This window comes from Lagenorhynchus albirostris, chromosome 2, assembly GCF_949774975.1.
Source record: "Lagenorhynchus albirostris chromosome 2, mLagAlb1.1, whole genome shotgun sequence".
Lineage (NCBI taxonomy): Eukaryota > Metazoa > Chordata > Mammalia > Artiodactyla > Delphinidae > Lagenorhynchus > Lagenorhynchus albirostris.
In genome coordinates this window covers 177,604,826-177,889,606 of record NC_083096.1, presented here as the reverse complement: position 1 = coordinate 177,889,606, position 284,781 = coordinate 177,604,826, and the positions used below count along the sequence as shown (strand labels likewise).

The 284,781-nt window shown below is 47.3% G+C and overlaps 7 protein-coding genes across 27 annotated transcripts; 3 read left to right on the top strand and 4 right to left on the bottom strand.

The window, feature by feature from the left end:
- The first annotated feature begins 48,157 nt into the window (after positions 1 to 48,157).
- Positions 48,158 to 58,900, top strand: TARDBP (TAR DNA binding protein). 10 transcript variants are annotated; one of them, XR_009539091.1, is made up of 9 exons: positions 48,158 to 48,313; positions 49,295 to 49,546; positions 51,595 to 51,758; positions 52,375 to 52,515; positions 54,966 to 55,136; positions 55,524 to 55,650; positions 56,601 to 56,737; positions 57,473 to 57,744; positions 58,518 to 58,900. XR_009539091.1 is itself a non-coding variant. In XM_060141459.1 (7 exons), the coding sequence occupies exons 2-7, from the start codon at positions 49,309 to 49,311 to the stop codon at positions 56,733 to 56,735; spliced, it is 873 nt and encodes a 290-aa protein (XP_059997442.1). In that variant the 5' UTR covers positions 48,158 to 48,313; positions 49,295 to 49,308; the 3' UTR covers positions 56,736 to 57,452. The 10 variants fall into 10 exon arrangements, 6 of the variants coding, with proteins under 6 accessions (XP_059997442.1, XP_059997441.1, XP_059997443.1 ...); XR_009539090.1 differs by having other exon boundaries at positions 57,473 to 58,900; XR_009539094.1 differs by lacking the exons at positions 55,524 to 55,650; positions 57,473 to 57,744.
- Positions 58,901 to 59,456: 556 nt separating this feature from the next.
- MASP2 (MBL associated serine protease 2) lies at positions 59,457 to 80,527 on the bottom strand. Of its 8 annotated transcripts, none has more exons than XM_060141450.1 (12): positions 75,291 to 76,249; positions 74,927 to 75,158; positions 74,628 to 74,805; positions 73,767 to 73,898; positions 71,186 to 71,382; positions 70,965 to 71,112; positions 66,944 to 67,062; positions 65,169 to 65,244; positions 62,747 to 62,878; positions 62,169 to 62,243; positions 60,868 to 60,960; positions 59,457 to 59,659 (listed from the first exon to the last, which is right to left on the bottom strand). In XM_060141450.1, the coding sequence occupies exons 1-12, from the start codon at positions 75,362 to 75,364 to the stop codon at positions 59,568 to 59,570; spliced, it is 1,548 nt and encodes a 515-aa protein (XP_059997433.1). In that variant the 5' UTR covers positions 75,365 to 76,249; the 3' UTR covers positions 59,457 to 59,567. The 8 variants fall into 8 exon arrangements, with proteins under 8 accessions (XP_059997433.1, XP_059997435.1, XP_059997430.1 ...); XM_060141447.1 differs by lacking the exon at positions 59,457 to 59,659 and adding an exon at positions 78,533 to 80,527 and having other exon boundaries at positions 59,667 to 60,960; positions 75,291 to 75,615; XM_060141452.1 differs by lacking the exon at positions 60,868 to 60,960 and having other exon boundaries at positions 75,291 to 76,248.
- Positions 80,528 to 80,673: 146 nt separating this feature from the next.
- On the bottom strand, positions 80,674 to 84,621 carry SRM (spermidine synthase). Of its 2 annotated transcripts, XM_060141462.1 has the most exons (8): positions 84,391 to 84,621; positions 83,693 to 83,813; positions 83,134 to 83,226; positions 82,218 to 82,371; positions 81,513 to 81,596; positions 81,270 to 81,415; positions 81,064 to 81,186; positions 80,674 to 80,962 (listed from the first exon to the last, which is right to left on the bottom strand). In XM_060141462.1, the coding sequence occupies exons 1-8, from the start codon at positions 84,555 to 84,557 to the stop codon at positions 80,942 to 80,944; spliced, it is 909 nt and encodes a 302-aa protein (XP_059997445.1). In that variant the 5' UTR covers positions 84,558 to 84,621; the 3' UTR covers positions 80,674 to 80,941. The 2 variants fall into 2 exon arrangements, with proteins under 2 accessions (XP_059997445.1, XP_059997446.1); XM_060141463.1 differs by lacking the exon at positions 83,134 to 83,226 and having other exon boundaries at positions 84,391 to 84,618.
- Positions 84,622 to 90,202: 5,581 nt separating this feature from the next.
- Positions 90,203 to 110,887, bottom strand: EXOSC10 (exosome component 10). The gene is made up of 25 exons (XM_060141446.1): positions 110,731 to 110,887; positions 108,350 to 108,486; positions 107,479 to 107,602; positions 106,324 to 106,428; positions 105,872 to 106,037; positions 105,608 to 105,722; positions 104,469 to 104,544; positions 104,150 to 104,260; positions 103,803 to 103,946; positions 103,115 to 103,305; positions 101,931 to 102,087; positions 101,637 to 101,785; positions 101,422 to 101,472; positions 100,660 to 100,771; positions 98,698 to 98,748; positions 98,457 to 98,535; positions 98,254 to 98,363; positions 95,999 to 96,094; positions 95,580 to 95,654; positions 94,331 to 94,418; positions 93,169 to 93,242; positions 92,478 to 92,649; positions 91,624 to 91,685; positions 90,980 to 91,056; positions 90,203 to 90,343 (listed from the first exon to the last, which is right to left on the bottom strand). Exons 1-25 carry the CDS (start codon positions 110,839 to 110,841, stop codon positions 90,313 to 90,315), a joined length of 2,664 nt encoding a protein of 887 aa, XP_059997429.1. The 5' UTR covers positions 110,842 to 110,887; the 3' UTR covers positions 90,203 to 90,312.
- Positions 110,888 to 114,428: 3,541 nt separating this feature from the next.
- MTOR (mechanistic target of rapamycin kinase) lies at positions 114,429 to 232,132 on the bottom strand. Of its 4 annotated transcripts, none has more exons than XM_060141441.1 (58): positions 232,020 to 232,132; positions 229,925 to 230,100; positions 228,866 to 228,974; positions 227,933 to 228,165; positions 226,469 to 226,669; positions 225,603 to 225,737; positions 221,997 to 222,272; positions 221,804 to 221,912; positions 218,835 to 219,021; positions 217,736 to 217,864; positions 216,623 to 216,867; positions 214,951 to 215,166; positions 214,042 to 214,247; positions 210,762 to 210,884; positions 210,032 to 210,121; positions 209,818 to 209,910; positions 208,978 to 209,112; positions 208,615 to 208,744; positions 206,934 to 207,184; positions 199,745 to 199,831; positions 195,669 to 195,836; positions 195,055 to 195,167; positions 194,575 to 194,737; positions 193,412 to 193,504; positions 192,576 to 192,722; positions 187,330 to 187,472; positions 184,542 to 184,704; positions 184,259 to 184,404; positions 155,829 to 155,904; positions 152,705 to 152,844; positions 148,048 to 148,148; positions 146,247 to 146,362; positions 144,921 to 144,998; positions 144,626 to 144,733; positions 141,322 to 141,447; positions 141,101 to 141,232; positions 137,395 to 137,510; positions 136,463 to 136,580; positions 133,459 to 133,704; positions 132,693 to 132,793; positions 131,921 to 132,017; positions 131,338 to 131,436; positions 130,917 to 131,039; positions 130,539 to 130,721; positions 129,981 to 130,115; positions 129,588 to 129,762; positions 128,122 to 128,257; positions 126,915 to 127,062; positions 126,168 to 126,290; positions 124,854 to 124,936; positions 123,579 to 123,651; positions 122,555 to 122,629; positions 122,029 to 122,164; positions 121,297 to 121,362; positions 118,737 to 118,817; positions 118,381 to 118,461; positions 116,087 to 116,192; positions 114,429 to 115,392 (listed from the first exon to the last, which is right to left on the bottom strand). In XM_060141441.1, the coding sequence occupies exons 2-58, from the start codon at positions 230,084 to 230,086 to the stop codon at positions 115,377 to 115,379; spliced, it is 7,647 nt and encodes a 2,548-aa protein (XP_059997424.1). In that variant the 5' UTR covers positions 230,087 to 230,100; positions 232,020 to 232,132; the 3' UTR covers positions 114,429 to 115,376. The 4 variants fall into 4 exon arrangements, with proteins under 4 accessions (XP_059997424.1, XP_059997423.1, XP_059997426.1 ...); XM_060141440.1 differs by having other exon boundaries at positions 229,925 to 230,214; positions 232,020 to 232,115; XM_060141443.1 differs by having other exon boundaries at positions 229,925 to 230,127; positions 232,020 to 232,051.
- Positions 173,889 to 180,714, top strand: ANGPTL7 (angiopoietin like 7). The gene is made up of 5 exons (XM_060141445.1): positions 173,889 to 174,569; positions 177,192 to 177,292; positions 178,078 to 178,272; positions 179,145 to 179,343; positions 179,568 to 180,714. Exons 1-5 carry the CDS (start codon positions 174,200 to 174,202, stop codon positions 179,735 to 179,737), a joined length of 1,035 nt encoding a protein of 344 aa, XP_059997428.1. The 5' UTR covers positions 173,889 to 174,199; the 3' UTR covers positions 179,738 to 180,714.
- A 4,442-nt stretch (positions 232,133 to 236,574) lies between the features above and the next one.
- On the top strand, positions 236,575 to 253,993 carry UBIAD1 (UbiA prenyltransferase domain containing 1). The gene is made up of 2 exons (XM_060142823.1): positions 236,575 to 237,429; positions 251,336 to 253,993. Exons 1-2 carry the CDS (start codon positions 236,901 to 236,903, stop codon positions 251,821 to 251,823), a joined length of 1,017 nt encoding a protein of 338 aa, XP_059998806.1. The 5' UTR covers positions 236,575 to 236,900; the 3' UTR covers positions 251,824 to 253,993.
- Positions 253,994 to 284,781: the final 30,788 nt, after the last annotated feature.

The window sequence follows — 284,781 nt, the reverse complement described above, 5'->3', positions numbered from 1 at the left end:
AAGTCAGGGCGAGGGACTTCCATTGGCCAGTGCACGGGAAGGCTAGTGAGCGAAACTCTGAGGAAACCCTTCCCGGCCTCCAAAGGCAGCTGGTCCTGCAGTTTGGAACTGGGAAAAGGCAGCAGATCGTATTCCTCCTGGAGGAGCTCCTGCTGGGGAGTGGTCCTTGGCGTGGCAGTTGAGGCAGACAACTCCCTTCCTAAACCTCCCAGAAAGGAAACAGAGTTCAGTCCTCCTCCTAAGGGAGCAGAATCCTCCCAACACCCTGTTGGAGGGGCCACATGGGTCCCCTTTTTACAGACGGGGAAATAGAGGCTTTAGAGGTTAAGTTCAAGCACCGGATTAGGAACTGTCCTCCTTGGCTGAAATTCACAGACCTTTGACCTGGAGTCCTTTTTGAGATCATGCAGGCATCAAAATCTATTTCTTTTTTTTTTTTTAATTTTAATTTTATTTATTTCTTTGGTTGCGCCGGGTCTTAGTCGCGGCATGTGAACTCTTAGCTGCGGCATGCGTGTGGGATCTAGTTCCCCGACCAGGGATGGAACCCGGGCCCCCTGCACTGGGAGCGTGGAGTCCCAACCACTGCACCACCAGGGAAGTCCCTATTTCTGAAATTGAATCACAGGATTTCAGGTTTTCTCTAAAGAGCACGTGTCCCTGACTCTCTGCCTCTGCTTGCTGCCACCAGCCGGTGTCGTCTCTGAGCCATTCCCTATTCTGCGGCCAAATCCATCAGCCCAGCCCCAGGAACCACACAGACCCAGACTCTGCCTCGACCCCGTTGACATCCTGGGCAAGATCATTCTTTGTTGTGTTGGGGAGAGGGCTCCTGTGCGCTGTAGGATGTTTAGGAGGATCCCTGGCCTCTACCCACCACATGCTAGTAGCGTCCCCCTACATTGTGACAATCAAAAATGTATCCAGACACTGCTAAATGTCCCCCCGGGAGGCAAAAATGCACCCCCAGCTGCAAATTCTGGCTCATGGGTCAAATATAGCCCTGAGACATGTTTGGTTTGGCCTGCAGAGGGTTTTAAATATTTTAAAATTAACTGAGAAAATTTTATAATTTTCCAGCTTCGCCTGGAAAGTCAGAAGATTTGGCCACACTGGCCTGCCTCCCTACAAGGCAGGAATCGGCTCCACTTAAATGAGACTACTCTCTTGAAAAGGGTCTGGTGGGACTTCCCTGGTGGCGGCGCAGTGGTTAAGAATCCGCCTGCCAATGCAGGGGACACGGGTTCGAGCCCTGGTCCAAGACCCCACACACCGCAGAGCAACTAAGCCCGTGTGCCACAACTACTGAGACTGGGCTCTAGGGCCCACGAGCCACAACTACTGAGCCCACGTGCCACAACTACTGAAGCCTGGGTGACTAGAGCCTGTGCTCCGCAACAAGAGAAGCCACCGCGATGAGAAGCCCGCGCACCGCAACGAAGAGTAGCGCCTGCTCGCCGCAACTAGAGAAAGTCGTGCACAGCAACGAAGACACTATGCAGACAAAAATTTTAAAAAAGAAAAGAAAAAAAAAAACTGGTGGCTGGCAGTTCACCACTGGAGTCCCCACCACTCCCCACTGGCTCCTACACTGAGCTTTGGCATCCTACCCTCGGGCCATGGATTTTCTTACCCTCATTCCTTTACACTCCCTGCCTGACCCCTAGAGGCATTTTTGCCAGTAACCCCTGCTTTACAATGTAAAACAGTGGTAGCTAAACCACCCTCTTGGCTTCTCTTCTCAGGCTGGGCACTCCATTGCCTCCACTGCTCTTGACGCCTCCAACCTTACATAATGAGGATTTCTCCCACAGGTTCTAATCACTTTTTGGCAGAGAGGAAGGAGATTTTAAAAAATCTGTAACCACCAAGTGCTTAGGCAATCCTGGTGCCCTCATATTCCAACATAGTCGCCACATATTATCCCAGAGAAATGTTCTCTGTCTAAAACATTTTTTTAAAAATGCCTGGTGAAAATTCAACCCAATAAGCATGTATTAAGTGCTTACCAAGGGCAAGGCAGTATGATAAGGCCCACGAAGAGTAAAATGCTGAATAGAGCACGGCCCCTGATGGCAAGGAGTTCATAGACCGCAGGGAGAGCCAAGAGCACGCACCACTAACAATAAGAGGAGAAGCTGCAGGGGAGGTGCAGGGAAGGTGTGCTGGAAACCAGGGAAGGGAGAGGTTAATTCCGGCTGCTGATATGAAGTTAATAAAATGAGGAAGAGCGCATTCTTCCCCCGTGTAAATCTTTCCAGAGAGGCCAAAACGCCTTTCTAAAATGTTCTTATTGCTGTCGCCGCAGTTATTTTTGTATTTTAGGTACTATGTCCCTATCAAGAACCTACCCTCTCTCAAAGCCCAGGCCAAAGGTCACCTTCTCCTTGGCGTCTTCCTCAAGCCCGCCTGCCCTCGTTACAACTCTCTGGATATTGCTTCTCTCCCCTTCCAGACAGGCCACTAGTTGAAAGCAAGGACCAAATCTGGTGGCCTCTGTTCCCTCCCACGGGGCCTCACGCATGGCAAATGATTAGTGAATATTTGTTGGATAAAGTTCTGGCCCTCCCTTTCCAAAATCAATGTCATCGCTGCAGGAAACTGTTAAAATAAAAACAGCCGAAATGTGTAAAAACTTTCAGGAAACATTTCCATTTTTAGCAGACTGTTAGAACTCATCCCCGCCCCGCCTTTTCCTTTGTTTCTAATTCTGAATTTGGGGCTGGATGGTAGGCAGTCCCCCTTTTAATCTTTAAATATAGTTCTGAATATAATTACATTTTTATGCAGCACCGAAACATCATATCCTGGTAACGGGGCATTCTTGCACTATTAACATCTGAGTTAAATCTCCTTTGCGTCTGTCTTCTATTGAGGACAGTTAGGAAGTCAAAGATGAAAGTGATCTACATCATTTGTGAATTATGTGTATTTCCTTATGCTGTATTTCAATGGGTTCTGCTCCTAGTGATTTTGTGAATACCAGGTTGTGTGGTAGTTGTGCTTTCACCAAAAACGCCTTTCAAGACTTGAATCCCAGCATCCTGGCACGGAGGACACACACCACGTTTAGAGGAGGGTTTGTCTTGGTTAAGAAATAAGTGGTAAAGCAACTATACCCCAATAAAAAAAAAAAAAGAAAGAAGTGACCTCAAATAGTGCTCCTTGCCAAGGAGCCCACTCCGTGCCGTAGGTCGGAGGACCCCGACCTTTTAGGCACCAGGGACCGGTTTCGCGGAAGACAATTTTTCCACGGAAGGCGGAGAGATTGTTCAGGTGGTAATGCAAGCTATGAGGAAACGCAGATGAAGCTTTGCTCGCTCGCCTGCCGTCCACCTCCTGCTGTGTGGCCTAGTTACTAACAGGCCGCGGCGCGGGGGTTGGGGATCCCTGCAGTAGGTGACCCGTGGAACTGGAGCCCACGCCAGATCGCTGGACAATCGAAACAGAAGTGGCTCATCTTGTGCCAAGAACTCTGCTGAGCTCCTAACTCCATCATCTCCAGTCCTCACGACAGGTAGCGGTATTCCCACTTTAAAAAAATATATTGATTTATCTATTTGGTTGCACGCAGTCTTAGTTGCGGCAGGCGGGCTCCTTAGTTGCGGCATGCATGTGGGATCTAGTTCCCTGACCAGGGATCGAACCCGGGCCCCCTGCATAGGGAGCTCTTAGTCTTATCCGCCGCACCACCAGGGAAGTCCTGGGCTATTTCCATTGTGCAGATGGAAGAAACTGAGGCTCAACAAGGTGAAGTGAGTCGCCCAGGTCCTGCAGCTAGCTAGAAAGTTGATGTGCCCCCCGTCCCCTCCCCGGCACTTTGACCCCACCTAGCTCCCCGCAGCCCTCCTACTCCCCGGCCAGTTCCAACCAGTGTGCCTGACACCATCGTTTCCCCGGGTTGGGTGTGGGACCTGTCAGGCCGGGAAAGAGGAAGCCTTGTCATGGGAGAAGGAACCACAGGCAGAGCCGGCAGGCACATCCTCACCGTGACTCTCACCCACACAGTGGAAGGAGCTCTCCACCGTCCAGAGGATGGGGGCGGCCATCTCAGCAAACCCCAGGCTCAGAAGCACCCTATAGAAAGCCTGCGTCCCCAGAGCTCCTTGGGCCTCCTGGCATTGCTGTGGGGGCAACGAGGAGTTAGTCGCGTGTGGCAGGGTGCATCCTGTGTCCTGTGGCTGCCCTCCCATGGGGCCACCCTGGCAAGAGTGCCAGGCTTCCAGGCTATAAGTGGCAAAGGTCCATTTTCTGCTGGCTCCACAGCTCTGCTGTCACGTCTCTGACTCCACATGGCATCAGTGGCCCAAGGAGAAGGGGTCTCCAGAAGGGGCAGGACAGCCAATGCCACCACCAAGACCCTGACCTGGACCTGGAGTGCCCCAGCCGCCAGGACGCCGACCAACGCAAAGTCCCTGTTTTTGGTCACTGTGAAGGTTAAGGAACAGGTGGACTCGGGAATTTTAGGCTCAGGCTTTCCTCCAAGTAGGAACCTCTTTTGACCAGATCCAGTCTCTGCTTTGGGATGTGAACAAGACCTCCATCTCTGGCTGGGATGACACGGGAATGGGGAAGGACACGTGACACAGAAAACTACATGCTCTGCAGGCACGTGGACGGAAGGGTGGTGACAGGACCTCAGCCAGGGGCCACGCCTGTGGCCGGCACTTTCGGGATTGGTGACATGAGATTACTTGGTGTTTGGTATCACTGCCTGGGCTGGAACGTGACTGCACTGATGCGGAAGAGAAGGAAAGACCATCCCCAAACACCTGGGGATCCCGCCGTTAGCAAAGACCCGTGAGGAAGCAGATGCTACGAGCGGGGCTGCCCGTGGAAGTTGCAGAAATGTCTCTGCCAAGACTGTCTTCAGCTCGGTGACCTAGCCTGGTGCCCCTTCCATTACCAAAGCTGCTCTTAAGAAATAAAGCTTGTATCAGTTGTTTACACTTTAGCAAGAATTTCGTTGTGTCAGCCCTCTCACAGGGGCATTTAAAGCCAGCTCTGCACTGGCTAAATGAAAGCATCTGTCTCCACGTAAAAGGATTTCAAGCATCATGAATAAGGAAAGGGATGTTTGGGGGCTTAGTGAGGCCGTCCCCAATGCCCTAAACTCCCCAGAGTCCCATCATGAAATCTCGTCCATGATAAAATTCTATACAAATGTCAAGTCTTAGTCATCTCAGACCTACCCACTCAGGATGAAGCCTTTGATGTACCTAACTTTGCATACAGAGTTCCTTAGAATTTAAATTCTTCTGGAGGTAGGAAATGGTCTTCCAGATTCCGGGCCTCTCTGTATCACACCCCACGCTGAACGAAATAGTTATCACATACAGGGTCTAGATCAAGGGACCCAACCTCTGTCAGAGCATGGAGCCCTCAAGAACCTGATGAAGACTGCAGACCCTCCCTCATCTTTGTTCTCGGACCCCCTGGAGGCCATCTTGGGACTTCCCAGGAGTTCAAAGAGCCCGGGTTTGGAAAAGTGGAGGATTCCACTTCTCATCCACTCTCTACACCCCACCCCTGCTCCACACACACCTGTACCCGCCAGAAAGAGCCGAGGTCTCTCTGTCCCAAGCAATTCAGGAACGCATGGCCAAGGTTGGGGCTAAGAAGAGGCGAGGCGGGGTGGGACCACGGACATAAGGTGCCAGGGGAGGGAGGAACAGAAGAGGGACAAGGGAGCGATGTAGCCGGAAAGGATGGGCATTGGGGGCCCTCTTGGGTCTTACCCCGTGGGCCAGCGGCTCCTAAAGACAAGGCATAGCCGCTCCCCACGAGCAGCAGGAGGCCTGGGGGGTGTGCAACACTTGCTGAGGCAGGAGTGCCTCCCCGTGGCCTCCGAAACTGCTCCTTCCAGAAGCAAACTCCCTCCACAGGGCCCCACTCCCACCTTCGGACCAGCCTGTGGACTGAACCCCCAAGGGTCCCAGAGCTCAGGTCAGGGACTGTTGCTCCAGTGCAACCAGGATATATTATTTAGGCGGGATATTTTTAGCAGGAAAGCGAGCTCGGAGCAAATGTCATGTGAGCCGTCTTCTCTTACATGGCAACTTTGGGCTATTTAAAGAGATGGTAATTACGCTCCTGCCACCATGATCAGGACGACGAGCTGAATGCGTGATTGCAGGAGCCGCTCATCTGCCACGCGGAGCGCTTGACACTAATGGAGCCCAATTTTCGAAGCTGCCTGCCTAAATCTGTCCGGTCTCCAGGTGGACATTTGAATCGGCACTGCAGCGCCGGCAGACTGCTCTCCGGGGCCTCCCCGAGGGTGCCACGCCTTGAGGCTCCCCGCCTGGTAGGGGCACTGGGCACATGCTAGGTGCGCCACGGGGCTGAAAGACCCAATGAGCCGTTACCCCCACTAGCAAGGCCAAAGGGTGACCCACACTCTGCCCAGCCTAAGTCCTGGCCTCGGTTCCCTTTGCAATGCTCCAGAGAGACATTGGCCATCGGGGCCTTGAATAGAGGCGGGTGCCTGGAGGGTGGGAGGGGGACAGAGAGGGGTCCCCGGCCCCTATCCTAGGGGGACTAGCAAGAGGAATTCAGGAGAAGACTTGAGGAAGGAAAAGCTCACTGACTTCAAACATTCAAAGGGCCGTGAAATGGAGAAGGGACTGGCTCCTTCCGGGGGGCTGCAGAGAATGGAGGACCAGCAGAAGGAAAGTTTGGGGAAACATCTGTGCAATATGGGAACAGGTGGTCTTGCAAAGGAATGAGCTCCCCGTCACTGGAGACTGTGCAGAGAGAATCTTAGCACGAGGAGGACCTCAGAGGCCTTCAACCCAAAGCTGGGACCCCTCCTCAGATTTCCTCTCAGATGGCCTCTGCCTACAGGACACCAGGGAACGCTTCCAGCCTCGGCTGCCGAGACGCGAGCCCAGCAGAGCTGGCCTTGTCCACCAACTCTCCAAAGGAGAACTGAAACCAAAACCTCCTGCCTCAGGGTGTCCCCAAGCACCAGGCCTGGCAGAACCTTCCAGAAAGTTGCTCCTGACCCACCCACCTGTCCACTGGTGCTTCCCAGGGGTAGGGGCAGGGAGACCTGCAGAACAAAAAGGAAGCAACATCTCCTGGCAAAGCAGTAAGCGCAGGTGAGAGTAAACATTTCTGTCTGAGCACAGAAGCGCTGACAATTACCCCAGCAGGAGGCCGGTGAGAGAGCCACATGGCTGGGTTGTTTGCTCATTAAGACAAGAACATCATTTACGTTCTGAGACTCCAGTGTCAACAGGCCCAGGGAAATGTCGTTGCCTCAGCTGCCACCCTGGGCCTGGCCAAGGAGGCGGCGAGGGTCCCGGGAGCAGCTGGCAAGGCCAGGAGCACAGGCGCACGGCCGGGATGGTCCTCTCCCAGTCCTCCCAGCTTGTTTTCCTCCCGAGTTCACCCATTTCTCCCTCGCCCTTTCTCTTTCCTTTTCAGATCCAAAAAGCAATGGTGGAGGGAGGGCTTCCAAGGATGGACACTTTCACCACTGGCCCTGAACTTGGGGTGACCACCCAACCCAGTTTCCTGGGGACTGAGCAGGTCCCCCTGGGACTTAGTGCCAAAACAGAAAAGGCCCAGGCAAACTGGGATGGTCGGTCACCGTACCGCCTGTGAATCTCGCAGCCACGCCACAGGGGGACCGTTCTCCCAGACGGTCATCTGAGAAATGCACAGACGAGGGGAAGGTGATGGTGTGGGCTGGGCACCTTTCCTGGAGCTTCTGCTGCAGCCCACACCCTCCACCCTGCCCTTCTCTCAGTTCTTTCTGCTTTCTCCAAACTCCACTTTGCATTTGCTTCAGACCTTGGCAGGGAAGTCTCGGCACAAGGAAGGAGTCACAGACCAGCCGAGGGTCCCTCGGAGATCATCTGACCAACACCCCTCGCTATACAATGTGTGGAGGAATGAGGCCGGAGGGGACTGACTTGCCTCGGTGATGCCCCCACCCAAGACCACTCCCACTCCATACGGAGGGACAGAGAGGGGCTCCCTGCAGCAGAAAGAAGCAAAAGGGACCGGGAGGACACCCCAGGCAGCTCAGCCTTCTCAGCTCCCCAGCCCTACTGCTCCTTGGTCCTGAGAGCCCCTCCTGGCAGCAGGCTCACGATGGCCCACGGGGAGCTCCTCCAGTGAGCCTGGCTGTTTCCTTGTCTTTGGAGGTGCTGCCTTCACTTGCGGGGCGAAGGGGCAGGAATGGGACAGATGCCTGAGGTTTGGCGAGAGGATGGAGAGGATTGGGCATCTGCCTTTGCCACCACCAAAGCTGTCCCACCGTTCCCACTCCTGTCCTCCACTGCAGCCTGGAGGAAGGCAGGGAAGCCCCCCGGAGGCTGAGCTTTGAAGAGGGAGACAGTTCTGCTCCAAGAAGGAAGAGAAGACAGATCAAGAGCAAAGCAAAAACGCACAGCCCTTTAAGGCCACACGCGGAGGCTATATTTAGGGCCGCAGGACTTCGGGCAGCCTTCCCTGGGAGCAATCGCTAATCACTGCATTGAGTTTATGGGTGCCCCTGGGCACACTTAACCCAGGGCAATGAATAGTTATTGCGCGGCCTCCCGCTCGGGGCCTGTGGGCACACTTAAGCGAGTGCGCCGGATCGCTGGGAGCGGGCAAGGCTTGGGTACACCCTTGGGCACCCTGCGCTTTCAGCGGAGAGAGGCAGAGTATTAAATATCTATGTGCCCTGTGCCCACAGCTGCATTTAGCCAAGGGCAAGGCCGGTGAAACGGCTTTAATTAAAACTTAATGCAAGTTCAAGGTGCAGACACGGAAGCCGCGGCTGCAGGTCACCAGGAATGAATCAGTCGATTCGATGAGGTTCTCAGGTGGGGGAAGGGGGTGGCGAGGAGGGGGGCTTGGGCTGCGGAGACCTATCTTGTGCTGAGTACTTGCTGCCCACCTCTCTGCATCTGTGCTCTGGGACTTGGGGCCACCGCACACGCCCATACCTCGCTTGGTGAAGGATGCTGGGATTTGGGTATCCGGGCTTCAAAGGCAGGTGGTTGGAAATAAAGCAGGCCCCTGGGCCGGGAGCGGGTCCTGCTTTTCTCAGCCACTCAGCCCAATGTCGCGCAACACGGGCAACGCCGTCCCCCTGGTGGCAGCTCCCAGAATTACAGGCCCAGTGCAGAGGGAGGAGTGACCAGCGCCGGAATGTCAAAGGAACGCGCTGGTGGCAATGCTTGGGGATCCTGGGGTCCGACCCTGCGATTCTTAGGAGGACCAACACCAGGCTTGGTGTGGCCACTTGTGCCACTAAAAAGGCAAGTAGGCAGAGGAAGCCTTGCCACTCTGCCTCTTCTCCTTAAGACTGGGAAGCAAAGGAATCTCAGAGAGGTCTGCCCATAGGCCCAAGATAGCAGTGAGCTGGGCTCAGAGTTGGAGGAGCTCAGGTCCTCTGAGCCGTGGTCCGGGGATGCTCCCTGCCAGACACACCTGCTTTAAAATTCAGACCAGATGAGAACACAGCTATAAAGCCTTCCTGGGGCAAAGGCTCCATGTCTCATTCAAATCTGTTCCCTTAGCAACAGCACAGCACCTGGCATATATAGTAGGTGCTTAATAAATGCTTGTTGCGTGAATGGTGATTGTCATTAGCAGGCTTTTTGTGCCAAACTCCTCTTTTCATTTCTCCTTTCCTGTTTCCTGATCTTTAAAACGGAGGCATTATACCTGATTGTAACGGAGGTACTTTTATGACTAAAAGTCTATAATTCCTCGGCACTACCCAGGTCAAGAAGGAACATGCAAACTGGCAACTTTTTTCAATGGAGAGAAAAAGAACACAGGACATAATATTGCAGCTTTGGTGATAATCCCGTCCTCCCACTGTCCCCAGTGCCAGCGACGATGGGAAGTGGAGAATATTAGTTCAGAACCTTTAATAGCCCCACTCCATCCCAATCTCCTCCCAGTTTGCTCAGACAACAGCCCAGCGGACCCGGGCATCCAGCCAGGGCCCACGAATGTCTGCAGAAGAACCATGCCACGCGGCACCTCCAGCTGCCACCTGTGGGCCCGGCCACATCTTTGACGCTCAGGAGCCACGGCCTCTGGAGAGAAGCCCAGCCTGGGAGCCCCTACTCCCACCCCCAGGCCTCTGAGCCCATTAGCTGAATGAATGTGGACCAGCAGTGGACACTCTCTTGGCCCAGCCTGGACGCGATCACTGGACACTTCATTATGTAGCAGTCACTCTGCTCCAACCTTTTCACCTCCCCTTTGAAATATTCTGGTTTCCAACCTGTAATTTGCTTTCTAGAAGTAGGACAAAATTCCTGTGTGCAAACGAAAGAGGAAAACACAGTTAATAGGCTGCAATTATAGGTCAGTGACTGTTCACAGCAAATATGATTAACATCAACCCACTGGAGGCTGGGCAGTTCTCATGGAAGAGGCTAGGAAGTGAGCTGAGGCTGCCGGGGATCAAAACCTGGGTCCGGCTTCTGGAATCCAGCAGTTCAGCCTCCACCAGGGAAGCCCTCAGGGCCAGTGGATTTCAGGAAGGTCCAACCTGTCCGGACAGAACAGGGGCTTGTGCCTGAACATCCCTTGACAGGTGTCAAGCATCTGCTCACAACTTGTCTCCCTCGATCCTCACAAAGATCCCATAGGGTAGGCTTTCTTATTCCCATTTTACAGATGAAGCAGTTGAGGCTCAGAGGAGGTAAATAACTAAGCCAAAGGCATGTGGCCACTCTGGAACTGCCTGGCTCATTCCATCGTGTGCCAGATGGAGCTTCAAAGGTCAAACCAGTGGGCCCCGCAGGGGATGCTGGGGCTGACCTCATTCAGCCACAGAGGACGAACCCAATTTGAGGCTTTGTGGTGGGGCCTGAGAAGAGTGTGTACTGATGGGGTGGGAGGTGGGAAACGTCAAAGAGGGTGATTGCAGAAAGGAAGAGAAAGAGAAGGAAGAGGATAGTTCCTGAAATTTCTCCCCCGTTATGGACCACAACCCCGGTAGAAATTCTGGGCTAGATTGAGGGAGGAAGACAAAGAAATGAAGGAAAGAGGAAATGGAGGTGAGGAGAAAAAGAGAAGAGGAAAACATGAGGGTCCGTGGAGCAGTTCACACCGTCTTGGGGGCCAGGCGGTGGAATAAAGCGACAGGTGTGCCCAGGGAGCTGCAACCCTCCAGCCCCCAGGCCATCGGCCGCCGCCTAAATCAGGGCGGCTCCTTGTCTTCCTGGTCCCCAAAGAAGCATCAGTTCCCCCTCTGACTGGCATGAGCCCACCCCTCCAGCCCCAGGTTTGAAACCTGCTTCCCTGGATGGGGTCCATGTTGTATGGGGCCTGCAGCTCATGCAATTTGGGAGAAGGACCTCTTTAAGGAAAAGAATATAAAAATATCTTACTTTTGCAAATGTTACAGAGTCATATGGTCTTGTAGGCATGTAATGGGCCATGCGACTGAGGGGTCCTGGGCTTATGCTCTGTCAGATTCATGGTCAATCAGCATTTACTCACCTCACTGAGCACTAACTGAGCACCTACTGTGTGCCAGGTCCTAAGTCAGGGGCTTCCCTGGTGGCGCAGTGGTTGAGAGTCCGCCTGCCGATGCAGGGGACACAGGTTCGCACCCCGGTCCGGGAAGATCCCACATGCCACGGAGCACCTGGGCCTGTGAGCCATGGCCGCTGAGCCTGCGTGTCCGGAGCCTGTGCTCCGCAATGGGAGAGGCCACAACAGTGAGAGGCCCGCGTACGGCAAAAAAAAAACCCAAAAAACAAAAAAAACAAAGTCAGCTCATGTGCCTCCTCTGTTCAAACCTCCCCATTTTTCACTCCGAGGAAAAGCCAAAGTTCTTGAAGGCCCCAGTGATTTGCCCCCTCACCTCCCTGACCTCCTCTCCCACTTCCTCATCTCCCTCCCAGCCACACTGCTCCAGCCACACTGGTCTCCCCGCCATTTCTCAGGCATGCCAGTCCTGCCTCAGGACCTTTGCATGGGCTGTGCCCTCTGTGTGGAACTCCTTCTCTTGGATACCTGCATGGCTCACTCCCCCACCTCCTTCAAGTCTTTGCAAAAATGTTGCCTTTCAGAATTGGAGACACAGATGCAGAGAATAAATGTATGGACACCAAGGGGGGAAAGTGGCAGGGGTGGGGGGCTGGTGGTGGGATGAATTGGGAGATTGGGATTGACATCTATACACTAATATGTATAAAATCGATAACTAATAAGAAACTGCTGTATAAAAAATAAATAAAATAAAATTCAAAACAAAATCTCCTTTTCAGTGAGGCCCACCCTGACCTGCTTTATCCTATGGCCCTGCTTCCTTTCTCTGTAGCACTTGATACCTTCTAACCTTATTTGTTATATTTAAGGCTCATGTCACCCCACCCAAAGTCAGCTCCATGGGGCCAGGGAGTCTGTTTTGCTCATCGCTGCATCCTTGGTGCCTTGAGCAGTCAGGCATATAGAGGGCTGTCAATAAATATTTGTTGAGTGAGTGAAATATACAGAGGACTGTCTCTGGGTAGAGAGATTATGGGTAATTTTCATTATCTCCTTTGGATTTTCTCTAGTTTCCATAATTATCGCATACTGCTTTGTCATGATTTTTTTAAGTCATTTTTAAAAGCTCATGGTTTCTTTTTCAAATGCTTGACTCAGTTGTGTACTTGATAGGAGATGAATGCGTTATTTCAAAAAACAGCTCTGGAAGCCTTTCTGGAGGGGATTCTCTGGTCACATGCTTTTCCTTTAAAAGCGCGCAGTTTCCACCTCTATCTTAGCAAGCGATCAGGGCCCTGCCTCTGGCAGAGGGAAGCTCTGAAAGGTAGATCACTGGGGAAATAAAGTGTCTTAGCCTGGATGTGCAAATTGACCTGGATTGTTTTAGTTTTGCATTCACGTTTGCACTTTGTAAATATTTGCCTGTCGCCCCGCTGCTCACACCTGCTTGCTGTCCCCTCAAGTTTATGGAAGGCAGCAGGCACTGTCATTTCTCCAACCCCACCTGGCGCTGCCAGCACGGCCGTGTGAAAAGGAAACTCGCTCGCGAAAGCCACAGGTGTCTCTGACAGCGCCTAAAACTAATGGCCTGTGGCTGGCCGCTGTGACTAATTCTCTGATTATTGACTTTATGATTTTACGCTTAAAACTTCTTTATAATAACACACAGAAATGTTTAATGAGCTCTATCCAGAGCCATAAAAATTACTTATTGAACAAGCATTTTAAAACTATTAATCTATTGTTTTCCATTAATAATGGCTCTCCAAAGAACGGGCGACAGCTTAATGTATCCACAGCATTTCTCCGCGAAAAGTGGCCTTTTAAGACATAAATGCTGCTCCCAAAGCATCGCGGGCTGGCCGGCCATTGGGTAGCTGACCCTCCCAGGACAGATTTAGGCTCTACCAGTCCCAGAGGGTGCTTTAAGGATTTCCAGAATGAACAGGGGCCCTGGGAGATTTTGCTAGTCTCTCTGGAAAGCCCCTCTCCTCAATTTCTCTCTTTTTGTGAAAAAGACAAGAGGTGTTCCGGGGGCCTGTTTTGCAATGCCCGATGGAGAGCACAGAGGGAAGCAGACAAGTTACACATTGCTATCCTTGTTCCTTCTGGAAGGTTCCAGGTACCCATCTGGTTGTACCCATCCCCCCTTCTTCTGTTGGCAAGCCCATGGCTGAAAGTTTTCCGTGATACTATGCCCCTGTTTTTGCTATTTTCGGGGCACAATTCCCCCACTAAGCATGAGATGCCTTCCTACTTCAAGTGTGTAAGAATAACCCCTTTAAAATAAATCATCCGGGACTTCCCTGGTGGCGCAGTAGTTAAGAATCTGCCTGCCAATGCAGGGGAGACGGGTTCGAGCCCTAGTCCGGGAAGATCCCACATGCCACAGAGCAACTAAGCCTGTGTACCTCAACTACTGAGCCTGCGCTCTAGAGCCCGTGAACCACAACTACTGAGCCCGAGTGCCACAACTACTGTGCCTGTGTGCCACAACTACTAAGCCCGAGTGCTACAACTACTGAAGCCCATGCGCCGAGAGCCCGTGCTCCGCAACAAGAGAAGCCACTGCAGTGAGAAGCCCACACACCATAACAAAGAGTAGCACCCGCTCGCTGCAGCTAGAGAAAGCCCACGGGCGGCGACAAAGATCCAAAGCAGACAAAAATAAATACATTAATTAATTAAACAACATTATATTTTAAAAATAAATAAATAAAATAAATCATCCATTTATTTTTCTGGGTAATTTAGATTGTGAAACCTATTGGCGCCAGATGGGCACTTCTTCTAAGAGCTTCAGTCGTTCATTCATTCAGCAAGTATTTATTGAGTGGATACTAAGTACCAGGCTGTGTTCCAGGTTCTGGAGACACAGGAATAAACCAGAAACACATGGGCCTTGCCCTCACCGAGCGCCTCTGTCAGAGGGGAGCGAAGATGACAGCAGGTGAACATCGTAGAAGATAATTTTAAGATCATTTAAGTAATAAATGCTGAGAAACCAACGGGATAAGATTGTGACAGGAGTGGGTGGGGACTGCTTTTGATGGAGAGTCAGGGAGGCTTCTTGGGGAGGCGGCCTTTGAGCAGAGATTTGAGTGACAGAAAGGAACCAGCCGTGAGAAACATTCCTGGCAGGAGAAAGGCAGTGCAAAGGCCCTTGGGTGAGGTGTACATACAGACGTCTTTCCCTAGGTGAATGCCCTACCCAGACAACAGCTGTCCCTTACCTGGCACATGCAGGATCTGCTCAGCCACTGCCTCAAACCCTCCATGTGGCTCCTGGGACCCATAGGGCATGGAGTGGAGAAGCATTCAACCTCGTCTATTGAACAAGAAAATACTTCTCCTCTGAGCCCTACTTCAATGGAATGGTTAGGAAGAGGTACAAAGGAGTCATATTGTCACAATGAGAAAGACCCTTTACACCAGGCAGAGGTCAGAACAGTGTCAGAGGGGATATGTTTTAGGGTGCAGCTTCTCAAACTTCAGGTGCCTACAAATCACCTTGAGGTCTTTTTAAAATAGAGATTCTGAGTCGGTAGGTCCAAGGTGGGGTCTGAGATTCAGCAAGTCTAACAAGCTCCCAGGTGATGCCAGTGCTGCAGGTCCAGGGACCACACTTTGAGCAGCAAGATCCTAGAGGTCATTAAATCTCAGCACTGTGTTTTACAGGGGGAAATGGGGAACAATGTGACTTAATGGTAACAGGGATCTGGAGTCAGAGCACCTGGGTCTGGTGTGTGTGTGTGTGTGTGTGTGTGTGTGTGTGTGTGTGTGTGTGTGTGTGTGTACCAGTTCCTTAGTTTTAGTTTCTTCCTGTAAATTGATTGTATGATGACAATGGCAGTGATGACGATCACAGTAGTGGTAGAGATACTGGTGATGATGGTGATGATGATGGTGGTGATAATGGTGATGACGGTGATGGTGGGATAATGGTCATGATGGTGATGGTGATGGTGGGATAATGGTAATGATGGTGATGGTGGGATAATGGTAATGATGGTGATGGTGGGATAATGGTAATGATGGTGATGGTGGGATAATGGTAATGATGGTGATGGTGATGGTGGGATAATGGTCATGATGGTGATGGTGGGATAATGGTAATGATGGTGATGGTGGGATAATGGTAATAATGGTGATGGTGGGATAATGGTAATGATGGTGATGGTGGGATAATGGTAATGATGGTGATGGTGGGATAATGGTCATGATGGTGATGGTGGGATAATGGTCATGATGGTGATGGTGATGGTAGGATAATGGTAATGATGGTGATGGTGATGGTGGGATAATGGTGATGATGGGATAATGGTAATGATGGTGATGGTGATGGTGATGGTGGGATAATGGTCATGATGGTGATGGTGATGGTGGGATAATGGTGATGGTGATGGTGATGGTCATGATGGTGATTGTGGTAGTGAAAACAGTAACGATGGTGGTAGTGATAATGGCGCTGATGGTGGTGATAATGGTGATGACGATGGTGATAGAACTTCACAGGGTGGGTGTGAGACTTGAATGAGGTCATGCACACAATGATCTTCATGGAGTGCTCATCACAGAGAGCGGTGCCTAAAGATGACAGCTCTTACAATGATAATTACCGTCACCCAGAGATTAAAGGACTTGTACATAGTCACGGAGCAACAGGACCAGGTGCCTAAACATTCCTACCATCATTTTCCAGCTCATAGTCAATAAATTAGGGTGTCAGAGAAATGGAGTAAACACTAGAACGCACATGGCCCTGAATCAATACTGAACCCAATGTGATGTTCCTCTGCTGGTATGAGAAGTACATCTGCCCCCTGGCTGGCCTCAAGGTCATTGTTGTGGACACAGCCTCCCACAAGGAGGCTAGAGAAAATGGGGGCTCTAGGCTGAATCTGTCCAACACAGATACGTGACAGGCATGTGCAGTTTAAAGGTATGAATTGGCCCTGAGTAGCAGCTTGTTCACAAGTCACTCAACTCATAAAAGTGAAGTAGGGGGAAACCAGGGCATTCTTGGAGCTTTGCAACTCAGCTGAGGACTCCGGCTAGTGGGCACAGCCAGAGGTGAGAGGCAGTGTGCAGTGTCCTGGTGACACCCTACCTTTACCTCTGCTCCCCACCCCCAATCCACCCCAGATGGCAGCCAAGAGGGATTTTAAAGTGTAAATAAAGGACTTCCCTGGTGGTCCACTGGTTAGGACTCCACTCTTCCACTGCAGGGGAAGCAGGTTTGATCCCTGATCGGAGAACTAAGATCCCACAAGCCACATGGAACGGCCAAAAAAAAAAGAAAAGTAAATAAAATCATGTCAGTCCCTTCTCGGAACCCTTCAATAGCTCCCCACTGCCCTTGGAATAAAATCCAAACACTTTCACACCCCATGCAGCCCTGCTCACCTCTCTGTCCTCTTCCATCACTACACTCCAGCCAAGCCAGTCTTTTCTCCACCTCAGGGCCTCCGTAATACTGTTCCCTCTGGCTGAAACACTGTTCCCCATTCTTCACATGACTGCCTCCTCTTCATCCAGCAGGTCTTAACTTCAATGTCAGCTTCTCTGGGAGGCCCTCCCTGCCCACTCCCATCTCTTCTCTACCCAGACTTTGTGTTTGTTTCCTTCCTGGCTCACATCACTGTTGGACATTGTGTTATCTAGTGGTTCACAGGATTTTTGCATATTTCTCCCAGTTGACTGAAGATAAGCACAGACAAGCTTGTCTCCCAGTCAGGTGAAAACGAGCTTGGGGAGGGCAATGACTGTATCTATCTTGTTCACTCTCTGTTCCCAAGGCCAGTGCCTGGCACACAGTAGCTGCTTAGTAAATATTTCTCCAGTAAATGGTTTTAGCTGCAGCCTAGCCTGTCCAGGAGACAGGGAATGATGGAAGAAGTAATGGCCTGGTGATTTGTCTATTTCCCTTCTTTCCCTGACCCATAAAATATAAGTTCCATGGAAAGGTATAAATTGTGTCTAACTTACTCACAATAGCACCCCAACCCCTCGCCCAGTGCCTGATAAATAAGTGTTAAATATGTGTTTTCATTCCAAGTACAGTACAGTTTTCTGTAACCACACGGGAAAAACAATATTGAAACTAGTTGGACATGATGTAATTCCCCAAACAGAGCCCTGCTCAGGCCTCCTTAACGCATAGAGATGATAGAGATCTTAAATTAAATATACTCTAGACATGACTTATCTGACAAATAGAGAAATGGAGAGATGGAAAAATCTTAACTCCTGGGTTAATTTCTCTCTCAATGGAGACATTAAAGCTTCCGGGAAGAGCACAAGATACATGGGGACCTGGGGTTGGACTGTCAGGTTTCAGATCCTGGATCTAGCTGTGTGACCCGGGCAAGTTATTTAACCTCTCTGAGATTCCATTTCCTCTTCTGAAAAATGGGCACATGTTCAATAAAGGATTAACCTTGCCCACAGAAAGGTTTGGCCATTTGCCCCCAGCTCCTGGGAAGTAAATTCTAAGCCCTTGTAATAGCTCACCTGATAAGTGTCTTTGTCTACCTGGGGGCCTTGGACCACACAGGATAGTCTGTGTTAACTATGTGATATATGGTGGGGGGCTTTGAACCTTGTGGTATCAGCTCAACCTCTGGAGGGGCTGGAGACTGAGGTCAGCCACACAGGGGCTCAGCCATGCCTACATGACTGACCCCTAGTCAAAACTCTGGACGCCAAGCCTCAGGTGAGCTCTCCTGGTTGGCAATACCCTGACATACTGTCACACATCATTGCTGGGAGAAGTTAGCTCCGTTCTCATGACTCCACTGGAAAAGGATGTCTAGAAGCTTGTACCTGGATCTGTTCTGGATGCTGCCCTGTGAGCCTCTTCCTTCGGCTCATCTCAATCTGTAACCTTTAACTGTAATGAACAAGAACCATGACTGTAACAGCTTTTCTGAGTTCTATGAGTCCTTCTAATGAATGACCAAACCAAGGGTGGTCTTCGGGACCCCTGAACTTAAAGTTGACGTTAATGGGCTTCCCCAGAGGTGCAGTGGTTAAGAATCTGCCTGCCAATGCAGGGGACACGGATTCAAGCCCTGGTCCAGGAAGATCCCACATGCCGCGGAGCAACTAAGCCCGTGCGCCACAGTTACTGAGCCTGCGCTCTAGAGTCTGCAAGCCACAACTACTGAGCCCGTGTGCCACAACTACTGAAGCCTGTGCACCTAGAAGCCACCGCAATAAGAAGCCCGCACACCGCAACGAAGCGTAGTCCCCGCTCGCCACAACTAGAGAAAGCCTGCGCGCAGCAACAAAGACCCAACACAGCCTAAATAAATAAATAAATAAATTAATTAAAAAAAAATAGATGTCAAAAGAGAGGTTGGTCTTGGGGACTCCTAAACCAGCACCTCCCTCCTTGGGTACCAAGAAGATAAAATGAGATGATATACATACAACGCTCAGAATAAGTGTTCAATAAAGATGTGCTATTTTCTAGTGTCTTCTATTTGGTGTGGTGGCAGAGCCTCTGGAGCTCGCCTGCTTGGGGTGAAATCCTCTGGCTCACTGCCATGGGACCTCAGAAAGCCATTCCCTCCCCTGGACTTTGGTTTCCTCATCTAGAAGTCATGCTGTCTTAAGGATGGGTCGATGGCCACAAATCCCTGAAGGCAAGTCTGGCACATAGCACGTGCTCCACGCTGGCTTGTCTTACTGAAACAAGTGCTGAACGCTGAGTCAGAGGATCCAGGTCCAGCCCCAACTCAGGCACCAGCCATCCACGTGACCACCGGCACTTGGCCTCCCAGTTCCTCACTGGGAGAACAAGAGACTGAAATCCAGGCTTCTGCAGAAGGCTTCTCACTTTCCAAGTGACCCAGTATCAGCAGGTCACTTAACAGTCTGCTCAGTGGAGAAATGCTTGAAGGCTGATGCAAGCCATAAAAATGTCATTCATATACCTGTTGAAATTTCAAGCTCAGGGATGGGCCTGTCTTTGTTTGATCTGAAGGGGAGGATCCCTGGGAACACCACAGGTGAACACAGACAAGACAGATGGGCCAGCAGGAGAGGAGGGACAGAGAAGGGCCGCGGGTAGGAGACAGCTGCTACTGACCTACCTACCTTCATTCAGTCCATTATATTTATTTGGAGTGCCCACCCATGCAGTGACCAAGACAGGGAAAGACGACCAAAAACAAGCAAAGAAATAAATGAACAAAGTATCTCAGAAGATGATCCAGCTCTGAAGAAAGTAAAACAAAGCAATGAAATACAAAGAGTTTGGGTTGGGGAAGGTCGGTGTTAAAAGATAATTTTCAAAAAGATGTAACATCATGACTCCTGTACTGATAAAAAAAAAAAAGAACCCATGTTAAAGATTTTATCTAACTCATTATTAATGAGGGAACCAGGCAGATGTTACAACCAGTTCAAAGGAGAAATCAAAGAACAGACACATTTATGATGAAAAATGTTGGAATGAATTTACAAATAGACCAAAACTGGGTTCTTCCGCAGGGTGTTGGAAGTTGATTGAACTGCCCTGGACTCAATTTATTTGCACGTCCAAAGACAAGGAACACTTGCATTGCCATAGGTGCTCTACAACTTCCAAAACTGGGAAATAGGTCAGAGACAATGAAGGACTGGAGTCAGATAGAAGGAAGGGTGTCCTGTAAAGGCTGGAGACAGGCAGTAATCTTTTTTGCTTGTTCCAAATTCCCTATGTCAGATAAAACATTGCTGAGAAATGACATCTGAACCAAGACGGTGTGTCAAGGAGTCCCGGGCAAAGCTGTGGGGAGAGGTATCCCCAGCAGAGGGAACAGTAGGTGCAAAGATCCTAAAGTAGGGGATGAGTCAGGTGTGTTTAAGGAACCAAAAGAAGGTCAGTGGAGCTGGAGCCAGTGACAAGGGGGTAAGTGGTGGGCACAAAGTGAGACAAGCAGGCAGCGGCCTGAGCAAGAAAGTGCAGACTAGGATTTTATCTTAAAAATGAAGATTTTTACCCTGGAGAACTCTGAGCAAGGAAGGGACAGGCTCTCCCTTCCGTTTCAAAAGAATCCTTCTGGCTGCTGAGACTGTGGCTACTTAAAAATGACTCGTAGGGGCCAATATCACTGATGAACATAGATGCAAAAATCCTCAACAAAATACCAGCAAACTGAATCCAACAGCACATTAAAAGGATCATACACCATGATCAAGTGGGGTTTATCCCAGGGAGGCAAGGATTCTTCAATATACGCAAATCGATCAGTGTGATAAACCATATTAACAAACTGAAGGAGAAAAACCATGTGATCATCTCAGCAGATGCAGAAAACACTTTTGATGAAATTCAACACCCATTTATGATAAAAACCTTCCAGAAAGTAGGCATAGAGGGAACTTACCTCAACAAAATAAAGGCCTTATATGACAAACCCACAGCCAACATCGTTCTCAATGGTGAAAAACTGAAACCATTTCCTCTAAGATCAGGAACAAGACAAGGTTGTCCACTCTCACCACTATTATTCAACATAGTTTTGGAATTTTTAGCCACAGCATTCAGAGAAGAAAAAGAAACAAAAGGAATGCAGATCAGAAAAGAAGCTAAAGCTGTCACTGTCTGCAGATGACATGATACTATACATAGAGAATCCTAAAGATGCTCCCAGAAAACTACTACAGCTAATCAATGAATTTGGCAAAGTAGCAGGATACAAATTAATGCACAGAAATCTCTTGCATTCCTATACACTAATGATGAAAAATCTGAAAGAGAAATTAAGGAAACACTCCCATTTACCACTGCAACAAAAAGAATAAAATAACTAGGAATAAACCTACCTAAGGAGACAAAAGACCTGTATGCAGAAAACTATAAGACACTGATGAAAGAAATTAAAGATGATACAAACAGATGGAGAGATATACCATGTTCTTGGATTGGAAGAATCAACATTGTGAAAATGACTATACTACCCAAAGCAATCTACAGATTCAATGCAATCCCTATCAAACTACCAATGGCACTTTTCACAGAACTAGAAAAAAAAGTTCACATTTGTATAGAAACACAAAAGACCTCGAATAGCAATCAAAAGACCTTTCTCAAGCAATCTTGAGAAAGAAAAATGGAGCTGGAGGAATCAGGCTCCCGGACTTCAGACTATACTACAAAGCTACAGTAATCAAGACAGTATGGTACTGGCACAAAAAAAGAAATATAGATCAATGGAACAGGATAGAAAGCCCAGAGATAAACCCACACACATATGGCCACCTTATTTTTGATAAAGGAGGCAAGAATATATAATGGAGAAAAGACAGCCTCTTCAATAAGTGGTGCTGGGAAAACTGGACAGCTACATGTAAAAGAATGAAATTAGAACACTCCCTAACACCAAACAGAAAAATAAACTCAAAATGGATTAAAGACCTACATGTAAGGCCAGACACTATAAAACTCTTAGAGGAAAACATAGGCAGAACACTCTATGACATAAATCACAGCAAGATCCTTTTTGACCCACCTCCTAGAGAAATGGAAATAAAAACAAAAATAAACAAATGGGACCGAATGAAACTTAAAAGCTTTCACACAGCAAAGGAAACCATAAACAAGACGAGAAGACAACTCTCAGAATGGGAGAAAATATTTTCAAATGAAGCAACTGACAAAGGATTAATCTCCAAAATTTACAAGCAGCTTATGCAGCTCAATATCAAAAACTACAAACCACCCCATCCAAAAATGGGCAGAAGACCTAAATAAACATTTCTCCAAAGAAGATATACAGATTGCTAACAAACACATGAAAGGATGCTCAACATCCTTAATCATTAGAGAAATGCAAATCAAAACTACAGTGAGGTATCTCCTCACACCAGTCAAAATGGTCATCACCAAAAATCTACAAACAATAAATGCTGGAGAGGGTGTGGAGAAAAGGGAACCCTCTTGCACTGTTGGTGGGAATGTAAATTGATACAGCCACTATGGAGAACAGTATGGAGGTTCCTTAAAAAACTGAAAATAGAACTACCATACAACCCAGCAATCCCACTACTGGCCATATACCCTGAGAAAACCATAATTCAAAAAGAGTCATGTACCACACTGTTCATTGCAGCTCTATTTACAATAGCCAGGACATGGAAGCAACCTAAGTGTCCATCGACAGATGAATGGATAAAGAAGATGTGGCACATATATACAATGGAATATTACTCAGAGTCGTAAAAAGAAACGAAATTGAGTTATTTGTAGTGAGGTGGATGGACCTAGAGTCTGTCATACAGAGTGAAGTAAGTCTGAAAGAGAAAAACAAATACAGTATGCTAACACATATATATGGAATCTAAAAAAAAAAAAAGGTTCTGAAGAACCTAATGGGAGGACAGGAATCAAGACGCAGACGTAGAGAATGGACTTGAGGATAAGGGGAGTGGGAAGGGTAAGCTGGGACGAAGTGAGAGAGTGGCATGGACATATATACACTACCAAATGTGAAATAGATAACTTCCTAGTGGGAAGCAGCCGCATAGCCCAGGGAGATAAGCTCGGAGCTTTGTGACCACCTAGAAAGGTGGGGTAGGGAGGGTGGGAGGGAGAAGCAAGAGGGAGGAGATATAGGGATATATGTATATGTATAGCTGATTCACTTTGTTATAAAGCAAAAACTAACCCACCATTGTAAAGCAATTATACTCCAATAAAGATATTAAAAAAAAAAAGCAAAAAAAAAAAATGACTTGTAGGGATTTCCCTGGCAGTCCAGTGGTTAGGACTCCACACTTCTACTGCAGGGGCATGGGTTTGATCCCTGGTCAGGGAACTAAGATCTCACAAGCTGTGTGGCATGGCCAAATAAATAAATAAATAAATTTTTAAAATAAATAAAATAAAAATGACCTGTAGGCAAGAGCCTAAGCTTCCTGGGAGGAAATTTTCCTTAGGGAAGTTCAGAAAGCAATCCTGGAACCAGAAACTGGAGAGGACTGACTATAACAGGAAGAGACAGCAGGATACGGAGCAGTGAGAAAGGTCCTGCCTCCTTTGGGAATGAGATTGGTTCAACCACTTTGGGTGCCTGGTAGGATCTACTGAACTGAACATACCTCCTCCAGCCTCTGACCTCCAGCAATTCCACTCTAACCGAAGTGCGAGCACATGGGCACCAAAAGACACAGAGAAAATGGTTCACCACAGCACTATTATTTCCGAAAACTGGAAACGGCTCAAATGCCCATCAATAGTAGAATGGATATAAGGGCCAGTTCATCCAATGGAGTGCTGTCGTGTGATGAAAAGGAACAAATTACTGATGTGTACAACAGCACGAATGAATCTCAGCAACATTTTGAGGAGGGTGGTAAGAAGCCACGTATAAAAGAGTCTTTGATTACACTGATAGAAGTTCAAAAAGAGAAAAAAACAGCCCTTGGGGTTGGAAATCTGGAGGGTGGCTACCTACAGGGAGGAAGAAAAGAGTAATGAATGAATGAGAAGAAGCCCAAGAAGGGCCACCGGAGAGATGATGATGGTCTGTTTCTTGTCCTGGATGGTATTTACAAAAGTGCTTGCTTTAGAACAATGAGTGGGGCCATACACTCGCTGAAGGGAAAACTGAAATCCTTTGAAATAGATCTCCCAAATTCCTAGGTTTCTTTAATAGAAAACCAGGAGTTGTCTAGTGCACTCTGGGATTATTTGATTCTATGCACCTTTCATCACCTTTGAGCTACTTTACAACTCCGTAAGTTGTTAAATATCGATAATAATACAAATGATTCTTGTCCAGAAAAATGCATATATTGTGTCCCGTGGGGTTGCAGTTGGTTACTGACTTGTGGATACTGACCAATTTTGTATCTACTAAGCAAATTCATTCCAGCATTCCTGCCTGCCTATATGTGTGTCTGCCCTTTAGATTCTCCTTGAACAGACTGTAATGTGTTACTGGTTCTCTTGTTAGTTAATGGGTTAAATAAGATCTCTACATGTGTTTTTGTTTGTTTGTTTTTTAATGGCCGCACCGTGCAGCATGTGGGATCTTAGTTCCCCAACCAGGGATCGAACCTGTGCCCCCTGCAATGGAAGTGTGGTGTCCTAACCATTGGACCACCAGGGAAGTCTCCACATGTTCATTTTATATTTGTATGAAAGTCATGATTATACCATTTTAAAAAATTCTCATTTAACAAGATCTATAGGTTTTTCTGTCTGTGTGTTAGACTTCAATTTTAAAAGTTAAATGTAAAAAGTTAAATATGAAAGGGCAGGGACTTCCCTGGTGGAGCAGTGGTTAAGAATTCTCCTGCCAATGCAGGGGACACGGGTTTGAGCCCTGGTCTGGGAAGATCCCACATGCCGCAGAGCAACTAAGCCCATGCGCCACAACTACTGAGCCCATGAGCCACAACTACTGAAGCCCGTGCTCCGCAACAAGAGAAGCTACCACGGTGAGAAGCCCGCACACCGCAAGGAAGAGTAGCCCCTGCTCGCCACAACTAGAGAAAGCCCACGTGCAGCAACAAAGACCCAACGCAGCCAAATTAATTAAAAAGGGCAGGGAGGGTAGGGTGCTGTGACTCCATCTAAGACTGCTGTCATCAAGCCCTGGGACGGAGCAGGCCAACTGCCAAGGCCCACAGGCTCCCCAGAGTGGGTTGGCAAGAATGGCAGGGCAATTCCCTGGCCGGGAATCTAAGCCAAATCTGAAGCCTGAGAGCCAGAGGAACAGGAGGCTGAGGGAGCCTAACTTCATTCACCAAATTCACCAGCAAGAGAGGTCTCCCTTGGAGGAGGCAGGCTCCTCCCCACTCGCTGAACCTGCTGCATCCTCTGGCTCCAGGCAGGGGGGAACGCTATTATTATTTGATTAATTCAGAAAACAAAGACCTGGCTGGGGCAATAGGGCTTGAAGTAAGGTTCTCTAAGGGCGAGTAAATCTGGAACTAGAACAGAGAAATAAACCAAGGAAGGAGAAGGGTTGTCTCTGACATTTGGCCCCATCCTCCCAGGGAAATTCCTGCCTCTGCCTTTACATTAAGGAAAGCTACATGAATCTGACCTTGCAAGAGGCCAGGGGCTGCCGGGGTGGGCGGCCAGCCTTCCTTCCCAACCCACTCCAATACTCCTCCTTGAGCTTCCGACCCACTGAAGATTGACAGACGATTAAGAGAAAGATGCGGGTTTGGGTTTGGCCCCCTCACTTCTGCAACCCAGCTGAGGCGGCTCCTGAAAACTCCCGTCGCGGCTTCGGGATGGAATGACATCCTCTCCCAAAGCTGAGCCCCCTCGTTGGGCATTTGTGAGAAGTGGGTGGGTCCTGGGGACCTCACAGGGGACAGAGCCCAGGCCTCCTCCTGGACCACCCTCCTCCACTCACAAAACTTGAAACAGAAGCCCTGCAGCCAACTGCCAACCCCACCCCGGGAGGGAAGTGACAACAGCCAGCTACTGTTGACATCCAAGTCGGTCCTTGGAGGCCTCCCTTCCCACTCACAGGAGCTTTTCAAAGTGCTTCTGAAAAGTGGGTCTCAGCTGGGGAAGGGAAGCAGCAATCATGCTATTGATGCAAATGAGATTCTCTCCATATCCTCACCATTCCCTAGCTTGTGACCAGGGGCCCTTCCATTGGAAAACTCCTTGAGATCAAGCACCTCTCGGGCATCGTGAACCCTAACTTGTTTTAAGGACCCGTCTAAGAAAAACAAGGAGTGTTGCGCTTTCTCCTTCACAAGACAGAATGACTCGAATTCCAGGAGCCCCAGGAAGGTGGGAGCAACTGTGGCTGGGCATCACCCCAGAAGGCCAGCCGCTCCCAAAGCACGCCCAGACCTGGTCAAGCCTCACATATTGGGGCCCCTTTTCCCACTGAGATGCGAGGTTTCAGGATTCTGACAAAGAAAAACAAATATCGTATAATATTGCTGACATGTGGAATCTAGAAAAATGGTATAGATGAACTTATTTGCAAAGCAGAAATAGAGTCACAGATGTAGAGAACAAACGTATAGATACCAAGGTGGAAGGGGGTGGTGGGATGAATTGGGAAATTGGGATTGACATATGTACACTGTTATGTATAAAATAGATTACTAATGAGAACCTACTGTATAGCACAGGGAACTCTGCTCGGTGCTCTGCGGTGACCTAAATGGGAAGGAAATCCGAAAAAGAGGGGAGATAACGTATACGTAGGGCTGATTCACTTTGCTGTACAGCAGAAACTGACACAGCAGTATAAAGCAACTATACTCCAATTAAAAAAAAAAAAGAAAACATATTGCATAAATAACTTTTTTATTTGAAGAGTTTTCAGCCTCTAAGTCACCATGTTTTTAGGTAAAAAATGTATTTCATTTTCAATGCTTTTCCTATTCGTTTCCTTTTCTTTGGGAATATCCCTGTACAAACTTGGTTTTGTAAAAATTGAGTTATTTAAATATATATTTCCTTTAAATTAAATATTTAACAATTCCAAAAAAAATAAAATAAAATCATTTCTTAAAAGAATTCTGACAAAATATTTGGTTTCTGCTCCAAGCCGTGCTCAGCACTCCACCAGCCTCCCCAAGTCTCACAATAACAAGATGAGAACTTTGGGGACAGCCTGGATAAGGGACACTCATCAGACCACCCCTGGGGACCCCTGTGTCCTCAGGCTCAGCAGCTTTTTCCTGCGCTGGACGAATTTACCCGGAAGCAGTTCCAAGCACATAAAGGAATGGCCAGCCTCTCCCCGTCCCTTCCAGTACAGGTCTCAAGGGTCACTCAGAAAGCACAGGTAGGCATCAGCATCTCCTAACTCCTGCTTTAGCCCTGGGGGCGCCAAGTAAGAGTGGGGATCAGAAAGATGACAATAGGTCGGTTTCCCTGAGAGGTAAGGCCTCAACTTCAGTTTGCAGGAGAAGCCTGTGTAGGGAGGAAAGAAAAGTTTTCCTAGACCTTCTTAGGGTCTCTGGTGGGGGCTCAAAATTAAACTGACGAGACAGATGAACAGGACAAAAGCATACACATTTATTTCATATAAGTTGTTTTTTAAATGTTTATTTATTTATTTTTGGCTGTGTTGGGTCTTCCTTGTGGTGTGCAGGTTTCTCATTGCGGTGGCTTCTCTTTGTTGCGGAGCACAGGATCTAGACGCGCGAGCTTCAGTACTTGTGGCACGTGGGCTCAGTAGTTGTGTCTCACGGACTCTAGAGTGCAGGCTCAGTAGTTGTGGCGTGCGGGCTTAGTTGCTCCGTGGCGTGTGGGATCTTCCCCAACCAGGGCTCGAACCCGTGTCCCCTGTATTGGCAGGAGGATTCTTAACCCCTGCGCCACCAGGGTAGTCCCTATTTCATATAAATTTTACCGAACACGGGAGCCTTCATAAGAAAACGAAGACCCTAAGAAATGGTCCAACCTGAATGTTTCTATGCTAGGTTTGAGGAAGAGTGAGAAGTCGTGGAAAGCAAGGACAAAGGGTGTGAGGTGAGTGTAGTCAACTGGGGGAGACAAAGCAAGGCCTGTTCGCTGAGATTCCTCTCAGTGTTGCTCCGTCTTAGAGAAAAGGATGCTCTCTTCCTCTGGGTACAGGGAGGGCACCTCTCACCTGAGGGTATATGGCCTGCTTCCAAGGAGAGTCACAGAGTCCTTCTGCTTCTGCTGTTTTTCTCCAACTCCTTCAGCTTAAAATATCCAATACACCAAGATGCCATATTTGGCGTAACGTGTCCTGAACCTGTCAGCTCTCTCCAGGCCAAGTGAAGGAAAGAAGCTGAGAAGTCAAGTTTAACCTGAGGAACAGCCACGTTCTCTTGACCCGACTTCCCAGAAACCTACCCAGGGGTCCCACCCCCACCCCAGCAGAGTTCAAGTGCAGCTGAGAGCAGTTGCACCAGCCGGCGAAGCTTGGAGGGAGTCTGAGAGGATGAGTGGAGACTTTATGAATAAACCAGCCCAGGTGAGAAAAATCGTGACGGAGGAGGGACGTCAACTGACCTGGGTTTTTTTTTTTTTTTTAATTTTATTTATTTATTTATTTTTGGCTATGTTGGGTCTTCGTTGCTGCGCGTGGGTCTTCTCTAGTTGCGGCAGTTGGGGGCTACTCTTCATTGTGGTGCACGGGTTTCTCATTGCGGTGGCTTCTCTTTGTTGCGGAGCACAGGCTCTAGGCACCCGGGTTTCAGTAGTTGCAGCACATGGGCTCAGTAGTTGTGGCTCGTGGGCTCTAGAGCACAGGCTCAGTAGTTGTGGCTCACGGGCTTAGTTGCTCTGCGGCCTGTGGGATTTTCCCGGACCAGGGCTCGAACCCGTGTCCCCTGCATTGGCAGGCGGATTCTCAACCACTGCGCCACCAGGGAAGTCCATTTATATAGTTTTATGATGAAAAACATACCTTTTCCACTATACTTTCTAGTTGGATATTATTGGTGTGGAGATATGATTTTTTGAAGATTATCTTTTATCTAGCAATCTTAGTGCCACGAAGCAAGGCTACAAATAAGAATGGAAAGAAGAACCAGACCGGAAGTTGGCAGACCCATCCTGGACCAAGTTTTTTTTTTTTGCTTTTTTTTTTTTTTTTGCTGTACGCACGTTTCTCACTGTTGTGGCCTCTCCCGTTGCGGAGCACAGGCTCCGGACATGCAGGCTCAGCGGCCATGGCTCACGGGCCCAGCCACTCCGCGGCATGCAGGATCCTCCCGGACCGGGGCACAAACCCATGGCATCAGCAGGCGGACTCTCAACCACTGTGCCACCAGGGAAGCCCCTGGCCCGTTTTATTGCTAACCAGCTCTGGTGAGTCACTTCATTTTCCTGTGCTTGCCTTTACACATATGCTGTTACGGATGGAGTTGTGTCCCCCCAAAATTCATATGTTGAAGTCCTAACCCCCAATACCTCATTATGTGACCTTATTTGGATTTACAGTCTTTATGGAGGTAGCTAAGTTCAAATGAGGTCACTAGGGTGGGCCCTAATCTAACCTGACTAGTATCTTTTTAAGATGAAGTTAGGACACAGACAGAAAACCACGTGAAGACACAGGGAGAAGACAGCCATCCGCTAGCCAAGGAGAGAAGCCTCAGAAGAAAGCAACCCTGCTGACACCTTGATCTCGGCCTTCTAGCCTCCAGAATTGTGAGAAAATAAATTTCCATTGTTGAAGCCCCTCACTCAGTGGTACTTTGTTACGGCAGCCCCAGCAGACTAATACGCATGCAAAATGAGGGCTTAGGACTCCAAGGCTCCTAAGAATGCTTGCGAGTAAAAAGTATACAGCTTTGATTCCACTGTTCTATTTTATCTATACATATGTCTTTCTTCCCCTGCCAAAGAGTTGCCATCACTGAAGGTCAAGGAACTTCAAAATTCTGGCAAGAGCTGGACACACAGTAGCTCTTAATAAATGCTCACTGAAAGAAAAAAGGAACAACAGGGCAGAAGTAGTAGGGAGTGCCCTTAGTTCTGTGAAGTATAGTGGACATTCATTCAACAAATGTTCATTGAGCACCTACTATGTGCCAGGCCCTGTTCTGGGTGCAGGGATCACAATGGTGAAGAGGAACTGTCTTCCCTGCCTTCCTGGAGGTGACATTCTAGTATTGGGGGAGAGGAACAAGCCATAAGCACATAAAAAAGTTAATTATGTAATAGGGCTTCCCTGGTGGCACAGTGGTTAAGAATCCGCCTGCCAATGCAGGGGACACGGGTTTGAGCCCTGGTCCAGGAAGATCCCACATGCAGCTAAGCCCATGCACCACAACTACTGAGCCTGCACTCTAGAGCACGCAAGCCGCAACTACTGAAGCCCGCGTGCCTAGAGCCCGTGCTCCACAACAAGAGAAGCCACCACAGTGAGAAGCCCGCACAGCAGAATGAAGTGCAGCCCCTGCTCAACGCAACTAGAGAAAGCCCGCACGCAACAACGAAGACCCAACGCAGCCCAAATAAATAAATAAAATTTAAAACTTTATAAAGACAAGAAGTTAATTATGTAATATTGCTAGTCAGCCCCAAATACTTTTTTTTTTTTTTTTTGGCCTCTCCTGTAGTGGAGCACAGGCTCCAGACACGCAGGCTCAGCAGCCATGGCTCACGGGCCCAGCCGCTCCACGGCATGTGGGGTCTTCCCGGGCCAGGGCACGAACCCGCGTCCCCTGCATCGGCAGGCGGACTCTCAACCACTGTGCCACCAGGGAAGCCCCCAACTACTTATTGATGAGCTACTTTGTGCCAGGCAGGATCTGGCCCAGAGGTGAACAGGGTCATCCTCCTCTCTTTCAGCTACAGCCCAAAGCAGCCACTCTACTACAGGGCTGCCATAACAAAGTACCACACACTTGGTGACTTACAAAAACAGAGGTTGATTCTCACAGTTCTGGAGGCCACAAGTCCAAATCAAGTTGTCAGCAAGGCCATGCTCTTTCTGAAGGCTCTAGGGGAGGATACTTCCTTCCTTCTAGTTTCTAGTGGTTGCCAGCATCCTTGGTGTTCCTTGGCTTAGAGACACATCACTGCAATCTCTGCCGTGATCCTCACCTGGTATTCTCCCTGTATGTCTCTAGCCCAAATTTCCTTCTTCTCATAAGGATACCAGTCACTGGATTAGAACCCATCCTAATCCAGGATGACCTCATTTTACATTGATTACATCTGCCAAGGCTGTATTTCCAAATAAGGTCCCATTCACAAGTACTGGGAGTTTGTACACATCTTTTGGGGGCACACAAGTCAGCTCACAAAAGACACCATCTTGCTTTACCCGCTCAGAGTGAGCGAGATTGCAGCAGAACTTAACCGCCAGGAATCTACCTCTCCATTTCATTCTTAGAATCCAATTAATTCTTTTTTTTTTAATTGGAGTATAGTTGATTTACAATGTTGTGTTAGTTTCAGGTATACAGCCAAGTGATTCAGTTATACATACACATATATTCATTCTTTTTCAGATTCTTTTCTCTTATAGGTTATCGCAGAGTATTGAGCAGAGTTCCCTGTGCTATATACAGTAGGTCCTTATTGGTTATCCATCTTACATATAGTAGTGTGTATATGTTCATCCTAAGCTCCTGATTTATCCCTGCCTCCCATGTTTCCCCTCGGTAACCATAAGTTTGTTTTCGATATCTGTAGGAATCCAATTAATTCTGTCAATCATTTTAAGATTCTTTTTTTTTTAACTGAGCTGGAAGAAAATTATCCCATCTACATAAAAATTAAAAATTTGGGGGTCTGGGGATAACAAGACCTTTTCTTTTTCAGTTGGACTCTCCCTTTACACAGCATTTTATTATGATAATTTTAAAACATACAGAAAAGTCGGAAGTGTACAACAAACACTTATGTAACCACCGCAGAGATTCTACTTAGATTGTTGACCTATTGCTCCATCCATTTTGGATTATTTCTTTTTGACTCATCGCTCTGTTGATCAACTTTTCCTTAACCCCACGTTGCTCTGGACTTATCGTGAGCCACCTGAGAAAACATGGGGTTGGACATCAGGACCCAGTGCGGTACCCGAAGGCTGCTTGTCACCAGAGTCTGTTCGTGCATGGATGGGAGGCCCTCACAACACCCAGCAGAAGCAAACAAGAGCAGAACACACAGCTGGTTAAACCTTCACAGGGATTCTCTGGAGGCCCTGGACTCTTCAGAAGGCCTCACCCAGGAATGCCAAGGCCAGTGTCCCCCTACACAGCTCATTCATCTCACTCAAGAGAACCTACGAGGACCACCCCCAAGCTCTTGTTTATATCTTTTTTTTAACTGAAGTATGGTTGTTTGTTTTTTGCGGCGGTTTTTTGGCCATGCTGCCTGGCATAGGGGATCTTAGTTCCCCGACCAGGGGTTGAACCCGTGCCCCGTGCAGTGGAAGCACGGAGTCCTAACCACTGGACCGCCAGGGAAGTCCCTGTTGAAGTATAATTGATTTACAATGTTTCAGGTGTACAGCAAAGTGATTCAATTCCATATATTTTTTTTTCCAGATTCTTTTCCATGATAGGTTATTACTAGATATTGAATATAGTTCCCTGTGCTATACAGTGGGTTCTTTTTTATTTTATATATAGTATACAGTAGGTCCGTTGTGTATCTATTAATCCCAAATTGCCAATCTATCCCTCCCCCCTTTCCCCTTTGGTAGCCACAAGTTTGTTTTCTATGTCTTTGTTTAAACCTGAAAAAGAGAAGAGGAAACAGTAATTGAAAAGCAAATTTCTTCCCTATTTGACAATCCAAAGTCCATTTCTCGTACACACATACCCCTACACACATAGCTACACACACCCCTATTCAAGCCCTTACACATATGCCCTTCACACACACACACACACACACACACACACACACACACACACTGCTTCTGTGTTGGACATTCTTAGAGAAAGCAGTTTCATTGGGACCTTTTCACTCGTGTTCAAATTTCATTTCTCCATTTGGGAAAAATCACATTTTCAAAATTGCTTTTACTCAATAGATTGGATGCCTTGGGAAATGGCCAAATCACAACCCCCGCACAGTTTCACCACGGTTTTATTTATTAACACCCTCCCTCTCTTGCAAATGAGAAATTGTGAAATCCTTTTTAAACGAAGGGCTCTTACACCTACTAAGCCGGCTTTTCAAAGGCAGAAACCATTGACCCACTCACTAGTTTCCTTTGATACTTAGAGGTCAAATGGTAATGAAATGTATTAACTCCAATTGCCAAGATTCCAAAACCTTTTAAGTTCGCCCATCTCAGATCTGGCACCATCATTACCCCTTTATAAATGAGGAAACCAACATTTAACCAAATGATTACCAGCCTTGTTAAAAAGCTACTGATTAGTCAGTTACAAAATACACACGGCACCCTGGGAACCAGGAAGTGAATGGTCAATGACTGTGATAAGGAAACCCAACTTTCTTCTTTGCTCTATTAGAAGCAGCAATTTAATCCATTCTCAGGAGGAGTTCCCTCTCCTCCTGGAACAAATTCAAATCTTTGATTATCCTTCCCTCCAAAAGGGGAGCCAGTTTTTCTGCTGCTAAGAACCGCCATTCATCAAGTGATTCCAGAATTAGGCGTGGTTCTAAGACACAGAGCATCTAATTCGGGGAGTTTTACTCAGGGTCCACCCCAAGGGTACATGTATAGAATCTGGAGGGCCCTTCAATTTGGATGAGGGGAAAATATCACATCTTTATTCCCACTAACTTCTAAATGGGATTTAGCATTTGTTTCTGTTATGAAAGTAGGCAACAAGCCTCGTCATTATTGTGACCCCGTCCTCAGTGGAAATCCCAGGTGTTTTTGTACCCTGTGACAGCTGTTACAGATATCTCCAGAGATCTCTTACAGGTATCACTACTTTTTTTTATGATAGTGAATTGATCTGCTGCCATTTAAATCCTAATAAAGCTGTGCTTATTATGTCGTACGTCACACATTAGCTTAGCATTTTGATAACTGAATTTTGATATAATATTTTTGTAAAACACCTTTATTATTTTCATTTGTGGTAAAAACCACGTAGTAGTATAAAATTCACCATCTTAACCATTTTTAAGTATACAGTTCAATAGCATTAATTACATTCACAGTATCGTGCAACCATCACCACCATCCTTCTCCAGAACTCTTTCTGTCTTACGAAACTGAAACTCTACACCCATTAAACAATAGCTCCCATTCTCCTCTCCCTCAGCCTCTGGCAATCACTATTCTACTTTCTGTCTCTATGAATTTGACTACTCTAGGGGACCTCATATAGGTGGGATCATACAGTATCTGTCCTTTTGTTTTTGTTTTGTTTTTTGTTTTGGCCATGCTACATGCCACGCGGGATCTCAGTTTCCCAACCAGGGATGGAACCTGCGGCCCCTGCGTTAGAAGTATGGAGTCTTATCTTAACCACTGGCCTGCCAGGGAAGTCCCAAGTACCTGTCCTTTTGGGGTTTTTTTAAAATTTTATTTATTTATTTTTGGCTGTGTTGGGTCTTTGTTGCTGTGCCCTGGCTTCCTCTAGCTGTGGCGAGCGGGGGCTACTCTTCATTGTGGTGCGTGGGCTTCTCATTGTGGTGGCTTCTCTTTTCTGCAGAGCATGGGCTCTAGGCACGCGGGCTTCAGTAGTTGCAGCACGCGGGCTCAGTAGTTGCGGCTCACGGGCTCTAGAGCGCAGGCTCAGTGGTTGTGGCACATGGACTTAGTTGCTCTGCTGCATCTGGGATCTTCCTGGACCACAGCTCGAACCTGTGTCCCCTGCATTGGCAGCGGATTCTTAACCACTGTGCCACCAGGGAAGCCCTAAGTCCCTGTCCTTTTGTGATTGGCTTATTTCACTTAGCATAACATCCTAAGCATAACATCACGTTGTAGCATGTGTCAGAATTCCCGTCTTTTTTAAGGCTGAATATTCCACTGTATGTATGTACCACATTTTGCTCACTCATTCATCCATCGATGGACACTTGTGTTGGACATAATTATTTCGTTGTTATACCATGTATTTTATTACATGCACTTAAAAACGTTATTTTGAGGAGTCCATTGGCTTCACCAACCATCCAAGGGATCCGTGTGTAATACACAAAAGGTGAAGAAGCTCAGTGAGACAGACATTAGGAAATGGGCTCAGAGAAGTTAAAACATTTGCCCAAGGTCACCCAGCAGGGAGTCAAGCCCAGCTCAGTCAGAATCCAAGGCCCACCTATATGGTATGACTTCCCTTTCACTGCAAATGACTTACTCTGGTTTCAATGGACATTTGGTGTTTTTCCAGAGAGACCCTCCAGGAGCACTGTGAAGGGAACGGAGATAGCTTACATCCCAGCACTGAAGTTCAGGGCATGGCTCACCATTTGTAGGAGGGAGGTCCAGCACTTTCTCCACTCCCATTTCTCAGGCAGTGCCCCTGTGTCTGGGTCTTCACTCAACTCTGTCCGACTCCCTAGTGAGGACCCCAGGACATCTGAGACACAAAGGGACCCCTGGACGTCTCCTAAGTTACCTAAACCCTGAGATCTGGGACAGTGGGGAGTGTGCACCCCATTATACCCCCAAGTCTGTGAGCAGACAACTAGAATACCCTCATCCTCACCTAATAGCTGGAAGAGGACAGTGATTCCCGAACCTTCTCTGAAGTCATATTGACAAACAATCACATGCTTTAACTCCCGATATAAAATTTGGGCCTTGTACTTGCTCTAGTCTAGCAAAATTTCCCCCTGAGAAAACTAAGAACTGAGATTATTCACACTGGTGTCATGGGAGACCCTCTGGAAAATGCTAAACTCTCCGACATCACCGCATAACGATTCTTTTTCCCTTTCTTATGAGCACTGATGGGGTTAGTATTAGGAGCTAATAGCAGAGGTGAAGCGGAGGGAGGGATAAACTGGGAGATTGGGATTGACATATATATACTACTATATATAAAATAGATAACTAATAAGAGGGAACTCTACTCAATTTCCTGTAATGACCTACATAGGAAAAGAATTTTTAGAAGAGTAGATATATGTATATGTATAACTGATTCACTTTGCTGTACAGCAGAAACTAACACAACATTGTAAATCACCTATACTCCAATAAAAATTAATTAAAAAAATAAATGACAGTACCTAATACTTATTGGCACCTTCTTTGCACCAAACATGTTAATTCTCCAGGAATCATATGCAGCAGGGGCTACTACTGCCCCTCATTTTACAGAAGAGGAAACAGGCCCAGAGTGGTTAGTAATTTGCAAGAAGTCACACAGCTGGTGAGTAGCTTGAACTCTGACCCCAGGTGGTCTGCATGGAGGACATCATGGCCAAGTTCTGTGAGTCCTCTTTCTAGGACACAAGTCTCAAGTTGCAACAAGGGAGGAAGGCCCGTAAATGTCTGTGAATTTCCTTGTGAAAACTTTTTCTTCACCTTGTGTAGAAGATAAACTAGTTTGCTTTCGAGAAGCAAATTAACCATTAGGAGCCCAGATTCTAGAAACATTCAAATTCACTAGACGTCAGAGAAGTGCAAATTAAAACAACATTATGAGAGAGGATTTACACTCATCAGAATAGCAAAAATCAGGGAGGTGGAAATGAGAGAGGAGGGGTGTCTGCAGAACCATGCAGAGAGGCAGGAGGACATAGAGCTAAGAGCCCGGGTGCCACAACCAGTCCGGGGGGGAGTCACACCCACCCAGGCACCTCTGCGCTGATTTCCTTATCTGGAAATGGAGGTGATTTTATCTATTTCATAGAATTGTTGCAAGGATTCCAACAGCTAATGACACCAAGGGCTGGCAAGGGCACCTGTGCCCGTAAGGGCTCCATGAAAACAGCACAGGCAAGCCTGAGCTCCCGGAAGACAAGGCCTTTTCTCTGTTCGTTGGCTGTATCTCCAGTGCCTAGAATAAGTGGGAACTTAGTAAGTGAAGTGCTCAATCAATATTTGTTGAATAAATGAATGCATTTACGAATGATGTGGGGAGAAGGCGATATCTCAACTCCACTTGATGGAACGTCAAATAGTGAAAAATTAAAAATCTTGGAAATTGGGACAATACGGAAAGAAGGAAAATTAAGTAGCTTGTCCAGTCCTTGAGCCAGCCATCTCACTTCGATGTATCTCAGAGACTTCCTCCTCTGGTTCACGATGGGTAACAAACCAGGGGACAATCCAGGGACATTCACAGGGAGCAAGCGAGTCGATGTGGGAGAGCCACACGACAGAACACGCTGCAATAGTTAGAAGTGATCATCCAGAGCAGGGCTTGGCAAACCTTCCTGTAAAAGGCCAGATAATAAACACTGTAGGCTTTTCAGACCATAGGGTCTCGGACGCAGCCTTAGATGGTCTGTAAATGAATGGGCGTGGCTGTCCTAACAGAACCATTTATGGACACTCAAATGTGAATTTCATATAATTCCTACGTGTCCCAAAATATTCTTCTTCTTTTGGGTATTTTCCCCCCAGCCATTTAAAAATCCTAGCTTGTTGGGCTTCCCTGGTGACACAGTGGTTAAGAATCCGCTTGTCAATGCAGGGGACATGGGTTCGAGCCCTGGTCCGGGAAGATCACACATGCTGCGGAGCAACTAAGCCTGAGAGCTGAAACTACTGAGCCTGTGCTCTAGAGCCTGCGGGCCACAACTACTGAGCCCATGTGCCACAACTACTGAAGCCTGCACGCCTAGAGCCCACACTCTGCAACAAGAGAAGTCACCGTGATGAGAAGCCCATGCACCGCAACGAAGACCCAACACAGCCATAAATATAATTAATTAATTAACTAAAAAATTAATTAAAAAATAAATAAATAAAAATCTTAGCTTGCAGGCTGCACAAAAAACTTCAGGGGCCCAGATTTCACTCGGGGGCCATAATTTGCTGTTCTATGTGTATGTCGGCAACATGGATGAATTCCAAAAACACAATCAACAAACCTGGTGATCTTGGGCAGGATAAGGGTTAAAGAAAAATGACCATACATCCTAATTTTCCAGGGACAGACTAGTTTACCCCACATTGTCCCGGTAATTAATAGCCTGTCTTTCACTCTGAAAAATCCCGGACTGGATGATGAATTACATGTCACCTTCCCCAGTTAAACCATCATCCTAGTTATATAAATTACAAACATACGTTCATTTGTGTATCCCCCAACGTGTAGAGCAGGGGTCGGCAATTTTTTCCCCATAAAGGACCGGAAAGTAGATATTTTAGGCCTTGTGCCATGTGATCTGTTGATGCGGCATGAAAACAGTCGGAGATAACACAGCAATGAAGGAGTGAGACTGAGTACCACTAAAACTCACTGATGAACACTGAAATTTGAAGGTCCTGTAATTTTCACATATCACAAAATATTATCCTTCTTTGGATTTTTTCCAACCATTTAAATATGTAAAAACGCTTTCAGCTTGTGGGTCATATAAAATCTGGCAATGGGCTAGATTTGGCCCAAAGGCTGTAGTTTGTTGACTGCTAGTCTGGAATAACACCTAGCCCCGTGGTAGGTGCTGCAGGAATGTCTGGTTTTTGCTGAGTACACTCACTGTGAAAAACCGTGCCTGTTTTACAAGGACACATGCAGATTTAAGGACAGATAAACACCTGAGTGAGGGTCTAGGAGGGGGATGGGAGGAAATAGGGACTGGGAATAAATAGGGAAAATAATGAAATAAGGGAAACTTCGTCCAGACTGAGGAGGATGGTGGATCATGAACTGAAGAGGGTAATAAACGCTACTCCACTTCTGAGGCCCAAAAAGAAAAAGGAAAAAAAAAAAAAGTGAGGGCTCTGGAGCCAGAGAGCCCTACATTTGGAATTCTGAAGCTGCCCACCCTATCTGGTGACCTTGAGCAAGTCTAACCTCTCAAAGGTTCTTTGGAAAATAGAACTAAGTATAGTACCTACTTCCTAGGACTGCTGTGAGGATTGAATGAATCCATACAGGTAAGGGCTTGGCACCGTGTCTGGTCAATGAATGTTATACTGTAGTGGTCGTTTTCCATAAAGAATAGAGAGAAAACTTGTGCCCCAGGGGTCCAAATAAGGTGATTGATTAGAGGTGATTAAGAGGACAGGCTCAGGAGCCAAGAACCCAGCTTTGCCGTGTACTGGCTGTGTGACCTTGGCCAAGTCTTGTGTCCTTCCTGTGCCTCAATTTCCTCAGCTGGGCAATGCTAATAATAGTAGTACTTGCCTCGTAGGATTGATGTAAAAATTAAATTACTCAAGACATAGCCTAGGGACCTCCTTAGTGGCACATTCATTAAGAATCCGCCTGCCAATGCAGGGGACACGGGTTCGAGCCCTGGTCCGGGAAAATCCCACGTGCCGCAGCGCAACTAAGCCCGTGAGCCACAACTACTAAGCCTGTGCTCTAGAGCCCACGAGCCACAACTACTGAGCCCACGTGCTGCAACTACTGAAACCCGGGTGCCTAGAGCCTGTGCTCTGCAACAAAGAGAAGCCACTGCAATGAGAAGCCCGTGCACCACAATGAAGAGTAGCCCCCAACTGCCGCAACTAGAGAAGACCCACGCGCAGCAACGAAGACCCAACATAGCCAAAAATAAATAAATAAATAAAATTAAAAAAAAAAAAAAAACCCCAGGTCAGTTGACGTCCCTCCTCCGTCACGATTTTTCTCACCTGGGCTGGTTTATTCATAAAGTCTCCACTCATCCTCTCAGACTCCCTCCAAGCTTCGCCGGCTGGTGCAACTGCTCTCAGCTGCACTTGAACTCTGCTGGGGTGGGGGTGGGACCCCTGGGTAGGTTTCTGGGAAGTCGGGTCAAGAGAACGTGGCTGTTCCTCAGGTTAAACTTGACTTCTCAGCTTCTTTCCTTCACTTGGCCTGGAGAGAGCTGACAGGTTCAGGACACGTTACGCCAAATATGGCATCTTGGTGTATTGGATATTTTAAGCTGAAGGAGCTGGAGAAAAACAGTAGAAGCAGAAGGACTCTGTGACTCTCCTTGGAAGCAGGCCATATACCCTCAGGTGAGAGGTGCCCTCCCTGTACCCAGAGGAAGAGAGCATCCTTTTCTCTAAGACGGAGCAACACTGAGAGGAATCTCAGCGAACAGGCCTTGCTTTGTCTCCCCCAGTTGACTACATTCACCTCACACCCTTTGTCCTTGCTTTCCACGACTTCTCACTCTTCCTCAAACCTAGCATAGAAACATTCAGGTTGGACCATTTCTTAGGGTCTTCATTTTCTTATGAAGGCTCCCGTGTCTGGTAAAATTTATGTGAAATAGGTACTACCCTGGTGGTGCAGGGGTTAAGAATCCTTCTGCCAATGCAGGGGACACGGGTTCGAGCTCTGGTTGGGGAAGATCCCACATTGCCACGGAGCAACTAAGCCCGTGCGCCACAACTACTGAGCCTGCGCTCTAGGCCCGTGAGCCACAAAACTGAGCCCACGTGCCACAAGTACTGAAGCTCGCGCGTCTAGAGCCTGTGCTCCGCAACAAAGAGAAGCCACCGCAATGAGAAGCCTGCACACCACAAGGAAGACCCAACACAGCCAAAAATAAATAAATAAATTTATTTTTTAAAAAACACACATAGCCTAGCAATTCTGACATATGCTGCAACATGGATGAACCTTGAGAACATTATGCTAAATGGAATAAGCCAGTCATAAAAAGACAAATACCCATGATTCCACTTACACGAGGTATTTAGAGTAGCCAAAATCATACAGACAGAAAGCAGAATGGGGGTTGCTGGGGTGATAGGGAGGGGAGAATGGGAAGTTATTGTTTATAGAGTTTCAGTTTTACAAGATGAAAAAGTTATGGGGCTGGATGGTGGTGATGGCTGCCCATAATGTGAATGAATATATGTAATAGCAATCAAGTGTGCACTTAAAAATGGCTAAGATAGTAAACTTTATGTTATGTGTATTTAACACCATAAAAAACATTTGTTTACAAAAAACAATGAAACAAACACACCATAGCCTAGCATATAAGTGCTCAAATATTATACATTAGTATGTTGTCACTCTGGACCCACAATTTCTGCCCCAGGGGAAATTTAAAAAGGAATCAGAACAACAATCCCCTGTGAAATACTCCAAAAGATCCAAGGAGTTGGGCTGTGGGCTTTGAGGAAAGATTGCATGGAGGAAACATCTAACATGAAAGACAAGATCAAAACAAACAAACAGACAATAATTATTCTGATGAAACAGACATAATGTTGTGCACAAGAAAACATCAAAGAAACTAACATTAATATCCTCAGAGAGTTAAATTAAAAATATTACCTCCATGAAACAAGAACAGTTGCTATAATCAAGGAAAAAATCAGAGAATAGGAAAGATCTTTTGGAAAATAAAAACATAGATGCCAAAATAAAAAAAAATACAATAGAAAGACTGAAGGTAAGGTCGGTGGATAAATTTCACAGAAAGTAGAAAAAAATTTGCAAAACAGAAGAAAAAATATTTTTTAAATGGTGAGTCATTGCAGGAGATTCGGTAGCTAACTAAAGACTTTTAGAAAGTGGGGGAGAACTTGTCAAAGTAATAATACAACAAACTTTTCCGGAATTAAAGGAGAAGAATCTTCAGAATGAAAAGATCACCATATGCCCAGAACAATGAATGAAAAAAAAATCTCCAGGAAGACAAAGTAAGACATCATCTTCAATTTCAGAATACAAGTGGTACGAAGATTATGCAAGATTGTAGAGAAAACGCAGATTACGTGAATGACCAAGAGTACAATGGACTTCTCAAAAACAAGAGAAGCCAGAGGGCAGTGGAAAAATATCTTCCAAGGGCTGAGAAAAAAATAACTTTCAACCTGAAATTCTGTCTACAACCAGACTATTAGTCAACTGTGAAAGTGGAATAAAGCCATTTTCAGACATGTAAGGAAGTCCCAGGATGACAGCTGATACAAGTCCCAGAAAGCAACCAGGAAAGGGGATCTGAAACCTCCAAGAAATTTAAAAATGGAAATGATAATTTTCTGATAGATTTGACTATAAGGAAAAACTTAAGAGCTTTCTACACCTTTTGGAGGGTATAGGGAGATGTAGCTGTTCAAAGAGAACAGAACAAATGAAAAAACAAGGGGGGAGGGAAATAAAAAAAAACAAAGGAATTAATAACTCCAAGAAAAACAAAAAGTTGCACAAGAAGAGATACATCTTGGTTCAGCATTGAATAAAATTTATGTAGTCATAATAATGAAAACATTGAATGTGTATTTAACCAAAATTTGTGATATAAGTATATTAAGAGGATGGAGGAAATGATAATGGAGTGTGTGAGTTAAAAATCCTCACTGATCAAAAAAAAAAAAAAATCCTCACTGATCATAGAGGAAATCAACAGATAATTTCTAAAACAGGTGAATCAAAATATTGCAGAATAGCTTTATTATTTAAAAAATACGTAAGTAAATCCATAAGAAGCAACTAAAAGAGTGTTGGTTACCTCTGAAAGGGATAGGAGGGTTTTGGGGAGAGCATGGGATGGCAGTCTTTTGCTATTGGTATTTTTGCACTAATTGGATTTTTACAAAAATAATTTTAAAAATCTAAGACCTAGGCTAAATAGGGGAGGCAGATCTTAATTCTGGAAGGTTCTAAGACACTTCAATGAAAAGGAAAGTAAGTCATGATGAAATAAAAATGGCTTGCCTTGGTATTATATTATTTTACCTTTCAAAAATGCTTCTGACAACCAAGGCAGCAATGAGTACACCTAATGACCAGATTCTAGTTTCTAAATGTCTTTCCTGACTAAAAGGAACCAGGGCTCTTTAGAGGAATGGCTGATTCCAGGGTTGGCACAGGGAAAGTATATGGTGAGACTGGAACACTTTCTTGTGCCAGGAAGCAAGAACGTACTCAAAGACTGAAGGGAACACATCAAAAGAACACAAAGCCAGTTTAAAGGGTTTCCCCAGGCCATAATTAGGACAATTTGATCATTAAAAACACTAATGACTGTAATTATTGCAAAACATTGAATAAATAAATTCCAAGAGTTCATAGTGACTAAAAAAAACAGGAAAAAATTAAAATTAATTTGTTACCATTTGAGATGACTATTAGGTCAACCTACTCTGAAACTTGATAAAAAGTTAAGCATTTAGGGGGAACTGTAGTTCATCTCCAGTTAATGAAGGAAAATTCTTCTTTACAAAGGAATGTCGAAGAAATGATATATTTAAAATTTTGTCGTTTTGCAACCCCCAGTGAAGTAACTGAAACAGGCAGGGATCGTTAGTGGATGCTAAAACCATTAAGTAAAAGGTTGTAGGGAAATGGCATATTTCCTTGTGCCCAAGTATCCAGAGATTACTTGCAAACTGCAAAGAGGGAAAATATACTTTTTCTGTGGAGGGATCCAGTGGTCACAATATTAACCGAAAGACCAGATTTAGCATTGCTGAAAGTGAGACAACCAGTCATTGTGTTCCCGATGAAGTGCAATGGGACGTACACGCCTTTACCCACAAAGTGTTCTGGCCATTGTCTAACCTGAATGTGACCATGAGTTTAGACCTAACTTCCACTGTGCAGGAAAACAGAGGAGAGAGGAATGAGCTAAATAATGCCATGAGGAGCCAATCAGATGAATCCAGAATGTAGAGTTGACCCTTGAACAACACAGGGGTTGGGAGTGCCGACCCTCCAAAAAGTCGAAAATCAGAGTATAATTTATAATCTGTACCCGTGGTTCCTCTGTATTCGTGGTTCCCCTGTATCTGTGGTTCCCCAGCCTCGGATTCAACCAACCAAGGATCATGTAGAAGTGTAATATTTATTACTGAAAAAAAAATCCATGTATAAGTGGACCCATGCAGTTCAAACCTGTGTTGTTCAAGGGTCAGCTGTACACATTCCACAAACTATCTGGCCAGATCTCTTTAAAAAGTCAGTGCCTTAGGTGGGGAGATTATTTTAGATTTAAAAAGACTAAAGGATATAATAACCAAATGTAATGTGTTAATTGGATCCTGGCTCAATAAACCAAATGTAAAAGACACTGTGTTGTGAAAATTTTGAATATGAACTAGATATCAGATAATATTAGGAAATAACTGTTAATTTTCTCTGGTGTAAAAGTGGTATTATGGTTATGTATGAGAATGTCTTTGTTCTTTTTTTATCTTTTACTATTTATTTATTTATTTAGGCTGCACCGGGTCTTAGTTGCGACATGTAGACTCTTAGTTGTGGCATGTGGACTTCTTAGTTGCAAACTCTTAGTTACATCATGCATGTGGGATCTAGTTTCCCTACCAGGGATCGAACTCAGGTCCCCTACATTGGGAGTGTGGAGTCTTACCCACTGGACCACCAGGGAAGTCCCAAGAATGTCCTTGTTCTTGGGAGATACAGGTTGAAGTACTTCCTGACTGCAGCTTAGTTTGAAATGGTCCAGCAAAAGTAGAGAGTTAGCCATATACACAGATAGATGAAGCAAACAGGGCAAAAGAGTCACAGTTGTTGCCTCTAAGTTGTGGCCATGATGAGGTTCTTGAATTGGACTGTTGCTTCAATTTTTCCATACTTTGACATTTTTCAGAATAAAAAGTTTAAAAACTGTTGAAGAAATAATGGGGGAAAAAAAAGAAATAATGGAACTAGAAAATCATAATTTTGCAACCATTCGAGTGGTAACTAATTAGGCAAGAGTCATCGATGGATCCTAAAGCCAGTAGGTGAAAATTTGAAAACAAACAGGATATTTGGGGTCATCTCAGTGTATCTACCCATAGGTTTGGTTTTTTTTCCACACGGCTTGCAGGATCTTAGTTCCCCGACCAGAGACTGAACCTGGGCCCTCAGCAGTGAAAGCGCAGAGTCCTAACCACTGGACCACCAGGGAATTCCCTCCCATAGATTTATAAGTTCCAAAAGGGGGAAAATGGTATTTTTACAGTGGAGAATAGCAGTACAAGAAGGGCACAACGCTGCTTCTGTGGTATTCTTGCCAAAATTTTATATTATATTAATGTTAAAATTCCTGAATTTGATAATAGCACAGTACTGGGTTATACATATTATTATTATTTTATATACCTCTAGAGAGAGAGGGAGTGATAAAGCAAATGTGACAAAATTTTATCAGTTGGTGAATCTGGACAAAGGGTACACAGGAGTTCTGTCTACTATTCTTGCAATCTGTCATGTTTTAAATTATTTCAAAGTAAAAAATTTTTAGGAAGGGCTTCCCTGGTGGTGCAGTGGTTGGGAGACCACCTGCCGATGCAGGGGACACGGGTTTGTGCCCCGGTCCGGGAAGATTCCACATAACGCAGAGCGGCTAGGCCCGTGAGTCATGGCCACTGAGCCTGCGCGTCCACAGCCAGTGCTCCACAACGGGAGAGGCCACAACAGTGAGACGTCCGCGTACCACAAAAAAAAAAAAAAAAAAAAATTTTTAGGAAAACCTAAGTTAGACCTAGACTAGTTGGGGAGGCAGCTCCTAAAAATGTAGGGGTTAACAGAAAATTAAAATCTTTTTCTTAACTATTTTTTTTTTTGGTTGCACCGGGTCTTAGTTGCAGCCTGCGGGCTCCTTAGTTGAGGTACATGAACTCTTAGTAGAGGCATGCATGTGGGATTGAACCCAGGCCCCCTGCATTGGGAGCTCAGAGTCTTAACCATTGCACCACCAGGGAAGTCCCAAAAATTTAAATCTTGATAAAATAAAGTTACTTTTATTTAAATACCTTTATTACCTTGGCATTTCTTTTAGCTTTCAGGAATACTTGTCTTCATGGAGCTGGCAGAACTGGGACTCCAAGGGAGGGGGTGGAATGTGAGAAGGCATGCATGCCCAAGTGACGGGGTTGCAAACTGAAGTCTGTTCCCTCTCTGGTTCTCTGGCCAGTAGCCTTTCTTTCCAGTTGAGACTCCTCATTCTTATATGGAAGCCAGTTCCCCAAAGAGCTGTTGGGGAACCCATCAGACCCTCAGCATCTGCCCAGCACTGGCACCCACATGCTTTATATCTCTTGGGATTGTTTTCCAATTATTCTGTCACCACGCTCACCTGGATTAGACCACTCCATCCAGGCCATGACTGGCTTCCAGTTTTCTTGCATGTCTTTACAGTATGGTTTTAGCACAGCGCTGAATAAGGCATAAAAGCTCAATATATCATTTCTGATCCATTATTTTCAGAAAGCAATTAATAAACAGATACTTTTTGGCCTTCTAACAATCTTTGGGCTTAATGTGTAAGGGATATGAACAAACAAGCAAACAAACCAAGATAATTTATAAAGCAGATTTCAAACAAGTAGAAGTTTTGTGTTTTTTTTGAAGTATAGTCGATTTACAATGTTGTGTTAGTTTCAGGTGTAAACAAGTACAAGTTTTGACGACCAGTACTATCAAGCTGAAACCCAGAGATGAATTCCACCAGGAGTGGGAGAACTCCAGGGTCCAGCCTCCCTCTGGCCTTATCAATACTCTTCCTGAAGGAGTTATTTACCTTCTTCAAGACTGTGTTTGCTGGTCTTCCCAAGTGGCCTGAAAACTTCTGGGAGAAGGGACAGACTTTGTGGTTTTGTCCCTGTGTGACCTCTCTCCAGTTTCTGCACACTCAGCTCTGCCCACTTGCTGCAGGCATCCCAGGCCCCACGGAGTCGCCCACACTAAATGCCTCAGCCTCAATCTTGTCAGAAAGAATGGTCCAGGGAGGTGGACAGAGCACAGCTTCAGGATCTGACAAACCCTGGACAGTAATTTATGGACAGTGTGACATGCTCAGGCAATTTACACAGCCTCTGAGCCTCAGTTCCTTCTTCTGCAAAATGGGGGTAGTGGGAATTCCCTGGCAGTCCAGTGGTTAGGACTCCATGCTTCCACTGCAGGGGGCACGGGTTCAATCCCTGCTCTGGGAGTAGTAAAACTGACTTCTCCCCCAAAATGAATGGGTAGACTGTGATGACAGGCCTCTGTACTTCATCCAGTGTTTAGAAACCTTAGTGACTGTCAGGGGCCATCTGTCCAGCTTCATCCCCTGTGTGTTGAGCTACCCCTGGGGGTGGGTAGGGGTAGCTCATTCTGACTGCCTCCACTCCCTCCTTTCTATCTCCCCAAGTTGGTTCAGGTATAATCTGCTCAATATGAACAGCAGGTATCAGAGATGGATGTGCAGGACTCAATATTTATTCCCTAGGAGGCTATAAGAAGCAGGAGGCACCAACTCCAGAGCCAGACTGCCTGGGTTCAAATCCCAGCTCCACCATCTACAGCCCTGTGAGCTTGGGCAAGGTTACTTAACCTCTGTGCCTCAGTTTCCTCATCTATAAAACAGGAATGATAACAATGACACCTACCCTATAGGGTTCTTCTGAGGATTAAATGAGTTAATGCATAAGTATAGAGTGCTTTGCTAGTACTGCATTTCATTGAATCTGATACCCTGGTACACTAGGAAATTAAGATTGTTGCCAATTAAACTAGGACATATCATCAGTGGAACTGGAACTGAAATCACATATTGATTTCAGAAATGTGAAACATAACATGTGTCAAAATAGATGAAGTACACTATTATTATTAGCATACTTAGCTGGAATACATTAGCATTAGAGTTAGGGGTCAAATCCCAGATTCACCATTTACTACCTGGGTGACCTTATTTATGCAAGATCCTGAGCCTCTCTGTGCCTCAGTTTCCTCCTCACCTGTATGTGCGGATAACATCAATAGCACCTACTATACATGACTGTTGGGGTAATTAAATATGTGAGGACTTAGGAAGTACCTGGTACACAGTAGGCACTATGATTGGTATTATTTAGAACAACGTTATTCTCTCCAGGTGTGGAGGTTGGCTGGGGAGAGAAGGGAGGACGAACCTGACTGGCTTTTTAGATAAAAAGGTCTTGGCCTCCGTTGCCCTCCCCAGTCTCAAAACGGTCAGGAGGGCCCAGGTGCCCCGCCCCAACCCGGCGCCCCGCCCCCGCCTCGCCCCTCCCGGCCCGGCCCCTGAGCTAGTCTCGCGCACTTTAAAAGTGCGCGAGCTCCGGCCGAGACCCAGGGCCGGCGGTTGGTCGGGCGAAGCCATCTATTATGCTACGTGGGGGGAGCTAAAAGCCTACGCCTCCACATTTTTTTCCATTTTTAGCTTTTCAGGCCCAGGTTCGGTCCCCTTTAGCCTTCAAGTCCGCCCCCTATACTCAGACTACGAGAAGGGCGTTCTGACTCTCTGGGGAAAGGGTCGTTGTGTCTCTGTGCGGCGGCCTCCCCCTCTGGACGGGGAACCGGTGGGAGAGGACGACGGCCGGAGGGGGGAGGAGGCGGCTCTAGCGCCATTTTGTGGGAGCGAAGTGGTCGCTGGGCTGCTGTTGGATTCGTCGCTGCTTCAGTTTCTCTGTCGGGCTTCCTAGCAGCGGCCTAGCGGGTGAGTCGCGGACGCTTCTCACTGAGGACGCCCTGTGTGCTTCGGCTCCCGCAGTGGGGCGGCCCCCGCCCCGGGAAAGGAGCCGTGGGGCCGGGCCTGCTTCATTCTGCCCGAGCGGGCTCGCGTGGGAGCGACGTTAGGGCCAGGCGCGGGGTGGCAGCCGGCGCCGAAGCAGGGACGCCGGGCCCGCGGAACCGTGCAGCCCGAGGCAGAGGTTTGGCCTGGCTTCCGAGCCCGGGCACTGCTTTGTGCCTTCGTACTTTGCGCCAGGACAGCGTTTAGGCCTGGTGCCCCAGCGGTCCCACCCCGGCCGCGCTTAAAAACTCCTCCCACGGTTGTCACGCACTGGCTTCTGGGAGGTGGCGGTCCGCGTCGCGAAGGACCTGTCGCCGCTGTCATTGCGGCTCAAGTTTGGAGAGTCCCCACATTTGGAACAGGGAGGCACTTTTCCCTTGTTCTCTTCATCTCGTTCACTGCTTCTATTTAGTTCTCAAAAGACTTAGTTTCTGCATCGCTTACTTAGGGAAATCCACTTTGACGTTCCCCTCACACACATCTCAACCAGTTTAGTTTCTTCCCAGTCCCCAGTACTACTTTCCAGTAGCATAATCACGATTGTAATAAAATAATTACTTGTTTGCTTTCTTTCTCCTGCTTATCTCCCCCTTTGCAACCAGCATGCCAGCTGGGACTGTGGTTTCACACAGTGAATAGTTGCAGCACCTGATGGATAGTAGGCACTCATCAGATAATGAATGAATGAACTAGCAAGGCATTGCATTTTAATAGGAATAGCTGTCCTTGCCTGTACCTCCTCATTTTTCAGGGATAACCAACACCTATAAAAATCCAAACACCGAGAATTTTTCTGGCAGTCAGAACAATGACATGGTAGTGGTGGTATTAGTCAGCTGGGATAATTACTTTGACACAATTACTTTGCCACAAGTGTTGGTCATTCGTATCTCTTTTCCATTTAAGCAAGACAAGCAAAGATGTCCGAATATATTCGGGTAACCGAAGATGAGAATGACGAGCCCATTGAAATACCATCAGAAGACGATGGGACAGTGCTGCTGTCCACAGTTACAGCCCAGTTTCCAGGGGCATGTGGGCTTCGCTACAGGAATCCAGTGTCTCAATGTATGAGAGGTGTCCGTCTGGTAGAAGGAATTCTGCACGCCCCTGATGCTGGCTGGGGGAACCTGGTGTATGTTGTCAACTATCCCAAAGGTTTGTTGTCATTTGGTTTTGCAGTGATGCTAAAGTATAAAGTATAGGTTTGTGTCTCGTTCTAAGTCATAGGTCATGGTCTCTTCATGGTGAACCGTCTCCTGTAGCCCAAGTATTTCTTTAAACGTTACCGTCAGACAAGTTTGAAAGACCACTAGTTTACATTAGTGAAAATTGGAAATTACAGGACATTTTTTAAAGGCTGTGTGTTTAAACAATTATCTGGACTAACGTTGCTGAGCTAATGTGAAATTTAAGGAATTAAGAATGCTTTGCAGTTGCACCAGTCTGTTGTAAACAGATTTTTCTGAAGTGCCTCAGTATTTTGGTTTGGTCTTTGTCCTTGCAGGCTTACATCACTCATCCAGCTAATCTTTTTTTTTCCTCCTTAAATGAACATCAGTCGCAGTAGCCCAAATCTTGAATTAGTGCAGTCGTAATTATAATTTTGGGTTCTGGTTTTATTCTCACTGCCCCTTATCAATGATGTTTTTAATCTAAAAGGAAGCATGAAGATGTGGAAATGAGTACATTTTAGCAGTAGGAGTGTGCTAGTTGGTAGATCTGTTACTTTTTTTTTTTTTTTTTTTGGCGGTACGCGGGCCTCTCACTGCTGTGGCCTCCCCCGTTGCGGAGCACAGGCCCAGCCGCCATGACTCATGGGCCCAGCCACTCCGCGGCATGTGGGATCTTCCGGGACCGGGGCACAAGCTCGTGTCCCCTGCATCGGCAGGCGGACTCTCAACCACTGCGCCACCAGGGAAGCCCGTGTCTGTTACTTTTATTGTAATGTAATATTGCAACAAAGTCATATTATTTGGTCAGTATTTAAGACGTTGCATCAAGATATTTTTTTATATATCAAGAAAATTCTTAATAGCATCAACTTGATTTTTTTTTTTTAGTATGTAGTTTCTTGATCCATTGGCTGTAGATTAATATTTACCCAAACTTAAAATGTCATTTATATAGTAATGTGTCGATGTAGGTTCATGCTTGTGACAAACATACCACCCTGGTGGGGGATATTGATGCTGGGAGGACTCTGCAGGTGTGGGGAGCGGGGGTATATGGGAAGTTTCTACCTTCCTCAGTTTTGCTGTGAACCTGACAGTACTCCAAAAAATGGTCTGTATGTCTGAATGTCATTTAGTTCCTCTTCCAAATAATGATTTTTTAAAATAACCTTAGGTTTCCTTTTTTTTTTAATATTTATTTATTTTTGGCTGCATTGGGTCTTTGTTGCTGCGCGCGAGCTTTCTCTAGTTATGGTGAGCGGGGGCTACTCTTCGTTGCGGTGCGCGGACTTCTCATTGTGTTGGCTTCTCGTGGAGCACGGGCTGGAGGCGCATGGGCTTTAGTAGTTGTGGCTCGCAGGCTCTAGAGCACAGGCTCAGTAGTTGTGGTGCATGGGCTTAGTTGCTCTACGGCATGTGGGATCTTCCTGGACCAGGGCTTGAACCCATGTCCCCTGCATTGGCAGGCAGATTCTTAACCACTGCGCCACCAGGGAAGTCCAGGTTTCTTTTTTATTACAAAAGTAACGTGAGTTCATTGCTGAAAGTTTAGAAACGAAACAGAAAGAAAATTGAAATCACCCTTAGATCCACAGCTGGAGATAAAAGTTGCTAATTTTTTAGTAGTCTTCAAGTTATAGGCCTTAAAATAATCACGCAGATATATTTAATAGGCACAAAGATAGTATCACAGTTATTCAACCTGTTTTTTTTCCTTCCTTAATGTATTTTAAAGTGAAAGTGAAGTAACTTGTTTTGATACACCTTTTTAGAGGGGAGAACATAACAATTGTAATCTTGAGACATTATGGAACCAGAGGTTGGAATCCCTAGATTGGCTCCAGAAAAGCACCTTAGCCACTTACTCAATTCTTATTCTGTCTGTGAGCGCTAACATCACTCTTTGGCAAAAGTTGCCAGCGTCTTAACTGTTCTGAGAATGTTTTTGCTTCTCATTTCTAGAAGAAGAGGGTGTGTGTTTTACGAAGTGTTTAATGAAAGTTCTGAAAGGTTTCTGCTCATTTTGTTTAGATAACAAAAGGAAAATGGATGAAACAGATGCTTCATCAGCAGTGAAAGTGAAAAGAGCAGTCCAGAAAACATCTGATTTAATAGTGTTGGGCCTCCCATGGAAAACAACTGAACAGGATCTAAAAGAATATTTTAGTACCTTTGGAGAAGTTCTTATGGTTCAGGTAAACTTTGATTTCATTCAACCGTTTTTCAGTGAATGAGCACCCAGAATTCTTGTTGTTTTAGTGACGCTGCCTTTCATGTTCAACAGATGATATATTTTTTTTATAAGTTTTCTTGCTTTTTTTTTCTCCAAAGAAATTTATTTATTTTTGGCTGCATTGGGTCTTCTTTGCTGCATGTGGGCTTTCTCTAGTTGCGGCGAGCAGGGCCTACTCTTCGTTGCGGGGCGCAGGCTTCTCACTGCGGTAGCTTCTCTTGTTGCGGAGCATGGGCTCTGGGCGCACTGGCTTCAGTAGTTGTGGCACATGGGCTCAGTAGTTGTGGCTCACGGGCTCTAGAATGCAGGCTCAGTAGTTGTGGCACACGGGCTTAGTTGCTCTGCGGCATGTGGGATGTTCCTGGAGCAGGTCTCGAACCCATGTCCCCTGCATTGGCAGGCGGATTCTTAACCACTGCGCCACCAGGGAAGTCCCGATGATACTTTTAACATTTGTTATGTGTATACGTAAGGGGCGCTGAAAAGAAATATGGTTTATACTATTTCCCTTCACGTATGTACTCTGAGTTGGTTATATGTGTGTGTGGTTTTAGTAAATTTAAATGATTTTTTTCTAGGTCAAGAAAGATATTAAAACTGGTCATTCAAAAGGGTTTGGCTTTGTTCGTTTTACGGAATATGAAACCCAGGTGAAAGTAATGTCACAGCGACATATGATAGATGGACGATGGTGTGACTGTAAACTTCCAAATTCTAAGGTACTTTGCTCTTTTTTTTTTCTCTGCTTTGGCCATTTTTGCTGACAGCCTTACTTAGAAGACACTGTAAAATAAAACGTTACAGTTGGAAAATGTAGTGGCAGGGTGTGTTCTTGAAATCTTTTGCCTTGTTAAAGTCTCAGGACCTTAATGCATGCTGAATATTTTATATGTTTGTTTGAAATATTTAGTTCATTGCTCCTCCAAACTAAAACGTTTTTCGTTTTGTTCTTCCTTTTCTCTTGTTATTTTTAGTGATTTAACAATTTCTTACATAGTTACATGTTAATACAGACAATTAGAATATGTTAATCTTTTTAAAAAGCCTAACTTATTCCAAGCAAGCAAGACTTGCTTATTTGGAACATTATCATCTTTGCCAAGACATTTCTTAATCATCAACTTTCCTTAATCCAAATATACTTTCATCAAAGTATAAGACACTGATGAAAGAAATTAAAGATGATACACACAGATGGAGAGATATACCATGTTCTTGGATTGGAACAGTCAACACTGTGAAAATGACTATACTACCCAAGGCAATCTACAGATTCAATGCAATCCCTATCAAACTGCCAGTGGCATTTTTCACAGAACTAGAACAAAAAAGTTCACAATTTGAATGGAAATACAAAAGACCCCAAATAACCAAAGCAATCCTGAGAAAGAAAAACGGAGCTGGAGGAGTCAGGCTCCCGGACTTCAGACTATACTACAAAGCTACAGTAATCAAGACAGTGTGGTACTGGCACAAAAACAGAAATATAGATCAGTGGAACAGGATAGAAGGCCCAGAGTTAAACCCACGCACCTGTGGTCACCTTATCTTTGACAAAGGAGGCAAGAATATACAATGGAGAAAAGACAGCCTCTTCAGTGAGTGGTGCTGGGAAAACTGGACAGCTACATGTAAAAGAATTAAATTAGAACACTCCCTAATACCATACACAAAAATAAACTCAGAATGGATTAAAGACCTAAATGTAAGGCAAGAAACTATAAAACTCTTAGAGGAAAACATAGGGAGAACGCTCTGTGACATAAATCACAGCAAGATCCTTTTTGACCCACCTCCTAGAGAAATGGAAATAAAAACAAAAATGAACAAATGGGACCGAATGAAACTTAAAAGCTTTTGCACAGCAAAGGAAACCATAAACAAGACGAAAAGACAACCCTCAGATGGGAGAAAATATTTTCAAATGAAGCAACTGACAAAGGATTAATCTCCAAAATTTACAAGCAGCTCATGCAGCTCAATATCAAAAAAACAACCCAATCCAAAAATGGGCAGAAGACCTAAATAGACACATCTCCGAAGAAGATGTACAGATTGCCAACAAACACACGAAAGGATGCTCAACATCCCTAATTGTTAGAGAAATGCAAATCAAAACTACAATGAGGTATCATCACCTCACATCAGTCAGAGTGGCCATCATCAAAAAAGCTACAAACAATAAATGCTGGAGAGGGTGTGTAGAAAAGGGAACCCTCTTGCACTGTTGGTGGGAATGTAAATTGATACAGCCACTGTGGAGAACAGTATAGAGGTTCCTTAAAAAACTAAAAATAAAACTACCATACCACCCAGCAATCCCACTACTGGCCATGTACCCTGAGAAAACCATAATTCAAAAAGAGTCATGTACCACAATGTTCATCGCATTTACAATAGCCAGGACATGGAAGCAACCTAAGTGTCCATCAACAGATGAATGGATAAAGAAGATGTGGCACATATATACATTGGAATATTACTCAGCCATAAAAAGAAACGAAATTGAGTTATTTGTAGTGAGGTGGATGGACCTAGAGTCTGTCATACAGAGAGAAGTAAGTCAGAAAGAGAAAAACAAATAACCGTATGCTAACACATATATATGGAATCTAAAAAAGGTTCTGAAGAACCCAGGGGCAGGACAAGAATAAAGACGTAGACGTAGAGGATGGACTTGAGGACATGGGGAGGAGGAAGGGTAAGCTGGGACGAAGTGAGAGAGTGGCATGGACGTATATAAGGTAAAATAGATAGCTAGTGGGAAGCAGCCGCATAGCACAGGGAGATCAGCTTGGTGCTTTGTGACTACCTAGAGGAGGGGGATAGGGAGAGTGGGAGGGAGATGCAAGAGGGAGGAGATATGGGGATATATGTATATGTATAGCTGATTCACTTTGTTATAAAGCGGAAACTAACACATCATTGTAAAGCAATTATAGTCCAGTAAAGGTGATAAAACATATATATATACTTTCATCAACTTTAAAACTTTATTCTTCATTGAAGTCTTACAAGAAGTGCTAATGCAAAAAATAAGAATGTACCTACTTTTTAATGACTCATCTAATATAAAAGGCAGATAGGTTGTATTACATCTTCTACCATAATGCTGTTTTCATTGCTCATAAAATATTTCTGATGGTTTTCTTCCTTTCAATTTGACCAGCAAAGCCCAGATGAGCCTTTGAGAAGCAGAAAGGTGTTTGTTGGGCGTTGTACGGAAGACATGACTGCTGATGAGTTGCGGCAGTTTTTTTGCCAGTACGGAGAAGTGGTAGATGTCTTCATTCCCAAACCGTTCAGGGCTTTTGCCTTTGTTACGTTTGCAGATGATCAGGTATTTTCTCTCAATAATTTTGTCCCAGCTAATTAGGTAATTTCTGTGGAACTTTGCCCTTCCAGCTAATTGCCACCCTTAGCTAAGCTCTCTGACCTTGTACGCTGTGGGGTATATGGGCCTAAACATTTGTGATAAACCCCTTAGATATTTTTTTAGTATGTGAGGTTTAAGTGGGGATGTTACGTGTCCTTTGAAAAAGAACTAAAAAATCCCTGCTGCCATTACTAAAGCTAAAGGCTATTTTATGGTTTTAAATGAAATAAGTGTTCATTGCTTATTTTTTCTCCAGTTTAGATGATGGCTTGAAATCTAAGTTTTATTGCTACTTTGATGTGTGAGTCAGTGGTTTAATCTCCTTTATTTGCATCCCTTATTTTTTTGTAGGTTGCCCAGTCTCTTTGTGGAGAGGACTTGATCATTAAAGGAATCAGCGTACATATATCCAATGCTGAACCTAAACACAATAGCAATAGACAGTTAGAAAGAAGTGGAAGATTTGGTGGTAATCCAGGTGGCTTTGGGAATCAGGGTGGATTTGGTAACAGTAGAGGGGGTGGAGCTGGTTTGGGAAACAATCAAGGTAGTAATATGGGCGGAGGGATGAACTTTGGTGCTTTTAGCATTAATCCAGCAATGATGGCTGCAGCCCAGGCAGCTCTGCAGAGCAGCTGGGGTATGATGGGCATGTTAGCCAGTCAGCAGAACCAGTCAGGCCCATCAGGTAATAACCAAAGCCAAGGCAACATGCAGAGGGAGCCAAATCAGGCTTTTGGTTCTGGAAATAACTCTTATAGTGGTTCTAATTCAGGTGCAGCAATTGGTTGGGGATCAGCATCAAATGCAGGGTCAGGCAGTGGTTTTAATGGAGGCTTTGGCTCAAGCATGGATTCTAAATCTTCTGGCTGGGGAATGTAGACATTGGGTTATCGTTAGTTGGTATAAACTGGTGGGAATTCAGATTTTTCTAAACTCATGGTAAGTATATTGTAAAATACGTATGTACTAAGAATTTTCAAAATTGGTTTGTTCAGTGTGGAGTATATTCAGCAGTATTTTTGACATTTTTCTTTAGAAAAAGAGGAAGAGCTAAAGGAATTTTATAAGTTTTGTTACATAAAGGGTTGAAATATTGAGTGTTTGAAAGTGAACTGCTGTTTGCCTGATTGGTAAACCAACACACTACAATTGATATCAAAAGGTTTCTCCTGTAATATTTTATCCCTGGACTTGTCAAGTGAATTCTTTGCATGTTCAAAATGGAAACCATTGGTTAGAACTACATTCTTTTCTCCTTGTTTTAATTTGAACCCCACCATATGGATTTTTTCCTTAGGAAAATCTCCTTTTTGGAGATCATGGTGTCACAGTGTTTGGTTCTTTTGTTTTTTGTTTTTGTTTTTTAACACTTGTCTCCCTTCATATACAAAAGTACAATATGAAGCCTTCATTTAATCTCTGCAGTTCATCTCATTTCAAATGTTTATGGAAGAAGCACTTCATTGAAAGTAGTGCTGTAAATATTCTGCCATAGGAATACTTCCGTCTTCATGCTTTCTCATTCAAGAATTCGTCACGCTGCACAGGCTGTGTCTTTGACGGTGGGTGTCCCATTTTTATCCGCTACTCTTTATTTCATGGAGTCGTATCAACGCTATGAACGCAAGGCTGTGATATGGAACCAGAAGGCTGTTTGAACTTTTGAAACCTTGTGTGGGATTGATGGTGGTGCCGAGGCATGAAAGGCTAGTATGAGCGAGAAAAGGAGAGAGCGCGTGCAGAGACTTGGTGGTGCATAATGGATATTTTTTAACTTGGAGAGATGTGTCTCTCAATCCCTGTGGCTTTGGTGAGAGAGTGTGCAGAGAGCAATGATAGCAAATAACGTACGAATGTTTTTTGCATTCAAAGGACATCCACATCTGTTGGAAGACTTTAAGTGAGTTTTGTTCTTAGATAACCCACGTTAGCTGAATGTGTTAAGTGAAACGATACTTGTATTTCCCCTACCCCTTTGTCAACTGCTGTGAATGCTGTATGGTGTGTGTTCTCTTCTGTTATTGATCTGTAAGTGTGGTAATGTGAACTGAAGCTGATGGGTTGAGAACATGGACTGAGCTTGTGGTGTGCTTTGCAGGAGTACTTGGAAGCAGAGTTCACCAGTGAGCTCGGGGTGTCTCAAAATAGGGTGGAAGTTCTAATGTCTGTTAGCTACCCATAAGAATGCTGTTTGCTGCAGTTCTGTGTCCTGTGCTTGGATGCTTTTTATAAGAGTTGTCAATGTTGGAAATTCTTAAATAAAACTGATTTAAATAATATGTGTCTTTGTTTTGCAGCCCTGAATGCAAAGAATTCATAGCAGTTAATTCCCCTTTTTTGACCCTTTTGAGATGGAACTTTCATAAAGTTTCTTGGCAGTAGTTTATTTTGCTTCAAATAAACTTATTTGAAAAGTTGTCTCAAGTCAAATGGATTCATCACCTGTCATGCATTGACACCTGATACCCAGACTTAATTGCTATTTGTTCTTGCATTGTCCAAAGTGAAAAGTTTTTTTTTTCTTTTTAAATCTAGTTTTTAATAAGTCTGGGTGACCGCACCTAAAATGGTAAGCAGTACCCTCCAGCTTTTTCTTAGTGCCTCTGTGCATTTGGGTGATGTTCTATTTACATGGCCTGTTATAAATATCCATTGGGAAATCATGCCTTCTAAAAATATTCTTATTTGGCGGAGTGGGCAAAACAATGGTCATTATTTTAAAATGCTTTGTAGCAAAGCCTATCAATTGAAGGGACTGTCAGCACCTTTCTAGTTGGGGATTTGAAAAGTGGAATTAATTGCAATAGGGATAAAGTAGAAGAAACCACAAATTATCTTGTGCCTGAAATCCATTAAGAAGCCTGATAGCTTTAAGAACTAGCAGGGTGGGTTGTCTGTCTGTGGAAGTGTTAAGTGAAATGGGCTTTGTCTTCCAAAGGTGGGGAAATAGAGTAATGTTGAATAAAATCGCTTATAAAACTCAGATTAGACTCTCACGATGCATTGTTAAGTATGTAAAAGCAATAATATATTCTCTGTTGTACTTAAAATGTAACTAACTTCTATGAGAGTTGAGCTCCTTTTCTAATGGAAGAATGTAAGTTTTTGTGCTGATAATTTACTTGATGCCCTTATCTAATTAGATTATGATAAATAGGTTTGTCATTTTGCAAGTTACATGTTTTAAACTTAAAAATGAAGTCGTCCTTTAGACTTACGGTCGCCACATTGTTTTATTCAGTTTCATCTGTAAAAGGATCTTGCGTTGTTTTAATTTTTTTTTTTTCTGCATCTAAATTGCATGATTTCCAAATCCTGTACCATCTGAATTTTGCATTTTAGCACTTGCACTGTTACTCAGCAGCAGTAACATGGTAACACTTAAAATGGTATTCGGGGACCTCCAAAGACTAAACTGACAAGCCTTCAAGGAGCCCAGGGGTAAGTTATCTTTGTCAATGGCATGGTTTTGATCCCTTATTTACACTTGTGTAAATCTAGTTACCAGTCTTAGAAGGCTTTCATTGTTGACTAGCCTTCTGTTAACATGTTTATGGTACTGCATAGCTATGGGTATTTAATTCTACCCTAAAGAAAAAAAAAATGAAGTTTAGAAGTAAACTATTTGGCAGAGATTTGTTTTTAAAGTCTACTTGATCATCTAAATGCATTCATTCTAAAAAATTTCTTGAACCAGTTGAATAAAAATTTTTGTTGCCACCACAGTTTAGTGTCTGGAGTCTTACTGGAAAAACAGTTTCTTTTTTTTTTTAATGTGACAAAGATGCTGGAAAGTTACCTTTAAAAAGTGAGTCTCAAGAAGTTGCACTTCATATGCACAAGAGAAGTTAGTCAAAACTCACAATGAATTTCTACATATAATGGTAACTGTTTGGCTAGAATGAAAAAGTTTGTTAAATGTTAAGTATTAAAGCTTTTTAGGGAAGAATGGCCAACTAAATGAAATGAGATTTTTAAGGTTAAGTCAGAGCTTAAATGCTGTCCTTAGGAAAAAGATGTTGAGTACTTAGTAATTCAGAAGATGTATGTGATAATTAGAATAATTTTTTGTTGTTGAATACTAGGAGAGAAACTCTTAACTGTGTATTTAAGTTCTGTACTTAGCTGTTGTACGATCTGTAATCTATTTTTAAATGTGCCCAAGTATTCCACATTCGTGGTAAGAAGGAAAAAACTACAGATTGATTTATCAATAATACCGCCACTTATTTTTAATGTTGTATTTCATCTTATGGAAATGCCACATTTGATTCAACTGTCTTCTGAATTTGAAAATAAAATATTTAGGTTACTTCCAAGTACTAGGAACATCCTCACAGCTAAATTAAAATCTTAGCATTGGAATTACCAGGTCAAAGACTATGCATGCTTTTAAGACTTGTGAAATAGATTTGCCAAATTGTCCTTCAGAAAATTCATCGCCTTCGACAGTGTGAACTGGTGCCGTTCCATGCTCTTCTTTTCTGCCAGTTTGAGAAGTGAAAAATCATAGCATCGCTTTTAACATGGAAATCAGTCTATACCTAGGCCAAAGTATTGATATTTCCAATTTATCTACCCAAGAAAAACATGATTCAAAGTAATTCCTGAACCAATACTGCTATAATATGTAACGCTCTCAGAGAACAATAAGAACAAGTACAAAAACTGGAGAAAAACAGTTAAAGAACATGAACAGGCAATTTCCAGAAATGCAAATGGCCAGTGCAAAAAGACACTGGACTTTTGTAAGTAAGTCCAGATTTAACCAGTGAGTTTCTGTTGGATTGGCAACGGTGAATATCACTACAATGGTTTATGTCCCCTTCAATCAGAGAGTAAGTGGTGGAAAAGTGGCAAGTGGAGAAGTGCCTGAAAGGCACATCTCACCTGTAGTTTGGTTTGGTTTTGAGGTGGAACAGCAACTGTCGTGTTAATGTTTCTCAGGTCAGTTTGCTGCTGAGGTCTTTTACAGGTATTTTTTAGAACAAAGAATCATGTACTCACTGGAGACACACAAGTTAAAAACTATTAATTATGTTCTTGATCCAGGGAATATAGTTAATGACTTTTGTGTAGACCGCATACTGATCTGCTTCCCCACAATTGATGGAACCCCAGGACACTATTCCTCCCACAAACCATTTCTGTGTCTCATTATGTAGAAACACTAATGCCCCCCCACTGTCGCCTTTACAGCTGTCCTTGCCCCCACTTTCTAAACCAGCACAAAGCATGTTGTCAGTTACCCTTCCCCCCGGATAGGACTTCTTTGCATATGCCGCAGTACAGTTTTGATGGTCAACAACTGGTATGTCAACAAACATTAGATTTCTGGCAAGAAAACCCCTTTGGGTTAATCCCCATCCAGATGCAGTTCCAATATCATTGGTTCTCATGAAGCATTCAGCTTCTTTTCTTGGCAAACAAATAGGCATGATGTTTCTATTTAATACAACTTTGTTCTTCAATTTAATCAATGCTATGTCATTATCGTAACCAGCATTATGAGTGTAACGTTCATGTATAAAAATGGCCTCGGCCCAGGCTTGTGTATAATGAGGTGACAGTCTCTTCAGGGCACCCATTCTAATGTCTAGGGAGGAGACGTCTCCTCTTTGCTCATATACAGCATGAGCAGCTGTTAGGATCCAGTTGTCATATAGAAGTGCACCTGCTGCTACAGTTTTACCTAATAACAGGGCTTGCCAAGGAAAATCGCCAAGCTTTGCATTTTGTCCTCCATATATACGACCTTCTGTGGTACGGGTGGATATTCCACAAACTGGGGGAAAAAAGATGTATAGAGCCTTTATAGAAACCCGATGGTGTTTTTTCTCCAATTATTACCACTTTGGAGTTGTGTATATGTAATGTCAACCAAAAATTGCATCACATAATTTGGTCGGTGTCCACCTATACAGGCAAGTGAGACTGCTTAAAACACTGTTCAAAGACCTGATAAAACCATTTGGTATTTTTTAGCTCTGCAGAAAATGAGGTGAGTGAAAATTAACTTTTAGAAACTGATTTGTTTTGGTAAAATAATTTGGTCTCGCAATTGGGAAAATATTTAATAGGGCGAACAGGAATTGTCTGAGCTGACGTGCGTAGGAAGTGAAAAATAACCTTTTCATTGCTTCTGTTTTCCTACTTGTAAAATGGGGTATTTACCATGTAGTTCTGGGAAAGCAGAAACTAAGGTCACTATCATAGGATTTGCAGAATTACTTTCACCTTTGTACATTAAAATGTTTTTAAAAAATTAGAATGTTGCAGTTGTAGCCAGGAACCTTCAGGTTCAGAAATTATTTTGGGTCTAGTTGTTGCTTCCAAACACTAAACTTTATTATGTATTGCTAACTAAATATGCTCATAAATGCAGCAAATATGTTTCCTGTTGTGGCAGAATACTCTTATTAAAGCTTACAAACATTGTTGTCAGCTAAGATGCAGGTTTTTAAAAAAGACTAATTTAAGCCAAATAGCACAGGGGTGATGAGTATATTATTACTTTTCTGATTTTTTTTTTTAAGCACTCAACTATATCTTCAGAGCAGATTCTGGTAAAGCTTTTTTTTAAGTACTGTTAAAAGGCAAATTGCATTAATGTTTAAAAACAAGATGTCATTGAAAACAATTGCTTAGGGAAATAATGAGGTTATTAGCTTTGGGTTTTAATAGCATTTTTAAAGAGAAGAAATCATGTTTATAAATGTATAAATGGTTCAAGATAATTTTAAAAATCATTTAATTTTTTATGCTTGCCTAGTTGTAAGGTCAAAAATAATCAAATGACTGATACAGTCAGCACCAACAACCTCTCCATATGGAAGGGGTAATGAGAACATACTATTTGTAAATAATAAGTTGGTCTAAGAGCCAAGTGCTGAAGTTACATTTCTGCCTACACAGCTGAAGCACTACTTACTGTCTGCTACCCAGTTCTACTTTCCATCAGTTATGAATCTCGTGTATAAATGTATCCATTACCAGGCTCACAGACGGGGGGTGATTTTTCTCTTTTGGAGCTCGTCCAGAATCCATCAGCCTCACACACATATTTACCTGCAAATCATTGAAAGAGCAAAAATGTTTAACTGCATGTGCAAAGGTGGTTGTCATTTGCTTGAATACCCCCCTTGGAAAATGTAGATTCCTGAGCATCAGCGGGAAACAGAGGCGTCTGAATAACCATTTTACATGATTTCATAAATAGGAGGTCTCTGCATTACCATGTATGCTTGCAAAGTGGAAACCTTTTAGATGTGTAACTTGAATATGTATCAAGATCTTAAGTGCTTAATGATAAGGTTTTGACTTGTTAAATTAAACCATTTGGAATATATTGTGTGTTTGTAGTAGTCATTTACTAGATAAGATCTGTTTTCAGATTCTTGCAAATTGACATTAAAGTCACTTCAGCTATAATATTTCACTTCGCAGGTGGAAGAAGTGCCTTTTAATCTTTTGTCTAGCCTTAGCCAGAAATGTTGGCTAAGTCTGTTTTCAGATCATGAGGGCTTAGGTTCCAAATATCACCCACCCCCAACTTTGAACAATTTGCTTACCATCATCTGTTCTCATTGTGTAGAACTCATTACAGCGATATTTAACCACAGCTTTGTATATGGTCACCTCGGCACCTGTTATATAGTCCACTTGGCCACTGGGTAGGTCATCAGGAGGGCCACAGTCAACAACTAATAAACACGGGAGAGGGAAAGTCAGTTTGTACTTTGAATCCTAACATTAAAACGATGTGGAGACTGATAGGTGGTTGTGCTGTGTGTTGTTATAACTTGAAGTCATATTCAAGATGGACATCATTTCATCTTTGAAAATGGAGAGAATCACCTTAGTGTGATTTGAAAGCATCACTCTCATCTCTCTGTTCCTAACTAAATGGCTAGGTTGAAGTGAAGGCCCTAGGCAAGGAGTTGTATGATGCCTTCCCTAAAGGAAGGGAATTTGAAACTACTTGGACTTCTTAGCACTCACGAAAGAAAACAGCACAGGCTGCATATGCCTATACAGTCTGGTTTGATGTTAAATGGTACAATGGTTAGCCTTAAAAATAGAACAATACAAAGAAGACCGAAGAACTTGTTCTTATGATCCTTTTCCTAAGTTGACCTTTTTAGAAGACCTGGAAGTCATAATACCTTGAGTTTGGGTTAGAATTCACAACTGTTAGGACATTACTAATGTGACATAACCAATTTGTGAGACAAAGTGATACCAGTCTAAAAGTCAGTTTTGTACACAGACATCTAAAAATTGTTGATGTATTTCTGTGGATTTTAAAAGATAAATCGTTTTTAGCAACTTAATAGCAGTGTGTCTGGCTTTGTGTCAAGTGCGTTGTCTTTGTTGCCTTAATTCTCCACAGATGAGATGCCGTAACTACCCAGTGAAAAGTGGCAGAATCAGGGCTCTAACCCATACCTTAGTCCAACAGTCCTTCGGTGCCAGCTGTTTACTGGCTTTTACACTAAAAGAATTGGTAGTAAAGAATTGGTAGTCTCACGGGAAGATAAATTTTGAAATAAAAATATTCCCCTAGGAATTTCGTAGAAACCCTTGCAAAAAAATATGTGAAAGTAGGGACTTCCCTGCTGGCGCAGTGGTTAGGAGTCCACCTGCCAATGCAGGGTACGCGGGTTCGAGCCCTGGTCCGGGAGGATCCCACATGCCACGGAGCAAGTAGGCCCGTGTGCCACAACTACTGGGCCTGCGCTCTGGAGAACGTGAGCCACAACTACTGAGGCCTACACGCCTGGAGCCTGTGCTTTGCAACGGGAGAGGCCACTGCAGTGAGGGGACAGCATGCCGTGGCGGAGGGTAGCCCCCGCTCAGTGCAACTAGAGGAAGCCTGCGCACAACAACGAAGACCCAATGCAGCCAAAAACTAAATAAATTTATTTTTAAAAAATATGTGAAAGTATATGTACAGAGGTGTTAACTATGGCAGCGTAGGTAATAGTAAACTGGAAACAATAGAAATCCCATGAAACAAAAAGCATAGGTCCTCTGATGGAATACTATGCAGTCATTAAAAAGAAGGAGCAGCTCTGTGAGTGCTTGGATTGTTGTGGAAAGATAACCCAACACTGTTGGGGGGAAGAGTACATTGCAGTCAGATTTAGTTCAAAAGTAAGTGAGATATGTTAGTATAAATAGTATAGGAAATAAAGAGTATGAAGGAATGGACCCCAGTGTCATACAGGTAGTTTGAGGATTTGGGCAAGAGAGGCTTTCACTGTATATTTTTGTGAATTTATATGGTTTTTCCATTTAACACGTATCATAATTTTAAAAATATTAAAAATAAGGTACGTGATTCTTAGTTCACAAAATGGTAGTGAACACCATTATCCCAGTTTGATGCGTATATGCCCCTACAAACAGCAGCCTATACGTGTTTACATGTGTGATATATGTAACTGGAGGGCTATGCACCAAAATAATGAGAGTGACTATACTCTGATACGGCGGGATTATGAGTATTATAATGTTTGTAATTTTCTCTATTTCCCATCTTTTATGAGTATTTTATACTTAGAAAAATATTTTTAAATACCATACTTTTCTGAAGTAAATACTTTTTCTAGTAGCTTGGTCTTGTTTTAACCTCTTAAAAGTGCTCTGAGAGACTGAGGATGAGAAGCAAATTTGGAATTCAAGCCCTGATAAATCATTCTTTAAAAATACCAGAAGCAGGGCTTCCCTGGTGGCGCAGTGGTTGAGAGTCCACCTGCCGATGCAGGGGACACGGGTTCGTGCCCCGGTCCGGTAAGATCCCACATGCCGTGGAGCGGCTAGGCCCATAAGCCATGGCCGCTGAGCCAGCACGTCCGGAGCCTGTGCTCCGCAACGAGAGAGGCCACGACAGTGAGAGGCCCACATAACGCAAAAAAAAAAAAAAAAAAAAAACCAGAAGCAGCAGTAGTAGCAGAAGCAGCTACAGGCGTTGTGGTCACACATACGTACTGCTGCACTCCGGCATCGGTTGGTCCCAAGATCCATCTGTCTGACAGACTGCAACAAATTTCAGGGGCCAATAACCCTAAAGAGGAATTGAGAAAATATTAATTTCCTTGTTTATATCATGAAACCACTCTCCAAAGCTCTGCTCCCACTATAGTTCTTCTTCGAGTGTTTCAAGACATGCTCCCAAGGGGGTGATGCACCCACATGACTGGACACGCAGCCCAACTGCCTTGATACATGTGTGTACTTGTTGGTGATGTCGCCTATGTGTGTGTATCAGTTTTAAAGATGTTGACCTCTGCAGCAGTTTATATTTTCTGCTTTCCACTTAATCCAAGAATACGTCAGAGTTCTCACAAGTTCCTGCTGGTGTTCCACCATTTCTTTATGTAAAGTGCCAAAGGGTGACAGTCAAAAGTTTGGGGAAGATCAGCCTGATCAGACGTGGATGTGTCTGGATTTTTCTAGCCTGCGGCTATTAACTGGAGGAAGGTTATTTAAAATATCAGTATTTCCAGAAGCTTCGCATGTGTGTCCTCAATCACTTTTCATTGCTAATATTTAGCGGGACATTTTTGACTTATTTAAATATTTTTCTAAAATCAGACTTTAAAATGAAAGAAGGTGGCTTTGACTGAAGCTTTATGCTTCGAAGGAGAGCAGGATGACTTCTTTTTTCCTCAGAAACTGAACAGGCTTGGGTCCAAGTTGCTGTGGAAAGAGCCCGCCGAGAAGTTTACAAGCTGAGCAAAGTGTCTCACTTTTTTGAGGGTCGGGGGCGGTTGTCCCTCCACAGGACTGGTTGCATAACCAGCTATCTTTTCAGTGTTATTGCTTTTTACCACTGGGATTCAGTGACATTTTGAAGAACATAAAGAGGGCACGTGAATCTCTAACCTGTGCCCCTAAAGAAACACACTAAGCATTTTTTGAAATTATCCTCCTTCTCCCTTAACAGTGGTCACTGTTTATAACTTTGCAGAATATACTGTTTCCACGGGCCATTTGATTTTTTTGTGGGCCCAGGAGTTGTTTCATGTAAAGGTCATTTGACCAGGAGGAGCTTGATTTAATGCAAGGTGATAACACAGAGCACATGACCAACATTTCAGCTGCTTTACCAAGAGCTGCTGTAATGTGTGTGAACAGAGAAAAGGTGTTCATTTTAATCGCCAGCTTTCAAAAAAAAAAGAAAAAGTTTTTTTTTTAAAAAGCGGAGCTATGGGTTTCCCTGGTGGCGCAGTGGTTGAGAATCCGCCTGCCAGTGCAGGGGACACGGGTTCGAGCCCTGGTCCGGGAAGATCCCACATGCCACGGAGCAACTCGGCCCGTGGGCCACAGCTACTGAGCCTGTGCTCCAGGGCCCACGAGCCATAACTACTGAGCCTGCATGCCACAACTACTGGATCCCGCACACCTGGTGCCCGTGCTGTACAACAAGAGAAGCCACCGAAACAACAAAGAGTAGCGCCCCCCTCGCCGCAACTAGAGAAAACCCATGCACAGCAACGAAGACCCAACGCAGCCAAAAATAATAAATTTTTAAAAAATTTTAAAAAGTGGAGTTCCTAAGAATAGAAAATTCTCTGTAGCCGTTTCTCTTAGCAAATGTATCATTTCTTTGAATTTTATTGTTTAATCATAGGCAAAGTAAACCACCATGCTGACAACAGCTGTTTCCCCATTTTCCTTTCACATATTTGCTGATATAAATATGTATTCATTCAAAAACCGTCATGATTGTGGTGCACTTAAACAGCTTTGTATTAACTTACTTGCAGAAGTTCGTAGCCCGACTCGCAGAAGACAAAGAAGCGGTCTTTCATGATGTATGTGGCCTGCACAGGGGAGATGTGGCCGTTAGGTGGTGCCGTCGGGTCAGGGCAGGGCTGAGCTGCGCAAGGAAACCAGATGTCGGGGGTTTAGCTGGCTCTATAGCAGCAAGTCTGAATTTAGCAATTAGAAGTTCTTGGTTTATAAATGAAACAACGTGTAAAGAGAGCTTGCCACAGTGGGGTAGAGTTCTTAAGATTTAAAACCAAAGGCAAGATTAAACTCTTCGCTGCTTATCGTACAAATTAGGATTTGTCTCCTGGCCTGGGCTTCAGCCAAAGTGATGAAAAGAAAGCCGGGAACGTGGTAAGGGAGCATGGTCACGGCAAAGGGAGCATCTGCTCCACGCCAGGGGCCTCACACACACTGCTGAAAACCGGGGGAGTGTAACTTGGGGGGGAAAGAGCTGGACAGCATGGGTTAAAATCACAGGAAATCCTCAGTTTCCTCATCTGTAAGCTGAGAGTGATAAGAACGTTTGCTCAGCTTCTAAGGCTGTTGCGAGGACCAAATGTGAAGCACAGAGGAAATCACTTTGCTAATAAGGGCTGGGCAACAGGGGGTTGCAGCCAGCGAACCCTCACAGCAGCCCCTGTGGCTCAGAGAGGCACCGGGGCTCAGGGCCAGACTGGCACTCAGGAAGCCTCATACATCCCTCGTGAGCACGTGCCCACAGGGCTCACGGCTGGCTTCCACTTTGGCCCCCAAACCCTGGCCTGTTGTCACCCCAAGCCTTCAGCCAGTCCCCCATGGCTGCCCGTCACCCAAGGCCACCCCTCAGCCCATGCAGGTCATTTGCCCAGTCCCCTGCTTCCTCCAGCAGCTGACCCCTGTGTCCTGCAGCGACTCTCAGTCCCAGGCAGGCCCCAGAGTCTCCCCTCTTGGAACCAATCTCCAGGGATGTTCCAGGTGGCCCCGTCGGGGCCCAGGGCTTCCCGAGGCCACCTCATACCCAGGCCAGGGCCCTGCTGGCATTTCCCTTCACACACACCTCCAGGCTCTGTCCTGGCCCCTTCTCACCCACCAGCCTGGCAAACCTGACTCTTCCCTCTGACTCACTCTGAAACCAGTGCTTCAGTTTTAGAAGTTTTATTACTTCGACCCACAGGAAAACAAAAGGCTTTTAAAATATGAACAAGAAGCAAATGAAATGTTCCCAAAGTGCTGGTCTCTCCCCTACTGACCCGTCTCCCACCCTTTCCCACAGAGCTGGCCCAAAGGTTAATATCTTTCCTAATTCAATCTCATTTTTAAAATTACTCAACACCTCCTCCATGCTCACTCGGTGTCTTCTGCGTTAGCCCACTAATCCCCACCTTTCCAAGGAGCTTTGTCCTTCATTGGATAATTGCGACATTAAGTCTCAGAAAAGTTATGTTAAGAGGTTCAATGTCACATGGCCAGGAAACAGGATGCGTTACAGCCGGGACGCCAACCCGGGCAGTCTGACACCCAGCCTGCGCTCTGAGCACGGCTTGGGGCCTTGGGTGTTTTGCTTTGGCGCTTCTCCAGCTCAGCTACTCTGTCTTTCCAAAAACATCCTGAAAGACCTGTTGGCTGAGAGTGGTGAGAGGGACAGACAGGTCCAGAGGTCAGTGCCCGAAGGTGGGGGCCTTGGACTCGTGCCTCAGGAGGTGGCACCACGAACTACCGTCTACGTCTGAGGGTCTGTCACGAGGAAGAGGTGGTGGAGGAGGGTCTGAGAGGCAGAGTGCAGACTCCCTGTCCAAACCCTCCATGTCAGGCGGGAGTCCCCATCTCTGCCTACCCCATCACACCCTCTTACAGCTCACACCAAGAAAGCCGGAGCCTCTGGGCTTTTGCACATACACTTCCCTTGCACTTGGAACACCCTTCCACCTTCCTCCAATACCTACTTGTCCTTTCAATCCAATCTCGTATGTTTCGTGTCCCAGGCCCCTTTTGTTAGCACCCGGCCCCTGCCTGGGCCAGGTCCCTCCTCTGGACTCTCACTGTGTCTGGTGCTCGGCTGTGCTTGTCACAGGGCTGTGGTCATGGTGCTGTGACTAGACTGGACTGACAGCAGAGGTATTACGTATTCCCCACACAGGGCCCAGTGCACATCCATAAGATGGATGGATGGATGGAAGGAGGGAAGGATGGACAGATGGATGTGTGTGAGGGGTGGCATGAACATGACTTGGCATAAGGATTATAGCTGTCCCGCGATGTCTGCGGGGCATTGGTTCCAGGAGCCCCGTGGATACCAAAATCTGCGGTTGCTCAAGTCCCTTATACAAAATGGCAGAGGGAACGCCCTGGCGGTCCAGTGGTTAGGACTCAGCGCTTTCACTGCCGAGGGCATGGGTTCAATCCCTGGTCGGAAAACTAACATCATCCCACAAGCTTCTCGGCCAAAAGAAAAAAAAAAGGCAGCGTGTCAGCCATCTGTATCCATGGGCTCTACATCCACCGGTGTGGGAAGCCAACTGTATTTTGAGCTGATTATCTTATGAAACAGCAGACACAGGAGAGACTCTGAAAACAGAGTAGAAAGCACCCTTTTCTAAGGGAAATTTACGTTTACAGAGGAAATCTCCATTTGTAAGAGTGTCTCAGAACTCTGTACCAGGAGTAGGAGGACTAAATCACTAGAAACTCTTAAAGGAAAAGACAGAAAAATTTTTTTTTACTAAAATTAAATTTCAAAAGCAATAAAAAGAAGACAGTCTTTAATCTGCATAACGAATCTTACTCTTGCTTACCATGCTTTTCCTGGTCACCTCCTCACAACTGGACTCCCCTGTACCCTTTCTCTCTTTTGTCTTTAGCTGAAGATGTTTAAGCCTGAATTCTAAGCCACCTCTGAGACTCATTTTCCCCTGGGTTATCTCCCACGTATGCACGAGATCTACATGTTCATAAACTTGTGTCTTTTTCTCTCGTTAATGTCTCTTGTTCCCAGCCAAGAATTTGGAAGGGCAGAGGGAAAATTATTATTTCCTCCCCTACAGATGGAAGGAAGGATGGTTGGATGGAGGGGTGAATGGAAGAGGGGAGGGTGAGAGGTAGGGAAGGAGAGGAGGATGGCTGTTTGGATGGGTAAATGGGTAGAAGGAGGGATGGTTGGATGGAGGGGTGAGTGGAAGAGGGGAGGGTGAGAGGTAGGGAAGGAGAGGAGGATGGCTGTTTGGATGGGTAAATGGGTAGAAGGAGGGCTGGTTGGATGGAGGGGTGAGTGGAAGAGGGGAGGGTGAGAGGTAGGGCAGGAGAGGAGGATGGCTGTTTGGATGGGTAGATGGGTAGAAGGAGGGATGGTTGGATGGAGGGGTGGGTGGGTGGGTGGATGAATGGGGGGGCGACACTTCCCATAGGGGACCCCTGCCTTGCAGACGACCCCACTCAAACCTGGCCTGTCTTCTGATGGAGTTCAGGACACACTACCTCAAAATACGGCACCTTGGCATGTTGACGATTTTAAGCTGGGAGTTTGAGAAAATGGCAGAAGCAGGAAGGTCACTCTGATTCCCCGCCCTTCGCCCTTCTTCCCTGAAGCAGGTCATAAGACCCTCACGTGAGAGGTGTCTGCCCTACACCCAGAGGGAAGCCTTATCACCAAAGACAAAAGGATGCCAAGAACAATCCTAACAGGCCTAAGTTCCCCCACCCCGTTTTCCACCCTTGCTTCATATTCCTCAGCCTATCATACTCCTCAGCAAACCTAGCCCAAAAGTGCACAGGTCCAGCTGTCTCTCTGAGTCTTTATTTCCTTACAAAGTCTCCTGTGCCACATAAAATTTACATGACATAAACATGTATGCTTTTTTTTCCTGTTAACCTGTCAGGTTGCTTTTCAGACCCAGCCAGGAACACTAAGAGGGTGAAGGAAAACTTTTCCCTCCCCCACCTTCCCAGGCCCGGCCGGGAAGCGTTCCATCCTGTGTGGCTCCTTGATGTTTCTGGAAGAGCTCCCTGCCGAATTGGAGCCCCACCTGCGCTCACCTGTGCTGTTGTAGTGGATCTTCCAGCCCGTGTGGTCCCCCGACTCATCGGTGGCAAAGGTGATGGTCACAGTGTTGCTCTTAGTTTCAATCCTGCGGGGCAACGTCTTCCCACAAAATGGGCCATATTCCTCCTTGTCTGTTTGAATCTGAAAGTGGAGAGGCCCCTGTCACCTCAGGACCTGCCGGGCCAGGGGAAGGCAGCGGCCAGGGGAACCAGACCTTCAGGGAGTCGTAGGGGCACTGGGTCTCAGGGTGCATCTCCACGTCAAAGGACTCCACGAAGTCCAGGGTGACACGGAACCCTTCCTCCAGGCGGATGCTGTAGGTGCAGCTGGAGAGTTTGGGGTACGGCTGAGGGTATCCAGGGCTGCTGAGCACCCCAGACCGGGCGGTGAAGACCTGGCCTGAGCACAGGGCTGGGGAGAGGGGAGAGGACAGGCGGGGTGAGCCAGGCGCAGGCGGCGTGGCTCAGGCCACCTGTCCACTGTCACATGCCAGCCCCAGAGGCATCTCCTGAGACTGAACGCCCCACCCAGTGGCTGAAGGGACAATTTAGGGAGGGGTCTCTCTGGCTTCCAGGATTTAGCTGAAACAAGTGACCCGTGGAGGTACATTCTCCAGGGGCCCCACTCACAACCCCAGGGAGGATGGAGGCCCTAAGCTGAGGCTCCTGGTGTGGGGAACCCTGGGCCAGAGTCACAGTTCCAGGGGTGCGGGGAGTGAGCCATGTCAGGGTCTGCCTGGGGGAAAGGGGCACCAGAAGTGAAGGGGACTTTCCTGTTCCCAGGAATTTGGTGTGGGGAGGTGGCAGGAGAGGAGTCTCCCCTGGGCCCCCTCCAGGAACACTCAGGAAGGCCTCCTCTTGCCCACCTTCCCTGGGTCTAGGCTCTGCCCTGGGGGGCAACTGAGGGCAGTTCAAGTCCACACTGATCATAAGTGAGTCTGGTACCCACTTTCCCCAATGAAACAGCTGATTCTGCCTTTGCAGAGGGAATGTCTGTTGGCATCACTCGTAGGAGGGTTCTACCCCCCCATCCCCCAGGTGGCAGAGGTGGGGACACAGGCATTCCAGGAAGTGAGGAGTCCCAGCACTGCCTTTCTTCTTCCACGTGGCTGCTCCCCATGGGACAGAGGGAGTCACCCCCGGATGTGGGGGACCAACCAGACTGCCCATCAGTGAATCGATACCTCCTTGGGCCTCTCTGCTCGGGGTCAGACTCCCCCTCCCCAGCACACCCAGGACCTGAGGTATCCTCTGAACAGGAGGTGGACCCCAGGATGCTTTGAGCTCAGTCCTTGGATTCCTGGTGGGGGAGTAGCTAGAGCTCGGTTCCCCTGTGTGAGCCCCCTGCCCCTCTCTGGGCCTCGGTGCCCCATCATCAAAATGAGGGTGAGGACAGAGCAAGCCCCTCTGGCAAAGGAGCCTGTGGCCCCATAGAGGCGGCTCCCACCAACTAGGGCCCGTCGGGCTGAGGTGAGGGTGGGAAGGAAGGGGGTCCAGAGTGCACACTGCTGCCCTCCCCTCACCCTTCCCCCCCAGAGACACGCAGCAGGTGGAGGTGGAGCCGAGTTTATTGTTAGGTCCGTGGGCGGGGTCAATGGGGGCTGCAGGCTGCAGCGGTCTTGCCCGAGCCAGACCGGAGCCGGAGGGCAGGCTAGAGGCTCTGCTCTGGAAGAGAGAACAGAGACGGGGAGAGACATGGGGGAGGGCACTGAGCAGGGGAGCGGGCTCAGCACCAAGGGTGGGGGCTGCTCGCTCCCAGAGCGCCAGCTGGTTTTCTGTCCAGGCCCCCGTCAGGGGCGCAGAGGGGAGTCCGGGCCGTGGAGGCCAAAGGGGTTGGCCTGCTGGGGGCTGAACCGGCAGCTTTGAGCTGAAGTTTCATGGAGGGAAGCTTGTGTGAGGCAGGCCTAGGGCCCCCACTCCTTCATCCTGAAGCCCCCCAAGGAGGATGAGTCCTGATTGGCCAGGTACACAGTGAGGGCCGACCACATGCTCACCAAGTGAATGAGCTGAGGAGGAGTGAGAGTGAGCCAAGGACAGGGTGGAGGCAGGTGAGGAGCTGGAGAACATGGATGGATGAGTGCTTAGGTGGGGGGATGGGTGGATGGATGGGTGGGGGGATGAGTGGGGGGATGGGTGGGGGATGGGTGGATGGGGATGGGTGGGTGGGTGGATGGGTGGGTGGATGGATGGATGGATGGGTGGGTAGTGGGTGGGTGGATGGTGGGGTGGGTGGATGGGTGGGAGGGTGGGTGGGTGGATGGGTGGGGATGGGTGGGAGGATGGTGGGGGGATGGATGGGGGGATGGGCGGGGGGATGGGTGGGGGGATGGGGATGGGGGGATGGATGGATGGATGGGTGAGGGGATGGATGGGTGGATGGATGGGGGTATGGGTGGGTGGATGGATGGGTGGATGGATGGGGATGGGTGGGTGGATGGATGGGGGTATGGGTGGGTGGATGGATGGGTGGATGGGTGGATGGGTGGGTGGGTGGATGGATGGATGGGTGGGTGGATGGATGGATGGATGGGTGGGAGGGTGGGTGGGTGGATGGGTGGGAGGGTGGGTGGGTGGGTGGATGGATGGGTAGATGGATGGATGGGTAGATGGATGGATGGTGAGAGGGGACAGAAGATCTGAAAAGGAGCCGTCACCCAGGAGAAGTGTCTAGTGGACCAAGGCCAGTGGGCCCTCCAGTCGCCTGGGCAGAGCAGCTATGGCCTTGAGAAGCCAGCTGTGTCTTGGGGCAGGGTGGGGGCAGGCTGGGCACAGGGTCCCCCTCCAGCTGCAGCTCACCTGAGCAAGTGTGCTTGTTCCTGTGGAGAACATAGCCCATACGGCAGGAGCAGTAGAAGCCACCCAGGTGATTGTGGCAGTGGTGCTCGCAGGTGGGGGCCTCTCCTGGGGGCACCTGGCACTCGTCGATGTCTGGGGGAGGGGCCGGCAGGCAGTCAGCGGGGAAGGAGAGGGGACATCGCTGAGGCCTAGGCTCGGGTTTAGGGCCCCTCCAGTAACATGGCCTGACCTGAGAGGAGCCTCCTCTTGTCTGCAGGTGTCTCATGCCCAGCTGAGCGCTAGAGGCCCAGGGTCACTGCGACCTCGCTGCAGCACTTGGAGGGAGACCTAAATACCATCTTTTTTAAACCAATGACGGTTTAATGGTCCTGCTCGTGGTGACTAGGCTAGTGAAAGGAGCGACCGGCACGGGAACCCAGTGGGTGGGCCTCTATATGGGTTTCACCAAATTCTTGCAGCAGTCTCAGGATGAGCACAGAGAGGTTGAGCCACTTGCCCGAGGCCAACAGCAAGTCCCTGCAGGAGCCAGAATCTGAAAGCAAGTGCCAGACTCGAAGCCCAGAGGCAGACGCCGCACTCAGCCCAGTGGCACCCGTCCCACCTGTGAACGGGCTCACTTGGTCCTTGCATCACGGGGCCCACGAGGACGTCCTGGCTCAGCACCTGGCACTGAATGGGGCTCAGCCTAGAGCAGAGGTCCTGGCTGTTGCTGATATTTGCACTGCGATGATGATGTCAGACCAGGTGGGGACGCCCTCCTGCTGGTCTGGCAGGAGTCCAGCCTCAGGGAGGCGGGCGGAAGGGAGGGCTGGTCTGGCCCAAGACAGTCCCCCCGCACCAACCGGCCTTCTCTCAGCTCACCCTCTGCTGAGTAGAAGGCCTCGAAGCCCGCGAACGGCTTCTCGTTGGAGTAGTCGGAGCGGAAGGTGACGTCGAGGCTGGAGCCCGGCGAGTAGAAGGTGGCGTTGCCGGGCGCCCGCTCCGTGTCCGTGCTCTCTGACCCGCACAGCGTGGCCAGCACCGTGGTCCCGGCGCTCAGCTGTGGGGTTGCGGGTCACGGGGGGAAGGCGAGACCCCGGGCCTGCCAGCCCTCCCGCCCGTGCTCCGAGGCCAGCCCCCGCCCCCGGGGGTCCCCGTGCCCCAGCCCGTCCTGCCGGCACCTTGACGAAGTCGTACTCGCAGAGGTAGGAGGGCTCCAGCTGGAAGTGAGTGAAGTAGAGGCGCAGGCGGTAGCCGGGGGGCGCCGTCAGGGCCCAGCGCTGCTCATGGTTGTTGGCATACGTGCCTGGGAAGCCAGGAGATGCCAGGCGCCCGAACACGGGCTTGGGCCACTGCGGGCCCGAGGACGTGGTGGCTGCCGAGCCCCACAGCAGACCCAGGGTGACCAGCAGCCTGAAGACAGCGCAGGGGAGGGGCGGTGAGGCCCAGTCTCACCCCTCACCCCCGCTGGGGAGACCCTGGGGGCTTCCACCCACCTCATGGTGCACTTGGCCAAGCCCGGTCTGGAGCCCCGGGGCGCCTCACCTTTGATCTGTTTGTCCAACAGCCGGCCCTGCCCCCAGCCGCCCTGCCCCTGGCATTCTGGGAACAGACCCCATGACTCCTGCCTGCCCAGACTTCCGGGCAGGCAGGACAGGATGCTCCAGGAGCCAGGGGGCTGAACCTGGATGACAGCCAGCTCCGGGGACAAATCCTGGCTCTGTCCCTCACCCTGAACCTCTGTGGTTCCCCCGCCGTGTGTGACTTCCGAGGTCGCCCAGGGTCTCTGTGACAATGACCTCGGCAGCGACGGCTTCTAGGCGGAGATGGGGGAGGCACACACACACACCTACCTTTGCCTCCTGAAACGCTACGATAAGAGGGAAGAGAAAAGTCTTAAAAACACGAGCCCACGACGATGGGGAATGTGGGAGAGGAGGCTGCATCAACATTTAGGAAGCTGGGGAAACAGATGGACAGGTGGAAACAGCTCTCCAGGAAGCAACTCTAAGTTGGCGGCGGAATCAGGAATTGGCGGCACCAGGTCCTTCTGGACGCATGTAAGAATCTTGCCAATCCCTATTTCCCATCCCCCGACCTCAGCAGAAACGTGGAGACTTATTCTTGGAGGGAGTATATGGAGAGTCCCAGGCCCAGCTGAGCATGGGAGGGGCAGACAGAAAACAGGGGCACTAAGCAGACAGGCCAGCCTTCCTCTGACTCAACTCCTAGAACCTGGCAGCCACCAGGCTTCTCTCTTTTTCCTGGGAAGTGTTGACGAGTTCAGGAGGAAAGACCTAAAGACACTGACTTAAGGTTCTACAAGCAAATGGCTCAGCCGCCTCACCCACAGTGAAAGTCAGCTGACAAGCCCCCGTCACGCGCTCAGAGCTTCCAATTAGCTTTTTAGTCCCTAGTCTTACACGTGAGCAGAACATTCAAGGGTTACTGAGGAAAACCTCACACGTGAGGGAGAAAGACCAAAAAAATCAACCAACCAACAACAAAACAGTAAGAAGCAGTGAGAAGAAAATGTCCAAAACTAAAATGAAGCAATAATTCATATCTTCAAAGCAAAAAGAGAGGCCAGAACAAGAAGCAAGAACCGTATGCTATTTAACAAGAGCATTCAGAGAACAAAAAACAGCTTGGGGAAATAAAAATATGGCAGAAACAAAAAACTCAACAAGATGTTTGGAAGATAAGATTGAAGAAATCTTCCAGAAAAATAGAGTCAAAAAGAAATGAAAAAGCAGTAAAGTTCTATACAGTATGTCAAAGACTAAATAACAGGAATTCTAGAAAAAGACAACAAAGAAAACAGAGGAGAGGAAATTATAAACAAAATAATGTAAGGAAATTTCCCAGAACTGAAAAGAAGGCGAGTTTACCGATTGAAAATGTCCTCCAAGTGCCCAGAACAACAGATGAAAATAGAACTTTATACCTGATATTTGCAAAACATCAGAGAGAAAAATTATGTTCTACAAACTTTGAGAGACAGAGAGAGAGGGGAGGAGAGCGAAAACAGAGCAGATCACTTACAAAGGATCATGAAAAGAATGATTTTGGAGCTATCGAAATAACACTGGAAACTAGAAGCCAGCATCCGGTGAGTCCCATATTGGGGTATTCACGCCCTCATGCGTAGTCCTCTCCCACACTGGGTAGGGCTTATGGATAGGGCATGACTGGAATGATGGTGTGTAATGTGTGGCTAGGCATACAAGACATCGCAGCGTCCACCTGGCTCTCTCTCTGATCACTCGCTCTGGGGGAAGCCAGCCACCATGTGTGAGGACACTCAGTGTCCCTGTGGAGAGGTCCACATGGGGAGGAACTGAGGCCTCCTAACATCTGTCAGCGTAATCTGCTAGTCATGTGACTGAGTCATCTTGGAAGCTGACCCTCCAGCTCTAGCGACAGCTTTACTGCAACTTCATGAATGACTCTAAACCGAACCAACCAGCTAAGTCACTCCCAAATTCCTGACCCACAGAAAAGACATGTTTATCGTTATTGTTTCAATCTGCTACATTTTGGGCTAATTTTAAACACAGGAATAGACGATAACACTGGAAAACAGCAAATCTCAAAACGTTGAAGATAATTTCCAACATATTTCTATACTCAACCAAATTCTGTACCCATCAATTAAGCATGAAGATGGAATCAAGAGATTCATGCATGTCAGGTTATTTAAAATGTTCATCCCTTGTCCCCTTTCTCAGAAGGCTCCTCTAGGATATGCTTCACCAAAACGAGGGAGTAAACCAAGAAACAGGAAGATATGGGGTCCAAGAGACAAGAGTCCCGACAGGGTATCCCACTTGGGGTAGTCAGGAGGCTTGGAACAGATTCTTCAGGAAGATGAAAATGACAGGACACCGGTAGAGTCCAGAGATCCTCCAAAAAAATTTTTTTCCAGTAATTATTTTTCCTGAATGAAAGTGTTATATACATTATGGTACAACTCATAATAAAGAAATGCACGGTATGTATATTAGTTTCTTATTACTGAACATTCCAATAAATATAATCATGAATTATAATTATAATGAGGCTAGGCAAAATACTTAGAATCTCACAATAAGAAAAAAAAAAAAACAAACTGATTAGCACATTGACCAGAACCTCAGGAGGTGTTTTGAATCCAAACATCTTAAGAGCTTTAGCGATTTGGTAAAAGTTTGGGGCTAAATTAGTGATAAATTTATTGAAAATCAAGCGAATGCAAAAACCCTCCAGGAAAAACAAGCTGTGCCAGAGATAAAAAGTTACCGTTTTCTCTGAGTCTCAGCTGAGAACGGCATTTGCCTAACTTGTAACGGTGCAAACACTGATTGCGGAGCCAACCAAGGTTATCGTTGAATGCTTGAGAGTGTGGTGGGGCAGGGAAGCAAAGAGCTAAATCCTCACGTTCCCCAGTGGAAAATCAACAATTATGACTGAAACTGACAAATCGAGAAGCAGTAATACAAGCATATTGTTTAGAGGCATGAGCAAAATGATCAGCTGAAAGAGATAAACGTGGCTGCCTCCAGGGAGAAGAGCAGGTACAGCAGGGCTGCTCTTTCTCTCCTAACAATCCGCATGGGAACTACTTGTATCCTTAAACCGGGGGCGGGTGGGGGGGAAGCAGGGCTAATTTTTTTTTTAACTTTATTTTTTTACACAGCAGGTTCTTATTAGTTATCCATTTCATACCTATTAGTGTATATATGTCAATCCCAATCTCCCAACTCATCCCCCCCCTCCCAGCCACTTTCCCCCCTTGGTGTACATACGTTTGTTCTCTATACCTGTGGGCAGGGCTGATTTTAATAGCTGAATTTCAGAACTCTAGAAAGGACTGATTTTACTCTCCGTGCCACAGACTGGGCCTGTTCACGGCCCTCTTCCAGATTTCTGGAACTTTGGAGGACTCAGGTCACACCCCCACCGAACGCCTGCTTTTGCTTCTGCTTCTGCTTTTGTGGATCAGTCTGTGTTCAAATCACATCCACCCAGCTGTGGGGTTCAGTCCTCAACGCCCACCCTTTCCAGGTGGGCACATGCACGCAGATGCCACTAAAAGTTGGGGAAGTGGAGGGACTGACACTGCAGACACCTTCTAGTCCAGGTCAGGCATTCTTGCAGCTACTTCTGCAACCTGGGCCCTCTCTTCTTCCTCTGCCCTGAGAAGAAATCCTGATTTCCACCAGCTCAGTGAGAACGACATGACACGTGCTCCTTAATGAAGCCCTGTAACAGCTGAGGACCACTGCCCTCATTTTACAGACAGGGTGACCGAGTCAGGAGTTGTACGTAGCTCAAGTCACAGAGTTAGTGTGACCCAGGTCCAGTGCCCCCAGCGCTGGGACCGCCCCCCTTCCCTGCCCACCTTCATTCCCTGGGTCATCCTCACGATGGACCTTCCTGGAGCCTGGTCAGTAAGATGAGCCACGGGGAGGAGGGCCACTGAGAGTGGAGGTCCAGGCAGCTGCCCCTGCTGGGAGCCCCAGGGTGCTCCGGCTGAGCTGCAGAGGCCCACGGAGCGGAGTGGCTCCTGGGAGACCAGCTGCCTGGTAAGGCCTCGGGCATGTCACCTCATCTTGTGTGGATTTAACAGTATCTTCCTTCCTGCCTTCCTTGTCAAGCTGGTGACAGGACAGCGCTCCATAGCTGGCCATCACCAGTCCTCCCTTGCCTGGTACTTTCTTGCAGCCCAGCCGAGTCCTGACTCCGCCGGGCCTCCGCGGGAGGGGGAAGACCGGGGGGTTGGAATGGGGAGGTTAGCTTGGGATCAGACTTGCTGACCAGGGATGAACCCCAAAACATGCTCACAGACCAGGGGCTTCGTGAGGGTGGAGCACGGGAAGCCCAGAGGGGGTGGGTGACTGGCCTGAGGCCACTCGAGGAGTTGGTGGCACAGCTGGACCCCTGTTCCCACCCCTATTATGACTGCAGTCTTAGCTCCTGCCGAGTGGGGCCTCCAAGGTGGGTGCCCAGGGTAGGAGCGGGGTTGGGAGTATCCTTGAACCACCGCCAGGGTTCCCACACCCACGCTGGCCCCCAACCTGCCAGCCCCAGTCTCCCAGGTTAACACATTCCCTGACCACGTCCCTGCCGAGGGCAGGTGTGGGGCGGGGGAGGTGATGCCGGCTTTTGCAAGGAGCAGGGGCCAATCCCCCGAGTTAGGAGGGGGCTGGAGGCCCCCTCCCCCAGCCTGCATCCTGTTGTGGTGGCTCCTGTCCCACCACCGGACCCTTAGTCCCCGCAGTCAGCAGGACCGAGGCGCCTGCCGGTTCAGCACCTTGGAGAGGGGACAGTCACATGCCCACAGAGTCCTTGTGTAGCCGCCCACACCTGCTTTCTCAACCTCTCAACACTTGGGGGAAGCTTCTAGGAACTTACCAGAGGGCAGGCTCGCGAGGGGGGCAGGCAGGATCTGAACCCAGGTCTGTAACCTGAGCCGAGTCAAGGCCCCTGACTTGCAGGCCCAGGGAACCGGACCCCAATCATGCTCCTCAAAGCTGCCTCTGGGGTCATGTCCGCACCCACCCCAGGATGGGACCTGGCCCAGAGTCTTCTGAGGACCCTGCCGGGCAGCCCCAAGACAAAGCAAAGCCCTTGACTTTGACAACCCCCAGCCCGGGCCCCATGGGCCTATCACCACCAGCCTTGTGCAGGGCTTGGTGAAGGAATGCCTAAAGCTTCTCGGGACAGACTTGGGTCCAGTTAGATGACTGCCGCATCCCTGGGCACCACGGGGCTCAAGGGGCCGGTCCACGGTTACACAAGGAGGCAGGCCTGCCTACTCCCATGGCAGACAATCGAAGGCCAGACAGCGGGGCCAGCTCAGGGCCTGGCACACGGGGGAACCCATTAATGGCTGATGCAGCCCCTGCCTGGGCCAGTTTGAAGTCCAGGGACACACAATTCAGCATTTTGTTATAAATACACGTGTTTGGTGAGTGAGGGGCGACAGAAGGTGGGCGGTTGCTGTACACAGCTGGTATAGGCTTGGAGGCTGAACTCCACACACAGGAAGACAGACAGTCCGCCCAGCAGGGCCGGCCGGGCAGCGTTCTGGGGCCTGTAACACTCGGTTGGTGGGCGAGCCAGCGGGGGTCTTGTCCAGGGCTGGTGCGGCCCAGGCGCCCCGGAGGCTCCCTGGCCAAGGTCCTGGGCAGCGTGGGCAGCGGCACGTGGGCTCAGTGCACATCATTCAGAGCCTGGTGGGACACGAGGCCTAGTCAGGAGGGTGCTGGATTGTGAGGGGGTCAAAGGGGCCCTTCAGGGAGCCCTGGGTCTCCCTGCCCCGCAGGTAGCTCACCTTCCGGGCAAACTCGGGCAGGACGAAGGCTGCCTGGTGCACGTCGGAGTTGTAGTATTTCAGCTGCATCTCTTCCACCTGCTTCTGCGTCAGCTGTTGCACGGGCTCCCGGAAGTTGGTGCTCTGGGGACAAGGGGGGGGTCTCAGGGGAGCGCTTTCCGTGCCCACCTGCCCCGCTCCCGCCCCCAGGACAGCCCACAGCTCACTGGGTTTTTGCTGCACAGCATGAAGCCGATCTGGCCACTGGGGTAGGTGGGGATGGTGCAGTAGGCGTAGTCCACCACGGGGAAGAGCGACTTGCAGAAGTGCCGCATCTCCTTGATGAGGTCCAGGTGCAGCCACTGGCACTCGCCTGGGGGCCGGTCAGGCAGCATCAGCACCGGGCAGGCGGTGCCCCCCCCCCACGCTCCCACCCCAGCCAGCCCCTTCCCACGGGGTGGCCCGCTCACCCTGGCAGCAGAGGATGCCGTCCTCTTTGAGGGCGGTCTTCATGAGCTGGTAGTAGGACTCCTTGAACAGACTCTCAGCAGGGCCTGAGGGGAGCAGGGGATAAGGGACAAGGAACGCTCCGGCTGAGACTGCCTGAGCCTGGCTCTGGAGGCGGCAAGGGCCGCTGTCACCTGACCACACAGACCCTCACAGCTGCCCAGGGGCAGAGCTGAGAACTGAAGCCAGGTCTGTGGAGTTCAGAAACCAACTACGAAGAGGGTGCTTTTGAGAGAGGCAGGGATCCAGTACCCCAGTATGAGGGGGCTCCACATTTTAATCCCATTCCCTGGGGATGCTCATAGGCATCGCATCAGGGGAGTCTCCACCCTGAGCCTTGGTTTAAGGCTAGATACCCCGCACACCCTGATGCTGGCCTGTCGAGCAGAGAGGAGGCTGAAGAGGAAACCGGGGCCTCAGTGGCCCAAGCCCAGAGCCCCACTCTCTTCCAGGTCCTCAACCAACTTGTGAACTTTGTGCAGTCGCCCAGCCTCCTATTCTGCTGAGCCATGTTTGAGTGGGGAGGTGACAACTCAGAAGGGAAAAGAGCTGCACTAATTCTGGGGCCCCCTGTGTCCTCTACTCCGCAACTCAGACTTGGGACACAAAGCGGGAGGCTGGCCTTCCCTCTGGTGGCTGCCAGAGGCCCCAGGCCATCCATTGCTTACCCATGGGGTCTGAGGAGTCAGTGATGATGACGTCGAAGGCGTCCTGGTTCTGTTTCATGAACTCAAAACCGTCACCCACGTGTAGGGTCAGCTTTGAGCTAGAGTAGCCAATGGCCATGCCCGGCAGGAACTTCTTAGAGACTTGAATGACATCCTGGGGAGGAGATAGGAGGGAACAGGTTGGGCCACGGGGGTTGGGGGCCCTGGAGGCAGACAGAGTCGAGTGGGACCCCCTCTCAGAGCCCGGTCACCTTGGACGAGCCACTTCCTTTGTGGAACCCCAGTTTCCACATCTGTAAAACAGAGAGCAGTCTGGTACCTCCCCATAACTTCTCGGAGGGCTAGCTCCCGCCTGCAGCTCGGCCCACACCTCCACCACCCCTACTCCCTCTCCCCAGACACAGCCACTGCAGCTGAGTGGCTATCTTGCTATTTCAGAGGGTTAGAATTCCAGCCTCCACCGGGAGAGCCTTTCCCTGTCTCCACGTGGCCAGCTGCTTCTCATTCAGACCTCAGCATCGACCCACACCCTAGGGACCCACTTCACATTCCTTTATCAGATAACCATTTGATACCGCCTCCTAACTAGAATATCAGCTCCAAGGAGGCAGGGACTGAACCCGGAACCTAGATGCTCACTGAAGCACGCTCTGTAAAGGGCAGGTGCGCTAGTGGTTGGAGTCCTCTGGGACTTCTGTGACGCATCAGCTCTTAGGCTTACTAAGAACTAGCATCAGTGGCACACCTACTCTGTGCCAGGTGCTTTACTATCTGCTTTTCCTACTGAATCCTCCAATGTGTTCTTGAGACCAAGAAACAAGGCCGAGAAAGGTTAAGCCACTTGCCCAAGGGTAAACAGCCAATTCAGGGAGCACTGGGACTTGAATCCAAACCCCGCCCGGCTCTGCGCACTCACCTCGTCAATCTCGCACTGGACCACCGACTCCACGGAGGAATGCTTGACCACCTCCCGCAGGACACCCCCATCCCCGCCCCCGATGATCAGCACCTGCCAGGGGAAGAGTCAGCCAGGAGCGGGGCCCTGGGCACCAGCCCCACCAAACAGGCTCCAGCAGGACTCAGTGGCTGGCCTCCCTGCCCCCCAAACTGCACTGAGCAGACAGAACCACCTGGAACAATTTCTCCGCTCCTCTGTTCCACAAGCCTCACTACTTCACTTTCTACTCCTAGAAAAGCTCTCCTGCCCTAGGAACCTGGCACGATGTGTCCCCCGTTCCTGGAAACTCCCTCCAGCACGGCTCCTTCTCAAGCTCCAGGCCTCAGCAGGCTGTCAGCCCCCAATCCTTGTAAAATGGGTGGCTCTCCCCGTTAGCCCCCTCGTCCTTGCTAGCACTTTCTCTGACAGCTGTTTGGGAAGCACCTGAGCTGAGCACTGAGCGCAGCTGGGGCCCCCAGCACTGTTCTGTGGGACCTATCACTGGCCTCAGGGCTGGATGTGGGTGGGATGGGAGTACCTTGCGTGGGTTGGGGTGGCTGTAGAGAGGCAGGTTGGCGATCATCTCCTGGTAGGAGAACTCGTCCCTCTCTGTGCACTGGATGACACCGTCCAACACCAGCACGTTACCGTAGCTCTTACTGCGGGTGGGAGTGACAGTCAGGAATCTGGGTTCCCCGGGAAAGGGGCAACGTGCCCCGACTCGCCCTGGGTGAGAAGACTCTCCCCCAACCTGCAGAGGGGCTCCAGGGGTGAGTCCTAAGGGGTGACACGTGGCGAGGATCGGCGGGCAGGCCCGCTAGGTGGAGGCTGGACTCGGGGTCCCGGCTCTGACGTGTCCGGGACTGACACGTGGAGCTCGGCGCGTCGGGTCGGCGCAGACTCCGGCTCCCTCCCCGCCGAAGAGGACCGCCCGCAACGCCGGCCCCCCAGCCCAGCGAGACGGGATGCAGGGTGGGGAGGGGACTGAGGGAAGAGACGGGCCTAGTTACGAGAACTTCTGACAGTTCTGCAGGGACAGGAGCGGGCAGAGACGGCCGGGGGCATCCGGAGGTAAAGGGCGCAAGATAGGGGTCCGGCAGGAAGAGAGGCGGGCTGGGCCGAGACCGGGGCAGGAGTCCCGGCGGGCTGCGTGGGGTTGGGCAGCTGGCAGCCGGCGGTCTGGGCTGAGAGCCGTCGCCGGGGCTCCGGGGAGCGGGGCCGGGCGGGCGGGGGTACCTGCGAAAGACGAGGATATCCTGGTACTGCGAGCGTCGATGGTGTAGCAGCTGCTCCACCTGCAGAGACAGGGCCTGGCCGGGCCACAGGCTGCACGTCTCGCGGAACCAGCCCTCACGGATGGCAGCGGGGCCGGAGGCAGCGGGGCCGTCAAGGCCGGGCTCCATGGCGGCGGGCGGGCGGGCGGCGCGGGGCGCGGGCCCGGGACTGCAGGCCGCGCGGAGCCGCAGCACAACGGGACCAACTCCTCCCCGCCGCCCGCGCCGCAACCTAACCCTGCCGGCGGGGCGGGGCCTGTTGCCAGGGGCGGGCCCCAAGCCCTCCAGTGGCGGCGCGAGCGCTCGGCGGCCCGGCGGTCCCGCCCCGCCGGCACTCCGAGCGCGCTCATTGGCTGCCTCGCTGGAGCGCGGCGCCCGGTGGCTGCGGCCGGCTGTCAGTCGGCGGCAGCAGGGTAGTGCGGCCTGCTTCCCGGGGCCACGTGGGGCCGGGGTTGGGGAGGCACCGACGGGCGCGGAGAGGGAGCGAGGGGTACCCGACTCCGGATGGGAAACCTGAGCTGACATCTCGGGCTCGGCGCGGAGTGTCCGAGCGCCGGGACGTGCGGACCGCCGGCTTGAACCCTCGGGCTGGAGACTCCGGAGTGGGCGGCTACATTGTCCGGCGAAGAGTTAACGTTGTTGGCGCTGGAGCGACGGAGTAGAATGTATCTCTCACCGCGTCCCTGAATTTGACTCCCTGTTGGACTTCAACAGTGTGTGTGGTTTGTCGGGGGCACAACGAGGGTTTTATTTACTTGAGAAGGACCATCACAGCCCCACGACTTAAGCTCGATTTAGCCATTTCCCCTTAGATTCCGTGAGCCATGAGCGTATGGCTGCTGAATGAGAAAGAGTTCTTAACGAGTTTCTAAATTTACCAGCAGTGTCCCGAAAGAGGCCAACATATGCATATTCAGCACCAGAAAAGACTGGCCCACAGTTTTTTGTTTTGGGGTTTTTTTTTTGCCAAACTAGGCCTCGCTCCTTGAAGGGTGGGTGGGTGGGGAATGTGCTTTCTGTTTTTATGAAAATGTCAAGGAACTTCTCTGAATCACATTAAGCATGCTAATTACCAAATATTAAATGCTAATTGCTCTACATGCGTCGTTCTTCTAATGCCGGGGAAGGGAGATGAAATTGGTGTAAGCTACTGGTGACATTACGACAGGGATGTTTTTTGAGTCATGTTTTGCAACCTCTGCTTGGAGTTGGGAAGCCTGTGTCCTTAACCGCAGGTGAAAAACGCACTGGTGTTAATCAGTTAGTGCAAGCCTCAAGCCTTACAGCAATGAGCCTTGGTTGGGTTAAACTCCTTTTAAAGGGGAAGTGAGCCAAGGCAGTAAAAGAATTGCTAGGAGCTGGCTCCCACGGAACTGTTACCCGACCCAGGGTCAGGATCACACAGCAGATGAGATCATCAGCCAATCCATCAGCTGCTACAGGCTTGATTGGGTTCAGCCGTGTACTTGGCTCATGTACTTGACATCACAGCCTGCACATCAAGACGTCTATGCCTCTGAGCTGTGACAGCCTGCTCACTTTGGTGTACCCGGAGCCAGACTGTAAGCTCCATGAGACTAGGGACGGTGCCTGTAGCTGGCAGCACTGAGTAACAGGCTGAGTGGACGTGGGAGGCCAGGATGTGGGTCCAGGCACCCAGTGGAGTCAGCTGCCTTGGCTTTCTTCCAGGCACTGCACAGCTGAGCCCAGATGGGGGCCCTGGCATTCCTGGGGCACTGTGTGGGGCGGGGGTGGGGCAGTGGAAGATCAAGTCTATCCCATCCCTCCCCCAAGTTGAACAGAGCCGCTCCAGCATGTGCATCCTGAAGCGAGGACAATAAACGACACCCTCGGCCCCTCCTGTAGAGGAGGTAAAGCTGTGGTCTCGGCTTCAAGCGCCAACAGCAAACAGGACCTCTAGGCTGGTATGTATAGCAGTAGCTCAGACCCTCCAAGTTCAAAGAAGACGGCCCTGAATACATTTCAAGCAAAAAATTCCCCACATGTACAGGACATAGAGCCCAGAAATGTCACCCAACTTCAGATCACAAGGAGGAAGAACTGTGGTTTTGCCATTAGTAGCCATTGTTATACAGCCCAGTTAAATCTACAACTGATAGGGAAAATCAGGATGGAAAAAACCAAGGTATCATATGAAACGTTTCTCCAAATTCAGACCAGTATGCATTTACAATTCAGTTGTAAAGCCTTACTCTCCAGTGGGTCAACTGTCCCAACCTCCTAGAGGGTAGATAGTTTATAACAGGACAAGAGGTGGGTGAACAGCCACCGTCCAAGGCAATGGGGCTGCCACAGAGCAGGAATGCGTTTCTGTCATTGATTAGCACTTGGAGTCATTTTTTTTTAAGCATCGTGTTCAGCCAGCTGTGGTTATGAGTGGGAATTTGGCCAGTACGTGGTGTTACTTGGTTGAAAATGCTTATGGCAAGCTTCCTAAGGACCACAAACAGCAGTGTACCTCCTGGAGCAAAGAGCCCTTCTACTCATAAATTCTCTACCTCCAGCCCCACCCGGCCCTGCCAGATCATCTTCCCAGAGCACAGGTCCCGTCACAGCCTCCACGGTTCAGAATCGCTGAGGGCTCAGGATCACTGAGCAGCTCCCGACTGACACGCGCCTCCATACACTGGCACGTCCCCCCTGGTCCCTGGGGATCCGAACAATCTCCCCATGACTTGATGCTTCAGGGAAACGGAACTACAGCTGTTCTCCAAACCCCCAAGGCTCTTGGCTCTGTCCCATGGCTCAGTGGTCCTGGGCTCTGGGGTTCCATGGGCCAAATTTCAAACACACATTTGGGCACTGACATCGGTTGCCAAGTTTTTCTTTTGCAAGACGAGACACTTAAAAAAGACCTCTACTCCTACGGTCTATGGTCTCCATCTTATTAAAAAACAAAACCAGAGACAAAACGAGCAAGGATAACTTCCATATACAGGACAAGGAATCATTTTACCTCTGTGAGAAACTTAATACATCGTCTCCGTTATTCATTTCACCTCTGACCAGTGGTAAGCCCACTAAACGCGGTCTGGGGCCCACTGCCTTGCTTATAGCACGTGGTCCTCAAACTTAAGCACGCATAAAAGGACCATCTGGAGAGTTCAGACCGGGTGTCCGGGCCCAACCCTCCATCCTGATAGGGCTGGTCTGGGGTGGAGCCTGGGGATCTGCTTTTCTAACCAGCTTCCAGCCGGTCTCTATCAGAGGCCCACTCTGTAGCACTGGCTACAAGGTTCTCTGCACTTCTTCCCTTCGTCTTCCAAGTGCGACCCAGATGCACCTTTCAGGAAGCCTCCTCAGGCTGTCCTGAGTAGAATACAATTTCTTGCTTAAACACATTCCCATCTATCTTTTTTTGGCCGTGACACATGGCTTGTGGGATCTGTTCTCCAATCAGGGATTGAACCCAGGCCACGGCAGTGAAAGCCCAGAATCCTAACCACTGGGCCACCAGGGAACCCCCCCCCCGCCCCCGCATCTGTCTATTTTTCTTAGCTGAGACTCTGCCATTTTTTGGCAGACAGCTCACTGTGTATCAATGTCCATTCTTTCCAAATTCTGACTATACAATGATAGTACCCAGGATTTTCAGCTGGGCACTGAAATAACGACTTTCCTAGTATCCTTTGCTGTGGTCATGGGGCTAAGTTCTGGCCAATGGGAAGTGGACGTTGGCTGATCTCCCCTCCTTCCAGTTAAACAGAATGAGGAGATAGTGGTGGCACTGGGGCAGTTACCAGGCCCATGAGGTGGCAGCCCTGTGTTTGACTTGAGGACAGTAGAGCAACAAGACAGCAGCCAGAGTCAGGACCAGCAGTCGCCGCACCAGCTCTGGGCTGACTGTATTTACAGAAGAAACAGAGGAGAAACATCTTTTTGCGCAAGCCACCGATTGTCTGGCTTTTCTGTCGGCTTCAACCGCTCCAGCCCTACCTTGTACAGACCCTGGCTGTCCTGGGGGCACTGCTCTGTGGCACAGCCATGTCTGGCCTGGCAGCCCTGTAGGGCTCACACGCAGTCAGCCCTCTCAGTAACTCGTGGGAAAAACTTCCAAGAAAATAGGTTCCTTGCTTAAATATTTGTAAAATATTTTTTTACAAACCGTTATTTGTAAAAAAACCCCAAAATAATGGTATCATTCTGTGCTTTCTTTATTTGATAGCCCATCTCAGGATTAAAATCAAATGGAATTCTGAAGAAATAATCAGACTGGGGTCACAAATTTATACAAGAGGTTCAGTGTTGCCTTAAAAATATTACAAAGACAGAAATCTAAATGTTTAATAATTAAAATGTTTAATAATTAAAAATGTTTAATAATTCTAAAATGAATTTTAGAATGAGAAAAGTCTCATAATATAAACTTTAAAGGTGAAAAACTATAGGGGCTTTCCTGGTGGCGCAGTGGAGAAGACTCTGCACTCCCAATGCAGGAGGCCCGGGTTTGATCCCTGGTCAGGGAACTAGATCCCGCGTGCATGCCACAGCTAAGGAGCCCTCCTGCTGCAACTAAGACCCGGCACAACCAAATAAATAAATAATAAATAAATAAATATTAAATAAAAAAGGTGAAAGACTATAGAAATATAAAGCCGTCTGTAAGTTACAGATATACACGGTGGACTTCCCTGGTAGCACAGTGGTTAAGAATCCGCCTGTCAATGCAGGGGACACAGGTTCCAGCCCTGGTCCGGGAAGATCTCACATGCCGCGGAGCAGCTAAGCCCATGCACCACAACTACTGAGCCTGTGCTCTAGAGCCTGCACGCCACAACTACTGAGCCCACGCACCACAACTACTGAGCCTGCACGCCACAACTACTGAAGTCTACATGCCTAGAGCCCATGATCTGCAACAAGAGAAGCCACCGCAATGAGAAGCCCGTGAACCACAAAGAAGAGTAGCTCCTGCCTGCTACAGCTAGAGAAAGCCCGCGCACAGCAATGAAGACCCAACACAGCCAAAAGTAAATGCATTTATTAAAGAAAAAAAGATATACATGGTAAAAAGCCTTTCTATCAAAATGTTAAAGGTTATCTCTGTGTGGTAGAATTAAAGATGATTTAATTTTTCTCTTGGCATTTATCTATGTCTTCCTCATTTCCTACAATAAACATGTTATTACTTTTAATTTTTTTTTTTTTTTTTTGCGGTACGCGGGCCTCTCGCTGCTGTGGCCTCTCCCGTTGCGGAGCACAGGCTCCGGACGCGCAGGCTCAGCAGCCATGGCTCACAGGCCCAGCCGCTCTGCGGCATGTGGGATCTTCCCGGACAGAGGCACGAACCCGTGTCCCTTGCATCGGCAGGCGGACTCTCAACCACTGCGCCACCAGGGAAGCCCTGTTATTACTTTTATAATTGGGAAAAAAAGTGTAAAAAGAAAAGAGAGAGAGAAAGAAGCAGAGAAGAGACCAGGCCCTTGTGAAGCCCCGCTGGTTCTAGGCACCCACCGGTCCCTCCCGAATGTACTTTCCACCATTTGGCTTCATTCATGTGATCCGAAGGTGTGTGAACAAGTGAGAACTCTCGGGATGGACAGTCGGGTGAGCGCTGTGCTCCAGGCCTCCCTTTCCTGAGTCACAGGACAGCCTCCTGCATTCCCCCCTGGAGGTGGCTCTGGATTTCTCCAGAAACCACACCCCAAGGGCACACTCACCCCAGGCCACTGACGATGGCGATCTGGACAAGATGAGATCTGCTCTCTCCTGCCAGAGCCGTGGTGGCCGCAAAAGAAAAGTCAGGAGCCCGCTTTCTTCCAGTAAGAATTATTTTTAATGTTTAAAAATGAGCCTGTACAAAACCAGCACCACCATTTGGTGCTTCCAGTCCATGGGAGGGTCCCACGGGTCTCTTCCAACACTATCTCTTTGGCCAATTGTGCCTGAAACCTCTGTAGAGACAGCACGAAAACAAGAGAGTTACTTCTTCCAGTGTGGCTGAACGTCGGCTCTCAGCCAGTTTATAAAACGTTGTGAACCTTAATCATGCAGAACGGAGGGAAAATGGACTGTCTGGGGGTTGCGAGGACTGAGCAGGGCAGCAATGTGCCCCGAAACTCCAGCAGACAAGAGCGGGGCCGGAACGGCCGAGCTGACCGAGATCTACAGGCAGGTCCCTCCGTTACGGCCACAGCCTGGGGGCGAGTCCTCTGACCTCAGGGTCTGCCTCAAGGATCAGGGTTTCACGCCTCTAACTAAAATATTCCTGAACAATGACAACCCACATTTGCTTACGGACTGTTTTTCTCGTTCCTCAGAAACAAGCTGATCTAGGCAAACTTCAGACCTATTTGCTCCGAGGTGCCCCTGGGAAACTGTATGGTACCGGGAGAGCACTGAGGGTGACTGGAGCCCGGGGAGGCCGTGGCTGTGACTGGCATCCAGCGATCACCTCTCCTGTCCCAGCTAGTTTTCCAAATGACAAAGGGCGGGATCGGGTTGGGAGAGGCCGTCTGAAGGTCTTTCCCCCTAAGGCCTCCGAGCTGCTCACCGGGTTTCCCGGGCCACGCCGGCCACCTGGCACGTACCTGTCTGACTTTCCAGTTGGAAAAGACATGCTTTTGTTTCCCATCGGCTGTTTAATTTTTTTGGCTGCAGTGCATTTCTGAAAAGAAGCCATTGAAGCTGAGTGACAACCATGACTGCAAGACGCACAGGAAAACACCCCTGAGCTCAGATGGCCCATCAAGGACTCCAGCGCCACTGGTGTGACTTTGGTTTTCTCGCAACTGGACATTTCTGGGTGTTTCTGAAGGCGAGGCCACACAGATGAGCTACTGAAGAAACGGGAGGGCCCCACGTGGGCCCCGCCCCGCCCCCCATGCCAGAGTGCAGCCACGCTGGGCTCTGACTGGAAGCAACGCCCACGGTGGGGCGGGGGCAAAGGCAGGCCTGTGCCAGTGGCCACAGGGAGGGCCTCGGCCTGTGGCTGTAATTCCCATGGCAGCAAACAGAGTAACACCCTTCAAAACCACACCCCCACTTCTATAGACTCTTTAAAACATTTTTTTCTTGCTAGAATAGTTGACGGGTATTGTCTGTACTTGGGAAGAAATGAGGTGAGGGAAAAGATATGCAAAAAGGATTCCTAGATGGACCTGTCTTCCAAGCAGTGGAAGAGGTCAACAAACACGCACCTGGAGCATGCTGGGGTTCTCAGTCTATTACTTACCTTGCCAGACGGTGGCTGCTTATTTGGGTCAAACTGGGAAGAAAGCGTGGATTTGCTGTCTCCTGAAAGGTAAGAGAAGAGACGCCGGTGATCGTGTGAATGAGTGAATACACACAACAGACTTACTACCAGGCCGGGGGCACAACATTCAGGCAGTGTGGGCTGTCAGTCCACTACCCCTTTACCGAGAGAAACTTCTGGCTGATGAAACTTCACAGATCATGTTCCCAGTAGCTAAGGGCAGCCTGGAGACAAGGCTCATTTCTCACAGGTCTATTCTTAGGTCAGGGGCCGGTGGCTAAGCACTGGCCACTTTACATCAAGGAAATCTATCTGGTTTCCGTGCAGGATGAAGCCACTGTCAGTAAACTGGGACCAGAGGTGACATTCCTGCAGAAAAGACTGCTGTGTTGCCAAGGAGGCTGCTCTGCAGTCAGGAATGCCAGCCTCAGCCCCTTCAAAGTAGACAGGCTCTCACCGGCTCAGGAAGCACAGAGCTTCATCTCCTGGGCATCAGGTTTTCTCAACAAACCAAATCGTGTGTGTGTCTCTGTGTGTGTGTCTCTGTGTGTGTGTGTGTGTGTGTGTGTGTGTGTGAAAACACAAGCTCTTGTGAAGAAGGATGAAGCCACGATTAGAACAGACACCATTGTGCTGAACCACCAGAGCGGCTCCTACAAGTCAGTCCCAGGGGCTGAGGGAGGTGGGTTTCTGTCCGGTCACCACTGTATCCCTCACAACTCCTGCTTCGTGCCAGGTGTCAGGCAGAGCTTAAGCTCCGCCGAAGGCCCGCTGTTTCTTTACCCCATGTGACACGGCAGGTAGTCCTTGCAGGGCACCAGTTCTGGCCTCACCAGCAAAAGCCTTGAAATCCGACTTGCTGTAGTCATATGGGGTAAAATCTTTTTCTGGTGGATCTGGGTCTTTTAGCTTCCTGGAAATTTTGAGTCGTTTCTTGTCTTGTTTCTGTTCTGTCGTCCCCGGGTCACTTGTTGTTCGTTCCCTCTTCTTGGCAGCGTTCTCTAGCTGTGGATTGAACAGACCCGTAAGAGAGCAGCACGCCCCGCGTGCCCTGCAGAGAGCACAGCGCGAGGGACCCGCCGCCTCCTGGGCTGTAACGACTGATTCGGTGATGGGGAGAGGAGCGCCGGCGGGCAGTCTGGGCGGGGCTGCCGCCAGGTGGACCGAGACGAGCTCCCAGAGGGAGAATGACATCGGGCCACTTCGAAAGGCCGGGGCTGAGCATTCCAGAATGTTTGGGTGCCGGGGAGTGAAACAGCTCCCAGGAGGAGTGGGACACAGTGCGGGCTTGAAGCCCTGTCTACTTCTACAGGCGAGGGGCACGTTTATCCCAAATGCGGAGGGAGGAACGTCGAAGAGGGATGACAACGTCAACCTTCTCAAGGGGCACGAGGCAGCACCACTTGACAAGCCAGCATGAACTGGGAAGAAGCAAGCATTCAATCCAAAGCTGAGGGCAAGCCCTCCTGATGCTTGAGAACAATCCTGACCACAACCAGGAAACGCAGAAAAGCCAGCACGTACGGCGGCCTGCTGGCGGACGGACACGGCCTGCTCCGCTGCGGCTCCGCACTCCTCCTTGGCCTGGTCCCGGGCAGCTGCAAGAGAGAGAACCGTCTCTGTGCAGCCTCCGCCCTCCTCTGCCCACAGCGGTCGCCCCAGCTGCGCGTGCCCTCCCTGCCCCTCAGCCCCCTTTGCTGGTCCCACCCCACCTCCCCAAATCCCCACAGGGTGGCTGCCGTGGGGCTCGGGCCCAGATGCTCTTCTCATCACCCGCCGTCTCAGTCCACACCCACACCTGCCCCTCATGCACTGGCCTACGGGACACCTCTGAGGGTGCTGCGTCGGGATCTCAACTGTAACACGTGAAGGACCAGAACCAAAACCTCGTCCGCCTCAAACCGGCTCCCTCTTCAGCCTCACTGTCGACGGCAGCCCCACCTCCTCAGGCACTCAGGACGAAACCTCTCAAGTCCACGGACCACCCTTGAGTACTCACCCCACGCTGTCGGCTTCACTACGGGCCACACCCAGGCTCTGACTTCTCACCACCTGCTCTGTCCCCAGCTCGTCCACGCCACGCCAGCGTCCCCTTGCACCTGCATTCCGGCCCTGCCTCCTGACCGGACTCCCTGCCCTGCCCTCTGCGCGGCTTCCAGGGGGAGGCCTCCACGGCCTAATTCAGCGCATGTCCCTCTTCTGCTCAGAACCCTGCAAGGCTCCCAACTCACTTGGAATTAAAGTCCTGACAACGGATTCCTGCTCTCTGCCCTCCCCTCCTTCCCACCTTCCTCATCCCCGGGGCCTCCTGCCCACGCTGAGCAGCACGGCGAGCTGTGGCCTTGGCCTCGCTGGGCCTCCGGTCTGGTACCCTCCCCCCCGATTGCTGCAGGTCTCTGCTCAATGCCACGTTCACTGACTGCCACGTTCACTGACTGCCGTAGGGAAGTAGCCCGGCGCCCCCTCAGGCCCATCCCCCAGCACTTCCTACCTCGCTCTCTGAGCAAGTACCCGCTGCCCTGACAGCTCACACATCTACCGGCTGACCGTCCGCCATCCCTCAGCAGGGCGGAGGCTGCTTTGCTGTATCTGGCACGTCGCTGAACGATTAAATCGACAGAACGACGTGCAAGGGCTGTTCTCTAACGAATGCGCTGAGTCTCTGAGGAAGCAGACGCTGCGCTACCTGTGTGCTCAGCTGCCTTCTTCTTGGCGGTTTCTTTACATTCTTTTTGTACCTGTACCTGGCTTGCCAGCTTCCAACGGTTGCTGATCTATAATGAAAACAAACAAAACAAAAAAACTCCAGAACTCAGCCACCTAGGAATGCTTTATTTTTTTAATGAGGTGATGCAGAGCATGCTAACCTAGCAGCTATATACATTCTAGGTTATAAGTTCCATATCTAAGGACACACAAAATAAAACCTCAGGCTGGCTTTATTTATAAGCTACTTATTAAGAAGGACAACGTACAGCTGTACCCCAGGCACGGGGCTGGATGCTCACATATCCACCCTCTCATTCAGTCCCTTCTGTGATCCCAGGACAGTGGCATTAACATCACCCCTGCTTTACGGACAGGAAGCAGTCTCGGAGAAGCTACAATAACTTGTCCAAGGGGCGTGGTTAATAAATGGCGGAGATGGGATTCAAGGCGGGACTCCTGCAAGTCTGACGTGCTTCTTTATGACACCACCTGTACCTGCGGCCTTAGAACGCATCTAGGTGGCAGGAACCAGCAAGCACGGTGAGGGACGGATGGCTGCTGAGTGTGCCACAGCCAGTGGGGGAAACCCTGCCTGACTCCCCGTCCAACAGCAGCAGGCTAACCAGCAGTGACAGGGTGGAGGCCCATCAGGGTGTCGGCCTGATTCTCTTGCCTAAAGAAAGAGTGGTGCTGGGAGCAGAGGGAGGCAGGCCACCTATCTGACCAGAGCGCTACTTTCTGCAGGGAGGAAGAGGGCTTTTAACAGACAATTCACATGCGGGCTCCCAGGAACATCTCACGGGGACCCAGGGAAGATGTGCTCTCATTCTTACTCATGATGCTGCTGAAGACAAACCACACGATACACGACAGAGTGCTTTAAAATGCAAGCCGCCACCTTTACGGACCTCATAATATTCATATATCAAAACGCATCCAGCTGTACATTTCATATCTCTGTACTTTACACCAAGTAAATTAAACTTCAATTTAAAAAAACAAAAACCAAAGATCTGTTTCTTAAAAAGTCCCCCAATGCTTTCGAAAATCTGATTAAAGTCTGGCTGCTCTCTCTGGAAACAATGCTTATATATGAAGTGCTTCTTGCATTCACTTTCAGGGAGGTTCACAGATGGGCTTGTTTAAAACAGAAACCTGGTTTAAGAAATTAAGAAGTCCCCTTTTCTTAGAAAGTCACTCTTAGAAAGGTTGACAAATCCACTTACTTCATAGATTTTCGAAGATGGATCGAACTTTGCTGTCTGAGAGACGTGAGCCCGGGATTCTAGTGAAGGCAGAAACTGGAGAGATGGAGACGCAGTCACGTTAACCGCTGAGAAACGGAATCCCGACCCAGAGGTCGGTGGCGCTGAGATGGGAGTTTTCTTGCTGGTTCCATCTTAGGAGGCCTCAGTGCAAAGCATCAGCCTGGCCGCGGCTGCCTGGCCCTCAAGTGGGGACTTCTTTTTGGCTTTGTCTCAAAAGACCTGACCCCAGGTCTCAACCCACCGCCGGGGACGACTTCACAGTTTTGAGGCTTCCAGTCTCTGAACACCCTCAGCTTCTTTTCCAGGCAAAAGGCACCTACAGCTACAGAAAGCTCTGCCTCTTCTGTCAGCCCTTAACATACACAACCATTACTTACCATCCGAAATGGATTTTCAAAGGACTCCATTATGTTCTGGGCTTTTTTCTGTGCAACTGTTAATGGACCCTTTCCATTTTCTTCAGCACTAGGTTCCTGCAGGGACAGAAAATGATCACTCATGTAATCATTCTGTGACATTAAGATACAAGCAAGAGGAATAACAGTAACAGTAATGATACTAACAGTTGACATTCATTCATTCATTCACGCCATGCCGCATACGGGGATTTTAGTTCCCCAATGAGGGATCAAACCCGTGGCCCCTGCAGTGGAAGCACGGAGCCCTAACTACTGGACCACCAGGGAATAACTTAAATTTATTTTTTTATTTAAAACTTTTTTGGGACTTCCCTGGCAGTCCAGTGGTTAGGACTTGGTGCTTTCACTGCGGTGGCCCAGGTTCAATTCCTGGTTGGGGAACTAAGAGTAAGCTGCAAAAAAAACAAAAACAAAACAAAGCAAAAAAAATAAAAACAGACAAAAAACAGAAACAACCCCCCAACCCAAAGAAAAACCCCCAAAACAATTTTAATTTAAATTTTTAAAATTTAAGTATAGTTGATTGACAATATTAACGACTATTTTTTTTAAAGTCTCCCCTATGCATAAGGCACTGTAATAACCTGTAATAGCACACAGGAGAGTGTTTAATACATATCCATTGAATCAATGAATTCTCACCATGTCCTTACAACCTATGAGCTATGTGGCATTATTCTCACCATCTTACAGATGAGGAAAGTGAGGCTGGGAGAAGTTAAGAAAGTCTTCCAGAGCCTTGCAGCTAATAGGTGCAGAACAAGGATTTAAACCCAGGTCTGGCTGGCTCTAAAATGTGGGGTTGTAACCTGAAATTACCTGAAATTTAAAATCATACACCTTTATAGGTAACCAATGAAATTATGCAACAGAATGTTGCTTCCACCTGGGTTCATCAGCATGTGCTATCCTTTGGCTTTTTCTGTAGTTAGGCTCCCTGCCACACAGGGCACGAGGGGATCCAGCATCCTTTAGACCAGGCACAGCACTTACACGTCCACACAGCCGCAAGTTCACGCTCACATCTTTAGCTGCCTAATCACTTTGTGGCTCAATGAATTCTGCGGTCAACTAAAGCTCCTAGACTTCTTTTCACATGAAGCAAGACTAAATGTATGTAATTAAGTGAAAAGGAAAGCTTACTCCCGGGTGGTACATCTTGCAGGTGGTACTTCACCTCCCTGGCTTTGGCCCAGCATCCGAGTGTGGTGGAATAGCTGTGAACGGTGATCCCGTAACCTACTGGATCACCAGCTTCTTAACCATCTGAACATCTGCTAAGCTTGACACTTGTCTTTTTCCATATAGACAGTATTCTTGCTTCTCTTTCTCAGTTCCTTCTTTCTAGAAATTATGGTTTTTCCTTTCTACCACATCTATTGCTTGCTGTATTCAGAATTTTATCTGTGCGTTTTCCTTTTGTCCCTGGTCATTTCAGTATCTGTCCATCCTGACCAACAAATGCACCTTGGTCTTCCTTGTGCAAAGAACCTGCAGCTCAAGTCACTGGCGGAAAGGAGAAGTGTGCTGGGTGGGATAGACCGGGATAAGCTCTGTCGCATCCCAGCCCGATTCCAGGAACACGGCTGGGCTCAGGCGGGCCACAATGGGACTCCACACTGGATGGAGTCACTACCTACCAGGACTCAGCCTCTCTCTGGGATGGGGAACAAGCTCCTACCCACTTCCTAGTGCCTGATTTCCTGCAGCTCACTTCCTCTAACGAGCCAGACTGGAGAAATGCTCTCTAAATCTTCTCTTTTTCATCCAGAGCACATATAGGTGGTGCTGGCAGCTGTCAGGAAGGTATACACAGCACACACTCTTCATCGGAGACATCACTCCACCCCTTCTGGGAATCAGGGTGAACTGTCCCTTGACCGTGGATGTTCAGGAAAAGTCCCTGCTTATGCGCCCCTGGAGCCCACACCCACTTCCCTGGGGGGCCATCGGTGAGTATCAAGATGTCAACCCTCCCTTGAGGATCTCCTCACGCAGAGTGCACAGAGAATCCTCTGCCACCTCCCACAGACCTCCTCGTCAGGGCAGCAAACACCACCTGGCTGATGGCCTCCATGCCCACTCCCACCACTGCTGGCTTCTACTTCTGGTGTTCAGCTCAGAGGTGGCCACGACACTCCAGGCAGACGGCCTGTGTGATAAACCCAGTACGTCCCCCCGGTCTGTCTCCCCTCCCCGAAGATGTTACTCACGTTAAATAACGTGATGACAGCGGTAGCGATAAGGCATCCGGAGCCCGGCAGGGCCTCCTCTTCTTCTCGGGCAGTGGGGAGGCCCTCCTGCTTCTGCACCGGCACAGGCCCTACAGGGAGGGAAGTCAGCACGGTCGAAGCCTGTGGGATGGCACACCAGGCAGCCCCAGCTGTCCACGATATTCCAGAGGGCTTTTCATTACCATTGGTTGCAATGAGAGGACAGCCGTCTGACGGGGCGTGGGAGCAGTCGTGGGGGCCGAAGAGAGCATTCTCCAATCTCTGCAACAAAAAAAAAGCACCAGGCTGACACGAATAACCTGCAAGCAGGGGGCAGCCTTCTGCCCGAGGTGTCAGGCCCTGGTGTCTGTCAGGGAGGTTGGGTCCGTGCTGGCTTTGACTGATGTCTCCCCCAAAGAAGCAACAATAAACACATCCCGGTACCTCAGGGTTGGGTGGTGGCCCGTCCTTCCTCACTCCAGCTGCAACTTCAGACTGAAAAGTAAAAACAAAGAGAATTTGAGAAAAGTTCCCTAAATTTGATGATACACACATTTTTTCCCCCTCAGCGCAGAAGGGTCCATTCACTAGACGGTGTTTTTCTCAAGAGCCCAGAGATTTTCTCTCATCCCTTCATCCCTTCCAGTGCCTGGCACTATAATTATTTAGTGCTCAATAATTATTTGTTGGATGAAAGAATAAAACCTTTTATCGTAACAAGGCACAATGTGGAAGGACTCCAAAGAGCTTGATAAAGATTCTTCTCTTGTCACCAGCGTTTCTCTCTTTACTTGGAAAAAGTATAGAGCCAAGAAAGAAATTTTAACATGAAGACAGTAAATATGTTTATCCTCAGATTCTCTTCTTTTTCACCTTTTCAAAGGGGCTGATTTTAAGTCTTCTGGAATCAATAATCTTTCAAAAGATTGTAAACATGATTTACCACATGCTGACACTACTTAGACAAAACATGAAAAACTGTCCCAATAAAACACAAATCAAAACATGCAGGGCTTCCTTGGTGGCGCAATGGTTAAGAGTCCACCTGCTGATGCAGGGGACGAGGGTTCGTGCCCCGGTCCGGGAAGATCCCACATGCTGCGGAGTGGCTGGGCCCGTGAGCCATGGCCACTGAGCCTGCGCGTCCAGAGCCTGTGCTCCGCAACGGGAGAGGCCACAGCAGTGAGAGGCACGTGTACCGCAAAAACAAAAAAACAAAAACAAAAACAAACAAAAAAAACATGCAAATTTACCTGACATCTTGCATTACCTACACAAAAGCAGAGGCGTGCTGGTGTGTGCGTGCCCATGCGTCGCACATAGACGTAGATGTATGGATCTGGATTATGGGCTGGGGACCCTGCTTTCATCTAAATTTTCCTAAACTTTAGCATCTCCTTCACAGTTAGCTCTTTCTGAATTCCCCTCTTCTATCCAAGGTTCTCATGGTTCCCATCACCTTGGCTTTATATGTGGAGTGAACTGTCCTTGACTCCTCCGTTATTTTCAAATCCACTTGCCAGTCGGGGAATACCTCTAAAGCACTTAGCATCGTGCTCCAAAAGAAATGGCAGGGAAGGGCTTCCCTGGTGGCACAGTGGTTGAGAGTCCGCCTGCCAATGCAGGGGACACGGGTTCGTGCCCCGGTCTGGGAAGATCCCACATGCCGCGGAGCGGCTGGGCCCATGAGCCATGGCCGCTGAGCCTGTGTGTCCATAGCCTGTGCTCCGCAACGGGAGAGGCCACAACAGTGAGAGGCCCGTGTACCGCAAAAAAAAAAAAAAAAAAAAAAAAATGGCAGGGAATTCCCTGGTGGTCCCGTGGTTAGGACTCGGGGCTCTTACTGCTGAGGGCCCAGGTTTGATCCCCGGTCTGGGAGCTAAGATCCCACAAGCCACACGGTACAGCCGAAAAAATGAAAAAAAGAGATGGCAGCTGTTGTCTCCATCTGTTATTAAGTCCCATCGATCTTTTCTTCTGAAGATACTTCTTGTACCCGTCCTTTGCTTTCCATTTCTGTGACCAACACACTCATCAGGGCACTATCACTTCACTCTGGACCACTGCCCGTTTTCCAAAATGAGCTCCCTGTGCTGAGATCCCCACTCCATTTTATCCCGCCGGGTTAACTGCCTCTGAACAACAGCTAACCAGCCCATTAGACATCATTAGACATCACTGACTCGTTGGATGATCAAAGATAAGGTCATGAAAAAAAGGATGAGTTTTAGCTTTTGATTATCATAAAGATACACCCACTGGATTTCCTAAATCCTATTATGTCTTCAGGATGTTTTTAGAATGGAGACCAGCTCACGTCCATAGGACACCATAAGGAGTAAGACACTGGCAGACAGGGTTGAGAACGTGCTGAGTTGGGAACGTTTAGCAGAAAAGCTTTCTTACCTTGAGCAGGGGCATCTCTCGCGCCTGCTGAATTAAAAGATGCATTTCATTGATCTGCTGCCGTACAAGAGGTGGCACAGGGTTACAGCAGGCTATGATGCCCTGAGGTTCCCTGAAGGCAAGCGAGAACATACTCAACTCATCGCCTAGGAACACAGCCCTCAAAGGCTCCAGGAAAGGACAATAACCAGATAAAGCCAGAGCACGGAAAGCTCAGGTGGACACCAAGGAAACACCGTCACGTCCGGGCAGCCCAGCCAGCTGCTCCTAGACGTGCTCCCTGCTGCACTGAGCCTTGAGCAGAAAGCCTCTTACAGCTGCCTCCTGCTAACCGGGAGAGCTGGAAAGAAGGGCCACAGCTCTGCTGTACTGCGATTCTGCAAGGAGGTGATAGAAGATTATGAACTTTGATTCTCTGCTTATACTTCAATTAACATCATAAAACGTCTAAAATCATAAGATAGCTTAATTTGGAAGAAGGTACAGACATTTTCCTTCCTTGTAAGTGGACGCTATAGGCTCAGAGACTTACATGGGACTCAGTATAAGGCACATCCCCTGAAACAGTTCCAGTTCAGAAGTTTTACTGCCTAAATGGCAGCCCAAGGGCAGAGACTGCATTCCTTGCTGCTAACTTCCTTGAGCACTAATCTTCTCTGAGTAAACAGCTTTGAGGCAATAACAATCAGGGAAGCTGGACTGTGAAGGACAACTCTTCTCTACTGAGAAAGTCCGCGAGCATATTAATCAGGTCTCACTCACTTGGGCAGTTCCTCAGCTATCTTTAGCATCATATGGTTTGGAAGGACATATCTGGAATAAAACACACAACAGGATCACATTAAATTCAGCCAACAAGTTCCACTATATGCTATAACCCTGGGAAAACAACCAACTTTCGTGGCAAAAAGGAAAAAAAGTCCATTATTTCCTTGTTACCAGACCTGGCAAGATTAAAAGAATCTCTAGTCTCTTACCCATAACTTTCATCTTCCCTGCGAGCTGTTTTATCCCTCCAGGCAAACAGCAGCTGAAAGGCCGTTAGTTGCTGTGTGTTGAGATGTTTCTTTTGCTTTCTATACAGTTCCAGGTAAGACTCATCCGTGAAGATAGGTTTGATGAATTTCTGCAAAATATTATCGAATATTCAAGATCAGTGGGAATCAATACTGTGCCCTGGGCTCTTCAAGACACTGGGCTCTTTTCATGAATGCAAAGAGCAAAGCAAAGAACAAGTGGGACCTGAGCGGAACCCGGGTGTCGGGCTTTACCTTGAGGCAGATGTCACGGCTCCGCTGCCACTCCACCTGCAGCTGCGTGGGCTGCTCGTTGCCACGCTCCCACAGCTCCAGCCTCATCTTATCATAGATGTAAAGCAGGTAATGAGTGTCGTCTCGGGCATAGTTGAGCATTTCCTCAGGCAGAGGTCTAGAGTTGCAACAGAGAACATTGTTTCACACCTTTCCCCCTGGGCGGCAATTCAACTTGTCTACGCTGCTGGAGCTAAGACATTTTTGGTTCTGATATCAAAGATTCTCTCCCGGCCAATACTACAGTTCTACCAGCATCTCCTGCATCTTCATATGACAAGCCACTCTTTTCACAGCTGGGTAGAAAGGGCAGCAGGGCAAGGATGTGGTTAAAAATAAGGGCCCTGCTGTCCTGAGTTTGAATCTTAGCCCAGCGTATGGCACGTGGCATGGGTTAAATAACAGGTAATGGTTTTTAGATTTTATCATTTTCATCTTACATTTGGACTTCACTAGATCCTCTTTAGAAATTCTGGCATGAGAAGTGGAGAAAAGCTTGGTGCTTCTCCATACAACACTTGCAACCTCAGAGAGGAAGCCGGCCATCTGAAAATGACCAAGGTGAGCAAGAATCCCACAAAGTATGGCCAAGACTCTGTTACAGCCTTTGACTATAGTAAACACTGACTATAAGGCTAAGTCAGCGCTGCACCTTAGAATCCTCTCACACCTATGGGAGACCACCTCACACATACACAAGCATCCCTTCCCGGGAGATGTGAGTTACAAACAAGAGACTGGCGTTGACAAATGCTGACATGGTGTGGCTCTTTCAACTACTATTTCCATGAAGCATAACAAACTATTTGTTTATCTAAGATAGTAATTCCCAGCTTTTTCAAATAGGAAGCATTTTTTTAACCAATCCATTTAAAAATTTTTAAATTCCTCACATTACAGAACTAAACTGAAATTTACTAACATTCCCCTCTATGTAACATAATCAGCCCAACATAAACTTCATTGTTATTCTAAAACTTCCAGTTGTCCTTATGCAACGAAAACAACTGGAGAAAAGCCCAACGACATTCAACTGAAGATTCAAATGGTGTTACAGCCTGCACAAAGGTCTCCAGGAGTGGGAGTTAATGAACGCCGAGGCCGCCTTCTGCCATCCCCCATTTCCTGGTCAAGAACAAACTAACCGTATTCTCCAATCGGCCAGCTGATACTGCTTGTTTGATTCCACGTTGCAATAGAGCTTCAGCAGATGGTCGAGGGAGTGCCTGCCCAGGTTAAGAAGGCGTGCTGCCTGATGGGTATCAAACATGTTCACCACGTACAACCCAAAGTCCTTCTGTAGCCATTCTATGTCTGAATCGGCACCGTGGAAGACCTGAAAACAAAACCACAGTCAGGCAGTACAGTGGCACAAGGCCACTTATACTCTGAAATGAACTCTGCCCCTAGGTTATTAGAACACTGGAATTAGAAGACAGGATAAAGATTAAGATGGGTTCAGTTTTAAATGCCTCTTTTAATTTGGGCCACAGCCTTCTACACTCCTAATTGCATACTTGTAACTGCTAACAGCTGATGATTCTAAGAAACCTGCTCTGCTAACTTCAAGGGTAGTCATTAAGTCCAAACAATCTTGAGAGCATGGGCTCACTGCAGTACTCATCAAAGTGATTTAACATTTTTCTGGGTGGTAACGAGCTAAGCCTTAGCTCTTCTAACAGGGGTTTAGAAACAAAAGCAGTTTAGCATGTGGTGCCCTAGTGTGAAGCTACTGTTATTTCTCTCAACTTTATTGGGTCTACGTTGAAATGATGAAAACAGTAAACTGAAAAGCACCTAAATCTTGCACTCACGTGCAAGAGTGGGACTGACCTTAACAATAGCTGGGTCTGTGAGGCTCTCATTGAGAATGTACATGTCACTGCGAAGCTCCAGGGTGTCAACGATGAAGTCTTCTGTCCGGGTGGAAATCTGCATCAGGCAGGTGAGCCCTAGGAAGCTCCGGTAAGAGTGGTGCTAAAACACACAGAAAGAAGGGAGAACAGGAGAAAAAGATTTTACCAGGCTTACCTTTACCGATTTTGAAGTCAGTTATAAAGCAGAGTAATATAATTAATTTCTACCAAAAAGTAGATTTAAATTAGTATTAATTCTGTATTTCTTGAGTAGGTCAACGCACAGGAAATGAAAATTTTCATTCCAGGTCATTAACAAGTTACCTCCAAGTCTACAGCAAATTCTTGACACTTCAGGAGCTTTTCATTGAGTTCCACTAGTTCATCCAGCGAGGACACGAAGTGGCAGGGTGTCTCTCCTACAGGTCTGTATAACTGCATCACAGAAGTACGGGCAGAAAGAGCAGACTGTTAAGAATCATCTTTCATGAAAGTACCAAAATTAAGAGTTCAAGAAATAATCCAAAGTCATAACCTTCTTTAAAAATATTTAAGGAAAGCCAAAATTACATCCAGTAATTTATGTATTTGATTCTTCCTGGGCTACTTGGGTACCATCCATCAGCTAAGGTTGGGCACTTACCTGAGGCTCTGGCTTTTGAAGGACTGAGTCTGGTGGAGTGAAGTGATCTAGTTCGTACTGATAAGGATGTGCAAACCTGAATCAATAAAACAAAAAGAAAAATCTTTTTGATTAATTCCATGATTCAAGGAAGAACAACTGCTTTAATCCAATTCGTAAAAACAAACAAGAAAAGACCATTGTGAAAATATTTTTAAAAGCATCATTGTTTCAACAACGATTCAAGTGCATCAAAAAAAAAAAATTGGGTGAAACTTGTTCACCCTTAAAGTATGATAATTCAAAATCGATTCATTTATACAGATTTGAGCACTAATTTGCCAAACACTGTACGGCTGCTGTTGTGGATGATACAGAAAGGTGAGATATGTAACTCCTTGTGGTTTGGAATAACGAATCTGTGAGGTGAGAGAGAGTGGTCAATACCTCAGTTGGTCATATACCAAATGATGTATTTTTTTCAGTTCCTCTATCAGATACTTGCATAAAAATCCTAAGTCTCTCAGTTCCTTGAGGGCAGGGCTGCCTTTCATTACCTTTATTTCTCTAGCACTCAGCTAGTGGCCTCACAGTGCAGAGCTGGGGCTGAGGCACAAACACTCAGACACTCTGGCTGCGTGTGAGAAAAAGACCAACACTGAGGAAGTTTTCATCACCGTTTTTCTTTGAACTGAAATCAAAGTCCTCTTGTCTGTTTTAAGCAAAGTTTTTCCAAGATGCTTATCCTGCCAGTGAGAAATGTCTTTTCTGTACTGAATTTATTGGTGAGCATTACCTTCTTGTTTGCATCCACACCTAACAAGAAAGGCAGAGTGGTACACAGGAAGGACAATTTTAAGAAAACTTGGGCTTAAAGTTCTAGTTCTGTGGGAAGTTAGCATCCCTAATTTTGTTTTCTCATCTGTCCAATGGGGACGAGAGCAACCGGCAGCTCTCAGGACTGCATGAGGGCTACGTGAGATGGTGCTTGTGCGAGGCCCTCTGCGAACACAAGCAGGAGGTTTAATCGATAAGATGCACGTCAGGATAAGGACTCCTCAGATTCTGTTCTCATTCACACGTCACAGAAGTGACACAGAGTGAAAATGCGGCACGAGGATGAGGGCCACGGCAGGACGTTCAGACAGGCAAACACTTACATGTCCTGCTCCACCTGCTGGGTTCTCTGCTGGTGGATGAAATCTGCCAGGGCAGGGGGGACATCCAAGTCCTCTGGTCGGTCCTGTGGGCGCTCCCGCCTTTCTTTAGAGAGTGCTGGAGACCCAAGCAGCGACAAAGACACATTCACATCTTGTCTAGTTATGGAGGGTTAACTGGCTCCCTCTGAATTTGAAGAAAGGAAGGTGGGAGGGATACCTTTTCCCCTTGATTCGTTTTTGTTGGGCAGAGCTAGCACTACTTACCCTGAGGGAGGGGTTTCTGAGCATTGGGCTTGATGAAGATTTTAGGAAGGAACGGCGTGTTGGAATTGTCAATCTTCTCTCGGAATTTAAGCTGAGGCCGGACGATGTTTTTTGCATGAAGCAGCCGGAATGTTTCACATTTTGTTTTTTTGCTATATTCTCCTGCCTATGATCAACAAATATAAATACTTTATAACACAGCAACTTGATGAATTAGAATAAATTCCAATTTATGCCTTCCAAAGACCACTCATTTAAGAATGTATGTGTGTGTGAGACTGGGGGGTTAGACAAGAGGGTGTAATTAGGTTGTGTCTATTTATGAGAACAACTTAGGCAGTGGCCAGTTCTGTGTCCAATAAGTTAAAACAGAAATGCAAATCAGAATGGGCAAGGGCCCTACTGCAAAGCTGACACTGAAAGCTCTAGTTCACCTGAAAAGCAGCCCTCACCTTCCGGTTCCAGCTGGACACTATGGTTTTAGGGACCTGCAATCCTGCAGGGAGGACAGGTTGTTGATTCTTATTCACACCTGATGCTTCATCCAGTAAAATGCCCTAAGAGTAAAAGAGACATTAATTTAGTATCTTCCTTTCAGGGTTAACAGAGCTAATTACCTAAAATTTTTACAAAATACATTCAGAGAATTATGTGCGAGAGTACACACTTATAAGGGTGGATCACTGTAGCAGAGGTGATTAGAGAGTCATCAATCGCAAATAAATGAAGCATTATTTGCTCAATGACAGGGCTGTTATCAGGCACTCCCTACCCTTGATCAAGTCTCTTTACAGTTCTGAATTGGGCTGAAAATTCAAAAGTGATTCAACAGTATGATGTGGCCCACTAAAATAATTAAAAAGACCCTAGACTGTATTAAACATAGAGGTACGGTATTTAGAGTGAGAATGAAGCATGTCCTGATCTACTTTATAAAGATGTGGAATCTCAGTTTGGGCACCATTAACAGAGGTGCACCCAGCTGATAAATGCCAGGACTTGAAATCATAAAGTATGAGAAACCACTGAAAGACCTGTGGGCATTTAGACCATGGAAGAGATGACTTCAAGGGACAGGACAGCATGATTTAAATATCTGCAGGACTGTCACATGGCTGAGAGTTAGATGTGTTTTGGACAATCTGTGTGTATTTCTGTAAAGAATGTTATGCTGTAGTATTAGGTGTAAGTAGACAGTCAGCTAGATCAAATGATTCACATCTCCCTCCAATTATGCAAGTCAAGGTGTTTAGCAGACTGTGGATAATAGTAAAAATAGACGAAATTTTGGTTGGGATCTGTATCCAGAGGCCTCTTCTCTTGCAACAAAATGGGATTCGCAAATCTGGAAGGTAGATTACTAATACAGCACTTTAAAAACAGCCTTTCCCCGGGGCAGTGATACTCTGAAGTGATATATCTGAAGACAACTGTGTTATTTTTGGGAAGAAGAAGCCAACTAGCAGAGGGAAGGAATGTCATTACAGGCCAGAAATGCTAAACTTCCTTTCTTTTCATTTCCTAAGGTGCTTGGGTTTCTTTTCATATTTAATAATACGAAAGCTCTTCATCTGTTAGTAACCTTAAGAGTAATGTGAAATACTCACCACTCTTTCCAGAATAACATCATTGGCATCAACTAGCAAATCAAACTTGTCCTCCAGCTCAGTCACTTTATTCTGATCCTTAATGTTGCTGCGACATCCATGGTACTGCATTACCCTACTCATGCTAGAAAGGACAGGAAAACCAAAATCAGCTTGTATACTTTTATTCATTTGTTTATAATCTAGGAGAAAGCTCCCAAGGCTTGGCTTAGACTATTCCCAATACTTTTTGATCAAGCTAATAAAACCTGCACCCTTTAGCAAAAAACATTGCTAGTTGTATGGCACTGGGCAATTCACTGAATCTCACTAAGACTTATTTTTCTCATCTATTATTTGAGGGGGTGGAAGAAACTATCCCAAAGCTTCCTTTAAATTCTAAAAAAAAAAATACATAACACTAAGTAAATAATATACTCTGCATTCATTGTTTTACCATGAAATCTAAAACAGATTCTCTAATTCTGTCATGCAACAGTTAAACAAAATCAATGTTTGTGTAATGCCTGTCCTAATACACTTATTAGAAAGTTATTACTAAAAAAGAAACTAGATTAAAAAGAAAAAGAAAGCTAATACTTGTGACTTTCCAAGTTGTGTGAGAGAATCTTGGATCTAGGTTTTCAAGTCCCATATTAATTAAAAAAGATTCATTGTCTATAGCTGCAATAGTCAATATATATTTTAAAAGTAAAACTCAAAATTTACCAAGTAACATTTCCCTAATTAACATTTCCCACTGTCTCATTTTTACATTTTATAGCTCTAAAGCACAGAAAATTATGGTAAGAAAAAAACAAATTTCAGGAAAAATCATCTACTTCTTTATAGTCTTTTTTTTCAACATGAGAAACCAATATACAGTACTTACCACTGAAGCAACCTGTCTCCCTGTGTTTCACAAAATGCCTGGAAGCCAGGAAAACTTCGGTAAAAATCATACTCATCACCAAACTGTGGTAGGCCCCCAGATGCCTTGGTGACTGCCACCACTGCCCCAAGAGCAAACTGTCAAAAACCAGAAAAACAAGCATGTTTTAGACACGGATCACCATTCATTCAGCAACTCATTTTTTTTCAAGATCTACTATATATAATGAATTGTGCTAGATGATGAAGACCTTCATGCATCCAACAAATATTCACTTACTGCCGATTTTACACCAAGCCCTTATGATACAACAGTGAACATGAAACCAAGTTTTGGAGCTTACATTCTTGGGAGAGTAGGGAGAGAAAGAACAAATACATATATAATATGACTAATATTCAAAACAGCCTGGGTTTGAGTCTTGGCTCTGCTACCTATTGACTGTGACCTTGGGCAAGTTATTTTATTTATTTGAACCTTAGTTTCCGCCTTTGAAAAATAGGCATAAGGGGGACTTCCCTGGTGGCGCAGTGGTTAAGCATCTGCCTGCCGATGCAGGGGACACGGGTTCAAGCCCTGGTCCGGGAAGATCCCACATGCCGCGGAGCAACTAAGCCTGTGTGCCACAACTACTGAGCCTGCGCTCTAGAGCCCACAAGCCACAACTACTGAGCCTGCGTGCCACAACTACTGAAGCCTGTGTGCCTAGAGCCCATGCTCTGCAACAAGAGAGGCCACTGCAATGAGAAGCCCGTGCACCACAACAAAGAGTAGCCCCCGCTCACTGCAACTAGAGAAAGCCTGTGTGCAGCAACGAAGACCCAAGGCAGCCAAAAAAGTAAATAAATAAATAGATGTAATCTCTCATTATTAAAAGAAGAAGAAGGAAAAAAAGGGCTTCCCTGGTAGCGCAGCGGTTGAGAGTCCGCCTGCCAATGCAGGGGACATGGGTTCGTGCCCTGGTCCGGGAAGATCCCACATGCCGCGGAGCAACTAAGCCCATGCGCCACAACTACTGAGCCTGTGCTCTAGAGCCTGCGTGCCACAACCACTGAAGCCCCTGCGCCCAGAGCCCATGCTCCACAACAAGAGAAGCCCGCGCACCGCAACCAAGAGCAGCCCGCGCTCACCGCAACTAGAGGAGGCCCGCGTGCAGCAATGAAGACCCAACGCAGCCAAAAATAAATAATAATAATAATAAAAAAAAAGTATAAGGGACTTCCCTGGCGGTCCAGTGGTTAAGACTCTATGCTTCCACTGCAAGGGGCACAAGCCACGTGGTGTGGCATGAGCCATATGGTGCAGCAAAAAAAAGAAAAAAAAGACAATATAAGAATATTCTAGATCTTTTGGATAAGCAATTTAGAATGGCTACTGTCCACAGCTGGACTAGTGTTTATGGCTCAGTTAGTGCCAAGTAGGTCTCTATTTTTGTTGTGTGATAATGAGAAAAAACCTGAAGTGGCTGTCATAGGTAAATGACAGTTGGTCATATCAAGGCCAACTGACATTACTGTGAGTTGTGTAATAAATGTTTTCCAAGAAAAAAAAAAGAGAGAGAAAGATGGGAACTTGAATCATGGTGGGGTACATGGTAGCACTGAGCCACCCAATCAGGACCATGGCTAGTGGCCCAGGAACTATTCAGAACCAAATAAATGAATTAATAACAACATCTGCTAATGATGAATTAGATATAATGCGAGTGGCGTTTTGGAGGATCTGTAGTGCTAACTTACAAACTATTTTAGTTTCATGGTCTTGGAAGAGCTATGCATGAGGTGTTTAATCCCAGGTTGGTTTGTTCATATTTAAGCACCAATAGACAAATAATGTAAATGAACTCTATGTTCCTTCGAGGAGGCATTGATAAATGCTCTATGGCACCTCCAGGAGGGACACTCGGTGGCAGCTGTAACAGGTGACATTAAACCCAGGGTTTGGGATTATGTAGGATTGGCCCTCAAGAGAGGGAAGAAGCGCCATCCCGGCCGCGGGAGGCGTAAAGCAGCCAAGTCTCTCTGGAGAGTTGGTCGGGTGGCTCAGACCTGGGCGGGGTCGGGGTCGCGAAGCCTGGGGACATCAGGGTGACCAGAAAGCCCTTCCCACGAGGCGGAGACGGTTCTCCATACTCGGGACTACATGGGCTCAAACGGAAGATCAAGGACCCGGGGGAGTGTGGCGTCCCCGGGTGTCAGCGTGCGAGGCCCCATCCCCGGAGGATGAAGACTGTGCCCGGCGCGGGGAGCGGCCCCTAGACCCCCTCCCGAGGCTTCGCTGCAGCATGCGCGCGGCCGCGTGGGCGGCCTCCGAGAGGGTCCGCGCCTGCTTCCGGTCAGCCGCGGGCGGCTCCCTGTGCCCCCGAGGCCTCACGAGCTCACCTTCACGAAGCTGTCTGCATCGGGGAAGCCGGGCAGCACCATCTCCCCGTCAGACTCGGTAGCGCTTGTCGCCGACTGGGCCTTGGACTCTCGGGGACTGGGAAGCGCCATTTTTCCGGCTTGCACGGCTTTTCTCGCGAGAGTGCCTCAGCCAACGCGACGTGCACGCACTGCGCATGTGCGAAGGCTATTCTTGAGTTGGGGCGGTATCAGCTGAGTACCCCACCCAGGGAATTTGACGTTTTTCTTTAACTTCGTATTATTTCATGACAGCAACCCAGTGATTTACGGTAAGACCTGGAGGACCCAATTATTCTTATATTTAAAGCTTGCTCCTCCCAGGCTCTGGTTCCGTGGCCCCCTCACTCACTTGATTTGACTCCTGCAGTTATCCCCTCTCTGGCGTCATCTATCTTTTCCCTCGCTGCTGGTTCATCCCTAACAAACTACAAGTATTCTGGCATCTCTCCCAAATAAAAGACAAGCTAGAAAACAACACTCCACCCCACACTTCCTTCCAGCCCCTGTAACATTCCTCTTGCCCTTTATAGGTAAACTATTAGAAAAGGCGTCTATATGTTCCTACCGTAGTTACCTCCAGTTCTCTGGAACGCCTCCAATCAAAGGTTCCTCCCCATCCACGTCTTAAGGCACTTAGTGTGAACTCAAACATTTCTTACATGAATGCCTGGAAGAGCTCTTGTTAGGAGGTTGGCAGTATTGGGCAGCTCAGGGGTGGATTTGGGAAACCCGGTAGGGTGTGCGCTCTTTCCTAAGATCAGGAGTGGCACACCCTTAATACAATTTGTTTGGCTTAGTAAATGTTAGCTGTTATCTTTTTTTTTTGGCTGCACCTCACGGCTGTTAGGATCTTAGTTCCCCAACCAGGGACTGAACCCGGGCCCCAGCAGTGAAAGCGCTGGAGTCCTAACCACTTGACTGCAGGGAATTCCCATGTTAGCTGTTAATCAGAATATCTTATTAACAGAATGCTTGTTTTTCATTCTCCCTGCCCCCCATTTGTGTTCCTCAGGTACACAGGTACCCTGGCCAAACGAAGGCCGAGGCTAGAGTAGTTCATTTTTACAACTAATATTTTGAGCACTTAATTCATATAGTTCAACCTAGGCTGTGCTGAGTGCTTTACATGGATTAGGTCATCCTCAAAACAACCTTCTGGGGTAGATCCACATTTTCAATGGAGGAAACAAACACAGAGATTAAGTAACTTATCCAAAGTCACACAGATAGGATGAGACGGCGTTGAGATTTGAAACTAGGTAATTTGATACCACAGCCTTGACTCTTACTGCTTTACCTGCCTCCAAGAGATTTAAGGCCCTCCCTTCACACATCTTACATGAAACTATCCTGGATCGATAGGGGAATTAGACTGTCTTTTAAGGCCTCCGTTAGCATTTCACCTTCTTCTGGTAACTCATTTCAACAAAGTCAGAGGTTTTGCTTAGGTATAACTTAAAACCCATTGGAGGGATTCCCTGGCAGTCCAGCGATTAGGACTCTGCACCTCCACTGCAGGGGGCATGGGTTCAATCCCTGGTCGGGGAACTAAGATCCTGCAGGTTGTGTGGCCAAAAAGAAAAAACAAAACACAACAAAAAAAACCATTGGATTCACCAAACATCTTAATCCCAAGGACTCTCATGCCCTAAAGAATATGTCCTTACCACTGATGGCCACCATTTTCCTGAGTCCGTTATTTCCCATGACCTTTATCTTTTGTGAATGGTATCGCTGTAGTCATTGATAGTTATTTCATATAGAATCTGATCATATTTTCAGGAGCAAAATAGTTGATACATAGTTTAGGATAGTTACAGAAAATCTGAAGGTATGAGACTTTCTAGCTGTGAGGGTTAAAACTGTTTTATCACTGTTGAGATTTAAACCCATCTTTTGTTTGGTTTTGGCCTCGATGTGGCATGCAGGATCTTAGTTCCCTGATCAGGGATTGAACCCATGTCCCCTGCAATGGAAGGGCGGAGTCCTAACCACTGGCCCACCAGGGAATTCCATCTTTGTTTTTAATAGAGGAACCCTCCAACAAATGTTTATGGAGCACTGCTGTGGGCTGATCTTCTGGCAGATTTTGGGGATGTGAATTCCCACAAGATATGGTTCCTGGCCTTATAATTCTCTTGCTCCCCCTATTACAAATTAAAAAAAAATTTTTATTGAAGTAGAGTTGATTTACAATGTGTTAATTTCTGCTGTACAGCAGTGCTTTAGTTATGCATATATATATATTCTTTTTAATATTCTTTTCCATTATGGTTTATCACAGGTTATTGACTATAGTTCCCCATGCTATACAGTAGGACCTTGTTGTTAATCCATTCTATATATAATACTTTGCATCTGTTAATCCCAAACTCCCAATCCTTCCCTATCCCACCTCTCCTCCCCCTTGGCAAACAAGTCTTTTCTCTATGAACAGAGTGAGTCTGTGAGTCTGTGTCAGTTTTGTAGATATGTTCGTTTGTATTGTATTTTATTTTTTAAATATTTATTTAATTTTGGCTGTGCCGGGTCTTAGTTGTGGCACTTGGGATCTTCATTGCGGCGTGCGGACTCAGTTGCGGCACACATGCGGGATCTAGTTCCCCGACCAGGGATGGAACCCGGGCCCCTTGCATTGGGAGCTTGGAGTCTTACCCACTGGACCACCAGGGAAGTCCCTGTGTTGTACTTTAGATTCCACATATAAGTAATATCATATGGTATTTGTCTTTCTGACTTACTTCACTTAGTATGATAATCTCTAGGTCCATTTTACAAGTTCCTTAAATAGCTTGTATGATTCAGTATTTCTTACTGGGTAGCTATGGCCCACAGGAATTTGGAAGAACTCTGTAGGCATGCTTTCTCTTCAGAGGAATCTGTATCTAGTACTTGCCAGTTCCCTCCTCTCCATTATTCCAACAGTTTTACTAGGCCTTACTAGCTTTTAATTTTCTTTCCACCTGTTTGACACCAGTTTCTCTTAAAAACACTACTCAGGTTCTATTTCTCTGTTTTAAAACTTCACGTGGTTCCCTCCCTGTTGTCCACAGCATCAGGTTCAAACTCCTTGCCGCTGAACTGTGAGGCAGGCCAGTCTGGCCTGGTTCTACTTTCTAGCCTCCTTTTAGTTCCTATTATTCTTTTAACTATTATTCCTTTTATTTCCCACTGACCACTGAGCCAGACATGCTGAACCATGAGGTCCAAGTGTGTGAAACTGCTGTTTCACATATAAAAATGGCCGAATATCTACAATCTAATATGGTTCAAGTTAACACTTGCCATTCCTGCACAATATTGTGCTTTCATACTTCTTTTCTGCTGAGAACATCCTCACTTGCTTCATCTGACAAACTCCCACTCCTCCTTTAAGACCCTCGGCAAGTGTCCCCACTTTCTGTGAGGCTTTCCTGGTTTGCCCAGTGGAATCAGTGACCCCACCCAAGGCTAGCGCCCTGCACGTGGCTCTCCTCACCACGCAGCCCGGTGGCTTTATCAGTCCGCTCCTGAGATGCCGGCTCCACCTCGTCTGGCCGTGAACAAGCCAAGGATGGAGACCACGTCATGTAGACCCTTGTCCTGCACAGTCCCAGTATTCAGTGTTAACGAATGTTGAAGAAGTAACTGCTTCCTTTATGAACTAATAAGTAGGAATAAAAAGCCACTCATATGCATGTTTTTAAAATTCTGATGTCATTTATTGGCACAAAAATTATTCAGATACAACATGGTGTCTAGACATGGCTACACTTTATATTTTGTGCATTTAGTTTAATATTTCTTTTGCTCCTAATTCCCAACATGTACTAGACCATCCCCCTCTGTGTCAGCACCTCCATGACAGCATTCCTGTATTCCAAGGCCTTGCTCTAAACACAGAGCGTTCAGACCTCACTGAAAACATCCCAGAACCATGCTGGGGAGGCCAGTGTGGGCCTCCCACTGCTCTGTGATCCGCTCCGTGTATCTGCTCAGCCGAGGCCGCCCGGCGATCTGAAGAAACTCCCCTCCGAGTGGCTCCAGTCTTGAAGTATGTACGGTGCAGCATCACGGGTGAGGCAGAAGGCAGACCTTTTCCATCCATTTTGGCCCATCGTGCAAGGGTTGTTGCTGCCGTCCATGGACCAGTGAGGTAATGAGATGGGCGAAGGTGACCAAGTCAACTTCTCCTGCTTCCTTACAGTTCAGAACCCTAATCCGTGTCCTCCAGGACCTGAGGCTTCATGACTGTGCTGAGTTTGCTGTGTCCATGTCGAGAGCATCGACTAGGCCATTCTTCTGTCAGCAAACGCTTATGAGTTCTTCTGTGAGTTAAGTCAAAACCCGTATTTCTAAAGTTATGAAATCTTCTGTTCCCCAAAATCAATGGCTTGATTTCTGTAGTATTACTGCGTTTACTGTCCTGGGAACCAAATCAAGCCTTGTGTTTCTGACAATATATTCTTCAACAGCAGCTAGAAAGTTGGTTCAAACCAACTTTTAATATACAGTAGTTCTTTTCATTTACATTTCAAAATATTTAACAGAGCTGAACTTTCTCACCATGGCTTCAGTTTAGTGGAAGCATATACCAAAGTACAAAAGCCTCAAGAGAAATGCTGTGGGCATGTCTGGGCCTCTAGTTACCAGAAAGGACACCTAAGAAGACAGAGAGAAAAGGAGTATTTTAATAATTTGGGCTTCTTCAAAGCTTTACGTGGATACATTGAAAATGGAAAGAGCAAGGTCTGACAACCCCTGGGACGTCCCCTGAGATCTTTCACACCTAATTGTGCAGGACACGCTCATAATTTCCAGTCCAGGGCTGACGCCTGCTGTGGTCCCAGAAGGGCGCCTCCCCGCCACCCTCTCTCTCAAGTTTCTACCTTCAAGCGTGCCTCGGGCGATTAATCAAAGCAGACCCCAGAGTGGTCCTTGAGGTTACAATCCTGGATGATAAATTTGCCTTTTCATCTCCTTCTCTCTGTCTCTGCTTTGGTTTCTTCTCCTACCCTTCCCGTATCTCTGAATCGACAGCAAAAATCCCAAAAGAACCCCCCCACCCCAAATAAGGGGGCCTCACCTATTCTTCTAAACCAATATAAAATGTAATTTTAATTTATTTTGGCGTTTGCCTTCCAAATGCACATCCGCATTTCTCCATTTTCTCCTTTTTGGAACAATGAGCACAGAGAATACAAACTTTTTTTAAAAGAGATTTGAAACACGATTTCCCTTTATGGATACTGCCCCCCCACCCCCGCCCAAATCTTTTTCTGTGACTCTGGGTTTGGGGCACAGGGTGGGGTCCTGATTGCTCATCTGAACAGAGGTGCTTTGACAGGCCACTCACCAGCCGATGTAGCACTGGCAGAGGTTTTCATGGGAAGTTGCTTGTTTGATGAGCAGCTCAACTTGTGTTGGGACATCCAACGTTTCATCGTGAGAGAAGTCCCGACCTAGGACATGAGAAACAGAAGCATCCAGTCTGCACCCGGTTACTCCTTGTTGCCCCGTTTGGCTTACCTGTCCCCGCAGCCCAAATCAGTTCCTCCTCATACATGAATATAAAGGCTAGACAATAGTTGGATTTTAAATTCTCCTCCACGTGACCTGGATAACACCAGTCTCCTCTTAATACATACTCGGTTCTGGAGGGTAAAGTCCTACGGTCGGCTGAGTTCAGGAGTGGCGAAGATCTGGCTGATGGGCTTATGAAGACTCCTTCTAGTCCATAATCATCCCTGAGTTCAGCAAGTGGCCGAGGAACCCGGTTCTTTTCGATCCTTCTAGCCTCCCCTTCGAGTCTTTCCTCCCGCAGGGCCGCCTGCTTTCATCACACATTCATACTCTCCCACCTCACTCAGGCACTGAGCGCTGCCTGGCTGGCCTGTGCTGCTTCTCTGGCAGCGCGCCTTCCCATCTCCGCAAGGGCCACTCCAAGTCCTCTGCTCTCCCTGAACGTCCCAGCCTCTCCTCTGGCTCCTCGCCCTCACCAGCGCCCTCATGTCCCCCTCTGCGATTTAATGGACTCGCTAAATGCACAGTGTGTTGGGCGTGTTCAAGGTGCTGGCTTCCTCTCCTTCCTTCCTGTTACCCCACAGAGCTGTCCCTCCTCCCATTTAAGGCCGAGATCACCTGCACTTTGCTCCACCGCCTGCTGCTTCCTTAGGAGCCTTACATCGACTCTCCTGCCTCTCACTCATATCTGCAAACTCTCCCCCTCACATTCTCACTTTTTTTGTAAACGCGTTCCTCTCCTACTGAAGGAAAAAACAGCCTCTCCAACTGCTCCTTCTCCAGCTTCATCCTCTCTCCTCCCTGCACAGCCAAACTTCTCAAGAGTTTTCAAACTTGTCTCCATTCCCTCGCTTCTCTCTCTCACTTCACATTCTCTTCAAGTGCTTTAGTCTGGCTGTCAGGCTCATCACAGCTCTCAGAAGGTCACCAGAGACTTGGAGCCACGCTTGATCCCGCCCCACCCCTCATGCCCCACCATCAATCCTCTGGCTTTAACCTTCTAAATGGCTCTTGAATCCACCTCCGCTGCCACCCTCGTCTAATCAACTGTCCAGCCTGCACGACTGTGGCAACTGCTTCCTCCCCTGAGCCCCTGCTCCACCCATAGCCAGAGCAGGCAGGATGCCACAATGCAAACCTGCCCAGGCCCCCCAACCCCTTAAAACCTTTCAGTGGTTTCCCACTGCCCATAAGACATAGCATAAAAATATAAGGTCCTGTATGATCTGGCCCTGGCCTACCCAAAGTCAAAACATTTTGCATTGTGCTCCTCCCACCTTTCTCCGGGGCAGTTAAGACTGGCAGGCTTTTGGACCTTTTTTCTTGCTATGCTCCCTCCTTTACCTGGAACAATCTGTCCTAATCAACTCCTCTTTCAGATTTTAAGCTCATGGGTAGTTTGCTGAGGAAAGCTTTTCCTGAACTCCTGAACTTAAATCCCCTGTTACTGGCGTCATAGCCCCAGTCTCTCTCTTCCACTCGTAACAGTATTCCTCTTTAGATTCTAAGCCCCACGAAGGCGGGGAAGCTGCCTGTTTTTACCAACACCGTTTCTTCAGCATCTAGCACTTGTGGGTGCTCAATAAACCAATGTCCCTTGACGACAAAGCTTACGTGCCAGGCCCTATGCTCAGTGCTGGGCCTCCCACGTCTCAGTTCATCCTCACCGCCTTCTGAGGGGTCTTTTGCCTCCCCGCCTCCCACCCCCAAGTCACACCATCTGGTTAATGTGACATGTCTCCTGTTCAAAAGTATGCGTTTCTCCCCTTCCATGTTCTCCACTCCATAACAGCTACCTGAGCACAGATGGGCAACGAATCAAGTGGTCAGATTTGCTCTGATATCAAGCCATGATAATAAAAAAAGTTTTGCCTGAATTTGGCTGACTCTGGACCCAACAGAACTTTACTGTTAAACTTCACTGTTAAAACAAGGTTAACAACATTACTTAAAGAAAGTTTATTGGTCATTAGAGAATCAGAGAGGGTCCTTAACTGATGGCCTCAGAGACACTCCAGTTAGCAGCACAGGGTCAAAGTTTAGGCACCAACACCATTGGAAACTGGGCCAACCACCCACTAAAGGAGATTTTATGTCCCTCTCAAGTAAACACATACACACACTCACCAGTGAGCTTATCTCGAACTCTGTTAATAATCTGAATAGCTTTCTTATTTAGGGCCTCTGGTTTCACCAAACCGTCTCCAACTGGAATACACAAAAGTAGAAATAACAGTAAGATTGGATCATCACAACAGGTTCAATGGATGCCCCTGTTTTCTCAAATATTCACTTTGTAAATGTTGAGTAATTCTTCTTCTTTGTCTAGCTTTGTCCTCAGAATATAATGAGAAATTCACAGGATCTTTTCTGCTCAAAGGCAGTTTTGTTGCCTCCTCTTACTGACCCTCATCATGGTGCACACAGCTGCTATGTTCTTAATGAGCTAGTCACTGGTGTGATTCCTCAGAGGCTGGACTTACTGAAAGAATGAATAGATTCTGGCACTGTGGTCCCTGTTTTCTTATGGGCTGGTTCCCCAAGTTCCACACCATCCAAAATTTCTAGGAGGAAAAAAATCAGTTAGCAGAAAATTCAAACACCAAGAAGCCACTGTTTCAAGGTGTTAGCTCTAATTCTTCATGTATTATAGTCCCTTTAACACCTGCCCTACCTATCTCAGAGGGGAAAGGAGAGAGGAAGTGTTATGTTACTCTTTATGTATTTAAAAGTTTTTAGTGAGTTCCTGGGTGGTCTAGTGTTTAGGATTCGGTGCCTTCACTGCTGTGGCCCGGGTTCAATCCCTGGTCAGGGACCTGAGATCCCACAAGCTGCATGGCACAGCCAAAAAAATTCTTTTTAAATCTGCAAAGCATGAATCTGCAAACATACAGCATTAATAAACTGTTCTGACACACAGAATAGGATCACGAGTCAAAGATCCGGTAACAAAATCTGGTTGGACAAAAACTGGTAATAACATAAAGAAAACTAGCTTTCAAGGGGTCACACACATGACTGAAATGTTATTCCTTGGAGGAATTTATACATCAATTCTGGGGAGAAAAAGTCCACAAGCTTTAGGGTCACCCTCCAATGACTGTGGCCTTCAGGAGAGCAGTGTAGAATCAGAACTATGAAGTTATTTACACATTGTCCTTGGACATCACAGGCCTTCAAACTGAAGCTAGTAATAATACTTTTATTAATGAGTCCCTGGAACTTCATTTAAAAAAAAAAATTATTTATTTATTTATTTATGGCTGTGTTGGGTCTTCGTTGCTGCACGCGGGCTTTCTCTAGTTGCGGCGAGCGGGGGCTACTCTTTGTTGCAGTGTGAGGGCTTCTCACTGCAGTGGCTTCTCTTGTTGAGAAGCATGGGCTCTAGGCGGGCAGGCTTCGGTAGTTGGGGCACACGGGCTCAGCAGTTGTGGCTCACGGTCTCTAGAGCACAGGCTCAGTAGCTGTGGTGCACGGGCTTAGTTGCTCCGCGGCATGTGGGATCTTCCCAGACCAGGGCTTGAATCCGTGTCCCCTGCATTGGCAGGCAGATTCTTCACCACTGTGCCACCAGGGAAGTCCCTGGAACTTAACTTTTAAGCCACATAAAAACAACCAGGTCCACCAGCACCTGGTGCCACCAGAACAGGATGTCCTGATTCCCCTCTGCAATAATGTATTAAGGAGGTGGACCCTGAGAGTTAAACCAGTAAGTATCACGTAATTTGGGTGAGGCCAGTCATCTGTATGAGGCCCCCCAGACACCGTGGGTGATTCAGGTATTTATGGTATCCAGTGTAGAGTCCAAGCTATTCATAAATGATACCAACCCAGGATCTCAATTTCCTGCCAAGAACACTCTCTTCCTTTTTACACATCCAGATTCCATCCATCCAGTAAGGCTCAGCTTAAATTCCACCAGCCCACGATCTCCCTAAACCACTGCAGTTCAGAGCGATACCTCCTTTCTAAGGCCCACCATCCCTCTGTTACCAACCAAATTATGTGGTACCTGTGCAGTGCACTCTTCTCTTTATTATTTCATATATACTCTGGTCAATTCCATAATGGGACTGTGTGCTTCTTCAGGGCATTCCTGGTATCTCACATTCTTTTTGCACCTCTAAACACTATTTGGCTTAGCTAAGTAACTAGCTGCAAATGTTCCATAAGTATTTGTAGAGAATATTTTACTGTTATACACCCTGACAATACTTCCTAAAGGATGACTGTGTAGGATGTTGTTAGATGTGGAGGTCAAAGGGTTGGGCTCAGGGTAGGGAGCAAAGGGCAAGGGTAAACAAAGTTAAACAGCTTTACTTTGAGACGTGTCAGAGCATTTAATAAGCTGACCCTGTTCTGGCTCTTGGAAGGACATTATCTTCTTGGAACCCTGTTCTGTGGACCACATTCTTGGAAACAATGTTTCATGTGGTTTCCCAGCTCCTCAGGCAGCAGTGTGAGTACATTTCTGCTGCTTCCATCTTCCTATTTCTGAGCTATTAACAAAGCTTTAGGATTAAGGTATTATAGCTAGTAATTATCACAACCCAGGTACCATTAAAGGGCAGGCTAAATACAGGCTAATATTCAGACATACTTTTTCTTTTTTTTTCTTCTGCAGTACGCGGGCCTCTCACCGCTGTGTTCTCTCCCATTGCGGAGCACAGGCTCCGGACGCGCAGGCTCAGCGGCCATGGCTCACGGGCCCAGGTGCTCCGCGGCATGTGGGATCCTCCCGGACCGGGGCACGAACCCGTGTCCCCTGCATCAGCAGGTGGACTCTCAACCACTGCGCCACCAGGGAAGCCCCAGACATACTTTTAATTATGTTTTTCCAGATAGATTAAGATTGGATAGTTTGATCAAAATTTCTGAGCTTTAGCTACCCACTCCTTCCTGAGAGGCATTAAATAAAACACACGTTAGGTGCTTACTACTTTAAGTCATGCTTCCTAAAGGCAGTGACAAAGCTCACCCTCTTCTACAAACACTATGGACAGAAAAGGACAGAATCTGCAACCCTTCAGGGGATGCGCCCACCTACTGACTGGCCAGCAGAGTAGGAATCTGTCCTCGTTCGTGATCGCTTGTTGCCTTTGGTATTTGCTAGGGAAAGAAATAAAGGGAGGATTAAAAAGTGCTTCAAATTTTGACTTGAAAAAAACTTGATTGATATATTTTCTTATAATCATAAAAATATAATTTTCCCAAAAGCTATAACCCCTAAGAGAGAAGAACCAAAGATGTATTGCTCGGGAGAAAACGGGTAGCTGTTAGCACAGGTATCCCATCCTGAGGGACACTTTATATGGTTGAGAGCTGGATTCAGGCAATGTAAACCAGACAACAAGGTGAAAGTATGACAAGCACAGTGGAAAAGACGCCTCTTATTAGTAAACACCTTCTAAGGAGGTGTTTAGAATAGACTGAGATATTGCTGAGATACCACAACTGCTTGCATCTCCTGTCAAAATTCCATCTGCTACTCAACATGAAACCTAAACAAAAATCATTAGAGTACTTAATTTACCCTGAAAAAGGTTTCAATTAGTATCTAAACTGATGACTGGAGTTTTCTGTCTTAGTTAATAAAAATACTTGAAATTCATTTCCAGCCACCAGAGCTGCTTTGTGAAAATGTAATGCGGTAGCCTAGTAACGTGTCTTGGGCTCCGTGCTTGAAGGGGGACAGGATCGTGAAATGGAATGCGTCAGATACTCCCACTTTGGGAGAGTGCGGACTCCAGTTCCCAGGCACTTGCTAAGACTCACTGTCCATCAGCCTCCAGTTCAGCAAGGGGTCATAGACGAAGGCTTCCAGCACAGCCATGACGCTGTCCTTGTGCTCCCGAAGCACTTCCATCACCGTGTGGCATGTGATTCTGTAGTTGCCGTCCAGGCCCGTGACCTGCAGATGGGCCAGAGCCATTCACCACAGAGGTCACCAACACTGGCCCCTGAAGGCCTTACAACCAAAAGTCAGGCAGTCAAGAAGGCGTGTCACCTCCACTCAGGAAGACGACTTAGCCCATTACTGATGGGCCAGGCTGGGAATGTCTTCAGAGCAAAGGGTCAGGTCAGGACTGTGATTCATATAAAACAAGGTCTGGAGTAAAGGTTGGTAAGACTTTCAAAGACGGATCATTTCTAACACAATGGAAAATACCAAGAAACGACTACAGAATAACCTGGGCATTTGGGGAACTGGAGATCTAACAGGGAAGCAAGTCTGTCCTCAGAGAGGGTTGGAACTGTGTCGGTCCCACTTCAAATCAGCTCATTATCAATATCCACTCACCTCCATAGCATTGGTCAACATTCTCGTTAGTCTAAATGGAATCTTCTCTGGGAACTTCTCTCTGGTCATAGCAACCTAAGGATAATAAAGGGAAAAACCAAGTCCACTGGTTAGACTTTTCCTCAGCTGAAGCCAGGGGCAGGCAAGTGGCTTTCCTCTGCATCACCAGCACCGACTTCAATTAGAGTACAGAAAGGAAGCAGCTTGAGTTTAGTGACGGGTCTTGTCACTGGGATCGAATAGACAACTAAAAATAAAAGAGAGAGGGTGGGGGAGAGGGAGAGGGGGAGAAATGGGGAGGGGGGAGAGGGAGGGTGGGGAGAGAGAAAGAGAGGAAAGAGTGAGGGAGAGAAAGAGAGAAAAAAAGAAAAAGACAAGTGTGCATCACGCCCAGGCCTTTGACCAGCAGGCCATGTCAAGGATAAGGGATTCCTCCACTTAAAGAGCGTGTGTGGGGACTTCCCTCGTTAAGACTTCGCCTTCCAGTGCAGGGGGTACGGGTTTGATCCCTGGTAGGGAACTAAATCCCACATGCTTTGCGGCTAAAAAACCAAAATATCAAAAAAAAAAAACCAACAGAAGCATACTGTAACAAATTCAACAAAGACTTTAAAAATGGTCCACATCAAAAAAAAAAAAGAAACTTAAAAAAAAATTATAAAGGACTTCCCTGGTGGTCCAGTGGTTAAGACTCTGCCCTTCCAATGCAGGGGGAGTGGGTTTGATTCCCTGGTCGGCGAACCAAGATCCCACGTGCCGCGCGGAGCGGCCGAAAAGAAAAAAACAAACAAACAAAGGAGGGTTGTGAACCATGCCCCCCATCCCCCTTTTTCTGAGTCCAATTACAGCAAGTATCAAAGAGCATGGATGTCATTTATGAGACTGATTTTCTATCACCTTGGTAGGAGAGGCAGGGGTGAGGATAATGCATTTTGGGCTTAAGTTTGCCTAAGTGGTTGGAGCGGGGTGGAAAGTGATCATCCGGGAAGGTGAGGTTACGTGGTGTTCTGGAACGCGTGTTCACCTCAAAGCAGTCCCCAAAGTCAATGTGCAGGATCTTCCCGCTCAGCCGGTCCAGCATCAGGTTGGATGGGTGTCTTTGAGAAACAGAAGAGAGACCGGGGGAGGTCAAGAGAACAGCACAGATGAACAAATCCCCAAGTCTGTGAGACTCTAGGCCAGGGGCTGGCTAACTACAGCACTCAGGCAAAATCTAGCAGCACCCCTCCAACTTTTGTAAGTAAACTTTTACTGGAACACAGCCACACTCATTTGTTTATACATTGTTTCAGGCTGCTTTTATGCTACAGCAGCAGAGATGAGTAGTTGTGACGGAGATCGTATGGCCAGCGAAGCCTAAAATATTTATTATCTGGCCCTTTACAGAAAAGGTTTGCCGACCCCTGCCCTAGGGCTCAAATGAGAATTTATCTGTGTGAATCACAAGCTGCCCCATGATACCGAGACAATTTGCTATCCCAAGGTCTTTGGTCACAGGATAAATGGTTCCTGGCAGTGCTGGCATCTCAGAGTGACAAGGTTCTATCTTCGCTACTCGGCACCTATCATAGGGTCTCATCTCCCTGAGCCCCTGAGCCAATTCAACAGGTGTTTTACTAAGTTTTTTTTTTGGATCTTAGTTCCCTGACCACGGATTGAACCGTGCCCCCTGCATTGGGAGCACGGAGTCTTAACCAGTGGACCACCAGGGAAGTCCCTCTGAGTATTTTAAAAACAGGAATTTATTATTTCTGTGGGATAAAGTTTTTTTCACTCTCAAATAATTGCATGAAACATGATCTCAGGAGAAGAATAGACGTCGGAATACTAGTTGTTTTTGTTTTGAATTTCTGAACATTCCTAAACTACTTTTTCAGTCAGTACACTAGGATGAAATTTATTATGTAGGAATATCAGAAGGATCTACTTTGGTTGGTTTCAATTAAGGAAACAGAATTATTTATCTTAGCATGGTGGTGATTGATAAACGTTTATTGAATCAATAAAATCAACTGGATTTAATATGGGTTTTAATACATTAAACCAACCTATGGAGAAAGTAGTACCCTTGAACTATTGTTTTTCTTCTCTTTAGTTTGATGTGTTGTTCTGTTGGCATGGACAATAAATAGGGGACTAAGGTTGATGCCCCAAAAAGCGCCTAAAGTACAAAATACAAATACTTACCAAATGGTCATAAATCTCACTGGAAAACAAAATGAAGCCATTCAAGAAAACTACAATGGCTACAAAATGAAGCCATTCAAGAAGCAAGACTCAAAGAAACAAATTCACTCACCTATCGCCCAGGCCCAAAATATACCCAACCATGGACATGACTGCTAAAGAACGGGTGTAATTGGTTCTTCGATCAAACCACACCTAGAACACAGGAGCACACGTGAACCAAGGCTCTGGAAACTAACTTGTTTCAACATAATTATACCCCAATCAGTTGTTTGCTTATAGTCCATCAATAAGCAGTTAGAACGTATAAGGGAACCAAAATCACATTCATAATTACAAAGATAAACTATGCTCAGAATAAACTTAATTAGAAATGTGCAGAACTTAGATGAATAAATAAATTAAACTTTGCTTAGAAATATAAAGACTTGAGTCAGTGAAAATATCCATTTAAGGATATCCACTTAAGATTGAAAAGATGTACTATCCTCCCAGATTATTCAATACACTTAATGTAATTTCAATAAAAATTCATTGGCACATTTTTGAGGGACCTTGACAAAATGATCCCAAAATTTATCTGGAAAAAAATTATATGTAAATAGTCAATGAGAAGAGACTTGTATTAACAGTGGGATACTTGAGGAGAAACAGGCAGAAAGATCAATGAAATAGAAATTCTAGAAAGAAATCCAAAGGCATATAAGAATTTAGTATATAATAAAAATTGACTCTTTTAAATAGTGGTGAAAGGATGGATGATTTGGTAATACTAAAATATTACTTCATCGTCTTAAAAAAATAAAATTTATGCCCTAACTTTAAATTCCAACTTGGGTTAAGGATTAAATGTAAACACAAATCTTTTTTTTCCCCTTGTGATAAGAACTTATGTAATTTACTCTCTTAACATCTTTTATATTTATCATACAGCAGTATCATATCACATCACAAATCTTATAATTAGTACAAGAAAAGATAAGTAATCTTGAGGTGGAGACTTTCTAAATATAAAGCCAAAGGTAGACTTTAAAGAAAAGGATTAAAAATCTATTAACTTCTAACATTTAAAAATGCACATCAAAACCAAAACAAAAATTTCAAACTGAGAAACATACTGTTAACAAAATTGAAAAACCAAATAAATAGGAAATTTATAATACATATGAAAAAGATTTAACAGCCTTAAATAAAATACTATCGTAAAGCAATGGTTGAAACTTGAAATTACTAACTACTGCTAGACTGCATGGCTCGCCCATTCAGTTTCTGCTCTAAAAGACTGCCCATCATCCACAGCTAATCATTACAGAGACTCGTCCACCAGGTGCACAGGAACAAACAAGAAAACCATTCCTGACCCGAGGGGGTGCACCAAAGGGCAGTGGCACGAGTGGGGTGGGGGGGGTGGGGTGGGGTGCCGTACCTCGGAGCTGGGGCTCTTCAGCCACAGCAGCCTGGCCAGGTCGTCCCCAGCTGTGTTGTTGACGGCGTGCTCAAACACCTCGACCTTCTGCATCAGAGTCAGGTGGTCGTAGTCTGGAGCCATCTGCACCAGGACACAAGGGCTGTGAGGGGCGGCCTGAGATAGGCAACCCAGGAAGAAACAAGCCTCCGTGGCCAGGCAGGGCTGGGTTCTAATTTCCCCACCACCGCCAAAAGGAGAAGGGAAACAAAGAAAAGCAGTGGCCACTCTAACCCAATGACCACAGGAAGTGCCAGGGCTAAGGGTAAAACGGGCCTTGCCTCAGTGCCAGGCTACCAGTATGAACGAGAACACTGAAAGGTTCACGGTTTTGGGCAACAAACAATTCTCGTTCTCCTCACTCACACACCTACTAAGCATTATTTCCCCATATGGCCAGTCGGTGCTCTGTATACATTATTAGTATTCAGTAGATACATGTTGCCTGATACATAATGCTGTCTAGTCTCACGGAGGGTGATGGAAACCTAATTTCTGGGCTTTAGGGTCCTTCTGTTTCTTAGAGAAGGTTATCTGCTTTAGGACTCACATCATTAATCCTTTGTCAACAGCTAATTCCCTCAAACAGATTTTTCAGTGGTGGACACGTATAGGAGAACGAGAAAAGCAGCTTTGTACAGATTCCCTGACTGGTGAGTTTTGCCTCCGAGACACTAAAGGGTTGGGCCTGGCAGACTCATCACATACCCGCAGCATGATGCGATGCTCGATGTTGAGAAGGATCTTCTTTTTCTCCCTGTAGTCCCGGATGAGGGCGTGTAGCGTGTCACAGTGGGGGACCCAGCCGATGAGGCCCGAATTGGTTGATAAGGGAATGACAGCATATCTCTGGATGCTAAAACCCATGAGGAAGCAGGGTCACTGAGCAGAAAACAGAGTAGAACCTTTTTTTTTTTTTTTTTTTTTTTTTGTGGTACGCGGGCCTCTCACTGTTGTGGCATCTCCGGTTGCGGAGCACAGACTCCAGACACGCAGGCTCAGTGGCCATGGCTCACGGGCCCAGCCACTCCGCGGCATGTGGGATCTTCCCAGACCGGGACACAAACCCGTGTCCCCTGCATCGGCAGGTGGACTCTCAACCACTGTGCCACCGGGGAAGCCCCAGAGTAGAACTTTGATCCACTCATGGCACATGCAAACTGGTTTGAATGAACCCGCCGGCACAGGGCTATTGTGGGGTGTGTGATGAGGGACGTTTGTGAAGGATAACGCATCACACAGAGTCAGGGGGCTGACGGTGTGAAGGCACCATCAGCCTTCCCAAGCTGTCTGACAAACTCACTCCTTTGGGGGAACAATCCCGTGATTATTTCTAAGCCTAAAATAACCTCCCCACTTAATATCTTTGTTCATTTTTTTTTTTTTTTTTTTTTTTGCAGTACGCGGGCCCCTCACTGTTGTGGCCTCTCCCGTTGCGGAGCACAGGCTCCGGACGCGCAGGCTCAGCAGCCATGGCTCCCGGGCCCAGCCGCTCCGCGGCATGTGGGATCCTCCTGGACCGGGGCACGAACCCGTGTCCCCTGCATTGGCAAGTGGACTCTCAACCACTGCGCCACCAGGGAAGCCCCATATCTATGTTCTTAACAGAAAGAGGAGTAAGAGAAGACTGAGGACAGGAAGGGCTTGGCAGGGCTGTCATCCTGTAAGGGTAGAACACATTGAATTTGTGTAATCTCCAGTCTAAAGGCCACAAAGTGTTCCTTTCTGAATCCTCTGGAGGTTATCAAAGGCATTTCCCATGAGAACAGTCTAAAAACCTGGAGAATTTTTCTCTTTGACACCTTGGCTATTGATGACTTCCTGTCAGGTATGTAATTATTTATTTGGCAAAGGTACATGACTACCTGGAGAGATGTTAAGAAATAACTAGAAGATTTCTCGGCATCCTGAATACCTGAGGTTTTTCCGAAGAGATGTTGGGTCATTGGCCAGAAGGGTGTTGACCAGGCCGAAGAGCTGCATCACTCGCTCGTCCTGCCGCAGATCTTCATGGCCCTTCAGGAGGAAGACAAACTCGTGCCCGTTGCTGCCTGTAAAGAATGGGGGGAGCAGTCAGCGAGGATCAGAGGGTCTCAATCCCACTGGCTGGTGGACCACCACTGCATTCACAAGTCTGTGGACACATAACTTACCCAGTCATACTGTCCCTACAAAGAGAAGAAACACTCCCTAGAACGGATGAAAAGAATGGCCCTCCTGTTAATGGTCCGCCAATGAGATGTTCAAATCAACATAAGTAAAATTTTTAAAAAACTGTCTTCGAGGGCCAGGAACAAGTCTGCACAAAGATGGTCACTCTACATGTCCCCTCCCCAACCCACTTTCTGTCCTTCTCTGTCCTGCTCTGACCCGAGAAGCCTGACCCCTAGAGACCACATCCCCTGGGCTCCCCTGTGTGCTTGGCCAATGGGGGCAGTGGCGGGAGGTCAGAGGGTGGGAAGAGGGAGAGGTCAGGGTACTTGCCCCTGACAACTGGCCAGGCTACGGTTCTGGAAATAGCTCCCTCCCACTGTCTGAGCCACAGCTTCTAGGGGACGGCCTCTCTTTCCAGGTTACAGCCCTTGCCGGGCTCTGTGCCCTCTTCATGCTGGAGGTTAGGGGTGAGTACTAACTTCACACTACCGGCTCTCTTAACTCAGCCACACCTCCGAAAACAGTCCTTTGGTAAAGTCTCTTTAATTAGACGCTGCTGAAAGCTGACCAACACGTGTTTTAGTATTAGAAAAGGCCAGCCCACGGAGAGACAATAACCCGTGGACCACCATTTGCTGCTGCCGGTGAATAATCACTGTTTAAAAAACACAATCACTGTTAAAGGCAAGAAAGCTGAGAGTGTCAGCAGAGCACTCAGGCCTCCCGAAACCACACCCCCTAGGTAACAAACCTCACTGTCTGAACTGAGTTCTACTTCCGTCTGTTCACTTTACACAGCAATTCCCACAAAGAGAGAATGTGAGAGTAAACAGGGACACTCAAGCCCGGTGCCCTTCCTTCGACGTGGCCTGTCACCTGCCGTGCTTGCATCCGGGGCCTCCTTCTTGCCTCATCAGCTCCCTGACAGCTGCCCACCCACCCATCCTCCACATCGCAGGCCTTCACAGCTCCCTTCCACCTGTTCTGGGGGTGGGGGGGAGTGTTATGCTTCACTTAAGTAAGCACAGCTGTGTGAATCAACGAGGGGTCCCAGGGAGGAGGCAGTAAAGGAGAAACCCACTTTTCCCTACTCGGCTCTCAATAAACGGGAGAAAGATTAGTCCTGTGGACAGCGAGCAGTCGTTTCAGGAGAGGGGAGGGGTCTGCCAGGGTGGGAGGGAGACTTGGGTCCTTACCCGAGTCTCGGGTCCGCACGACGGTCCTTACCCATAAGCGTCAACTTCCGGGGCCTCTGCTTGGATGTGATGACTTGTAGAGATGGTGCAATGGACTGAATGCGAATGATCGGCTGGTTGGGGTCATATGTTCCCGGCACAGCCAATTCCAGGTCCCGGCACATCAGAAGTTTTGGGGACACGTATTGCAGCTCTAAGGATGTGAGCTGTGAATAATTACCACAGGGTTTAGTTTTCTGCCTCAGGGAGGAATTTAAATGCCATTTAAGTATTTTTCAATGGGTTGCTAATAGCGATGACTTGTCCCTTGTCTGCAGGTAGAAGTGGAACCAGGTGCTGGGGGGTTAGTGTTAGAATGTTCACGGACAATAAAACAGAAAGGACTATAATGACCGTTAACCCTGCTGGAGCCTCAAGATCCTACCTGAGGCAGCTGCTTTGAGATTCGTCTGAACACGTGGTAATAGAGGTCCCAGGCTTGGGTGAGGTCCTTGACATTCCCTGATTTCATGTACTTCCTGCACCACTCTTGGGCCTCCATTAAATCTCGACCATACGCCTGAGAGGGAATGCAGGGGAAATTTGCAAGTTGTCATTTGTGTTGACTAAGCCACAAGGCTGAGTCCCCAAGCAGACAGCAGAACTCCTCGGGAGCGCACCCTGGCCAGAAGGCACTGGCCTGGATCGCTCAGCAGGGAAGCTCGGCAGTATTCCAGCCCCAAAGTCCCAACCTCAGAATGGCTTCTCAGGTAAAGTAAGTTCGGAAGACAGACGAGATGGCCTCGTGAGGTATCCCATAGTTTTCCCATTAAAGTTTTGGGAGAGTTCTTGTAACTTAGTGACAAATAAATTTCTGATGTTTTATATCCTATGACCTCCCTCCATCAGAATACATTTTCTTCAAGTCAGTAAAGAGGTTAGAGGAAAAGGCGTTTGCAAAAGGCTCTGGAGTCCCGTCAGTTGACGCTTTTTCATTCCATACCTGGTTAAAGGATGTTTCCTTCAGAGTCTGGGGTCCCCGCTCCATCATAGCATGCAGGGGCTCCAGCACCTCGAACATGCCTTTCACGTTCCTCTCCCCAAAGTACAAGCGAGATGCCTCTTCCAGGCCTTCGTGCCACATCTCGTGCCAGAGAATGGCCACTCGGATCAGCTCCTCACTCACCTGGGTCAGAAAGGGGAAGGAGGGAAGCACCAAGGATAAGCTAAGCTCAGGAAGGCCTGTCTCGGAGAAACAGAAGGTACTCTGTCTGGCAGCCAGAGGGAGTACGCAGCCCTGTCATGAGGAAGAAAGACAATCTCACTCAAGACCTCTGCTCGGTGACCAGAGGCCGTGAAATCTGCCCCGGCCCTGACTCACCATCATGGCCTGTTGTACCAAGGTGTTACTGTGCTCGCACATGTTCTTCAGAATCTTGTTGGCTGCATTGTGACGGGCCGTGGTGGTAGACTTAGAAGCCACCGTCAGCGGGTAGATGAGGGCCTGAAGCAAATACAGAAGGAACATTTCCAAACTCGTGTGAAAGGAGGATGACAAGAAGATGATACCGACACTCATCTGAGTCTACCAGGCAGGGGCTATACGATCTTGGCGGGGGTTCTTTCTTTCCTGGAAGGGCCCTGGGTCCCAGAGCCTGCCAGCTAGGCAGGCCCTCCCGGGGGCAGGACAGGACACTTAGCTCCCAGTTGCACTCGCATCTCTAGAGCAGCTTTAGGAAAGGCTGACCACCAAATCAGAAGGTCAGCAGTTAGATGAGAAACTGCCCCGGGTCTCCACGTACCTGGGGGTGGTACCGACCAATGTCTGTGAGAAGCTGGTGAATGAGACGTCCCACCAAGGGCCTCGGCGTATCAATTCTCGCAATGAGCTGAGGTATAACCTGATATTCAGAAAGACACAGTGTGCAGCATGAGATGTGGAAACAACTCCAGTTATTCTTCTGAGCCACGAACAGCTCTTATGACTTGTTTGGTAGATGCTGTTGGGCTTGGAAATGGTTCATTCTCTTCAGTTCTCTAAAAGGAACTGAAGAAAATATGGAGTCTTGACCTTGGGGTCGATCCCTACTTCCTCACCACTGTACAGCACATACTTCCTTGCTACTCTCAACAGTGTATGACTGTAAGAGGAGACAGACGAGGAGCAAAATCTGACCCATCCCCACCTGTAACCAAGTGTCCTCCCCTGTAATCAAGTGTCCTCACCTGTAACCAAGTACCTCACCTGTAACCAAGTACCCTTACCCATGACCAATTGTCCTCACCTACAACCAAGGAGCCTCACCTGTAACCAAGTGTCATCACCTGTAACCAAGTAGCCTCACCTATAACCAAGTGTCCTCACCTGTAACCAAGTACCCTCACCTGTAACCAAGTGTCAATCTGGATCGCTTTCACCCCTTCCACTAAGGCTTCATTTACATCTGGCCAGTGACCATAATCAAACCATAAGGTGAGGACTCTGGAAAAGAAAAATGAGTCATAGAAAATTTAATTTACCAGCTTTTGTCTGTTTTTTCATCTTCAAGACTCTTGGGAAGAGAAATGGCAGAATTCCAAATCAGTGGCTCTCCAATGTGTTCGGTCTTGGGACTGCTTGGGAGTGGGTGGGTGGGGATGGCCAGCGGTGCTCGGCCAAACACAGGAAGATTATTCCAAGTGAATGATTATTTAATTCCAGGTAACACAGAGGGGTCATAACACTAACAGACGAGCCCATGGATAAGCTTTGCACGTGCAGAAAGAGTTGCCTGTAGCACAGCAGCAACTTGGAAACCTGGCACTTAGCCAGTGGAGACCCCCAAACGCAGGAGGGCTGGTCACCTAGAGCCTCTGGACTGGCTGGCCTGTTGCCATTTGTTTAGGCCTCTCAGAGTTGCCTCCAAAAGCTGAAGGAATTTCAGCGATATTGGGAGAAACAGCTGGGTTTCTTCTTCCTACATAACAAGCCACACACGGGCAGTCCTTGGGCCACTGCTCCCTCCTCTTTGCAGATTTCACCCGCACAGGTGGGGCTGGTCAGCTGCGACTCTGGGACGTGCTCATCGGGGTGGGTAGGGAAAGAGGACTTTATGTGTGACTTCTGTGACCTGCCATCCACATGGCCCACCAGGGCTTCCCTTCCTTTCCCTGATACCTGAGCGTGTCCTGGAGGTTGTTGCCTCGTGACAAAGAGATGGATCGGAAGAAGCCCTGGACAGCAGGGACGGTGTACATCAAGAGAGTTTTGGACAAATCCTGTTGGAACACACGTATGTTAGTGACACTCTTGCCTCAGCTTTCTCATCTGTAAAATGGGCATAAGAGCATACTAAATAGTATCCCCTCCAAAGAGTGGTTATGAGGATTAAAGCAGCTAATACACAGAAAGCCTTTATATCAGCACCTGGCACAGAGCAAGCATTCAGTAATGGCAACGGTGCCGTAACTGTTACTATCCTGGGCTAACAGTGGCTTCCGGAACAGGGTGGCAGAGGAGGTGGGGCTAAGGCCCTGAACATGCTGATCTCTGGGCTGGTCAGCTGCCCCAGGCCCTGAACCGACAGCCTCAGGGGAGGTGGAAGGGGAGAGAAAAAGACAGGGGATGGACTCTGCCGGGCTCTGTGCTCAGAGTGGGCCCGAAGATGTGTAGGCTGCCTTCACACCGGTGCAGAGCATTAGGAGAATGAGCTCAGTCACATGGGAAGCATGACAAGGACCTCATTCTTCAGCACAGGGGCTACGTCAGTTCCCCAAACCCAAATATATAAACCAAAGTACTGTCTCAAACAATGCCGATGGCAAACCATGTTTTCTGGCTTCAACCAGAGCTTCCGAGTAGGGCCTCAGGCTCCTATCAGCCTCCATCCCTCAGAGCGCCTGGTGCCTGGGTCCGTCCTTGATGGGGGAGGAAGGAAGGGTACCTCAGTGACCTTCTTCTGCAGAGGAGATGGGGTAGGGCTGTTCTCAGTGCTTTCAGCCTCGCTCTCGCTGTTACTACCCTCGGTGCTGGTGGCAGTGGCCGTGGCTGCCGTGGTGGCGGCAGTGGCCACGTTGGTGATGTTGGCCCCACTGGCGTGACGCAGTTTCTTCTTCTCATCGCGGGCTTGGTTCTGATGTTTGTAGTGGAGCACGGCCTCGAAGTTCATCACAGCCCACGCGTGCCAGGCCTGTGGGCGGGGACGAGAGGACAGACATCGGGGCTGTGACATCAGCAGGGGCAGGAAGCTCAGGCATCAAGGGCCTTGAGGGTGTGAGGCCACAGCTGAGGAAGAGTGCAGGCCACCCTTTCTTCTTAGTGGTCAGCACAGCAAATCCTCACTTCGTGGAACACTGGGGAATGGGGCATTTTACTAAATCCAATGCGATTCATTCATTTTGCGGTGCATCTGCTGTATCGGGGGCTGTGGTGAGTGCCATGGGCAGGGTGGGGGGCACATGAGGAGGAACAAGCTATGGGCCTTTTCTCAGGGACCTGCTAATCTAGTAGGGTAGGTTACTCAAAAACCTAAAAATAGGCAGAACGTGATCGGGGCAACAAGAGACAGACAACGGGAATGCCAGGGACAGGCGGGCAAGGCGTCACAGAGGAGAGACTGCGGCGGGTCTTGAGCAGCCTTAGATGGGCAAGGACGGCGCAAGAGGGCGGCAGGGAGGGCGTCCTGGCAGAGGAGGAACAGGGACAGAGATGCAGGCTGGGCAAGCACGGCACAGTTCACAGGACACAAGCAGACAGATGTGACTGAAGCTTAGAGCACACGCAGGAGAGCAGTGAGGGGGAGCCCAGCAAAGCGGCAGGCTCAGACCACGGAGCAGCTGGCATGTGAGACCAAGGGCGTCCCATCTCATTCTGTAGGAAATGGAGTCTTTAAAGCTGAGTTAAAAGCTGGGCTTCAAACATTCCTTTGGCAGCAGATATAAAACAGATTATTTAAGAGGGCAGAGGTTCAGGGGGTGAGGGTGAAGGTCTTAACCAGGCCAGAGGACAGTGGGGAAGGGGACACACTGAGAGAACAGCACCACCACGGAGGGTGACTCTTGGTCATCGTTCGTCCCTCACACCTGGCTCGGGGCCTGTCAGAGAGCCAGTGCTCAGCGCCTGCTTGCCAGAAGCAGCCTCTGGCGCTAACCATTCACACCTCTGACGCTCTGAGCTGCAGTGACGCTATGGAATAGCATTGCCTGGTGTACAGAGCATGAGGGACAGTTTGATTTGGGACCTGGTAAGTTTGCAGTGGTAGGAGGACATTAAATAATCCACTCATTGGGCTTCCCTGGTGGCGCAGTGGTTAAGAACACTCTGCCAGTGCAGGGGACACGGGTTCAGGCCCTGGTCCGGGAAGATCCCACATGCCGCGGAGCAGCTAAGCCCGTGCGCCACAACTACTGAGCCTGCGCTCTAGAGCCCGCGAGCCACAACTACTGAGTCCACAAGCCACAACTACTGGGCCTGCGCTCTAGAGCCCGTGAGCCACAACTACTGAGTCCGTGAACCACAACTACTGAGCCTGCGCTCTAGAGCCCGTGCTCCACAACAAGAGAAGCCACTGCAATGAGAAGCCCGCGCATCGCAACAAAGAGTGGCCCCCACTCACTTCAACTACAGAAAGCCTGCGTACAGCAACAAAGACCCATCACAGCCAAAAAAAAAAAAAATCTACTCATAGTTGGACTTTCTGGATAATCAGTAAATTCCTTTGCATCCCATGCTAAAAACCTTTCTTTAACATGGAAGTGTCCATTTCCCCAGCTAAGCAGAGTAGATTGATCATAATCAACCTCTATTTGATGAGTAAGAATCCTACAATGACCCAGGCTCAGTTTTCCCATACTTTTGTTTATTCGACAAATACCTCTTACATATGTACTATGAGCTGGGGGTCCCACTGAACAAGACAGAAAGAGTCCTGCATGCACATGGGACTAACATACACCACTGATGGTACCAGACAGTATAGACCCAAAAGGGCCCATGCTAGGAAAAAACTAAAACTAAAAGTCCTGGAGCCAGTTTTTTACTTGTGATTTGTTTCTTTCTGAAAAGCTGAATGAAGAAAAGTAATCTGGTTAGGACACAGTTCTAATTAGTAAGGTTCCAACTGACCAAGGGTTCACTGGACATAGTCTTCCAGCCTCAGACTGAAGCTGTCCTAGAGAGAATAATTACTGTTGCTTTCACAAAATGAGCATTTTTCAGATCAGACTGAAGCATGCTTAAGGCAGCATAAGAATTTCGTTGATGTTTCTGTGGTCTCCAGATGCAGGTTTGGATCCCAGAGGGATTAATTCACACAGTATCAGCCGGTTAAGGAGACACCGGAGAGAAATGGAGGACACCTGCCACACCACGAAGCTCTTACCAGGAGGCCCCTCAGAAAAGAGAGAAAAACATGAGAATGTGTGCTCTCACCAAAGACGTATACACCCAAGACTCAGTCCTCTCCCAGTCAATCACATCTTTTATACATTTTCTAATTCTGTTTATCTTCTTGAAAAATTTCCTATGATATAACAGGATGTTACCCGGAGCTTTCCAATAAAAACAGAAAGTTCAGTTCTTAAATGAGGAGCAGAAAGGGATGGGAATCAGAAAGAAGCTGGGAAGGAACAGATGACCCAAGGGAAGACACAAGTCCCAGAGACTAACCATGTGTGCAGATGCTCTAGGAAAACAAGCCGCCAAGCGTCTGTAAGACAACAGCATCCCCAGAGCCACGCACACACTCACGGCATAATAAGTCTTTTTCAAGTCAAAGAATCTATCAATTAGACGTGGAAAGGGCCTCTAACAAACTGGCTCCCAGCACTCAAAAAAGCCAATTCGCGGTATCAGACCAGGCCACCAAGGCCTTGCTGTAAAGCACGAGCCACTAGGGTGCACAGGCAGGCGTCTGGAGGAGGCAGCGGGAGGTTCCCGTCTCTGGTTACCTTGTACCAGCTGCGGTCGTGCTCCGTGGCGGCGCTATAATACTGCAGGACTTTGGGGATCGTGCTCTCGTTGATGCCCTGCAGGTTCAGCTGCCACTCCCCGAGTTTCAGGAAACATCTGAAAACAGAGAAACAAGCCCCCAGGTTGCCCCCTCCTCAGAAGAGCCTTTCAAGGAGAACAATGAATTACGGTGCAGGAACACCAAAGCCTCCCTGATATTTATTCCTCCTCTCGGGAAGCAACATGAGGGAGCCGTCAGAATTCTTAGCCACATGGAAGGAGAAAGACAGGCTTTGGGGATCAAGTTTTTCAAGGGATGGTCTTTTCTTGCCCTCTGTCTTTCAATGCTAGCATAAACCAGGCACCTGGCACACGGAGGTCTGAATGGACCTATCTCCCCCACATTCATTATGGTGGGTGGTGGCTGTCGAGAGCAATGTTTCTTTTGATTGCTATACGGCTTCTCCCTTACTTTTGCCTTTTACTGATTGCTAAGCTATTCCAGGTTCTGTGCTAAAGGCCTGATGTGTTCTTTCCATTAATCCTCACACCATTTCATTCCACCCTAGGAAAAAGGAACTCTCACTATCCCCTTTTTATATAACGAGGAAGCCGAGGCACAGAGAGGTTAAGTAACTTATCTAAAGTCACACATCAAATTAGCAGCGTATCTGGCAGTAGCAGCATATCAAACTCTAAAGCCAGACACCAGGAGAACAGCACACAGGTGCTCCTGGGCTGCTGGATCCTGGGAAAGTAAGTGGCAGAGATTTTGGAGTAGCGTCATTCGATGGCTGCCTGGGACCCCTGCTGGAAACGGTGAGAGATGTAAGCGAGCGGCTGCTCCGGGAGCCTTGAACACGGCCCTTGCAGCAGAGGCTGCCGGTGGGGCAGGGCTGGCATGCGGCGGGCCCGGCCTTGGGGAGCTCACCGGGCCATAAGCTTGTGCAGCTCCTGCTTGTGCTGCTGGTCCTCGGTGGCGATGGCGTGCTGGGCTTGCTGCTGCATGGTCTGAACAAAGTGCTGCATGTGCTGGAAGGCATCGATCTGTAGCAGGACAAAGGCACAGGGAACCACTTGGCACTGGGCCCAACCTCAGGGGACAGGAACTGCTGTTCACAGGCACCTAAGCCAACCCTCTCCCAACGGAACACCCTAGAACACAGGGTGAGGACCCCGCAGAATGGAGGACCGGGGTGTGATGCTGAGAGATGGCTGGGCTTTTCAAGAAGATTCATATTTTTTCGACGCAAGTCTTAGCTCTCCTTGGCCAACTGTAATTACAAGTCTTAATAAGCCTTAGAAAAACTACTTGCCTGACTACCCCCAAAAACAATTCATATGAAGTAATCTCAAACCACTGCTTACTTCACTATCAATATATTGCCCTGGGGGAAATCAGGCTTATGGGGAATTGTTTCAGGCTAGTAAAACTTCAGCATGTGTTTAAAACACTGTGGTACCTTGGACACTAGCGTAGCAAAAATTACAGTTTAAAAAAATGTGATAGATCCCGTGATAAACCATAATGGAAAAGAATGTGAAAAAGAATGTATATATATGTATAACTGAATCACTTTGCTGTATAGCAGAAATACCACATTGTAAATCAACTATATCTCAATAAAATATTTTTAAAAATCTGACAGAACCCTCAGTACCCAAATAGAACAGAGAGATGGGGTGAGGCCCCTCATACATCAAAGTGGCATGGGGGGGACACTACCCAGGCAAACATTTAGTTGAATAGGGTAGCTTAGGAGCAAAATCTGCAGAGCGTCCTCCAGCAGTCACATCTCTTTACACTATGTGATTTTATACAAAGTGAGCAGAAGGCATCTGGGTTGGTAACAGATAGTGGAACTAGGGAAGAGCAGAGACAGAGTCAGAGATCTGAGAGTCAGTTACAAGCCATTTGTATAAGCCTGCCATGTCCACACATACTAGCATCGTGATAAATGTGAAAAAGAGAATGTGTTCTTTGCTACAGAAAAGGAGAGAAAAAAACCCAACACTTCAAATAAATGTCAGAATGATTTCCTTACTGTAAATCACCTAAGAGTCTTTTTTTTTCTTTTTTTGAATAGAAACATGTCAGTAATGATGGCCCTGAAGGAAAATTGAAACTCCCTGGCTTGGGGGCCAGGACCAACCTTAGATACTTTTAATATATAAGGAATTAATTAATTACCTGGCGTCGAGAGGGCTTAACCCAGAGGCAGAATGACGTGACAATGATTTAGCAGGCAGCTAATCCACGCACGAGGGCAGGGCAGAAACACAGATGTTCTAACAGTTACCAAGACACCTGTGTCCCTCAGACATCTGTCTTCAGAGTTCCACCCCTCACCAGTGGCTGTGAAAAATGAGCTATACCAGCATCTCACACCTGGGAAGTGATAAGTGTTCCTTTAGTTTTTCTTCTATGGGAACTACACTGGCTAGACTTAAATCTGATTAGGAAGAGAAAAAAGAATTGGGAGGGAGTCCTTAAGTGATCCCTCATGAAAAAGGTGGAAGGTAACTCAGGGTGGTTAGCGTGTACATCAGGTAAGATGGTTAAGAACTGAACTAGGAACTCGGATGCCAGGTGCTTTCCAGAGCCCACAGGCTCCGTGTCACTGACTGTCCAGAGAGAGTTTAAATTCTCTTCGGGAGACTCTACAAGAACAAAACGAAAACTGCCAAAACCGGGAAGGCTGGGCATTAGTTTGGATTTGAAGCCCAATGTTAGGTTTAGTCAGTTTACCCAGCATGGGAGACTCTAGTATCTTTCTACTCTGTGGCATGGAGGCAACTTATTTCCAAGGAATTAAAAATGTTCTGTTAAAAACTCCTTCTTTTCTCCATCCCCAGGAAGCGAGGAGGGGGAAACATGATTCTTTCTCTCTTACGGACGATGGACCGCTAGCTTGGAGGAAGGGGTTTCTCTCAGGCCCAGAGTGTAAGCTGGGCAGACTATTCTGGCTCTTGACTGCCTGCGTGGTTTGTGGGCAAGAACTATGTTCTCGGCTTAGTGAAATTTCACAGAAGGAACCAGCCTGTCTCTAGATTCTGTGAACTGTCTTGTCTAGAAAAACAGTGGACATACACCTATCGCCTGATGTCTTCCTGCAGAACGGGATCTGCTTTTCCCCATTTCCATCTGCCTCAGGCAAAGCAGAGAGTACAGTCCTTATTTATGGAGGAAGAACATAGTGCTCAGAGAAGTAAAGTGACTTGTTCAATAGCACAATTATTATTAAGTAGTCAGCTTTCTTGGAGTAGCTCCTGAGCTCTTACGAAGATGTGGCATCTCTAGCTCCGGGCTTGAAGTTCAAGCACCGAATTTTAAATAGATTTCTCAATCTTTAATCCACGTGGTTTTATGGTCTCCCTCCAGAATCTGGGTTCCTAAGAAAAGGCCATAATCTGTGGAAAAGTTGGGCTGTGGTCCTATGTTGAAAGAAGCCACTCCGTGGTTGAAATATTAGCCAAAACCCTCCTTCTGCCTGCCTTCGGCAAGACATTCAAAGACTTGGAGGCTACATATAGGAAGGAAACCAGACTATATCCAGATCCAGCACCTTCTGATTTTCTCATTTGCCTGGAGGAAGGCCAGGCTTTGAATCAGAAGTGCTCTGGCCTGGGAGGCTCACAAGAGACTAAACAAAACAACCCCCCCTCAAACAACAATAAAAGAAAAAACCCCAAACTGCACATTTGGAGAAGGACACTTGGGCCATGATATTTGAAGTATGCCCCAATCAAAGACCCAGTGCGTGGTGCAGGGCTGTGGCTCCCACTCTGGGTGGCATTCAGAGTCACAGGATCCAGCACCCACAAAAGAAATCAGCTTCTGACAGAGCCCAGGGATCTCCCAAGTAAGCCTTCAGCCGAGACTCCACTGCGATTTTATCACATCTTCCACAGCCACAGCTCCAGCGGCTGCTCTGCACTCCTTTCTCATCTCAGGGACACTGTGGGGACAACAACAGGGAGAGGAGAGCTGGGACTCCCTCTTCTGTTTCATAAGGACGATGATGGGGGAGCCAAAGCAGGCGCTGATTTTGCCTCCAGGGCCTACTTTTTGTTAATCATCACCATCGTCCGGGGAGATTGTTTTAAAAAATAAAAACAAAAAAGAAGCCACATCTATTTCCCAAGGACCTGTCTGTAAATAAAGTCAGAGGAATTCTACATTGGCTTCAAGGTGACTTTCCCCACTGGTTTCAGCATCACACTCTGGGTGTTGCTGCTTCTGAATCCCAAACTGACGACAGGAGAGGAGACGAGAAGTCTGAAAAACCAAGTTGGTCTTACGAAAGTTTCAGTCTGTGTTTTCACAAACATGCTTTTTTGGGTACTTCTCTTAGGGGGAAAAACACAACCCAGAAATTTTTTCTATGTTTTAGCACATTCTAGCTGCTAGTAAATAGAACTGTGATCGCACTCGGTGGTTTGATCAATGGTGTATGTGCACCTCCTTGAATATGATTCACTTTTTGAAATGAGGCCAAATAGCCTCCTGACAGGAGTGAACTCCCTGGCATGGTGGTTTGGACGCTGTTTCCTTTCGGGCCTGGAGGAGGCAGTGAGCAGCGGATTAGGCGAGCATTCTGGAGAAATGTGGTCTCCTGCAGGATTCCAGCACAGACCTTGCGAGCGCTCTTCCACATATTTTTCATGTAGGCGTAGGTCACCTGGGGGTGAACTGTTGGCAGAGGGTGGTCAAGTTGCCGAGATGGATCAACTCCCAGGAGCAGCACTAAGGTTTTATGAGCAAGAGCCTTCAAAACAAGAGGTTGGGGTTATACACAGCACTGGGCCAGGAGCACCCCCTCAGACTCCCACCCTACCCAACAGTGGGGACACTCACCAGCCTGCCACTCTTGCCACACAGGCTTGCATACTTGAGCCAGGTCCTCATGTCCTCGTGAGGGCTGACCACTAGCGACCGCACCATGAGGATTTTCTGCCAGTCCTCCACAATACGCTGGCAGCCCTGGAAGGTCCAGAAGCGAGGATTAGACACATGCTCTGCTATAACTTAGCCCCTCACAAGCAACAGTGAAACCCACCCTGAAACAAAAAAGAGATTCATTTTCGTAATCTCATCTTTCTCAAGTGAAGGGTACTGTGAGTGAAACACCTCTTAGGAACTTCTCAAAATTCGAGAAGCAGTACAACAAGGACTCTGGAACCTGAATTCTGGCCCGTCCACTGTACTACCTATGTGACTTTGGACAAATTACTTAACCTCTCTGTGACTGATCTGTAAAATGGGATAAAAATGGTACCAACTTCATGGGGCCATGGTGAGGCTTAAATGAACTAAATTATTTAAATTTCTTTTCTGAATTGTAAATAATGTATTTTTAGCTTTAATTTTTTGCTTCAGTCTCTCTGGTTGAAGATGCCTATCACTGACAAAGAAATTAAATTTAAAATGTATCATTCAAAATTTAAAAAACTAATTAAGTGTAAACAAAATTGAAATAATTAAATTTTCAATTGATGCTGTTTGAAAGTTGGTGGTGTTTATATTTCTGAAGTTATCAGAGCCTAAACTTGCACTCAGATCTTGACCTTGTCTTTCCTCTACATTTTTATTCGTCTCAGATCAAAAACTGCACATAGAAGGGAAAGGGACTCATTCATTCACACATATAAATTCTTTTAAACTAAAAAGAAACAAAGTGAATTAATCATTATCAAAGGGGCTAAGCTAATTTTATATCAAAAGACTGTTGAGAACAGAGCGAGCCTCTCCTCCTCCACCTTCCTGAGAATAAGTCAGAGTCAGAGACAAACACCAGGGGAGATGGGTTTCTGAGATCACTTCATCAGAGAGTTCCATGAAACCAAACAACAAGCTGTCCTCCATGGAGGTAAGTCTAAAAGTCTAGCGACAATGGTTGCAGGCTTTTAAACATGACAGGACACAATCTGAGCTTGAATAAAGAACCCAAGGCAAGAAAAGACCCAATGCAAGTAAGGTTGACCTCTCAAACTGCCCCGCGGGAGCCACTGGCTGGGGAGTTCAGTTTAATTGATCGCAAAACGGCACTCTTCCAGCCTAGGCAGTTGGTTGAGTGTTCTGACAGCAAGCCATCCACAAGAGCCAAATTCCTACCACAAAGTTAACGCTGTATTTTTAGGCCTTGGACCATAATTTTCTGTCCTGTTATGTGTAACGACAGTAATTTGCAAAGTTAGAAAAACAGAAAAAAGTACACTGAGTGACTGTTTTGGTGACTTCTCATCATCTGCTAGTTTCTCCCAGATGCTGAAATCACTTGGCCCCTGGAAACCTAAAAGCATCTTCCTGTCTTAAGGTAGGAAAGTCATGAAGGCCTAAGATGATGATGGTATCTTGGACACAGTAAAGTCAAACACGGGTCCCTTCTGAGACTCATTTAATCTACCCCCCTTCCAAGTCTCTATTTTGCCCACTTGTTAGAATGGCAGAAGATTCATCAGATCTCTGATTTGGAAACTCTTCACCTCATTATAGGCACTTAAAAACACCAGGGTGTGTACGAGTCAAGTGGGAAATTCTGGCTTTGTGGAATTCCTTTCTGGGGTTCAGTGGACAATTTTCCATCAAAACATTCACTGGGCACTTCATAATTGCTAATAAAGCATGTGAAAGAACTGCATGTGCTCATTTCAGAGCATAAACGACTGTATTCATAGGCAATCCTTTGCCCCGCTCTTTTCCTTTCCAGTGGAATGTGCCTGGAACTTCGTGGACAGGAATGCAACTTGGAGTCAAAAGGCTCTGCCACAGCCTACTGAAAAGTTGGAAGCACAAACCTCAACTTGTCTGGGGACAGAATTTGGAATTAAGTGTGGATTGGGTCAAGAGGAAACAGCTTAAAATCGACGAAGGTTGATTATGACAAGCAGGGGGACAAGTGGCTTCTGGAGCAGTGAAGGATTTGCCAACAAACTTCTCCTCCCTACTCAAAGAATGGGAGAACTGTCCTTTCCAAGGACACTTAAGACTCCTGACTCCCAGATCTGGAATTGACAGCTCCTCAAGCTACAATGATCAGAATGTACAACGAGAATACTGATGGAAGACTTGGAAAAGTTTCTCGATGAGGGGAAACTTCAGTGGAAAAAAGTCTGCACAGAGATTATGGGATGACTATGACCTGAGGAACTGTAAATGGCAGGGGTCAGTAAATGAACACATCAGGCCACCCCACTTAAAGGGCTGGATGCAGGCAGTCAGCAAGTGGGTTTAGAGCAGTGGTTCTCAGCGTCAGTCACATCCTGGAATTATCTGGGAAGGCTGAAAAGATACTGATCCTGGGTCTATCCCCAGAAATTTTGTTTATTTGGTCTGGGAAGTGGTCTGGGTATCCAGATTTTTAAAAGCTCTCCAGGGCGCTTCCCTGGTGGTGCAGTGGTTGAGAATCCGCCTGCCAATACAGGGGACACGGGTTCGAGCCCTGGTCCGGGAAGATCCCACGTGCCGCGGAGCAACTAAGCCCGTGAGCCACCACTACTGAGCCTGTGCTCTAGAGCCCGCAAGCCATAACTACTGAAGCCCATGAACCTAGAGCCCGTGCTCTGCAACAAGAGAAGCCACCACAATGAGAAGCCCGGGCACCACAACGAAGAGTAGCCCCCGCTCGCCGCAAACAGAGAAAGCCCGTGCGCAGCAACGAAGACCCAACACAGCCAAAAATAAATAAATAAAATAAATAAATTTATTTTTTGAAAAAGGCAAAAAAAAGCTCTCCAGGTCATTCTATTGTGTGGCTAAAGTTGAGAACCACTGATTTTGAGGTCAAGATTCTCAACTGGCTGGCCATTATGTCACTTATTAAAGATATTTTCTTTTGGGAATTCCCTGGTGGTCCAGTGGTTAGGACTCTGCGCTTCCACTGCAGGGGGCACAGGTTCAATCTCTGGTTGGGGAACTAAGATCCCACAAGCTGTGCAGTGCAGCCAAAAAAGAAAGAAAAAAAATTTTTTTCTTTCCTTCCTAGAGAAGGGTAAAAGGAGGCCGAAAAAGAGGTCATTCTCTCGCAGCTAGAGGCCTATTAGGTGAGAAGCCTGTGGGTGTTCTGCTCTGAATGCAAACGGAACCTCTGTGAGGAAGCAGGAAGCTTATGTCGAGCAGGGGAGGACGGGGCAGGCTAAGCGGGGCTTTCTACCAGGCTCACCTGCAGTCTCTCCCACCAGATCTGGCGGATGATCTCCCGGCGCTCGGGGACAAGTTTGTACTGGATGACCTCCTCCAGCTCGGAGAGCATGTGGCAAGAAACCATGGCCTGATGGAAGCAAATCGCATTCCAACTTAACACAGCGTGAACAATTCGAAAGCCAGGCTTCAGTTCAGTCATTCTTTTTGGTCCCACAGGCATGCTCTCGGCAGCCTGTGTGTCCTCACGAGCCCACTCTGCAAAAAGAACTGAAATGTGCTTCCAACCCTGCACCGTGCAGACGGTCCACACTCACCCCATACGCCCGGCTGTAGCTCTCTCCTGCCATCGCAGTTAACTCAGCGTCCAGCAGGTCCCGGGCTTTGTCGATGCACTGGAAGAGAAAAAGAGAAGCCCTGGAATTGAGCTGTGGACTTGGGAGCTGAGGGAAGGGAGGGCTGTGATTTTCAGGCTTCCCAACTAGCTGCAGAAGTTACCTGTCTCACTGAAATCCTAGTGATAAAGAGAAAAGTTCACTGAAGGAGGGAAGAAACCTTTTACCAGATTTGAAAGCCTAGAGAAGAGCATTATCTAATTTCTCAGAAAAGACAGAAATGTATGGCAGCCAAAAGCTTAACATCTTCGATCCTGTTTAACAAAGGAAGGAAAAGTCGTGCTTAGAAACAGAATCACTGTTTTCTTGCATCTCAAGAGGACAGCTTGTGGATCTACCTTCTTTCACCTTCGCCATGCTGGGCATGCTGGGAAGAACAGACTGTGCAAGCACTCAAATGGCCCAGCTGGTTGTCTCTGGCTTTTAAGCGCCTTGTCCTCCTGAGGGAGTGCCTCTGAAATTGGCAGAAGAATGCCAATCCTCTCCATGTAAATGGGAGCTTTTGTGCCTGTGACTGGAATGACCCAGGTCTCAGTTCTCATCGTGTAAATCAGAGCCTGGGGCGGTGGGGATGCCATAGGACTGCAGTTTGGGTCTTCTCTGTTTCATCAATTAAAACCCCTGCATGTGGAGCTTTTCCTTTTTGAATGTTTAAGGTTTATATGACTATGTCCCCATCCGGTAGCGCTCAGGTCGTTTACCCAAGCACCTCACCCAAGACAGTCCGGTGCCTGACAGGCTGGATGTGATTACCTCGTTATTTTATTCTGCAAGACAGCACAGGATATCCAAATCAAGTGCTAACTTTCCTAAAAGGTAACCAACCAGTGTGTGACACGCCTGCAGAGCCAGAAGAACCTTGTGACTGACTTCTGCTGCAGAAGGGGGCATGCTGCTCTCTGAATTCTCCTTTGGTAAAACAGTTTTTCTCTACCACAAGCAGTGCTAAAGCAACATGGTAAAAAGGATGCAACGATGACCCAAGAAGCCAACTCCAAAAGCAATCTAAACGGTAACTTCTGGAACACGTGTCCCTCTCTCAGAGCAGAAAGTGGCCCCGGCTGATATGCTGGGAGTCATCTTCTTACTGAGCCTTGTGCTCCGAAGCCATTCTAACGAGGCCACAGAGCCAAACGCCAGAGCTGAAGTACAACAGCCTGTTTACACAGGCGCCACGTGCCAGGCGCGGACAGGGTGCATGCGATTACCTTCCCTTTGTAGGTGGTCTGGGTACATGGAGGTCTGTACCTGCTGCGCCAAGGAGAAGAGGTCCTGATGCAGCGCCAGCACGGCTCTGTAAAACGCCCCATCGTGGGTATCCCGAGGGATCATGCAGGTGTACTCCTCCATGCTGTCCCACTGACCTACACGCACGCACACGCACACACAGAAAAGCATTAGGGTGGTCAGCTTGCTGAGCTAAAGGCAGCAGCTCAAATAGGCCTTGTCACTGTTACGTGAATTTAGCTTGGGGTTCAAACAGGACACACTTGAGCCTGCTGTAGCCGAATCCTGCAGAGCCTCTACACTCTGTGAGGCTGAGAGCCAGTTTAACAAGGCCACATCTGTCTTCCAAACACAGGCCTCCACTGCTGCCCCAGGGAGTTCCATGAAAGATGGAAGGAGCCACATAAGCACAGGTCAGGAGGGTGCCACGCAGCACCTCATTAACCTGGAGAATTCGCCCAGCTTTCTCTAGGTGAGATGGAAGAGCTTTCTTCCCAACCAACGGAGGATCTCACAGTTCAATGGTACCTTGGACATTATACTTCCCCCTAAACAACTGATATGGTCATTATCCAGACAGGGGACAGGATGAGACAAACAGTTTGCTTGTCTCACTCTGGTAGTACCTTTGCCTCAGAGGGAGGAGATAAATATTTTAAGAGGCTCTGTTACAACAGAAAGATGGGCTAGGTCACAGCACAGTAGTGTCATATCAGGGCAGACTGGGGAAATGGTGGCATCTGGAAAGACACAGTCACTTCCCCTGCTGGGGTGAGCATGTATCAAATGCCAGGATTTCCAAAACCATCTGCAGGAAAGACACCAGCTTCATTAGCCGCAGACTGCAGGGCTGCTGATTTTACGAGGCCTTTTCCTGCCTTTCACTCCAGACCACTGGTGCACCCATTCTCTACGCCTCTGGGCAAAAGCAAATAACAAATGATGACTCCTCAGGAAGCAGTTTGGTTTTGAAAAACGTTCTGGATCCAGCTCAGAGCTCAAGAAAGGAAAGGATATAAGCTCTGTGGCTCAGAGGGTGAGAACGGAGGTGCATGTTGCGTAGCCTTCCTCTGGACTCCACAGGTGCAGCTCCCACCTGACATCCACGGGCCCTTTCCCCTCTTACTGAGAACATCCCTGGAACAGACACTGGGAATCCTCTCTGCTGCGGTCTGACGTCAGAAAACGACACTTGTCTGCGGGAAGTTTTTAGGAAATCGCTGCTTGAAAACACTCAGGGAATGGGAGGAAGGTGGCTGAGTGCTGGGCAGCAAGGAGGAGAACAGAGAAAACAAAACTGCCAGAATGTTTATAACTGTTGAAGGTGAACAGCATATAGGGGTTCATTTTACTAGTCACTTTTGTATTTGTTGGGAAAATTCTATAATAAAAGTTAAGGAATAAAAGGAGATAGACAGCTGACTTCTCTCATTATTCCTGTAGGATAGAGACATGTTGGTGGAGCTCCAGCAACCATACTGGATCATGAGGTGGTGACCCCATGCACAGCAGAAATATGGAAAAAGGCTAATGATGATGGAGCCAGATGACAAACAAACTTCACTAAATATCTCAGTTTTGATGCCTGATCACTGTTTTCCTAGGCCTCCCTGTGAATAGCCATTATTAGACACATCTAACAAAGTTAGTCAAAGTCATGAGGTAGAAAGGACAGATGGAGGAGGGAGAAGTGGACGTGAACAGTTTTATGCTTCTATAGCCCTGACATCTCTGCTTGCAGCCACAGTGCCACACTTTTCAGATGCGAGCCCCCAGCCTCACTGTCCTCACCTTGACTGGGTGCCTGGGAGGGGAGCCTTACCTAAACCCCATGCAGCTGCAGCAGCCATCCGGGCCATCTTGGCTTGGGTCTCATCATTAACCAGGGTCCACTTTTCACAGCACTGCTGGTGGAGCTGCCCCCTGAAGAAAAGGAATTATACAGTCAGGTTAACAGATATCACCTCCATCTTTCTCTCTAGCCCCTTAGGTTAGCTGGAGGCTGTGGAGGAACTGGATGATAGGGGCCTGCCTTGAACCGGGAGCCTTTAAAGAAAAAGTACTTTTGACTGTGTGATATAATTGAGAAGTGACTGGTCATTTGTTGTTTCTATGGCCTGGTGGCTCATAATTTGTCTGAGAGCGAGTTTATCTAGGATAGGGATCGTGTCTAACTAGGTGTGACGTGAAATGTGAACATCTGGCCCCCTTCATAAATATTAAATAACTTTTCTCCTATGCCAATGAACTCTGGGCTCTTTCCCTTTGGAAGGCCTACAGAGAAAGCCATCTGAAGAGACACATCTGGACATTCTTTTGGGTTCCAAGCTATAGGGAGAATTGGCTTTTAAAAGTATCATACCAATGCTTGCAGTTTGAAATGAAACGCAAATGCAATCAATCTGCACAGAGGAAGAAGGTGCTACAATGGTCACATCTACCAGAAATCCAGATGTTGCTTACTCTCAGAATTGCGCACAAGTACCGTGAGTGTGGGTGTGACTAGGAGACAATGAGATACGTATGATGTTCAGCAGACTCTGATACACAGAGAGAGCAGAAGCCCTCAAGAAAAGATGTCCTGTTGGCTGTTAAAACTGCTGCCCTCCCATGTTGCACTTCTGAGGGAAAGGAAATAAAATTCTGCTACTGGGCAAAATGAGCTCCTGCTTTCATGTGAGCTTCAAGACTCAGCTAGGAGACTCCTTAATCTTTCCTGCTTTCTGAAAGAGATGCTGCAGGATGTTTTAACTTGGTATTGGGAGTGGAGTCAAGAGAAAAGGTACAAGTTCCAAGTGGCCCAGCTCAGAAGCCTCGTGGGACATGAGCTACACTGCACTATAAGGTGACATGGGGGACAGGGAGCGGGGAGGAGATAAAGATGTTGAAGGGATCTGGGCTGGGCTCACCGAGAAGCTGACTGCTGACCACATCTAGGAGAACTGCTCAGGGCCATTATCCAGCATCATGGCCTGGCAGTTATTACCTTTCACTGTCTCTCTGTCACAAGGTCAAGAGAGCCAGGGATGCAAGCATTCTAGCTCAAAACGCAGCCAAGATAAAAAAGAGGAAGTGGGCAGCCATCCTGCCCCGTGCACTTACTAAAGCTCAGAGACAGCAGCTGGAGGAAGCTCAGTGTTGTTTTCCTGCCGTCTAAACTGAGAAACCTTCACTCTGGGTCCTGCTGGAGGTTATCTTAGAGCAGCAGTTCTCAGATTGTTATGTGCATCATAATCCCATGGAGGGCTCCTTACATAGATTGTTGGGTCCCATCCTTGAGTTTCTGATTCGGGAGGTCTGAACTGGGGCCTGAGAAAGTACATTTCTAACAAGTTTCTAGGTGATAGTGATGCTGTAATTCAGGGGCCACAGTTAGAGAACCACTGGCTCAGAGCATAGAACAGCTCCTCTGGGCAGCACATTTTCGCTGTCTGGAGGTAAAGGAAAGCGACATGATCTCTGAATGCTCCTTCCAACCCTAGAACTCAAATTTGTACAGCTGGTAGCCGTAGGCAATTCAGCTTCCCTCTGCTGTTTCGTCAGGACCCCCCATTTCTGTGTCACAGGTCTGGGATTTAGCTTTCCTCTTCATCTCGAGGCAGGGAGCGAGTTCAGTGTGAAACGCCACAAACTGTTAACTCCAGAGACAAAGCAGGGAGCAGTGCAGAATCAGCATCCTGAAAGGCAGCCCCGCCAGGGGACACAGGCACCAACTTCAAGCTGAGGCTGTGTCAACAGTTGTCAGAACTGTTGTCAGAACCTGGTCGGTGCACACAGAGGCGGGGTTCCTCTCCCACAAACATTTGTTGCAAATAGGGATGCGGAATATACTGAGTCCTAACTCTCAAAGGCACGGGGACGAGCAAAATCAAAGAAATGAGAAGTATGAGACTGTCTGGGGGGCAACCACTAGGAGGCTCTTTGGCACCTCTCACTGACCCCAGGGAGGACTGGGTAAAAGGCCCTCCAAAACCCTGACTTTCCCACCCAGTGCAGCAGCAAAAAGTGTAAGGAGCGTTCTTGAATTGGCAATGCCTAAGTACTTGGCTGTCTATGATCTCATTCCTGAGGAATCTGTCCTCAAGGACCCAGAGGCCATGAAAGGAACAGTGCAGGGAGGTTTACTTAGGTTCAAGTAGCTGCAGGTGTGGCTGGGGAGCTGGGGGAGGGGGTGGCTGTCTCTGGTACTCAGCTCCCAGAGGCTGAGCATGGGGAGCGGGTCTTAACTCACTGGTAACCCTGGATCAGGTGAACACCTGCCTCGGGCACGTTCAGGATACATACTCAAAGCAAAAGCAATCCAGAAGTTGCACTCTAAATAGAACTGGCTGAATAAACCATACAAAAAACCTGCATATGATCAGGAAAAGAATTCTACTTCTTTCATTTCTCTTTTTTTTTTTTGCGGTACGCGGGCCTCTCACTGATGTGGCCTCTCCCGTTGCGGAGCACAGGCTCTGGATGCGCAGGCTCAGCGGCCATGGCTCACGGGCCCAGCGGCTCCGTGGCATGTGGGATCCTCCCGGACCGGGACACAAACCCGTGTCCCCTGCATCGGCAGGCGGACTCTCAACCACTGCGCCACCAGGGAAGCCCTTTCATCTCTTTTTAAAATCTCTTTTAGCCTACTGCATTCTTAAACCCCTTGGTCAGCATCACTAGCCACTTATACTTTATAGGTAATAATAAAACTGGAACGAATTCAAGAGCTCAGAGGTAGATGGCACTGGGTAGTGCAACGTCAGGAGACCTGGATGACTCTGCTCTCGGGAGACCTCGGGCAGGCTATGTCAACTTCTATGAGCCTCAGTTTCCCAACTGTCACACAAGGAGATTAAACAAAATCGCATATAAAGTCACTTCTAACGCATCCAAGCCAACCCTACTTAACCCACCTAAGGACAGTGGTTGTCTCTAATTATGAAAGGTGGGAAGGGCAGGAAAGGTTTCAAGGAGGGAGAAACAGTTCAGGTGGACCTTGAAAGATGGGGAGAATTTCAAAAAGTAGAAACAGGAGAAGAGGAGGTGAGCAATTCAGGGCACTGAATGAAAGAATGCAAAGAAAAAAATTCTGTGGGGTTTGGAGAATGGCCAATCAACAGCCCTTTGGTTAAAGTTCAAACTCTTAACGTGGACCATAAGCCCCCCACTTGATCTGGCCCCTGCCTAGCTCTCTTGCTTCACCTCTTACCTCTTTTCCGCAACACACTCGACCCCACAGCCTTACTGAACTTTCAGAACCCTAACATAATAATGTGCTCGCTCCTCCTCACTGTCTGGGTCCCAGATAGTTATCACTTCTTCCTGGAAGCCTTCCAGAACCTTCCAAGCTAGGATTAGGGCCCCTTCTGATATCCCACAGCCCCTGGGCTTCTCCTCTCCTTTAAAACTGTATTCACTCTGTGCTACAGCAGCCTGGTCGTCTGCCCTGTAAGCTCTGGGAAGGCAGGGGCTGTGTCCCTCTTGTTCATGCTGTGTTCTCAGGGGCTAGCACAGACACCAGCAATGAGTAAGCGCTCAGTACGACTGGCTGAATGAATGAATGGGGCACTCAGTCCCATATGCAAGAGGAAGTTGAGATAATCTGCTCGTGGGGAGGCAGTACAGCCTTCTGTTTGTTATTTAAAACTGTAGTTAACCTAGTTCATGACTGTAGGATGGCATTTTGTTTTAGCTATTTTAAAAAACTGCACTTGATGCTGGAAAACGGAACAGGAACCATTTTTTCCTTTAACATCCCCTAGCAACTCCCTAGGCCAAGATGCAGGCAAGTGTTCTAAATCAAGCGTTACTGTCACTTCTCCCTGGCACACCCTTTCCCTCTCCCCATTCTCCTTCACCTGTCTCCCAACCGTAGGCCTTCCTCCAGGGAGAACTGCAAGATCACCCCGTTCCCCACTTTGGTCTTTCAGAGCTGTGTGCTCAGACCATTCATTGTCCCTGGGCTCTCAGGCTCTAGTAACCGCCTGCAACGTGATTGTCTCATCGGCCTCACAAAGGAAGAGACCTTATTTTTTTTTTTTTTTTTTAATCTCTGGAGCCTGGCATAGTGCTGAGCCCGTAGTAAGCATTCAATAAAGGTGAAGCACCTGAAGAAAGCAGTCATCTGTTCTTCTTTCCTAAAATCATTAGCAAGAGGTAATAAAGAAAAGAAAAAAAATCAAGGTTGCAGAGTAAGAATATGAAGTCTTCATCAGTCAGTCAAGGTCAAGAGGCAGAGAGAAAACAGCTGTAGATCCCAGGAGCACACCCACACCTGTCCTGTCCCAGACCATTACAAAGTTTAAGTTAAAAAAAAGGAAAGAAAAAAAGCGTCTTTCTATTTAGCACTGAGACAGAACAGAGAGAGAAACACTCCAAAGTGATAGATGATTCCTGGGAAAATAACCAAGTGAAACAAAAATGAGAGTCTTAGGTGAGAACTCTGGTTGGGAGAAGCATTTCAAATGCAACTTGGCCATCATCCCGCTACAGCTTACCATTCCCCCAAGGCCTCGAGGCAGCGCATGCGGCCCAGCATCAGCTCTGGGTCATCCTTGTTGGTGTCCATTTTCTTATCGTAGGCCACAAGAGCATCCTCCCACTCATGCAGTTTCTCATACCAGGTAGCCTGAATCTCCTGCCAAGTGGAAAAGAAAGAGGACTGTTGGGAGGCACAGAGAACACAGGGGTACATTTTTTTTAATCCACAGACTCTCTTTCCCGAGTGTGCCGTGCTGTATGCGTGACACTTCACCCATCACAGTTTGCCCTGGCTTTGACTGAAAAGAACTTCAGAATATCCGGAGGTATGTTTGGTGACGGTGGGAATGCTGGTTCCTTGGCACAGTGATGGAACAACCCTGGGATAATCTGAGAGCAGATGTCAGGCCGTGCTTTCCCCCCCGTCACTTCCAGTCCAGACACAGAAGGCAGCAGAACTCCAGCATGTGGGGATACAAAGACAGGGGAAATCATTTAGGATGGCAGGAAGCCCCGACCAGGGCTCCAATAAGGATGCCAAGGCCTCAATCTGCTGGAATGCTGACAGTGGGCCACATGGCGGGGACGGCAGCTGCTTTCCGGATGAGGCCAGAAAGACCAGGTCACATCTGCATATCTGCTGGAGGAAAACCACTCGCTTTTTAAAAGCTCTCGATTCTCTGCGTTTCTTAATGCATTTTTAAACTTTCAGGAAATAATAATTTAAAATACAATATAATACTGCCACTTAAAATTCTTTGGAAAAACCTTCCTCCCTTCTTCTAGAGTCTCCCCCATCCAATGTTCCCTCCTGCTTAGCACTTGGCAGCTTTACCAGTGGCAGGGGCCAAAGGACGGGTCCCATTACCCGGCAGATGGCGCGCCACGCTGCAGTTCAGTGTCGGCCACGTGAATGAGCGGTACTGCAGTCTAGAAGCTGCAGACTACGGCTCTCTGAATGGCCCGGGGACTGTTTTATGTCTCTGTCTGCCCTCCATCTGCCTCCACCTCAGTCTGTCTTCTGGGCTTCTTCATTACCAGCTTGGTAAACGACCATTTCTCTACTGGGCCAGGGGAGTGGCTCTCCAGGGATTTATTTAACAACAATACGATCCTGCAGTGGAATTTGTATGATACAATGCAGGGCCCACATTTGCTTCCCCCATTACCTTTCTCTCCTTTCTAAATGAAAGTCTTATTTGAGCAGCACGTACACTAACAGCTACTGTGTGCTAAGCTCTCTGACAGAATCTTTTCTCCTTGAACCTCTGTAAGGAGGTCATTTCTATTTTAGGTAGCTAACTTGCGCCTGCTTCCCCAGGCCTAATTCTGCGGCCACAGCAGCCCTTTCCCCAATGTCCATGTACAATGAGGTTTGCCAAAACGGACTCTGTGGAGGGTAAAACCGCCTAAGCTCCATTTCCCAAGCTCGTCTAGAATCATGCCGCTCCACTACGCTAAATATGAAAGCAAAACCTTACAGAGAAAACAGTGACTGCAGAGACTGTACAATTACAAACTCCGAAATTAAAGAGTAACACTGGTAAACTTCCCACTTTGGATTTCTGTACTGGGTGGAAAAGAACAAAGGCTCCTGACGAATGTGTGGCACACACTCAGTATGAACACGCAGAAAGCGGGGGCAGCGGCGTACGGAGCAGGTCACGTAGGGGGCAGGATGTTTTGAATTGCAACAGATTTCAGAAACTATAAGGTTTAAGCAATGAATCCCACAAAATTCTAACAAGATTGCTGTTACCTAATCTGCGCTGAGAAAGCGCGGGCCCTGCCAAGAAAAAGCAACCACTGTCGAGCTTAACGTGACTCAGCCACCTCAATACAACAGAAAACCCACCGTAGGCTTAGCAGCCACCCTGGAGCAACGGCCACCTTCAGAACCTGGAGACGGGGGAGCTCTTCATTTAAGGTTGGTACTCTGAGCCACCGGGGTATAAAACCACCTGAATACCAGATGCTTGTGGAATCCTTGTTTCAATTACTGCGGTCTAAGTGCTAAGGATATCACAGGAGAGGACACCTCTGGGTGGAGTACCTGAAGTGCCCTCTTTGCTGACCTTCCTCCCTCTGCAAACAAGGGTTGTGGCAAAGATGGATGAGACACAGTCCCTTCTGTCTTGTCATCTGGAGATGCTTTCTTAGTCTAGTCACAGATATGCGCTCGAGATGGCAAAATACTCACTGAAAGGTTTCAGTCCAATCGAACAGCCCTTGTAGAAGGCAAAAGCCCGTGAAGTAGTCACTTTTCTTCACTCTAACACACTGGGCTCTCGATTAAGGCAGACTGGAGTAAGTGACCTACTTGACTAATAAAAGGTTCCTCATCAAATATATGGACCCAGAACTTCCTGACCTTCCAGGAAGTCAATGTTAAGTTGATTAAGTCGATGCCTTATATATGGTTTGGAGTTACCAAAGCACTCTCCCAAGACTACAGAGAGTAACAGAATCTTTTTAATATCAGTTGGGCAAAGATGGCAGGAGGCAAGAAGCTATATAAGCAATAATGAAATGGAACAATCCCTCAATATCAGGTATAAATTATGGCATATTTTTTTCTGGAGAATTACCCATGGTTTCCTCTGAAGTAGGTACTGAGCCTTAACTATGGGCCAGTGGCAATGCTGGCTGTCACAGAGGACACAAAGACAACTCTGGTCAGGGTTAAACACCTGGGCTCTGACACCAGACTGCCCGGGGTTCAAGTCCTGGCTCTGCCACTTATTCACGGTCAGCTCAGGTAAGGTTGTTATCCTGCCGGGACCACAGTCTCCTCATCTGTAAAATGGGATAACAATAGTACACATTCAAAGGGTTCCTGTGAGGACTGAATTAGATGAAGTACATAGAGCACATAGCAAAGGGCTAGGCGCATGCTGAGAGTCTGATAAATACAAGTTATTACTGTTTTTTAGATTCTGCCCTCACGATCTCTGTTCAGCTTGAATACACTCCATACAGCCACTGTCTCCTTCAACCTCAAGATATAGGTAGGTCAGCATCAGATTTTTAACAATTGGCAAAAAAACAGAAAAGGAAAGTAACTTTCTTAAGGTCGTGGCTTAGTGCCTCCCTAGCCAGGTGGCTACCTCTTGCTCTTCTAAAAGGAATGAGGCAACTTACCAGCTCTCCGAAGTGTTTCATGGCATATTCTAATACCCCGGCAGCTGCCTCTGGCTGCTGTAGCTTATTATTAATGCTGGGAAAACAAAAGGAATAGGTGGTTACACTCAGCATGTCAGAGGGTGGGAGGTGCAGGGTCATTTGTGGGCAGATGGCTCACCAGCATGCTGGGGACAATGTCTTACAGATGTAGAAAGAGCATCAATTATCTATTACCACCCAGAAAGCTCGGCCTGAATGATTTCATCTTGATCTCATACTCCTAATTTTGAAGGGGCCACATTTGGTGGACAGGAGGCCTTGCCTGCTCTGGGGCCCTTCCTCCAAGCAGCAGACTGGTTTCCTCTCAGATATCATACATCAGGCAGCACATGTCTGTTTTTTAACTAGAAACCCTGGCTCCAGAACGGTTCCTGTTGTAGAACACAACCAGATGAGGTACCTCTGAACTTTTAACTCTTACTTCTTCTCATCAGTTGCCCTTGGTGGTAAGAATAACCAAAATGAATAAAAATCATCAGGCTCTGTGGGTGACAAAGAAGTGGCACTGAGGCTGGGTCATCCACGTCAATGACAGAGAACCCAGCAACAGTCTTGACTGCTCCCCTGACAGGGCCCATCTCTTTCAAATTCAGATGTTTCCCTAGTCCCTTTTCAAAGACCATGCCCTCCCTCTGCAGCAGGCTGTGAAGGGACCGCATCCCAAGTCACTTGCCTGGTCTCTCTGGCAGAGAGATGCTTTTCTTAACAACACACAACTTTGCTGATGTCCTCTGTGGGCAGCATATGGCCAGTTGGGGCTGGAGAACTGTAAGTGTATTGGGGCAACTGGGCAGAAAAGCTGGAAGGCTTGCTGCCTGAAGTTGGTTCATCAGAGAGGCTATGAAGAGGTCCTGAAAGTAGGGGAGCTGCAAGGCTCAGACCCTTGTTCCAATAGGGCCCTATGTAAGAGGGTAAGCAGCAACTAACCCAACACTAAACATAAGCTTGAGTTATGGAAGGAAGGAAGGAAGAGAGGGAGGGAGCAGGCTTGAGAAAACCACAGGACAACAACGACTACATCTGTTCATAGGCAGGGAGCAAAATGTGACAGACCACCCTGGGAGTCTAGACTGAGTGTCCAAGCTCAAGGCTCCAGGCTCTGCAACCAGAGGCGAAAGTAACTGCACAGACATCCCTCTCCTTTATTTACAGGAGTAGATGGGCAACCTTGTGTGGGATCTACTGGGCGGACTGTTTGGTGCTTCTGTGTGGGTCCCAAGCAAAGCAATGAGCCCAAATGTTCTCTGTAAGTTTTCTGCTGCAGGATTCAGAAATATTTTTAATTTCAAAGTGAAGCTGTAACATCATGGTCCTTTAGGAAGCCCTATGAGAGTTTTTCTAAGCTGAGAATGAAAAGCCAAGTCCAAAGGGACTAATTCCACTGCATGCTCATTGTGAAGCAGTTTCCCATTCCTGTTGGCCTCTAAGTCAGGTTCTCAGCTTTGTTGCTCACTCACATAGGGCTGGGTAAAGCGTATTAATAATTAATATTACTGGGTATAGATTTGTGATAATCTAGCTCCTTGAGCCCAAATAAAGATTTTAGAAGCATAAGAAGGCAGGAAAAAAGAAAGCCAGTATATATTCTATATATTATACTCAAATATGTAATATATCATATGTAACTATATATAGTGATATAGTCTATATATTATTTTTAGTCCTGATGTGGACTATTGGGATGGCCCTGGTAGGAACATAAAGTGTTCCGATGAGGAAGATAAGGAAAGTGTTTCTTGCCTGAACCAAAAGAAGTTAACTCTAAGAATCAGACATAAAAATCCAGGAGTTCTAATAACTGTCTTCCAATCTTATGCTCTGGAACATACTCTAATTTTCAAGAACAAATTATAAACATTACCAAAACTTGCCTCACTCTGGGGAATAAAGCAACACAAAAACAAAAGCAAGCAAAAGTCACTCCTCCCCCCACTCGCCCATTTGTTATACATAAAAAGGAGAATTTTACAAGAAACTGATGAAAATCAGGAAGTTGTGACTAGAGACTTCAGAGAAGAAATACAAATTTTACCTTAATGTTGCTATGGCTTCGATATACCTCCTCTAAGGACAGACCAACACAGCTTTGCAAACTTAAAAAGAAAACTCATCACATGGCCCCAACTCCTTTAAGAGAAAGTCCACATAAGTCACCTGCACAGAACTCTCCGCTTGTATATGTGTGGAAGCAGGTGAGGATGCAGACAGCCCCGTGGGAAGGAAAGAGGGGGCTGGGCTCACTGCGGACCCACACTGACCAGGCCTCGATCAATGGCCAGGAAAACCGGGGGTGTACCTTGAGATGCATGACAAGCTCTTGCCCAACAGTAAGGACAGTCACTGAAAAAATGACAACTGACTAAATGTACTAAAACAAACCCATGAAAAATGAGTGGGAGCACAGAGAAAGGGTCCCTTTGATAAATTAAGTTCTGGTTTGAGGACCTCAAAGTAAAGGAGATTGTACACACCTACTCTCGACTGTTCAGAGAGGAGAGATTTCAAGTTAACCAGCTGTTCTCATCCTGTTTATTCTTTCCTCCTCCCTGTTTGCATTCTTCTTTCCTATAGAACTTTCTCCCTAAATGCATTTCTTTCTTCTTTCCTTCCGTGGAGTCTCCCGTGTGTGCCTACAAGGCTGCTGGAGAACGCAACTGCAGGGGCTGAGGCTCTGGAGGTTCTCCTGGTGCTCGAGAGAGTCTACCATCTTGTTTGGGACCTTAACTTTTTCTCCTTCCTCCACGGCGTCTGGCACTCCATCACGAGAGGCAATGGATTATAATAACAACAAAAAGATATCTAAATTTACTGAGGGCTCACTGTAGGTGCCAGGCACTATGCTGATTACTGCTGATACATGTCATCTTAACCCTACGAGGTAGACATTATTAACACTCCCATTTTACGTATAAGGAAACCGTGGCCCAGCCGGTCATCCTTTCCCTTCGAAATTGTACCATTAAAAGGATCTGAAGTAATAACTAAGGGTACAGCTCTGCGGTGGGAGAGAAGCGTGTCAGCTGTCCACTCTCGGCATCAGTGGGCCTGAGCAAATACGTGTAAAATAAGTGACTGAAAGCATGGCATGGGACGTTTCCATGAGCGAACTCTGTATATAATCTGCTGTACGGGAAAAAGGAGCTGTAATGCACCTTCCCTTTAGCTTCCTCACCCATACCATGGCTAACACCCTGCTCTGACCCCTAAGCTCCCGTTTCCTATTTTTTTATTTCCTTTCAGAAGCCACTGGCAACGCCTCCACACCTCCCAGCAGGACAGTCAGCATGCGGCCACAGTGGGCTTTTCCGAGGCAGCTTGTTCGAGGCTGCCAGGCTTACAGACAGAGCGCAGGCTGCAAAGTGGGGGATGAATAAGCCTCTGTGGAAACTCAGAAGTTCCCAGCTACTAAGGCCCCAGTCTCCTGCTTGCTTGGGTGACACAAGACTGTCTGTTCAAATACTCCCTTTTTAAACTCAGATGTGGTTTTATGAGACTGAAGGGAGAGACTGTATGTGTGGCTCATGTGCAGAAACCACCTTTGCTCAAAAGGCCCCCTAATGAGGAGCTCTCGTTTTATGGGGCAGCTGGGAGTTTTCTACAGCCCGTTCAATAATCGCTGCCTTGGGTGCCCCGGGGTCTTTCCGTATTAATGCTGGAGGCTTACAAAGGGCAAACTGTTCAAAGCTCAGCCCAACAGCAGAGGAGTGCTTAACAACACAAACCAGGCCTCACCGATGCTAACAAACAAGTGTAGAGATGGAGGCTTAGGCAGCAACGTGCCCACGACAACAGTGCACAGGATGACAGGTCAACCAGATAGCCTGTCTCCTCTCCACGCTCACCAAGGCCAGAAGGAAAAGATGGCTGCGGCGCAAGAATTTCTAGGCTAGTGGATCCCGTCCCAGTGCTGTCTTGGCATGGGTGTCGGGGTAGATTTGTATCCTACTTCACTGCGCAGTGAGAACATCCAGTTGAGCTCTTGTATAGTTGCGAGTCGACAGAGCAAACAGAAGCTGCCTACCCACAGAATAAAACGCAGAGCCCACAAATAAACCTGGTGTTAGAAATACAATGAAGAGAGACAGACAGGGAAACACAATGAATTAGGATATCAAGAGGGGAAAAGGCAATTATTCAGACATATTCACTCATTCATTCCCCACCTCCCCTCCCTCACTCCAAGATTTAATTTTTATTAAAGGAAGCTGAGTTGAAGAGCTTGAAACTGGAAAATTCTTGGCAATTGAGGGAAACACTTTTTAGAATTGAGTCGAATTAACAAATAAGAATAAGATATGGCCTCAATGCCTCCTACACCAAACAGATTACACCAGGCATCTTTTCTCCACTATCCGAAACTCTCTTTCCAGACGTAGGGAAAGTGTGTAAGCTGAGTAAGGGACTCAGACGTGAAGGAGCTTCTCATTGCCTTGGTGCGTTCCTTGTCCGAGAGCGATGGCTGAGAAGCTAGTGCTGGGAGTGGGGACTGTTTACTTCTCCGTGACTCGCCTCTTCAATCTTTTCCTCGGTGCTTTTCACAGGCAAGTGGGGACCAGTCTCACTGAGGATAAGACTGAAGAAACAGCGGGTCATTAACTGCTCCACATCCTAACTAATGCTGACCCACTAGCAAACCAACAGGAGGGTCTCTGGCTCGGCATCCAAATGTCACTCCTACCACCTGAAGGGAAACCTGAGGAACTGTGTTGTTTCCTAAGTCATTGCTCCATGGGCTTCTGGACTGGTGTCAAATCAATGTCATCTGGCCTGGTAATTCCTCATGGTACAGCTCACTTGGTTATCGACCTCATCTTTTAGCCTTGGTGCCTTGAGGACCTTCGGCTACTAAGAGCAAAGTGATGCAGGATAACTCAACACGAGCTGGAGCCCACTGGAAAGCCGGTCACACGAGGAGCATCTGCAGTCACACCTGGGGGACTACTCAGGCGTTCCTAGTGCTCGCATCAGGAATTTACGAGAATGTCATGCACTTGCTTCCCAAATGGCTCTGGGCCTTCTCTCTCCTATTTCTAGTGCAGACTGTAGTCTACATTTTATTTGGTTCTCTGTCAAGTAAAAATACTCTGAATACCCTTGGTGCTGGGCTGGTGACACATGCAACACAGCTGAGAGCGGACCTGGGCGGGTCTGGCTGAGGAGCTCCTGAAGAGCCAAGTTGAGGCCCAGACGGACCCTGCTTTGTATCAAGCAGTATATCAAGCAGTCTTTTTTTTTTAATGAATCTTTTCTGTTGCTTTATCTTTTTTAATTAATGCACTTTTTTTTTTTTTTTTTGCGGTACACGGGCCTCTCACTGTCGTGGCCTCTCCCGTTGCGGAGCACAGGCTCCGGATGCGCAGGCTCAGTGGCCATGGCTCACGGGCCTAGCCGCTCCGCGCCATGTGGGATCGTCCCAGACCGGGGCACGAACCCGTGTCCCCTGCATCGGCAGGCAGACTCTCAACCACTGAGCCACCAGGGAAGCCCTAATTAATGCACTTTAAAAAAATTTATCTATTTATTTATTTTTGGCTGCGTTGGGTCTTCATTGCTGCACGCGGGCTTTCTATAGTTGTGGTGAGCAGGGGCCACTCTTTGTTGCGGTGCGTGGGCTTCACATTGCAGTGGCTTCTTCTGTTACTGAGCTCTAGGCACGCGGGCTTCAGTAGTTGTGGCACGTGGGCTCAGCAGTTGTGGCTCGCAGGCTCTAGAGTGCAGGCTCAGTAGTTGTGGCGCACGGGCTTAGTTGTTCTGCGGCATGCGGGATCTTCCCGGATCAGGGCTCGAACCCGTGTCTCCTGCATTGGCAGGCGGACTCTTAATCACTGTGCCACCAGAGAAGTCCCCCAAGCAGTCTTTCTTATTTCTCTTATAGAGCGGTAGCTGCTTCTGTCCATCCCTGTTACTTCTTCCAGCACCAAGACTTAGCTCTGTGTCCAACGGATGATTAAAAACAAAACATCTTGATTCCTGTACAGAGCCAGGAAGATCCAGGATTGGTGGGGCCCTGATGTCTTTTCATCAGGCAGTTCCCCTGGGACTCTGGGGAGCTCAAGGGTGTGACAGTCTCTTTTCAAGCAGGACAGCAGTGAAGACAGAAGGCAACGTGAGAACATCCGAAATGTACAGCGGAGAAAGGTGGTGAGGGGTAATTCAAATGCAGGTGGGTAGGGAGAGCGAAGGGGTAGGGAGAGCGAAGGGGGCTGGCAGGCCTTAGGGTCCCCCCCTTAAAGCCACAGTCAGGGCATGAAGATAGCACCCCAGGGTCTGGCAGGACAAACTTTCCTTTCTTGCTTCAGAAACTTAGGAAGAGTAAATTTACTCCTTTTCTACATATTAAGAAAAGGAGGCTGGCCTCATTACACGGTTTCAAAGCTGGGACATTTGGTGTCCTTGGCACCCTCAGGGACCTAAGGCACGAAGACAAAAAAAATCCGGTGCAAGAGAGGTGGGTGGACTGCCTTGGACAACCACATGGGTTCCTGACATCTCAGGCCACAGCGGCTTAAGGATAATGAGCTCTCACTTTGTCTTCACCCTTTCCTTTGTCTGCTCACAGTGTAAATGACACGTCTGTCATAATATCTAGAAGACTTGCCAGATCTGTATGTGAGAAAGTGGGCCTTAAGAATAAAAAAGATAGAATGCTAACAACTGTGTAGATTACGGAAAGGAGAGACAAAAACTATCTTTTCGAGACTGGTAGGAGGAAGTATATCTTTTTTTTTTTAATTAAGAAAAAGTGGGGGGAGGGAAGTTCACGACGATATTAGAATGTTACTTTTGCCCATGCATATTCTGTATAAATACATATTTTATACACAGTGCTAGCTAGAGTGATCATACAGCTTTGGATTCTGCTCTTTCACATATCACAGGCACTTCCTACTTTATCCGGAGTCTTCATAATTTTTTATTTATTTATTTTTCTTTTGCGGTACGCAGGCCTCTCACTGTTGTGGCCTCTCCCATTGCGGAGCACAGGCTCCGGACGCACAGGCTCAGCGGCCATGGCTCACAGGCCCAGCCACTCCGCGGCATGTGGGATCTTCCTGGACAGGGGCACGAACCCGTGTCCCCTGCATCGGCAGGTGGACTCTCAACCACTGCGCCACCAGGGAAGCCCCTTCATAATTATTTTTAACAGCTGCATAAGAATGTCACCCTGCTGCTGGATGGCACGTACAAACCCGTCTCGTGGGCGCACCCTCGTGGCTGGGTGAGAGCAGCACTAGTTAAGCCGCCAGGGCGCCAGGAGTGCGGCAGGAGCTCCCACTCTCTGCTCACAGGTGGTCTGTCCTGTAGACGCCTGCAGGGTCAGTCCTGGGAATCAGAGCGTCCTCCCTGAGGATGAGCACAGTGCTCGGCAACAAGCGGGGCAAGTGGTCCCATTTCACCCATCACCTCCACGCCCCTCCTGGCTGAATGCGGGGCCCGGGCTCCCCAGCACAACCAGAGTAAGGCACTGAGAGGTCGCGGAGACCTGGAGTGTCAAAGCACACGATTTGTGCTGGCCGGGTTTCCAACCCAGGGGCCTGTCAGAGGCGTGCTGTAAAAATGATGAATGGCTGTCACATTTCCAAGGCTCTGGCTGATTTAGGGAGCCACTGGCAGGCGCATCACTCCCAGCATGTCAGCCAGTTAATTACTGCCAACTTTATCTTTCTTGTCAACACTTCTTGACAAATTGGCCATTATCTCTTTATTCTACAACAGTGAGCACTGCTCCTTTTCTGGTGATGCCTGGAGGTTTTTCTCCTCCTTTCTGCTTCTTCATATCCAGAGTGAAATGAAGAGCTCTGAGAGAGACGATCAGGAAGAAGAAGCTGTCAGGAAACAACAAAGCGGGGAGGGCTGACAGACTGAAGCCCAAAGCTTATTTTCAACTACCTCGACTCAAAATAGAGTTGATATTTTGGGTAAAATCCTGATTTCTTGGCTTCTGCATGTCCAAGAGCTCTGACTCAGCCTATTATGTGGATGAAGTTGGGAAACAAAAATGAAATGACCTGGCATCCAGTGACTCGGCAGCTTTTAACTCTCCACACTTCTAATCGTGTGAGCAGATGTGCGCTGGCCTTGTACTCCAGTACGGAGTTAGGCCACATTGTAGTAATACTGATGCCCATTCTGGGATCAGGAGAAGGAAAAAATATGCCTACCTTTTTAGTAAGGAAAAGCTGACAGACGAGGAACATAACATACTGTAATTGAATCACCAAGATTCACAGCCAATGAGATGTCCAAAAGAATCTGGAGAGATCAATGGTGTTACCACTGATCCATTTCATTGTCACTGGGACAGACTGTGTCAGAGGTGGCCATGGGGCACCTAGCGTATTTCATCAATTCTAAGAGGTGCACTTTAACAGCTCTGAGACCATGATACAGCTTATAATTCAAGGTTTCAGAGTGCTGTGACCCAGTTTAATTGCCAGCAGTTTGTTCCCCCTCGCAGTGGTACATGAAAATCAGAAACAGCTTTGCTAACTCACCGTAAGAGTGGTCGCACTAAATCTCCAGCCATTCCTGAGGATGAGCTAGACGCAGTGGAGGAGCAGAGGTTAACTACTGACCGACAGCAAGCGGCACCCTTTAGAATGGTCTTGGGTTACAAGGAAAGACCCTCTGTCCTTTTGGTCAGCTTTAGGAGAAACCCCAGGACTCCTCCCTTTGTACAACTCCTCACTCATGGTCAGCTTTCTGCACTGAAAAGCAGCTTTCCTTGGAGTTTGTAAGATGCCCTATAGAGGCAAGCTGTTGTAAAGTGGACCTGTAAGAAGTCTTTAGAGCAGCCAGAAATAAATTTAAGCTCTACTGATGACTGGTGAGGGACTTGGCCTCTTGGGTAATGGCTGGATGTAAAAGGGCATTAAAGAAAAAGATGGGGCTAAAAAGAAAGATATAATCTGTGCTTGTGCTCGGGCTACAAAGGGGCTTCCTCCATCTGCACACTCTTTGCCGCTTGGAGCTTTCTACAGGGGTATGGATTCCTCGAGGCACACTGGCACTTTTGAAGGCAGCATGAGTCCAGACGTTTGGAATGTGTTTTTACTGAGAAGTGCGAACCTTTGAGCAAATCCTTCCCCTCTGGACAGAGCGTTTTCTCTTCCAGCAGAGGTGTGGGAAAAGAACAAGACTGTGTACCTTTTCTGGAAGCCTGGAAACAACTGTAAAAGCTGGGCTCATACTTCCAAGCAACGCAACAGAGACACCTTGGGAACATGTGTTTAGAATTAAGACACAGAGTGGGTTTGTTCGTCCATCTAGCCCCTTGCCTGTAGGCTGTAAAGCCCAGTCACCCTCACTGTTAATTGGTTGCTCAGGCACAAACTGGTTCAATTTCTTTAACATTCTCAAAGAGTTACAGGCCATTTCCCATCAGTGCTGCCTAAGTCAGGGAGGCTAAGACCCAGGCTGAAGGGAAGCTCCTCAGTCCCAGGGCGACTGCACATAGACTTGAAATCTTGTCCTGCACCCCGGCAGGAATCCGTCTTTGGCTAAGAGTGATTTTTTGCAATTGCAATGTAATGGGTGTTTGATTTCCCTTTGGAGACAGACAAGATTTGTTGGATTCCTGGATTAATTACGGGGAATACAGCTGCCCAGAGACATGACATGTTACTTTCTGTGTTCTGTCTTCAACATGAGCTGCTGCATGTGGCCCCTCAGGCCGTGATAAGGATTAACCGACAGGTCAGTGCAGGGTCAAGTTATCAGATATGCCATTCATACAGGCCTCCAGAATCAACGGCGGGGGTGGGGGGCTGGGGGGTACAAAACCCTACCACAATGCTCTGTGGCCCTCTCACTCGTCTTCATATGTAAAGAAACAGGGGTGAGATGCAAATCGATGGTTTCCAGGGATACAAAGTGATCATACAATCAGGCTGCTACCTCAAGTTACTGGTTAAAAAAAAGAAGGCTGAACCAAATGATCTCAACTCTTCCAGTTCTCACTCTCTTTGATTCTATAACTAAAATCTATGGAAGAAAATGTTAAAGCAGGAGAGAAGGCAATCCCCTGCAATGAAGGACTCACCATGATAAAATACTGGCAATGACCATGGAGAGAGACTCTAAGTCTCCATGTCAGATGTTTATTTAGGAGAAAAGAACCTTCTGCTGGGAATTCATTCTTTCATTTGATAAGTTCCAATACAGTATCTCTTTTGTCTCAGGCTTTGTGCTAAGTGCTGGTTGCTAGAGCTACTATGGTAGATAAGACAGGTATGGTCTTTGCTTTCACAGAGCTTATAGGTCAGTGAAGTAGATATACAAAACACAAATGGAAATAAGTGCTGTGGAGGTAAACACCATGAAGAAAACAGCACAGAGATGGAGAATGGCACAGGGGACTTATTTTAGATTCAGGTGGACAGGGAGGTTTTTCTGATGAAATGATAATCGATTACCTAAATATCAATACTACTTAGTATTTGCTAGATATGGACTATGTGTCAGACACAATTCAAAGTGTCTTACAGCTCATACAACTCAATAACAAAAAAACAAACAACCCAATTGAAAAACGGGCAGAAGACCTAAATAGACATTTCACCAAAGAAGACATACAGATGGCCAATAGGCACATGAAAAGATGCTCATCGTTGCTAATTATTAGAGAAATGCAAATCAAAACTACAGTGAGGTACCACCTCACACTGGTCAGAATGACCATCATTAAAACGTCTACAAGTAAGGGACTTCCCCGGTGGCACAGTGGTTAAGAATCCGCCTGCCAAGGCAGGGGACACAGTTTCGATCCCTGGTCTGGGAAGATCCCACATGCCACGGAGCAACTAAGCCTGTGCGCCACAAGTACTGAGCCTGTGCTCTAGAGTCCGTGAGCCATAACTACTGAGCCTGCATGCCACAACTACTGAAGCCCATGCACCTAGAGCCCATGCTCCGCAACAAGAGAAGCCACTGCAATGAGAAGCCCACGCACAGCAACAAAGAGTAGCCCCTGCTGGACGCAACTAAGGAAAGCCTGCACACAGCAACGAAGACCCAATGCAACCAAAAATAACTTAATTAATTAATTTTAAAAAATACTAAAAACAAACAAACAAAGGACTAGTGTTCAAAAAAAAAAGTCTACAAATAATAAATGCTGGAGAGGGTGTGGAGAAAAGGGAACCCTCCTACACTGTTGATGGGAATGTAAACTGATGCAGGCACTATGGAAAACAGTATGGAGGTTCCTCAAAAGACTAAAAATAGAGTTGGCATTTGATCTAGCAATCCCACTCCTGGGCATATATCCAGACGAAACTATAATTTGAAAAGATACATGCACCCCTATGTTCACAGTAGCACTATTTACAACAGCCAAGACATGGAAACAACCTAAATGTCCACTGAGAGATGAATGAATAAAGAAGATGTGGTATACATATACACAATGGAATATTACTCAACCATAAAAAGGAATGAAATAATGCCATTTGCAGCAACATGGATGGACCTAGAGACTATCATACTAATGGAAGTAAGAAAGAGAAATACAAATACCATATGATATTGCCCATATGTGGAATCTAAAACACGACACAAATGAACATATCTACCAAACAGAAACAGACTCACAGACATAGAGAATAGATCTGTGGTTGCTAAGGTGGGGGGGTGTGGTGGGGAGAGGGAAAGACTGGGAGATTGGGATTAGCAGATGCAAATTATTCTTTACAGGATGGATAAACAACAACGTCCTACTGTATAGCACAGGGAACTATATTCAATATCCTGTGATAAACCATAATGGAAAAGAATGTGAAAAAGAATATATATATGTGTATAACTGAGTCACTTTGCTGTACAGCAGAAATTAACACAACGTTGTAAATCAACTATACTTCAATAAAATTAAAAAAAAAACAAAGTGTTTTATGTGCATTATCTATTTTTAAATAAGCTTCCTGGCTGAAGTACAACATATATACACAGGAAAGTATACACCTAATTGTACAGCTTGATAAATTATCACAAAGTGAAGATACCCTTATAACTACCACCCAGACCAAAAAACAGAACACAACACACTGCCAGCATCCCAGAAGCACCCAAGCCTTCTCCCAATCACAGCTTCCCTTCTCATCCCCAGAGGTAACAACTCATAAGAGGTAACAACTATCTCACTTCTGATACAATTGGTTAGTTTCACCAGGTTTTGAACTCTATATAAACATTCAACATTATGTTTACGAGACACATCCATGTCATTGCATGCCGCAGTAGTTCTGTCTTTTACTGCTGAATAGCGTGTCACTGTATGAACACACCACAATTCATCTGTCTTACTGTCGATGGGGGTTTACGCTGTTCTCAGTTTGGGGCTATGGTAAGTCACATTACTACATTCCTTGTTTTTTTGGCCGCACCATGTGGCATGCGGGATCTTAGTTCCCTAACCAGGGATCGAACCCACGCCCCCTACATTGGAAGGGCGGAGTCTTAAGCACTGGACCACCAGCGAAGTCCGGACAAACATTCCTATATGCCTTTGGCGCGTGGGTGCTCACATTTCTGGTGGGAACAAATCTCGCAGTAGAATTGCTCGCTTACAGGAGCATGTTCCAGTCTCAGAAGATACTGACAAACTGCCACGTTACATTTCGACCAGAAGGGTATGGAAATCCCAGTTGCTCCACATCTTCGTCAACACTTGGAATTTAGTGTTTTCCATTTCAGCCATTTTGATTGCTGTGTAAGTTGCACCTTCTGGTTTATTTTTTTATTTAAAAAACTTATTTTTATTTATTTATTTTTGGTTGTGTTGGATCTTCGTTGCTATGCGTGGGCTTTCTCTAGTTGCGGTGAGCAGGGGCTACTCTTTGTTGTGGTGTGGCAGGTTTCTCAGTGTGGTGGCTTCTCTTGTTGCAGAGCACGGGCTCTAGGCACGCAGGCTTCAGTAGTTGTGGCTCACGGGCTCAGCAGTTGTGGCGCACGGGCTTAGTTGCTCTGCGGCATGTGGGATCTTCCCAGACCAGGGCTCGAACCCGTGTCCCTTGCACTGGCAGGCGGATTCTTAACCACTGCGCCACCAAGGAAGTCCTGCACAGTATAGTTTAAATTTGAGTTTCCATAATGACTAATGAGCCTGAGCAGTCTTTCATGTGTCGACTGGCCTTGTGGACATAATCTTTTGTGAAATAAGTACCTGTTCACATCTCTTGCCAATGTTTTAACTGGCTACCTTTTGTTTGTTTGTTAGGAGTTCTATATATACTCTGGATACAGTATACACAGAAGTATGTACTGGAATACCTTCTTGCCTTTTTACTTTCTTCATGGTGTTTTCCAGTGAAAAGAAATGACTCCTTTTATTGCATTTGATGTTTTCCTTTATGGTCAGTGTTTTTCAAATCTTGTTTAAGAAATCTTTGCTTATCCCAAGATGCTGAAGATAATCTCCTATGTTATCTTCTAGAAGCCCTACTGTTTTCCGATTTAGACTTTAAATCTCCTGGACTTGAGGTTTTGGGTGTGGTATGGGGTAAGGGTCAAGAACCTTTATCCCCCCATAAGGCTATCTAGCCTACCCAGAGGAACTCACTGTTCTATAGTGGCACCTTGTCATAAATCAAGTGTTCATATATGTGTGGGTCTGTTTCTAGACATTCAAATCTGCTCCATTTATCTATTTGTCTATCCTTGTGCCAATACTACATTGCCTTAATTACTTACTGTAGCTTTAAGATAAATCTTGATTTCTAATAAGGTAATTCCTCCAAATTTATTTTTCTTCTTCAAAAATGCCTTAGCTGGGGCTTCCCTGGTGGCGCAGTGGTTGAGAGTCTGCCTGATGATGCAGGGGACACGGGTTCGTGCCCCGGTCTGGGAAGATCCCACATGCTGCGGAGCGGCTGGGCCCGTGAGCCATGGCCGCTGAGCCTGCGCGTCCGGAGCCTGTGCTCCGCAACGGGAGAGGCCACAACAGTGAGAAGCCCGCAAACCAGAAAAAAAAAAAAAAAAAAAAATGCCTTAGCTATTTTTAATCTTTTGCTGTATTTAACTTAGTCCTCACAAAAGTCCTGTGAAGTGGTTATAATTTTTTTTTTTAACTAACTTTTTTTTTTTTTTCTGTGCTGCACAGCATGTGGGATCCTAGTTCCCCAACCAGGGATCAAACCCATGCCCCCTGCAGTGGAAGCACAGAGTCCAAACCACTGCACTGCCAGGGAAGTCCAGGAGTAGTTAAAATTTTTATCCCCATTTCACAGATTGGTCAGCTCCGAGAAGTTAATTAATTTGCCCAGGGTCATATAACTATCAAGTGATGGGAAGGGATTAGAACCCAGATTTATCTGATTCTAGACTTAATAACTTTAAGTCCTTCAGATACCACTTCCTTAATCCTCAAGCCAGATGAGCCCTTCAGGGCATTTAATATGAATGCATTACAATTTTAAGAAATTCTGATGTTCTAAGCCACCCACTTCCAGTTAAAAATCTTGTTTGGTAACTACAAAGAGCCACTGTCCTGGTGAGACTCAAAAAAAAACAAAGCAAGAAGTAGAAGCTTCCTGGCTTCCTTCCACAGCCCCGTCTCCCAAGTAACACTTACAGCCTCGCCGGGATGTACAAGGGCCCTGAGGCCCGACGCGCCTCCACTCGTCCAGCTTTAATTCCTGCCACCACTCCTCTTCCTTCTTGCCCCTTAACGCCACACTTGACCACTTAGGCTCTATAAGCCCAGGCTTTTCATACAGCTGCACCTTGGCTCAGAATGCCCTCTCCCACTTCTGGCTACTTCTTCCTTTAAAAAAACCAAAAAACCCCACAAAAACAACAACCCTGGGTATCACTTCCCTCAGGAGACCTTCCAGAACCTCATCTGGGTTGGGCACTCCCCCTCTGCTGTGTCCCCCACCCCAGCATGTCACACTGCCCTGGAGTTCAGCTGTCTGTCTCTCCACCTAGCCTGTGAGGCACCTGAGGCTGCAAATTCCTAAGAGGGTTCAGAGACAGACTTTTTTGCTAGGTGCTATAATTAAACAGTAGACACTAAGAGGAGGCCTGAAAGAAATGGTTTCTAATAAGCCCAGGACACACTCTTTGGGAGAAGTGGCAAACTAGAAGGCTTAGGGAAGAGGTGCAAATACCTTCTGCGATGGACCTGGACTTCGGGCTGAGATGGAAGTAGGACTGAGCAGTAGAAGGGTCAGGGATTAAATGGCCACATGTAGTAAGGCAGCTGTGGCTTGTTAGAAGACTTCGGAAGTAAAATATGACCACAAACACACGGCTAAACTAACAACAAGGCAGATTCTTCTGCGATGTATTCATTCAACAAACAGAGCCTGGCACTGAGGGCAGCTGTTCCTCCCTCACCAGTTTGGAAGGATGGTTTAAGAGTAGGCAGGGGCACGAATACACTGGAAAACAAGGAGTCTCTCCAACAGGAACATTTTCAAGAAAATGAGACATGACGCCCCTACTGGGGGAGAAGGAAAGACCAGCTCTAGGCCCTTCTCAGCTCTGGAATTCCCAGGCTGCTCGGACACATCCAATCCTTGGTGCCAGCCTAAGGCAGCACAGCCCAGACTGTGAAGTAAAAGCTCACTGGCTTTTCTCAAAAGAACATAAGCTTTATTTTCATAAACATCTATCTCAAGAGCTCCAAGCTGACCCTCTTTCACCACCAGCAAAATGGAGAAAAGGAAAAACTGTAAGGTGTCCGACACAGGTTTTCCATATTTTCTCAATTAATTCCCATTTTTTATGGTCACACTGTTCACCGAAGGGCAGAGAAGGGATTAAAAGCCTCTCAGAGAAGGGAAAACTGCTCTAGTCTTCCGCATTTGTCCTGGTTTTCTCTACTGGCTTAGCTGTACTCAAAACAAGGACTTATTTTTCCTTCTTTCAGAAATTCAGAATCTAGGACACCCTAGGGTTGTAGATGTTTTGGAGGACAGATAATCTTCTGGCATGGGATATACTCTTAACTAGCTATTTTTCTCAAAATGGGGGGGGCAGTGTTGAAGATTTGGGCAGGTTAGACAATTTAAGAAAATCTTCAAATAAAAAAAGCTTCTGTCTCCAACTTAAGCCTTATGTTAGAAATAAGTTTCCAGAAAACAAATGTCAGAGAGTAGGCACTCATGCTAAAAGCTAGATGCTTTTGATCCAAACTTAGGAACCCCTTCCTACCTTTCCTGGAAAGGACTGCTACATGGGTTGCAAATATGAATGATCGATTCATTTTCTGCCCAGATATGAAAATCTATTCATAACAAAATTCTTCTGTTTGGGCAGAGGAAATGGTCACTGGAAAGAACAAACAAAAAGCCGGCCAGGAATCCATAAAGCACCATTGTTCCATGATGTTCTCTACCAAGACAGCAGCATCGTGTGTGAGGCTACATACAATTGTGTGCCACACGGTTTAAGCTCAGTGCTCAGTGTCGGTTAAGCTGGGTAGGAGATCCTCGTGGAGTTTAGCAGACCCTGCTGAATGACCCTGTCGGATGCTGGCGGTCGGGGCCAGGTTCGCCTTAGTGAAGTGAGCTCCATGAGCTAAGGCTGCAGTGCCCGGCTGGACTAGACATTTGCAAAGAGACAGCAGGGACTGGCTGACAGTGCCAATTCTAAAAAGACCCTTTTGAGCAGAATGACAAGCTGCTACAGAACTCCAGCAACATCCTCACTCCTAAGCAGGCAAAGAAGATGAGCAGGTTAGCAAACAAACCCTGATCCACCTGATCCACTCCTGCTTTTTGATTTACAGGAAAAAAAAAAGTGTTTGGTAACTCCAGCTGCCTGAACAGAAATGACTTTCTGAGAAGCAGAAGCCCTGACTGGAAAAAGGCTCTGGGGGTCACGGCGGGAAGGAGGGCTGCCAGGCCTCAGGCTTGTGTGTGAAGGGCCCATATGGAATAGCAACAGTATAAGCGCTGCACCCGGAAACAGCAAGAGTATGTTCCGAAGACAGTTACCGTGTATGGACAGAGGGAACTTTGTTTACCTTCTTAGTGAAAAGCTCATTTTAAGGATTTAAGATTTGCTGAAAACCCAGTTTTTTTCCCCACTTGTTTTCAAAGGAGGAATCTCCTTTAAATACAGTACATGAAAAATGACAATATCCCTATTGTCAGGGATATATATAGAGAATATATATATATATCATATACAGAGAATAAATCTGCAAACCATATTCCATAGGAAAAGGGAAATGAGGCTCCAGACATGGATTATTAGGCAATGGGGATGTTTTTCTCTACGTTTTAACATACTTTCCAGGTTTAGAACCATGGGCCGTGGCTGTGCCTGTTCTCTGTTCTGCATGAACACTGGTGGGCGTGCAGGTGCCCATCCCGGGACCAAGTTCTGCGTTTTCACCCCTGCTGCCATCGCTGCCACTTCCATGCCAAATGTCAACTGTGAGAGGCGAACACTGGCCCATTCTTTATTGAAGGAGAAAGTATGTAAAAAGAAAGAACTGGGTAAAGCCTGTGGGTACAAGCTACAAAGCCCTTTTTTGCTTCTTAAGAGATTTCCTCTATCCTTCTATTTCTAAAGCTTTTCTAAGTTGGAAATTTTCAAATGTGAGATAGCGTTAGATCCAGGCCAAAAGAGGGTTTTGTAAAACACTGAATGATGATCAGAGAAAGGAATAATGAGCCTTGTTAAAAGCACATTCAGAAGGATGCCAAAATAGACTAGAGCCTCGTATAAACAGCGTGGATTGCAGTAACAGGCCTCCCTGTGAGTGGAGAGTCTTATTCCCAACTCTCTTTGCCTACCTTATGCTCACCCCACGGTTATATAACCTTTAGAATGGAATCTGGAAATTCTTCTGACCCTGCCCTGCTTGCTTATAGAGCAGAGCCAGTGGCTGGCAGGGGTACAATCTAATAGGCAAAACTGGAAACACACAAATTCAGTCCTCTTGTCTTAGCCCAGAGACTGTGCAGGCAAGGAAAGAAAGACTGCCCCTGTCTCTCTCCTCCCCTCCTCTGGCCTAAGTTTACGCTGACTTCACCCAACAGGCACCTGACCCTCCCAGATGAGCTGGGAGGGGCTAAAGCGCTATGCACGGCCATGGTAGGGGTGGAGGTGCAGGCAGAAAACAATATTTAAGATGCTGAGTTTGTCGAGCATTCAGTCTTGGGAAGGAAGGCTATAGGATACCCAATTAAGCTGCCCGTTCAGAAACTCAAGTTTTGAGAAAGGCTAAGAAAGAGCAAGGGGAGAGGAACAACAAAGTGCTAAGTCCACCAAGAGCGAAAGGGCTAGGTTCTAATTTGCCGCAGCTCTGCACGCCTCAGCTGGACACAGCCAGATTGCCCCAGAGGAAGAGCCTTCCTCAACCAGGCCCACGAAAGATGCTGAAAGAGACTCTCTCGGCCGTGGCCTGGCTCTGCATTTTCACTGTGGCCTTTGTCAGCCACCCAGCGTGGCCACAGAAGCCCCCTAAGCGCAAGACGCCTGCAGAGCTCGCCGTGGCCGGCTGCTGCGAGGAGGCGAAGGAGCTCAGGGCCCAAACTGCCAACCTAAGCAGCCTGCTGAGCGACCTGAGCAGGAAGCAGGAAAGGGACTGGGTCAGCGTGGTCATGCAGGTGATGGAGCTGGAGAGCAATTCCAAGCGCATGGAGTCGCGGCTCACAGAGGCCGAGAGCAAGTACTCCGAGATGAACAATCAGATGGGCATCATGCAGCTGCAGGCAGCGCAGACTGTCACCCAGACCTTGGCAGGTAAGGAGGACGTGTCCTCACGCTACTCACCACCTTCCCCCTCACAAAGTCGAGCGCCTCCTGTCTGGAGTATTGCTTCTAGGTGACGTGGTCGTCAGAACGATCCCTGGGGGTTCTCATGGAACTTACTTTCTTGGGTACGTGCCACCAGCTCTATTTTCTCTTTAGCAAAGGCTTACGAAGTATTTCTTTTGATTTCTAAGGTTCTGTACGTTTACCCAGCTTTTTTTTAGCCCTGCAATGTTTTGGCATATTGAAGGTATGAATTACCATCTTGGAACACAGAGAGATCATGCGGTTTGCTCAAAGTCACAAAGCAAGTCTTAGAAACTGGGTTCCAGTTTTCCTGATTAATCCACTTCCTTACCCAGAGCTGACCGGCTGTACCCTCAGTCCCAAGGAAGCAGGAATGAACACCAAAATCATAACATCTCTAGAAGCAAAGTTTTGCCTAAAACAGTTCTCTCGGGTCCCTGGGATTTAGTGGAATGGGCATTAATGGACTTCGGTGTCCTGTCTGCCAACCTAATTCTCACTGGCTCAGAATTAAGTGCACAGACACTGCCCAGAGTCATCTGAAGGACTCCTTCATGTTCAAAAAGGACTGACTCCTCAAGGTTGCGCAATTCTGGTATTTCTATTTTTTCCCCACAATTGCAAATAAAATTCTCCCCAGTTATACAGGAAAATGCAATGCTGAAATTTACATTTTTAGTAGGCCGAAAATAAGATACGTTTACTGTTTTCTTTTCCAAAACAATTTTCAGTTTCTACTTAGCTTGGCTTAGACAGGCCAAGGTGAATTTATTGTTCAGACAGAAATTTGGTTTGCTGAAATTATCAGGAAATTATTAGTTACAAGGAGCATAGTCTATAGATATGTCATTTCTTGCTGATATAAGAACTTAAAAGAAAATCTTTTTGGTCATATTATAAACCAAACCAAGAATAAAGAGCAGAGTAAGTCTTACTGGTTACCCTCAACTCAAATGAAGAAAAAGTTTTAACATGAAATTAAGCTTAAAAATTTTGTGTGGGATGAACTGGGAGATTAGATTTGACATAAATATACTACCACGTGTAAAATGGATAGCTAGTGGGAACCTGCTGTATAGCACAGGGAGCTCAGCTCGGTGCTCTGTGATGACCTAGATGGGTGGGATAGGGCATGGGGGGAGAGAGGTCCACGAGGGAGGGGTTCACTTCATTGTAGAGCAGAAACTAACACACCACTGTAAAGCAATTATACTCCAATAAAAAAATTTTTGTGTGTGTAAATCACTTTCTAAGCATGTACTTCCTGACTCTCAGTTTGGGACCAGAAAGGTCTTCTCAGGCCATTTTCCAGACAAGTGAGTCCTGATTTGGTCTGTGTGATGAAACCAGACACACAGGAGGACCAGGCAAGACAGAGGAATCTGACCAACGCCACGTCCTGCTCCTCCAAACGGGATTTTCTCATCTCCCAGCAAGGAGTTTCTTGGGAGTCAAATGCAGCTCTCTTGCCGGGCCTCTTACTCTTCCTGCCCAGGCCATCATTCCTTACTTTTCTTCTCTGCTACCAGGTGTGGGGTCACCTTTATACTCTGTAAGTAGCTAGCCCCTTGGAGAAAGCAGTAAGTTGATGCTTTCATCAGTAAGAGGAAGTGATGACCTCTGATAGGGAAGACAAGGGTCTCCCGTTTCCCCTCCCCAAAGTGCTCTGCCTTGAACAATTCCCACAGCGGGAAACTGCCCACTGTGTCCTCCTCTTGAAGGCCCAGTGCAGCAGTCACCAAGAAAAGAATCCCAAGACACAGTGGGCAGGAGGCATCTCCTAGACAGGCGAGAGTTCCTGCTCTCTGAATCCTATCTGGAAAGGCTGTCCCTTCCACAAAGCTCTTTGATGTTTAGAACAACAAGGAGACAAAATCTTTCATAAAGCACTAGCCCCCAGGGCAGCTGAGGAAACATTAAAATCAACCCCAGAGTGAAAGCCCGCCTGCCCAAATCTCTCATTTCCTTGTTTTAATAATGGTGTCAGGGGAAGGCCTCCAAGGGTTCCTTAGGGTGTTTCATTTTCATTTGTCTAGCAGTGTTGGATTAAGGAGGGAAAGATAAAATTATAAATCTCTGCTAATAAGGGACCTAGTAGGCAGTAGCCATTACCTCTGAAAAACAAGAAAAACAAACCGAGAAACAATAAAACCAGACCCTATGAGATCTTCATGACTTATTTAGGAATAGAGGCTGGCTGTCCCAGAAGCTGAATCTATTAAACAGGAGGATCTGTTAGTGGCCCTTACACATTGTAACGTTTTCAGAATTCATGCCCTAGAACTACAGGGGGATCATTTCAGCACAAACCTGAAGCCACCTGTTTGTACCGTTGTGCTATCCAGGTGAAGGGTTTCCCTAGCCCTCAGCCCTACCACCAGTGAGGCCCAAACACACCCGTTCCTGGCCTCCTGATGCCCACCTCTCCCAAGTCCAGACACTGCCCAGCAATGAACACTCCTGTGAATTCTGTGGTAGAAATGAAGTCTCCCTTCCTAAACTTTCAATTTAGATGCAGCAGGGATGCCAGCTAGCCACAAAGCCCCTGGGTTTGGATGCTCACCCTGTGGTTTTCTCCTTTTGTAGATGCCATCTACGACTGCTCGTCTCTCTACCAGAAGAACTACCGCATCTCTGGAGTGTATAAGCTTCCTCCCGATGACTTCCTGGGCAGCCCTGAGCTGGAGGTGAGGTCATCACAGCCCATGTACTACCATCTATCCTCCACCCGTCAAAGGCTGGGGACAATAGGGCTAGTCACAGTCTAAAGAGAGGGAAACTCAAGACAGAGAAGCAGGGCTTCCCTGGTGGCGCAGTGGTTGAGAGTCCGCTTGCCGATGCAGGGGACGCGGGTTCGTGCCCCAGTCTGGGAGGATCCCACATGCCGCGGAGCGGCTGGGCCCGTGAGCCATGGCCGCTGAGCCTGCGCTCCGCAACGGGAGAGGCCACAACAGTGAGAGGCCCGTGTACCTCGAAAAAAAAAAAAAAAAAAAGACAGAGAAGCAAACACATCAACGCCAGAGAGCTATCTAAGCACTCAATTTATGGAGGAAAAAAATCCAGGCATCTGTTTTGCTCCTTCAAATCATTAGCAACCAAACACTAAACCTTCTAACAGTTAGATAATGCTATAACCACCACCTAACTAGCTGCGATCCCTTGCCACATCCTACGGCAGTGACTCTTTGGGGAGAAAAGAGAACATATAGGGAGTGTGTCAGAAGGACCTGGACTTTTTCCTTTCAGACTCTCCGTGCACTTGCTCTTATCCTCAACTTTAATCTCAGCAAACCACCAGCCTGCCCAGCTTGCCAACCCTGGGGCAGAATCGTTGCCTAGTGAGCCAGCATGGCTGTGGAAGGGCACACGTCCCTTAGCTCTACGGGGTGGGAGAAAGGTGGGAAGCCACGCTCAGGCTCGCGCTGCCTGCCTCGGCACGTCCTGACCAGGGAGGGCATCCCCTCTGCTCCAGGTGTTCTGTGACATGGAGACTTCAGGTGGTGGCTGGACCACCATTCAGAGAAGAAAGAGTGGCCTTGTCTCCTTCTACCGGGACTGGAAGCAGTACAAGCAGGGCTTTGGCAGCATCAGTGGGGACTTCTGGCTGGGGAACGACCACATCCACCGGCTCTCCAGGAGGCCAACCCGGCTACGCGTGGAGATGGAGGTGAGCATGAGACCAGGGCCGCCACGCCCAACTGTGTGCAACTCCTGGGCGTCATTCCTACTCCTGTTCGCCATCGGCTGGTATACTTGTTGTGATGGTTTTCCTGCAGGTTGCAGTACAGTTGAGGAAGAATAGGGCTTTTTTTCCTATTTTTCACAAAAACAAGGCTGCAGGTACAAGGGAGAGGCCAGACTCAGGCCAGAGCAGAGGAATCCAACAGTCAGCTGGGCTGAAACACTGTGGTCCCTGCCCTGGCCTGGGGCATGAGGTCCTCTACATGCAAACCTTACTGGTATCGGCTGGTGACCCTCATCAAAGGCCCTGAAGCGTCACTATGTTCTCAGGTTACTCTTACGACATCTCAGAGTGGGATACAGCAAAACACACACACGTGTACACCTTACAGACAGGGATGTAAAGGGGAAGAGAATGAGAGACTAACCAGGGCCATATGGTGACCCAGGAGAGAAGTCTGATCTAGGACCCTTGTTTTTGATTCCCTGGAGGAGGGGAAGATAAGTCCCTGTGGACGCTTGCAAAAAACTGCCTTAAAATCTTCACAGTCAATACAGATATGTCTATTTTTATTTACTTTGTAAGAAAAGGGCTCAAAGAGCTTCCTCTTTTATCTCATCTATAAAAAATGGCTGAAACAAGAAGGTAAATGGCACTATGGTTAAGAAATAACTCACGCTGTACATAAGTGTGTTAAATTCACGCTGTATATAAGTGTGTTAGTGTGTTAAACTAGAGGTAGACAAGTAATAAAGTAGTAAAAAGGTGTGTGGCTGCAGCTGGGGAGAGGGAAGAGGTGCAGGATGGTATGAAAGGAGGCCCTGCTGCAGTTTTCTAAGGCTCTGCCCCCCGGACAGGACTGGGAGGGCAACATGCGCTACGCTGAGTACAGCCACTTTGTTTTGGGCAATGAACGGAACAGCTACCGCCTCTTCCTGGGGAACTACAGCGGCAACGTGGGGAATGATGCCCTTGTTTATCACAACAACACAGCCTTCAGCACCAAGGACAAGGACAATGACAACTGCTTAGACAAGTGTGCCCAGCTCCGGAAAGGTGAGAGTTGGGGTTGGGAAGTGAGAGTTCAGGTACAAGGCCATAGTCCCACTGGAGGAGAAAGAGTGAATTTATAACTGCAGTTGGTATTCTGGCTTTGGTACTCCTGTTTGACACTGACCCTAATGGCTTAGGTACAGTTTAAAAAGCATCACAAATCCCTGCTGCCTGGTCTATCAGCTATTTCCAAGGACATACTAGCACTGACCTGTTTCCTGTCCCAGGTGGATACTGGTACAACTGCTGCACAGACTCCAACCTCAATGGTGTTTACTACCGCCTTGGGGAGCACAGCAAGCACCTGGACGGCATCACCTGGTACGGCTGGCATGGGTCTAGCTACTCCCTCAAACGAGTGGAGATGAAAATCCGCCCAGAAGACTTCCAGCCGTAAAAAGAAGCCTGCTCTGGAGCAGGGCTGGAGAAGTGGAGACAAACGGAGGCTGGGAAAAGGCAGAGGAGGAGAGGAAGGGAGTATAAAAAGGGCAGGGACAGAAAATGGCCTATCATCTTCAGTGAGAGAGTAAGTCTCTTAGGAGAACCAAAAAATCTATGTACTGAGGATGTTACAGTAAATGGGAGGAAGTATTTAACTAAACACCGTGGGTCCAGACACAGACTTCTCAGGGGGCTGGCCTGAGTGGGCTGTCTGCCTGTGATCCCTGACATAGCAGCAGCTTCTTTTCCACATGATTTTTCTGTGAAAGAAAAATAATTGTGAGTTCACTTTAAGCATTTTCCTTAAGGCCTAGGTTACGTGAGGGCAGAAAATAAATCCCTTTGCTGAAAAGGACCAGATTATTTTGATTCTCTTGGGTGTTAGAGAAAGGAGTGAAGAGGGCGGTGGAGGAGAGGAGTTTCTGCTTTTAAATCCAATGAAATTATCTTCAGTCTACACAATTTTTTTTTAAAAGACAAAAATTTTTCTGCTGGAGGTGAACAGACCCAGGCTGGAACTGACTGGAGGAAACTCCAGGGCTCTGGGCCTTGCAATTGGCCTCTGAGCACCTCCCCTGCTCGGCCTCGGTCAGGGCCCAGCACTGAGAGGCAGGAAGTGGGTCCAGTGGTGGCAGGAGCTCCAGTGGGAGGGGAAGATAAGTCCCTGTGGACGCTTGCAAAAAACTGCCTTAAAATCTTCACAGTCAATACAGATATGTCTATTTTTATTTACTTTGTAAGAAAAGGGCTCAAAGAGCTTCCTCTTTTATCTCATCTATAAAAAATGGCTGAAACAGGAAGTTAAATGGCACTATGGTTAAGAAATAATTCACGCTGTATATAAGCATTTTGCTTTGTAGAAATACAATATTGTAGTTCATTTTAAACATTCGAAGTTTTTTCTTCCTTCTACAATAAACTCTTTTAAACCTCGTTCCTTTTAAAATTATTACTATTACCACTGAGAGCATGGTGGAAAGTTTTAAGTGAAAAATCAGAGAGTGAGCCGTGAGAAAGAGACTCTGAGTGTGTTGCAGTCTTCAGGGAAACCAAGGGAGGAGCAGGAAGCCAAAGACGAAAAAGCGAGGGACAAAAAGCGCAGCAGCATCCACTGGAAGAGGTCAGACTCTGACCTCCACCCAACCACCACAGAGGCCAGTGCCACCCCTGGCTTCAAAACACTCTGCAAACCAACCCTCCTACTTTCTACTTGAGCAAACTTACATATACGCAGAGGGAAAAGAAACATCTTTAGTCATAACAGATGTCAAATAAGTTTGACCTTCAGGAAGCAATTTTTCCTTGTAAAAAAGAACCATTCACTTGAACTAGTCAGTGTAAGGTAAGCATAATTCTCGAACTCACTATTTTCTACTGTACCTATAGTCCTTTGATTGTTGGGAACCTACTTAACCTTAAAAACAAGACCCTCAGGATTTTCAACGAAGTAAAGTGAGTAGAGAAGAAGTACACTGGAGTAGGGCTTCCCATGGGACAGGCAGGCAGTCAGAAACTTCCTAAGGCAGGCAGGGGATCTGAGATGCTCATGGGCCAGCACAGTACTGCTTGGAGAGAGGAGAAAAAGACTGGGGGTTAGGAGATGAAGAGAAGGAAGAGCACAAGATGCCTAGGGCAGAAGTAGCTTATAATTTTCTCTTATCAGCTATATACCCCACAACTAAAGAAAATTGAGGCTCTAGGCAACAAAAGCTAAAATAAATTAAGTGGGACTACCTCAAACTAAAAAGCTTCTGCATAGCAAAGGAAAACAATCAATAAATTGAAAAGACAATCTACAGAATGAGAAAAATATCTGTAAACCATAACCCAGGGTTACTATCTAAAATATGTAAAGAACTTACACAACTGAATAGCAAAAAAGCAAATAATCCAATTTAAAAATGGGCCAAGGACCTAAACAGTCCATTTTTCCAAAGAAGACATCTAAATGGCCAATGGGTACATGACTGGGTGCCCAACACCACTAATCATCAGGGAAATGCAAAGCACAGCCACAATGAGATATCACCTCACACCTGGTAGGATGACGATTATTAAAAAGACAAGACATAATAAGGGTTGGCAAGGAAGTGGAGAAAAGGGAGCCCTTGTGCACTGTTGGTGGGAATGTAAAGTGGTGCAGCCACTACACCACTATACTGGCGGTTCCTCCAGACATTGAAAACAGAAGTACCACGTGAGCCAGCAATTCCATTTCTGGATATACTTCAAAGGAAACAAAATCACTATCTCAAAGAGATATCTGTACTCCCATGTTCATTGCAGTATTATTCACAATAGCCAAGATATGGAAATAACCTCAAATGTTCTTCAAAAGATGAATGGGTAAAGAAAATGTGAAATATAGTTTATGTATATATATATATTATGTATGTATATATATATGTACATACACACATATAATATACACATAATGGAATATTATTCAGCCACAAAGAAGGAAATTCTATCATTTGTGACAACATGGATGAATCTAGAGGGCATTATGCTAAGTAAAGTAAGACAGAGAAAGACAAATACTGTATAGTATCACTTATATGTGGAATCATCTTTTAAAAAGCTGATTTCATAAAAACAGAATAGAATGGTGGTTGTCAGGGGATGGGAGAATGGGGAAGCAGGGAGATGTAGGTGAAAGGGTACAAACTTTCAGTTGTAAGATGAGTAAGTTGAGTACCTAATGCACAGCATAGCAACTACAGCTAATAATACAGTTTTGTATATTTGAAATTTGCTGAGAGTAGATCTTAAGCATTCTCACCACACACACACAAAAGAGTTAACCATGTGAGGTGATGGATGTGTTAATTACCTTGATCTCAGTAATCATTCCATAATGCATATCAAATCATCATGCTGTACATTTTAAATATATACGATTATATTTGTCAATTACTCCTCAATAAAGTTGGGGGGACAAAACATCTATATTACACTAATCAAAACCTACAGTTGCTGAAATTTACTCATACTTTTATAGATACACAATTGAATAACTGAAGTATAAACTTTTTGTGACAAGGTTAATGTCAAAAAAAAAAGTCACCATATGTGGTATTTTAGAAATCGACATTCAAAGTCCAATTTATTTGGGCAAAGACATGATTCTATTTTTATCCTTTTTTTTTTTTTTTTTTTTTTTTGGGTACGCGGGCCTCTCACCTGCTGTGGCCTCTCCTGCCGCCCGCGGAGCACAGGCTCCAGACGCGCAGGCCCAGCAGCCATGGCTCACGGGCCCAGCTGCTCCGTGGCACATGGGATCCTCCCGGACCAGGGCACGAACCCGTGTCCCCTACATCGGCAGGCGGACTCTCAACCACTGCGCCACCAGGGAAGCCCTATTTCTATCTTTCTGGTCACTTTTTTTTTCTTTTTTTTTTTGGTACGCAGGCCTCTCACTGTTGTGGCCTCTCCCGTTGTGGAGCACAGGCTCTGGACGCGCAGGCTCAGCGGCCATGGCTCATGGGCCCAGCCGCTCCGCGGCATGTGGGATCCTCCTGGACCGGGGCACGAACCCGCGTCCCCTGCATCGGCAGGCGGACTCCCAACCACTGCGCCACCAGGGAAGCCCCCTGGTCACTTTTTAAAGTGTTGAAAGGAACACTTTTTAGCATCTACTCAAAAGCAGAGCTAGCAGAAAACTTGGTTATTTGATTATCCTTTCAAATGAAGGAAGCAACACACACAGCAGGCTGTTTCAGCCACAGTGGAGGTACTTATTAGCTGGGTAATTTTTCCTAAACTATCTGTAGTGAAATAATCAACCATGTTAGCATTTACATGAAGATAATTAGATCCTGAAGCTAATATTCTCTGATGATCATTAGGGGAAGTGAACAGTTCTCTAGGAGCTGTGGAGCTAACATTTAAGGCTGCTTGTAATTTCATAACAGCAAAAAATTTATTAAACAACCTATTTTTTTCCATACCCAGAAGACTCAAAACCATCTTATGAGAGAACATAAGCAAATGAGGGAAAAGACCACTGAATTTCAGACTCTGTCTTTTACATTCATAGAACTCCAAGGAGGAAGACTCAGGCACCAACATATTTAGCCAATAAAAACCCACCCTGCCATTGGGTGGTCTCTGAGGCACAGAATCCAGCTCCTAGTCCCAAGCCAGAGGGCGCGATCTAATCCAGATGTAAAATCTATCCTTCCTAGGCTGCTCCGTCCACAGAACTGCTTCTAGGCTAATTTCATTGGGACAAGTAAGCACAGGTTGGAAAACAACAGAAGCCCAGGTGCTAAGGGTCAACAGAAATGACAATTCTGGCTAGAATACTGGGGAGAGCCATCTGCAACCACATCTCATTTAAACGTGCTGGCCAGGCCTGATGGCAGATTTCATAGAGCAGAGGTCTCCAAGTGCCTCCAGTGAACTGTCACCAGGTAGTGGGAGAAGAGAGGTCATTTTAGATGAAGGCAGCAATTAAAAAGGGTTTATGGCCTACCTGATGAGAGACTCTAGGATGGCAGGGGTGGGACCCTTCTGGAACTCCAGTTCTTTGTAGTGTAGCGCTTTGGCATATGCTCGGCACTTGGCAGCCCTCTCTCCCAGCAGAACAATGCCATTGTCATCTCTCAATGGCAGGGGGCCCTGGAGAAGAGCAGAACCCCACAGCATAGGAAAATGGCAGACGGGGCACAAGCAAGAGTGGGCTGTGCGGGTGCTTCTCCCCTCTCACCAGCTGGTTCCCCGTCAGGCTCCATCTGGACAACTGGGCAAAGTCTCACCTTGTCACTGTGTTCCATGAATTCAGCCAAGTTTAAGAGGGTTTGTGTGACTTCAGCGATGTCCTGGGAGGTGAGGGCCAACTCGATGCTTCTGATGAGCTCATCCTGCTGGTCTTCATTCAGCTCAGACCAGCAGGACACAAACGCAGCGTTAAAGAGATCCCTGAAGGCAGACAGGAGTGAAGACAAATGTTGGAAATGCCTCTCCTGCCTCTGCCTGGTGCCACAAAGTCACACCTACCAATCTACTCCCGGCATCACTGATTATGGTTATACAGGCCAGGGCTGTCCAAAAGAACTTGCTGGAAATGGTCTATATCTTCCCTGCCCAATATGGTAGCCATTGGTCAATGAACACTTGAACTTTGATAAGTGTGACTAAGGAACTGAATTTTAAGTTTTAGTTAATTTTAATTAAGTTAAAATAAGCACACGTGGCTAGTGACTGCTGTATTTTACAGTGCAGGTACAGGGCACTGGAGGTGGGGGCGGGGTGTGTGGGGAGAAAGAAGAGCAGAGAAAAGTAACTTGTCTCCACAGTGGTTGCATCACTTCTCTTCACTGGAGGGGATGAACAGAAAGGGACTTCTAACATAGCAGTTGACATAACAGATTCAGAAAACAATAATCTTCAAATGATTCTTGGGATGCTTCTTCTCAGGCAATGTCCAAAGTCCTAAGATCAGAAGTGGCAAAGGCAGCATCTGCTATTGCTTTTCAAAGTATAAGCAGAACCTTTAGTAGGATGGTCATAAACAAAATGACAACAGAACTTAAGAAACTAGCAGTATTAGAAAATAGAATCCAAATCCATAAGTCTTAAAAGATTCTCTTAGCCAAACCTCTAACAGCCGGGGCCTTGGGAAGACCTGGAAGCAGAGGTATCATTTCTAGGATCACTATAACTATTTAAAATCACTACAGCACTACTTGGGTGAATATATTTGCTACCCCTGACATTTGAATTTTAATCCTACCCTCTTTTTTTTGAATGTGTGGAGAGGGGAGTTGGAAACCACAGGATATGCCTAGATAATGTATGGGGTAAGGGATCTGGTGCTTATACATCTACTTTTCATTACATATTTTAAAAGGTTAAGTCAGATCGATGTATATATAATTTTGGAATCTGATGGAAGAAAACAAAATTTGAAATTCAAAGGATAACATGAAGATCAAAAGAAACCCTGTGTAAATTAAGAAGTAAGCTTTCTGATCTAGGTCCAAGGCCACGCTGGCTCCCAAGTGAACATACTTGGCACTAAGGGGACAGACACATGTGTATATTTCTCACAAGCCTCTTGTGGATGACAGTGTGCCCAAAAGGGACTCGGAGCAGATGAGAGGGACGCTACAGTAGCCAGCGTGTGAAATCTGCACACTATGGAAACAGAGAAGTCCTAGGAATGATTTTTAAGCGTTATAAAATATTTGAAAGAAATCAGATGAACTAAATCATGGCATCCAAGCAACAGCCTCAGGGACCATCGCTATTCTTGCTAAATACACTCCAAATAGCAAACCAACTGTGCTGATGAAAGTGAAATGGAATACCTCATTTTTTGCTTCCTGCTAATGAAAAGGACTGTTAATTAAATCACCATTTAATGCCTCATTATAAATAAGAACTGTCCATTGTAGAAAAATTTAGAAAATAAGGAAAAGAATAAAAAAGAACTGCTCCTTAAATCCTCCTACTTAGAGATAATCATTATTGTATTACTTTCTCATCTTTTTCCTATGTACATATATTTTTAATAGCTGAAATCACACATTTATACCATTTTGTATTCCATTTTATTCACTTACATCATACTATGAATCTTTTACATGCATTAAAACTTTTACTAAACCAAATTTTCAATGACTTTTTAAGATTCCCTGTTAAAGGTTTATAGTATTTTTTATGGCAAATTCTACTTTCCGAAGACGGCTGCAGCACTAGCTCCTGTTCCATGTGCCCTTCTAGGAGCCTCCCACTCCCCTATAAAAAGGTGGCATCCACGTCTCCTCCCCTTGAGCCCGAGTAGGCCTGTGTGACTGCCTTCAACAACGCAGTGGGACAGAAGTAACACTATGTGACCTCCAAGACTAGGTCATACAAGCACCAAGCACTTCTGCCTCATTCCCTTGGGGACACTCACCCTTGAACCCAGCCAGTTTCCTGTGAGGAAGTCTGAGCAATCCATAGGGCGATCCACGTGGAGAGGAACCAAGGCCCCTGGCCAGGGCTGAACTTCCAGCCAACAGTCAGCCCCAACTTACCAGACATATGGATGAGCCATCTTGGAAGTAGATCTTCTAGCCCCTGGACAAATACCCCTGACACTGTGTGGGGCAGAGACAAGCTGCTCCCACAAGTCCTGCCCAAATTGCAGATTTGTGAGTAAAATAAATAATTTTTTTAGACTGCTGTTGTTTTAGACCACTAAGTCTTGGGGTATTTGTAATGCAGCACTAAATAACTGGAGTATCACTATTACTGGAAAACAGGTTATATTAAGCTATTACATAGTTGTTTTCAGAGTTATAAATGACTTCGTAATTAAAGTTTTGGACCTAGATCTACTAAGGGAAGGTACACTAACAAGGTTAAAATGGATTTTTTTCCTATAATAAGAGCTTCTTTAATTTGCTTTTTTATCTTTTCCCCCAGAGGTTAACAAAATTTAAAAATCCTTTTACTATTACTGCTAATAAAAACTAATTCTTATACAACATTTTCTACGTGCTGACCCTCTTGATCCCAATCTGAAGCTGGGAGGAAGGGAGCCCTGACACACCATACCTGGCCATCGGGTTGTAGGCCTGTGCCAGGGCCCAGCAGGAGCGCAGGGAGGGCGAGGAGGAGTCCTTCAGCAGCTCCAGGCTCAGCCGCCTCAGCCATTCCAACCAGTCATCTTTGGAGACCCTTCTGGCAGCTCCCCAGGCCTATCATGCCACAGGCGACAAAGGAAAACCATCAACTGTAAGGGCCAATTGTAAAGAGGCCTTGACTATCTAATGATTATTCCACTTCTTTGATTTATAAAATTATACCTCTCATGATAAAATTCCCCGAGCACAAATACAAAAGAGTAATATTTAAAGCCATAAAACAAAAGCAGCAAACTCTCATAATATAAAGAAAGCCTGTTTTACACCTCATTTGCGCTGGACTCTATCTGCAAAGCAGAGAGCTCTACAGCCCTAAAGTGGATGGGGACCATCACACTCAGAATGCATCCAACAAAGCCGAATGGCCTCCAGCAGTGTGTGAGGGGCCTGGGACACCCTGCAGTGGGACACTGGCTCATCTTACAGCAGAGTCACACAGGGAGAGGGGAAATGCTCCGGTTGACACCATCCTCAATAGTGTGACCATCAGGTGAGCACTGAGCCCAGAGTATACGGCAGTATGGTGCAATGAGACAAAAGGAGTTGAACAGATTGAATTTTTTTTTTTTTTTCTTTTTGCGGTACGCGGGCCTCTCACTGTTGTGGCCTCTCCCGCTGCGGAGCACAGGCTCCGGACGCGCAGGCTCAGCAGCCATGGCTCACGGGCCCAGCCGCTCCGCAGCACGTGGGATCCTCCTGGATCGGGGCACAAAGCCGTGTCCCCTGCATCGGCAGGCAGACTCTCAACCACTGTGTCATCAGGGAAGCCCTGAATTTTTACTTTGTAGTTTATCCCCTCCAACTTTCCTCAAAACTCTGAGCTCTCCAGGCACCAAGAGGTACTGGCAGGGGCAGCTTAGGGAGGTGGATGGGAAGATTCAGGCCCTGGAGCTGGGCAGTAAAGGGGAGTGGTCAGCAGCCACACTCTGTGGAGCTCAGTGGCTGGAGTTCAAACCCCAGGTATGTAACGTATTGGGTGTCTGATCGTGGGCAAGTTACTTAACTTCCCTGTGCCTCAGTTTCTTCATCTGTAAAGTGTGGATAATAGTCCCCATATCAGAGGGTGTTCTTTTTTAAATTAATTAATTAATTTATGGCTGAGTTGGGTGTTTGTTGCTGCACGCAGGCTTTCTCTAGTTGTGGTGAGCAGGGGCTACTCTTTGCTGTGGTGCACGGGCTTCTCATTGCAGTAGCTTCTCTTGTTGCGGAGCACGGGCTCTAGGCGTGTGGGCTTCAGTAATTGTGGCTCGCGGGCTCTAGAGCGCAGGCTCAGTAGTTGTGGCGCATGGGCTTAGTTGCTCCGCGGCATGTGGGATCTTCCTGGACCAGGGCTCGAACCTGCGTCCCCTGCATTGGCAGGCGGATTCTTAACCACTGCACCACCAGGGAAGCCCCCAGAGGGTGTTCTAAGGATTAATTAACTAAGTTAGAGACTTCCCTGGCAGTCCAGTGGTTAAGACTCCATGCTTCCACTGCATGGGGCACGGGTTCAATCCCTGGTCAGGGAACTAAGATCCCGCATGCCACATAGCATGGCCAAGATTTAAAAAAAAAAAAAAAAAAGATTAACTAAGTTCATATGTGTAACAGATTTAGCACAGTGCTCAGCACAAGTTAGTGCTTTAAGCTGAGTGCCTGCTACTCTGAAGTTAGAAACACCTGGTTGGAACCCTGGCCCTGCCACTCACCAGCTGTAGGGACTCTGGGCAAATTACTTGTACACTGCTGTCTGAGTCTTAATCTTCCTCATTTAGGGATAATGCAGCTAAAGGGCCTAGCTGGAATAGATGAGCAAAACATGGTGGCTCGTATCATCAAAATGACATCTCGTTGAATTGGCTTAGCCCTAACTACTAAATCCCTAACTTTGAAAATATATTCTGAAAAGATTTTTCTGGCAGAACAGACATGTCAATCCTCCCTAAATAGGGAAATCAGATAAGTTAAAGCAGAAGTTCTCAAGTGAAGTAGTCCAGGGAGTGAAAGAGACACCCATGTGCTACACCACCTGACCATCAATGACTCAATCCATCACCTCCTGGGATAAATGGAGATTTGCTATAGCTTTTGATGAGTTACCAAGGCGTAACATTACATAAACTAATATTTTTTGTCAAAAACTGAAGTAGAGATACTACGAGAGACAAATTAAAAATTTATGTGGGGCTTCCCTGGTGGCACAGTAGTTGAGAGTCTGCCTGCCGATGCAGGGGATGCGGGTTCGTGCCCGGTCCGGGAGGATCCCACATGCCGCGGAGCGGCTGGGCCCGTGAGCCATGGCCGCTGAGCCTGCGCGTCTGGAGCCTGTGCTCCGCAACGGGAGAGGCCACAACAGTGAGAGGCCCGCGTACCGCAAAAAAAAAAAAAAAAAAAAAAAAAAAATTTATGTGAAGGATTCTCACTCACCATACAATGAGAACCCCTGAACTAGAAGAAGATACCAAAGACTTTTAGACCTTGTTCTGTTGAACGAAAAGGGAACATCAAGTCCTTTTCGATCCACAGATTTCTGGTTTCCTTCCTATACAGCGAGTCTCTGGATACCAGCACTGTATTACAAGGCATTTAGAAGTCAGACACATACAAGGAAGCATTACTAATATCTTTTGCCCTCTAATGATATGAGGTTGAGCTTGGGTAAGGCGAAGGCACTGCAACACAGTGGTTAAGAGACTGGTCTCTGGAGTCATACCTGGGTCAGATCCTGGCTCCACCATCTACTGGTTGACATTGAGCAAATTACTTAACCTTTCAGTGCCTCAATGTCCACAACCATAAAAGAGGGATACTGATGACAGCATCAAACTTATAGGGTTACTGTGAAGATTAAATGAGTCAATACATGTAAAGTGCTCACAACAGTGCCTGACACACGGGAAGCGCTCAACAAATGGTGGTGGTGGTTAGTGCTATCATTAACATCGGTACCATTTGATAAATGGTAGCAAAAGGCTCTTCAAAAAATTTCAGCTTAAGGAACAACTGCACAATCTATCAAAGAGGCTATGTCCCTCACCTGGGCCTTTCGCCACTGCTCTGTAATCTAAAACATAATCAACTCTCAATTCTCTGGGTTCTACAGTAACTGTTGAAACTCCAGCCAGTTTCCTCTCCTCACCCACCCACCGCTGACTGCCTCATCTGGTTACACTGGTGCACGCTGATGGAACGCCAGCTTACTCATTTAGAAGGTAAGCCCAAATAGATTACCATGAGACAGGAAAGCTGCTGAGCATCTTGGAAGGCATCCTAGAGGTACACGTAAATGGTTTGTATGTTTTCTGTACTATGTAAATCCTCTATTAGCACAGCCAACAGAAAGGTGACTGAGGTGGCAAATTATTATTCTGAAAGCTGGTTAAAGCTGACAAATATACCAATCCCTAATTATCATCACATGAATATGTAGAAGCACAATTTACTTTTCGATGAAATGGATCTGAGAGTCAGCTGTGGAGAGCTTTGCTTAGGGTTTTTTTTTTTTTTTTTTTTGCAGTACGCAGGCCTCTCACCGCTGTGGCATCTCCTGCTGCGGTGCACAGGCTCCGGACGCACAGGCTCAGCGGCCATGGCTCACGGGCCTAGCCGCTCCGCGGCATGTGGGATCTTCCCAGACCGGGGCACGAACCCGTGTCGCCTGCATTGGCAGGCGGACTCCCAACCACTGCACCACCAGGGGAGCCCGCTTAGGGTTTTTTAACTTGATCTGTTCTCTCAGGTGAGACAGGCGGAGATTCTTTTTTCTGTTTGGCAAAGGTTATGCTTATTTTTCCAAGTCCTGGGTAGAAAGCAAAACTTTCTGGAAGCAAACTAGACCACTGGGAAACTTCCTAAAATAGAGAGAACAAAGCCCTAAAGCTGAGTGGACAGCTGCCTGGTTGGAAGGACATTCTGAACCTAGGCAGGCTGAAAACATCTGGGTGGAAACGTGCATCTGGCCTCCTTGTCTGGCCCCTCCCTCAAATGTGAGGTGTCAGCATGGTGGCCTCAACAACTGCTTGGGAATGCCAGGTGTTGATGACCTTTCTCCTCCTGAAGTCTTGGACTAGCAGTTACAAAACACGCAGAGGTACAGCAGCATCACTCATGACCCAGGGGTATTTTACCACTTTCATCTTAAATCATCAAACGTTTCTCAGTAGTGGTCACTTTGCAGCTGTCTGTGTGGGTAAAGACTGATGTCAGGAGTACAGGCCAGTGTTTCAAAGCTGTGGGTGAGCACACGCACACAGGTCTGTGTGCAAATCGTTATGGGCTTGGCCAAAAGAAGACACCAAGCCAACTAGGACCCAGCCCTGCCCAGTTCTTTACCTCTACCTGCTGCTACACATGAAATGCAGCTGTGTTGCATCAGCTGCTAATAAAGAAAACTACCACATTGAAATTCAAACTGGGAGCTGCTTACAGTCACTAGAAGTACTAAAGACTAATGCAAAATGTGGAAAATAAGCAACCTGGTATATTTATTTAAAAGTCAGTGAAGTATATGATTACTCTGTTTAGATCCATCCATTAGAGATGATTTGAAACTGCCTGTTTTTAAGTGCACAGCTGGTGGCATACATGATGAGAAGCTGCTTATATCCCAGGCTTTGGTCAGCACAGAGAATCCAGTACTGATCTGCAGAGATCTAAAACCTTGCTACTCAAAGTGTGGTCCGTGGACCACTGGCATTGGCATTACTTGGGAGCTTGTCAGAAATGGAGACTATCAAGGCCTGAGCTTGGGCCTGAATGAGAACGAGCATTTTAACAACAAGCTCCCCAGCATGTGGTAAGCCCAGTGAGTCTGAGAAGTTTGAGAAGCACTGCTTTAAAGAGCCTGCATCAGGTTCAGTGCTAACTAGGAGGCTCACTGGTAGTGTTCTGGTCATGTAAAAAATGAGAATGCTATTTGCAACAATGCATTCCACTGTCAAAGCTCCAAGGGAACACAAAAGGACACCTTGTTCTTTATTTTCCTTCTATTAAAAAATTGTATAATTCAGATACTTGGAGAAAAAATAAAATGACCTAAGTTCGTGGTATCTAGATTTTCAGAAAGATGCTTGGTTTTTGGTTGTTTTAAACAGAAAACAGCAAGAGCTGAAAGTTTTGAACAAGAGAGAAGAGCAGGGGCTCTCCTTTCCAAGCCCCCCCAGGAAACGATGGACCTGCCTTTTGGAGGTTGATGGTGCTGACGTGCAGTTTCTTCATGGGTCCCGTTTCCACTGGTCCGCTAGCCAAGGCATCCCCTTGGCCACTCCGCAGCATTCGATGCTGGTAAATCAAAGGGTCCTCTTCTTCATCAGCAAGGGTGTATCCCTGCAACCAGAGATTTAGAGAACCACTCTGCAACTCCACAAGCTGCTCCCAGTTTAGAAAACATCCTTAAACCTTGGGAGGGCCACACCTTCTGGAAGAGCCAGGATTTAGGTTAAGATTCCACATATGGACAGAATGAATCATAGGTGGGCTGTATTCCGCACTGAGACCAGTCTGTGTTGGTCACTCCTGGCCACTGACAAGCACTGACTTAGTAGTATGAGCATGCAACTGGCAAATGTGAGACAACCGTGTGTCATAAACATGACGAAGAGCTGGGCTGGCAAGGAGCTGCTGCCTGTTTTTGTAGGACCTGAGAGCCAAGGATGGTTTTTGCATTTTTTAATGATTGAAAAAAAATTGAAAGAAGATTGCTATTCTGCAACATGTGAAAATTATTAGAGAATCATATTCTGGTGTCCATAAATGAAGTTCTACTGGGACGCAATCAGGCTCATTCGTTTACATACGCATATGGCTGCTTACAGGCTGCAGTGGCAGAGCTGAGTAGTTTCATCAGAGACCACACAGCCTACAAAGCTGAAAGAATTTACTATCTTGACATAAAAAGTTTGCCAATCTCTAGTTCAGAGCTAAAAAGCTAGATATACCCCCACTGCTAAGATTACAAGAATACCAGTTGAGAAGGACAATGCGGGACTTGCAAACAGAAACAAAGCGCAGCTCACCTTGACAATCCTGCAGATGAGGACATCATAGCGCTGATGGTTGATTCGGTGTCGCACCAGAACTTTATTTACCATTGGAATGAAAATTTGGTACTATAACAAGAGAGGAAGCAGGTCAGAAACCATTACTTTGGAGAGTGGGAAATAGAAAAAAGAATATTACCCCTACCACATTACAGCTACTACTTCTGGGTTTGGGACTAGCTCTGTGGTACTTTTGACCGCTTGTGCTACCTCATCCCCCTCACCTTCCACCTGCATCACTGCAACAGCCTCTGATTTTAATGGTCTCTCTGATGCCCCTCTTGGCCCAGTCTATTCTTGCACACAGCACTGAGAATAATCATTTAACAATGCTAGGGCAGATCACAGCACTCCTGGGCTCAAAATCTCCAAAGAATCCTAGTCTTGCTCAGAGTGAAAGCCAGCTATGATGGCCTACAACAGTGATGTGCAAAGTTTAGGGGGCATCAGAACCACCTGGAAGGCATATGAAACCAGAGATTGCTGGGCTCCACGGTCAGAATTGCTGGCTTGGTAGGTCTGGGGTGAGGCGTGAAAATCTGCAGTTCTAAGGAGCACCCAGCTAAGTAGATGCTAATGCTGCTTGTCCCGGGGTCACATTCTGAGGACCACTGGCCACAATACCTAGCTTCCATGCCTACTGCCAGCACAGCCTCTACAAGGTTCTCTCTATGCCCTTTTCCAAGTACTTTCCCCCGGCTCCCTCCCCTGAAGTCACTGCTCTCCTGCTGCCCCCACCCTTCAAGCACACTGCCATCTCGCACCTTTGCCTTTGCTAATCCTTCTGCCTGCAGCCAGCTCCCTGGCGTTGGGCCTTTCCTTTATTTAGGTCTCTGCTGAAATGTTACCTTATCAGAGAGGTCTGCCTCTAAAGAAACAGCATCTCTCCCTACTCCCTCCCATCCCTCTTATGAGATAAATTATGTCTCGTAACTTTGCTTCATTGGAATGTAAGCTCTGTGAGAACAAGGACACCATTCTGTTTACAGCGTTATCCCCAGAACAGCACTCAGCCCACACACGTGGCTCAATAAATACTTGCTGAATAAAGAAGGAAAAAAAGGCACAATTCCTAGCTCTTTGTCAGTGATTGAGGCCTACAGATTAACAAGCGGAGGAGTCGAGGACTCCTGCCTCACCTTCTTCCCCAGCTGAAACACGAGTGAGGACAACGTGTCCATGGCTGTGGGACGGAGTTCTGGGCTCTGGTCCAGCGTTCGCACAATCGGGTGAATGATCCGAGAGGCATAGTCAGTGAAATCCAGGGACTCCGTCAGGCGGTCCACTGTCTCTAACGCTGCCCTACAACAATCGCTGACATACAGTAACTGCTAACACACAGCCCAAGAATAAGAGAAGTGGCTGAGGGCTACCTTTACAATCAGCACCCAATGGGAAGGAATGGCTTCTGACATTATTTTGGGTACAGAGATCTAACACACATTCCTGTGGGATGGGGACAGTGAAGATTTCCATAAACCTGGTACATATCTGGACTAAACTAATGAGAGTTGAAATAACAAAAAAATAGAGAGATGGCCTGGGGACTTAAGAAAAGGGCATTTTCAACAAAACATTAAAAGCTTGATAACTGTTAGTCCTAAAGGGTAGGTGCTCACTTTCGAGATGGCAATGGAACTTCAGGGGCATCAAACAACTTCACGATAGGGGGCAATAACAGATGCAGATAGTCATCCAGGTTGGCGCCAAACAGCTGGATTGCAGCAAGCAACTGCAGAAAGGAGTAAAGGCACGGCGGTGAGCACATACAGTCAGGCATCAAGTATCTAAGCACCTGAAGGGCGGCAGTGGTATGGGTAACTCAAAATTCTTTGGGGACTCTGAAAAGCCTTTATTAAATGGCTCTGAATTACATTCTCTTGGTAGCACTTTTCCCCGTCATTTTATTTCACTTATATGTTACTTTGCTTTCTCTGAACTTATTTCAACTGGTAAGGAATCAGTTGCTGGATCATAGAGAAAACTGGTATGCTAAATAAAATATTTACCAAGAATAATCCATTAAAAGAGACAAAACGTAAGGATAATCAACAGAGGATGAGAAACATTCTGTAAACTGTACACTGCATGCATCAGATACTACAGCATTCTTTAGAGTCAGTCTTACGGACCGAGCGTCCCTCTGTCACTCAGAACAGGGTCTCTTAGATGATCATCCAGGGACTCTGATGGACTCTGGAAATCTCTCCAGAGGATGTCCCAGGTTACTCACCTTGATGGAGACGATGCGGCCTGGGCTATTGTCATGCATGAAGACTCGTAGCATGTGTGGGATCAGCTGGGGCAGGTAGAGCTTAAATTCACCCCCAAGAGCTACCACAATCTGCTCAATGAGAAGAATGATCGTGCTCTGGATGGAGGTGTTCATGACCCAGAATTCCTATAAAGAGGGAAGAGACAGAGGAGCAAAGTCGGGGGCCCTTCTGCTGAAATATGAACCAAGGAACTGACACAGCCAAACGAAGCACAAATGCAGCGAGCATGGTCTGTGCCATGGGACTCCTTCCTTATCCTCCTCTCCCCAGGCCTCCCTGTATCCTACGTCAGTCACAGTGAGCAACTAAGCTGCATTTCCCCAAAAGCACCAGGCGACATGGCTCCTCTGTGCTTTGCTCGTGCTGCTCTCAGCTTAGAATCCCACCTCTTGCTCAGCTTAGCCCATCTGTCTTGGCTCAAGCCTCACTTCGCCTAAGAAGGCGTTCCTATCTCCTTCCATTATCCACTGTGGGTCCCTCTGCTCTGCTCTCTTCTAGCACCTGTAATACTTAATTTTCTTTGCCGCCTTCCCTCTACTCGACTGTAGGCTGGTTAAGGGCAAGAAACCCTCGGTCCACCTCTGTCTCCCTGAATCTAGCAGAGCGCCTGGCATATTCCAGCCACCCAAACCCATCTGGCAGAATGAACAAACGACCAGGCCTGCATCACTCTAGGAGCTCTCCAGCCGTCTAGGGGTGGTCCCACTTTGGGTAGCACCTGGGCTCTGCCAGAGGGTGACTTCAGTGTTAACAAGATTTCCTGCCCTTTTGGATTTAGACTTTGCTCGACAGCATCTGACATCTGTCCCAAACCATTTTCAGGCCTGGAGAGTGCCACAAGAGGAGCATTTTTCTACATTCATCTAATTATATCCCACATAAATTACTAAAATAAAAACTTGGCCAACTGGCTCCAGATCCTGTCTCGGTACTGCAACGCAAATTGGTCCAAGTCTCTCACTCCAGGAAAAGCTGTCATTTCAAATCAGTTCAGAAAGACAGTGGCCTACTGCCTTCTTTAAAACCTCCAGAGTAGGAGACTTAATGATGGCAACATATGCTTATTAGTACTCTTGGGCCCCCATTTAATTCAGAGTAGAAGTCACTGAAAAAATAAAAAAAAAGATAACTCCTCAGATGGAAGGCTTTAAAAGAAGCCTAAGGTATTTTTATTCAGAAAAAATTGTTCTTAACTCATAGTAGTTTACAAAGTAAAAACATTTCAAAAAAAATCTATACTAAAAGGCGCTGGTAAAACTTTCTTTCTCTCTGCTTGGAGAGAGGTATTCTCTTTGAAAAAGCTATTTTCTCTAGATAAAAAGCTTCGACAAAGAAACACCACAAATTTTATGGCCTCCGTGGTTTGTGTGATGTTCATTCACTGGGACCACACTCTGCCTTCTTTAGAGAAAGCCCGCCTACCTTTCCACTGCTGGGTCATCGGGGCTCCTCACAAAGGGTTTTCTCTACGTCAAAGAAACCAGGCAGCCTCCCCAGGGATGCCGGCTGGATCACTGTTCACAAAGCCTCGAGCCCTCCTGGGAGGAGCTCACTGAAATGCCCAGGAGCAAGAGCCAAAGAAGAGCCCTGTTGGCACCTTCTCTGTCTTGGAGGAAATGAAAGCTGTATTTTGCAGGTGTAAGGCTCCCAGCCTCAAACCCCTACATGTTTTGTCATCAGTCATTTCTGGGGAATAAGTCACAGATTACTTCAGCTTCAACCCCGGAGTGCACTGCTTCCTCCCTCCCCGCCCCACCCCCAACTCCCTTAACACCACCCGCAGGCTCTTTAGCATCCTACCTAACTCTTCCTGTACAGAGGCCCCTGTGGCAGGAGGCAGGGAACAGAGCAGCTTTTGCTTATTTATACATATAGGAGTTTTTCAGTTCTGAGACTCATTTTCGGGGAAGTTCCATTTTTGAAGGCGGCCACTTTCATTTTAGTCCTGCTGCTTCTTCCAAGCTAACTACAAAGGTCTGGTGTAGAAGAACAAAAATCACTGGAATAATTGTCTTCCAGTTCTTTGAGGACACAGCCATCTCTGCAAAGCAATCTCCCTAAGCAGAGACACTGAAATTATAGAGAACAGTAGGAAGCACCCTCCCACTCCCAATACAGAAAAATGATACTGCCATCAATGGGGAGGCCTTTGCACCTAGACTTAAATAGACATTTCTCCAAAGAAGATATACAGATTGCCAACAAACACATGAAAGAATGCTCAACATCATTAATCATTAGAGAAATGCAAATCAAAACTACAATGAGGTATCATCTCACACCGATCAGAATGGCCATCATCAAAAAAATCTAGAAACAATAAATGCTGGAGAGGGTGTGGAGAAAAGGGAACACTCTTGCACTGCTGGTGGGAATGTAAATTGATTCAGCCCCTATGAAGAACAGTATGGAGGTTCCTTAAAAAACTACAACTAGAACTACCATATGACCCAGCAATCCCACTACTGGGCATATACCCTGAGAAAACCATAATTCAAAAAGAGTCATGCACGATGTTCATTGCAGCTCTATTTACAATAGCCTGGACATGGAAGCAACCTAAGTGTCCATCGACAGATGAATGGATAAAGAAGATGTGGCACATATATACAATGGAATATTACTCAGCCATAAAAAGAAATGAAATTGAGTTACTTGTAGTGAGGTGGACGGACCTAGAGTCTGTTATACAGAGTGAAGTAAGTCAGAAAGAGAAAAACAAATACCATATGCTAACACATATATATAGAATCTAAGAAAAAAAAAAAAGGTCATGAAGAACCTAGGGGTAAGACGGGAATGGAGACACAGACCTACTAGAGAATGGACTTGAGGATGTGGGGAGGGGGAAGGGTAGGCTGTGACAAAGTGAGAGAGTGGCATGGACATATATACACTACCAAACGTAAAATAGAGAGCTAGTGGGAAGCAGCCGCATAGCACAGGGAGATCAACTAAGTGCTTTGTGACCACCTAGAGGGGTGGGATAAGGAGGGTGGGAGGGAGGGAGACGCAAGAGGGAAGAGATATGGGAACATATGTATATGTATAACTGATTCACTTAGTTATAAAGCAGAAACTAACACACCATTGTAAAGCAATTATACTCCAATAAATATGTTTAAAAAAAAAATTGGGACGAGAGCCTCTTCTCAAACACTGTTGCAGAGACTTCCCTGGTGGTGCAGTGGTTAAGAATCTGCCTGCCAATGCAGGGGACACGGGTTCGAGCCCTGGGCCGGGAAGATCCCACATGCCATGGAGCAACTAAGCCCGTGTGCCACAACTACTGAGCCTGCGCTCTACAGCCCGCATGCCACAACTACTGAGCCCGCGTGCCACAACTACTGAAGCCGTCGCGCCTAGAGCCTGTGCTCCGCAACAAGAGAAGCCACCGCAATGAGAAGTCCGCACATCACAATGAAGAGTAGCCCCAGCTTGCTGCAACTAGAGAGAGCTTGCGCAGCAGCAACAAAGACCCAATGCAGCCATAAATAAATAAATAAATTTATGTACTTAAAAAAACCACAACACTATTACGGTCAGAAGGCGGTATTTATGCTTTTGAAGGTAGCAGGGAAAAGCATTACCTTCTTCCTCAGAGCCTGCCAGCACTCCATCATATTTAATGGCCCCAGGAAAACCCAATCCCCAATCCTCTCTTAAGGCCATGGTTTTACAGGCAGTAAGGAAGAGGGCTTTTGTGAGAATAGTAAAGCACTGTTGTGATGTTAAAGTGAAATTGCTTTGCTGTGTGTGAGGCAAAGAACTCCAGTTTATTTCTGGCAGAACAATTCCTTCAGGATTTCTCCTCAGATTTCACACCTTGAACTCTTGTACCTGGGAGCCTGTAGCGAGAGCCCCTCCACCCCCTTTCATAATCCAGTGGGATACCTTGTTCCACTTTTTATCCTCAGGTTATAACGTCTCTATGATGACCCATGAAAAAAATGTCCACATCATCCAAACCTGCTGCTGAATGCTCCTGGGCCCAAACACTGAGGAACAGGCCAAAGCATTAATTTCTACTCACTCTCATGAGTGTGACTATTTCATCCATGTAAGGCCTGATGTGGCTCTTCACAAAGGACACCAACATTCCCAGCTGCTGGAACAGAAACTGAAACAGAGAAGAGGTCAGCAAGTTGGCACCACGAAGGATGTAGAACTCCCAGGCTTACCCCAAGTGCACGCTAATGAATAAAGACAACTATGGAATCGGTTTCTGCACCACCCTTTCTTCTGAGAATAAGCTTCAAAGAATGAGACTTAAAACCATCGGTGGTAACCATCGGTGGTAACGGTGGTGAGCGCTGAAAAATATGTCAGTGGCTTTACTCACCAGTGAGGCAGTTTCTGCTCAGCAGGGGCTTCGGGGCCAGACTAGCTGTTCTGAACTGTTTCTGTTACCTACTAGCTTTGTGACCTTCATTTAATCTCTCTGCACTCAGCCTCTTCTGTGGGAAAATGGGAGATAACAGTTCTTGTCTCACAGGCTTGTGGTAAGAGTTAACTGGGCTAATACCTGGAAAGCACTAGAACAGGTACACAAATACTGTTAAATGCCCAATGAACATCATCTATCATTGAAGGATTTCTGGAGTCACTGAAAACTTAAAAATGGACGTGAAATTTTTAATTAACTGTAGATGTATCTTTTGTTTATTCAGTCTTAATTCACTACCACTTACTTTCTAAAATAAATACAGCTAACTATTATGGGTATTGTGGTTCACTTATAGTAATTAACTCAATTAATTAGGTCTTAATTAATTAGTTAATTGTGCCTCTAAGAAACTGTGGGGACCTCCCTGGTGGCGCAGTGGTTAAGCATCCGCCTGCCAATGCAGGGGACACGGGTTCGAGCCCTGGTCCAGGAAGATCCCACACGCTGTGGAGCAACTAAGCCTGTGCACCACAACTACTGAGCCTGAGCTCTAGAGCCCACGAGCCACAACTACTGAGCCTGTGTGCCACAACTACTAAAGCCCGTGCGCCTAGAGCCCATGCTCCGCAACAAGGGAAGCCACCACAACGAGAAGCACGCACACCGCAACGAAGAGTAGCCCCCGCTCGCCGCAACTAGAGAGCCCGTGTGCAGCAACGAAGACCCAGTGCAGCCAAAAATAAATAATAAAATAAATTAATTAAAAAAAAAAAAAGAAAGAAAGAGACTGTGAACCAAAACAGCAAGCAAATTGAGGGAGGGCTGGGATTAGGAGATTCTATTTAGGTTGGTATCTTGCAACTGTTAAGAGATGCCATTCACGAAATAAAGTTGGGAATAAAGATGGCTTAGGTAAGAGAAATCCCAACTACTTTCCAGGTTAAAGATGTCTTCAGGGTGTAGTTTTTATTTTGTTATGATCCTCAGATAGTGCTACATGTCAATATCAAGTTGCAAGTCATATTGTAAACCTCCCTTTCCCCCTCACCCCCCTCCCAATTTTTATAGCTCTCTATGCCTTTGCTGCCCTCCATTAACAAGAATAATTTCGTACATATGTATTTTCACCCTTATCCACATTTTAAAACTTGGGTAAGTTGGGGAAAAATAAAAAGTATGTTTCAAATAGTGAGTAATGGACTTATAGAACTCATTACCTGAAGAGGTGAGACTGACAGGACACATAGGACTGGGCTCAAAGAGAGTTGGACTAATTTCTAAGGACAGGGACACCATGGATTCTAAGGGGCTTAGAAGCTGGTTTCACATGGCACACAGGTTCAACTTGGTAGAGCCATCCCTACCTATCTCCTGGGCACCTCCTCATAGAATCACTGCTGACGGTTTTTGTGAAATGGTCCCTACGAGTATATTACAGAGATCAAGGGACAGGAGACTCTAAAATACAACGGTTTTTGAGTTAAACTTTTGTTATGCAGAACCTGAAAGAAGGTAGAAAATCTAAACTGGAGGAAAAGCAGGGCAGCGGGGATGGCTGGTCAGGGGAAACCTTGAGACGAAAGGACAAAAGCCTCCTGATCCTTGCTGTCACTTCATATGAGGTGTCCATGGGGCAGCCCCTCTGGTGGCTGATTCATAAGGGTCAGCGGATACACCCAGGCAGGTGCCTCATCCCCAGGGAGGGGGCCCGAGTAGCCACCTCATTTCTTCTCCCTTAGATTCTTTCACAACCTGTTTTCTCTTTTTCCTCCTGAACGTTTGTATTTTCAAAGAACATGTAGCTTTGTTCCTGAAAATATGGTGGGTTAGATCCCCTCCTAAATCCCCTTGCTATGAAAAGCCTAAAAGTAATGCATAAAAGATAAATGTTGTTATTAGATTATCAGAACTGAAACCTTTCACATAAAGCCAGACCTTTAAAAAGCTACATATCAAGAAAAATGGTGAAACCTCCTACCCCCAAATCTGTCCACTGGCAAAGGAGACAAAGTAATCTGTGAGTCTTAATGTGAGGTCTAGGTAGGAAAAAAAAGCCTTCCTAAGAGTTTGTAATTTCAGGCCACTCTCATATGAGTTTAGGGGGTTATTTTAACTACCTGTGTGGCCTGAGAAACTCTAAGCCAAGAAACTAACTAAAAGTTCTCCTAAACCACCTGGTAGAAGCAAATGCAGGCCCTCTCTGGAGAGATGTAACTTCAGAGCAGATATTCCAGTATTAACTGCTCCGGGGAAGTCCAGCTGAATATGATGCATGATCCAAAATTGTAAAACACATAAGGACAGACTTACAGACTTGCCGCGAGTATGACTCGGCAGAAACAATAAACAACAGAATTAGACTCATCAAAAACCTTATGTATATTGGAATTACTGGATAGAAAATATAAAGTAAACCTGTTTAAAATGCTTAAAGGAATAAGAGGGCTTCCCTGGTGGCGCAGTGGTTGAGAGTCCGCCTGCCGATGCAGGGGACATGGGTTCGTGCCCCGGTCCGGGAAGATCCCACAGGCCGCGGAGCGGCTGGGCCCGCAAGCCATGGCCACTGAGCCTGCGCGTCCGGAGCCTGTGCTCCGCAATGGGAGAGGCCACAACAGTGAGAGGCCCGCATACCGCCAAAAAAAAAAAAAAAAAAAAAAAAAAAGTAGTAGGAACTAAAAACTCAATGACAGGTCAAAAAGACATAGCTAAAGAATCAGTGAATAGAAAATGGATGTGAAGACATATCCAGAATACATCTCTGAGACACAAAGATGAACAACAAGGATAAGAAACTAAGAGACATTAAGGACAGAGTGAGAAGCTCTAAATGTTGAATCTAATTCTGGAAGGAAAAAATAGAAGGGTGGAGTCCTCATATTCAGAAAGCCCACAAATCCCCATCAGGATAAGAAAGAGAAATGCATACCTAGATTTACAACAGTGCAACTTCAGGACAACAAAAACATGAGAAGGTCTGAAACAGCCATAGAGGAAGGGAGATTACATGAAAAGGAATCATAATTTCTCAACAGCGACAAAAGAAGTCAGAAAACAGTGGGATAATATCTACAGCTGAAGGAGAACCCAGAATTGTATTCTCAGCTAAATAAAGATTTTATAAGAGGGTGAAATAAAGATTTTTTTCAGATAAACAAAAACAGAGCATTTACTTTGATGGATGCTCAGAAGAATTGGCCTTAGCGAGAAGGAAAATGGTCCTAGGAGGAAGCTCTGAGATGGGAGACAGTAATGAAGTGGCAAAAGGGATAAACATAAATACTGTCTGCATAAAATAACAGTAACGTTTAATTTGGAGTTAAAAAAAAGTGATACTAGATAATAACATAAGAGGGTAGGGAGATATAATACTTCGATCAGTCATTCTAAGTTTTCTATATTGTTCAGGGAAAGGATGGAAACAATGACTAATTTTAGACTTTGTTAAATAAGGTATGCAAGTCAAATTTTATGGGTGAAAAAGATAAAATTGGATGCATTCCTCATACTGTACACTGGGACATATTCCACAGAGCTCAAAGATCTAAATGTAAAAGGTGAAGCCATTTAAGTACAAGAAGAAATAGAGGTGAAAATGATGTATACACAAAGCTCTTCATTGCAGGATTATTTTAAATATCAAAGACTGGAAAAACACAGTCATCAATAGGGACTGGTCAAATAGCTGTGGCATGTTCACACAATGAAGTACCAATTGCCTCTAAAGGAATGAAGACATTCTCACTATACTGCTATGGCATGAACTCCAGGATATGCTGCTGTGAAAGTGGAAAAAAGTAAGATCCAGAAAGTTTATACTATGTTATTCTTCTGAGGAAGGAACGTGGGGGACATATATTTCCTTATATTTTCAAAAATAAACACTGAAAACATAAATTTAAAAACTGATAAAACTGGTTAGCTTAGGGGGAAGTGTGGTAGGCAGGATTTCGGTAACCCGAAAACTCCATGTCCTAATCCCTAGAACCTGTGAATAAATTACTTTACATGACAAAAGGGGACTTCTGAAGATGTGATGAGGGAGCAGGACGCTGAGATGGGGAGATTATCCGGGTGGGCCCAATCTAATCACAGGAGTCCTTAAAAGCAGAGAACCTTTTCTGGTTATGTTCAGAGAGAAAGACTTGAGGGAAAAAGGAGAGTCAAAGAGATACAATGTTGCTGACTTTGAAGATGGAGGAAGGAGGCCAAAGAATGCAGGCAGCCTCTAGAAGCTAGAAGAAGCAAGGAAAGGGGTTCCCCCTAGAGCCTCCAAAAAGGAACACAGTCTTAATGGCACCCTGACTGTAGTTCAGTATCATCTATGCCAGACTTATGACTTAAAGAGCTGTAAGATAATCAATTTGTGTTGTTTCAAGTTACTAAATTGGTGGTGATTTGTTATAGCAGCAATAGTAAATGATAGAGGAAGGAAGAAACAAGGTATGAGAATAGGGATGGAAGCTAGTCTTTGCTGAATATATCTTGTAGTTTTGACTCTTGAATTATGCTAACGTCTTACATAACTAGAATGAAAGTTAAATTACAAAAACTCACAAGAAATTTCTAAAAATTGAAAATAAATAGGAACAAATGAGTTTAACTATAAACCAAGTTGGTTGCACAATCACTCAAAAAATTATTTCAAGTGACTTTGAACACAGTATTTTGGTGTATATCCCCAACAAGACACATCCTAAAAACAATAACAAATTGCAAAAGTCCTTGAACTGCATTCAGTAATCATATTGTTAATACTAATACTGGTCATATACTATTTATATGTATACAAAAATACATATATTTTGGGGCTTCCCTGGTGGCGCAGTGGTTGAGAGTCCGCCTGCCGATGCAGGGGACACGGGTTCGTGCCCAGGTCCGGGAAGATCCCACATGCCGGGGAGCGGCTGGGCCCGTGAGCCATGGCCACTGAGCCTGCGCGTCCAGAGCCTGTGCTCCGCAATGGGAGAGGCCACAACAGTGAGAGGCCCACGTATCGCAAAAAAAAAAAACCAAAACAGATAACTAATGAGAACCTACTGTATAGCACAGGGAACTCTACTCAGTGCTCTCTGGTGACCTAAATGGGAAGGAAATCCAAAATAGAGGGGATATACGTATACATATAGCTGATTCACTTTGCTGTACAGTAGAAACTAATACAATATTGTAAAGCAACTATATTCCAATAAAGATTAAAAAAAAAACCTACAGCAAACATTATACTTAGTGATGAAATCTTAACACTAGTCCCATTAAAATCAGGAACAAGATTAAAGGTTTCCACTATTACAGAGTCTAATCAACACTGCAGTGAAGGTCCTAGGAAAGCAGTAAGGAAAAGTAGCAACTGCTTTACCGACCAAAACAAAAAAGCCAAAACTGTTTTTTATGTTCGGCAGACTATATGATTAGCTAGAGTGAAAACCTGGGAAAATTTACAGGTAAATTATTAGAATTAGTAAGAATTCAATGAGGTTGATTATATAAAAATAAAATGCACTTGTATATTCCAGGCAGAAAATTAAAAAATATACTTTCTAAAAAAATACTATTTCCTCTGAATGTACATCAAATTGAATATGTAATCACAGAAGAAAAAATATTTAATTCCAGGATCTTTAAAACGCAGTACTCTGACCATACACCTTGTGGAATACTTTCTAAGAACAGTAGGAACCACAAAGCCACCTTGAACTGTATTCAGTAGGATCGCTGTTGGTAGTGGTACAGGTATGGTAATCACAGAACCACTGTGCGTACTCTATGGTTCAGAGAAAAAAAAAAAAGAGAGCGAGCAAGAGAGAGAAAGAGGGAGGGAAAGGGGGAAATTCTTCTTTACAGAAAAATGCCAGCTATTAAAAGTAGAAGGAGGGGCTTCCCTGGTGGCACAAGGGTTGAGAATCCACCTGCCAATGCAGGGAACACGGGTTCGATCCCTGGTCGGGGAAGATCACACATGCCGCAGGGCAACTAAGCCTGTGAGCCACAACTACTGAGCCTGCGCTCTAGAGCCCGTGAGCCACAACTACTGAAGCCTGTGTGCCACAACTACTGAAGCCCACGCGCCTAGAGCCTGTGCTCCGCAACAAGAGAAGCCACTGCAATGAGAAGCACGCACACTGCAACAAAGAGTAGCCCCTGCTCGTCGCAACTAGAAAAAGCCAACACGCAGCAACGAAGATCCAACACAGCCAAAAATAAATTAAAAAAAAAAAAAAGTCATTACTTTGCAACCAACGTGATAATTGATTCCAACAAGGATCATCAATGGTGGCTAAAATCATTGGGTAAAAGGTAGCTGGGGAATAGGACAGTCACACAGTCTCAACGTATCACCCCACACATTACTTAATGGCTAAGGAAAAAAGGTAACTTTACAATGGAGAGATCTGATAGATACCAACCTCACCATGTGCTCAAACTCAGGACCAACAATAATTGGACAAACTGACATTATGAAGCATTGTTACTGCACCTCTGTAGTATTCCCACTAAGCGTTTGACTTAAATCTAATCATGCCGAAACCACCAGAAATCCACTGTGGGATATTCCATCAGATTATTGGACTGAACAGTAGATTACGGAGAATAACAATGCTGTCCCCCCGCTTCCCCTCCAGCCACTCATCTTTTAGCCATTTTGAGGTATAAAACAGGAAGTTGAGCTGAACTGATTATACCTGTACACTTAGGTGTTAGAAGTTCTGGGGGAGGAAAGGGATTAGGCATAACGGCAAGCAGAGTACATTATTAGGAAGCTGAGGCACAGATGGACTTCCCACGCAGGCATGGCACGGGGCAGGGAGGAGCAAGGGTTGGGGGTTTACCCACTTACTTCCCGGATGGCCCCGTCACAAACCCGAATGACATTCAGGAATGTGGGCATGACCTGGGGCAGGAACTGCACACACTTGAGCCCCAGGGACTTGAAGATGAAGGTGATGGCCTGGACGACCATGGTGTGATGGTGAGAGAGGGACTGGTCTCGGAAGATGCGCATCAGGGCCACCATGGACACGGCTGGGTAGAACTCGTCCAGAGGCAAGTTCCCCATGTTGACCAGCATCTCACTGGTGCTGTAGTCAGCTAGGACCAAACAAAGGTGAGGATCACGAGCTATACATGACTCTGACTTTGGACAAAGCGTGGTTACCGACAAACAAAAAAACCTCCTGTGCGTCACCAGCATTCACATCTCTCTCCCTGCTGTACTCTAACACCACTGGGAATACCGGGTATATTAGGAGCCAGTGAATAGGCTCTCACCATGAAGGGCAGTTTTTGGCTTGTCTATTATCTAAACTACAAAAGCCTAACACAGTACATGACGGGTTTTCTTTAAATTGCTACGTTTAATTTAGCTTCTTACCATTCCAGTTCACAACTTCAGTAGCTGAAACCATCAATAAAAAATTACTCCACCAAATGAAAATAAAGGGGATTAAATTAGGCAAACATCTGTTCAGCAGCTGCTTGGTCCCCCTAGGGAATTCAGAGAAGTTAACAACAAATGCTACCTGACCTGAACAACAAGGATCTCAAGGACTGGGGGTGGAGGAGGGTATGGAAGGTGGGGGAGGGGCGGAGGAGGGTATGGAGGGTGGGGGAGAGGGAGTGGAGGGTATGGGGGTAGGTAGCGGTTTAACAGCACAATAAGGACGCTAAGAACCAGAACATCCAAGAGACTGGATGACTGGCACTGCTGAGGACGGAGGAAACGCTGGAGGATGTGGCTCAGGCTCTGCTCGAAGGCTGTGGGTCTGACAGGATTAACATTGCAGGCACACTTCTCTCATATACAGAAGAACAAACTGGAAGCAGTATGATCCCATCCACAGAGTTCAGAAACAAATTATTTTATTTGGGGAAAATAACATTTTGCTGAACTAGATGGGAGAACCACTGCTGAACTTTCACACTTTGACAAATACGCCTGCCCTGATGGACACTGAGTTAAGCCTAGGAAACTCACCTGCATCCCCACGCCCTGCCCAATCTCTTAGGCTACTATCTAAAGACAAAGGAACTCTACAGCTAGACCACTTGATGGAAGAAAGAGCCCTGGATCCTGATTGCTACTAGTTTTTCCACGCCCTCTGAGCCTTAGCCTCAGATTTCCCTATCAATTAAAACAGGGAGAATACATTCTACCCTCTTCCTCCTTGGGTGCCATGGGAATAGAAAACATCAAAGATGCACTAACAAAGAATGACAGATGAACAAGGGTGATGGGGTGATAATTCACGTCTCTCTCCTCAGCACCTAAGAGTGACTACAGACATAGCCTGTTGACCTTTAACAAAGAACCTGGACAAACGGGAAGACTGGACACACTGGGAAGCAGCGCCCCTGCTGTGACTCAAGAGGAAACTACTGACGTTCCATTCAAAAGTCACAAGGTGAGTCAATATGCAATAATTTCACAGTTATCCAGCCCAAGGCTCTTTCTAAACACAGCCAGTGGGGGCTTAGTGAGGCAAGAACTTGGCAGCCACTCAAGGCTCTCCTCAACTTACAGGAATCCTGACTTGACTTGGATTCTGACAGGCTGACAGCAGAAGCATCCCGGGACTGGTCGATCATGCCAATATTCACTTTGTGCTTGTAGGGATCCAAGGCCCCCAAGAGCCCTAACACACGGATAGCCTGCGTGGGAAAGGGGAGGGGAAAAGAAAACATTCATCACAGCACCTGACTACCGCAGCTCTCATGGATACTCATGTTCCATGATGCCCAATTCATATCCCACGACCAGCTACAGGGACAAAGCGGAGAGGGACAGGAAGTCTCATCAGTACTGTCACAGCATGTTAATGACGCAAACGTCTCTCCATTCTCCCAGCAAAGTCTTTAAACACCAAGTCTGCGGTGTTTCCTACCTCTCGCCGTGTACCCTGGTTCTGCTCAGTCTTCAGGAAATTCAGCAGCACCTCAAGCAATGTGGGGTACTTCCTGTAGGGCTCCACCACGTAGCCAGTGCTGGCCACCAACTGTCCTAGGGTCCACAGAGCCACCTGGACAGGCAAAAGATCACATGGTTTGTAGCACCAGTAAGAGAGAAAAGAAAGCATACTCCGTACTCTTCATTAAATGGTTATAACGAAGTGTTAGAGGCTATTACAAGAAAAGAATGCCCAGTAAAGGCACTAACCATAAACTAAAATCCTGAGAGCTGGGACATAAAAACAAGGCTACAAACCAACACAACAATCGCTGGATCAAAGGTAAAGAACAGTCCCGCCTTTCTCAGGAAGTATATAGTTCTTCTATACCCTGGATGATTGACAGGAGAAATCGGACTCAAAAGGAAATTAAGGTTGTTCTTACTTTCAGTCTAGTCATCTAATGACCTCGATGACTAAAGCGAAGCCAGGGCCGGGGGAGGGTGAGCTGAAGCTCCGCTTCCCTCCACAACCAGAGGCCAAGACTCTCTGTTTCCCTTTAGGGGCCGGGGCTCTGATAGATGACCTGCATTTTTTTTTTTTTTTTCAGTCTAGAGGAAATGGCACTGGTCAGCCCTGATACTGACAGTGACTCTGGGTCAGGATGAACGCTAATTCTAGCTCCAAGTCTTTCTTCTTTTTACTCAGTTAACAAATATTTCTAAGTACCTACTAGGGCTAGGCATTACTGGCTGGGCACACTAAGGTGACTGAGAGAGACGAGGTCCCTGGCCTCATGGGGCCGATCCTGCTCAAACACGAAGTGGTGGTACTCACCTGCCTTTTGGCCAACAGAGAGGAGTCCTGGAGCATGTCCATAATGATAATAAAAAGTTCATCAACCCACTTCCTCATTTCTAGGCCACTAACCTACAAAGTGAAAAAGGAAGTGGTAGACAGCATTAGAAATTACGGCATTAAGAAGTATTTTGACTTCATTAGAGGTGAAATAATTCTTCCCATCCTATGGAAAAAGCAGTTGTCCCCTTACCTGAGCCAACTCTCCTATTGTAGCCAGGACATTATTGATCACACCTGGGTTTGGATCAGGGTCTGGATCTTTCAGTTTCAAAATTAAAGCCTATGGAAAGAAGGTATGAGAAAATGAATGCTGGTTAGAGTCTACTAGAAAACTTTTTTTCACATAAGTACAATTCACCCAAGAGACCATCTCAGTCATAGATAAATTACTTCTAAGGCTTTATGAATCCAGGATTCCTCTGGAATGTGGATTCTTAAGACTTTCTCCATACTGCACACAAGTCTGACGTATGAGGGAGCTGGCAAGTGCCATGACCTACAAACATTTCCCATGCCTTCCCTAAACTGTACCTGTGTGATCATGCACCCAGATTCACGTAAGTTGTGAAACACCTCACATGAGTCTAACATAGACTTGAAGGTGGACTCAGATTTTAAAGCTCACTTTTTCTTCATTTTGGGGGAGTTACTTTATGCCACTATCTTACTTCTCCTCGCCAAGCACATTGGATGAGGGGCTTGAAACACCATATCTTATCTCTTAGAAGGAAAGCCCTTTCCTGCAACTGGTGAGATTCCTGGTATTCTTGAACTGAGGGTGCTTGATGTGGCCCTTGTCTGCAAGCCTGGGACCAAAGAAATTATCTACTTTGTTCAGTGCACCAGTGAGCACCAAAACACTCTCATCATCCCAAGACATCCTAGAGAGAAAGAACCAGTCTCTGTCTGTTGCAAATTACCTTCAGAATAGGCTCCATGTAGGGGCGGATGAGTCGGGGGGCATTGGAGACCAGGTGCCCCAGCATGCGGGCACTCTGTTCCTTGATTCTTCCAATGCCGCTGTGCTCCAGCTCTGTCAAAATCTGTAGGGAAGAAAGGCTTACTACGAATACGGCAAAGGAAATTCGAGAGGGACTGTGTGTTTGAAGTGAGAATGAGGCGCGGAACTAGAGGAAGGAACCAGAACTTCACTGCGGATCAAGGAGCTGCTAGATACTCCACAAGCAAGGCCATCTCTGCAGCTCACAGAACAGTCCTGGAAACAGCAGTGACCGGAGGAAAAGCTGTTTGAAACCGGCCCTTTCTCCTTCTGTCACAGTACTCCAAGGTCCCTCAGCCCTCTGCAAACCATAACTTTTAACAGTGTACATAGTCACAGAAGACGGAGAAAACCAACAGGGCTCGCTGTGAGCAGGGTTTTGCAAAAATAATGAATGAAGGGGGGGCTTCCCTGGTGGCGCAGTGGTTGAGAGTCAGCCTGCTGATGCAGAGGACACGGGTTCGTGCCCCAGTCCAGGAAGATCCCACATGCTGCGGAGCAGCTGGGCCCGTGAGCCATGGCCGCTGAGCCTGCGCGTCCGGAGCCTGTGCTCCGCAATGGGAGAGGCCACAACAGTGAGAGGCCCGCGAACTGCAAAAAAAAAAAAGAATGAAGGGGGGACTTCCCTGGTGGCTCAGTGGTTAAGAATCCGCCTGCCAATGCAGGGAACACGGGTTCGAGCCCTGGTCCAGGAAGATCCCACATGCCGTGGAGCAACTAAGCCTGTGAGCAACAACTACTGAGCCTGCACTCTAGAGCCCGCGTGCCACAACTACTGAAGCCCACGTGTCTAGAGCCAGCACTCCGCAGCAAGAGAAGCCACCGCAATGAGAAGCCTGCGCACCGCAACGAAGAGTAGCCCCCGCTCGCTGCAACTAGAGAAAGCCCGCGTGCCGCAATGAAGACCCAACGCAGCCAAAAAATAAATTAATTTATTAATTGAAAAAAAAAAGAATGAAGGAAAGGCTCTCTGCAAGAAAAATATCTGTACAGACAGCAAATCACTCAGAGTGCCTATAAATAATGACAATGGAATCAAAGACTAGTCAGAACAGCTGTGATGTGGAAAGAAATACTGATACTCAGTTGTGGTTTCGGGCACCTCTAGATAATCCCAAACAGTTAGGGATTATATCAATAGAATCCCCTTGGACCTTAATGAACAGAGATAACATGTGCGATCTAACTGACACGCTGAAAACACCAGCAAATCAGCACGTTATGCTCCTGGTGACACAGACATAAACAACTTAATATAGACAGACTTCTGGAGAGCTGAAGTTGCCAGAAGGAAATCTCTGCACAGTGGGAAAAGTGAGAAACAAAGCTCGTGTTAACTCAGCTACCCAAAGGAGTCGTCTCCAATTCAATGTTATGTTTTGTCTCACATTATTGATTTAATAATCCTGATTTCCTGGACCCCCTTGGCAGTCTGTTTTCACCTGGTCACAGCATACAGCAGTGAGAGGGGATGGAGAAGGATACTAAGAACAGAAGCATAACTTCAAGAGATGGCTGTCTGCGGGGAAATGGGTACCAGTGAGGAGAGCACAACTCTCTGGGACAGCGCAGGACCAGATCAAACAGCCCCCAATTTACTCCAGAGCCAAAGAGCGCCGCTGCACTCTAATAACAATACCCAATGCCCACCTAGATGAGCAAGACGCCAAGAAAAGGCCAAAGCACATTTAGGTAAGGTCCCTTACCAAGGCATGAAAATGTACAATTCAACTTGGGGAAATCTGTATCAAAGTTTAAAAACAAGAAAAATTATTAAAAATTTTTTCCCAAGCTGTACTTGTTTTATTCATTCCCTTTGCTAATAAAGTGTTTGTACATTTGCTGCATTCTGTTAAAACAGAAAAGATAAAATTAAATAAAATTCTGGAGTTTCAAGGGCTAAGTTCAGTATATAGTAAATTCATTTAACGATGCTTCACATTTTCCAGTATCAGAAAAACGGATAGCCTGATAGCTTACTATAAGCTTCTTGAGGACACAGCCCATGCCTGCCTTGTTCACTGGCATGCTTCCAGAACCCAGCCGTATTTGGAACACAGAAGGTGCTCAAAACATCTGTTGTCTGGATGAACGTACTGATATTCTCATTAGGAGATATATCTCTATCAAGCTTATTTAGCATGGTTTGAGCTGGCAGGCTCAACAATGATTTCTTTTCCTCCCCCACACTTTAGCTATTTCAAAGACTTAAAAGGATAGGCACTCCTAACACGGGCCAGCAGTTAAGGAGTGAACCATTAGGCTAAAAACACAAGTGCCAACATAAGTATAATCTTTTAATTTGTTCACTGATGATATAACTCACAGTCACTTTAATTATGATAGACTGCGAATAAATGACATTTCTTTAGGGTAGAAGTTACATTAATAATTTTCTATGTTTAAGTTCTTTATATGTTATGAAAAGTGTTTATTTCAAAAGAAACCATGGGGAGGATCATGAAGCAGAGGGTGTGGTGGGGACAGGATGGAGTCGGGGGACAGTAGATGACCGGGTGAGCCACACTGAGACCCAGAAGAGGTGGGTGGAAATAACTTGAGGCAGGAAGGACTGGACTCTGTGCATCGTTCACAATTCAGCCAGAGGACTTACGCGGCCGGGTGAAGACAAGAACTAGAAGACAGGCTTCAGCAGAAAATGGAAATCCTACCAGCTCTAGCAGCAATGCCAACCCGCATCTACCTGAGGCTCTAGTCCAAGCAGCTTAGCTTGGCATCTCACATTATTTAGGAACGACAGCCAGGGACCACAGACCAGGGGCAAGGATGACGAGAAACAGTGCTGGAGCCATTCCCGTATTCGGCCTCTGTGCCTGGCCTCGCATCAGCAGAAGCAGGAGTGGAAGAATTGCGAGGTGCTGGGCAGACTGACACCATCTGCAGCAGAGGCAGTGAAGAGGGGCAAGGAACGGACTCACTGGTGACTTCCCAGGAAAAAGGAAGAACCACGTGAGAGGTCAGCTTGCGAGTCACGCTCACAAGAGGCTTATGAGGCGATAAGCACTAGAATCGCAATTACCAAGCCGGGAAAACACGTGGGCTCTTGGAGCCAATGTGGCTTCTACCAGGCATCTCACTCTTTTCTCTCCCCTCCTCCTCCTCAACTCTCATTCCCCAAAGAGCACTCACGATGAACGTGCATTCCCCACTACCGCGAGGTGTGACCGTCACATCCTTACCTGGATGAGCATCTTGCGCAGGAAGGGCATGACGAAGGCTGGGTTCATGCTGCTGAGCCGGCCCACAGTGCAGATGGCCAGCTCCCGGATCTCAAACACCTGGTCATTCAGGGCCACAAACAGGGCCTGCAGATTCTCTGCCTGGGCCAGGTGTGCGTCAAAGCGCTCATCCAGGGATGCCAAGACACAGTAGCGGATGTCGGGGTCTGCAAGAGCAATCGAGCCTTTCAGTGCCTCTTCACCCCTCTCCTCCCTCCAGTCCTTTCCCAGTTTCTGCTTCCACTGCCATCAGCCTAGGGAGAGGATTCCAGATACCCTTCTCTGACCAAACCTGTCATTTTTTTCTCTACTCACAGGAGCAAAGATAATAGAATTTTTTTAAAAAAAATTATTAATTAATTAATTTATTTTTGGCTGCGTTGGGTCTTCGTTGCTGCGCATGGGCTTTCTCCAGTTTTGGTGAGCGGGGGCTACTCTTCGTTGCAGTGCGTGGGCTTCTCACTGCAGTGGCTTCTCTTGTTGCAAAGCATGGGCCCTAGGCTCGTGGGCCTCAGTAGTTGTGGCACATGGGTTCTGCAGCTGTGGCTCGCGGGCTCTAGAGCGCAGGCTCAGCAACTATGGCACATGGGCCCAGCTGCTCCACGGCATGTGGGATCCTCCCGGACCAGAGATCGAACCCATGTCCCCTGTATTGGCAGGCGGATTCTTAACCCCGCGCCACCGGGGAAGTCCAAGATAATAGAATTTAAGGCCGATTATCTTACAGAAATAGGCTGGTTTAGCCAAGCCTAAGGCTTTGCCAGAGAAAATGCTGGACATCAGCTTGTTGAGGCCATGAAAGGAAACTGGCTACTTCCAACTGCCCCAGGCACCTACACTTCCTTAGACTGCCTCCATCTCAAACTTTACCAGGATCTGTTATCCCAACCACGAGCAGTTTGCTGAGCACATCCGCCACCACTTGCACTGCGGTCTGGCTAACCACGTGAGCATGGCCACTGATGAGGTGGACAGAGGGCGTGAGCAGGCGGGAGCAGGTGCGGGCGGCTTCCATGCGGATCTCCTTGTGCTCGCTGTTCAGGAAGTGATCCGCACAGTGGCGGACAAACTGGGTCAGAGAGTGGCCTGGATACAAAGGCAGAGAGAAGACAGAATAAACACTGCTGCTTTGGACAGTAGGTCTGCAACTCGCTAGCTGCATTTTCCATTCCATTTCCATTCCATGGCTACTAACTTAATTTTCAACAAGATATTCAACCAGCAAGATATTGACCCCCAACTCTTCTCTTAAAAAAGTAACAAATGATCTTCCAATGAGCAGAAAGGCAGAAGGGAGGTAGAAAAGGAGCTGGGAGACATAAAAAAGGCATTTCCTCCCTGCCTCCATCTCAATCCTTTATTTCCTTCAAAAAGTGAATTATTTTGTTTTATTCGGACCCAGCCCTTTATATTCTCAGAGAGTAAAACAATTTTTGATCAAATTTACCTCATCTATTTTAGTTCCCAGATTTAAATACCAAAAAGAGAGTTTGATATAGGCTGGGTTTAAATATAGCTACTTTCTATTCCTTAGAAACAGATTGGGAGGAGATATGGGGATATATGTATATGTATAGCTGATTCACTTTGTTATACAGCAGAAACTAACACACCATTGTAAAGCAATTATACTCCAATAAAGATGTTAAAAAAAGAAAAGAAAAGAAAAGAAATAGATTATCCTGGGTGTTAATCAGTGTAAATGGAGGAACTGCAACAGGGAAACTAGCGATGCTGTATAAGTATTCAGACAGCATATCTACGCTTTTTGTACTTGTTTCCCTGTAGCCTTAACCAATACCACCTACACAATCTTAAATTTCAAAAGAGTCCATTTTTCTCTCCTGAAACATATCTCCCTAAGGCATTAATGTGGGTTTATCTGTAGCCTAGAATTCCAAACTGAACTACACAGTACAGCAGTCTTGGAAATCACACCACCATTGGAATGAAAATACCCCCAAGCCCTGCTTATACATTTTAAAGAATTCAATACCATCTCAGCCAAAGGGAGGTGACAAGGTGAGGGGGATCCATCTCTGCAGCATTAGTTCCTTGGATCAATGAATACTTTTCCTCAACACCATCTGCCCCCACCCCATTTTCCTTTGTCTTTGTATGGGACAAAGAAACAAACGGTAGGAATTAACCATATACGGAAAGACTATAAAAGGATGAGCTGCTGTAGAATCAGCTACCCTGTCTCCAGGACCCCTAGCAAGATCCAGGAATTCTAGGTACCCTCATTCTTTTCTCGAGGTTCCCAATATCACTGACTATCTTGGCAAGAACCACTACAATTTCTTGGTTTTTCCAAAAAAATTTTTTAAATTTAATTTTACTTATTTTTTTATACAGCAGGTTCTTATTAGTCATCCATTTTATACACATCAGTGTGTACATGTCAATCCTAATCTCCCAGTTCATCCCACGCCCCCCTCCCCGCCACTTTCCCCCCTTGGTGTCATACGTTTGTTCTCTACATCTGTGTCTCTATTTCTGCCCTGCAAACCGGTTCATCTGTACCATCGCAATTTCTTACCTTCAAATTCAAAACTGCCAAGAGTTCGGAGGGCAAGGGTAATGCTGCCCACATCGCTGGCCTCAGGGAGGGTCGTGAGGCCAGGAGAAGCCAGCTGATGGGCCAGGCCCTTGGGCATGCCTGGGTGCCGGAGGGGTTTGTGCATAAGGACCAGGGACAGCATCTTCAGGAGCCCATCTTGGATGTCCTTTTTCAGCTGTGGAATCTGACGGCTCAGGTCGTAGAGCACAGCTGTGAGGGCAGGGCTGAGGGAAAGGAAACCAGTCACTTAAGGAGCTGGATATATGATATTTGGTCTGGTCTTGGGAAGAAACGGCCCTTCTTGTCCAGCAAGGGGATTGGGTTCCACCCCTGCTTAGTCTTTAAAGCAGAAAGGATACAATGAAATAGAATATATATCTTAAACTCTCTTGGCCTGATCCAATATTTCAAAACAATCTATGATTTTCTGGGTTTTGCCTTGAGAGAACTTGTTTACTGTAATTCAGTCACTATGGAAAACCAAGTCTCAATAAATATCTGGGAAGCAGATTGAGAGCATCGTCCTTATTTTATAGATGAAGAGAACAAAAGTGTAGGGAGCTTAAGCAATTTGCCCATCTTAATATAAATGATAGCTGCAAACACTAACGGAGCACTTTTTTTTTTTTTTTTTGGCCACGCCACATGGCTTGTGGGATCTTAGTTCCCCAACCAGGGATTGAATCAAACCCGGGCCCGGGCAGTGAGAGTGCTGAGTCCTAACTACCGGATCTCCAAGAAATTCCCAGTGGTGCATTTCTTATACAGACTGCATTGTACTAAGAGTGGCTATTTCGTGAACTCTTTCACTTAATCCCCACGACAAACCTAGACCATAGGAACTGCTACTGTACCCACTTTTCAGACTAGAAAGCTGAGGCTCAGAGAAGTTAAATAATTTATTTACGATCACCCAGCTAGACAGTGATGAAACCTGGATTTGAAACTAGCCTACGAGTTTAGTGTGAGCTATCCTACCTATCCAATTTAACGTGTAAATAGCCATGCCTCGCTCTTTCAACACAGACCCAGGACTGTGACTCAAGCCTCATGCTACCCGAGCCGGGGACAGCTCAGGTTCCCGACACCCACCTCAGGCCCACCGCCAGCATGGGCTCCAGCAGCTCCTTGATGTCCTGCTGGATGCCCGGCCCCATCGCTCGGGCCAGCATGCTGATGCAGGTGAACACCGTGGCATCCACCTGCATTGCCTTCTGTCTCCTGCAGAGAACCGAAGAGTGGCTAGTTTAGACATAACGGCATTTTGTGATACCCTACCTCAAAATTACCTTGGGGCAAGGAGAGCAGGTTACCCAGGAGGGGCCACCCCATGTGGGTGTGCAGGTTACTTACTGCACAGTCTAGGGACCCATCACACTGTAGTCACTGCAGACTTGTGTATTTACAACAAATGACCAGCAGATGGCAGTAAAGTCTCTTGAGGAAGGGGCCCCACTTCAGAATTCACACAAAAGGCACCATGTGGGTTAGTGTGGTGCTGGCCAAGGTCCCTATTTAGGAAGCAAACTGAACAACGTGCACATCAGGGACCACGAGTGCAGGGCACAGCCATCATATGAGAAGAAATTCTCCCTATGAGGAGAATGCTGGGCTTGAAACGGGCGAGGCTTATTAATTCACCAGCACAATCCTCGCTACTAACACAGGGAACTATGAAGACACAATTCTAATTAACACTGACCCTCTAAGACTTGGAGAAGATACCCTAGCCTCGCCACCTTGCAGGGTGCTGAAGGTCTTTCTCCTATTTTATTCACTGGGACGTTTCAAGAGGTAGGATAATGTATCCAACTTCAATGATAAAGAAAAAGGTGACCGTTAGGTCCCCTCAGTTCCTGTCTAGGAACCCTCGCTTTAGTTGTTATCAAAATCAGACCTTTGAAAGCCAGAGAAAAGAACAAAACTAGGAGATTCCCAGTAAATAATATTGAGAACAGCACTGGTATCTAACATGTATTGGTATGAACAGGTATTCAACCTCCCCAAATATTTACATCCATGTCACTTCATTTGGGAAAGGCTGGAACTCAACTGAAGAAGGGCTAGTCATTATATGATTTGCTGGTTAATGACGCAGAGAACAGGCTTCAGCTCCACGGAAACTGGGATGCAGCATCCTCCCTCTCCAACCAAATGGAGTGGAAGGTGAAATCATAACAGAGTTGCTTACTTATGGGCAAAGTCCTTAGGAGGCAGGGCTGCTCGGATGATGTCCAGCACACGAGGTAAGTAGACCTTAAACTCAGACCTCACAGCCACAGAAAGTAGCCCCAGGGCTTGGAAGGCTGCTGTCCGTTCCTTCTCCTTCTTGACACAGCTTAGGACATGGTTCATGGTATCTTGGAGATACTGGGTATCTGAGCACAGAAACAACAAAGTGTATATATGGCTCAAGGTGAGGGGTGGTCTACATATGAAAGGTCAAAGTTCCTATAAAACACTTAAATTTAAGAATAAATTAAGAAAGCCTGTTGGAAAGATATTAAGAAGAATTTAGAGAATGCACTAACCAAACGCTTTGCTTGATAATCACTCCTCTGATACAGCTTTTAGAAATATTAGAAATATAAGCTGTTTTTCCTTTAATTAAAAAAAAAACCAAAAACTTAAAAGTGTCTCCAAAACAATGCTGCATTAATTATCGCCATTAGCATTATATTTTGAGGGAAAGATTACATGCTTTTGTTCAAGAAATATATGTTAAACCTTGGTTAAAAACAAAGAGAGGATCATCTAAGCTATTTTATATTATCTGGAAATTTACAGTAATATTGAAAACTGTTTGTAATAAACAGGCTATTCCACTCAGCATAGGCCTAGAAATCGCTTTGCTATCACCTAGAGACTTCTGTTACAGTTATATTTAATAGAACAAGATTTAGTCCGTAACTTGGAAAGCCACATGTGTGTTTTCATTAAGTTTACATAAGCCAGTGTGCATTCTTGGGTAGGCGATTCTTGGGCAGTTTATGCTAAGGTGCTACGACTCCTCAGAAGGCTGCTATTTCCTGCCTCTTGCCCCTCTTCCATTTCTTCTCTTCCATCTTTCTGGCCTCAAGTCCGTGCACCAGCAGCACATACAAGCAAGACCACGCAGCCAGTAGAAAGTGAGGGGTGTTCAAGGCCACCAGGACCACAATTAGAAGACAGTGAACTAGACTCCCAAAAGGCATACATACATCACTGCATTTATGCTATCGAGAAATGTCTTCTCTCACAGCTCACGGTCAAATGCCGTTGAAGCATGCTGGAGCTTGAAAACAGTCAGAGACCAAGGTGATACAACTCTCAAACCAGAGTGCACCAACGAGAAAAATGGGACCTTTGCAGAGCAGGACAGCGTTTCAGCAGGAAATGAGCTTAAATCAAGAAGGTAATTTCCTTTTCCAGACTTAGCACCCCAAGAGATTAGGAATCTGACATTGCTTGAGATTCCAGCCCAATCCTAGGGGGAGTATTTTTGATATTCCCAAAGCTTGCATCATCAGGAAGTGCAAGCAATGACTTCCAAACTGCAAACTTTAAAAAAGTGGCGCTTTCCCAATGAGACTGTACTTACGGAGGCTGCCCAGGCTGAATTTCCAGAACATATTTTAGTACATTATTTAATAAAACAGCAAAAACTCACATCAAAAGAACAAACCTAGGGGCCCCTCTGAGCCTTTGTATCCTGCTGCTAGGCCGTCTTTTGAACTTACTAAGGTAACCGCTTCTACAGCATGCCAGACTTTGATCAAATTTGGCCTAGTTATTATTCTCTTTTGAGCCACAGACTTTCAAACCAAGATCATTTAAAGCTCTACTGAATAGGGGCATGTCTGTTCATTAAAAAAGAGAAAAGCTGCTGGGTACCAGGTGAGAAGAATGGAAAACTGAAAAAATATGGGTGATTCTCATTATATCCTCTCTCTCTGGTTCAGTGATTTTATGTGGCTAATTGCCTCATCCTCTCTTAACACCTAGTCTCACACCCAGCACATTTAACACCTCACCGGCTGTATTTCTCTGCTTTCATCTGAGCTGGGTGGTGTGAAATGAGTCTGTGCTAGGGAACGGCATCTGCTGAGGGTCAGGCTGGCCTTTCATTTCCCATCCTGCCTCTCACTGGGCCCTGAACGCTTATTAAGCACGCACCATAGTGAAGAGGAAAGAGATGTAGGTCCGGGGTCTCTACACTCAGCAAGGAGGGAGGTGAGACAAGGACACTAAGTATGAACAGGCAACTGGAGTATTATTATAATTTTTACCTTTATCTTGTTTCTAAAATGGCTTTGAAATAGCTAGGGGAAGCAGCAACAATAACGGTTTCTATTTCTTGGACCTTACTCTGTGTCAGGCACTTAGACAGGTGCCTAGACATTAAAGCAGCTCATCTCATGAGACAAGGACTGTCATTCTAATTTGACAAGTCAGGAAGTGGAGGCCCAGGAAGGTCAAATAACCTGCCCCAAACCTCACAGTTAAGAACAGAGGCAAGATTCACCCCAGGTCTGATGACGCCAAAGCCTTTCCACAGCTGAGGGTTGTAACGGAAGAGGAAAAGCACATTTCTAGCTAGAGTGACCCAGCAAGGCCTCAGGGAGAAGCCAGTGTCTGAGCTGGGCCAGCTTCAGGAACCAGGAATTCACACCGCCCAGTGGGAACAGGGCAAGAAGAATTCAGGAATTCGGGAACCCAGTCTATTACCCGTGAAACCAGCCTCTGAAGCATCCAGTCCTTCCTTCTTGTGAGGGGGGGGCAGCCCGGTGCCCACCTCAGGAGCAGACACAGGACTGTCCCCGGATCCTCCCTGCCCCACAGACTGGATGCTGCGCACCACTGAAACCGAAACTGCCCTTCCTGTGGTCTCTCAGAATTCCATTCATGAATGTGTTGGCTTCCACACACGAGAACTTGCCTGGCTCTAGAAGTGCCTCTCTGCCTGCACGTTCGCATTGCTCCTGCGTTTGCTGCCTCAGACATTTACAGAAAACCTGAACTAGATGCCACTGAAGCTGGATAGAGGCGAGAGACCAGAGACTAGCCCCTCAGCAGGCACTGCTTCAAATGAGAAGCAGACATAACTTTCTGGCATCTCGTCTTCTCTGTTTCATTACCCTTGAATGGGTAATGACATGACACGTCCGTGGACATCCTCACCTGTGAAGGCAGAAGGTCGGAAGGCAGCCAAGCGGGGCAACAGATTCAGGATTGTCATTTGGATCAGTGAGTTCTTGCTATTCCTGCACTTCAGCACCCACTGGCACACCTGAGACAGGAAGGACACAGGGTTGGCAAAGGAAAGGGAGGCGTGGAGCTTGGGAGAAGAGGGAGCGGACCTCCTGCCACTGACCTGATCAAATTTCTCCTCCATCAAGTCTCTGCAGCAGCGACTCTCCACCAGGGTGGACTTCGCTGGGCTGGGGGAAGCCCCGAAGCCCATGAGGCCTTGGTGAGAGCTGTACCCCAGCAGTCCCACCAAGGCGTTTGACTGCTGGGGCTGCATGGCCTGGAAACTGGTGAAGGGGGTGATGTGACGAGGTTTCGTTCCGAAGCCCATGAGATCCTTGCAGTACTTGTCATGTACCAATTGCTGCTGTGTGATTTCTTCCATTTCTTCTCTCAGGCGCTATACACATGGGGGAAGAGTCACCTTTACTTACAAGTGGCATTTGCCTAGGCACCAGGGAGTCTGCCGACGACACGAGCCCAACCCTGAAATGCAACTCTTCCCACAGTGGGCGGCGGCCACTCTTCATCTCTAGGATTCGATTTCCCCAGAACCTTGCAGGGGGCCTGAATCTGTTCTAATTTAGGCAGAAGAGCACTACCTACTGAACAATGAAGAAGCAGCAGGGGTCTGGCCCCCAAGAACCCCCTACCCCACCCTTGGTTTGGGAAAGCTGACTTGCGGATGGCTGTGACAACAGACCTAGGATCTAGCAACGGAGCCTCCTGCGAGGGTGAGGGGCAGCCCCAAGCCAGCATCCTGCTAAGGACGTTCTGCTCTCCCTCTTCTCACCAGAAATGCAGGTAGAGACAACTCAGGCAAGTTAATGTTCTCAGAGTCCTAGGAACTCCATACGAGGCATGGAGTACACTGACTGGCTGAGAACCCCCATCTCTCACCTACTCAAAGGGCTGCCCCTTCTCCAGCCTCATTCTCCAGCTTTCCAAATTGAGAAAGATACAAACCAATTAATTTCCAAACTTCTAACTCTTTCCACAGATATTTTCATTTTTCAGAAAATCTTATCCACTATTCTTGTCAAGGTCACCAGGACTCTTAGGCTGCTAAACCGAATAGTCTGCAGCACCTGATCCAACTTAGTGTTTCCTCCTCCTTGAAACCCCTTCTTCCCTTGGCTCCTTGGACCCTGAGCTTTGCTGGCGCCCCATCCCCACCCCTGCCGCTGCTCCTTCTTGGTCTCCCTTGGTTCTTCCTCATCTCCCGACCTCAGGTTCTCAGCCCCCATCTCTCCTCCAACTATCCTAGTTCCCCGGGGGTCCTCATCCAGTCTCACGACTGGAAATAACATCTATATGCCAGTGACCTCCCCAATCTGTCTCTCTTGCTCAGATCTCTCCCCAGAGCTACTCAATAACTCCGCTCAGACGCCCAACACACATCTTAAACTTAACACGCTCAAAAGCAAACTCCTGACCTTCTACCCCAGACCTGTTCCTCCCATCTCAGTAGATGGCAACTCTACCCTTCTAGTTGCTCAGGCCCCAAACCTTGACCCTTCTTTCTCTCCTATCGACCTCCAAATCCCTTGTACCCCGACAGCTCCCACTACTGCTGAGACGCTGCAGTTCCCCCCTGACTAGACTCCTGGCCTCAGCCCTGGCCCCTCCCGTAATCCATTCCCAACACAGTCTGTACAGGGGCGTCTGAGACCCTAGGTGACGAGCCCCCTCCCTGCCCCAGGTATTCCCCCAACCCCATCTCCCAGCTCCTCTCACTCAGCTCAGTCACAGCGGCAATCTTGCTCCCTTCATAAAGCAGCACACTCCTGACACGGGGCCTCGTGCTTCCAGGACCAGCGGTCTGGAAGACAGCTCATCCCCAGAGGTTTGTATGGCTGTTTTCTTACCTCCTTCATGGCTGTGCCCAAACATCATCATATTTTAAAATGTAATCCCTGATCCATGCTAGTATCCCCTATTCCTTTTCCCTGCCCTACTTTTCTCCGCAGCATTTATCACCATATGCTACACTATGTATTTTTACTTATTTATGTATTGTCTGCCTCCCCTTGCTAGAATGTACTGTTCTATTCACTGCTGCCTTATTCTTCTAGCTCTTAGGACACGGTATAGCTGGCCCACAGTAGGTGCTCAATTAGTATTTGCTGAATGAATGAAAAAGTTATGAAATTGTAACACCTCACATTTGGATAGTTCTTTATAATTTACAAAGCACCATCACAAGTACTATTTCATTTAAACCTATCAGTTAGGTGATATTGCCCTGTTTTACTGGAAGAAAACAAAGATCCCAGAGCTGTGTGGGGTACAGTGGAAAGTACCACATTATACTTGGGTGGGGAAAACTCTGAGGGTGACCATTTACGGAATGCCCACTAGGTATCAGGTGTTGTGCTAAGCACCTCACACATACTTAGAAACCTCACAGAAGCCCAATGAGGTGGATAAGATCCCCATTAAAATTGAGGAAAATAAGGAGGGAAAGTAATTTACCCGTGTCACACAGTATAGAGGAGCGGGGATCCAAAGCCAGACTCACTGTGTTTCTACACATACTGCAGCACACGCTGCTCCCACATCTAGGGCACAGCCATCACCAAATGATCGCTGGGTCTACGAAAGCAGGAAGCCCTGGGGGGGGAAGTCCACACCAACCAGCTCCCCCAGGAAGACTCACAGGTGGGGCTCTACCTCCCAGATATACCCTGAATCTGGTGTCAGTGGACTGACCCTGAATCTACTTTTGTGTCTACACTGCCAGTGCCAGTCGAAGCCACCACCACTGCTCGCCCAGGTGACTGCAATCGCCTCCTGGGGCAGCCGTGAGAATAGGACCTCCAGCTACCAGGAGAGTAACCGACCCAGGGCCCCAGCCGCTACTCTGAAATCCATGGCCATGTCTGTGCCAAGGTCACACTTTCCGTGAGCTGCTTCTAGCCGATGACGAACACAGTAGGAAGGCTACGGTGGGCCTCCTCTTGACGGCCAGCTCTGGCCTGAGGACCCTGTGATGGCTCCGCACAGCAGACGAGGGTGCTTCCATCCAACTTTTCCTCCCGCTCTTGTTCTCTCAGGGTCAGATCCGCACTGAGGCCTGATGGTTCTCCCAGCCTCTCCCAGCTCCCTGCCCATTTTCTCTCAAAGCTTCTTTCCCTAATACAGTCCTTGCACTTTTAAACCCACCTTTGCAGCTGCTTCTTGAGCCAGCACACCTCCTAACTCACCTCCCTGCTTCCCTTCCTGCCTCTCCACAAGCTCTTCCCCACAAGTAGCCAATGACTGTTAAAGATGGATGCCATCATGTCATCCTGTGGACACAGCCCTGTGAGGAGAACGGGAGCCAGTAGGGGCCATGAGCTGTGAGGCCCCCGGTGCGGCCCCTCCCGCCCTCTCCCTTGCTCACGGTGCACCAGCCACACTTCCCTTCTCGCCTGAACTTATCAAACGCTCTTCCACCTCAAAGTCTCTGCCTGGAGCAACCCCTCCCTGCCCGCTGCAAGGCTGGCTCCTCCATGTCATGCGGTCTCAGCTCAAACGGCACCAACCTCAGGGAGGGAGTCACCCGCACCCCCGTTACCCACCACCCCATTTCCTCGCAGAACTTGCTGCTACCTGAAATGTTCCTATTTATTTGTCTATTGCCTGCTCCCCCAACAAAACGTCAGCTCTTTGAGGACAGGGATCTCGCCTCGTCTCGCTCCCAGAATGGCACGTGAGAAGACTGGACACCCTCAGACGCGCTTCTCACCTCTCCCTCCATGCTGCTGATGCGAACCAGCTCGTTGAGGATCAGTAAGGCTCCGTGGATCCGATCATCGCGATTCATGCCCTTCTCCTTGGCCAAGGTCTCGTCAAACCCCTTCTCTGCTTCCTCAAACGTGTGCTACGGAGAGATACAGAATGCCTAAACTACCCAACGTCCAGCGTTAGAAAGCAGCCCCACCCATCTATATGGGGGGTTCTGAGGTTACCATGCCTGCTAAGGGCCTCGTGCCAGTGTCACCAACAATCCCAACTCATTGGGCTCTCTCGTTTCATTTAGCTTCAACTCTCACAACAATACCACGAGGGAGACACCACTACCGCCCCTATTTAATAGAGAAAAAACAAGAGGCTCAAAGAAGCTAAGTGACTTGTCCAAGGTCACAGAGCGGCCAAGACGAGAACCCAGGTCTCCAATCCCAGGTTCCCATGTTCAGGGCTCTTTTTGTAGGACAAGGGTCCTTAGCAGGTTCACTTGGCAGCGGCAGTCAGCACAGGACGCTCGATACTACAGGAACACTGGTATCTCTCCAGAGACGCCCATATTTCTATATTTTAACACCTCTGAAAAAAGATGTCTTGTAATTGCTGATAAGAAGGCAGTGAGTTTAACTGGCACTACAGTCTCACTCTTAGTGGTACATAAAGCAATGGTGTGGCTATTGATAAATCTTTGCTTTCGTGAAAAACAATAAAATAACTACTGATGCATACTGAGCTTAAAAAACCATGGGAGATCAAAGCAGACAGGATACTTGCTCTTTGGCAAGGGGCCCGCTGCTGCCCTGTAGGCCCGATGATACTCTACGCAAATGTGCTTTGCTGGAGGTTGGAATGGAACCATCTCCTCACCCTGTACCACTGTGGCTTCTGCATCTCCTTTGGCTCCCGCTGGGTGGTGAGGATCAGACAGGCACGAAGGGCAGCAACAGCTCCCTCACGGATGGCCTGTTTGGGGTCCCACACGGCCACAAAAATATTGTCAAAGAAGGGCTGCACTTGCTGGAAGAAGAAGGTGGGGACGCTGATGGCCAGCTCACGAAGAACCAGGACCTGGGAGAAAAGGCACAGAGAACTTTCATCTGGGTCAGAGTCTTGTTCTCTCAGGAACACAGCCTCCTGTCATCCTAGAGCCTACATACACTAGCAAAAGAGCCCACCTGCCCATTCTTCTAGCTCAGAAATTCTGGGGACCTAGGAAGGAGAGTGAAATTGATCAAACATTTCAGTGTTCATTATCCTAGGGTGTTTAGAAGCAGAATGCTTGTAACGTTAGTACACAAGTTCTGAAAGGGCAGACGTGTTTAATGCTTTGTACACTGCTCTACTGATAGCCTAGAATGCGCCCGAAATACAGCAGGCATTCAATAAACACTGTATTGAATGAATGAATAATCCTGTTTAATATTTAATCTTGCTATTATTTTCATCTGACCCTGGAAAAACTGAAGGTTCGGAGGCTGCCCCAAGTCACAGAGTGAGGAAGTAGCACCAGGGTCCATGTGTGGGCCCCTCACCCAGGCCGGCTCCCTCCTTGTGCTGCTGTCCCCGAAAGAGGGAACCGACTGGAAAGGATCCAACTGAAGCTTCTGATCCCCATCACATTCATTCATAGATTCTCTCTCTTAAGGATAGACTCTCCCCCATCTCACAGCCTGGATTCCTAGCCCATCAAACCAGCCTTTTTCAGGGATGAGCCTCAGAAAGCAATGAGTATGTGCGTCTAGAAGAAGAGGGTAAGAAGCCACCACTTCCTCAATTGAAGAATAGCCAACGGGAAAGAGGAAGTCTGGACTACGTACCGACCGATCAATAAATGACTAAAAAATACACAGGAAAGGCCTGGGAGAAGGCAGGCCAACTCTCCCAGCGCGGGGAGCGAGTCCCTCCCCGGCTCCTCTCTTCAGCCCAGTACTCCCATCTTCCCACAGGATATGGAGGGGCCTTGACAGAGGGATCCTACAGATGGCGCGGTGGTCTGGGGCTTTGTAAGCCTCTTGGCTTGTGGCTTCTTCTCTTGCTTACAGCTGAGGGGGTGCCTTCTGCCTGGGAGGCATTTTTGATTCTGGAAAACTGGAGGTCAGGATAAGCACTGCACATAGGGCTGCCTCTCAAGCAACAAAAGAGAACGTTAAGCCTCCCCTTCAGGTACGGAGCTCAGGGTGAAGAGAGAAAGGGATTCAGGACAGAACCGAAGGCCACCAAGAAGCCCAGTGCCTTTGCCTGGAGCGTCCCCTCTCATTCTTTGCCTTTCAGGGACCTGAGCACATCGTGTGAAGGACCCCGACATGGAGCCACCACTCGCCACGCACTCACAGCCGCATGTCTCCGGCCCTCGTTGCGGTCAGCACCCAGCCATTCCAAGGCTCGCTTCACCTCAAACTCCACATACTCAGCGGTAAAAGTGTCCCCCGCCATGGCGAGGCGACCAATGGCCTTGGATGCCATTTCCATGACAACTGGGTCATTGGAGGGGAGGAGGTTCCGAAGGTAGTTAGCAAATCTTCCGATTCGGGTGGCATTCCCACCTTCCACTCCTATGAGGCTGGCTGGAAAAGAGAGGAAAGCAAAAGGTGAGGAAGGGCACATGCTGTCCAGGAAAGTATGCTGCCTTCAGAGGAAAGCTAGCCAGTGACCCCCTCCTTTTACTTTAAGTGCAGACTGCAATTTCCAGACAGTAAGGATGCAAATAATTTTCATCTTAACCAACAGATTTCATACTCGTGCCAGAACTACTTATATAAAGCAAAATGCCCTCACGTTAGTGCACGGGATTTGTTTTCCCAAGAAGAAAAGCAAAACAAACTGGGTCTGAATAATAGTTCGCAGGATGGAAGACCAGTCCCTGGAGGTTGAAAATTACCTGCCTTTCATTCACTGCACCCCAACTCTACTTTTCTATTCGTAAGCCCCACTATGCCAAACTTTGCTCTACAGAGAAACCAGAGCCTGCATTTTTGCAGTGGAAAGCAAGCAGGCTTCTAGTTTCAGTTCAGGCACACTGGCCCTAGCAAAGTTGCTTAACAGTTCTGAGATTCCATATCTGAAAAAACCTGCTTTGTCGATGTCCCAGGACTATTGCTAGAATTAACAGCTGGATAAGTACACTGAAAGCCACAAGGCTCCTTAAAATTCATTAAACAAATGTGAACTAAGTGTCCAGTAAGAAGCAGACCCAGGGTGCGGTAGACACAAAGCTGAAGAGTCCTTTATTCCCAGTTCTCACCTTACCGGAAACTCTGTCCTTACCTATGGCCAAGATGCCACCTTTCCTCTCATTGGCATCTGAGCTGGAAACCAGTTCAAAAATGTGATGGTTCAGCTGATCATAGAAGCGAGTAGACTCTTCTTGACTCATCTACAAAAGAAGATGTGCTCAGAACAGTTTATCATGTCTCCCTAGTGGTGGGGTGGCTTCCAAAGACTAGGACCCGAGAGGCAGCCAGGAGGTACAGTTCCAGCCAAAGATGACATGGCTACTGCCTATTTCTATAGTTTTAAACTGAAGAGCAATTCATCGGTGTATTTAACAAATATTTATCGAGTATCTACTCCTCTGCAGGACATGTCCCGTCCTAGATTCTACCTAGTACCAAGGGTATAAGAATAAACAAGACATTGTCCCTGACCTCAAGTCTGGTCTCTATTTAGAAAGCCCCAGGACTTTCCTGGTGGCACAGTGGTTAAGAATCCGCCTGCCAATGCAGGGGACACGGGTTCGAGCCCTGGTCCGGGAAGATCCCACATACCACGGAGCAACTAAGCCTGCGAGCCACAACTACTGAGCCTGCGTACCTAGACCCTGAGCTCCGCAACAAGAGAAGCCACAGCAATGAGAAGCCCCCGCGCTGCAAGGAAGAGCAGCCCCCGCTCAACGCAACTAGAGAAAGCCCGCGCACAGCAATGAAGACACAACACAGCCAAAAATAAAAATAAATAAATAAATAAATAAAAATTAAGGGGAAAAAAAAAGAAAGCAAGCAAGCCCCAAACAACCAACTCGTCAAACCCATTCCAGCCACTGTTATCAGGCAGAAAGAGTGGAAGGTCTGGAATGTGGCATGAAAAAGAAAAAAATGAAAAGAAGCAGCCGACTCCTAAAATATCACAACGTAGGAAATGCCACAGAAATGTGTAACTGCAAAGGAACCTGCCCATTCTACAGACGTGAGAAATCGGTGCCTTTCTAAAATGGAATCTCTGCATTTTCCGAATCCTCACTTAGCTGTCAAGAGGCATCTAAACCAGGGGTGGTATATGTCACCCCAACACTCCATGATGAACGGCCCGAACCACAGCAATCCCAACCTCTCGGAGCTCCATGGTGACATAGTGCTGGAGCTCCTTGGCGGCTTTGGCCCTGGTCTCCTCATTCCGGCTCTTCAGGCCGCAGGCAAACTGCTGCAGGACGCTCACATTGCTGGATGCGGTGGTAGCTGTGGCAGCGGCGGCAGGGCCGGTTCCAAGCATCTTGCCCTGAGGTTCTTCGGAGAGAAGCTCCCTTTAATATTCTGAATAACAAACCATGGCGATGAACTCACTTATGGCCCCAGCTCCTCAACACAGATCTTCACCCTATCCACGTCAGGCTGGGAATCCTAAAAAGGTTGGGATACCTCACTAAAAAACATGCAGAGAGACTTGATTCATTCAACAATGACTGATGTTTAAAAGAGGCAGCATAGGAGAGAGGGTCAAATTATGGGCTGTGCTGCCAGACTACCTGGGTGTGAATCCAGTCCAAAATTATATACCTTGAGGAAAGTTACTTAAAATGTCTGTTTCCTAAACTGTAATAAGAGGATAACAGCACCTAACTCATAGGATTGATGTAAGGATTAAATGAGTTAACACACTAAACAGTTAAAAAGTGCTTAAAATAGTGCCAGGCGCACAGTGAGTTCTTAATAGTTGTTAGCTCTGATTATCATTATGACTACTACGTACATGGCACAGAGTCAGGTACTAGAGGTGGGGAGGTAGAGAGAAAATAAAGCATGCCTAAGACTGTCCTTTTCCTCCAGGAGTTCAATTTAAAGAGGGAAATTGATTATTATTCTGTAGCAGCACTGCCCAATAGAAATACAAGCCACAAATGTAAAAATAACTTTAGATTTCCTTGTAGCCATATCGAAAAGGTAAAAAGAAACAGGCAAAATTAATACATTTTATTTAACCCAATACATCCCAAATATCATTTCAACATGTTATCAATATAAAAATTATTGATATATTTTTCTATTCTATTTTGTACTAAGTCTCCAAAATCTAGTGTGCATTTTACACTCAGGGCAATCTCAACTTGGACCAATCACATTTCAAGTACTCTAAGCCACATGTGGCTGATGGTTATTGTATAGGACAGCGCGGTTCTGTAGAACATTAGCACTTGGAACGTGCTCTAAAAGAGACTGATTTGTTTCTCAGATCACTCATTCATTCCTCAGTTATGCCCTGTCCCTTCCCTCAATAAGCTTACAGTCTAGGGGGAAATACAAATAATCAGGCGACCACAATAAAGTGGCCATGATAGCGTTCTGGCAGACTGCTATGGCAGTAACACATGCACCTTTCCTAGGTATGTCCGGATTATACTAGAAAATCAAAATTTCTTATTTTTCAAAGAATTTGTGAAATGCAGAGAGAGAAAAAAAAAAACAGGGAATAATTGGTTCTGAAAAGCTTTTAAATACTCCAGTGCCGAGAAGAGTGCAGAAGGAAGTGTCAGCCTTCAGGAGAGAGGAAACCCAAGGACTCCAGATGAGAAAACCAGAGTGTGTGCGCTTGTCTGGGGGAGGGAGGCTAGCAAGGAATTTCCAGTCTCAGGAAGGAACCAGCATATCTTTATAAGGTCTAAGGCCCACAGGCCATCTGCTCCAGGGAGAATTCAATTAAAATACTAGAAGTTAAATCCGAAGGGTCGTGGCGAGGGCTTACAGAAGTTAAAAGTCAGGTGGGGGCGGGGGAAGCTCGGATGGAACCGAGCTCACCTCCGGGGAATGGGTCCTTGAGAGGCCTCCACGGTGGACCGCAAGGGGCTGACACTGACATTGGTCCTCTTTGAGGACAATTTGTAGGGGGCTCTGAAGAAGGGGTGACTGATGGGCAAGGAGACCCAAAGGCGCCCCAGCAATACAGGAGCTGATGGGCCGGCCTTCGTGGCGCCAGAGACGCACAACAGGCTAAAGGGTTCGGGGGTTTCCTGCGGGTTCGGGAGGAGGTGGGCGTTGCCTCGGGGGTGCGGGTCCAGGGCTCAGGCGGCGCCCAACTCCGTGGGGGCCAGTACTGAAGGGACCCCACGTCCCAGACGGACGACTTCCCGGGGTCCCCCCACGGACCAGGTTGACCGTGGGTCTGGAAATTCCGCCGCCTTGGAGGGGTCGGTGCCAGGTCCCAGACTCACCGCGCGGCTTCGGCCAAGGCCTCAGCTGCCGCCGCCAGCACCGGTACCGCCGCTTTAGGCCGCCGACCCCACCACCCGCCTTCCCCGCTGTCCTCTAAGCCGGGCGGGAGGGAAGGCGGGTTCCCAGCCCTAAGGACCAATCGACGGGCGTAAGAAGAAGATGGACTGGAACATCGGCCAATAGGCATTAAGGAGAAGTGAGGCTTCGGGACCCGGCTTCTCAAGGGGGCGGGGACTGTTCAAATAGACAAACCCCGTGGCCAGTGGCAGGCGAAAGGAGGCTTAGGTCCACTCGGGAGAACCAATCGGTCGTGAGTTGACTTCAGTCACTTCCACGCACACATCCGGTGCATCGCTACTATAATTCCCCTCTGCACCTGGGCCGTGGAGGTGCGTATTCCGCTGTCTGGGTACTGTGGAATGGAACCACGAGGCGGTAAGCGGAGGTTCGCGACCCCGCCGGATTTAATTTTCGAGACCAGAGTGTGAGCGATGCCAGCGCCTTGTAATCACTGGAGCAAAAGAAGTGGAATTTTCGGACTAGCGCTACTTGTGCATCCGCGATTTCTCTTTTGTGAAATGTAATACGCATTTGAAAGCGTTTTTAGATTTCCCCACTTTTCCAAAATTATCTAGCTCACAAGATCATCCGCGAGAAACCGTAGACAAGTTTTAGCTAAATAAGCTGCTCGTAAACAAATAATTTCAAAGTAGTATCATTTAAAAAACATCCTTTCGAAAATCAATAGCAAAAATGGGATTTGACTACATCTCTTTTTTAAAAAAAATCACGGTCTGTTTATTATAATAAGCACTGAAAATTCCTAAATACCTCACAATAGGAGTCCGATTAAATAAAATATAGTAAGTTATATTAAGGAAAATGTAGGTAGCCATTAATAATCGTAATGTAGATGAACATTTGCTAAGAAGGAAAAGGGTTCACAATTATACCATATAAGTATAATATAACCTATTAAAATTTATATGTTTCTTATGTGTCTATGTTCACATGGGGAAAATATACAACTAAGATGTAATGGAATTTGGGGAAGGCATATTTTTTCTTTACACATTACCATCATTTACTTTTTTACTTTAATTAAATAAAAAGTGTTTGTTGAAGAGGTGTGAGTTTCCAGAAGTACTAAATTACCAAATAAAAGAGGTTTGGTAATGTTCTGTGGCTAAAAAACGCTTTGGCAGATTTAAGAGAAAAAGAAGTTATGACTACTTTTTTTTTTTTTGATGTGGACCATTTTTAAAATCTTTATTGAATTTGTTACAATATTGCTTCTGTTTTATGTTTTGGTTTTTTTTGGCCATGAGGCATGTGGGATCTTAGCTCCCTGAGGGGATCAAACCCACACCCCCTGCATTGGAGGGTGAAGCCTTAACCACTGGACCGCCAGGGAAGTCCCATGACTACTTCTTTAGATTTAGAACCTTTACATTGATTCTTCTGTGAAATAATTGTTCCTCTGAATTTCATATTTTTCACTTGTTTTCAACATCTCTATATTTAGTCGTTAAACATTTTTGAATATGTAATACATTTACTATTCAAATCTCAAAATAATTAAAAATTATGCTTATCATTATAAGTCTTGCTCCACCCCTGCCCCTTCACTAATTTTCTTAGTTCTTATGTATCTCTAGATTTTACATTTTTTACATTTCTATGTAAATAAAAGACAAATATAAATATATATTCTTATTTCCCTCTTTTGTTACACTATATACACTGTTCTGTACTTTTTAAAATTCTAGGATACCTTGGCTTCCCTGGTGGCGCAGTGGTTAAGAATCCGCCTGCCAATGCAGGGGACATGGGTTCAAGCCCTGGTCCAGGAGGATCCCACATGCTGCGGAGCAACTAAGCCCGGGCGCCACAACTACTGAGCCCGCGTGCCAAAACTACTGAGCCTGCGCTCTAGAGCCCGTGCTCCAGAACAAGAGAAGCCACTGCAATGAGAAGCCTGCACACCGCAATGAAGAGTGGGCCCCGCTTGCCACAACTAGAGAGAGCCCACAGCAATGAAGACCCAATGCAGCCAAAAATAAATAAATAAAATAAAATAATATATATATATATTTTAAAATATTTATTTAGGCTGTGCTGGGTCTTAGTTGCGGCTCGTGGGATCCTCGTTGTGGCATGCGGGATCTTTAGTTACGGCATGAGAACGCTTAGTTGCAGCATGCATGAAGGACCTAGTTCCCTGAACAGGGGTCAAACCCGGGTCCCCTGCATTGGGAACGCGGAGTCTTACCCACTGGACCACCAGGGAAGTCCCAGTATTATCTTTTACGTTAAGGAGTAGGTGGAAAGTGAAACAATCGAGATATATTGAACTTTACTAGTTCGTCAATGACATGAATGGCTTCTTTGCTGAATTGGATAATATTCTAATACTGGAAGTATATTTCCTCAAATTTTTGCTGTTACTCAAAACGAAACAGCTACAGAGTTGACACACTTAAAATTTAATCTGGGCCTTCCCTGGTGGCGCAGTGGTTGAGAGTCCGCCAGCCGATGCAGGGGACGCGGGTTCGTGCCCGGGTCCGGGAAGATCTCACATGCCGCGGAGTGGCTGGGCCCGTGAGCCATGGCCGCTGAGCCTGCGCGTCCAGAGCCTGTGCTCCGCAACAGGAGACGCCACAGCAGTGAGAGGCCCGCGTAACGCAAAGAAAAAAAAAAATTTAATCTGCATTATTAACTTTTCTCTGTCACTTTCTTAATTCCAGATGATGTACAAAACAATTATGAAGCATTTGCTGATTTGTGTGGTATGAATACTCCCATCATGGCAGATTTCAAACCACCAGCGGATATCACTGAATGAACAGATAGGAAGAGATAAGCAGCAGCACATCATTATGTAGTATTTCCACAATGCAGATAAAATAGACATAAATAACCTGAAGAGCATAAATGGTAAAGTGTAGTGAAATAATTAGGAAGTAATGAGTTTTGAGTATTTGTTACCTTGGCTTTTAATATAATGGATCTACTCGTAGGTTTGTATAATTGAATTTTTTTTTTTTTTTTTTTTCAGTACGCGGGCCTCTCACTGTTGTGGCCTCTCCCGTTGCGGAGCACAGGCTCCGGACGCGCAGGCTCAGCGGCCACGGCTCACGGGCCCAGCCGCTCCGCGGCATGTGGGATCCTCCCGGACCGGGGCACGAACCCATGCCCCCTGCATCGGCAGGCGGACTCTCAACCACTGCGCCACCAGGGGAAGCCCTAATTTAATTTTTAATAATGGCTTTGCTTAATGACTGCTCACAAAATTCCTAAAAATTTAACAATTGGCTCTCTCCAGCCAGAACAAGCTACAGATATGGACCATAAGCTCCCAGAAGGCAGGAAATGGAGATACAAAGCTGGCCAACTGGTGGGTGGGGAGGAGGGCAGTTCTGTGCATGAATAAGTAAATAAATTAGAAGAAAGATAAAAAGGCAGTCAGGGCAGTATATGGAATATGCATAATAAAAAGTGGGAATTATTGCTGTTGTGATTATTACCAGAGCTAATAATTTCTTTTTTTAATTTTAGTTTAGCTTTTTAAAATTGAGTTATAGTTGATTTACAATATTGTGTTAGTTTCAGGTGTACAGCAAAGTGATTCAGATACATATGTATATATTCTTTTTCAGATTCTTTCCCATTATAGGTTATTACAAGATATTGAATATAGTTCCCTGTGCTGTACAGTAAATCCTTATTTATCTATTTTATATATAGTAGTGTGTATCTTTTAATCCCATACTCCTAATTTACCCCTCCCCCCCTTTCTCCTTGGTAACCATAAGTTTGTTTTCTGTTTCTGTGAGTCTGTTTCTGTTTTATAAAAAAGTTCATTTGTATTATTTTTAAGATTCCCCATATGTGATATCATATAATATTTGTCTTTCTCTGTCTGACTTCACTTCGTATGATACTCTCTAGGTCCATTCATGTTGCTGCAAATGGCAATATTTCATTCTTTTTATGGCTGAGTAATATTCCATTTTTCATATATCTTTATCCATTCATCAGTTGATGGACCTTTAGGTTGCTTCAATGTCTTGGCTAAGCTAATAATTTCCTAGACATCGTCATTTCCCATTTCAGAGCTTCGGTTTTCTCATTTGGAAAGGAAGTTTAATTACATCTTTCTTACCACCCTCAATGTGCTCCCTGATTTTTACCTGTTTTATTCACTGCTGCGTGCAATAGTAGGTGTTCAGTAAATGTTGCACACAGTAGGCGCTCAATAAATGCATGTTGCATGAAAAAAAATGAATGAGTCCTATTTCCGTGAGAGAAAGCTCTTGGTAAGTCGTAAAGCGACACGCATTCGTGGCCCTTCTTGAGATACTGAGTGAGGCTGTTTCCAGCAAGTCCGGGAGCAACTGCCACTCGCGGACCGCCGGGGAGAGGAGGGGCTGGACCGCTGGGTCGCTGCACTGTCCCGGCCCCGCCCCCGCCCCAAGCCCCGGCCCCGCCCTCAGCCTGGTCCCGCCCTCAACCCCGCCCCGGCCCAGGCCCGCGCAGCCGGTCCCTGTTTCCCGGCGGGCCTACAGTGGCGCGTGCCCAAGATGGTCGCTCCCGCAGCTGCGTAGAGGCGGTAGCGGTTCAGTCTCGGGCTGTAGGGCGAGGCGGGCGTCTGGAAGCGGTCCTCGCCCAGGTGACAGGAGGTCGGGGAGGTGCCGCCGGGCCTCGTGGGGTGCCAGGCCCGCTCGCTGCAGTCCCCGGGCCCCGCCGCCTCCCTATCCCTGCCCCCGGGTGGAACCGAAGAAGGTCAGGTCCGCCGCCCCGCCTGTCCTCGCCTCAGGGCGGACGCTGTGTGTGGGTGGCTCACTGTTTAACATTGACTTCACCCAAGTGCATTCTCCATGGCGGCCTCGCAAGTCCCGGGGGAGAAGGTTAACATCCAGGCAGGAGAGACGGCCAAGGTCGGGGACAGGGACCTGCTGGGGAACGGCTGTCCGGAGCAGGACAGACCGCCGCAGCGCTCGTGGAGGCAGAAGTGCGCCTCCTATGTTCTGGCCCTGCGGCCCTGGAGCTTCAGTGCCTCACTCACCCCGGTGGCCCTGGGCAGTGCCCTGGCCTACAGATCCCAGGGCGTCCTGGATCCCAGGCTACTGGTGGGTTGTGCCGTAGCTGTCCTCGCTGTGCACGGGGCTGGCAACTTGGTCAACACTTACTACGACTTTTCCAAGGGCATTGACCACAAAAAGAGTGATGACAGGACCCTGGTGGACCGAATCTTGGAGCCCCAGGATGTCGTCCGGTTTGGAGTCTTCCTCTACACCTTGGGCTGTGTCTGTGCTGCTTGCCTGTACTACCTGTCCCCTCTGAAACTGGAGCACTTAGCTCTCATCTACTTCGGAGGCCTGTCTGGCTCCTTTCTCTACACAGGAGGTAAGAATTGGCCTGTTTGCTGTGCTGCAGGTCTTAGTTGCAGGTATTGGAAACTGCGGTTTGCATAGGAATTATAGGGTTAGTGGAGACATGTCAAAGGTTATTTTCTTTTTTCTTTGGCCGCACCGTGTGGCCTGCGGAACTCCCCCCACTCGGGATCCAACCGGCGCCCCCTGGGAGTGGAAGCTGGAGTCTTAACCACTAGACCACCAGGGAAGTCCTCAAAGGTTATTTTCTGAATTAGGCCACTTTATGCGAAATCTATAATGTTTGGGTCGTGTGGATTTGGGAGATAGCATTCCTGACTTGGCTTATGGTTGTTAGGAATAACTTATATATGGAATTTTTTTGTGTCTAGTTTCCACTGGTTGGTCATACCTTATAATGCCACAGGTTCAAATTTCAGTGTAATTAAATTTGAAAAGCTCAAATTATACACCTGATTATTTTCAGCTAGTTTGCTAGGTGATCCCTTGCAGCAGGCTGATTAAGGTAGTGATGGGCTGGTGGTTAAGCCCTATTTATTGAGCACCTATTATGTGCCAGGCTCTGTTCTATGTGAACACAGCAGTCAAGTCCCTGCCCTCGTGGAAGTGATTTTATATATCATGAGGAGAGACAGAAAATAAAAATAGTAAATTATGGGTAGGATGACCAACATCCTGGTTTGCTCAACACTGAGTGTTCCTAAGATGTGGGGCTTTGGAAACCAGGAGAGTTCCTGGTAAGCCAGGATGAATTCGTACCTTGGTTACAGTACCTGAAAAGAAGATAAGTGCTATAGGGAAAAGAAGGAGAGCAAAGAAGGAGAGCCAGCTGTCTGCTTTAACTAGTTTGATCAGGGTAGGCCTCGTAAAGAAGGTAACATGTGAACAAAGATTGTAAGAGGTGACAGGTGAGGGAGTTGCCTGAGCAGATATCTGGAGGAAGAGTATCTTGGAACAGCAGTTGCCAAAGGCAGGAGTGTCCCTGAAGAGTTGGAGGAATAGCATGGAGTCCAGGGTGTGAATGAGGGAGAGAGTAAAAGGAGGAAAAGTAAGAGAAGTTCGTTGGGGGAGGGGGGGCAGGGTGGCACAAAAATGCTGTAAGCTTTAATGTTTTAAAAGAATCACTCTGGCTAAGGTACTGAGAATGGATAAAGAGGGGTAAGGGTAGCAGCAGGAGCACCCAGAAGGAGGCTGTTGAGTAAACCAGGCAAGAGATGTCTGGTGGCTTGAATCAGGGTGGGAGTAGTGGAGAGGGACGTAGTCAGATTCTGAATTTATTTTGAAGGTAAACAGGGTTTGCTGATAGTTGGGATGTGAGGCAGGAGAGAAACAGAGAAATTAAACATAACTCTAAGGTTTTGTCCTGAGTAACTGGAATAGTGGTGTTGATGGCTAGTGAGAGAGAGAAGGTTGAAGATAGGCCTGTGGAGAGAAAGTTGAGAAATTGACTTTGGACATCTTAATGTATTAGATCTCCAAGGGGGTGTCACATTGATAGTTGGGTATGAGTCTGATTTCGGAGAAGAGGTCTGAGCTGGAGATAGAGACGGTTGGGAGTCTTGCACGTAGATAAAGTTGTACGACTGGGGGAGATCCCGGAGCGGGGCAGTGTTGATAGACCTGAGGGTGTGAGCCCCGGGGCACTCCAACATTAAGAGGTGAGGAGAGTAGAAGGAAGGCAAAGGGAACTGCAGGGGCGCATCTGGAGGAGAAAGAAGAGAAGCAAGAGACTATGGTATCCCGGCAGCCAATTGTAAAAAGTTCACTGAGGGAAGTCAGCAGGGTGCTGAAATAGAATGAATGTATCAGGTAGTGGTGGATGGAATAGGTCCTCTCTGTGAAGGGGACGCTTAAACTAAGACTTGACAGATAAGGAGCCAGCCACGGGCAGAATCAGGGTCTGATTTGGGTCCTTCAGGGATGAAGGAACAGCAAATGCAAATGTCCTGGAGTGGGTTAAGACTTGGCATCATTTAGGATCTGCTGAAAGGCCAGCATGATCAAGAGGAAGACCGAGATGCAGCTGTCGGGGCAGGCAGGGGCTAGATCGCGCTGTCTCATAGGGCCTCAGTCTCCGCCGGTTCCGCCTCACTCCCAACCTCCAAGCCTAGTCCTTAGACCTCTCTTCTTTAGCTCCATTTACTCCCTTAGGGATTTTAGCCCGTCTCGTGTCTTCTATTGCCATCTATTAAGCTGGTGACAAATTTCTACCTCCAGACCAGATCTTTCCACTAAACCCCAAACTCAAATCCAACTTCTTACTCAGTAACTTCTCTGAGAGGTTACAGGCATCTCAAGCTTGACACGTCTGAGACCAAATTCCTCATCTGCTCACATAGAAATCTGCTCTACGCTCAGCTTTCCCCATATCACTCGATGGCAACTCCATCCTTCTCGTTCTTCAGGCTGAAGATCATGGGCATCATCCTTGACTCTTCTTTCTCACATCTTGCATCCAGACCATCAGCAAGTCCCGTTGACTCCACTTCTTTCTTTTTTTTTTTTTTAAGATTTTTTTTGAATTTTATTTTTTTATACAGCAGGTTCTTATTAGTTATCCATTTAATACATATTAGTGTATACATGTCAATCCCAATCTCCCAATTCATCACATGCCCCCCCCACCCCCCAGCCGCTTTCTCCCCTTGGTGTCCATACGTTTGTTCTCTACTTCTGTGTCTCAGTTTCTGCCCTGCAAACCGGTTCATCTGTACCATTTTCCTAGGTTCCACATATATGCATTAATATATAATATTTGTTCTTCTGTACCATTTTCCTAGGTTCCACATATATGCACTAATATACAATATTTGTTCTTCTTTTTCTGACTAACTTCACTGTGTATGACAGTCTCTAGATCCATCCATGTCTCTACAAATGATCCAATTTCATTCCTTTTTATCGCTGAGTAATATTCCATTGTATATATGTACCACATCTTCTTCATCCATTTGTCTGTCAATGGGCATTTAGGTTGCTTCCATGTCCTGGCTACTGTAAATAGTGCTGCAATGACAATTAGGGTGCATGTGTCTTTTTGAATTATGGTTTCCTCTGGGTATATGCCCAATAGTGGGATTGCTGGGTCATATGGTAATTCTAATTTTATTTTTTTTTAATTTTTTTTTAATTTTTTTAACATCTTTATTGAGGTATAATTGCTTTACAATGGTGTGTTAGTTTCTGCTTTATAACAAAATGAATCAGTTATACATATACATATGTTCCCATATGTCTTCCCTCTTGCGTCTCCCTCCCTCCCACCCTCCCTATCCCACCCCTCCAGGCTGTCACAAAGCACCGAGCCAATATCCCTGTGCCATGCGGCTGCTTCCCACTAGCTATCTACCTTACTACGTTTGTTAGTGTGTATATGTCCATGACTCTCTCTCGCCCTGTCACAGCTCACCCTTCCCCCTCCCCATAACCTCAAGTCCGTTCTCCAGTAGGTCTGCATCTTTATTCCTGTCTTACCCCTAGGTTCTTCATGACATTTTTTCCCCTTAAATTCCATGTATATATGTGTTAGCATACGGTATTTGTCTTTTTCTTTCTGACTTACTTCACTCTGTATAACAGACTCTAGGTCTATCCACCTCATTACAAATAACTCAATTTCGTTTCTTTTTATGGCTGAGTAATATTCCATTTTGTATATATGTGCCACATCTTCTTTATCCATTCATCCGATGATGGGCACTTAGGTTGTTTCCATCTCCGGGCTGTTGTAAATAGAGCTGCAATGAACATTTTGGTACATGACTCTTTTTGAATTTTGGTTTTCTCAGGGTATATGCCCAGTAGTGGGATTGCTGGGTCATATGGTAGTTCTATTTGTAGTTTTTTAAGGAACCTCCATACTGTTCTCCATAGTGGCTGAACCAATTCACATTCCCACCAGCAGTGCAAGAGTGTTCCCTTTTCTCCACACCCTCTCCAACATTTATTGTTTCTAGATTTTTTTGATGATGGCCATTCTGACTGGTGTGAGATGATATCTCATTGTAGTTTTGATTTGCATTTCTCTAATGATTAATGATGTTGAACATTCTTTCATGTGTTTGTTGGCAGTCTGTATATCTTCTTTGGAGAAATGTCTATTTAGGTCTTCTGCCCATTTTTGGATTGGGTTGTTTGTTTTTTTGTTATTGAGCTGCATGAGCTGCTTGTAAATTTTGGAGATTAATCCTTTGTCGGTTGCTTCATTTGCAAATATTGTCTCCCATTCTGAGGGTTGTCTTTTGGTCTTGTTTATGGTTTCCTTTGCTGTGCAAAAGCTTTGAAGTTTCATTAGGTCCCATTTGTTTATTTTTGTTTTTATTTGCATTACTCTAGGAGGTGGGTCAGAAAGGTCTTTCTGTGATTTATGTCATAGAGTGTTCTGCCTATGTTTCCCTCTAAGAGTTTGATAGTTTCTGGCCTTACATTTAGGTCTTTAATCCATTTTGAGCTTATTTTTGTGTGTGGTGTTAGGGAGTGATCTAATCTCATACTTTTACATGCAGCTGTCCAGTTTTCCCAGCACCACTTATTGAAGAGGCTGTCCTTTCTCCACTGTACATTCCTGCCACCTTTATCAAAGATAAGGTGACCATATGTGCGTGGGTTTATCTCTGGGCTTTCTATCCTGTTCCATTGATCTGTGTTTCTGTTTTTGTGCCAGTACCATACTGTCTTGATTACTGTAGCTTTGTAGTATAATCTGAAGTCAGGAAGCCTGATTCCTCCAGCTCCTTTTTTTGTTCTCAAGATTGCTCTGGCTATTCAGGGTCTTTTGTGTTTCCATACAAATTGCGAAATTTTTTGTTCTAGTTCTGTGAAAAATGCCAGTGGTAGTTTGATAGGGATTGCATTGGATCTATAGATTGCTTTGGGTAGTAGAGTCATTTTCACAATGTTGATTCTTCCAATCCAAGAACATGGTATATCTCTCCATCTATTTGTATCATCTTTAAGTTCTTTCATCAGTGTCTTATAATTTTCTGCATACAGGTCTTTTGTCTCCTTAGGTAGGTTTATTCCTAGATATTTTATTCTTTTTGTTGCAGTGGTAAATGGGAGTGTTTTCTTGATTTCACTTTCAGATTTTTCGTCATTAGTATATAGGAATGCCAGAGATTTCTGTGCATTAATTTTGTATCCTGCTACTTTACCAAATTCATTGATTAGCTCTAGTAGTTTTCTGGTAGCATCTTTAGGATTCTCTATGTGTAGTATCATGTCATCTGCAAACAGTGACAGCTTTACTCTAATTTTAGTTTTTTAAGGAACCTCCATACTGTTCTCCATAGTGGCTGTATCAGTTTACATTCCCACCAACAGTGCCAGAGGGTTCCCTTTTCTCCACACCCTCTCCAGCATTTGTTGTTTGTAGATTTTCTGATGATGCCCATTCTAACTGGTGTGAGGTGATCCCTCATTGTAGTTTTGATTTGCATTTCTCTAATAATCAGTGATGTTGAGCAGCTTTTCATGTGCTTGTTGGCCATCTGTATGGAGAGATGTCTATTTAGGTCTTCTGCCCATTTTTGGATTAGGTTGTTTGATTTTTTAATATTGAGTTGCATGAGCTGTTTATATATTTTGGAGATTAATCCTTTGTCCGTTGACTCGTTTGCAAAAATTTTCTCCCATTCTGAGGGTTGTCTTTTCGTCTTGTTTGTAGTTTCCTTTGCTGTGCAAATGATTTTAAGTTTCATTAGGTCCCATTTGTTTATTTTTGTTTTTATTTCCATTGCTCTAGGAGGTGGATCAAAAAAGATCTTGCTGTGATTTATGTCAAAGAGTGTTCTTCCTATGTTTCCCTCTAAGAGTTTTATAGTGTCCGGTCTTACATTTAGGTCTCTAATCCATTTTGAGTTTATTTTCATGTATGGTGTTAGGGAGTGTTCCAATTTCATTCTTTTACATGTAGCTGTCCAGTTTTCCCAGCACCAATTATTGAAGAGACTGTGTTTTCTCCATTGTATATCCTTGCCTCCTTTGTCATAAATTAGTTAACCACAGGTGTGTGGGTTTATCTCTGGGCTTTCTATCCTGTTCCATTGATCTATGTTTCTGTTTTTGTGCCAGTACCATATTGTCTTGATTACTGTAGCTTTGTAGTATAGTCTGAAGTCAGGGAGTCTGATTCCTCCAGCTCCGTTTTTTCTCCTCAAGACCGCTTTGGTTATTCGGGGTCTTTTGTGTCTCCACACAAATTTTGAGATTTTTTGTTCCAGTTCTGTAAAAAATGCCATTGGTAATTTGATAGGGATTGCATTGAATCTGTAGATTGCTTTGAGTAGTATAGTCATTTTCACAATATTGATTCTTCCAATCCAAGAACATGGTATATCTCTCCATCTGTTGGTATCATCTTTAATTTCTTTCATCAGTGTCTTATAGTTTTTTGCATACAGGTCTTTTCTCTCCCTAGGTAGGTTTATTCCTAGGTATTTTATTCTTTTTGTTGCAGTGGTAAATGGGAGTGTTTCCTTAATTTCTCTTTCAGATTTTTCATCATTAGTGTGTAGGAACGCAAGAGATTTCTGTGCATTAATTTTGTATCCTGCAACTTTACCAAATTCATTCATTAGCTCTAGTAGTTTTCTGGTGGCATCTTTAGGGTTCTCTATGTGTAGTATCATGTCATCTGCAAACAGTGACAGTTTTACTTCTTCTTTTCCAATTTGTATTCTTTTTATTTCTTTCTCTTCTCTGATTGCCGTGGCTAGGACTTCCAACACTATGTTGAATAATAGTGGTAGAGTGGACATCCTTGTCTTGTTCCTGATCTTAGAGGAAATGCTTTCAGTTTTTCACCATTGACAATAATGTTTGCTGTGCGTTTGTCGTATATGGCCTTTATTATGTTGAGGTAGGTCCCCTCTTTGCCCACTTTCTGGAGAATTTTTATCATAAATGGGTGTTGAATTTTGTCAAAAGCTTTTTCTGCATCTATTGAGATGATCATATGGTTTTTCTTCTTCAGTTTGTTAATATGGTGTCTCACATTGATTGATTTGCATATACTGAAGAATCCTTGCATCCCTGGGATAAATCCCACTTCATCATGGCATATGATCCTTTTAATGTGTTGTTGGATTCTGTTTGCTAGTATTTTGAGGATTTTTGCATCTATATTCATGAGTGATATTGGTCTGTAATATTCTTTTTTTGTAGTATCTTTGTCTGGTTTTGGTATCAGGGTGATGGTGGCCTCATAGAATGAGTTTGGGAGTGTTCCTTCCTCTGCAATTTTTTAGAGGAGTTTGAGAAGGATGCGTGTTAGCTCTTCTCTAAATGTTTGATAGAATTCACCTGTGAAGCCATCGGGTCCTGGACTTTTGTTTGTTGGAAGATTTTTAATCACAGTTTCAATTTCATTACTTGTGATTGGTCTGTTCATATTTTCTATTTCTTCCTGGTTCAGTCTTGGAAGGTTATACCTTTCTAAGAATTTCTCCATTTCTTCCAGGTTGTCCGTTTTATTGGCATAGAGTTGCTTAGTCTCTCTACTAAGAGAGTGGTAGTTTCTTAGGATGCTTTGTATTTCTGTGGTGTCTGTTGTAACTTTTCCTTTTTCATTTCTAGTTTTATTGATTTGAGTTCTCTCCCTCTGTTTCTTGATGAGTCTCGCTAATGGTTTATCCATTTTGTTTATCTTCTCAAAGAACCAGCTCTTAGTTTTATTGATCTTTGCAATTGTTTTCTTTGTTTCTATTTCATTTATTTCTGCTCTGATCTTTATGATTTCTTTCCTTCTACTAACTTTGGGTTTTGTTTGTTCTTCTTTCTCTAGTTCCTTTAGGTGTGAGATTAGATTGTTTATTTGAGATGTTTGTTGTTTCTTGAGGTAGGATTGCATTGCTATAAACTTCCCTCTTAGAACTGCTTTTGCTGCTTCCCATAGGTTTTGGATCATCCTGTTTTCATTGCCATTTGTGTCTAGGTATTTTTTGATTTCCTCTTTGAATTCTTCAGTGATCTCTTGGTTATTTAGTAACGTATTGTTTAGCCTCCAGGTGTTTGTGTTTTTTACGTTTTTTTCCCTGTAATTGATTTCTAATCTCATAGCGTTGTGGTCAGAAAAGATGCTTGATATGATTTCACTTTTCTTAAATTTACTGAGGCTTGATCTGTGACCCAAGATGTGATCTATCCTGGAGAATGTTCTGTGCGCACTTGAGAAGAAAGTGTATTCTGCTGTTTTTGGATGGAATGTCCTATAAATATCAATTAAATCTATCTGGTCTATTGTGTCATTGAAAGCTTGTGTTTCCTTATTAATTTTCTGTTTGGATGATCTGTCCATTGGTGTAAGTGAGGTGTTAAAGTCCCCCACTATTATTGTGTTACTGTCGATTTCCTCTTTTATAGCTGTTAGCAGTTGCCTTATGTATTGAGGTGCTCCTATGTTGGGTGCATATATATTTATAATTGTTATATCTTCTTCTTGGATTGATCCCTTGATCATTATGTAGTGTCCTTCCTTGTCTCTTGTAACATTCTTTATTTTAAACTCTGTTTTATCTGATATGAGTATTGCTACTCCAGCTTTCTTTTGATTTCCATTTGCATGGAATATCTTTTTCCATCCCTCAGTCTGTATGTGTCCCTAGGTCTGAAGTGGTTCTCCTGTAGACAGCATATATATGGGTCTTGTTTTTGTATCCATTCAGCGAGCCTGTGTCTTTTGGTTGGAGCATTTAATCCATTCACGTTTAAGGTAATTATTGATATGTATGTTCCTATTACCATTTTCTTAATTGTTTTGGGTTTGTTTTTGTAGGACCTTTTCTTCTCTTGTGTTTCCCACTTAGAGAAGTTCCTGTAGCATTTGTTGTAGAGCTGGTTTGGTGGTGCTGAATTCTTTTAGCTTTTGCTTGTCTGTAAAGCTTTTGATTTCTCCATCGAATCTGAATGAGATCCTTGCCGGGTAGAGTAATCTTGGTTGTAGGTTCTTCCCTTTCATCACTGTAAATATGTTATGCCACTCCCTTCTAGCTTGTAGAGTTTCTGAGAAATCAGCTGTTAACCTTATGGGAGTTCCCTTGTATGTTATTTGTCATTTTTCCCTTGCTGCTTTCAATAATTTTTCTTTGTCTTTAATTTTTGCCAATTTGACTACTATGTGTCTCAGCATGTTTCTCCTTGGGTTTATCCTGTATGCAACTCTGTGCTTCCTGGACTTGGGTGGCTATTTCCTTTCCCATGTTAGGGAAGTTTTCGACTATAATCTCTTCAAATATTTTCTCAGGTCTTTCTGTCTCTCTTCTCCTTCTGGAACCCCTATAATGTGAATGTTGTTATGTTTAATGTCCCAGAGGTCTCTTAGGCTGTCTTCATTTCTTTTCATTCTTTTTTCTGTATTCTGTTCTGCAGCAGTGAGTTCCACCATTCTGTCTTCCAGGTCCCTTATCTGTTCTTCTGCCTCAGTTATTCTGCTATTGATTCCTTCTAGTGTATTTTTAATTTCAATTATTGTATTGTTCATCTATGTTTGTTTGTTCTTTAATTCTTCTAGGTCTCTGTTAAATATTTCTTGCACCTTCTCGATCTTTGCCTCCATTCTTTTTCTGAGGTCCTGGATCATCTTGACTATCATTATTCTGAATTCTTTTTCTGGAAGGTTGCCTATCTCCACTTCGTTTAGTTGTTTTTCTGGGGTTTTATCTTGTTCCTTCATCTGGTACATAGCCCTCTGCCTTTTCATCTTGTCTATCTTTCTGTGAATGTGGTTTTCGTTCCACAGGCTGCAGGATTGTAGCGATTCCGCTTCTAACATGCACTTGGGACTGGACCACTTCTCGTCACTTCCCACCACTACCCCTGTCATCTCCCTCAATTATTGCGGCTGATTCTTTGCCCGTCTCTGTGCATGCACCCTTGTCCCTTTCCCAGAGCTCCCAGATCAGCAGCCAGAGTAATCCTGCAGCTGTGTCAGTCGCCTGCTCAAAACTCTCCAGTGGCTCCCACCTCATTAGAGTAAAGGCCAGGGTCTTTACAGTGACCCCCAGGGCCTGACATTATCTGCTCCACCTGCAATTCCCCACAACTCTCTAACCTGCTCTCTTCACCATGCTCCAGCCACACTGCCCTGCTAGCTGTTTCTGGAACACGCCAGGCATGCTCCTGCCTCAGGTCCTTTGAGATGCTGTTTCCTCTGTTTAGAACGCTCTTCCCCCATCTGTGTGTATGATTTGCTTTCTAACTGCCACCCATTTGCTCTAATGTCAGCTTCTACCCTATTTAAAATTACAAAACAATAACAATATTTTTCTGCAGCAGCTGAAAAAAATAAAATAAAATCACACACACACCCTGTGTCTCCCCTACAGTGCCTTCCCTATTGCTCTCCTCTGCTTTTTCTTCATAGCACATATTACATTCTAACCACATAAAGTACTTACTTTGTTAATTATCTTCTCCCTTAGACTGTAAACTCCCTGGGGGTAGGGATTTTAGTCTCTTTGTTCTCTCCATCATGCCCAGAACAGTGCCTGGCCAGTAGTCAGTACTTAATATTTATTGAATGAACAAATGGGGACACACTGAAATGTATTGAGCAGCGTAATGACATAATCTGATTTATGTTTTTTTAACATTGACTTTTATCGATATATAGTTGACGTATGGTGAAATGCATGGATCTTAAGCGTTATAGTTTGATGAATTCTGACAGTTACATACAGCTGTATAACCCATACCCCTACCATAATACAGAACATTTCTGTCACCCCCAAAAGCTTCCTTGTGCTTTTTCCCTGTCAACCCCACTCTTCCCACCCCATCTAGAGGCCACCACTGTTGTGTGGTCTAGAACATCATGTAAATGGAATCATTCAGTATGAATTCTTGTGCCTGTTTTTGAGTTTCGTTGTGTTGTCATGTGTATCAGCGGTTCCTTTGCATCACTGAGAGATAGCCATTGTATGGACATACCACAATTTGTTTATCCATTATCCTGTTCAGTGACTTTTGGATTATTTCCATATTTTGGCTATTACGACTGAACATTCATATTCAAGTCTTCTCTGGATATTTGTTTTCATTTTTCTTGGGTAAATGCCTAGGAATCGAATTACTGGGTCATAGGGTAGATGATGCTTAACTTTATGAGAAGCTGCCAAAGTGTTTTCTGAAGTGGTTCTACTGCTTTTACCTCCCCACCAGCGAGGCATGAGAGTTCCATTTACTCCACATCCTTTTGATGCCAACATTTTGATTTATGTGTTAAGAAATTCATTCTGGCTGCTGTGTGGAGAGCTGGCCCACTGTGCTGGCTCATGTGGAAAATGGTGTTGGGAGGAGGGGAGTGCCTAAAAGGAAACTCCCAAGTGGGCCACATCTCTGAATCAGGTGGAGCACATGAGCCTTGGGTCGGACGCTCAGGAAACAGGGCTTTCTGCTCAAGGGCTTTGTCATTTTCTGGTGTCAGATAACCTCAAGAAGCTTTGCTTACGTTGTTTTTTGCCAGGCGATCTCAGGTGGTGTTCTTGGGTACTCTTGCCAGAGGTCAAGAGCCCCGAAGTCTGCCTGGAGATCTGAGAAAAAATGCAGAAGAAGAGCAGACAGCTGGTGGAGAAATTTGCTAGATTGGTGCTGGGAGCATTCCTGCCTGGCATCCTCCTTGGGCAGGGGTAGTTGCCTAAACGTGTGAGATACTGCACGAGACATCGATTTCCTAATTTAGAATTGGAGCGGAGGTGCTGCTTGAGAGACCTTCCTCCTGGAGGGCATGTCCTCAGACAACCAAATTATTTATCAAAACACTGCCTGGGGGGTACAGAATTAGTTTGCTGTGTGTTGGGGGTATCAGGGGCCATGCCTGTTATACCCTTTCCTGGAGATGCTTCCTTCCAGAGAATCAAGGGTGGTCATTTAGCACTAAAGAATCCCAGCCACTAGGTGTGGAGGTAAACTTGGGCTGCATCTTGTTCTTTGGCTACCATGCTTTTAGATCTGTTACAGATCATTGTCCCTTATCGTTTTAGGCTGTTTAAAATGCAATTGATGACCGAATAATTTTTTTTTTTAATTTTCTGATCCCGAGGCCATGCCTTGGTAGCTTGATTAGATCAGAGGTTTCCCAAGCTTCCGTAGCAATATATGTGTGGATCACCTCTTTGAGTGGGTGTCTCTCACCCTTTCCGTGCTGCTTTGCCTGTTTCAATCCAAGTGGGACATTTTTCATGACCTTGGTTCCAAATTCCAGGTGCTTGTTACTGTAGCTCTGGGTTCAGCTCATCCTTTGTGTCAAGCACTGGGGAGCCAGCTGTTAACTGGCCAGACACAAGGCCCTGCCCTCATTGAAACCTACAGCTTAGTGGGAGAGACAGAGATTAAGAATTAGAAGTGTGGGAATTCCCTGGTGGTCCAGCGGTTAGGACTCTGAGCTTCCACTGCAGGGGGCACGGGTTCCATCCCTGGTCGGGGAACTAAGATCCCGCCTGCCACACAGTGCGGTCAAAAAAAAAAAAAAACTAGAAGTGTGATGGAGTTTATGAAAGTGGAAGTCAGGGTGCTGTGGGGCACACTGCAAGGGGAACCAAATGTGGTCTAGGGCCGAGGAAGGCTGCCTTGAGGAATGGTCTTTAAAGTCTTGAAGGATGAGTAGAAGTTAGCCAGGCAAGGAGTCGGGGTTGGGGGAGTGTCTGAAGGCCCTGAGGAACTGAAAGAAGTATGTGTGGCGAGGGGAGGTGGGCTCAAAGTCAGGCAGGAGGGAGGCAGGGCAGGGCCAGAGGTGAGCTAGGTGGAAGATCTGGGGCTCTTTTATCCGGAGGACAACTTGTTGAGAAGGGTTTTCAGGTGTGTGTTGGGGGAGGGGCATGACTAGCTTAGTATTTTGAGAGGATCATTTTGGCTGCATCGTGGGGATGTGATTAGGAATGGGGAGGGGAGATGGTTATGGGAACAGAAGCTGAGGGATCGGTTGGGAGGGTGTTGCAGTGTTCCAGGCATAAGATGACTTTGACGTGGATTTGGGGATGGAGCATTGGGGATGGAGAAACTGGGCCAGTTTGAAAGATGGGGATTAGACAGGATTTGAAGTAGATTAGCAGTATGGGAGGAAAAGTTAGGGATTATTTAGTGTTGTAACTCCATGGGCACCAGAGAGGGGAAGCAGTGTTGTAAGTTCCCTGTCTCAGCTGTCTTACTCATTATGTGGGTGAAAGTTGCTCTGTGTGGCGTTTGGGAACCCTGAACTTTCGCTGAGATTAACGAGATTCTCAGAACCAGAAGATGCTTCCAGAGGTTGTGGCTGAAAAGTAAGAGGCTGGGGTGGATATTCCGTGAGGGGCTGATCTCAGGGCATTCCTGTCAGAAGCAGTGTCTTGCAGGGGTTGGTGGAGGATGAAAGAAACGCAAGCCCTGGACCGTAAGACCTGTGAGATCCTTCACGGGCTCTCCCGTTGAACTGTCTGTGACTTGGAACCCCCTGCTCTTTTTTCTTTTTTTCAACTTTTTTCAATTTTTTATACAGTTTTTAGAGGTTACCTTCCACTTACATTTATTACAAAATACTGGCTGTATTCCCCGTGTTGTACAACACATCCTTGAGCCCATCTTACACCCAGTAGTTTGTACCTCCCACTTCCCACCCCTGTTTTGCCCCTCTACCCTCTTCCCCACTGGTGGCCACTAGTTTGGGAGGCCCCCCCGCTCTTTGCGGCAGGGCTTTGTTGGGGGACAGCAGGAAGGAAAACTCGGGGATGACTCTGAGACTGAACTGGGTGCTAAACGATTAGTCTTCTCTGTCCCTCTGTGCCACTGGAGAAAAGAGTCAGATTTTGCTCTGGAGGGGAGGGGAGTGCAACCACTGCCCCGCTTCACAGCCTAAGAATATGCCCCGTGCAGCCACGGCAGCCTGCCTTTTGACTGCCGCGGTTTCCAGCCCCTGACCTCACAGCAGCTCTCTGTGTTTTCTGGCCTAGGAATTGGATTCAAGTACCTGGCTCTGGGAGACCTCATCATCCTCATCACTTTTGGCCCGCTGGCTGTGATGTTCGCCTACGCTGTCCAGGTGGGGTCCCTGGCGGTCTTCCCGCTGGTCTACGCCATCCCCCTCGCCCTTAGCACCGAGGCCATCCTCCATTCCAACAATACCAGGGACATGGAGTCCGACCGGGAGGCTGGCATCGTCACGCTCGCCATCCTCATTGGCCCCACTCTCTCCTACGTGCTCTACAACACGCTGCTCTTCCTGCCCTACCTGATCTTCAGCATCCTGGCTGTGCACTGCAGCATCAGCCTGGCGCTGCCCCTGCTCACCATTCCCATGGCCTTTTCCCTTGAGAGACAGTTCCGAAGCCAGACTTTCAACAAACTGCCCCAGAGGACTGCCAAACTCAACCTTCTGCTGGGCCTCTTCTACGTTTCCAGCATCATTCTGGCACCGGCAGGCAGTCTGCCCAAACTCTAAGGGGGCCAGTAGCCGCACGCCACAACATGGCCCCCCTTTCTCAGAATGTGTTGAAGGCAGAGTGTCTGAGGAGGGAAGGTGATTTGGCAGTGACGGGCTGAAGGATGGCTTGTGAACGCCCACCTTTTTTTATTATTACATTCTTAAAGAGAATGTTTTGTTTTTGTTATTTTATTCCGTTTTATGGGGACTCTTGAAACCACTCTGGTGTCAGAACGAGGTAAATTGGACGCATGGCCCTTGTTGTATTTATAATTTCCACTAGAGGGTGATGTCAGGTCACTTTTAGTGGGCTACGATGCCCTAAGACTTGGTGAAGGAACCGCGCAGACTGGCCTCCTGTCCTGAAAGAGCCATAGTAACTGGGCCAAGTGTCCTCTGCTGTTTTGATCTGGTCTTACACTACCTTGAGAGAGAAAGTCCCTCATTAACAGCCCGACTGGGCTCTAGGCTTTTTGCCTAAATTGTGATTCAGACCCTTTTGTCCTCACTTCACTTATTGCCACAGTTGAGGAAAAGCATCAGATAACCCTGCAGCAGGACAGTGGAGCAGAGGGCTTGGAAGGAAAAAAAAAACAAAAAAAAAAACAAAGAAATAACGCCTTGGAGGCAGCTGAGAAAATCACTCCGCTTTTGGATAGAAACTGGTAGGGCGGCTGGTTTCCCCTTGTAGAGCCCACTGGCATGACAGGAAGGACTCCCAGCCCTTTCAGTAACTCGCAGCGCTCCGAAGTTGTTAAGGCCCTGGCTGTCCTTGCCGACTACTGAAGGCCCACAAGGCCGCTTCTTCGCCTGCCCCCATCGTGTTTCCTCGCACTCCCCTATGCCCGCCCTCCATTTCTTTCGGGTCCCCATTTGTGTGTCTCCCATCCGTGGAGCCCTGCTGTTTGGGCAGCAGCTTAGCAACTGAGTCAGGGATGGTTGCCCCTGTCCACAGAACCAGAGGAAGAGCAGACCAAGTACAGCAGCTGCTCCATGAGTGAATAAGCCAATGGTCAAACAGTCCTGACCCTGTTCAGCGAAAATGACAGGCTTATCAGTGAGGAAACTGCATCCTCCTTCTTGAGGACAGATATACAGTACTGACCCGGCTTTTCCCAAAGGCTTCAGTTGCCTTGTGCAGAGATAGTTTGTACCCAGGATGGGGGAATTCCAGCATTGATCAAAGCTGCCTCTTGTTTCAGTGTCTGTGAAGTATAACTTCTGGGCTAGAATTGCTTGGTTGCATTGGGTCCAAGACCAAAATAGATTGAGACCATCGTCATCATGCTTTTCTGTTGTGATTATAGCCATTCTGATAGGCATTTCAGGGTCTTGGCCTGCAGAAAATGACATCAGAACTAGCTCTTAATCCTTAAAATCAGGCCACTTATGATTTGGCTCCTTGAGTTAGAATTGGGCAGCTTACTTGGAAAAACATACTTGGAAATTGCAGAAGTTCCTGTAAAGTCAAAGGTGGTTTGTCTGTAGAGTTTCAGAATCTCCAAATAGTGGTCAGAGCCCCGTAACGAGGAAAAGGAGGACAGCCCTCTCTCCTGGCTGTCTTCTCCCAGCACCATTTTTGTTTTATGCCAGGCTAGTGGCATTTTGGTGCTCACAGGAGTCCTGCCTTCAAAGAGACAAGCTTTTCGGGCTCCTTCCCAGCAGGCCATTGTCACATAAGGCTCACCCCTGAGGCCGTCGGACCGAGAGCTCCCTGCGTCCACAGACCAGACCACCTTGGTAAGCCCTCCCTTCGGGGGTGTCAGTTAGCGTCTGCACTATGTTCTGGTGCAGGGTTTTTTTTGTTTTTGTTTTTGTTTTTGCGGTACGCGGGCCTCTCACTGTTGTGGCCTCTCCCGTTGCGGAGCACAGGCTCCGGACGCTCAGGCTCAGCGGCCATGGCTCACAGGCCCAGCCGCTCCGCAGCATGTGGGCTCCTCCCGGACCGGGGCACGAACCCGTGTCCCCTGCATCGGCAGGCGGACTCTCAACTACTGCCCCACCAGGGAAGTCCCTGGTGCAGGTTTTAATGCATATTTTTATATATAAATCTTTCTAAAAGGCCAAATTTGATGCCAGGTTTTATATGCAGGTCACTATAATTTGTATTACATCCCCTGATTCAATGAAGGTTTTCTTTAGACTTGTTAATAAACAAATTTTTTTAATTAAAAAAGGAAAATGCTTATCAGTGGTCTGGCTTCCCATTTCCCTGTGCTCTTCCTGCTGCTTGCCTCATCGTCTGCTTGTGAACTCTGATTCATAAACCTCAGGAGACCAGCGCGGGCACATTCAGTGGGGAGGGGGTGGGGCGCCTGATCTTTGGCGGTGAGTTTGACCAGATTTGATGAGCCCTTAGGAGAGACAGTAGGGATTTGCCAAGAGCCAGGCAGGCCAGATTAACCTTGTTTCCTTCTGTCGTTTCCTACTTTCATTTTTCTCGAGCAGGTCACTGCTGATAGATTGGGAACTTGCAGCAGATAGAGGACATTTGGGTTTCTGCTGGGCATTTGACGGTATGTCCTCATGAACACAGCAGAGATACGTGGCATGGATAATAGTCTAGTTAGGTGAATTTCTGGGAGACTGAAAAGGCTGCTTTGATGTGTGAAAGGAAAACTTTGCCATGAGTAAATACAGTAAGTCCCCTACATTCGAACAAGTTCCATTCCGAGAGCGCGTTCGTAAGTCCAATTTGTTCCTAAATCCAACAGAGTTAGCTTAGGTACCCAGCTAACACGATCGGCTGTATAGTACTGTACTGTAATAGGTTTATAATACTTTTCACACAAATAATACATAACAAACACAAAAAAGCAAACATTTTTAATCTTACAGTACAGTACCTTGAAAAGTACAGTAGTACCAGCTACATCACCACTGCTTTTACGCTTGCTTCTGGACATCCTGGGCTTGAAATAAAGATACTGTACTACTGTACTCTATACGGTGCTGTACAGTAAAGTACACAAGAGCACAAGCACCTGTAGAGGATGCATGCACGCGACAGTGTACGCCAGACATATGAACTAACTTACGTGATTGGACACGCGTCCGCATCTTTGAAAGTTCGCAGCTTGAAGGTTCGTGTGTAGGGGGCTTACTGTATAAGCAATACACTTGGGTCCCCCAAACCAAATATATTGGATTGGCCAAAAAGTTCGTTCGGGGTTTTCCATCTGATGGGAAAACCCAAACGAACTTTTTGGCCAACCCAATATAACATCAGAGGGGGAAGATCCATGGAGTGAGAGCCACAGATATGGTGGGTGTTGATGACTCTGCAGTAGAGCATCACATGCCTTTATTTCTGTGAGTCAGACTTATTCTGCTCCCCAATGGGGGTGGCTGGAAATGCAGCCTTATTCACCTCTTGGGCCTGCTTCTGTCTCCCTGGGACCACCCAGGACCCCTGGGCCTCCGTGGGGCAGAAGCCAGAGATGCTGGCTGGGTCCTTGCTCCATGGGCTCGCTGTCTGTAAGGTTGTGTCCTTGCTGCTTCCTGCTGGGGCTCGGCCCTGGAATCTACCCTTGTTTCTTGGATACTCTGCGCCAAAAGGGTTCAAAATGCCCCTGACAGCAGCCTTCCTTGCCGGGTACCGTGGGCCTGGAGAGCCCTTGTCCCTGTCACTGCATCCCCATTTCTGCCCAGTTTTGGCAGAAGCTCCCACTTTCTCTGTGAACTACCTCATCCACCTGACCTACTCAGAGCATTTCCCTCCTTCCTCACCCCTTGCAGGACCTTTGCACAAAACCCCACCCAGAGGCCTTTAGAAGCTCAGTGCTGGCCTCTTCCGAAGTGGAATGATGAAATACATCATATGTTATCTTACCAACTCTTCTGTTACTCCTTTATTTAAGCCAAAATCTGAGCCTGTGACCTGGCCCAAAGCACAGTTTGAGTCAGTGATGAGCTTTGGCTTCCATGTTGGTTAATGTGACCCGAGGTGGAATTAATATGTTAGTGTCCAGAACAAGGAAGGCTCATGTCCTGCCCATCCCTGTGCTGTCAACCACACATGGTGGGCTGGGCCCATTCCTGGGCATTTTTCCTTCTTTCTTAGTTCCTTTTTTTAAAAAATTTATTATTCTTTTGGCTGTGTTGGGTTTTCATTGCTGCACACGGGCTTTCTCTAGTTGTGGTGAGCGGGGGCTACTCTTTGTTGCGGTGCACGGGCTTCTCATTGCGGTGGCTTCTCTTGTTGCATAGCACGGGCTCTAGGAGTGTGGGCTTCAATAGTTGCAGCACTAGGGCTCAGTAGTTGTGGCACATAGGCTCTAGGGTGCGTGGGCTCAGTAGTTGTGGCTCACAGGCTCTAGAGCGCAGTCTCAGTAGTTGTGGCGCACGGGCTTAGTTGCTCTGCGGCACATGGGATCTTCCCGGACCAGGGCTTGAACCCGTGTCCCCTGTATTGGCAGGTGGATTCTTAACCACTGCGCCACCAGGGAAGTCCTCTTAGTTCCTTATTTATTTATTTATCTATTTATTTATGGTTGCATGGGGTCTTCGTTGCTGCACACGGGCTTTCTCTAGTTGTGGTGAGCAGGGGCTATTCTTCGTTGTGGTGCACGGGCTTCTCATTGTGGTGGCTTCTCTTGTTGTGGAGCACGGGCTCTAGGTGCACAGGCTCAGTAGTTGTGGCTCACAGGCTCTAGAGTGCAGGCTCAGTAGTTGTGGCGCACGGGCTTAGTTGCTCCGCGGCATGTGGGATCTTCCCCGACCAGGGCTCGAACCTGTGTCCCCTGCGTTGGCAGGCGGATTTTTAACCACTGAGCCACCAGGGAAGTCCCTCTTAGTTCCTTTTTTGATAGAGCAAATGTGATGATAAATCAAGAGCATGCCTTGGATGTAATACACTGGGATTTCAGCAAGGCGTTCAGCAATATGGGATGAAATGTGGAGTGCATGAAAATACAGCTCCAGGAATTTCATTTCTACCTGCACACACATGTGTGTCTTCACACTGGTAACAGCTGCGGCAGAGATTTTACGTCTCTCAGTGTGGTACCACATTCTGAAGGTGTGTTATTCACAAACTGGATCTTGTCCAGAAAGCAGTAGGCAGACTGGTGAGGGCACTTAAAACCATGTCAGCATAGAAAGGAGAGGGATATCTTGGGGAAAAGGGATTGGGGTGGGAGTGTGTGTGTGTGTGTGTGTGTGTGTGTTTGTGTGTGTGTCTGAAACTTCAAAGGCAAAGCTAGGACCAACGGGTGGAAGTTATTTGATCTCAAATTTAAGCTCTGAGGTCAGGAAGAACTTTCTAACCATTAGAGGAATCAGCAAGTGAGATGTTTGAAACGTCCCAGTGGGCAGTGAGGTCCCCGTGACTAGAGGCATTCAAGCGAAAGGATGATTTCTTGTCAGGAACATTGAAGTGAAGAGTTGGACATCAGAGGGGGGTGTATGAGAAGACCTTAAGGGTCTTCCCATCCTGTGATATGGGTGTTCTATTATTATGGGATCATTTCTCAGACCTGCCCCCAGGGGTTGGAAGGACAGAGTACAAAAAACATGTTGACAGTTCTCTGTGATGTCAGATCATTGTCTGCCGACTTTAAGGGACACGGCTGTGATTGATATTACTTTCTTTTTTTTTTTTTAAGATTATACACACACATACACACATGCACATGCACACAGAGTTGATTTCCCCCTTGAAAGCCCTTGAAGGGAGGTGGATGACAGCTCCTTTCCTCCAAGCCCCGCAGACTACTCTGCCGCTAATGGACTGTCAGCCTCTTTCATTACAGGCTCCAGACTGTGCAGGCTGGTGTAAAAGTGGTGCCTCTGGGGAGAACCTGGCACTTGGGTCTCAGCCAGTTGACATTTGTGATTTACCCTTTTTCCAATTGGGACAGGCCTCCCACAGTGAGTGACGAAGCCAGGATGCCAAACAGTGGTATAAACCGAGTCAGGTCCCCTGCTTGAAGAGGTGACAAGGGCTGAGCCTGGCTCTTCAGGAGGGCCTGCAGACAGCTTCCTGGGGTGGGGGAAAGGCCATAACTGCAGGGCAAACCCCCTTCATTGCCCCTGACCCACCTCAAGATGTGGGAGTTCTGGGAGGGTCCTGAGCGTCTTGGGAGGGACAGTGAGGGTCTTGATCACATGATTTCAACCAGGTTTCGAGGGTAAAGGGAAGTTGGCCTGGGGCCCTCCTGTGATGCCAGTACATCCAGAGAGGCAGCCCTCTGCCTGCTGCTACTCTAGGAGCACCCCAAGTCCACACTCCCGCACTCCTGCCATATCCCTGTCCCTCTCTCCCCCAGCCTGCCTTCGAATTGTCCGCATTAGGGCCACAGTGGGTGTAGCAGGGCAGGCCCGGGCATGGTATGGGTGTCACACATCTGTTAGTTTGTCAAATGTCTGTTGTCGGCCGCCCCCAGGAGGTGGGAGGACTAGGGTGCTTTACTCACCATCCTAAGTCATCTCGAGCACAGGGCTTGGGACTCAGAGCAGGTGCTGAAGGACTGAGTCACCTCCGGGGGCGGCAAGACTTGTAGGGCTGACCGACAGGTGTTAGAGTTTGGACCACTGCATCACATCTGCTGCCCCTGAGCGGTAAGGGGCTGGGAGAGGAAGGGAAACTTGGCAGTAAGTCTTAAGATCTTTTAAGATCCAGCTCATCTTCCTGGTACGTGGAAGCCTCTAAATAAATGTTTGCTGAATGACTGAGTGAATGACAGTAATAAAACCATCACTGTGTGCCAGGCATTGTTCTCAAAGCTTAAAAACATTCTTTTAATCCTCAGAACAACCCCATGAATGGTGTATTAAGGTCTTTTTTCATGAGAGAGGAAACTGAAGTTGAGGGAGAGTCTTATGTTTGCCCTGGGTCACCCAGCTAGTAAGTGATGGAGCCATGATTCTAATCTTGAACTATTTCAGTGCAAGTTCTGCTCGTCTTCTCTGTCTTTGTGTGTCCTGCGGCACCTTGTACACTCTGGGCGCTCAGTCAGTTGGTCCGCCCCTGGGAGTGGGAGGGTGGTGAAGAAGGGGAAGTACGGCTGGTGGTGGGGTGTGCCTGAGAAGGGGGTGTCAGAAGCGTCGAAAGTGACACAGCCTTCACAACTTCCTTGGTCCCACCAGTGCTCTTAGGCAGGGTCTCCTGGGGTTGCTCTCAAGAATATGCGAGTGGCCGGGCTAGTGCAGGCCCCCAGAGGTGGCTTAGGGCCGGGGCTGTGGTTCCCATCCAGGTGGGACAGGCCACCTTCTTGCTGGTGGTGCTCTCAGGCAGGAAGCAGAGAGCCTGCGACCTGGGGAAAGAGACAGACAAGGAGTTGGAGGTCGAGGAGGTGCTGTGGGCTGGGCACTGCCCTTGGCCTTGGCACTGGGTTGCTGCCCTCTGGTCTGCCAGGTGAGGCCCCCTCAAACCCTCTGCCCTGTGTCCCCAGGAGGCTGGCTCTATGGAGATAATAATTAAGCCCACTTGTCTCACTTGCTCCGGCTGGATGGACTAAGGTTTGGGGTCAGATCTTCCCGTCCCTGAATAACGGAGAGTGGCTCCTGTCCGCCCACAACACAGCAAGTTGCGTCCTCAGGTTAAATTTCTCCTCCTGTTCCCCCAGCTGCCTGCCTTCATTTTCTCTCCTTCTTGCAGTCCTCACCCAGCCACTGAGCCAGAGTGCCCACATCAGGAATGGTGACTCTGCTTCCGGAGCACGTGGCTGCGGGGAGCCTGAAAGAGCCCCTCCCTACCTTCAGGGTGAGCAGCACCTGGAGCTGAGAGTTACACGTGTTTGGGACACAGAAGACTTGCTCTCTGGGTTCAGTGAGAGGCGGCTGACGCCTGCCAACTGTTGAATAAACCCTGACAACCACTGTGCATTGAGGGTAGGGGTGGAGGTGCCGGATGGAGCTAATCAGGAAGGCTTCCAGGAGGAGGTGATGAGGAGTTGCGATCAAGGCTTCCAGGAGGAGGTGGCCATGGGGTGATGGTTTCCTCAGAAGCTGAGGTGCTGGTGGGCAGCTGTCCCCAATTCACCCAGCTGGAGAAAGTCCCTTGGTTGCCTCCTGAGAGCGTGGGCGAAGTTTTCCTTAATCAACCTCTTTGGCAGCGCGGCCAGACAAGACTGCAGCATCGAGGTAGGTGTGCTAAGGGCCATCGCACCACTGCCAAGGTCAAAGCCTGAATAATGAAAAGCCCTGACACCTCCTTGCTGAGAAACAAACAGGAGGGGATGGTGGGGCATTTAATAGCCAAGGCTGCCAATACCTAATCAAGATGAATGGCCTTGAGAGACGAGGTCCAGGGAAGACATCGTGTTAGGAGAATGGGAAGACCGCCTCCCTCCGGGCTGCACTGAGACCAGGGAATGGCAGGCGAGGAGTAGCACAGTTGCAGGGGACGTGCTGAGGGGGTCAGAGGTCACCAACGAGGGCCTTCTAGCTGATGCTTCCAGGACCAGAGACCCTCACTGAGAGTCCACTCTGGGCCAGCTCTGTCCTAGGACTCAAAATGAATAAGCTTGCCCTTGCCTTTTAAGGGCTCGTAGTAAGCTGGGGAAGAGAGCACACAAACATAAGTTATTCTGATGCTATCTCAAGTGTCATAACAGAGGCACAAAGGGCTGTGGGAGAAGGAGGGCAGCAGAGATTAATTTCTCCCCACCCCACTGTCACAGACCCAGATCAATTCACTGCTTATGACAAAGAACTCTGTCTCACCTCTGCTTCTCTGGCGCCACCTACAGGTGGCTGCAAGACCAGTTAGTCATTCACAGTTAAATGAGCAAGTATTATGTTCCAGCACTTGGCTAGGCTCTGGGGTATAATGGTGAATGAGACCTGGTCCCTATCCTCAGGAATCTTACAGTCCCAGAGGAAAGACAGACAAACAGGCACTCCTGACATCACTCATGGAGCTTAACTAGTGAAACACTCATGGAGTCTGACAGCACTGGGTTCAGTTAAGTCCAGGCTGTATCACTCGCCCTCTGGATGTGCTCAGCCAAGCTATGTAACCCCTATGAGCTTCCAGTTTCTTCTCTACAAAGCAGGATGAAAATATTTGCCTCGTAGGGTAGTTTTGAGTTTAAATGAACTATTGTTCAGAGAGTACTTAGCATGGTGCCTGGGATGTAACAGGCACCTCATAAAATGAGTCCCCTTTCCTCTCTTACTGATGAATATTTCAGAATGTGGTCGTTTCTGTGTAATATCAGGCTTCCGCACTAAAGGGCAGAGGATCCCTGGCTGACGTGATGGTGTGCTTCACGGTGGCGGCACAATGCCCGGTACGGTCATTTCACTCAGCAGACATTCATTGAGCACCTGACAAGTATCAGGCACTGTGTTAAAAACTAAAAACAGAAGGTGAACAAGACCAGGTCCCTGCCCTCACAGAGCTTATACAGTAGTAAGGGAGACAGAAAAGAAAAGAAACTACTCATTGCGAAACTCTGTGTGTGTGTGTGTGTGTGTGTGTGTGTGTGTGTGTGTGTGTGTTTGGGGGGCGTCCCTTTGGTGATTTCCTGGGGGGCTCTGCTCTGGCACTCACACGAGGTTCTATGAGGAAACCGAGGCAGGACCCATTTGTAGCCTTTCAGGGAGACTGGAATCCCAGTGGGGTGACCATGGGAAAGTTGCCCCTCCCCCTACCAGAGCCCGCTATCCCTGAGGTTCTGGCCTTGGGGCTCGAGACTGTCAAGGTGGCTTCCTATTTTTGTGTGTGTGTGTGTGTGTGTGTGTTACGCGGGCCTCTCACTGCTGTGGCCTCTCCCGCTGCGGAGCACAGGCCCCGGACGCGCAGGCTCAGTGGCCATGGCTCACGGGCCCAGCTGCTGCGCGGCATGTGGGATCTTCCCGGACCGGGGCATGAACCCGTGTCCCCTGCATCGGCAGGCGGACTCCCAACCACTGCGCCACCAGGGAAGCCTGGTGGCTTCCTATTTGAATGCCCTACGGCCCTGGGAGGCTGACCTTTGAGCAGGTGCTAAGAGAGAGTTGGATGGAGAGACAGGTGATCTTATATATGGTTGTGAATGGCCTGTCATTCAAAGGGGCTTCAAGAATCTCTACGTTAGGGGCTTCCCTGGTGGTGCAGTGGTTGAGAATCTGCCTGCCGATGCAGGGGACACGGGTTAGATCCCTGATCCAGGAAGATCCCACATGCCGCGGAGCAGCTAAGCCCGTGCGCCACAACTACTGAAGCCCGCGCACCTAGAGCCCATGCTCCGCAACAAGAGAAGCCACTGCAATGAGAAGCCCGCGCACTGCAATGAAGAGTAGTCCCCGCTCGCCACAACTAGAGAAAGCCTGCGTGCAGCAACAAAGACCCAACACAGCCAAAAATAAAAATTAATAAAATAATTTTAAAAAATCTCTAGGTTAAAGGAATTTTCAAAGGGTCCTATTTCCCAAATGTGCTATGGGGACAGGTAACATCATCTCCTTGGGCTCCTGTCAAAGTTCAACCAGGGAAGGACATCCAGAAAACGTCTGAAGTCTATTTTACCAGGGTTGTCATTATGTTAAAAAAATTTGCCCACTTGCACATGTGTGCACTTGTGTACGTGTGGGACACCCAGTCCTCTGCTTCCTCACCAACAGGGCAGCTATTACTCTGGGTGTTCAGAGAAGCTGAAAATTAATGAAACTCAGTGCAATGAGCGACACCTTGTAAAACAATCTCAATTACCAGATAACCAATCTCCATGCAATTGCAGAGAGGGTAAACGGAAACCACGGGGGCTGTGAGCAAATGATAGCCCCGAGCCGCTCGGGCAGAGGCAGAGAGATGGAGCTCAGAACAGAGGTGGGGCACGGGGGCCGGCTGCTGTCCTGAGAAGAGCCATTCCTTTTTCAAGAAGGGACAGCGGGTGTCTAACAAAGATAACCGAGTTAGTCAGGTGGGGAAGAGTGCTGTGTAATCCGTGCCCCGGGCCATCAGGTGCAGCTAATCTTGCTTTGCCGGAGAGCTGGGAGAAGACCTGCTTCCCCAGGTGGGGCCCCGTCTCCTGGGAGAGGCCAGGCCCTGCCCCACAAACCCCACTGCTGGCCGGGGAGATCTGTAGTCCCCGTTCTCCAGTCCCTCCTGGAGGGTCTGATGACCCGCTCCTGGAAGTGGCCTGGGCTGCTGGGAGGAGGGCGTCCTCACGTTCACCCCCTGGAGTCTAAGCCATGGGAGTGGAAACATCCGTCCACACCACCCAGGCTTACAGAGTCTTCATCCCCCGAGTTCACCACACCCTCTCCTCGTGGGTCTCTGCCCCGCCTCCCCATGGCTTTGAGAGGTGCTGCTTGCTGGGCAGGTGACTTGGTCAAGGTCGCAGGGCCACAGAATGGCAGATCCTCGACCTGAATCGGTTCTTCTCCGACTCTAAACGCAGCACTCGTTTGGTTAAAAATCTTTTTCCTTTTCAATGCTTCTCTTTATGAAGACAGGGTGGTGGAAAGAGTGATTTCTTTTTTTTTTTATAAATATCATTTTCAATTTAAATCTCCTTTAAAATATTGAAAGAACCACAGCTGCTTCTCTCGTCATTGTCTTCCTCTCCCATTTTCTTTCCCGGCTCTCCTCCTGCTTCCCTCCCTAACCCTTCTCCCGGCTCCCCCTGAGCTCTCCCTGCACATGGGGGCTTCTCACGCTGGTTGCCCTGGGTGTTTGTTGAAGAAGAGATAGAAGAAGTAGGGTTGAGGAACACATCAGGGAGAGGGGCTTGGGGTTCCCACTGTTCGAGAGGGGGGTGGATGATTCTATTTGCTTTGTGCAGTCTGACCCCCAGAGTCATCTCTGTCATCCCTCTGTCCTGGAGTAGAAGCATGGCTCCTGCAAATTTGGTAGATATCACCTTTGAGTGTGAACAGCCTCAGACAAAATTGCCTACAGAAACCCACGCTGCAGGGTCTCATGACCCTTTTCCTCAGTTCTGCTGTCTGGGCTGAATGAGGTTCACATACATGTATATCACGTCTGAGACTCATCACAATTCTAGGATGGAGTTATGATATATGATGCCCATCTTACAGATGAGGAAACTGAGGCTCCTGCAGCAAGGTTGAACACCTTACTCTCAAGGTCCCCAGACAGGTTCATCCTTGCAAGGTCACAGAGCCAGTGGCCAGACTGGGATGAGAAGCCAGGTCCTTTACTCCTCACCCAGTGCTCTTTCCACCAGGCTCTGTGGTGTGGTCCCGCATCCTGACCTTGGTCCCAGCCTTGAGAAGGCAGCACCGAGACTGGAGGACTCGTGGCTTCCAGGTTCCTCTTGAGGCAGGGGCCCAGCCCATGACAGAGATGAAAAGCAAGCAGAGGGGCAGGGCTGACCCTGCAGAGAGCAGCGATAGCTCCCCGGGTGAGGATACAGCAAACAGCAGGAGCCGCCGACCGGGAGATAATCTCTGAGAAATGATGGAGTGCCAGTTGCTTCTGCAGCTGGGGGGCCGCGTCTGGGCCCCCGTGCGGACGTGAGCTCCGCCTCCAGATCCGCACTGTCACCGGTTTGTTGGAAAAACCGATGTTATTGTCCTCTGTTCCCGTCCCTTTGTCCCTAATAGGCATTTAGTGCAGGAGGGGGAATGGAGAAACTGCGACAGAATTGTGTGTCTATTTCAGGCTCTTTCCGGAAGTTGCACTTCTGTGGAACTTGGAGATTGGGATAGAATGGGTGCGGGGAAGGACCTCCTCCCTTGCCCTGAGTGGTCCTGGGCCAGACTTGGGGAGGAGCTGCCCTGGTGGCCCCGTGTCCAGGCCAGTGGGTGCTGAGGACTGGTTCTGGAAGGAACTGCCTTCCTTCTCTCCTAGGTCCACCACCTGGACTGGACCCTAAATTGATGTCAGGAGAAGGGATGATGGGGACCTCTGGCCTTCTACCTTGACTCTCAGAATTTGGTAGGCTGGATGAGGTCAAGGGCTGATGAGGTCAAAGTCTTGGGTTGCTTTTTTTTTTTTTTCGCGGTACGTGGGCCTCTCACTGTTGTGGCCTCTCCCGTTGAGGAGCACAGGCTCCGGACACGCAGGCTCAGCGGCCATGGCTCACGGGCCCAGCCGCTCTGCGGCATGTGGGATCTTCCCGGACCGGGGCACGAACCCGTGTCCCCTGGATCGGCAGGTGGGCTCTCAACCACTGCGCCACCAGGGAAGCCCTTGGGTTGCGTTTTTGTTTGGGATTCATTCATTCAGTGATCTGCTGCTGGGCACATTCTTAAAGGCTGAACTCTGCACTTGACAGCAGCATGCTGGTTTGCAGGTGAAAACTTTTCATGGGAAGAACAGTATATCTTCTTATATCAGGTCACTGTGACTATGATTTAATGGGAGCTCGAAGGCTCTCCTGCACCTAAATAGCTCTGCAGCAACCTGCCTGGTGCCTCAAATTCCATCATCAGTCAGTCCTGTGAATGAAGGCATTATATCTCCCAAAGGACCATGTTAAAATATAAGTGTATAACTGAGGAGGGCTCACAGAGGACAAAAAACAAAAAACTGCCTGTCATCATGGCGAACAGAGCATGGGCCCCAAAATGAATGCTATTCAAGATGCGTGAGTTTTGATGGGAGACAGATGAGAAGAGAAACGTCCAGCCCATGGGCTACTGCCCTGGGAGGGAGGGCCTAAGGGGCTGGATGAGAGACGGATTTAGGGGGAGCATTTCTCAGAGGGATCTGGCTCCACACATCACTGGATGCCCCATTCTGATTTGAGACTGACGGTGTAAGACTAAAGAACTGTCCCAGCCCTTCCGCCCCTGTCTGGAAAGTGGGGAAAACTTAATGCTCTGCTGACCCGCAAACCCTGGAGGCTCGGAGATGGGGCCACCTCTGTCACCACAGGTGCCTCATCCACATCTAAGTGGGGTATAAGGGGCAGAGATGGGGTGGATGGAGGTCCCAGTGTCCCATCCATCTCTCACGCCCCTGTGGCCCCCCCTCGAGCCACACCCTGCTCTGCACCTGTCTCCTCCCCTAGCTGGGGTCTAGGGGCTGATTGCAGGTGAGCTCAGGCCCCAGCAGAGAGTGCCCTGGTCCACCCGGACAACTTCAATGAGAGAAGAGAGAAGCTAATCCTTGAGTGGGAGCGGGGAGACCCTGTTCTGCCATCCCCTCTTACCTGATGGGTATTAGGGAACTGATTAACCAGGGAGGTGCCCACCAGGCAGAGATGCCCTTTGTAACCTCTTACTACTTAATATTCAGAACCTATTTCACTGCCCTGTAGCAAAAAAGTCACATAATAAAGCACATTAGAATTCATCCAAGGGCTTCCCTGGTGGCGCAGTGGTTAAGAATCCGCCTGCCAATGCAGGGGACACGGGTTCGAGCCCTGGTCCTGGAAGTTCCCACATGCCGCGGAGCAACTAAGCCCGTGCGCCACAACTCCTGAGCCTGCACTCTAGAGCCCATGAGCCACAACTACTAAGGCCACGTGCCACAACTACTGAAGCCCATGTGTCTAGAGCCCGTGCTCCGCAGCAAGAGAAGCCACCGCAATGAGAAGCTCGCGCACCGCAATAAAGAGTAGCCCCTGCTCGCCGCAACTAGAGAAAGCCCGCGCGCAGCAACGAAGACCCAATGCAGCCAAAAATAAATAAAATTAAAAGAAAAAAAAGAATTCATCTGAAATTGTTTCCATAAAGACGTGTATTATTGCCTAGTGATGGTTCTAGGTGAGCTCTGAATATGAGAGCTGAGGGGGGGCTTGCCCCCTCCCCCTGGGGCCCCACCACTTTGTCCTGTTCTAGGAAGCACTCAGGAAGAGCCTGCTGAATGTTTCCTAAGGCCCTCCCACCCTCCCCTCCTCACTTCACCCCTGCCAGCTCACCTGCCTTCCACACCATCCAACAGCTTGCTGTGTACTCCCGAGTGACAAGGGGTTGGATGAGGACCATTGTCTGGGAGAAGATGGAAGGAAACTGGCCAGAGCCCTCAAAGGCTTACTCACCTCTGGTCACTCCCTCTTCCCTCCCCTCACTCTTCTGCCCACCCCGGCCCCCACCACTCCTGTTCCCATGCTCGGATCTGGTGCGGCAAAAGAGGTGCTTTGCCTTAAGGACGACACTCAGGACTTAGGATGGAGAGGAGCCCTGAGAAGTTGGAAAACCATCCCCTTGCCCCAAGCAGGGATTCCTGATCCAACAGCCCTGAAGGCGGTGACTATGCCTTAGCCATCTCCCAGGTCTGGGACCTGGGCTGGGCAGATGGGTCTCCTGAAAGCGTGTTCTCTATGAACACACAGCATTTCAAAACAAATAATCTATGGTGTCAAAAGTCAGGAGAGGGAATTCCTTGGCGGTCCAGTGGTTAGGACTTGGCGCTTTCACTGCCAGGGCCTGGGTTCAATCCCTGGTCAGGGAACTAAGATCCCCCAAGCCGCAAAAGGCGCGGCCAAAAAAAAAGGAAAAGTCAGGAGAGTGGTTGCCCTTTATTGGGGTGGGTGGGTCCGAGGGGGTCTTCCTGGTGCAGATTACACAGGTACATTCACTTTGGGAAAATTTGTGAATTCTTCTGAATGGATGTTACACCTCAATAAAATATTTACCCCTAAAAGTCCTTTGTCAAGTAGAGATTGTTAATACTACCATAATTATATCATTGAAATAAAATAACCGAAATAACCTCTGTGAGGGCGGGATGGAGCAGGTAGTCGAAAGCAGTGGATAATCCACAATTATTTTGGACTTGGACTTAGAATGAGTGCCTCACATAAAACATGCACTTGTTTGCAAAGGATTTGCTTCTGTAAGTGCGCATGCTCTTGCTGCTATTAAAATTAACTGCAATTTCTTTTTCTTTTTGAATTTTATTTTATTTATTTTTTATGCAGCAGGTTATTAGTTATCCATTTTATACATATTAGTGTATACATGTCAATCCCAATCTCCCAGTTCATCCCACCCCCCCAACCCCCGCCACTTTTCCCCTTGGTGTCCGTACGTTTGTTCTCTACATCTGTGTCTCTATTTCTGCCCTGCAAACTGGTTCATCTGTACCATTTTTCTAGGTTCCACATATATGCGTAAAATTAGCTGCAATTTCTGAATACATACCGCTCGGCCCTGGGTGGTCCAGAAGCATCCCGGTAGCAGTGAAGTCAGATGGAGGCAGGACGGACTTTGACGTGCTCCACCTGCTATCCCCTGCCTCAGTGCTGGGTGTGGTCACTGTTCAGGTCACTGCAGTCCACATTTCTCTCCTGCTTTGGTGGGTACCAAAGTCAGCTCTTTTTTTCTTTTTTTTTGTGGTACGTGGGCCTCTCACTGCTGTGGCCTCTCCTGTTGCGGAGCACAGGCTCCGGACGCGCAGGCTCAGCGGCCATGGCTCACGGGCCCAGCCGCTCCGCGGCACGTGGGATCTTCCCGGACCGGGGCACGAACCCGTGTCCCCTGCATCGGCAGGCGGACTCTCAACCACTGTGCCACCAGGGAAGCCCCAAAATCAGCTCTTGAATGAGAGCCACCTCCTCCTGGCATGAAGGATGGGGAAGAAACTGCCTACAGCAGGAGGATCTGAGAGCCTGATCCCGGATTGGTGACTGTGACACCCTGTTTGCAACAAGCCCCTCCCTGTGGCAGGCCCGCCTTGCAGGGTGCCTTTGCCCCACTCTTCTCATCAAGAGGCAGAGTCTCCTTCCCAATCCCCTTTTTAAAAAAACATTAATTAATTAATTTATGGCTGCATTGGGTCTTCGTTGCTGCGCGCGGGCTTTCTTTAGTTGCGGCGGGCGGGGGCTACTCTTCATTGCGGTGCGCGGGCTTCTCATTGTGGTGGCTTCTCTTGTTGCGGAGCACGGGCTCTAGGTGCACAGGCTTCAGTAGTTGTGGCTTGCGGGCTCTAGAGCACAGCCTCAGTAGTTGTGGCCCACGGGCTTAGTCGCTCCGCGGCATGTGGGATCTTCCCGGACCAGGGCTCGAACCCGTGTCCCGTTCATTGGCAGGCGGATTCTTAACCACTGTGCCACCGGGGAAGCCCCTTCCCAATCCCTTGAATCTGAGTTGATCTTTGACTTACTTTGACCAATAGAGGATGACGGAAGTGATGCCTTATGACGTCCCCGCCCAGGCCTCAGTAGGCCTTCCAGCTTCTGCTCTCCTCCACCTGGGGCTATCCAGGTACTGCCAGGTGAAGGGGTTGAGGCTGGCCTCCTGAAGGCTGAGAAGCCACACGAAGCAGAGATGAGCCATCTAAGCTGAGGTTCCCAGACCACCCACCCGGTGGCAGCTTGTACCAAGCAGCAGGCATGTTCATGAGGCCAGTTTTAGACCCTCTGGCCCTCCCAGCCACCAGCTGACAGCACACGAGTGAGCCCAGGAGAGACCAGCCCGAGTAGTCCACCCACAGAATCATGCGCAAATACCTCTGTTGTTGTTCCAAGCCACAGCAATTCATAACGGAAGCAGCTGCTAACACCCTTGCCTGAGCACCTGCTGGCTGATGCCAGCGTCCCGGGGGACAGGACTGTGCCCTCGAATGCTGTTCATTCTTCCATCCATAAGCCCCAGAAATAACTTTCTGCCCAAGATTTCTTTCTTCGCACATGCCCGCCAGTTTCCAGGGCAGACACGGCAGTGCCCATTGCTCTTTATTAGTTTAATATATGTTGAAGCCTCCAAATAAATGCTGGGGCCCAGGTGGAACGGATGAAATGGGACTAAGTTCTGGGGGATGATTGATAATGAGTAGGGACTGGAAAATCAATTGTGTTAATTCCTGGCCTGTCACTGGGACCGAGAATTAATGAGAAAATTTGTCCAACTTAATGGTATTTACACATTATACAGAGTGTGATAAACTCGTCTGTAGGTGCTGCCTGGCATTCCAATTATATAAGGCCTGCACAGCCTGAAGGGCTGGCAGGTCTGAGCTGTCCAGGACCTGGGCCGGGCACGTAGAGACTCACTGAGGTGACCCAACTACCAACTAACCTACGAATTGGTCCCAGGCCCCCGAGTGGGTCTCACTGGCATGGCTGGCCCCTGCCTGGTGTGGGCTATCCAACTGGCAGTGTCTCAGGAATGTGCTGGAGGGCACATCTACGAGCCTGCTTCGAGGATAGCCACTCCAGAAGCCATGTGGGCCGTTGGACAATGACGAGGGATGGGTTCTGTCTTATGTGTTGGCATGCTATGAGAGACACAGATGGTCCTCCTGGCCCCCAGGCCCCTTCCCCCGGGGAACCTGTCCTGCACCATACCCACTGGCCAGTCACTATTGGAAGGCGTCTCGAAAAGCCTCATGGAAACTGATGGAAAAGACTTCCTCAGAGTCTGTTTGCTTTCCTGAAATTCTATAGAGCAGAGCTTGTCCCGACGAAGGCTATCAGGGAGGCATCCCCGAGAATCAACAGCTCCTGGTAGTCACACCCTTGTGTGGTCTTCTTTCATATTGAATAGGGCTGATCTGAGGGTCCAATAAGATATTAAAGAAATTACTGTGACTTCTGAGGCCAGTTTATATATATATATACATACATATGTGTATGTGTGTGTGTGTGTGTGTGTGTGTGTGTATATATATATATATATATATATATATATTGAAAGTAGGTCCTCTAGCCCTGGCCAAGGCTTCAGATGACCACAGCCCTGGATGACATCTTGACTGCAACCTCAAGAGAGACCCAGAGTGAGCTTGCTCCCAAATTCCTGGCACATGGAAACTGCTAGAGATAATGATATAGAGGTTTATTATTGTTTTAAGTTGCTAGGTTTGGGGGTAATTTGTTATGCAGCACTGGATAACTAATGCAGATGGGGAAGGAGATGGGTGGGCAGGACCAGGGATATCTCACGTGGGGTGTGGAGCTGATGGAAGACACCCCCTTGTAACTTCTCTACACAGTTCAAGTGAAATCCTCTTCTGTTTTGCTGCTTCCCCCAAACGCCTTGCCTTTCCCACCTTTGTGCCTGAATGTGCTACTTTCTTTGCCTAGAATGCCCATTTTGCTCCCCCTCCTCTACCTCTTCTCCACTTTCTCTTTTTCCTTCTGAGATGAACTCCTCCTAGCCAGGCTTCAAGACCCAGCTCAGATGTGCCCGCCTCTGGAAAGGCCTTCCCAGTCTCTCTTGGGCAGTTTTTGTCACCTTCATTGTCACCCCCCGTGATACCCTACTTTTTAATGGATACCTGAGTGGATTGAGCTATAATGATTGGTTCCATGAGCTCTGGCTGGGGTTTAGAACTTGAATTTCATTAATCAACTCTGCCCTCCTTCCACGTTCACTGGCATCCAGGAGATGTTCAATACAAGGGTGTCGAATGAATACATGAATGAATGAGCGACATCCAAGGCCATCTTGGGGAGGAAGAAAGTGTCCACGTGAAGTCTGCAGAGTGGGGAGAGGGCAGAGCTTGGCCTATGTGAATGGAAGCGGTGCAGGCTGGTTATCGGTCTGTGTCTGTAAGTTTCAGGTCTGCTCGTCCTAACACCAATGAGAGAGCTCTTTCCTCTGGCCGCCCCCAGAGCTTTCCTGGGTCAGGGAAAGGGGCATCGCTTGGGAGGCCCCCGTGTCTGTGTGTCCCCATCAAACCCCTTTCCTGATCCCTGCCCTTCCCCGCTCTCTGTTTTCCATGCCCAACAGGCAGCCCTCCAGAGTTCACCTTCCCTTCATCCAAACCTGGAGGGCAGGTGAGCGGTGGCCAAATCTGATTTCTAAAACAGGTCTAAAGGTCTTTGCCCAGAGCCCCTGAGCTCGTTTCTCCTTTCTCTGTCTCTGAAGCGCCAAGGCAGCAATTCGGATCTCAAACACCCAAGCAGAGGTGCCGCCAAGTTCTTTATTGCACAGAATGAATTTGTTACGTGGGGATTCTTTGGCCTGAAGGATTGCTTAATGTCCTTACGTCACATGGTATCCCAGCCCGGCTGGTGCTCCGAGGTGGGAGAATTGCCTTGCTTGCCAGTTTTCTGAGAGGAAGGCTGAGGGGGACTGAGGTCAGGGAGGGGTCACCTGCAGACCCTAGTCCTACTGCTGGCCACGCCTACTTATCGAGTGCCCAGCAAAATCAAGTCCCAGAGAAAGAAGTCATTTGTCGGAGGTCCCAAGGCAGGAAGTGGTGGAGCTGAGATTTGCTGCCAGACCTGTCTGAATTCAAAGACCCCTGCTCTTGACCGTTAGGTCCCACTGTCTCAGCCTAGCACGACCACTCCAGGGGTCACGCAGCCCCTCCCCTCCCAGCTCCCAGACCATCCAGGGGCCTCGCGCGTTTTCAGCAGGACTAAGCCAGAGGCTGAAGGAAGTGACAGCCTGGGGTGGAGGTTCCTGGGTCCCTGACACCCATGGGCTCCTGCAGTTCCCAGAAGGCAATCGGAGATCCTGTGGTTTCCTGCTTGACCGAATTCCACTCCCACTGGAGCAGAGGAGGGTGGTTTGCCATGTCTGGTAGGGGGGCTTATCTTCTGAAACTGCAGTGCATGTGGAAACCTATGAACCAAAGGAGGTGGAAGAAAGATTAAAGAGGGAAAGGATTAAAATCTACAGGGCTCCCCGTGCTCTGCACAGCCTCTCCCGCAAGCAGCGCTACGATCTTTCTATTAGACAGCCAGCTGGCCAGCAGCTCTGCGGTGAGAAGGGCTGAGCCCCTGACCCCAGCCTTAAGTCATTGAGAAAGCAGCATTTTCGGGCACAGAGGTGGGAAAGGCAGGGTGTGTTTGGGAAGCAGCAAAACATAGAAGTGGATTTCACTTGGCTAAGAACAGGGTGGAAGTGAAGGGGAGATACATGGGAATGTCTTCACTTCCATCAGTTCCACACCCCCCGGGGGAGATACCCCTGGCCCTGCCGACCCATCTCTTTCCTAACCTGTATTAGTTACTCAGTGCTTCACAACAAATTACCCCCAAACTTAGCAGCTTAAAATAATAATAAACATCTATATCTATTCTCTCTCCCATTTTCCGTGGGCTGGGAATTCGGGAGCAAGCTCACTCTGGTCTCTCCTGAGGCTGCAGTTAAGATGACAGCCAGGGCTGTGGTCATCTGAAGGCTTGACTAGGGCTGGAAGACCTGCTTCCAAGATGCTTCACTCCCACGGCGCTGGTTGCTGGTGGGAGGCCTCAGTTCCTCTCCACATGGTGGTGGCTTCCCCGGAGTGAGTGATACAAGAGAGAACAAGGCAGAAGCCGCCGTGTTTTCTTTTTTTTCATGAACTGGCCTCAGATGTCGCAAACAGTCACAAAGCCTGGCAGTTACTTTTCCCACTTTCCCCCACATTCCAGATGATCACTGCTAATTGTGTAGCTGCCGGGGGTCTCTGGAGTGGCTGTGTGCGCCTCCAGAGTGGCCAGTCCCTAACAGTTGTGATATCAGTGTACCTGTGACTCTTTTTCAGAAAGCATGACATGAGCAACTGCAGTCTGGGAAGGCAGACCCTTGCTGCACAGCCACTCCCAGCTCTGCCACCATCCCCTGCCCATTTCTACCCTGTGCTTGCTGCCATCCCACCCCCTCCCCCCCACAACTGCTATAGCTTTCATATCCAAAGAAGGTGCTATCGGCATTGCTTGAAGCATAGGGAAAACTAGAAACAATTAACAGCCCGCTTTTATGGAGTACTTACTATGTGTTAGGTTCGTACCAAGCATGGTAAAAGTGCTAACTTCTTACAGCCTCTCAATGGGGTAGGTCCCTCCCCCACTACCATTTTATATATGGGGAAACAGAGGCACAGAGAGGGTAAGTAACTTGCCCAAAGCCACACAGTCCTTAAGTGGCAGAGCTAGAATCTGCCTGCAGAGCCCACCCTGCTAACCTTATATGTATCGCATCTGTGATGTGAGGCAACATTCTCTTTTATGAGGAAGCCACAGTTCATCAGACAGAGATGGGAGTTCACAGTACAGCAAGAAACATGGAGGTCAGACACATGGAAGGCGCTCCAGGCCACAAGTTGTGAGGCCTCAGAGTAGCTTTGTCCCTGCGTATGTTCAGGAAATGGGGTCTTCCAGACTGCAGTGAGCACTCAGGCAACAGCTGGGCCAAAGGGCTGTGGTCTTCCTTTTTTTAATTTTAAAAAATGGTGTAAAATATACATAACATAAAATTTCCCATTTTAACCTTTTTTTTTTTTTTTTTTTTTTTTTTTAAGGCTCCGGATGCGCAGGCTCAGCGGCCATGACTCACGGGTGCAGCCACTCCGCGGCATGTGGGATCCTCCCGGACCGGGGCACGAACCCGTGTCCCCTGCATCGGCAGGCGGACTCTCAACCACTGCGCCACCAGGGAAGCCCCCATTTTAACCACTTTTAAGAGTGCAGTTAGTGGCATTAAGCACATTCACAAGTTGCATGATCATCATCATCAACTATGTCCAGAACTTTCTCACGGCATCTTGAGGGCTCTGCTGACCCCCAGTTCTCCTGCCAGCCTGGACCCCCTCCCTCCTGCTGGCAGGGGTGGGATGGGCAACAGCAAAAACAGGCTTTCCTCTTCTGAGGGGAGGATTAAAATGATCCACCTTTGAGGTTTGCTCTCTGCTTCAAAGGCCCACAGTAGCTGTGCAGACGATGAGCTATAACAAGGGCATGAAAGGGAGTTTATCAATAGTACCCGGAGCTCAGTAATTCATAAACCTTTCATTAGTTTTACATCGATGACGGCTCAAGTCCTAGGAAGTAGCTTTAAGCTGGAAGACAGATGTCTCCATAAATCATCATCTCTGAAAATTAGGGAAATGGAAGCAGGGTTTTTATAGGATTTCACAGCAGCTCACTTGGGGAGCTTTGCTTCTTACTCCCTTTCTGAGCTGATGTTGGATTTCTGGCCTCATGTCCTTGGATGGAAAACACAGTCAGAGGCTCCGAGAAGGGATTAGAAAAGGAACCAAACGGCCCTCCCCTTTCCTCGGGCCCCTCCAAGCCTGGAGGCTGCAAATCTTGTATCTGGCCATGTAGTTTCCTGCAGAGGGCTCAGCGAAACAGCTCTCTGGAAGGTGCTTCTGTGAGAGAAAGAAACTGAAGCAGCAGCAGGAGAGCAGACAGAGGAGCTTTAAAATCCAGCTCTCACCAGAAACAAGAAAAGAAGACGGAGCCTTTTTCTTGCTAATGAGAATAGTAGCGATGACAACAGCACTTAAAACAGTGCCTGCCACGCAGACAATTCTCAGCATGTATTAGCTATTATTTTGGACATTTCTTACGCGCTGCATACTTTATCAATGAGTTACTGGGACTTCCCTGGTGGTCCAGTGGTCCACTGCAGAGGGTACAGGTTTGATCTCTGGTCGGGGAACTAAGATTCCATATGCCACAAGGTGTGGCCAAAAAAAAAAAAGATTTATTATTGTTACCCTCCTATTTTACAGATAAGAAAACCGAGGCCTAGAGAAGTTGTGACTTGCCTAAGATGACACAGCTAAAGGTGGCAGGGCTCGGGCCTGACCCCACCCTACCCAGCTGCTCCTTGTGCCAGGGGTAGCCTCTCTTGGGCATGATTTTGACAATGTCACCTTCTCCTTTCCCTGCCACAGTTCCTTCATCTCTAAAATAGAGAACCAACTTCAGCCCACCCTGTGCTCCAGACATGAAGTGAGAGGTGAGCCAACCCCGGAGCACCAAGCCTGGGACTTTGGGGGACGATAAACTTCCTCAAAAGGCAGGGAAGCTGTTGCTCTCAGGACGATGTCCACACCTTTGATTTCGTGGTGTCTTTACCGTGTCTCATGGAGGCTTGGCAAATATTGCTTATTTTCATCTTACAGATGAGGAAATTCAGCCCTGCCTTCTCCCTCCCTCCCCTGCCCTCCCAGGTTCAATCACATAGCTGGTAGATGCCTAGGCAGCCTGCAAGCAGGTCCCGGCTTCTACTGTGGTGTCAAAAGCCAGCAGACAGCTTAGCCAGCACAGATGAACACTCTGGAAGGAAGTGTCTCCAGACAGGATGTCAGGGCGTGGGTCGCCACTGCTGGGCAGGGGTCCTCTCAGCTGCTTCTCTTCTGCTTTGCTCTGCAGCCCCCGGCTCGGGAGCTCCTGTCCATCCCCTACACCCCCGCACCACCCCCTGCCCCGGGGCTGCCCTAAATGCTCAGACAGACTAATTACAAGAAATAGCAGAGAAGCACTGACAGAGAACAAGGTGGTGGTTTGGTGGCCAGGGCCTCGGTCTCAGTGATCTTCTCCGGAGCAGCGCCGGCAGACTCAACAAATCAAGGACTTCAATTTCCTTCCCTTTCCCCTTCTCTTGCCCCTGGAGGATGAGCCAGCAAGCGCCCAGCCGGAGGTGAACTGCTGCAGTGTTTTCTGCGTCTGGCTGTGGAACGAGAAGCCTCCTAGCAAAAAGTGTCCCAGGAGAACTTTTACTCAGGAATAATCTGCATGAGGATTTATTTCCTCCTTGCTGGGCTTCCCGCCGAAGTGCAGCCTTGTTTCCGCTAGGTTCCGGCAGGAGGAGAACTCGGCTCAAAGATTTCAGCGAAGCGGCCGAAGATTCAGATTCGACGAGCGTTTACTGAGCACTGTGTGGGAAGCCCTGTGCCCATAACTTTGCCCACGCCATCCTGTTTAGCCTTCCTAACAACCTTCTGAGTTTGGGATTCTTATTCCCATTCTACAGATGGGGAAGGTGAGTCCATAATTAGTAATAACACTACCAGCCTACATTTCTTTTACTGCATTTGCTTGCCATGTGTCACATCTACTCAGTGAGCTCATTTAATTCTCTGACAACCCTATGAAGTAGATACAGCTATTATGCCCATTTTGCAGCTGAGGAACCTGAGGCCCACTGAGGTTAGGTAACTGCCCCAGGTTATAGGGGTTGAAGGTAATGGAGCTGGGATCAAATCTAGGCTAGCTGGCAGCAGGGACCAAGTGGAAGAGCTAGGAATCAGGTCCAGTTCTTTGGGTTCATGCCCAATTCCTAAAAGCCATGGTTATTCTTGGTTTGATGCCCTTCATGCCCATGGGAGGGATGGGTTTTGGAGGGATACCATCCCAGGTACCTAAGGATCCCAGGAGCTGTGAGGCCAAGACATGGCTGTGTGTTGTGATCAGGCAAGCTATAGAAACCCAATATAAGTAGTTTAAAATAAAGGGGCTTTATCTGCGCCAGTGAAAGGGGACCCCAGGGGTGGATCTAGGGATCAAATGATGTCATCAGGGCTCTGCCAGTCTGATTCTCTCTTGCACTCATTCACCAACAGTTCTCTCTTCTGTCCTCAGGGCAGGGAGGATGGGGGCTTTGTATGTTGGCTGTTTAGGCACTGCTCAAAGGCTCCCACCTATGGGGCTGAGTGGGAGCTGAAATGCATCCAAAGCTCTGCTTGCCAAGCTCTGTGCCCTGGTACAAGGCAGTGTTGGCCCAGAGGGCCACTTTTCCCATTTCATCTACTAGGGAGACTCACCTATTCCTAATACGTGTAAGATGCGCTATAGGTTACAGATTATCCTGAACCCGTCTCCTGGTGCCCAAGGTCAGCCTCACACCAGCACCCCCATCCCCAAACTTGGCAACTCCATCAAATTCATCCACTCAGTGAATATTTATGGAACCCCTATCACAGAACACAGGTACTTCCCTGCCCTTCTGCAGCTTATATTCTGGTAAGGAATCCAATTGGCTTAGCTTGGGTCATGTGACCACACCTGGACCAATCACTGTTGCCTGAGGGAATGAGTGGATACTGTGATTGGCCTAGCGGGGCCAGATGCCCATCCCTTTGGGCATTGATTGACAGCCTCACCGGGACCACCTGGATGTAGGAGTGGTTTCTCAGAGGACATAGGAGGACTAGTCTGTAGAAATAACTGACATCTACCAAACTGTGGGATCCTAGGAAAATCATAGTCCTTCTCTTCCTTGACCAATAACCTTCCCATCTGCAATGGGAGGTGCCTGGGGCCCATACTCTGAGAGGAGTGTATCAGGGTGTCCCTAAAGTGTCTGCTGCTGGCCTATCACAGGTGAAAACTCCCTCTGGTCCTGTTCAGGAAGGTCAGGGGTCAGGACTGTTTACCCAAGATCAATGCGGTCTGACTTTCAGTTTGGGGAAAAAGAAAAATGATGGGGTGTAGGGGAGAGTCAGGGGTGTCCATGTCGGGGAGCAGGTAGCGAGTGGGACTCCTGGTCCCACTGTTGGTGGGGGCTTCATTGGGTGTCATAAACACTGAGTACTTGTTATGTGCCAGGAGCTTCCCCTGCTTTGTCTTATTTAAACTCCACACCTGCCACGTAGGTGTTATCACCTTTTGTTGGTGAAGAAACTGAGGCTCAGGGAAATTCAGTAAGAGAAATACGCTCACTCAGGTGTGCTGACTCCAGGGGCCCTCCTCTGAGCCCACAGGACCCTGAGGCCACAGAGGCATCCCCGAGCCACCGCTCACAGGCCCAACGAGGAACCTCGCGTGGACCCGATCTCATTTTCTGATCCCTGGCCTCCCATCCTCCAGCCCGCCCCCACCTAGAGAGCAAGCAAACCCTCTTGCAACCTCATCTCGCACCATCTCCTCTGCTCCCGTTCACAACTGGGTGGCATCTTCCAGTTTTCTGAGCACTTTCCTGTGTTCTCAAAGGACGAACATCTTCTGGGCCCTGAGGCCACCACATCGTCCCAGGACACCTGCCTGTTCATTTCAGGAGGAAGGTCAAGCCCAAGCTGAGTTATGGGGCCTGCCTGCCTCTAGGGGAAGCTCCCAGGACATCCAGGATGTCCTGACGGGATGACCCCACCTGGAGACCGGGAGGCTCTGGCCTGTGAGAACAGCATCTTTCTTTCTTTCTTTCTTTCTTCCTTCCTTCTTCCCTTCCTTCCCTCCTTCCTTCCTTCCTTCCTTCCCTCCTTCCTTCCTTTCTTCCTTCCTTCCTTTCCTCCATCCCTCCCTCCCTTCTCTCTCTCTCTTTCTTTCTATTGAAGTACAACTGATCTACAATATTGTGCTAGTTTCCGATGTACAGCAAAGTGATTTGGTTCCCTATCTTCTTTTTTTCCCAATTCTTTTCCATTATAGGTTATTACAAGATATCGAACATAGTTCCCGGTGCTATACAGCAAATTCTTGCTGTATCCATTTTATATATGGTGGTATGTATCTGTCAATCCCATACTCCTAATTTATCCCTTCCCCCACTTTCCCCTTTGGTAACCATAAATTCGTTTTCCATGTCTGTGAGTCTGTTTTTGCTTTGTAAACAAGTTCCTTTGTATTATTTTTTTAGATTCCACATATAAGTGATAATATAATATTTGTCTTTGTCTGATTTAGTGATCTCTAAGGTAAGATACTTAATGTCTTTTTCTTTCTGACTTACTTCACTTAGTATGATAATCTCTAGGTTCATCCATGTTGCTGCAAATGGCATTATTTCACTCTTTTCTATGACTGAGCATCTCCTTTATTAAAATGCAGGTCTGGGGAGATGCAAATGGCTGGAAAAGGAGCCCCAGCACCCAGGGCTGGGGGCTCAGGCTCTGCCTCTTCTGCCCTGTCCACGCCTGATGGTCATGCCCACTCGGAATCGGAGGAGAGCAAGTGCGACTTAGAGCAGCCCAGCAGCTGGTTTCCCATTCCTCATTCATTGACAGTGACTCCTTCATTCAACAAATATTTAGTGGGTACCTACTATGTACAAGCACTGGGATGAGCTTTGGAGATTCCATGATAACCCCTGCTATCGTGGAGTGTTCAGTCTTGTGGGGAGAGAGAGATGCATAAACAAGCAGTTGTCATGTTACATGTTAAGTTCGAGCACAGGTGTAAGCCCAGGAGACTCCAGGTGCAAAAAGGAGGTACATGACCTCTGCCTGGGAGACAGAAGGCTTCTCAGGGAAGAGATATCTCAGCTGAGACCTGCAGGATCTGAGGGGTTAGTTCAGCAAAGTGAAAAGCGTTCCAAGCAGAGTGATCAGTTTGTGATGCCCAGAAATGAGAGAGCATTCATTCATTCATTCATTCATCATCCATTCATTCAACCAATACTTTTCCAGCATGTACTCTGTGCCCGGCGCTCTTTTAGCTGCTGGGACCGGCTGTAGCAGTGAACCAGGCAAACCAAGCCCCTACCTCATGGTACTTACATGCTAGTGGAAGGTGGCCATTCACTGAATCCAAAGAAAACTTGATGACATAGGGAGACACGTGGAAGGGACAGTGGCCTCTGCCCTGCTCAGCGTCGCCTGGGCCCCATTCTCCATCCTCTTTCTGCCGAGCCTGGCAGCCAGTCCCCAAGCCTGCCCGCACCGGTCAGCTGTGGGGAGGCCACCCAGTCCATGGGGGCAGCCTGTGCCGATGTGTTAATAGCCTGGCTGAAGGCCTGCTGAGCAGTTCCGCTAACTACAGTGATTAATGGCTTTAATTTACTTAGTAAGAGTAATGTGCTGTCACTCTACTGTCAGAACTCAGCCCCAGTGCCTGCTCCCTCCTTTCTCCCCCAAAAGGTGCCCACCCAGGATCTTGCAACCTGCCCACTGGTGGCCCAGGCTCCCTTGAGTCCAGGCACATGCCTGCCCATCATTATGTCACCTTGGGAACCTGTCTGCTGCCCCCTGGTGGCAAGGGGAGAATTCTTACTTGTCCCCACTGTAGAGGGCTATGGGGCCACAGCTAGTTGGGGAAGGTAGACCTTTCCATCCTTCCATGTCACCTCTGTACGTGGCAGAGAGAGCCCCCTGATCTCTAGTGGCCCCCCTCACACGGCTCTCTCTGACTTATCCCTATGTGGCAGTCACCCTAGCTGAAGTCATTTTATGTGGTTTCCTGTGTCATGACCACCTTCCGGCTCCAGAGCACGAGCACCCTTGAGGACATGGACCCTCTCAGGTGCTCTGTTTGTTGAATGAATGAATGTCTACATAAGGGTCTTACTCCCCCATCCCACGTGCCTCAGTCCTTGTAACAAGATGACTTCGGATCTGGTGCTTTTCTTCCCTCAATCCCTGCTCAGCAATCCTCCCAAGTGATGTCTATAGGTGACAGGTGGCCCAGTGTCTTCATTGTGCAGCCTGAGAAATGCAAGAGCATGCAGCCAAGGCTGAACAGAAGTTGAGGCCTGATGATCTGAACCCATTGTCCACTGGAGCAAGGACATAGGGACCAGTGCCTTCTTTGAAGCCCAGGTCTCCATTTCTACGGGATGGTTTCAAGCCTCCAACTAGAGCTTCCTTTAACTGCAGTCATTTTTCTGGTGATTCCAGGGAGGGACAAAACTTCCTTGTGATTGGCAGTTTTCTCCTGCTGTCTAACCTGACTCCCTCCCTTTGCCCCCAGTACTCCTCTTCATCAGCGTAGCTGGGTGGCTAGGGTCGGGCTGTCTTCTCAGGGGAACTTTCTTCCACTTTCCAGGCCAGTCCTGAGACCAAGAGGGTCCCCTAGTTCCTCCTGGCACCGGGACCATCTTGTTGCCAAGCCTGCCCTAGCCTTGAGCTGTGGCATCAGCTTAGTCGCGCCCCGCCCTTCACCTCCCCAGGGCAGCTGTGACAAGCTTGCCTGAGTGGGTGGCCACAGGCAGGGGAGAACGGGGTGCTGTTTGTTTTGTTTGTTCACTGCCACGCTTGCCCGAGCAGGCAGCCGGCTGGCAGGATGCTGGAGGGAACCCTTCCTTCGACCAAACCAACTGTGACTGGTGCGGGGAGGAGTGCGGGGTTCGGTGGGGATAGGGCTGTGTTTCCATTTTCTCTCCCGGCAGGGACAAGAAACTCACCTGTCAATCCTTCAGCCCAGTTAGAACAGGATAAAGGCAACAGTGCAGCAAGAGGGATTGCAGCCAGACCGAAAGGAAAGAGAAAACATATCTTCCTGGAAGGGCAGTGAGGGAGAGATCCCAGAATGTCATCCTAGGGGTGACAGCCTCAGCCTGACCTATAGCCATCTGTGACCGGAGCAGGTCACACCTCGCTTGGCCTCAGTTCCTCCAGCTGTACCGCAGCAGAGAAAGGCCTGGATGAGCTGAAAACTAAGGTCGCTTCTAGTTCTGGGATTCCCCATCTATAATTCCTGCCCCAAGGCACATCCAGGAACGGAGCAGGGTGGACCCCTGACCCCTCACGGGATGTCTAGCACTTGCAGGAGGTGCTGACACCTCATGACCAGCTCCCTGCGGAAGTGAGAGCCGTTGGGTCTCACAGGCAAGAGGCCAGACTGATAATTGACTCCAGCCATGGGGAAGGCAGCCCAGCCTAATCAGTATGCAGTGCCTGTGCAGAGCGCTTAAGAAAAACTTATTAATTTCCCCTCCACAAAGACTGAGAGTTCGACAGTAATCACGGTATCGAGTCGTTAAGAAAAAAATCCCTCCATTGAAAATAGCGGTTGGGGTCTAGAGAGTTCAACAGGAAAAGATTGTATTAAGATAAAGGAGATTATAGCAGAGTGGACGTTAAAGGTTGTCGTTGTCTGGTAAATCACATCAGGGAGGCCCTGGGACTGCTGTGTCCCAGCGAGGGAGCCAGGACCCTGTTCCTGACCTGGCAACACACCAGCCGGCCCACCTCTCTCCCGTCTCTCTCCTGCCCTCCGAGACTGTAGCAAACTCAGGAATCTGATGTCCCTGCCACCTGAAACTGACCTGAGGACCCTCATTAGGGGCAGAAGGTGGAACAGTCTATAGATTCTGGAGGACAGATCTCTGCCCGAGGCACTCTTATAGTCTAGCCTGATGGTAGGGGCTTCCGCACATTTGCCCAGCAGCAGAGGGGCCTGGGCGGGGGGGCATGAGGTGTTTCTGTGTCACCTGTCCTGTTGGCATCTTCCTGGTAGGGACAGAGTCTCAGGACCTGAACCCCCTTGGACACTGCCTGACCTGCCTCCTAGACATAGGCTGAGTCAGAGTGGGCGTCCCGACTTGCCGATGGGGAGTTCCAATCCTGGTGGAAAAGCCCAAAGAATTCTCATGAGGAATTATCAGGATGAAGCCACATACACTCAGGTGCTAGATGGCCATTGCCCTCTGGGGCTCTCACCAAGTACTGGCTGGCTCGGTGAGATGCAGGGCAGAGCCAGGGGGTGGGAGCCCTGTGCTTTGACATCTTCACTTGGGCCAAATGAGAGGCTGTACAGACTCCAAAGATGCAGTCTGATCTGAAAGTTACACTGGACTCAGGACAAGAAGTCTCCAGTTGTTAATCGTTGGGAGGCCACGTGGAAGAGTGGAGTCATGGTGGGCTTCCCCTGCCGTTACTGAGGGGACAATACGACGCAGAGGCTAAGAGGATAGGCTCCTCGGCTTTGAGTCCTGACTCTGCTATGTATTGCTGTTCATCCTCAGGCGAGTTACTTAACCTTTCTGTGCATCAACGTTCTTATCTATGGAATGGTGGTAACTGTAGTCATGGTATCCACCTCACAGGGTTGTGATGAGGATTAAATGAATTATTACACATGAAGAGCTATAAATATAAATCTGCTCTTATCTCCTAACTGCTCTGGCCTCAGGTCACACAGTCAGTCGGTGGCCAAGCCACATGGTGTGACCACCTCCTGCCCATCACCTTCTTTCTGAAAGCTACTTCTTGGCGAATGCAGTGTGGTGGCCAAGGGCTTGGAGGCCAGATGCCCAGAGTTCAAATCCCACTTCAACTTGAGTGAGTGACTCAGCTTCTCACACACTCAGCTTCCCCTCCGTTAAAATGAGGTCACGGGCCCCAGGTGAAGCTGCTGGTACTGCGAGGAACCCAGAACGTAATGGTCTCGGCCCACGGGCATCAAGGCCGGCAGGGCAGTGCTCTCCAGGTGGCGTTAGCCCTCTGCAGCTGTAAGCCTTGGGCACGGGGGGCAGCTCTGGAGTTTATGAGGCTGAGCTGAGGGGACCAGGCGAGCTACGTATAGTGGGGCGAGTGAAGGAGCTAAGGCGAGTCATTTCCCAGTTAATATGCCCATTTAAGGAAGATTTGAGAGTGTGAAAACTTTTAAAAGGGATGCTACTTTTAGCAGGAGAGAGAAATTCTGGGAAGGAGACCTTTCAAGGAAGGACCGAGCTGGGGTGAGGCTGGGGTGGAGGTACCAGGCAGGCCTGATCAGAATTCAGCCCCACAGGGAGGTTCTCTGTGGGCCTCTCTGTGCCCACCTGTCTCCAAGAGCTCAGGCCTCTAGGGACACCCAAAGCAGAAACTGGGTTGGATGGGGTGACCCTGGACCTAGGTCGGAGCCTTGCTGCTCTGGAACCTTGTGGCAGTGGGGGCCCTTGTCTCTATTATGGAGAGTAGGGAGTGGAGAGGTGTGGCTCAGAGGGGCAGAGGCAGGGTGAGGGCTGGGAAGGCTTCATGGAGGAGGTGCCACTTGAACTGAGCCTTGAAAGATGGGTTGGGAGGAAGGGGTGAAACCTTGTGGACATTGGACTTTTGATCCAGGAGATCCAGGTGGGATGGGGTGCCCACAGACAAGGTGAGATCCAGGCTTCTTCAGGCCTGTGCCCAGGCTCTAGAAGGGTGCCCATGAGCAAGCTTGAAGGAGGCTGGAGGCCTCTTCTTCCTCAGGGGAAAACTCCCTCTCCTGGAGCCTGGGGGTGGGAAATGTGGAATCTCTGCTCCCATACACTGTAAATGTCACATGGCCCCCTCAGCCCTGGCAGTGAGATTGGAGAGTGGATGTGGCCCTCACGCCCCATCCTCCCCCTCAGGGCAGGCCCTGCCTTCCAGAGTCTCATCTCTCAGCATTAGAAAGTGTGTCACCCAGGATCTTCCAGGGACCCCTGAAGCTCTAAAACCCCAGCCCAGCCCATCCACTTGTCCCGCTTAAAAGTGGGGTGAGCCCGTCACCATGCTTGCTTGTTTCTTCCGTCTCCATTGGCGACCTGAGCACTGAGGAGTTAGTGCCTGCGAAGCTGGCTGAGATGAAAAGCCTTTCCAAGAGCCCAGTGCGGTTATTAATAACATCTCTCAGCTCTGAATGCCTCTTTAATTCCTCTGCGTAAACCACTCTGGAATCCATAACACTTGCCCCTTAGCCTGTGGTTATTCCACTCCCTTAATGGCCTTTTATGGAGGGACCTTATTGAAAGTTTTTCCCCAGCCTGAGTAAATCACATCCTCTGGGTAATCCTTGCCTGCAATTTTATTAACTTCTTACGAGAAGTCAGAGGGACCAGAGGGAGGCCAATGTTTCCTCTGTTCTTTTC

Bases quoted from the DNA above. Each gene is read 5' to 3' on its own strand.
- TARDBP (XM_060141456.1), top strand. From the start codon at position 49,309: ATGTCCGAATATATTCGGGTAACCGAAGATGAGAATGACGAGCCCATT. The intron at 51,759-52,374 runs GTAAACTTTGAT...ATTTTTTTCTAG, and splicing joins GAGAAGTTCTTATGGTTCAG to GTCAAGAAAGATATTAAAAC. The intron at 55,137-55,523 runs GTATTTTCTCTC...ATTTTTTTGTAG, and splicing joins TTACGTTTGCAGATGATCAG to GTTGCCCAGTCTCTTTGTGG.
- MASP2 (XM_060141447.1), bottom strand. From the start codon at position 75,364: ATGGGGTCTGTTCCCAGAATGCCAGGGGCAGGGCGGCTGGGGGCAGGG. The intron at 67,063-70,964 runs GTGAGCGCAGGT...TTCCTTGCGCAG, and splicing joins GATCCACTACAACAGCACAG to CTCAGCCCTGCCCTGACCCG. The intron at 62,244-62,746 runs GTAAGCAAATTG...AATGATTTGCAG, and splicing joins CACAATGAGAACAGATGATG to GTAAATATGTGTGTGAGGCT.
- SRM (XM_060141462.1), bottom strand. From the start codon at position 84,557: ATGGAGCCCGGCCTTGACGGCCCCGCTGCCTCCGGCCCCGCTGCCATC. The intron at 83,814-84,390 runs GTACCCCCGCCC...TCCCACCCGCAG, and splicing joins GATATCCTCGTCTTTCGCAG to TAAGAGCTACGGTAACGTGC. The intron at 81,416-81,512 runs GTGAGCGGGCCA...ACCGGCCCCCAG, and splicing joins CGGCATCCTCTGCTGCCAGG to GCGAGTGCCAGTGGCTGCAC.
- EXOSC10 (XM_060141446.1), bottom strand. From the start codon at position 110,841: ATGGCGCTTCCCAGTCCCCGAGAGTCCAAGGCCCAGTCGGCGACAAGC. The intron at 103,947-104,149 runs GTAACTTGTTAA...TGTGTGTTTTAG, and splicing joins AATTTGCTGTAGACTTGGAG to CACCACTCTTACCGGAGCTT. The intron at 91,057-91,623 runs GTAAGTAATAGA...GCTTCTTTTCAG, and splicing joins AGCAGCCACCGTCTGGCAAG to AAATGCACTGCAGCCAAAAA.
- ANGPTL7 (XM_060141445.1), top strand. From the start codon at position 174,200: ATGCTGAAAGAGACTCTCTCGGCCGTGGCCTGGCTCTGCATTTTCACT. The intron at 177,293-178,077 runs GTGAGGTCATCA...CCTCTGCTCCAG, and splicing joins TGGGCAGCCCTGAGCTGGAG to GTGTTCTGTGACATGGAGAC. The intron at 178,273-179,144 runs GTGAGCATGAGA...CCCCCCGGACAG, and splicing joins GGCTACGCGTGGAGATGGAG to GACTGGGAGGGCAACATGCG.
- MTOR (XM_060141441.1), bottom strand. From the start codon at position 230,086: ATGCTTGGAACCGGCCCTGCCGCCGCTGCCACAGCTACCACCGCATCC. The intron at 226,670-227,932 runs GTGAGTGCGTGG...CTTTTCTCCCAG, and splicing joins AGGGCCGGAGACATGCGGCT to GTCCTGGTTCTTCGTGAGCT. The intron at 195,168-195,668 runs GTGAGTAACCTG...TCCTTTCTGCAG, and splicing joins GCCGCATCGTCTCCATCAAG to TTGCTTGCTGCAATCCAGCT.
- UBIAD1 (XM_060142823.1), top strand. From the start codon at position 236,901: ATGGCGGCCTCGCAAGTCCCGGGGGAGAAGGTTAACATCCAGGCAGGA. The intron at 237,430-251,335 runs GTAAGAATTGGC...TTTCTGGCCTAG, and splicing joins CTCCTTTCTCTACACAGGAG to GAATTGGATTCAAGTACCTG.